Here is a 288,358-nt window from a genome sequence, read left to right on the forward strand (position 1 = left end):
ATGGGGGAAAGCCTGATGATCTGATTCCATAAAGATTACAGCCGAGAAAGTCTGATGGGGCAGCTCTACTCTGCCACGTGGTCTTAAAGTAAATGTACGTAACATCAATAAAATATGATTGCCAAAGACCCAGACCTCAGGGTTTCAATCTTCCCAGACTTTCCTGGCAGTGTAGAGCCCAGAGTGCCTTTCTTTCTCAGCACTCAACTTGGTCTGCCCATGAACTCTAGGAATAAACCTTCTCCTCCAGATTCCACCAGGGCAAATGCCTTAACACAGGGAGGGGCTCGCTGAATGCACTTCTGAAGGAAGGAGTAACTCAGCGCAGCTACTGCCAGCCAGGCTGAGAATTCATTCCCATTGAAATAGCCGTCTTAATGTAAGGAAATGACAAGTCTGACCTAAGCTTGTTTGGAAAGACAGTAGGCTAGTAAAAGTGAGATTGCAAAAGACCCGAAGTAAGACACCAGACCAAAAAGCACAGATTCATCTTCGCTTCCAAGTGCAAAAGAAAACAATTTCAATTCATACAAGTAATAAGCACAGATTCATCTTCGCTTCCAAGTGTAAACCAATTTCAGGTCACACAAGTGCATCTGCACTGCACTTCGATTTGCATGGGAATCGCAGCCAGGTAATTGCCATTGTTCAGTGCACTTGAGTTGGTGTCCACGCAGAGGGGCCTGTGGACAGTAGGAGGGACCACCAGTCAATCCTGTGCCTTCCTCTCAACTGTTCTTTTGTTTGAGCCTAAACTTACAGCCACTATGTCAATCCCTCTCGCTAATGGCCTTCCTCTTTTTTTTTCTTTCTCTTTTTGATACCCCAACTACTTTCCTAAGCAGGATTTCATTTTCCAGGGGCTGGCTTCTCCGGACAGCATGCTCATAATATGCGAGATGAAGTCTCGCCACCCTTGCTCCTAAGGTGCACTGTGGCTGCACCTTTCCCAGGACTTGTTTGTTTGAGCCTTTGCTAGCCCGTAGTGCTGGCGATGTCCTTCACCAGCACTATAATTCAAATGCATTAATTCTTTTGTGAGCTTTCTTATTCATTGTCCAATTTTTGCCCTGCGTATGAGGCAATTGAAAAATACCAAGGCTTGGGTCATGCACCCCTCAGTTCTCAAAGTAGTATCCTTCCTTTCTGACACATTACAGAGGTCTTGGGCAGCAGATTTTGCCCAGTGCAATGCATCATTTTATCTCTTGACTGCTGTTTCCATGATAGTTGACTGTGGAGCCAAGCAAGTGGAAATCCTTGTCAACTTCAACCTTTTCTCTGTTTATCATGATGCCATCTTTTGGTCCAGTTGTGAAGATGTTAGTTTTCTTTCTATTGAGTTGTAATCCTTACTGAACACAGCAATCTTTTATCATCAGCAGCAAGTGCTTCAAGCCCTCCTTACTTTCAGCAAGCAAAGTAGTATCAACTGCATATCACAGATTATTAATAAGCCTTCCTCCAATGGGCCTATCTATATGTAAATGACTTATTTTAAGAGCTATTTCTTTATTATTTGTGTGAATTGAAAGCTTAGGGGCTTGACTACCCATGAAAAGGCTGACACTCTGAGTCTACCTAAAGCACTCTTGCAAGACAGACCTGAAGACCTACTTCTGAAAGGTCCCATCTCAAGAGCCCTCAGGTGCAATGCTAGTGTACACCCATGCAGTCGATCTACCGTAAACTAACAGCAGTTCACTCCAGATATTTCATTTTATAATATATAAAGTTAACAATTCTAAATGATTCCACTTTTACAAAAAATCTGATTTAAAAATCTTTCCAGATATGCTTAAGAAAATGTTATAATGGAGAGGGTAGATCCAGAGCTAAGGCTTTCAGTTCCTGGGAGGAGGTATTGTAATAGTTTCCCAGGGGTTACATATGAGTGGGCCTCACCAGTTAGGGGTGAGGTAGTGGGACTGCCCAGGAAAGACCAGTTATTTCTGAAAGTCTAGTTTGGAGGGGAGGCCATGCTGGGAGAAGAAAGACCAGAAGGTTAGTAACATCCTTCCCAGAGTCCACCTGAGTCCCTCTGAATAGTCCCCACCTATACAACACAATGCTTTGCAAACACACACACACACACACACACACACACACACACACACACACACACACACAAAGTACTTGCTGAATTGAATTGGAAAATTAGAGACAGGACAGGGTGACAGAACAGAAAAGCAAACTCACATCAGCCCAGAAACCCGGAGACTGATCACCATCTGAATATGTCTGAAAACCTCATTACAAACCAGGGGGAATGCAGAAGAGCATTTCTTCCCTACCCATTACTCTGTGGGAAATATAAATGAAATAGATCATTTACATAACAGCATAATATGCCTAGATATAACAGATTATTTGCATAACTGCATAATGCCACTAATCAGGAAAAAAGCCTTAAATATTTCTGGGATATGAACATACAGAATTATATAAGGTATGCATATCAACCAATAATCAGAGCCTTCGCTCTCTCTCCACTTTTTTTTTTTTTTTTTTTTTGGTAACTTGTATCCCAATGGGGAGAAACAAAGCTACAGAAGTGAATGAAGTGCCCAGGACCATGAAAAGAAGCAGGGAGTGCTGATCACACTGAAAGCTGCACACCCGGGGGTGGTTTCCTTAAACTAACTTCCTTTGCTGCATCATGGGGGACAGACTGGAATACAAGGTCACGGTCTTCAGAGAAAACGTGTAGAGTGGGTGGTGAAGACGTGAAGAGTGGTCCCTCAGCGGTGCAAATGTCTGATTGAGCAGGCTGCTAACCCTAAGGTTGGCCATTTAAGTCCACGTGGAATCCCTTCAGAAGAAAGGCCTGCAAGCTAGTTCTAAAAACCCAATGGCATCACCTTGAGTCAAGGTTATCATGAGTCAACGTTGACTCCATGGCAACTGGTTTTCCTGATGATGGAAGAAGAAGACTGGACTCTTTGGTATCAAATGCCTTACCTTTCTTGTTAACAAAGATAACATTTTGAGGCTCTAGTAGGACATTGGGAGGAAAAAGGAAAGGCAGCACAGTTTAGCAAGCTTTAATAATCTTTTTTTCATTACCAGAATAGCTCACTGGTTATATATTTACCTTAGTGCAAAAGTCCTTTAGCATGCACAACTTCACTGAGTTCATTATATTTTTTAATGTAGCACAGACTCATTTCAGATCCTGATTTCCCAGTACAAACTAGAGTAACAAATATATAATTATTCTCATAAATAACTCAGCACCTTATATTTCAAACAAGTTTCCCCATAAGGCCCAAGTGCCCTATATTAAATTCCTTTAAGTGTAAGTTGATTAAGGTAAAAATTAGTTGTTATTACCTTATGGACATTTTAGTTATAGCAACGACTCAAAGCCAGGTCCTATCACAAGTAGATTTGTTGCCGCCCACAGGTATAATCATCAGGAAAATTAATAATCATGTTCTGTATGACTATAAATCATTGTGGTTTAGGCAATTAATTTCTGTAGAAAAATGAAAGATCTATAAGCATTATTACTGTGCAAACTTCATGTTATGAAAACCCTGATCCAACACAGTCAAATTGCAAATGCCGGGTTTCTAATTTCAGAGTGTGATAATATGGGGTCATCAGAGGCAGGAAAGCTGACGAGTCTGAATAAATAATGCGGAAATTTTTAGCGGTTTATGACCGAAGCTTTCAGTGCATGCAGTATTCAGGTTCTCTAAACCAGAGACAGTGGACACAGTTGCTAATTTCTAGTAAGCAGAGGAAGGTCCTAGATTGAAATGAACAGGGTTATATGAATGGATCCATCTCCTTGGCAGATTGCGAGGCACAATACTCGTAAAATTGCTTCCAGAGATTTCTCATATTGTTGTTTGGTGACTTAGTGTGTAAAGTGAGATTGGGGTAAACAAAGTCCTCTAGTTAAAGCAAAAAGAAAAAATAATATCTGCTCTTTTGTGAATACTCACTAGTGGCAATCTGCTAAGCATGTTGCCTAGAACTGCGAACCACCTGATCATTGCCGGGGTTCCATGTGAATACGTGAAGAGGTGTGTTGAGGATGGTGAAACGACTTGCTGAAGGTCAAAAAACCAAGCCCGCCAAATATCTCTCAAGTACACAGTCTCCTTTTTAAATCTCTTTTCCTACTTTTCCTCCCCTTTCCTGTCCTCTATCCTGTTCTTTCTTCTTCAAAGATGTCCTTTTCCAGTTTATCCTTAACGTTTGCTCCTCTCTTGTTTATGTTTGAGGCTTTCTATTGATGTTCATGAGAGTTTTTTATGTTCAAAAGACTACCGGCCCTTTGTCCAGTTATGGCATTTGCAGATGCAACCATTTGAAAAAGCTACTTCCCTGTTTTGTTAGAATTTTCTTTATTCTCACTGACTTCATCTATGTATTCTGTTTCCCACACATCATAACTTATTACTTTTTCTATTTTTAAGAGGGCAATAATATTTGCTGTCCATGCATTTCCTAAGAAAAGTTCTTCCGTACCTTATGATTTCCAGAAACCATGCAAGGAAGAATAAAGAAAGGAAAGGAAGAGAAAGGCCAAGAAACAATTGAAAATGAAGAATAATTATTCACGATAAAAAAAGGCTTGCCACTTTCCAAACGATTCATCATAAACCTAAAATCCAAACTCACTGCCACTGAGTCAATTTTGGCGCATAGTCATCCAGGCTAGAACTGCCCTTGAGGTTCGGAGACGGTAAATCTTCCCTGAAACAGAATACCTCTCTTTCTCCCACAGACTGGCTGGTGATCTTGCATTTTGCAGCCCAATTTGATTTGTACAGCTTTTCAGGAAATCACTTATTATGCAAAACCAGCTGCCTCGATGATTAGTGGTCCTAGCGGCAATAGCACATTATAGAACATGTCTAGCTAATACTGCATTGGGCATTCAGAAGAACTATATGGCGTGGACAGGAACAGGTCCTATTGCTGTTTTTCACATCAAGAAGGAATTCAGACCCAGAGGGTGACTTGCTTAAGACCTAAGAGGACTACAACGGGATCTCAAGGACAAGTCCTTGAGCTTGAAAGCCAAGCCTCTTTAAACAGCCACAGCCATTTCCTTGAGATTCTTACTCTCTTAGGTTTCAACAGGATCCAACTTCGGCTCCTATATGTCCTTTGTGACCTTGCCAATCCATGCAAGTGAGGCTTTCCCAAATATTCAACTCAATGACTTATGCTCTATCCTTATTTTAACCTGAACTGGTTCTTTATTTTCAGAGACTCTTTCTGTGTACATTACAGATCGTTCTTTCTCTCTTTTTTCTATTTTTGGCCCATGGTTCATTTGTTTTTGGCCCATTTCTCATTCAATCACCAATCTGGGTCTTTATTCTCAAGGGACCACTTACTGAGGTCAATGTCAAAACTGCATTGATGACTGTTAATCTATCAATTATGTGGGTATTAATAAGAACTTCTTTTTTGATAGAAGAATCCTGATGTAAAAGGAGAAGATATGAGACAGTTTCGAATTCTCATGACTCCACATTGTCCTGGCGCTATGGAGGCAGAAGGAAAGACCAAACTGTTGCCTTGAGGTTGTCTTTGAACTTTGAAGCAAAAGTACCCCCTGAAATGTTTTTAAAACCGAACAACAGTTTAATATAAGAATATAAAGAACATCCGCCTCGTGCACTGTGCTTTTTAAAAAATTATATGGGATCCAATTTTAAGAGGCAGCTTGAAAGACTAGATAGAAAACTTAGGAGTCAGTGAGCCCATGTGAACAGGAGAAAACCAAGTTCGAGAAGGAGAGTAAAAAGAGTCACAGTTGGAAGAGCAATCCGTGTCACAGAATTATTCATGTGAAAACTTTTGAATTAGTATATGTTCTGTTATGTATTCTCAACATTATAAAAATTAAAAAGTAAACAAATAAGTTAAATGAAAAGATATGACCACAACTGGATGTAACTTGGTAGCCGAGGAGCGTAGTGGTCATTCTAACGTGCTCATCTGATTATGTCAGGGTCCTGCTTAAAGTGGCTCCCTTATGTCTACAGAACAACAAGCGGGCTCTTTAACCTGACATCCCAAGCCCATTGTGTTTTGGCCACACTCCCCTTCCAGTTAGACCTCCCTCTTGGCTAGCTATCTTAATAAGCCAGTACCTCCAAACTCTAGCACAGGACCGCTCTAAAATTTTAAAGAACAAAGATGATACGTTAAAGACTAAGATGGGTTTGACCCAATGCCAGGTATTTTCAATCGCCTCCTGTGTATATGAAAATGGATAACGGATAGTGAAGGAGGAAGAAGAATTGATGTACTTGCGTGATGTGCTGCTGGTGAAGAAGACGGAGTATGCCAAGGACTGCCAGAACTAACAGATCTGGTCTCAGAGGAAGTACAACCAGAATGCTCTTTCGAAATGAGGTGGTGAGACTTCCACTCAGCTATTTGGGTCATGTTTTCAGCAAGACCAGTCCCTGGAAAAGACATTCATTCCTAGTAAATAAAGTAAAGGGTCAGCAAAGAAGAGGCAGCCCCTCCACAAGATGGATGGACCCAATGGCTGAACTATGAGCTCAGAACTATTGTTACGATCACACAGAATTGGGCAGTGTTTTGTTCCATTGTACATGATTTTACAGCATCAGAGCTGATTCAACGGCACCTAAAACCAACTTAAAATGTTTCTTCATGCCGCTACACCTTTGCTCATGTTCTTTCTTCACCCTATAATTTCCTCGCTTTAATCTCTTTTTTATTGGACAGTCTCCGTTGTGGCAGGTACATAATCTGTTGTCAACTTGAGGCTATTAAGAGTGAGGGGGTGGAGTTTAGCCTGTCAACCAGATCCCAGCTGGATGGCCTCCTTTGGAGACACGAAGGGGACAAAGAGCTCTCTGGAGGCTGGACCCACACTGACTCCCTGGGAGACATTGCAGTTGACAAGCCACATGGAGACAGGCTGAGGGCAGCCAGACCCTCAGAACTGGAGAAGCCACATGGAGAGCCCTGCCGGCACTGAGATGCTTACACCAAGCATCAGATCCACAAGACTTTCCACCCACTGGCCTGTGATCATCCTGTATTCGACATGATTGCATGTGTTCTGTGAGTCGGAAGAGGAATTTGTAGATTGGTATCAGACATAAGGGCTAATATCTGACTTATGGACTTGATGTGGACTGAGCTGGGATATTCAACAATATTCAATTGTTTCTCTAGCCTACCCAGATTAACACATCTTTCTAGTCAATTCGTGCCATTCCTCAAGAATAAGTGGACCATAACTACTCCGTTGCCTTCTGCGATACCTTACCCGGCACTGCATCCTTTTCTCAGTGTGTTTGCCATCTTACTTTATGCCACAGAGATTCAAGGCTGGAAGCTGGGACAGTAGCTCCTTCATTTGGATTCCCATATCACTTTGAAATACCTTCATGTGCCCCCTCACCTATATATTGCTTCTATTTATTTAAATGTATGTGATAATATTGTAGACACTTGGAGAGCAGGGACCCGAGATGTACTCGGTATGAAATATAAGCATCTACCAATGGCCAGTTTGAAGTAATTTTTTTAACAAATAAATGAGTAACAAGAGAATCCTCAAGTATTTAACCATCTGGTATGACTTCAACTCACTGGATTCTCAAGTTTAGGAATCCAAGAAATGAATGAGCAATTATTACTATGGTTGTAAAAGTATGATTCATATGTGCATGCATAGGACTAAATTAAGAAACTTTATGTTTATTTATTTTCTGAAGATATAAATAGTCCAAGACCAGAACACTTAAGGAAAACATTTTTAAATGGAGGGTGTGGATTTCAATGTAACAACATGGCATATCATCTCTCACAGATTAGAAAACACTTAATCCACTATAAATTGCTATTTAAATATTAATTATGTGAAAAATCATCACCTGATAAGAAATCTACTTAACTCAAGTCTAACAAAAGTTAAATATTTGCAAAGAGGGTGGGCTAATGTTCGATTAAAATGGTTCCATATTTCCTGGCCCTTGTGCTTCCACGTGTGTAAATAGATTATTTCACGGACTGGTTGCGCCTCGGAAGTGAAGTTCTGAGGTGAAATGGGAAGTGGGAGTGGGAGAAGCGCTATCTGGTGAGCCCGGGAATGTTCGGAGACAGAAGTGAGAGATTCTGCAAAGTGCGGGCAGCTCGGGTCTTCCCCAGCGTGCTTTCCCTTCTCTCTTTCTTGTCTTGTACATTTATTTTGAGATAAAATATAAATGCATTCAAATTCACAGACCTTTGACAAATGTATACACACAGGTAGCAAGCATCCTTATCAAGGAATAGAACACGTCCAATACTCCAGATATTTCCCCTGTGCTCTCTTCCGATCAATCCTCATCCCCCACTGGCAACCACTGCTCGGATTTCTAATAGACGGGATTAGTTTTGTCTGGTCTTGAACTTCATATAACCAGAATTATGCACTTTGTACTTATTTGTGTCTGGCTTGTCATTCAGCATAATGGATGTAAAAGTCATTCATATTATTGTGTGTATCAGTGGTTCGTTCCCTTCATTGCTGAATAATGTTACACTGCACGAAGAGAACACACTTTGTTTATTCATTCTCCTGTTTGATGACATTGCGTTGTTTACAGATTTCTGCTATAATGACTAAAGCAGCTATAAACATTCGTGTACAAGCCTTTTTTGTGAACATATGCTTTCATTTCTCTGGTAAATATCTAGGAATGGAATTTCTGGGTAGGTGTATGTTTAACTTCATAAACACTCCCAAACATTTTCCCAAAGTGATTGTATCATTCTACTTTCTCATCAGCAGTGTATGAGAACTCCAGTTATGCCACATTCTTCGCAACATTTAGTGTTTCTTTATTCCCCCTATCCACTGGAGAGGGTGTAAAGAGGTGTCTCATTGAAGTTTAATTTATATTTCATTCATGTTTAATGAGGCTGAATGTTTTTTCATGTGCTTCTTAAGTTTCTGTGAAGTGTGTTCAAATATATGTATATGTTTCAGGTTATCAATTGCTAGTTTGTCTTCTTACCAAGTTGTAAGTGTTACTTATACATGCCGCACACAAGTTCTCTGCCAGGCATGTGTGCAGGCACATGCGCACACACAGAGCAGCGAATAATAGTTTCCTCAGCAGTGCCCTTTGCTGAGTAGACCGTTTTTAAAAATATGAAGTTCAACTGATCATTTTCCTTTATGATGAGTTTTTCTGTTGCCCTCTCTATAGATTCCCGGTTTATACTTAGACTTATGCACCAGCTTCAATAATTATGTGTACATCATGTGAGGCAGTGGTCATTATTCATTTTACTTCTTCATCTACATATTTACATATTCCACCATTGATTACTGTAGTCTTTACCCGCTGAATAATCTTAGCACCACCATCAAAAACCATTTAGCCATGGACATTGAACCTCGGGTGTCTTGAATCCATTTGTACTGATTGTAAGGTTCTGTTGAGTTAGATGATTTTGGCCCATAGCAACCCCATGTGATGGTGTAGAGCAACCCCAAGGGGTTTGCTAGATTGTAGTCTTCATGTGAGCGGGTCTCCGGGCTTGTTTCCCAGGGACCCCCGCTGGGTGGTTGTGAACTACCAGCCTTTCAACCAGCCGGTGAGCACTTAGCCCCTGTGCCACCAGGCTCATTGCAAGCACTAGACAAGGCTTTACTTGCCCATTTATTTTACTCTTTCAATGAGGGTTGGTATGAGTCAGAAATACCTCAACGGCAGTGATTTTGGTGGGTATTTTTTTTTGAGCTTTAGAGTAAGTCTTGACATTATACCACCAATGGAGTCCACCAGCTTCATGCTTTTATAAAGATTCCTTTGTTTCTATCAACCTATAAATTTTAGAGCCCATCTGTCACTTTTTGCAAAAAGCAATAAAACAACAAAAAAATAAAAACTCTTTTTCTTGACAGTGAAAGCATACTCAACTAGATCTTCAAGGAATGTCTAAACCTGTTTGGGAAGAGTTGACACAGTAGTAATATTAATATTCAACACAATAACATTGAGATTTAAATTCAAGATTATATCTGTTCATTTTTAATGTCTGCTTCAGTTTATCCCCGATATTTTATAAAATTCAATGTAATGGCTTTCTCCCTCTTTTGTTAATTTTTTCCTAAATACTTTATGCTCTAAACTAATTTTGACTGTAATTTGAAAATCACATTTTTCAGTTTACTTGCAGTGCCATTAATTTTCCGATGTTCCTTATCTTAAGGAACATTGTTTTCGACCAGGTAGACTAGAGAAACAAATCCAGGAGACACTCATATAAGTACCAGAGATCGTTATATCAAGAAGTTATTACACAGCAAGCAAACATCCTAGCCCAGTCCAGATCAAGTCCAAAAGTCTGACCCTAGTCCATACGTCCCTCTGTAGACACGCAGCTGCACGCAATGATGCAGAATTCAGGCAGGTCACAGGTTGGTGGGTCCAAAGTCTTGTGCATGCAATGGCTTTGGCTGAATCTAAAGGGCTCTAGCTGCCACCAGCATGGCTCCTAGTGGCTGGTGAACAGGAAGATGAAGCATAAAGAGTGTGACCTGTCTCCAGGGAGGAAGAGAGAGCGGCCAGGCTCCGCCATTTATCTCCATTGCCTTCCAATCAAGCTGTGGTCTGATTGACAGGCGAACCCTCTGCCCACATGTTCCTATGGGAGCCATGGGGGCACACAAAAGGTAACCACCCCTTCACTTTTATATCTTCAAGTTGACACAAAATTATTTATCTACCACAGTCATCTATGAAGGTGAAATTGACCATGGAAATCTGACTTTGATGATCTTGATAACATTTAACAAAGGAGGAAAATGCGTTTTATTTTACAATGATCTCTTCACAATTTGACTGAAGTAGCCTCACAAATTTTAACATTATAAATCTCACACAAAAGAAAGGAATAACACTTGCTTTTACATGAAGGAGAAATTTTTCATTTTCCCCAGAACAGTCAAAATTACCTGTGGCATGTCCTTGTAGGAGTTGTATTGCGATTGAAATAGGTAAAAATACACATAGATAGTCATTGAGGCCAGTGCACCAAAGATACAATTGTGGTCTGTGCGTCCTTGTGACCAATTCCATCTTTCAGCAGGAGAACAAAAAATGCCAAAACAACCTATATAATAATTCAAAACTTTCTAATGTATTTTTAGGGATGTGAAGTTTTTTGTTAGCCAGTATATGACAACATATACTTTCTTTGAAGTCAATAAAACACAGATTTCACAATCACTGAACAGTAATGATGAGAAATTTAAAGGTTTCCCAACAACTCTTTGTGAAATATTTAACTCTGTGGCCATAATGCTTCTGGTATTCTAACCTTGGGCAATGTTGTGAACCCTTGTAGAAGAAAACACATTATTTATAGATTGTATATTCCCCAAAGACACTTGGACCAACAAAAGCCTTCTTTCATTTTGAACATAGACCTCTGTGTGAGAAAGTGAGATCATCTATTCTAAATAAACTTGATTTCTCCGAGCCCCCTACATTTCTCTCTGAAATGTAGTGAGTTACTTACCTTGCAAAGGAAGACTTCCAGGGATGGATTGAACAGAAGCACTGAAAGTTCAGACCATGAGATGCTCATCTATTTGACATAGGGCCAACTTTTCCATTTAGATGAACTCATCCTCAAAACATCTGACAAAACACTACAAAGCAAATCAAACCCACTGCCAGAGTCAATTCTGCCTCAAACCCTAAATGTGTATAGGACCAGACTGTCTCACTGTTCTCCAGCAGAGTAGCTGTAACATTTGAACCACTAACTTTTCAGTTAGCAGCCTAATGTTTATCCTATAGGACCAACAGGGCTTCTTTGTAATTACTATAAACCAGACCAAGCCAAGTCCACTGTCATCAGAAAAATTCTGACTCATGATGAACCTATGTAAATTTTCTGAGGCTGTAAATCTTCATGGAAGCAATCTGATCTTTTTCCTATGAAATCACTGTGAATTCAAACTGCTGAGCTTGTGGTTGGCGGCTCAATATATAACTCATTATATGCCACCAGGACGCCCTACTAAATACTATTGTTATTGTTGTAAGTGTTGTGAAGTCAGTTCCAATCCAAAGTACACACAGCAGAACTAAACATTGACACGTCCTGGGCCTTCTCATAATTGCGACGCAGTTTGCGTCCGCTGCTACAGTCACTGTGTCAGTCTATTTCCTGGGCGGTCCTCCTCTTTTCTATGATCTTTACTTGACCAAGTACAACGTCCTTTTCCTGGGGGTGGTCTCTTCTGACAGCATGTACAAAGTACATGGAACAAGATGTGCCTTCACTTCTAAGGAGCATTGCTATCGTACTCTTTCAAGAAATATCTGTTTCTTTGTCTAGCGGCCCATGGCACTTTCAATACTCTTTCCCTAGACCTTACTGCAGACATAACAATTCTTCTCGACTTTTCCTTATGTATTGCCTAACTTTCATAAGCATATGAAGCAACTGGAAATGCCATGGCTTGGTTCAGGCACTCCTTGGTCTTCCAAGGGATATCCTTCTTCATCAACACTTTAAAAGGCCTGGGCAGTAGATTTGCCCAAGGCAGTACCTCATTTAATTTCTTGAAAGTTGCTGTCACGAGCTTTAATTGTGGAACCAAGGAAAACTAAATCCATGACAATTTAAATATTCTCTAACATGATTTTTCTATTGGTCCAGTAATGAGGATTTTTTGCTTTCTTTACATTGAGTTTCGATTTATACTGAAGACTTTGATTTTCATCATCAAATGCTTTAAGTCCTCCTCATTTTCAGCAAATAAGATGGATGATTCTGGGCATTGTAGTTTGTTAGTAAGCCTTCCTCCGATCCTGATGCTCCGTTGTTCCTCACCTAGGCCGGTTTCTCAGAGTTTGTTCAGCATCCAGGAGGATAGGTATGGTGAAAGGGACCAACTTTGATGCACACGTGTCTTGATTTGAAGCAACTTCCTCTTGATCCATGTACAGGTTCTAAATAAGCAGAATGAAGTGTTCTGGCAGATGCATTGTTTTTAAAACTGTCCATCATTTGTTATAATCCACGCAGTCTAATGTCTTTGCATAATAGATGAAACCCCAGTAAGCCCCTTTCTGGTATTCTCTGCTTTCAGCCAAGATCCATTTGACATCTTGTGTGCCATCCTCTTCTGAATCTGGCTTGAATTTCTGGCAGCTTCTTGTTGATGTCATGCTGAACCCATTGTTGAAAGAGCTTCAGCAAAAATTTTACTTATGTGTGAGAATAATGATATTGCTTAATTATGTCTGCACTCTGTTTGGTCACCTTGCTTGGGATAGGGACAATATGGATCTCTTTCAGTCCAGATTCCTTGGCATAGGAGAGGGCATGCTTCCCATGCTTGATTAGTTGTGGAAACATTTAAATTGCTAATCTATCCCTTCTGTAACCTCATCCCTAATGCCTTTAGTTCACCATAGTGGCATGCTAGCCTCCACGGATGGATGGATGAGGGTGACATTTGAAGTCTATTCCTTCAGTATCATTGATTCATGATCATACGCTACCTACATCCTGAAATGATTGAATGTCAACTAGCTCTTTTTGGTAGAGTGACTGTTTATTCCTTCCAGTCTTTTGATGCTGCCTGAATCCTTCAGTATTTCACTCATAGAATCTTTCACTATTACAATGCAGGGTTCATTTTTCCCTTCAGTTCTTCCAGCTTGTGATACGCTGAGCTTTCACCTTTTTGCTTTTCTAACACCATGTCTTTTCCCAATTCATTTCCATGTTTGCACTTTTTCCTTCTCCAGCATCTTTGAAACTTTCTATTCAGTTTTTCTCCATCATTTTCCCCACTTCCTTTAGATATTTTGGTTCAAAAGCAAGCATCAGAGTCTGTTCTGAAATCCACTTTCATTTTTTCCTTCTCCCTTGACACTTCAATGACCTTTTGCTTTCTTCATGCCTGATGCTCTGGATGTCCTCCCACTGCCTGTCAGGTATTTTGTCATTAGTGCTCCTTATTCATAGTCTGTTCTTATTCCAGAAGCTCTGCTGAAACCTGTTCACCTTGGGGGACCCTGCTGATATTTAAAATACCCAGGACATAGCTTTCAGCATCTCAGTAGCACATGAGCCACCATAGGACAACCAACTTACAGAGAGCTGCTGGACGCAGGACTATGAAAAGGCGCACTTCCACACAGTGTTCTGCATGCTGTGATCCTTTCTGTCATGAGGGCAGGGCCTGGACACAGGGCAGAGTCGAGTGCCATCATCTGTGATACTCCCTTGTTGAGAGTCTCTGTAAGGTCAGAAGTTGTGTGTGCATGGGTACGAAGGGCTTTAACCTTATAGGATAAGAATACCACTTTACGGTGCAGGTTAAGAATTTTTCTCTCAGCTGTTAAGGCTGGAGAATGCACCTAAAACCCAGGGACACATGCCCAAAGAGAGAGAAATAGAGCCGCCGCTCCCAACCCAACAGCAGAGCTGCCACCGGGAAGGCAGAAGATGAAAGTACAAAAAAGAAAACAAAAAAAGCTTCCAACAGACAATTCACACATGTCACAAAAATCCACCCTCCTGTGTCTGAAGTCACACATATGTCTCTGTATTTCTATATTTAGGCTTATCTTTGCAATACTTTTTATTGTAGATACTATAGCTTTCTTTTTATCTAAATGGGCATTAACAAGCCATGCGCTTTTTCCATTTGTAACATTGCAACATTTCAAATCACCCAGCTCACAGGAGCCTTCACTTTGTCCACTAATTTATCTGATGTTGAAATTGTTAAAGTTTCATTCGGTGATCGAATTTCCTTATAAATGTAATTAGAAATACAAGCATGAGACAACCATACGGCAGCTCTAGCTGAGTTACACCGATCTAAACAGTCTAAAACTTTTACTTGTTCATTTGAATCATTCTTGTCTTGCATTTAACTATTCCTTCATTGCCATCAACAATGGAGTTTTTCTCTATTGAGCTGAGCTCTCTTAAAGGATCGTGTCACATCTCTATAGTTTTATGAAGGTTTTATGAGGAATGCCACATGTCCACTACAGATGGAAGAAAGCGACTCCAGGATTAGCAAGACTAGGCATTGACATGGCGCTTGCGTGGGTGTCATTGTGCAGAAATGATGAGTTGGTACCTGCTGCTATTGCTAGTTGTCTTGGATCGCCCTCTGACTCAGGTGACCCCATGCCCAACAGGATCAGACTGTGGTGATCCATAAGGCTTTCACGGTGAAGTGTTTGGAAGTAGTTTGTCAGGCATTACTCCCTCCAACCTTTCTAGAGTCTCTGCGGAAACCCGTGCAGCTTCCTGGTGGCATATACGCCTCAATGGACGGATGGATGAGGGTGACCGTAGAAGTTGATTGACCAGGAATTGAACTCGGGTCTCTCACATGGAAGGTGAGTATTATATCAAAGAACTACCAATGGTTCATATCCGGCATAAACCCTCTGTGTCACTGACTTATCAAAAAGAGGTGGTACAAATGATCACTGTGCTGGTTGGAGGTTTTAGTGAACTCAGAGTTACTTCAGAAAATGGCATGGCGGTCCACTTCTGACGAGTCTTAACTTTGCAAACCAGTCACTGAAATCCCCATGGAGCACAATGATATAATGATATCATACAGCATCTCCTTGATGGGAAAACTGGTTTTCATCTATTTATTTTTATTATAGAGGGAGTGTAGATCTTACCGATGTGAAGTCTAAAGTGAGTTTTCATGGTGACAGGGATGGGGCCTTTTGGAGAGTCAGGAAACCAGACTCCTTCTATCTTGAGATTTCTAAGGTGTATCAGGAGAAGGTCGAAGGAAGGTGACGGGGAGCCAGCAGATGTGTTGACGAGCCGAGCTGCGAGGTGGCATGCATCCCTTCCACTCCTGTGCCAGGAGCTGGAAGTCAATCACATGCGCACTAGCTTAGGCCAGGTTGGCTGGGGAAGGCCTTCTAGCTTTGTGCCCAGCAAAGAAGCTGCACTCTCCTCCTCCTCAAAGATAGCTCACTCTTTTTGTGATGTCAAATTAAATAACCAGAATCCTTCCAGAAAAAAAAAGGATAAAAATCAAACTCAGGTAAACACATTTTTACTTGTGGTCACAGCAGAATTTCAGAGTTCAGACTGATTAATTATGTTCCCTGACTCTCATAAAAGGAATGTGAGTATGATTTGATACGCAAAGCCATGGACCCAGACTCAAACTCTGAATTGTTTTGTAGGCTTTATTACTTATTGCTTGAATGAATCTTTCCAAGTCACTTTCGGGAGCCACATACAGTTCATCTGTAAAGTTAGAGCACTGAATTTGATGGTGGTTAAGGTGGCATCAAAGCACTAACATTATAAGATTGACTTTGTTTTGTTTTCCAATGTTACTATACAGTTACAATCGGGAATAATAAATATTTAATATATTGCATATCTTTTGTAATAGAACGGACTTTTTTCCCTTTCAACTTTTAGAAGTTTAGTGAGACTTTTAATTTTTAGAGGTTCTTGACACAAGTTTTTGCTTTTAAAGATTTACCTTTTAAAGATTTACCCTCTATCCGAAACTTTTCACTATTTTTTTTGTGGGACAAAGGTTAACAAGAATACCACTTCATAGATATCTACTCATTCAATCATTACACTCTTAGCTTAATGGGGTAAACTGGGTCATGAAGCTTACAGGCGGTCATCTGTGAGGACAGTGAGTGAGGGCTTGAACTTGGGCCTTTTCAATCTCCAGATGTCAAATTGCCTCTGGACACTAAATGGATGTTGTTAAACATTATAATGTTTCACACAGCTGCTTGCCTTCCATATACCCAAAAACATCATAGGAAAGAGATTTTCACCAAGACTTTTTTTCTCCTTTAATTAATTTAGTTTCTCTTCTTCCATGGTATTTATATGCATATATGAGTATGTTTTCATGCGTGTGTGTGTTTGCCTAAAATAACCGAAGGCACTCAAGTTGCCTTCTCCTTTGAATATAGTTTTGTAGCCCCAGTGTTCTTAGTAGACAAATGGAAAAGATAATTTTTATTTTTCAACATAATTCCTCCAGACCGTTCCTTATCCTGTTCAATTTTTTATAAGAGCCAATGCTCCCATTTAAAAATAAACGTACGTAGGAAAAGATCTGGAAATGCTCCCATTTAGTCAACAAATCAAATCACAATAAACCCACTGCTTTCAAGTCAAATTTGACTCACGTGGCTCCTAGAAGACACAGTGGAACGGCCCCCACGGGGACTCAGAGGCTGTAATCATTACAGAAGCACAGTGTTGTGTCCTTCACCTTCGGAGCAATGGGTCGCTTTGAAACACTAGCCATTGGGGTCACAGCCAAGCACTGTAGCCGCTGCACCACCAGGGTTCTCTGCATTTAGTGACAGAAGCAGGCATTTGCATGCTGGTCTCAATCTGAGATTATATAATCCTGGCTATCGATCCTACAATCTTTTCTTTTTTGATAGTGGAGAAAAACAACACAACCCAACCCAAACCAAATCTGTTTTCTTTTATAATAAGAGGTCAGGGCCTTCACCTTCACAATCACCCCCAAGAGCAGGCATTTCTTCAATTCCCACTGCGCTCAAGGAAATGTAGATTTGGCCAAATACCAGGTTCCACGTTACCTGTTTTCATCTAAGAATTTGAAAATGATTTGCCAACACAGATTCCTTCCCATCACACCTAGAAGTAGTCATATTAGCCTCCCTAATATGCTGATGGGAAAACTGGGACACTGAGAGTGTAAGTGGCAAATGCAGCGTGGTGGGTGAAGCTGAGAACTGTACCCAGGGCTGTGGAGAGCCAGGACCCGGCTCTCACAGCTAGATAAGACTTCCTCTTAAACTGAGAATGCACCGCACATTTTTAAAATAGATGGTTTATTTTAATTTTGAAGGCACAGAGAGACTACTGAAAAGAGAAAGGGATGAAAAAATTAATGTCTTACTTAGAAGGTTGAACAATTCATAGTGTTAGAATTGGGAAATTTCTCCCACCTGCAACCATCCAAGACCTTGATATTCTGGGAAGTAATTGATAAGCAATAAAAAAGGGATACAAAAATATTCATAGGAATCTTTCAAGAAATAGAAATGTTTTTGCGTAAGTACTAGATTTGAAAATGAAATGATTTCAGGTTCATTTATTTAATTTTTTAGCTTCTGATTCTTGCCAGTGTGATTATATTTGGATGCTTCAACTCGAAGGCTTCTCTGGTCATTGATCTCTCCAGCATAGACACCCCTGTGATCTTCCTGACATGGTACTTTCATTTGGACAAGGTTGGCTTACATATTAAGCAAAAGCTAAAGTATGCCAAATGTGATGAACTGTTTCAGTTTTGAAAACATTAGCTTAGGTAAGCTTTTCCGTGATAAGACATTAATAATGTTTTGCTCATGATATGAAGCAACTTTTAATGATTGATTAATAGCTCTCTGATGCAAACAATGATAGCAGCGAATGTGCATGTTTGTTGTTGTTTAAGCAGATAGCGAGTCCGTGATTCAAATAAAAAGTATCTGGTAAATAATAACCAACCACATGCTAAACCCAAATGTTTGTGCATCTAGTCCTTACAGCCAACAGACACGAAGCACTTGTCGGGTGTTTATAATTCGATGGGGAGCGTAGTCACTCACAACACGAGGGAAGAAAGACAAAGTGTGGATTTGGGTGGGAACGATATGCTTTTAGAAACTTGCCTAATCATGACATGCAAATAAGCATATTTCCATTGGCCCAGGGCTGAAGAGAAATTATTCTGGGCTTAAAGGGAAACAGACAGTCGACTCCAAAGTGATATTCCATTTTGCTTCCTTAATTTTGTTCTCATTAAAAAGCTGGTGCTTGACTAGAAAGTTCTGAGGTCGTCTTCTGAAAGGCTAATCTTGGTCCTTGGTTCTTGTGGGAACGGAGCGAGGAGGAAGCGATGGTTGAGGCTGCGTGACCAGGTGGAGGCACAGTGCGGTGAGGCTCGGGCGATAAATTAAAGCAGTGAGACTCTAAGAACCTTTATGAGATTGTTTTCAGATGTATTCAGAAGCAGGAGAATGCAGACTGACCACAGCTGTTGGAAAGTTGTCTAGAATTGTAAACCTGTTCGTGTGGTGTCCTTGTCGATTCATATTTTCTCTTGATTTACTCAGTAACGCCGTTCTGCATCGTCCGGAGACGTTGGCTGTGTGATGATAGCTGTGAGGAGCGAGGTGTGCTGCTGTGGCTTCGTTCGTAGTAGTCCTCACCGTGTACGCACAGGACCAGCAGTATGAGCATACTCTAGCAACTCATTAGAGATGCAAAGTCTTTGTCTCCACCCGAGAGCCACTGGATCAGCAACTGTGTGGGACTCAATGATCTACATTTTGGCAAGCTCACCTATGATTCTGACCATGCTACAGTCTTTGAGAATGGCTTACTAAAGAAGTGGGCAAGATGCTTGGGGCAGCCTGCCGTTAGCCAAGTAGAATTGTCTTAGGACTGAGATGAAGCGAGGGTTATATTCTTTTGGACACAGGCAGGACATGAATCTGGACCAGGAATTCAAGTCTAAAAGGTTGTTAAATCAGACACATTCACCATCTAGGTTTCCTCAGGCTGTGATCTGTTTGTCATGGGTAGGCCTTAGTCATTTACATTATAGTCTGTGGAAAGACTACTCTGTTTTACCTCTGCAAATCCCTCAATCCCTATTTTTCTCTCTTTCAGGCTACTCTGAAATCCACTGAAACCAGAATTACAGCCATGGATTGGATTAGGGCTCTAGAGGAGACGGTGATCCGATTCAGCAATGATTAACCTATAGTGATCCTCTAGGGTGGAGTAGAACTGACCCATAGGGTTTCCAAACCTGTAATCTTCATGGAAACAAACTGCTATATCGCTCTCCCACATGGCAGCTGATAGGTTTGAACTGAAGACCTTCTGGTTGGCATTGTGCTCTTAACAACTACATTATAATGGTTCCCTATGAAGATTACAGCCTAGGAAACCCTATGGGGGCAGCTCTGCTCCATCAAATTGCTTCTCTGTAAGTCAGAGTCAACTCTATAGCACATACTAACAACAGGCTTGTTTTGGTTGGTTTAGGTTTAGCAACTGAGAGTTACACATTGTTTGGAGATCAAACTTCAAATAGCAGAAGATTGAACCCAGTATCAATCAAATTCAAAACACACTGTTTTATTAAAATAGAAAATTTAATGTAAATTTCAAATACCCTAAAATGAATAAGCAAATATTATATGTCTCTCACCATCAACCTAGGCTCCGTGTTATCATCTCCGTCACCTCCGCAGCAAGGTAGAGAGAAGGGTGGCAATAGCAACGGCGCAGGGGCATGATTAAGCATGTTTGACAAGAGGGTGGCCTGGACACTAGAGAGTTGGAGCAGGATGGACCTTCAGCACATGGGACAGTGTGGTGAGGACGATAAGGCACATGGGGATCAAGGAAGTACTCATTTGCCAAAGGATGTGATCGTTTGGGTGCAAGCAGGCCGTGTGCCAAACCCAATTCAATAAAAAATATTATACATATATTTGTAGATACATGACAGAGCTCCACAAAATTCTTGGGAAATATGTTCTATGAGTAAACTATATATGGATTAAAAAATACATATCTATATGCAAATAAACTAGGAAACTAACAAGGGCGGTTCTACTCTGTCCTACAGGGAAGACTTGAGTCAGAACCCCTCAATGGAAGCGAGTTTTGAAGTGAGTAGAACTAGTTATAACAAGTTCTGAATAGGATATAGTTTGAGATACTAAGAAGAATACAACTTGTAGTTTCAAGAGTCTCAGTCAGAGCAACATGAATTCTGCTAAAATTCAAGCGAGAACAAACATCAAATTTATGGACACAATTTTCTAGTGGAAGAATAGTGAAATCTTTGAGGTTTTACAAAAAGATTATGGGGACAACGCTCCATTTAACTCAGGAACATGTAAATGTATAACTTATTGTATGACTGGAGTATTCAATGCTGATGAAGCCAGAAACAACCAACTATCCACATCAATTTGTGAGGAAAAATTAATCTGGTTTGGGTCCTAATTAAAAAGGGCCAACAAGGATATGTAGAAACAATAGGCAAAACCACAGACATCTCAACGGCTTCAACTTACACCATTCTGACTGAAAAATTAAAGTTAAACACCCTTTTTGTTTGTTGGATGCTAAAACCCTTGCACCAAAAAAATCTGTAGACAAGAGCAGAGCTTTCGATGAAAATTAGAAACAAATGGTTATGGGATTATGGGAGGGAAATGGAGAGCTAGTGACGATGAGTACAAAAACTAAGAAAATGTTCTAAAACTGATTATGGTGATGCCGAACAACTCTTCTTGATGTGATTAAACTATTGAATTGTATGGTATGCGAATTAAATGAATGCTAATAAAACTGTTTTGAAAATTATAAACAAATGGGACCAAGGCCCTGAAACATTTCTTGAAAGAATTGTGATAATGTGGCTTTAGCAGTATTGTCCTGCGGACAAAACCCAATAAAAGGAATGAGAAGCAAAAGCGTGGAATGATCCGTCCAGCTGAAAGTAGAACAGGCAACAGTCAAAGTCTTGGCTTTGAGGGCTATTCAAGGCATTTTGCCGGTTGACTTTCTGGAGAAGTTAAAGAATGATAAAATTCGTTCTTGTGAGAGTGTTTTGAGAAAATTCATCAAAACGCCAAGGACAATTTCATCAGAGTCCTTTATGCTCCTGTTTATTAATGCAGAAAATAAAGTCAATTTTGTAAAAGTTTTGATTGGAAATCAAGAGGCTTCATTCTAGTACTGCTTTGGATTCTTCTGACTTCTTGTTTCCTAATCTTGAAAACATATCTTTAAGCAACACCTTTTCTTCATTTAATATTGTCAACGAGACAGCATTGGCATGATTAAACTCCCAGGGCCCTCGGTTCACTGGGGATGAACTAAGTGGCTAGGATCATTGCTTACACAAATGTCTGGAGCTCGTTGAAACCTATGTTAAGAAATACAGTTTGTATGTAAATTTTTACCTCTTAGTAAGTTACCAGCACTCTACTGAATGTCTTAAATGTTTCCTGTTTGTTATTATAAACAATTAACTTTTAGAGAGAAATATTAGCAGTGACTTTGAGTAGGAGTGACTTTAATATCATAAGCAATTATTGAGTGCTTGGTGAGAGAGTGAGTCATGGCAAAGGTTACGTGTCAAGAGTCACTGAGAATAGCCTAATAATCTTAGGGTGGGATCCTCTTTTATCAGTGATCAGTGGCTCTATATGCCCCAGGCGACTAAGCCAGTTAAAATAAAACACTGAATTGGGGAGGTTCCGATTAATAAAATGAAGCACTTCTTCACCATGACTTTGATCAAGCAGAGAAAGTTTTATCTAACAGCGATGGTACCCACCCTCTCTGAATATTTTAAAGAAGACAAAGGCTTCATAGATCTTTGAGAGTATGTTTTCCCAGCCTAGAGGTAGGGCTTGGGTGCATTCTATCTAGAGGCAGGATAGTTTCTCAAGATCTCTCTGAGCTTCGGTGATTCATTCCATGTTTCCTCACCCTAGTCTCCTTCCTTGAAGCTTCACCATAACATCCCATTCTTTCCTTTCTTCCCTCCTCTAGCTTGTCTAGGTCCCTGACCTCTGTGTCTTTCTCATCATGACCCTTTCTAAGGATGTGTCCCAGACTTCTTTAGCAGCTGCCTCGGCAAATATGGCAGCAGGGCTGGTTTGCTCTGACACCAATCGCAGTCCCAGCCAACAGGAGGAGCTTGGGAAATGCACTTCAAAGAGCCTGCTCAGCCCAAGGCTGGACAACAACCTTGGGCTCTGCTTCGGCAGGTGCAGCCCAGAGGGAGTTGGCAGCAGAGGAGGCAGCTTGCTCTCACCAGATAAGGAGTGGTGGAGCCCCACCCACTCGGCAGCTCTGCCACAAATGGACACCTACAACTCAGACAATCAAGTCCACCCACTGAAAACAAAAGCAGCTGCTTTCCATATCCACGTCCATAAGGGCAAGTCCCACAGTTGAGAACCACGGGAGTCCCCGATGCAAAGTCCAGGAGTTGCTGGTTTTCAGTGTTCCTTAATGTTCCCTGGGGGTTTTCAACACTGTGATTCTTCATAGGAGTACAAAGTCTGGTCTTTCTCCCACAGCATGGCTGGTCATTTCAAACTGGTGACCTGGTAGTTACCAGCCCAGAGAATAACCACTACACTCCCAGGACCCCTAATGTAAGCCTACAGTCACCAGAGAAAGAAGAAATAATAAACAGTCGAGAAGAAATATAAACAAAACCAATAGAAAGAACCAAGAACACAAAAGAGTCCTTTAAAAGGATTAACAAAATTGACAAGTCCCTGGCAATTCTAACAACTTCATAGAGAAATGGCATGAATGTGATGTTGCTGTGGCTGCCGCTAGGGACCATCAGTGCCAAGCCATAGTTCCCACTGTGCAGAACAGAGGAACCACTGCCCTTTCCTGTGCCATCCTCGCCATTGCTCCTCTGCCGGAGCCCGCTGCTGCAGCCTCAGTGTTGATTCGGCTCCTTGAGGACCTTCCTCTTTGTTGCTGACCCTGTGCTTTACCATCGCCCTTCTCCAGGGGCTGGCTTCTCCTGACGGCAGCATGTCCCAAGTCTTGTCATCCTGGCCTCTAAGGAGCACTCTAGGCACCCTTCTTGGGTCAAGTGCACTTGACGCATGCCGTGGTATATTTCAATGGCCTCATAGGCGTGAATGTGATAGCTGGGCTTGACGTCAACATCGCTGACAGCTGATAACGGTTTGACGTCAACAGGGTTCTCGGTTGTTTGTGAACAATCTCCATACTGGGATCGGGGCTAACATAGATCACCAACTCCACAACGAGCTTTGACATAATACGATCCCCCCCCCCCCCCCGCAGCAGCCAGCGGCTGTCGTGGAGTGTGGTCCCCTGGGTCAGGTCAGTGTCCTCATGCAATTGGAAGGAAGTCTCCTCTGGGCATAAGACCTGATTCCTTTTTAGCCTACTTGGTGGGAAAGGTTGACATTTCGACTAGTGGGTCTAGAAACTGCATTTGGTTTGTCAAGGTCCTGTCAGATTGACCGCCAGTGCCAGGATGGCAGCCTTGGAGCCATTTGCCTGCACCTCGAAGCCCCTGGTCTTCTGCTTTCCACTCCCTGCTCTATCACCCCCACGACTACACACGTCAAGAGAAGCCTCCAGCTTAGCATCTGCACCATGGACATGAACTGAACTGGATTGAGGTGCTTCTACAACTGTGTGACTCATTTCTTGATGCGACTTTTTGGGCGCACACCTAAGGATCACTGCTTTTCATTATCTACAGAACCCAGCCTAACACAAGGAATAAGCAACTCAATGGGTGATATGAATTAGTGGAAAGAAACAGCACACCGAATATTGAAGAGAATACTGAATGGGCTAATAGCAGAAAATTGGGTTCCAACAAATTTGAAAACTTAGGAGAAATGATCAAAATTTCAGGAACTCGCCGCTTACCTAAACTAACATGGGCTGAAGTGAACAAACAAAACAAACCTGAACAGACCAATAAAGCAAAATAAAGTAATCAGGTCCTTAAAAACGAACAACAGCAACAACAAAATTCCTGGACCAGACGACTTCACTGGTGAATTTGAACAAATTGTCAGAGACCAGCTAACGTGGCTTAGAGGTAGACAAGTATTAAGCGGAGTGAAGGGAAAGGCAGGACACAAGAAGAGGGAGGCTCTCTGAGGGTAGAAGCAGTTGGTTTTCCGGACTTAAAAGAAGTCATGGTCAATACTGGTATAACCACAATCCTGTGACTGAGGTGATTGTAAGTGGGTACTTAGGTCGACTGAAGAAGGATGGGGGGAGAGTGGAAACATACCCATGATATAGATAGATTTGAGAGATGATATCTGTATATGTATATTTACCTTTGCTTCAAATATATCCACAAATGTGGTGAGGCATACAGGGAACAAATTTATGAAGACTTCTGAGACATAAGCAAATACTGTGAAAAAATGGGTTGCTGAGCCTGGGAGATCAGAACCCTCCACGAGACAACAACATTCCACATCCTATTTTAATGAACAGTGACTGGAGTCTGAAAAGCTCACGTGCTGCTATCTAAGGTGGGCAACTCTTGTCAGCTCCCTATCCAGAAGTGGGGAAATCAAAACACAGATGGAAATAATTGGTCCACTGGACTAGAGCGTGGAAAATATAGACCAGAACTAAGAAGCATAAAAGACTCCAGCCTTACTGCTTAGATATTGATTGATGCAACTCTTAAGCCTATGGTCTGTAGTCACTCTTAGAATAATCAGTCACTTAACATCAACAGGCCAACACTTACCCAAGGACTAAGTTCAGAGTGTAAGGGAAGTAAGAGGAATGGAACAGGAAACAGGGAGGGAGTAGAAAAAAATGATAATACATTGACGGGATTGCAATGGATGCGTTGAAATAAAATGTGTATGAATTGTTTGATGTAAAACTAAAGATCTGCTCTATAAACATTCACAATAAAGAGTAAAAAAAGCACAGAAATGTTATGTGTTTATAATTTTCCTATAGAAGAGTCCTGGTAGCTCCGTTGTTAAGGACTTGCTTGCTGAGCTAAAGGTTGGCTGTTAGAACCCATAAGGGACTCCCTGGAGGAAAGATGTGGCCACCAGACTCGGGAAAGACTCTAGCCTTGGGAGTCCCAAGAGACAGTTCTTCTCTGTCCGACAGGGTTGCTATGTGTCAGAATTAACTTAATGGCAACAAGTTATTAAAAGTAAAATCATTCTGAATTTATGATTTCCTACAGTTTACAGTATCACTCCTTTTAGATAGCCTGCATTATTGTGTTATAAGACAGGACATAGATAAAAAATCCAATTATATTTGATGAAGATTTGTTTGATCCTTATCGTGTATTAAATCATTTAATATTTGAGGCCTTAAAACTTTGTGAAAAGATGGAATTAAATGATACTGAATTTCTCTCTCTTTTTTGTAGTGGAACTTTTTGAAAATGACTAATGCACTTGGAAAACTTTAAAAAATGTGCTCACCTTCTTAGCAATGTTAGTGTTAGTCTGTGCTAGACTGTGCTAGTCTGGGGTGACTGGAGAAACAAATCCAGTGACAGTCATATATATGTAAGAGAGAGCTTTATATCAAGAAGTAATAAAACAACCCAGCCCGGTCCAGATCAAGTCTATCAGTTCGATGTTAGCCACAAAGTCTGATATTAGCTTATGAATTCCTCTTCAGACTCACAAAGCACATGCAATCACATCAAATGCAGGGAGATCACAGGCCCATGGGTGGGAAGTCCTGTGGGTCCAATGACAGTGGAAGCGTCCCTCGGACTCTGGCTGCCATAGCATGCTCCATGAGGCTTGTCATCAGGAATTTGGAGTAGAGGGAGAGTGGATCCTGCCTCCAGGGAGGAGAGCAGAAGCCCCAGAAACCTCATGAGAAGGCCACATCGACACGGAGTGATCCCCAGGCTGTGACCTGATTGACAGGCTAGACTCCACCCCTTCCTTCTTATTTTTCAAGTTGACATGGAATTGAGTAACAACTGCAATGGCATAGTAGAGAAAGCTATACTAGACCATATGGTTAGATGCTCATCTGGGATTTAAACATTAAGCACGCATGGTTCCTAGATTTAGTGAACCAGTAAAAACTAAAAAAGAAAATAAATTGTGAGACAAACATAAAGTTGACAATTTTTAAATGTCCTGTGTATATAATCAGTTGAAATATTATATTTTAATTTGTAGATAATACGACAGTCAATTATAATACCAATAAATCTATAAAAGAAAAACAAAATAGGATTAATCCAGGATTTAAGACAATATAAGATATTATCCTGTATTTCTCATTTCAGTTCGATCCATCATTACTTCATTATGGCCCAGGGACTGGAAACTTTCTCCAGGAGATGGAAAACCTGACTGTGAGTTGGGACGCCATTCTTTGATGCTATTTGTTTTTTCATTAAGTCTACGCATGACTTCACGCAAAGCCCTAGAGTATGGCCCCTCTTTTGTAAAAAATAAGGTCTGACTAGAGCCTGCATTGTCTAATACTATAGTGTCCAGTCACACGTGGCTATATTGCTTTAAATGAAATTAATTGAAAATTAACTTCTTCCATCACATTAGCCACATTTGAAATGCTCAATAACCACACACAGGACTAATGGCGGCAATTGTATATTGAAGACACAAATGGCCTACATCATTGCAGAATGTTTGACTGGGATAATGCTGGACTAGATGATTCCTAAAGTTTTGCTTCATAACATACGAGGGATAAGATTGTGAACATGGGGATTTCAGAACAATCTATTGCATTCACATGGGACCGGGACATAGACCAAGAGGCAGTCATTTGAACAGCACCAAGAGATAATGGAATGGTTCGGAATCAGGAAAGGTGTGTATTAGGGATGGATCCTTTTACTATATTTATTTATTAATCTGTATGATGAGCCAATAACGTGAGAAGCTAGATTATATGAAGTAGAATGTGACATTAGGGTTGGAGAATGAGTCATTAACAACCTGTGATAGGCCAATGACACAACACTGCTTGTTGAGAGTTGAGGAGGACTTGAAGCACTTACTGATAAAGTTCAGAGACTATAGTTATCAGTATGGATTTCACTTCAACATATCCCCTAAAAAATACAAAAAAAGAAGGAAGAAAGAAAGAAAGAAACTCTGTGGTGTCCAGTTGATTCTGAGCCATAGTGTCTATAGGACAGAATAGAACTGCCTCTGTAGGTTTCCTAGACTGTAAATTTCTATAGAAATAGAAAGTCTCATCTTTCTCTGTCAGAGTGACTGTTGGTTTTGAACTGCTGACCTTGCAGTTCGCAGACCAATGCATAGCCTAGTATGCCATCACGGCTCCTACTTCAACATAGAGAAAACAAAAATCCTCCCAACTGGGCCATCAAGCAACACCATTATAAATGGAGGAGAAATTGAAGTTGTGGAGAAGTCTATTTTACTTGGATCAATAATGAATGCTGACAAATTGTGTTGGGTAAATGTGTGGCAGCAAATCTCATTAGAATGTCAAAAAGCAAAGACTTCGCTTTCAGGAAGTGCATCTGACAGCAGCCCTGCTATTTTCTAGTACCTCATGCGTATGTCAAAGCTACACCAGGAGTAAAGAAGTCCACAGACTGGATGCATTTGAATTATGGCACTGGAGAAGAAGATTAAATGTGCCACGAACTTCCAGAGGAATGAACAAACCTGTGTTGAAGAAGTCGCAACCAGAATCCTCCTTAGAAAGGAAGATGCAGATGGCGAAACTTGGTCTCACACACTTAGGATTTGCCATCGGGGGGCTCGTCTCTGAAGAAGGATATCACATGTGGGCAGACAGGGGGACAGGGAAAAAGAGAAAGGCCCTCACTGAGTTGCGTTGACAGATATCGGAGCCGCACTGGCCGGCTCACATATTGGAATCGTTGTGCAGACGATGTAAGAGCAGGCGGTGTCTTCTTCTGTTGGACAGAGGGCTGTTCTGGGCCGGAATCCACTCGATTGCACCTATTGATAATAAAAAAGGGTGATTTCAATAACAGACCCAGGGTTTCTGTGGTGGCTTATAGGACGTGTTTACTGAGTCAACGGATGGTCCAGCCTGTAGTGAAGTTGGAAACAATTTATCAGTGGCTCTTAACTCTGAATGAAAGTGATCATTCTTACGTATTTCAGAGGGACACCTTGGCTACTAATTGCCATCTAAGAAGTGCTATGCTTTTCCTATAAATGCTGTGCTGTTTGGTTAAACCAAACCTCGTATTCTACCTTCTATATCTATCTGAAATGTTGTCTTTCATTTGAATATCCAATTTTCCTAATTCATAGCAGGTATTTTTCCCCTTTTGCTCTGAGATTAATCTCCCTTAACATTTTCACAATCTTATGGGAAAAACTAATCTAAATGATAAGTAGGTTCTTTTTTCTTCTTCAATCTACCATAAAATTGCCAATGTGTTTTTAAAACCACTATTTTTATCAAACTTGTGTAAACACTATTTTGGACTCCATCTGTTGAATCAGTCCCAGACATTAGCAATATTGTTATGAGATGCACCACCGTCAGCGATGGTGACAGGCACATATGGAGATGGCCGGACAGCAGGCAGTGTTACATAGCGTAAGCTACTGTCACTGCTGGTCAAGAAAGGCACCATGTCAAGGCCATCCAAAGTCAGAGGTAGAGAGAATTTACTTACCTAGAGCTCACTTTCCAAATCTGAAAGAGAAAAATCTTAACAATCTATTAATTTGGCATCCAAATTACTAAGAGTGTATAAAAGTCAGAAACTAAAACAAGAAAGAGAGAAAGAGAAAGAGGGAAAAACAATTCAGTTGCCCCTAAAAAACAAAAGGCTAGTTACAAGCAATGGCAACTTCTGAGCATAAAAGTCTATCCGCTCATCATCTTTTCTTCATTTGTGTCCTTTACAAGTTCCATACCCCAACAGCACCCTCTTTTGCATTAAAAACTTAGGTATAAAACACTCTGTGCCGTCAAGTGCTGTCAGACTCATACTGACCCTGGAGCGCAGGAGAACTGCTGCATAGAAGCTCGGAGGCAGCCCATCGTTACAAAGCCAGCCTCATCTCTGCCAAGGCTGGGTGCTGGCTTTGAACTACTAACTCTAGGGTTAGCAGACTGACCTTCAATCCACTGCATCACTAGTGCTCTTTGGAAAGCAAATATAATAAAACAGGTAAAATCTGAGCATACTGGTTTATAATAAAGATGCTGTCTGTACTGGCCAACAGAACTGGCAGCATTGTTCAGCGAAGTTCAGTGACATAATCCATTCCAGGCTCCCAAACTAGAGACTGACCTCCATGCGTGCTCAGAGACTCTGCTTCTTGTCAGTTACAGGTAGTTGCCCTTATTATCATATTGCTCACGTGCTACGCCTAGAGCAAAGAAACTCTGCCCCTGGAGGGGGCTTGTGTCAACATTTGTATTGCAAATTCCCATTTTCTGGTCATTAAAAGGCTTTTGGCACAGAAGTAACTTTGTGAAAGTTCAAACTTTGAAAGGATTCATTTAATGGCTTAAAAATAACACTCGGGCCACACCCATAATTTAAACTGTTCTAGCTGGCTTTGTGGCCTGGGTTTCTTCAAAATACAGAAACTTAAAATATGAAGGGACTCACGACTTGGAGCACTTCCACAGATTGGTTTTGAGTGTTTGGTTAACTGGAATGAAGTTCCTTCACGGTAAGCTTTCCTGGCAGAAATGAAAGCGTAGGAACCATTTAGTTGGAATGTGTCTAGTTTGAACTGGAATGGGGTCTCAATGACTCTCTCACAGGGTTATGAGGGGAGAAGGGCTGGGCTCCGTGCAAAGCAAAATTACGAGGTCCCTAGGTAAACGACGATGGTGACAACAGAGCATTAAACGTCCAACTGCAGAGTCCTCAGGTGGCAGAATCACGGTGGATTTTTAAATAGTTTTAATCTTCTCAAGACATCCTAAGAATTATGCACTCCTGAAGCTTCCCTGTGAGTCCCCAAGTGGCATACATGGTTGAGCACTGAGCTACTACCTGGAAAGCATTGCTGGTTTTTAAATCTACTCCCATGCACCTTGAGAGAAAGGCATGTCAATTTGCTTCATGAAGGTCACAGCCATGAACACCCCATGGATCAGATCAATTCTGTAATTTAACAGTAACTGATGGGTGATTACAGCCCTATTGATGAGCACTTTTGACACAAGAATAATTTACCGATGAGCTCTGCCATCTTTATAGGTTTTGTCTTAGGTTCTCTTACAAAAATACTGAAATTCTGAATTTCCTTTCCAGAAGCCAGCCATTTGATAACGACAATCAAAACACAAGAAAGAAGATGGTTTGCTCAAGATTTTAAAGTGTTCGCATTTTAAAATATGCTCTCCAAAGCAATCCCATAGGGTGTTTGCTTAACTCACCTAAAACTATGTTTCTAAGGAAGACATGGAGGCTTCGCTGATGCGCATTACATGTTCCAGGTCTTCCTTGGTCGGACCAGGCTTGACGCTTAATCCTGTTTTGAATGAAAGGGTGCCAGAGAGCACAAAACTTGAACACCCAAAGGGAGGAGACCTTGGACCAAGGAATAAAGGAAATATTGTGAAATGATCATTTTCATCATTCTGGGATTTGACCAACCTTATACTCCCTGCAGACCGCTGGAGCGCATGCTTTTATGTAACTGGTCCCGCTACAGGGGTTTGTCTGCAGTCGGCCCGAGTCAAAGCCCGAGGAAGCTGGGCTTTACAAGGGGGACTTCCAAAACTTCACGGAACTGGGCGTTTACCTTTTAAATCTATTTTTCCCAGGAACTTGTAAAAACCCTCCCACACTTTGATTGCGCAGAACTCATCAAACAAAAGCGGTGGAAAGGTCCAGCCACACACCACTACTGCATACCAAGAACAACTTAAGGAAGGACCGCACCATAGAAGCTTGCGAATTAAAGCTCTTGTTCTGAGGGATTGTGGGGCCGCATTTCTTTGTGCATTTCATAGGCTGATGCTACGTCACTTACGAAAAAGAAAGAGGAAGTGGAGAGGCGGCAGCCGCAGCAGCTCCGTTTGGTCAATTGAGCATTTGGGGAAACAATGACTTTGACAAAGTTAACTAGTTTTTTATTACAGGATATTTCAAAATTGTAGTGAACTACTGTCGTTTTTTACTTTCCACGAGGGAGTGCAGTTTGTACAAATGTCTTTAAACAATGAACACCTTACATTCCCCACCCCCCTACCCCCCACCAAAGAATCACTAAAGACTAGCGTTGGACAGAATCCACATTTTGTGAAAAAATGCCTTGGTCGGCAGTCAGAGTGGTAGTCCTATCACGAACTGAATCATGATCCCTGAAAGGAATATTCACCCAGAACCTCAGAACGTGTGACCTTATTTGGAAAGAGTGTCCTGACAGAGATAGTTAGGTAACAATCTTGAGTTCTGGGGGGAAGAGAAATTAAGAATAGACCAAAAGAGAGGGCGGCATGAAGAGAGATGGGGAAAATGGAGTAGTTATACTATTACATGTGAAAAATGCCTGAAGTTACCAGATCCTGGGACAGATTTGTCCCCTAGAGCCTTTGGGGGGGAGGGTGTGTGTGTGGGGGGGTGCAGCCTTGCTTACACCCTGATTTCAAATTTCTTCCCCAAGACCTGTGGAAAAATGCAACTCTGTTGTTTTCAGTCACCCACTGGAAACTCACAGGGTAGCTCTACCAGGTCCATAGGGTTCCCATGAGTTGGGGTCAACTCAGTGCCAGGGAGAGGGAGTTTGGGTTACTGCTAATTTGTTAGAACTTCCTTAGGAAAGAAAACAAGACCCTTGAGATGAACAGAACCAAGAAGTGTCTTCCATCAGATTCTTGGGTGAGTCGTCTGAAGGACGGGGACATGGAAACCCACGGTGAATCTAACAGCTGGAGCGGTACGCCGTCATCTCTGCTGCGAACGCTTAGGGGAGTGGACGTGTTCACGAGGGGGTTAACTTCGGGCCAGTTGAAGTGAATATATCCTATAGAAAAGGCCAGCGCTGTCAACAGTCCAGCAGCTGTGGAAAGGGAAGTGGCAGGATGGGGCAAAGAGTCATTGGTGGGGCTCCTAACAATGTCACTTCTGTCCCAAAGGGATTCTCCCACGGGTCTCCCAGTTGCCTGTGGGGTGAGAGCCCTAAAAGCTCTCCACTGCCTCACCCCAGCTGCCTGGCTCTCCAATAAGACTGGGAAAATTTCCAAGGTGGCTTTGTATGCTGACCCCTCTAAGCATGCCGGTGGTTTGTTCTCTTTGCTCTTAGTTGAAGAGGGCATTTTCGCCTTTGTCTCTCCGCAGCCTTTCCTTCACATTGTTCCCTTAGCCATTTGTGTCTGACCAGTAATTGGGCAGCACGATCAGGCCTTTCCTCGGCTCAGAGCAAGGAGGAGTTGTGTTAAATAAACCAAACTAGTCTCTAATTACTTGGGTGCTTATTGTGTATTAGCAGAAGTGGCTAAAATGTCAAAGACGCTTTCCCTCAATGGCTTTCATTCGGGAGGTTTAGAGGTTATGGCGGCCCAGGAGGGCACTTGAGGTACACTGGGTTTCACGGTCCCTATTAGCACGACAGGGAACAATCAGAAGGGCACAGCTCATGCACTCCTGGCCCGCCCATTCTGGAGACTCAAAGTTGTGACTCCAACTGGCCCCACCCCTCCTCAGGAGGGGGATTGGAAGCTATAGCCCTGACTTCAGATGGCCTCTCACCTAATTGCTTTCAGCAAGGTGTCTGCCTTCTAAATACTTGCTTGTCTAGAGCCCCCTTCCATCGGTGACATCCGTGAAGGGCATGGTGGCCAGGACTAGGTGAAGAAGGAAGCAAGGTGGGGGGACAGTCCTGAGCAATGCTTGCCCGAGATGTCCTCTGCACCTAAGGACAGGAAAGAAAACTGGAGAGAAAGATGGTGCCAGAAGAGCTTCTTGGAACCCATGTAAAGAGCAATCCGGTTGATGGTGAGGAAGGGGTTGAGAGGGGGTGAAAGAGGTGGTGAAAGGATGCGGAGAAATTTTTCCCTGTGACTGATCCATACATTTTGGAAGCCCTGGCGGTCGCCTCTGTTAAAAAGGCAAAAATACGGTCCATGGAGACGTTAAGTTCATCTTGAGACACCAGCCCAATACTGAAAAATAAACTTCTGACTCGAGAGTCCTGTTTCTACATCACTACTCCGGACGGATCCAGCCAAATTATCCCTACCCTGTCACCCCACTCGTAAACATAAGCACATGAATCCACTTCCCGAATTCCTCTGCCTGCTCCTCTTACTTTAACTAAATGTCCGTCCCCAGCTAGCATGCCGGAGCACAAATGTCCAGCAGTGAGAGCTTTTCGGGGCTTTATGATAGAAAGCAAGGAAGCCAGATGCAATAGGCAGAAAAAGTCCTGAGAAACATCTGGGAAAAGTACATAATTCTGATAAGAACTCCCTAAAAGATCTCAGTTTAAGATGTCTAGGGATTCTGTTTTCTTTGTCTATTATATACCCTAGAAAACAAAACAGACCACTGTGATCTCCCGAGTCTCACCCCCACACCACACATAAGTCCCAACTCTTTGCATCATTAAAAAAGATAGTTGCTTTATAAATCTTTCTAGTTACCTACTTATTTTTACTATTTATTTGCCTCTAACATACAGACATCAGAGACGTTGTTTTTAATGATACAAGAGTGAATAATTAGGTAATAGACATAGCTGGAAATAGATACTTTTAGAGGCACAGTTCCTTTATCCATTACAAAAAATTTCATTTTTACGAAGTGGTCAAGAGAACCTGCCCTGGGCTGTTTTTAAGCAAGACAGCTCTTCCCTTGGGAGTTCAGCACAGATCCTTTGGCCTTCTCAGTCTGTGCTGGTGAGAACCCTCCCACACTGAAACTGCCCATATTTAGATCAAATATCCAAGTAAAATCTGAAGGAATACAGGCTAATCCGAGAATGTAAAATCCATTAAACTATGCAAGTATGCATGAACTGGAAAAAGTGGATCCCATACATGGTGCTATGGCCCTTAGCTGTTAGCAGGTGTGAGTCAGTCAGTTGTACAATTCATTTGTCTACCTAATTGCACTGAGGATAGGCTTTTACTTTGCCTATAACATCTCTAATGAGTAGGTTTGCAGTTCGATCTAACTAATTAATTCTTGTTAACTTCCTTTGCATTGCTGTTCTTTTAATTTAACCAGAGACAGCCCAGAGTTGCTACTAGTGTTTAGTCTCAACTAGATTACCCCTATTCATTAAAGGCTGTAATTGTTGGTCATACCCTTCCAAGCGGTCATTACAACCTCTGGCTTGCATATTGAATAACAGCAATTTCCTGACTCCAACAGCCTCCTGTGTGAGGGAGGAGAAAATGCTAATAAAGAAAGAATAAATGATTCTCAACTCCATTCAAGGCTGTGTAAATTTCTTTTGCAGCAGAAATTGTACTGAGGTGGTAAAACGGGCTCCTTGCAGGCCCCCTACCTCCACCCTGAGCGAAAACAATAAGAACCAAGTGAAGCATCCCCTGCTACTGTGATTACGGAATCCGTAAAAGTGATTATAGAGCTGCTGTAATCAACTTCAATGAAAGCTGCCTGTTAGAGCTTCAATAATTACTCATTTCTGTTAACAGCTTGCTTTCAGTTTAGCACTTTGAGGCCAAGGGAAAAAATAATAATAAAAAAAAACCTAGGGACATTTTAATAAAGGATCCCACTCACGTGGTATTTGGGGGGGGGTGTAAGTACTTGTGTGTGGGCAAAAGAAAAAATGCACATGTAAGTTTTTGTCCCTTTCTCAATAGCAGCCCCCTTTCATTTAAGCTTAGGTTCTATTTAACCAGCAAAAGCACAAGTTCATACAGGGTTCAATCATGTACTGAATGTTTACTGAAGGAGGGACAATAGTTTAAATAAAGTAGTGGTTTTAAATATTTTACCCATTTCTTTAAACAAATTACCAATCCTTAAAGTCTGTGTTAAACACATTTCAAAAGCAAAATGCCACAAAGATCTTTCAATAAAACCTCTAGACTGTGAGTTTCATTTGTCCTCCGAAAGACACCACTCACCCTTGCTTTGGGTGAACTTATTTATTTAGTTATTTGTGGGATGAGGGCAAAGTTTGGGAGAAGAGAAAGGTTTAGTTTGCGTTCACTGGTGAATTTGGAAGAAATAAAGGAGAGAGAAGACGGCCCTTTAGTTAGGTGGCATCTGTCACTCCAGCAGTCAGGTCTGCGAGGTCCTGGGCAAGGTGTAAGTCCATGAACAGTGGAGTGAATCCAACATAGGAGGGCATCATTCTGGCATCGTCTCTCAAACGTCTTTAAGGTGAGCTTGTCTGAGAGACAAACAGCTTCCTTACACATGATATTAAAATCAAAACAAAGCAGATGACTTCTTTTCATCCAAGATTGAAAACAATGTTAAAAAGTTGTCCACTGAGCTCAGTTACCAGCTCATAAACCAACAACTCCTTAGCCGCCCGCCCCAACACCCCCAGACCAACAAATAACAAAATATTCCGAACAGAAAACACCAAAAACTTTACAAGGATAGTCAGAGCTTGTTCTAACGTACAGCCCTTGAATGTTCAGAAAATTTGTTACATCCTCAAACTTGGGATGAAGTTTCATACTAAACCTAAGCTCTTTCTGTGTGTTTGCTTGTTTTCACACAACAAATAGAAATCTAAGAGCTGTCAAGATGTATAATCTTCAAAAACTGCTTAGAAAATAAAAACTAGGCATTTATATTTTTATGTCATTTTATTATTTTATTTTTTGTCAATGACAACATTTTAAAAACTCCCTTTGACAATACCATTAAAATTCTTTTTTAAAAAAGGAAGCTGTGTTTCACTAATAATACTATCCTATTGACTTTGGTGTGACTGAATATTTTCTCTACTGTGTTCAAATTTCACCTGTCTCAGTATTTGATTGCATTGTCTTCTACTGTACCCTACACAGGCTCTGTAGGAAATGATCTTCAGCAGCACATATGACGGTATTCCATGCACATTTCTGGGGACTTACTGATTTAATAGAGTGAGGGAACATGTTTTCATTCGTCTTTCTTCACAGCTATGTAACTTGAATGTTTTAAATGGGCTTTCATCTGAACTATGCGTTGTTGCTGTTTTTCTCTTTCTCACTGATACATCTCCCTCTCCTCCCTCCTCACATCACCCTCAACTCTATGGTTTTGTTTCATGGTGAAGCATCCTACATTGAGCCACGGGTCTTTGGTTCAGTTGTCCTGTCCATCAAGACTGGGGTTGCCTGATGAATGAGAGTGTGTTCACAACTGGAGAATGGGGCCAGAAGTGAGAAAGACAGGGGAAATGGCTAGCCAGAGAGATTTTTTTCCTTCAGTAGTTTAAGGTGGTTGTTTGAATAGCTCTTTCCTGTCACCTGCAGGCGGTAACCTTTACCATTGAGTTGACTCTGACTCATGGTGACCCCAGGTATATACCTCAGGAGAGCTGCGCTCCACAGGGATTCCAAACTCCAGTGTATCTTGCCTCTGGTTTAGGGGAAATAGTACCATCCAAGTGTCTACAGTAAATGGCCAATATTTGATGAGATTCAAGACTTTCAGGGAATATCAAGGAAGGCAAGTAAATTGGTGATATTCTGACAGTACATTTTTAAGACGTAAAGATTGGCTTTAAACGTCTTAGCAGGAGGAGATGATTAAGTAAGACAGACTTAGTGGGTCCAAAGAGAAAGTGGTGAGTGAGTGCCGGAGCTTCTGCAGCATTAGACAAGCTTCTGACTCCCAGGTTCCCATTTCCCCCCATCCCCACATATTTAGATTCCACTGTTGTTAGTTGCTGAGAATGGGGGGAAAAATCCTACAAAGATTGTGAAAGTAAATCTAATAACAATTAATTGCTTCATCTGCAAACTGAAGGCACCAGAGTTAAGTACTTAACACAGTGCTTGCTTAGAGACAAAACAATATCTGCTATCAGCCCGACCCTCCCTGCTGCCCTCAGTTTCATACTCTCTGATTTTGAACACCCATCACAATGCTTTGTGCTTTTAAAATGCTTTCAATGTATATCAGCTTTGCTTCGAGGCATCACGGTTTTTTTTTACACTAAGAATATTCACTTTTGAAAAGGCTATCTTGTATGCAAATTTGTTTTCTCCATGAGCATTCAAGCTTTTTAAGACAAACAAGCAGAATTTAAAATAATCCCTCTGGTATTTGATAATCGGATCTAGTACTCATTAAGTTGTGGAAGGAATGACAGGGATCTCTTATAAACACCTTCTAACATCTTTGACATTTGAGGTCTCCCATAATGGGACAGAATCTACTCTATGCTGGGAACTACTCTGAGAAGTCAAAGGGTGGAGTCTCATTCTTGTTAGTTCCCATACAGTGGGTTCTGACTCATGAGCCCTTGTGTACAATAGAACGCTACACAGCATGGTCTGTGCTATCCTCAGAATTATGCTTATGTTTGAGCCTATTGCTGCATCCACCATGTCAAACCGTCTTGCCCAGGGCCTGCCTCTTTTTCCCTGCCCCTGTACTGTACCAAACATGATGTACATGATGCACAGGGACTGGTTTTTCCTGCCAACATGTCCAAAGCACACGAAACATAAACTTGCCGTCCTTGCCTCTAAGGAGGATTCTGGCTATAATTCTTCAAAGACAGATCTGTTTGCTCTTTGGTAGTTTCTGTATTCAATATTCTTCACCAGCTCCATAATTCAAATGCTTCATCTCTTCTGAGGTCGTCTCTATTCAATATCCAACTTTTGCATTCATATAAGGAAACTGAAAATAATATTACTTCGGTCACATGCACCTTAGTCCTCAAAGTAACATCCCTGCTTTACAGCACATTAAAGAGGTCTTGGACAGCAGAATTATTCAATGCAATGTGTCATTCCATCTTTTGACTGCTGCTTCCATGAGAATTGATTGTGGATCCAACATGAAATCCTTGATAACTTTGATCTTTTCCTCGTTAATCATGATTGATATTAACCATTGGTCCAGCGGTAAGGATTCTGGCCTTCTTTCCATTGCGTGGTAATCCATACTAAAGGTAGCAACCCCTCTCTTCATCTGCCAGTGCTTTCAATCTTCACTTTCAGCAAGCAAGGTGGTCATCTGCATATCAAAGGCTGCTAGTAAACCTTCCTGAAATACTGTGCCAAATTCTTCCTCATATGATCCAGCTTCTCTGATGATTTCTCAGCATACAGATTGAGTAAGTATGGTAAGAGGATACAACCTTGACCCACACCTCTTCTGGTTTTAAATAATGCTATGCTCCTTTGTTCTTATTTCACCATTGCCTCTTGATCCACGTACGGGTTCTGCATGGACACAATCAAGTGTTCTGGAATTCCCATTCTTCTCAAAGCTATCCATAGTTTGCTATGATCCACACAGTTGAAGGCCTTTTCATAGTCAATGAAACACAAGTAACTATCTTCTTGTTCCATATCCTGTTCTGAATCAGGTCTGAACCCCTGTCAATGCACTGCTGCAACCACTGTTGGATGATCTTCAGCAAAATTTTACTTGCTTGCATTCTGTTGGGTCACTTTTCTTTAGAATGGATCAAATATCGATCTCTTCCAGCAATTGGCCAAGTAGCTCCCTTCTAAACTTCTTGGTACAGATGAGTGAGGGCTTCCCATACTTCATCAGTTTGTTGAAATATTTCAGTTGATCAATTCCCAGAGCCTTCTTTTTGGCTAATGCTTTCAGTGAAGTTTGAAATTTTTCCTTCAGTACCCATTATTTCTTGCTCATATGCTATCTCTTGAAATTGTTGAATGTTGACTAGTTCTTATTACTAGTGTCTTTGTGTATTCTTTCCATCTTCTTTGGATGCTTTCTGCATCGTTCAATAATTTGCCCATAAAATTCCTCAATACTGAAAGTTGAGGCTTGACTTTTTCTTTATTTCTTTCATTTTAAGATATGCTGAACCTGTTATTCTTTTCTGATTTTCTAGCTCTAGGCAGTGGCATATTTCATTATAATATTTAAACTGTCTTCTCCAGCTGCCCTTTCACATTTTTTCTATAGCTCTTTGACTTCATCACTTCTTATGTTTATTTGCCTTAGCTACGCAATGGTTTAGAGCAAGTGAAGGGTCTCTTCTGACATCCACTTTGATATCATCTTTCTTTCCTGTCTTTTAAATGACCTTTGCTTTCTTCATGTATGAATTTCTTTATTCCCTTCCACAGCTCAGCAGTACTGTCATTAGTGGTGACCCATCAAATCTGTTTTTGAGATGTTCTCTAAATTCAGGAGTTATATACTTAATGTCACATTTTGGTTCTGCTGGACTTATTTTAATTTTCTGTAACTTCAAGTTCACCAAAATTCCTTGATATTGAGTCAATTCTGATTAGGAGTGACCCCATAGGAGAGAGCAGAACTTCCCTCTGTGGATTTCTGAGACTGTAACTCTCTGTAGGCCAAGTCTTTCTCCCATGGTAGGCACAAACTACAGACTTTGTGTTAGCAGCCTACATGTAACAACTATGCTACTAATTTCCATGCCAACATGAACTTACATATGAGCGACTGATAAGTTGGTCCATAATTGTCCTCTTTCCTGGTTTTAGCTGCTGGCATGAGAATATCCTTTGCCTCTTCCCACAGATCAATCAATTTAATTTCTGGGTATTCCATTTGAAGAAGCCCATGTGCAAATTAGCCTTTTGTGCTGTTACAAAAAGTTTGTGATGAAGCAGTCCATGGTCTTGCAAACCTCTGACATGTGGTCTCCAGATTGGTTTCTATCAGCAAGGCCATATTTTCAAATAACTGTTCCCTCTTTGTTGCCCACTTCTGTTTTCCTAAGCACCAATAATTATCCTGTATCAAGTGCATGTTTGATTGATTTTAGACTGAAGACTTTGGTAGAATTACTCAATGTCTTCATCACTAAGCTTAGTGACTGGTGCAGGGATTTGAATAACACTTGTATTGACTGGATTTCCTTGTATATAAGTCGACTTAATCTATCACACATAGCATTGTACTTCAAATCGTATCCTGAAATAGTTTTTTGAGGATGAATGTAAAAACATTCATCTTAAATCTGTCATACCTGGCATAGGTATTCATATGATTTTCTAATTAAAAATGGACAATAGCAGGTCTCTTCAACTCGCGACTCTTTACCATGTCATGATTATGGGTTCCTTTTCATTTCGGACAACTTCTTATTTTCCTAGCATCATACTTCATACACTGCAATTCCAATTGCTAATCAATGTTTCCAGCAGTTTCTTCTCATTGTGAGTAGGCCCATCAGCAAATGAAGGTCCAAACCATCGTGGTCTTGGCCGTTGACTCAACGTTGAGAAGGCAACTCTTCCTCGGTCTTATTTTGAGTGTCTTCTGAAGAATGGCTCATTTTCTGACACTAGCTCTGACAATGGTCTGCTTCTATTCTTGAGGCTTTCACTATCTCTCAGTTAGGTTTTCAATGCTATCAATTAGGTTTTCAGTCTCTAATTTCTCCAAAGTGGACAGCATATTCCTTCTTAGTCTAGAAGCTTTGCTGAAACCTTTTCCCATTGAGCGACAGGTGATATTTGAAATACCAGTGACACAGCTTCCAGCATCGCCACAAGCCCCAGGCTACCACATACCACAAAGTGACAGACAAATGATGGTGGAGGGCAAGCCCATAATCAGGTCTGGTGCATTTGCAAGAAAGGTTCTTTGGGGCGTGGACTTCTCCCTATATAAGTATATACTGTGGAGAGTTCGTCACTTCTTGTAGGTCTGGATCCTGTGTCTGGCTCACTGACTGTTGGTTCTTGAGACTTGAGTCAATGGCCTACCACATTGGCTGCCAACCCTGGAAGCAGCAGAATCTAATATCTCACCTGCTGACCTTGTAGTCACCAGCCTCTGCATCTACCATCCATGGTCTCCCTCTTTCATCTTCCTGCTTCCTGGTTCATCAGCCCAGGCTGCTTGTGAGTCAAGACCAGTCTCTAGCTTAATATCTGACCCATAGACTTGAATGAGACTGAACTAATTGGGTTCTACAACTCTGTGAGCCACTCTATATATATATATATATATATATATATATATATATATATATATATATATATATATATATATATAGAGAGAGAGAGAGAGAGAGAGAGAGAGAGAGAGAGAGAGAGTTTTTATTTCTCTCTATATAAGCATAACTGATTTTGCTTCTCCAGGGAACCCAACCCAACACACAGACATTTAGTCTTTATCCAAAATCATTAGGGACATATCACATCTCTCTTCTTTCCTTAAAACTTTGGTCAATACTAACTATTGGGTACTCTGTTGGGTGTAGAAATCCCTGGGCAGAGCAAAATTTTAATTGTTCCACTACTAACCCTAATGTTAGCAGTTGGAGTGTACCAAGATTCTTCGGAAGGAAGGCTTGGTGATCATCGCCAAAGGTCCTGGTCATGAAAACCTCTTTGGGGACCTCTCTGATGCATATAAGGGCACAGTGAGTTGAAATCAATTTTACAGGTGATGATGATGCTAGCGTTTTACATCCACCTCTCCATAACTCTTTTGATTCGTGATGTGAAGTCAGCATTTATGCTCATTTGTCAGAGTTGGAATATGGAGCAGTAAGAAGCTTTGCAGATTATGTGAGATCACACAACTTGGATTTAATCTTGCTACTATCTGACTCTAAAGACCATGGCCTTAATCATTGTGATATAGAGTCTTTTTGCTATTTCTACTCCGGGGAGACACCAGGTAGTTGGAATGATGAATAAATTCAAATTTATATAGATATGAAGAACTATAAAGATTTCAGGAGGGGAAACTATAAAGGATATTTTAAGCAGTGTTTGGCAGAAGAGTCTGGGTGAGATGTGGAAGGGGTGCGGGGAGTGCGCATTCATTCAGAATACTCTGCTCCAGGTCGATTGCTAGACAGTGATTTCCCTGAATTCTACATTACTACAGGGAGATATTGAAGTTTCCACACCACGATACCCCAACTGCTGGTGGAAATGTCTGATGTTGCCAAAGAAAGAATCAATGCCAGCCAAGCAGCCTAGGTGTGTGCACCATGGTCTTTCAAAAGCATCTTTGCCTCCCTTTGCTCATATGCGCCTTCTCCTGTTTCTGGTACCCTGTTCCTCCAGTTTACCAGGCTGTCCAGTGAGTCAGAGCTTCAATTTAAATGAGGTCTCTTTCACCTATAATGCCATAACTTTTAAATTTTAGCTCCCAGAGAACTGGAAAACTAACATTATTTTTCTTAATTTGTACCTTCAGAATTGAGATTCTGGTTGATCTAGCTTATCATTTTGAGCTGGAACAAATCTGTTGATCAGCTCACCAATTGGTTGTTTTGAATTAGGCATCCACCCCTGATCCAATGACCTGTAATTTACAATCTGGGTGAGTCCAATCACATAGCACACACACAAAATGGGGCAATGTGCAGGGTGTTTCTCTTGGATGGGTTTGAAGGCTGGTAAAACCGGCTCAATGATGAACAACAAAAACTGCTCCTCTTCTTATAGAGTATTTACTTTATATATGAAATCAACCAAATTTTACTCTTTTAAGTAATGTTTCTTCCTTAATCTGTGTCATAATTATTTGCATATTCCTAATAAAGACACATTTTGAAAGGGGGTTTGACTTTTGAAAATAGCCCAAAATTATTTTGAGCTATTTCTGATTAAGGGTAATGAAGGTAGATATTATAAATTTGTCAAAAATTAGGTGTAACTATTAACAAGGAGAGAGAGACGAATTATCTTTTGTGGTTCGTAAACCGACCCTGAAGGCAATTTCAAGAGGACTTTAAAGAGCGCGTTGAGTGATAACAGCACATTCAATAATGTATTATCCTCCGGAGGCGTCTGTGTCTTCTGAGGGACAAAATCCATGTTTTGTTTGGGCTTAGGAAATGGTGTGTGCGTGTGTACCTTATTACGTTGTGACTAGTCATTATTGCACAGAACTTAGCAGAGACACTGGTCTGAATCTAAGTTTAGAAAAAACGGATATGTAGTAGGTAGGTCCTGGGGTAATGGCTTTCAGGGTTTATAGCATTCTGATTGGCATGTGAGGAATCTTAGTGGATAATTATTTTGTACATCACCCCTGGGTTTGGTCTTCTATTTTAATAGAAGACTATTGTCATTGTCAGCCACAGCTTCCGTGTGGTAAAGACCATGTTGATGGAATATTCACAGCAACAACCCCAAGAACCACAGAGTAAAACGCTGCCCAAGTCTTTGCTCTCTTCATGGTCATTGGTGCGGTGGAGTTCACTGTTTTGACTACTGTGTATTTTGAGTACTTATCAACCGATGAAGGAGCCTTGATGAGAGTGTAAGCTTTCACTTCTAATCTGAAGGTCTATGATTCAAATCTGCTAGGTGTTCTGTGGGAGAGCGATGTGGGAGTCAGTTGCTGTGGTTATTTCAGCCTTGGAAGTTCCGTAGCACAGCTGTACTATGTCTTGTGGATTGCCAAGAGTTGGAATCAACTTGATAACCAATCAAGAGGACTCATCATCCAGCACTATATTAAGCAATATTAGGTTGTAACTAATAGGGTTTTCATGGAATAATTTCTGAAGCTTATCTCACCCTTATTCCCAGTTTTTCTTCATCTGGAAGCTTCTCTGAAACCTGCCTACCGTGTAGAACCCTCTGGCATTTGAAACAATAATGACATTTCTCCAGTATCATAGCAACAATCATAGCCAGCTACAATAATATGACAAGCTGACTGACAGGTGGTGGACTTTCTACACCCCTCACTGTCATTGAATTGATTCTGACTCCTAAGCACACTGCACAGGGGCATGGGGTTTCCAACACTGTAAATCTTTAAGGGGGCAGATAGCTTCATCTCTCTCCTGAGGCATGGCTGATGGATTTGAACTACTGATACTGCAATTAGCTACCTGATGACTAAACCACAGCACCACTAGACATTCTTGGATTATTCTACAGAACATATTTGTTTATGTGGACTGGTTTATAGAACCAGGAGTCCTGGGTGGTATCATGGGTTATACACTGGGTTGCTAACCACAAGGGTGGTTGTAAACCACTAGTCATTCCACTGAAGAAAGATGAAGCTTTCTATTCTCAGGAAGATTTGTAGTCTGAGAAACACACGGGCAGTTCTACCCTGTTCTCTAGGGTCACCTTGAGTCTAATTCGACTTGATTGCAGTGAGTTTGAGTGAGATTCTATAGAACATATAAATACTATAGGAAAGTTCAAAGGCAAGGGAAAAACACAACAGCCAGAAAAAGTATGCAAAAGGTGAATCCTTCTTACTCTTGTGTCTGATTTCTAGTGTCCAATGGTGTTATATTTCTATGCTTCGAGCAGTTTATCCTGTTTCATTATGAATCAAAGACAGTTCAGAACAATTTAAACAGCATGCCATTCGCTGATGGGCAGCCAATCAGTGTCCACTCTGCGGAGTTGTTCTTCGAGTAAAACAAGTGCTCTTATCATTCTTCAATAGTTTGCCACCGAGGTGTGGAGGCGACTCACTTCCCGGAAACTGTGTCAGGGAGATTAGCTTGGCCACTCTTTCTAGAGTGATGTGCTTTCCCCTCCTTTTTCTCATGCATTCCTTCTCATTTCGTATGTGTGAATATTGTTATTATTAGGCACTGCAAAGCCAGTGCCAACTCATAGCAACCCCTTGCATGGACATCAGAAACACTGCGATCCTGTGCCACCGTCTCAATAGTTCCTGTTTGAGTCTCTGTGTCAGTCTATCTCGTGGATGATCTTCCTCTTTTTCAGCCGCCCTCCACTTGATCAAGCATAATATCCTTTGTCAGGAACGAGCCTCTCCTGATAACATTTCCAAAATACATGACATGAAGTCTTCCCCTCCTCATTTCTAAGGAGTGTTCTGGCTGTGTTTCTTTAAGGATGGACGTGTCTGTTCTTCTGACACTCCTTTGGACTTGTAGTTTCCACCAACACCGCACTTCAGATATACCCATTCGTTTGAGGTCTTCCTTATTTGTGGTCCAACATGCGTATGAAGTGAATGAAAACACCATGCTTGAGTTGATAGCGCTTTAGTCCTCTAATTGACGTCCTTGGGTAATTCTCAACAGTTTCAAAGAATTTTTGGCAGCAGGGTTGCCCAATGCACTGTCCTTTGATTTCTTGGCTGCAGCTTCCATGAATATTAAATGTGGATCCAAGCAAAATCAATTTTAGATAACATCAATTTTTTTCATTGTTTATCACGGTGGTATCTATTATCCAATTGTATGGAGTTTTTCTTTTTACATTGAATTGCATTCCATACTGAAAGTTGTAGTCTTTTATTTTGACCAACAAGTGGTCCTTACTTTGAGCAAGCAGGATTGGGCCATCTACATATTGTATACACCTTCCTCCAATCCTGAGGCCTTATTCTTCTCCATTTAGTTCACCTTTTCCACTTATTTGAGTAAGTATGGTGAATGTATACAACCCTGATACACACCTTCCTCCATTTTAAATTGTGGCGAATTTTCTTGTTCTGTTTGAATGATGGAGGCCTGGTGGTGTATTGGTTGTGCGTTGGGCTGCTAACTGCAAAGTAAGCAGTTCAAACCCCTCTGTCAGCATCTCAGGAGAAAGACAAGACTTTCGACCCTGTTAATAGTCATGGTCTCAGAAACTCACAGGGGCACTTCTCTTCCGTCCTCCGTGATGACGGTGAGTCAGAGCTGACTCAATGGCAGCGAGTGAGTTTGAACAATTGCCTCTTTGACTATGGACAGGTTCCTCGTGGGCACAATAAAATGTTCTGGAATTGTCATTCTTCTCAAAGTTATCCATAATTTATTACAATTCACACTGTTCGATGCATTTCTATAGTCAATAAAACACACGGAATCATCTTTCTTGTGTTCTTGATTTAGAGTCAAAATCCATCTGCCCTTATGCCACATTCTCCTTTCAATCCAATTTGAATGTGTCAAGTCACTATCTGTCCATGGCAGCAACCGTTGTTGAAATATCTCCCGCAACACTTCACTTGTATGTGATATTAGTGACATTGGTTGAACAGTTCCACATCCTGTCTTTGGAATGAGCACATACTGGGTCTCTTTCTGTTCATGGGTCATGGACCTCTCTTCCAAATTTCAAGTGAGTGCTTCCAGTTTCATCAGCTTGCCCACTCACATTTCCATGGTTTCTCTGTCAATTCCTGGAACCTTGCTTATTGCTCATATTTCCAGTGCAGCTTGGATTTCTTCCTTCAGTGCCTCTAGTTCTTGATCATAAGTTATCTCTTGAAAGGGCTGAATGGCAATCATTTATTTTAGTCTAGTGACTCTATTTGACCAAATTCCTTCTTCCATTTTTTTGGTACTTCCTTCTTCCATTTTTTTGACACTTCCGGCTTAGCTCACTATTTTGTTCATGGAGTCCTTTAATATTGCAACTTGTGGCCTACATATTTTCTTCAAGTTTTTCAACTTGATATATGCTCAGCATGTTTTCCCTTTAGAATTTCTAGCTTTAAGTGTCTGTACATTTAATTATAACACAATCTTCTGAAGCTGCCCTTCAAAATGTTCTTTTCAGCAAATTTATTTCATCTTTTCTTCCATTTACCTGAGCTACTTTGAATTCAAGAGCGTATTTCAGAGTAGCCTGTGAAATCTACTTTGGTTTGTTCCCTTCTTGTCTTTTTTAATGGCCCTTTGCTTTCTTCGTGTTCTTGATAAAAGGTCTCCTGTCACTAGTATTCAATGTATCAAATCTGTTCTTGAGATGGTCTCTAAATTCAGGTAGTATATACTTGAATTGTATTTTGGCTTCCACGCATTTGTTTTAGTTTTGTTCAGCTTCAACCAGAACATGCATACAAGCAATTGATGGTCTGTTCTGCAGTCTGTCTCTGGCCTTGTTTTGGATGATAATATTGAGCTTCTCCATGATCTCTTCCCATAAATATAGTCTATTTGATTCTTGTGTATTCTGTTCACCAAAGTCCACTTGTGTACTTGTCATTTAAGTTGTTGAAAAAGGTATTTGCTTTGAAGACATGATTGAAACCCAAACACTCCAAACTCACTGCCAATGTGTGGATGCCGACTCACAGTGACCTTAGAGGACAGGTTACAACTGCTCCTGTGAGTGTCTGAGACTGCACGTCTTTATGGAAGTAGAAAACCCCATCTTTCTCTCGGAGTGTTTGGTGGTTTGTTTGTTTTTTCACCAGTACGTAATAAAAAATATGGAATTAAAGCATATGATGGTCAATTTTTATATAGATTTTTTTCTTGATTTCCTCTAATTTTACCTTCTTCCTGCATTTTTCTTTATTTCTAACTCTGAATTTTCCACTTCTCTATATCAGTGCAGGTGTCCTGTGGTTAGCAGCACCATGAGAACTGGTCTTACAAATTTCTATCATGGGATCTCCTGTTTCATTTCTATCACCAGGACCATATTTCTGCACTACTGTATCTTCCTCTTTGTTTCTAACTTTTGCATGCCAATTATCAATAATTATCAAGGCATCTTGATTCCATGTTTGAGCAATTTCAGATTGAAGACACTAGAATTCTTCCATTTCATTATCGTTAGCTTTCGAGGCTGTTGTACAAATTTAAATAATAGTTGCATTAACTGGGCTTTTGTTAACATATAGATATTGTTCCTTCAGGTAAAGCATTGTACTTTAAGAGATATCTTGAAAAGTTTTTTTTAGTTTATGATAAGTGATATGTTATTCCTTGTAAATGTATCAATCCCACCATAGAAACATGGGATTATCTGAATCAAAATGATCAATTTCAATCCATTTCATCTCACTGATGCCTAGGGTACTGATACTTACATGTTCCATTTCATTTTTTAATTACTTACATTTTTCCTAGGTTTATACTTTATACCTTTCCCTTGGACTATTAATAAATGTTTGAGGTTGTTTCCTCTCATGTTGTGTCATGGCCCATCAGCACATAAGAGTCCCAAGTGCTTTATTTCATTCATAAACGTCAGCTCTACTTTGAGGAGGCAGCTCTTCTCCAGTCACATTTTGAGTGCCTCCCAACCTGAGGGGATCATCTTGCAGGACTAAATCAACGAGTGTCCAGCTGCCTTTCACAAGACTTTCAGTAGCCAATGCCTCAAAAGTTCACAGTTTATTACTTCTTCCCAGTCTGTTCTTAGGCTGGAAGCTTTTCACCTCAAGTGACTTTGATGAAAATTGAAATATCATAGGTAGAACTTCTAGGATCACAGCGAAATGCAAGCAGCCACAGTATGAGAGACTGACAGGTGAGTGGTGGCATGCATTAATAGCAGGCAGAAAAGGGTGCTTAAACAGGAAGGTGTTGTATTTCCAGGATATAGTGAAATGGATTAGCATGATAAAATTATCAGAAACAAATACATTGAAACCTGAATTTGAATCCAGTTCCTTTTCCTGTTAACCATGCTGGCTTCAATAATCCCCTTGGAAAGTTCTTAATTTACTTCCAAGTTCCGTTTTCTCATTGCTATTGTTAGCTGCCACTGAGTACAGACTCGAACTGGTCCATTGGGCTTTTGGTGTTCTGAAGTGCTTTTTAGTCCGTTCCAAATCATGGAGGCCGATGTAACAGAACGAAGCATCCTGGACATCCTCACTACTATTCTTACGTTTGAGCCCACTGTGCAGCCACTATGTAAATCTATCTCGTAAGCGTCGTGTCTTTTAGACTGCCCCTGTACTTTACCAAGCATGATGTCCTTCTCCATGAACTGGTCTCTCCTGATAACATGTCCAAAATACCTGAGATGATGTCTCCTCATCCCTTGTCTCTAAGGAGCATTCTGGCTGTACTTCTTCCAAGACATCTGTTTGTTCTTTTAGTTGTCCATGGTACATTCCATATTCTTTGCCATAATTCAAATGCAGTATTTCTTCTTCAATTTTCCTTATTCATTGTCTAACTTTGACACGCATATGAGGCAACTGGAAATACCAACGCTTGGGTCAGAAACACCTTAGTCCTTAAAGTAACATCTTTACTTTTGGACACTTTGAAGAGGTTTGTTTTGCAACAGATTTACCCAAGGCAAGGTGTCATATACTCTCTTCCCCGATGCTTCCATGAGCATTGATTATGGTGAAACTAAGCAAGACAAAGGCCTTGAAAGCTGCAATCTTTCTTCATGTACAAGGGTGCTTCCTACTGGCCCTACTGGGAGGATTTGGGTTTTCTTTACACTGAGTTGTAATCCATGTTGAAGGGTGCAATTTTGGTCATCAACAAATGCGTCAAGTCCTCTTCATCTTTAGCAAGCAAGGTCATCATCTTATGTCTTTTGTTATCTATTCATCCAACAAATACTCCTATTTGTTGAGGTCCTTCTATGTATCAAAAACTCTGTTATCTTTATACAGGTAACTGTGCTTTCACAACTCACCCGTACTCTATCACCATCAATTTCTAGCCTTAAACATTATCCTCTGTTAATTTTTTACCCTGGTAGTATACTGGTTACTTGGACTGCTAAATGCAAAGTCAGCAGTTCAAAGATAAGACTATCTACTCCAGGAAAGAGGGACAGTTCCAGACACCCACAGGGACAGCTATACCCAGTCCTATGGAGCCACTGTGAGCCCGAATCACCTCGACGGCAGTGATGAGATGACCTACATAACAATACTGCCACACTTTTCCTCAGCAGTCAAAATCCACTCACGAGGCCAGAGGAGTCTGGGATGATGGAGACTGTGTATATTGGTAGGAGTTAGAGAGAGGCAGTGTCTATAGGGCACTGGGACATAATAAATGGGTATCGCAAGTTGATAATTTAAAATTGATCTAGCAGTCTCATTCTGTACTTATCCTGAAGTCATTATCTATTATATATTGCTTAATGAAAGAGGAAATTAATTAATTAAGAATATGCAAAAGGAAGCCCAGGGGTTCAATTTTAATGTAATAGAAGTAGCTTTTATCTACTCTAGTAGATTTTACTATGTCGTTCAGCTACAATTAATGCCATCTGAAAATAAAAGGTCCAAGCCAAAGGATTGTGTATCTGAAAGCTTTCCTTTTACTCCCTACATTGTTGTTTCTCTGGTTAGGTGGATAGTAGAGATAGGAGTCTGTGATCTTTAGTTTGGTCACCTTTGCGCTCAAAGAATCTTTCTGCTTTATGGCCATGGTTTAAATTCTGAACCCCGACTAGCCACGTTGCAAATCCAGCCACAGAAAGACACAGGAGAAGCAACAACAACAACAGCAACAACTGTTCATAAGGCAAGCTCAATCCATTAAGCACCCTGATTAGAATAACCATGCAGGGAAAATAAGCGTCTCCATTTATGGAGGATAAGCGCGTTGTCATAGGTTTCATTCCCCTGTTCATTCCCTTCCCGGTGAAACGTTTGGAAGCACCTCTTAGTGCTGTCTCCTGTTCACAGGGCCTCCAGCTCCCCCCACCCCCAAGAGTGACACCAGCTCACTAGTTTTGCTGTGAGACGAGATTTACAACTTCTGGAGGAGTTTTCCTGTGCAGGCTAACAGGGAAGGAAGCTGTAACTGCTTGAATTACCACAACATATTTGCTTTCCTTCCGGCTGCCATAAATTCTTTGGATGACACAGAATCAACATTTTAGATGATTATATCTGCCTGGTAAATTGTCCTCCAAATTGTCACCCTTCTCCCCATAACCCCACACCTGGAGGAATTAGCTATAAGAACAGCCCCTGACCTTTGGCCTCGGAGTCAAGTTTAATTGGCAGTGAGGTCACATGACTTGCCACACCTCTCCTTCATGCCTTAGGAATTCCACCAGGTTTACTCTTTAGAGGTTTTTGATCTTTGAATTGTTTCCTTAGCAGAAAGCTCTACAATCAAGCCCTCTGCTGTAAGACTGTCCAAGAGTCTTCAAAAAATATCAGAATTCCTTAGCTCCTGGGAGACTTTACTCCTTAACAAGTAATTTACTAGTGATTGTAAGACACAGGTAGATCACAGTTGGTCTTGTGAGTCAGGAAAACGCCAAGTACTGGATTTGGGAAAATAAAAGAAAGTTTATTCAGGAAAGAAATACACATTCATTAGCTAATCAGTTATGGAAAAGAACCAAGAAGTGAATGCACTTTCTTTCAAATAGAGAAGTAAACAGATTAAACCAAATTAACACCTCTGTGGATGTTCAAAAATAGAGGGCAGCGCCCTCTTAGCTGAATGCCCATTTATTCCTGCGTTGTAGCTGCCGTTGAGTCAGCCCTAGAAAAAAAGCTTTGAGCAAACTTTTCCTTTGTCCCTTTTGTTTTAACAGGCACTGGACTAGCTAAGCGAGCTCATAGGTCTCTTCTCTGGGGTATGGAGGCAGGAGTTTAGAAAGCTGAGTCCCCATTGGGGAAATCCAAGCAAGTCTCTTCATTTCCTCAACCTTAGCTGACTGTAGGAAGAATCCCTGCGATCCCAATTTAGCCTCTTATTGGCCTTGGAATATTCATGAAAATGTGTGAGGGAAGCCAGAGATGTAGAAAGAATTGAACCCTTTCCAGTGAAAGAACAAAAGAATGGGGGACGGATGGAAAGTCTGAAGGAAGTAAGGAAACAAGAGGAAAGGAGAAAGAAATCCCAAAAGGGGGTTGGGGGGGGCGGAGAAGAGGAAGGAAGAAACTTCCTAATTTATCCTCTCCAGAGATTCCTCAATACACTTATTTCCCCCACAATTGTCCTGCTGAGGAAGGAATGGAATCGCAGCTCCTCTCTCTCAGGGCGGCCTTCCTTTGAGCCCCCTCATTTCTGTAAGGGAGGGATCCTGGGCAGCCACCGTGTAACGCGTCTTCAAGTGAGTCATAATCTTAGGCAGAGCAGAGCACGTTAGGTTCTGCTTCTTAACTTCTTGAGTGCCATACACTTAAATAAACATAATTTCCCACAGGAAAACATTTGCTTACTGTAGCAGTTGCCTCTGCGGTCCTATGCTGATACTGTTTATCTGTCAAATGCTTAGAAATGTTTATCTCTTTTTGATATAACCCAATCACTGCCATTAAGTTGGTTCTGACTCATAGAGAACCTATAGAGGGAGTCCAAGGCTTTGTAAATCTTTATAGGAATTGACAAGCCTCATCTTCCTCCCACAGAGTAGCTTCGTGGGTTTGAACTTTTGACTTTGTCGTTAGCAGTCCAATGCTTTTTAATACAAAACAAAGCAAAACAAACAAACAAAATGCCATACACATTGTTATTGAGTCAATTCTGAATCACAGTAACTACAGGACAGTGTCCAACAGCCCTTGCCGGTTTCTGAGATTGTAAATCTTTAAGGGAATAGAATGCCTCATCTGCCATCATTCTTCCAAACTCCTGACCTTTGGGTTAGCAGTCCAACACCATCAGAACAGCTCCCCTTTTTGCCAGAGAAAATACTAAAAGGAAAATCTGAGTAACTGGGATCCCCCATAAGAGAACTTCTAATTTCATCTAGCAATGATGTTTTCAATCTGGGGGACAACAGATCAGAAAGACTTCAAATCACTTGCCCAAGTAACCAGGCTGCTTCCTGTGAGAAGCCAGAAGCTGTCTGTGGTGGCTCCTTTTTTTTTTTAAACATTTTATTAGGGGCTCATACAACTCTTATCACAGTCCATACATATACATACATCAATTGTATAAAGCACATCTGCATATTCTATGCCCTAATCATTTTCTTTTTTTTCTCCTCTTTTCTTTTTTTACATTTTATTAGGGACTCATACAACTCTTATCACAATCCATACATATACATACATCAATTGTATAAAGCACATCCATACATTCCCTGCCCCAATCATTCTCAAAGCCTTTGCTCTCCACTTAAGCCCTTTGCATCAGGTCCTCTTTTTTTCCCCCCATCCTTCCCCGTCCCCCCCTCCTCATGTGCCCTTGGTAATTTATACATTGTTATTTTGTCATATCTTGCCCTATCCAGAGTCTCCCTTCCCTTGGTCCTGAAGGTATCATCCACCCTGGATTCCCTGTGCCTCCAAGCCTCATATGTACCAGTGTACAACCTCTGCCCTTTCCAGCCCTGCAAGGTAGAATTCGGATCATGGTAGTTGAGGGGAGGAAGCATCCAGGATCTGGGGGAAAGCTGTGTTCTTCATTGGTACTACCTCGCACCCTGACTGACCCATCTCCTCTCCTAAACCCCTCTATGAGGGGATCTCCATTGACTGACATATACATATATATATATATACATACACATATACATACACACACACACACATATATATATACATTACACACATATATCTTTTTTTTTGCATGATGCCTTATACCTGGTCCCTTTGGCACCTCGTGATCGCACTGGCTGGTGTGTTTCTTCCATGTGGGCTTTATTGCTTCTGAGCTAGATGGCCGCTTGTTCACCTTCAAGCCTTTACGAACCCAGACACTATCTCTTTTGATAGCCGGGCAAGAAAAGCTTTCTTCGCCACATTTGCTTATGCACCCATTTGTCTTCAGCGATCCTATCATGGAGATGTGCAGCCAATGATATGATTTTTTGTTCTTTGATGCCTGATAACTGATCCCTTCGGGACCACTCGATCACACAGGCTGGTGTGTTCTTCCATGTGGACTTTGTTGCTTCTGAGCTAGATGGCTGCTTGTTTATCTTCAAGCCTTTAAGACCCCAGTCACTATCTCTTTTGCTAGCCGGGCACCATCAGCTTTCTTCACCACATTTACTTGTTCACCCGCTTTGGCTTCAGCAGTTGTGTCGGAAGGGTGAGCATCATAGAGTTCCAATTTAATAAAAGAAAGTATTCATGCATTGAGGGAGTGTTTGAGTAGAGGCCCAAGGTCCCTCTGCCACCTTAATACTTAACCTATAAATATAGACACATAGATCTATTTCCCCATCCTCCTATATATATTTGCATGTACATGTCTTTGTCTAGACCTCCATAAATGCCCTTTTTAAGGTGAGTGCAGCCCTCAGGATCAACCTTTCTTTGCGATTGCATGAAGGTGGGCTTACAATGCAGATCTTGTCAATGCGGATTGTTCATGGCTAGGATCTGTGTGTGGTCCAGCTGCTTGTGACACCCCTTCCCCCCTCTCCCCATTAGCCAAAATGTCCACAGTTAAAAACAGGTGTTTCTTGGGAAACCGACTCCTTTCTTGATTTAAATGTTAGAGCATGTGAGCTAGGAAAAATAATATCCTCCATTATCCTCTGTGACTCTGGAAGATCTACATGATCAAAGATGGTCCCACCACAGGACTAGCCAAACTTTCCCCAAAATCTGACACAACACACACTCTCATCCTGAGTTGGGAAGAAGCAACATGCAGCCCCAGTAATGTCATGACATTATTTTGACACCACATCAGTGCAAAGAAGTGTTCTGGAAATCCATTGTTCACCATGTTATCTTATGATTAACCAGTCAAATGCTTTTGCATAAGCAATAAAACACAAATAAGCAATGCATTGAATTTCTGGTGTCTCTGTTGATGTGCTGCTGCTGCCATTTTAATGACTCTCAGCAAACTTTAATTGTGTGTGCTATTAACAAAATTGCTCTGTAATTTGTGAATTCTGTTGGGTCACCTTGATTTGGAAAAGACACAGATAAAAGACAGAGAAAACTCTTCCAGTGAGTTTTCCAAGTAATTGTCTTCCAATGTCTCAGCATAGGCCTGCTAGAGCGTCCAAGGTTGTTCTGTTTGTTGAGACATCTCAGGAGCTATGCTACCGTTTCCATGAGGCTTATTTTGGGCTAATGCTGTCATCGCGGCTTGGAGTTCTTCCTTGGTTACCCGGAGTTCTTTTTTCATATACTAATTCCTGAAGTGGTTGAACGTGGACTAATTATTTGGGGTACAGTGACTGGGTATGCCTTCTATGTTTCGACACTTCCTCCATCATTCAATATTTTGCCCATGTTGTTAGGGCAAAGTCAGTTCGGATCCATGCTGACCCTACGTCCAACCAAATGAAGCATTGCCCATTCCTGTGGCATCTTCACAATTGATATTGTGTTTGAGCCCACAATGGAAACCAAAGTTTCAATCCATCTTGTTGAGAGTCTTCCTCATTTTTGCCCATTCAGTCACCTTTATTTGGAATGGGCACAAATACTTTACCAAGAGGTCCATCCTAATAATGTACAAAGTATATGAGATGAAGTCTCACCATCCTCACTTCTAAGGAAGCTGTAATTTTCCCCCAGTACCAGAATTCAAATGCACAGATACTACTTTAGTCTTCTTCATTCAATGTCCGACTTTCATGTGCCTATGATGCAGTGGAGAATACCATGGCTTAGGTCAGACGCACCTTCATCCTCAAAATGGTATCCTCCCTTAAAGAGGTCTTGAGCATCAGATGTACCCAATACAATGAATGACTTCTGTCTCCCTGAGCACTGATTGTGGATCCAAGCAAGATAAAGCCTTGACAATTTCAAACTTTTCTCCGTTTATCGTGATGTACCTAGGGGTCCAGCTGTGAGGATTTGGGTCTTTACATTGAGTTGTGATCCATATTGAAGGCGGCAATCCCTGATACTCATCAGCATTGGCTTTAAGTCCTCCTCACTTTGAGCAAGCAAGGTTGTGTTATCTGTAGATTACAGGTTGTTAATAAACCTGTCTCCAATTCTGATGCTGTGTTTTTCATATAATTCAGTTTCTCTGATGATTTGCTTAGCCTACAGATTAAACAAGTACATCCTGATGCATACCTTTCACATTTTTCGACTGTGCAGTATTCCCTTGTTCTGTACCAAGGACTACCGCTTGATCCATATACAGGTTGTTTATGAACCTTGTGAAATATTCTGGAATTTCCATTCTTCTCAAGGCTATCCAACTATGATCCATATGTTGAATATCATTCCACAGTCAATGAAGTACACCTAAGTTCCTTTCAAGTGTTCTCTGCTTTGAGCCAACATGTATCTCACGTCAGCACCGATATCCCTTTCTACATGTCCTCCTCTGAATCCGACCTGAAAGGTAGCTCCCTGTCAATGCTGCAATCATTGCTAAAAGATTTGCATCAAAATTTTACTTACATGTGATATTAATGATCTTGTTTGATAATTCAGATTTCCTGTTGGGTTATCTTTCTTTAGAACGGGCACAAATATGGATCTCTAATAATCAGTTTTTAAATAACTGTCTTCCACATTTCTTGGCATGGACTACTGAATGCTCCCAATGCTCTATCCGCTTGTTGAAATATTTCAGCTCCTATTCCATCAGTTCCCGGGGCTTGTTTCTTGTGCTAACACCTGCAGTGCAGCTTGGACTTCTTTCTTCAGGACTTTCAGTGTTTGATCAAATGCTGTCTCTTGAAATGGTTGAATATAGACTAGTTCTTTTTCATAGAGCGACTGTATTATTCTTTCTTTTTTTTATTTTGATGCTTTCTCTAGCATTCAATATTTTTGCCCATGAAGTCTTTTAATATTATAGCCCGGGGCTTAGTTTTTCCCTCAGTTCTTTCAGCTTGAGATAAGCTGAGTGTGTTCTTTTCTGGCTTTCTAAGTCGAGGTTGTTGTATATTTCATTGTAATATTTTGTCTTCCTAAGCTGGTCTTTGAAAGTTTCTGTTTCAATCTTTTACATCATCACTTCTTCCATTCACCTTGGATACTCTACGATTAAGAGCAAGTTTCAGAGTATCTTCTGGCATCCGCTTTAATCTTTCATTTCCTGTCCTTTGGATGACCTTTGGCTTTTTAGGATGATATTGTTGCTGTCATCCCTCAACTAGTCAGGTTTTCTGTCATTAGTGTTTAATGAATCAACTCTACTCTGATGTGCTTTCAAAATTTAGGTGGACTATATCCAAGATTGTATTTTGGCACCTGTGGTATTTTCTCATTTTCTTCACCAAGAACCTGGACATTCATTATGAACAATTGACGGTCTAGTCCCCAGTAAGCCCCTCACCAATATAATTGGGCCAATTATATTGAACTTCTTCATTATCTCTTATCACCAAACCAAAAACCTACCTCACAGTCATTGAGTCAATGCCAACAAGCTGCAACTCTGTAGGACAAGCTAGAACTTCCCCCTGTGAGTTTCAGAGACTGTCACTGTTTAAAGGAATAGAAAGCCCGTCCTCCTATGGAGCAGCAGGTGGTATAGAACGGTCAGTCTTTCAGATCACAGCTGCTACACCACCAGAGCACCTTCTCTTCCCACAGATGTAGTCGATTTGATAACCGTGTGTTCCACCAGGTAATGTTTTGATTCATATTGTTGAAAAAATGTATTTGTGATGAAGAAGGCATTGGTCTTTCAAAATTCTATCATTTTTTTCACCAGGTCCATATTTTCCAACTACTGTTCCTTCCTGCTTGTTTCAAACTTTTGCAGTCCAATCACTAATAAATATCGATGCATCTTGATGGCGAGTTTGCCAATTTCTGACTGAAGACTTTGGTAAAACCGTTTAATTTATTTATCACTATTTTATTGGTTGTTGCATAAATTTGAATAATAGTTGTATTGATGGGATATCCTTGTATTGGAATAGATTCTATCCTATCACAGACAGCACTGTATTTCAAGATTTTGATGTATCATTTTTAATGTTGAATGTGATGTCATTCCCGGAATGGCCAACACCAGTCCATTTGAGTTCACTAATTGTTGGGATATTGATCTTTGTGCTGTCTATTTCATTTTTCAGACTTCAGTTTTCTTGGATTTATACTTCACATAGTCAAAATTGAGATTATTAATAGATGTTTATAGCTGCTTCTTCTCATTTTGAGTCATGCCTCATCAGCAAATGAAGGTTCCCAAGGTCTATAGAATCTTTCAGTGTTGTGACTTGGGACTTGACCTTTTTCCTTAATTTGTTCAGTTCCAGGATGACCCAGCACACTCTTCCTTTTAGGTTTTCTCAATCTACATATTTTCATATTTCATCATAATATAATTTGTCTTCTTTAGCTGCTGTTTGGTTCTGCTCTTACATCATCATTATTTTTCTATTTGCTTCAGCTACTCTGTATTTAAGAACAATTTTCATAGTCCCTTCTGACATCTATTTTGGTCCCTTCTGCCTTTCCTTCCTTTCAGTGACCTTTTGTGATATTCTTATCTTCCCTTAACAGATTGATCTGTCATGTGTGTTCGATGCATCAAACCTTTTCTTGTGATGGTCTCCAAATTCAGGTGGGATATATTGAAGATCATAGCTTGACCCTTGTGGACTTGTTTTAAATTTATTCAGCTTTAACTTGCACTGCATATGAAGAATTGATGGTCCATGTTGCATTGGTTCCTGGCCTTATTCTGACTGATGATATTAAACTTCTCTATCATGTCTTTCCACAGAGGTAGTGGATTTGATTCCTGTGAATTCCTTTTAGGTTAAGGTCCACTTGTATAGTAACCATTTATGTTGTTGGAACAAAGATATTTGCAATGAATTAGTTGTTGGCCTGGCAAAATTCTATCGTGGACTCTCCAGCAGCTTCCTAACATCAAGGCCATGTCCCTAAGGCTACTAACCTTTCTTCTTTGTTTCCAACATCTGCAATCCAATCACTAGTGATTATCAATGTATATTGAGTATACATTTGATTAAGTTCAGACTGCAAAAGTCGTTGAAAACTTCCAATTTCCTCATCTCTGACATCAGGGGTTAGTGTGTAAGTTTGAATAACAGTTGCACGGCCTGGTCTTCCTTTCAGCTGTGTAGACATCATCTTATCAGAAAAAGTGTTTCCTCTAGGAAGGCTCTGTCCTTTTGGATGATGAATGGGAGGTCACCCTTCTTCACGATGTCCTCCTCGCCCGGTAGATCATATGTTTGTCCAACTTAAATGGAAACACCAGCCCGTTTCAGCCACTAATGCCTAAAATCTTGATCTTCATGTGCTTCCTTTCATTTATTATTACTTCCAATTTTCCTAGCTTCCCATTTCACACATTCTATGTTCAAAGTATTAATGGATATTGTATATGTTTTTTCCACAATTCAGCTCATGCCACATCAGCGAATGAAGGCCTCAAAGTCCACTCGGTCCATGTCAGTGAAGTCTACTCTGCTTTGAGGGGGCAGCTCTTCCTCGTTTGGATTCTGACGGGAGGCGCTCACATTCCAGCATTATCTTAGACAGCATTTCATTGCCATTTATAATGTTTTCACTGGCCACCTTTTCAAAGAGTAGATTGCCAAGTACTCTTTCCAAGTTTGTCTTCATCCGGAAGCTTCAGTGAAACCAGTCCACCTTATGTCCCCCTGGCAGTATCTCACATTCCGGTGGCAGCACTGATTCCAGCAGCAGAGCAATAGTAAGTTGCCACAGTATGAAAACGAACAGATGAGTAGAGTACTTTATGATAGGTGGATTTGAAGGAAGACTATGAATTTAACATGACCAAAACAATAACCCAGTGTACTCCCCACAACCCAAGGAAAAATAACTTAATTCCTTACAGTCAAAAATAAACTTGAGTCTGTGAAATCTTCACCTTCATAAAAAATGAATACACATATTTCTTTGTTTTTTGTATCGATACAATTAAAGCCACCACTTTTGTGTATGGGAAAGGAGAGAACTTCATTCATGTGTGATTTGAGTGTAGAAAAGTAAAGGTGACAAATGTCGTGGAGTAAGCATATGCCACTGACCTCGACACCATGTTCACTACATGAAATTTCTGAGACAGGAGAAAATCAGGAAAAGTGGAAATGTTGGTCAGGAGTTTAAGGTTCTAAGACTGGGAATCAGAAGAGAGTCATTAGTGGTTCTATGAGAGAAGGCTTACATTTTATGTAGGAGACCTCGGTTCAGTTCCTCCGTAAGATACCACCTGTCTGTCGGTAGGGACTTCTGTGATGCTATGATGTTGACTAGGTGCCAGTGGAAATAAAAGTCTAGTGATCTACATGGGAAAATACACCAGTAGAAACCTTGTGGTCCATGTGACATTGCTTATGGGATAATGCAGGTCCAACCGTATTTCTCCCTGTGGTGTATGGAGTTACCACAAGCAGGGAATAAAACCAACATCAGATGTCTGAGCCATGCTGTATACAGGGATAAAAACCAGACTGTAGGGAATAAAAGCTGCGAGATTGCTGTATGAAGATGAATGCCTATTTTGAAAACCTCTTTCATGATAAAAATTTCTGAAAGGACCAGGGGGTCAAGAGTTGTAGCAGGCATCTACAACAGATTTTCTCCCCTTCTCTCATGGAAGGGCTCAGCTACAGCAGTTTAACCGGAGTTGAAAGGCAGGGCCTGAGGCCTGAGAGGAGCTTGCAAAAGAAGGCAAGCAATCAGAGGTATGCAGAAACGCAGAGCGCTTTGACTTCGTCAGCCTTTCTGAAACCTGGTGGGACAGTGCTCCTAACCAGAACGCAAGCAGACCTATCAGGGTATTAGAATTCAAGAGAGCTAATTTGGGGGAATTAAAAAAATAAAATCTAGTGAGTATGGTATTGAAAGAGGGAATACTAAAACCCAGGAGAAGGGCAGGCTGCTGGAGAATCCACCATAATTAAAGCAGATTACAATTGCTCTGAGAGAAGAGGAATGCCCAGAAAGAATATCCGGCGCACCAGATCAAGACTGATGGGGACAGGCGCTCTGTAATGGCAGTGTAGAAATTGGGAGGGAACCCTAGAGAAATTTTCATAATACCTATTCTTTTCTTTCTTTAAAGGAAGAAATGATAATTATGAGGGGGAAAAACAGGACGAATAAGCTGAATAAAGTAGCTAAGTTGAAAAAGAGGTGCTTGCATCCCATATGGTAGGCAAAGCAAGCAAGGCCACTAATTTGAAGCATAACAAATGAGGAAATAATTCTGATTTAAAACTTTTTTATCTGAGGGGCATTAAAAAAGGAAGAAAAAAGGCTCGAGGGGGGAAAAACACTGACTTCTGCTAAAGTCACAAAATAAGAAAAAATAATTTTGAACAGGTACACTGACATATTTGGAAATCAACAGATCTAGATGACAGACACAGGGTAGCTGTTAAAGAAGACAGATGACAAATTTAGACCCAGTGATTTTTTTCTCTCCTCAAGGAGTGGGGAAGGGAGTCTGGAGAAGGCTTGAAATCATTTAGTACTTGAACTCATTTTTCAGTTCTGATGTTTTCCTTTTCTGTGCATAGGTCCATTGTGGCTGTCACAGTGTTGTTACATCTCACTGAGGATCCCCGCCCTTTCCCTGACCCTCTGCTATACTGATGTACTCTATTAAAATTCAGAACTTCTGTTAATCATAAGAAACTATTAAAAACATTAAAAATACAAGCCACAGACTGACACAATATTTGCCATATATCTGATACAGGGATATCTTCAGAATACATAAAGAATTTCTATTAAACAGTAAGAACAATATAGTCAGTTAATTAGAAAATATGCGAGACTCAGACACCCTTAAAAAATGTCTAAGCTACCCACATAGCTAAGAAACATATGAAAGAATGATCAATGTGATGCTTCACTGGGGAAATGAAAATTAAAATCATAAAATAACACTGTTATCTCCCTGAAAGCACAACTGAAATGGAAAGAACTGACAACACCAAGTATTTTGCAAGGAACAAGTGGTGTGCTCAAATATTCCTTGCTGTTAGGAACGTCAATTGTTTGAGCCAGTTCAGGAAACTGCTTGGTACTCTCTATCAACCAAAGTTATTCTACAACCTAGAAATTCTAGACCCAGCAGAAATGAGTGCTTATATTCACACACACAAAGGACCTCAGCTATGTTATGACATATGAATTCAAAATTCTCTTGAATTTTGTTGTTTGTTTTCTCTGTTGTTCAGTGTCTGAAACCCGGGATTGATGACCCTGCAGGGGCAGGGCAGAATAAGGGCTTCGGCGGGTACAGTGGTAGGAGGTGGTGGCGGGTACAGTGGTAGGAGGTGGTGGCGGGTACAGTGGTAGGAGGTGGTGGCGGGTACAGTGGTAGGAGGTGGTGGCGGGTACAGTGGTAGGAGGTGGTGGCGGGTACAGTGGTAGGAGGTGGTGGCGGGTACAGTGGTAAGAGGTGGTGGCGGGTACAGTGGTAGGAGGTGGTGGCGGGTACAGTGGTAGGAGGTGGTGGCGGGTACAGTGGTAGGAGGTGGTGGCGGGTACAGTGGTAGGAGGTGGTGGCGGGTACAGTGGTAGGAGGTGGTGGCAGAATGGAACTGAGGTCAAGGAGCTCAAGAAAGAAAAGAAAGTTTTGAAAGTGATTGCGGTAGCAATTTTATAACACTGCTTGACGTGATGGAAGTATGGAATGATATGATATCTGTGTTAACTCTCAACAATTTTTTTGATAAAAGAATATGCATAACAATTTTATTACCAAGAGTCAACACCTATTGAAGCCCAAATGTCCATCAACCAAAGAATAAATAGGTGAGGTTCAAATTGGTCTCTCAGTGTCGAAGGAGAGAACAAAAGTGATGAAAATGGAAGATGCCTGCAGACATGAGTCCGACGGACTACTGGACCACTGGAACATCGGGTCCCCTCACCCTGACATCAGGACTAGATGATGCCCAGGTGCTGCTGCTAATTGAGCCGAGAGAGATCATATTATAGTGCTAGGTACAATGGGAGAAAATGTGATGCAAAATTATAAAAGAAATCAGATTTTCTGGTCATACAGAGACCGGTGGAACCATAAGACCATGGCCATGGTCACTCCTCAGGTCTGGAACTGAACTCACCCTGTTTGGGCTCAGTGTTTAGTCAAACTGCAATCAAGTCAATGCTGACTGTAGCAACCCTATAGAACAGCCACCGTGAGTAGAAGGCCCCATCTTCTCCCGCTGAAAGCTTGTGTTTCCTAATGGCTGACCTTCAGGCCACCTCCCTCTGCCACCAGCACGCCTTATAGGCTTATACAGGGAACAGTACGACAAGAGAAGTATGCGCATGTTAGAATAACGGATTTGAGAGGAAGAGAGTACCATTTCCCAAATGACAACGCCCAGAAAGGGGGGGAAAGGAAACAGTACACACGGGAAGGAAGCAGAATAAGGGATGTTGCTTTGAGAGGACTGCAATGAATTAGCTCAAACAACTGTGTATGAAAGATTGAATCTAAAACTAATTATCTGCTCTGTAACCCTCCATTCAATTCACAATAATTTTTAAAAGAATAGAAACAAGGATAAGTAAATTATGTCAAATTGACAAAATTGCATATTATATGTATTGAAAAGGAAAATCAACTCTGTAGTATTATCTCATTATGCTGGTTCAAAGGATGATACTGGTTGAAGAAATATGGACACAAAAGAGTTCACACTGTATGGTTGCATTTACATAAAATTCAAAACAGGTAAACTAGTATGTAGTGATCATGGTTAGAATAAGGGTAAATTTGTGGGGTACAGTCTTGGAGAAGTGTAATAGTTACATTTTGTCGACCAGGCTTGGCCAGAATTCTCAGTGGTTTAGCAGTTAACACCAAATAATCTTCCATGACATAACCTAAAACAGTGTAATAAACTCCAAAATGGTGTTGGCTGTGAGTATCCACTCAGCAAACAAGGCAACCCAGTCAAGCTGAGCAGATTATGGTGGACTGCAAACACCTTCCACCACCTGTCTGCTTGTTGTTCTGTGGTGGCTGGTGTATTACTGTGCTGCTAGAAGCTGTGTCACTGGTATTTCACATCCAAGCAAGGTCACCCAAAGTGTACTAGTTTCAGCAGAGATCCCAGACCAAGAGCAAACTGGAGAAGGAATGGGCTGTCCACATCTGAGAAGTAAGTCACTAAAAATCTCATGGATAGCAGCAGAGCCTCATCAGGAAGAGTGCCAGAAGCTGACTCCTCCAGTTGGGTGGCTTTCACAGGATGACTGAGGAAGAGCTGCCTTCTCAAAGTAGTCACCCAGAAGGGCACAGATGCAATAAAACCTCCAGGAGCTTCATTTGTTAATAGAGCAAGACACAACATGAGAATAAACAGCTGCAAGCATCTATTAATTACTGGAATTTGAAATGTACAAAGTATTAATCTAAGAAAAATTTAAATCATCAAAAATAAAGTGAAACTCATTAAGATTGATATCCTAGGCATTAGTCAGCTGAAATGGATTGATCTTGGCCATTTTGAATCAGAAAACCATATGGAATTATTTTCTTATGACATTCTTATTCCAGGAATGACAAATTCAAGAGAAATGGCATTACAGTCATTGTCAAACGGACACTTCAAGATCTGTTCTGAAGTACAATGCTGTCTGTGATAAGATAATATGTATGCACATCAAGGAAATCCAGTCAGTACGATTATTCTACTTCTGTGTTCCAACCACTAAAACTAGAAATGAAGATATTAAAAAATTCTACCAACATTCTCTGTCTGAAATTGACCAAACATGCAATCAAGATGCATTGATAATTATTGGTGATTGGAATGCAAAAGTTTGAAACAAAGAGGAAACAGCAGTTGGAAAATATAATCTTGGTAAAAACAAACAAAACTGGAGATTGCGTAATAGAGTTTTGCAAAATCAACTACTTGTGCATAACAAATCATTTTTCTACCAAACAATCAACTATATACTTTGGTTTCTCCAAATGGAATACACAGAAATCAAATAGACTACATCCGTGGGAAGAGATGATGGAGAAGCTCCATATCAGCAGCCAAAATGATGCTGGGGCTGACTGTGGAGCGGAGCATCAATTGTTCATGTGTAAGTTCAAGTTGGAGCTGAAGGAAAATTAAAGTGAGTTACAAGATCCAAAATATGACCTTGAGCCTAACCTGCCTGAATTTTCAGAATATCTTAGAATAGCTTAATAACAGAAGACACGGTGAACTGTAAGAATACATCAAGAATATCATAAAGGTAGAAAGTCAAAGGTCATTCAAAGGATAGGAAAGAAAAGATCAAAGTGGGTGTCAGAAGAGACTTTGAAATTTTCTCTTAATTGCAGAGTTGCTAAGGCAAATGAAGAAATAAAAGAGATGAACAGGTAATTTCAAAGGGTAGTTCCAGGAGACAGAGTATGAAAATGAAATGTCCAAAGACTTAGAGTAGACAGCCCCAAATTAAGAACATGCTCAGCTTATCCGAAACCAGAAGAACTGAAGAAAACAATTCAAGTTTTGAGTTGCAATATTGAAAGACTCTGTGGAAAAAATATTAAACAATTATAAGAAGCATCAATTACAATGAAACAGACACCTTATTCAAGTCACAGTGCTGAAGATGTTTCAGCAGGCATGTGGCCAATACCGATGTAAGTAGACCTTAAGAGACCTTGTATGCTTCTTCCTGGGTTTGAATCATGCATCTGATTTCTAGATGGCAGATTCTTTAATCTTGAGACAAGGACCCACCATATTGCCTGCTGACCATGTGAGCCATCAACAGCCTGCCTGTATTCATTGGGCTCTGCTGCCACAAGGCTGGCATACTGCGCATGCATTCCCCTGTCTGTAGTTTTCACCAGCCTGTGGTCTTCCACCTTCTCTTCCTGCTTCTTGGTTGAACTTCCTGCTTTCTGGTTCTTCAGTGCCCGGAGCAACATGACTCAAAGGACACCTCCAGCTCAACATCTGGCCCACAGACTTGAACAGAAAATTTTTCTTGATACAAATTTCTCTTTTTATATATTTTCATATGTTGTTCTTGTTGTTGTTGGTAGGCGCCATCAAGTCAGCTCCAATTCCTAGCATAGAGATCCTGTAAACAACGGAGTGAAACAGACTGTCTGGTCCTGCTCCAAACCACAGTTGTTTTTTTCTGTGTGAACCCATTGTGGTGGCCACCATGTCAATTCACCTTGTCGAAGGTCTTCCTATTTTTGGCTGCCCCTTAACTTTGCCAAGGATGATATCCTCCTCCAGGGACTGGAATTTCCTGACATGTTCAAGAATGTGAGATGAAGTCTCATCATCCTTACCTCGAAGAAGCATTCTGGCTGTACTTCTTCCAAGACAGTGTCCTCTGGTTTTTTTGGCAGTCCATAGTACTTTCAATATTCTTTGCCAGCAGCATAATTCAAATACAACAATTCTTCTTTAGCCTTCCTTTTTCCATGTCCAACTTTCACATGCTGTCGCTTGATCAGCCTCACCTTAGGCCTGAGAGTGATCTCCTTGCCTCTCCGCACTTTAAAGAAGCCCCGTGCAGCCGATTCACTTAGTTCTCCGATCTCTTGACTGTGGCTTCCGTGAGCATTGATTGTGGATCCCGGCCATGAAATCCTTAACAATTTCGAGCTTTCTTCCATTTATCCCGATGCTACCCATTGATCCAGTTTTGAGGAATTGGGCTTTATTTATTAAGTTGTAATACTTACTGAAGTTTGCAGTCTTTGGTCTCCAGCAAGTGTTTAGAGTCCTCCTCACTTTCAGCAAGCAAGGTTGTGTCACCTGCGTATCACAGGTTATCAAGAAGCCCTCCTCCAATTGGGATGCAGATCCCTCTCTCTATCTCTGTCTGTTTGTGTCTATCTCCATATCTCTCAAAATCTGTTGCAGCTTTGCTTCTCTAGAGACCCATCTTAAGCCAAGGGTCAATAGAGGAGCCTTTTTGTGACCAATAATATTCTGCAACTTAACCTGGATAATGGTTTCAATGATGTAAAAAATTGTAAAACTGTATACTTCAGAGGACCTGTGGCAGCCCCATGGATAAGTTCTCCGTGGCAAATGAAAAAGCTTGGCAGATGCAAACCCACCAGACACGTCACTGGATAAAAATGAGGCAGACTATAAGGATTCACAGGCTTGGAAATCCTATGAGGCGGTTCCACTCTGTCCCAATATGTTACTATGAGCCAGACTAGGCTTGAAGACAATGAGTTTGATGGGTACAGAGTCAGGCGTAGATTCCCGACTAAGTAAGGTAAGCACGAACTAGCTTGTGTTTACTTTCTAATTTGTAGGGAACGGTCTCACATAGTCTTTACTACAGATTATAAAGTAAATACAAGCAGATCCAGGCTTACCTGACTTGATACTCCATCTCTGACAAGAATTGTAAATTTGAAGAGTCTTTGCTTCTGTAGGAACTTGCTGTGGATTTGGGAGAGAGACAGATACCAGTCTGGAAGTAGAATCTTTGATGTGGTAAAGAAATGTGAAATTGTTCACTCTAGATTAGTCTGTAAGCACAAATAAGCCTATGTTTACTTTGCTTATTGAGTAACCCAACTCTGAGTCCATTTAAGATTTCCACATGTTACTGTACATTATGCCTCAATTAAAAAGGGAGGATAGTAGGAAATAAAGTTGAAGAGGAAATTAAATGAGAAAAAACATATAAAGTGCCTCACATAATAGATGCTTAATAACGTGCTTTTCTCTTCTGCGTTCCTTAGCAGCCTTAGGGTTCAGTGGTGGCGTGTGGAATGACAGGGTGAGCAGTCTAGCGTTTGTTTTACGGGCAGCAAGAAGTCATTGCAGACTCTTCGGGACAAGTTTATGTTTCAGGAAGATTAACTCAGTAAAGGCATGCAGGAAAAAAAGTGGAGAAAAAAGAGGGAAAGAAGACAGTAAGGGAAGGGAGGAGTAAAGACATCCATAGCTATGAAAATCCAGCGAGTCTAAATTAGTGTGTAAATGATATTGTCTATTTTCCCAGCTTGGAGTACAATAGCAAATCAGTTTTATTTGTGCAATTCCTTCCTTGTAATGCCATTTATCTTTATGTTCAGGAACTCCAGGATTTTACTTTTGCCATGTATTCTTCTGAACTGTTCAAAAACTCTGACAAAGGGGGATTCCTATTCCACACTTTCAGAAACAAGATGCTGCTGTTGACTGCTGGTCTTGTGTGTGCAAGGATGTGTCATGGCCTAGATGCAAATTCCAATACTATGTTACAAAACCTGGATCCAGAGAGGCTTCTAGCCTCGAGCACACATTGGGTTGGTACCAGTACCCAAAACCAACTCTCATAGGTTTGTGTTGAACTAAAGTCACCTGCCAGGTCCCTCTTGTTCAAAGGCAAGATTTTTCAGCCAAGATTTAGAGGCTCTCAGTGAGTGGACCCCAGCTGAGATCTAGTCTTGGTGGTATTGAAACTTTGCCTCTTGGGGAACGAGATAGCCTTGATTTTTTCCCCTAAAAACTGGTCATTCCATTTCTAGAGCTCTCTATACTAAGGGGTATCAAAATAGCATTTTTATTAAGTCACTATAGGTTTTCCTGAGGTTACTACTGTATGGCAATGCATCTTAATCCCCTTCCTCAAATGTTATTACAACAGGGGCCCACACAAATGAAGATTTTTTTATAAGGAATATCTGCCCAAATATTATTCCATTTTTGTTGTCGTTGTACAGAAAAACAGCTGTAATAATTTTTAAGAATCTGCTTCATTCGTGTTATGGACTGAATTGTGTCCCCCCACCCCCTGCCCAAATACATCTAGATATCCTCAACTCTATACCCCTGAATATAATCCTGTTTGGAAACCGAGTTTTCTCTGTTATGGTAATGATGCATGCCAATGTGTCTTAAAACTGTTCACTTCTAAATTATAATATGAACATGTAGACATGCACAGGGCACAAACGGGAGTAGACAGATCCCGTGGTAGAATCACCTGTGAGCCAAGGAATTAATGAGCACCAGGGCTACTCCTAAGGATGAAATGGCCATGGCAGACATCCTAATTTGATTTTAGCCTCTAGATGTATGAAAAATTAACTATATGTTTTTAAGGCCACCCATCTTGTGGTGTTTGTGGTATAGATTTTTGTGTTTACTGTTATAGTTAAGATTTTATGTCACCCTATCAGGGCCAGGATTCTCAGTGGTTTGATAGTTAATACCTAGTAATTTCCCATGACGACCTAACCCAATATAATCACAATCAGTCACTCATAAGCCTCCAGGATTGGGTAAGATTCAGGTTGAATGTAATGCTTTTACTCAGGTCAAGGTTCTGATGTAATGAATTGCTTTGGGGTTTGGCCAGACTTCCAATATAAGGGGATGCTGTGGAAAAAAGGATGCTTACTTTTTGCTGTCTGGATCATGGATGTGGCTCATTTACATCTAGACCTTTAGACTTAAAGCAAAAGTCTAACATGCTGCTTTCCAATCCTGGGAGTCGTAGCAGCCTTCCCTTTGTAAACACTAGCCTGTGTTCTTCCCAATAATCTTGAGCGCATCATCCACTGCATCTGGATGAGTCAGGATAAGCCTCCAGCCCAGCATCTGACCCACGGACAAGGAACCTACCTAGACTTGAACTTGCCCACTTTTATGATTGCATGAGCCATTTTCTTGATATAAATATCTCTTTATATATACATATATCAGAACCACTGGATCTGGGTTTTGCTTCACTAGAGAATGAAACCGAAGACACTAACTAAAATACCAGATAGGAAATGTTTAACATCGATTCTCTTGTTAATTTCCCTCCCAAAAGGTCTGAACCAGAGACCCTACGGACAAGAGAACCACCTGTCCTACTTCATCCTCACAGTTGTCACTATATTTGAATCTGTTGTTGCAAATTTGGGTCAACCCTCTCACTAAGGGTCATTCGCTGTTTTATCCTCAGTCCTCTATTTTATCGGTATCGTGTCCTGCGCCAACGACTGTTTCTTTCTCGTGACATGTCCAAAGTATATGAGATGAACTTGTGTCCTTCTCAATTCTAAGGAGCATTCTGCTCCTGCTTTTCATATTAATAGACTTTGTTGCTTGTTCGTCTAAGTTTACAAAAAGTTTAAATTTAAAAAACAGGCATATTTCTTTCCATTAAGTATATTGACCTATGAGTGGAATTTCTGCAGCATATGGTATATGTATGATTAACCTTGGAAGAGATTATCAAACTGTATTTTAGAGTGTCTCTTTCATTTTGCATTTCTATCAACAGTATGTAAGAGTTTCATTTATTTCAAACCTTTCCCAATATTTGTCATTTTCAGTATTTGTAATGTTAGCCATTCTAGTGGGTTTGACTTTGTAGATTGGAAAAAATTTAAATAACATATGACAGTAATTCAAAAAGTATCAATAATAGGGTCCCAGCTCATATAGTCACAATTGTATTTCAATAAAATGTACTTAAATATGTCTCTGATCAGTGGATAGCTGCAGACAAATTCTCTCAGTAATACATCCATCTTACATGCAAAAGGGTGCCTTAAAGGGAAAAAAAGGTGAAATTAAAATTGCGGTTCCAAGGGAATGTGCTGGGCCACTTAAAGTTAAGGCAGAGAGATCCGCTCCGAAGGCCATGGAAACTGTTTCATGGAACTCTAAAGGGGTCATATTGACAGATTTTTCTCAAAGCGCAAAGATAACCACAAGAGCTTATTACAAAGAAATTTTAAGTAAATTGAAAACTACATTGATGAGAGGAAAGCCAGGACACTTGGAGCAGAGATGTTTGTTTTCATCACAGCTGTGCACATGCTCGTTCTTTAGAGTAGCAGCGGCCATCCTGCGGCGGTAACTTCATGGGGACACCTGACCCACCCAGCCTTCAGCCCTTCAGACTGCTCTCCGGTCTCAAAGCAGAAGAGTGTTGTAAAGGAACGCAAGGATTTAGTGCTATTTTTGCATTAAATAAATCGAAGAGGACAGAATTCTTCCATGAAGGGTTAGGTCTATACCTTCATCAGCATATAGACCCAACTAGAGGATATGTCAATAAACAATAGCTTCATGTTTTTATAATTTTGCTTAAGAAAGGTTTCTAAGATTTTATAACAGTATTTTCTAACTGATCATCATATATTTTTGGGTCTATTTCTTAACTCTATCTTGTCCCATTGATGTACATATCTCTTTATGCCACTATGTCAATTTTTATTGTTGCTGTTTTACATTAAGTCTGAAAATCTGGTCCTGAGAGTCTCTCAGATTTGTTCCTTTAAATGTATGTTTGGTCAGGTGAGGCCCTTTTTATTTCAAAACTGTTAATCAGTGTTTTTTAGAAAACAGCCTATAGGAGTTTTGATATGATTTGCTTTGAATGTTTAAATCAATTTTGGCAGTACTGATATCTTAAAAATGTCTTCTAAATCATGAGCATCATACATTGCTCCACTTATTTATATAATTTAACTTTTCCCTCAACAATATTTTGTAGTTTTCATTGTACTCACTCTCTCACTCCCTGTATTAGCCTGGGTTGACTAGAGAAACAAATCTAGAGACACTCATATGTGTTTAAGAGAGAGCTTTATATCAAAGAGAAATTGTATATTGAGAAAATATCTCAGTCCAGTCCAGATCAAATCCATAAGCCCAATATTAGTCCACATGTCCAATACTAGTCTATAAATTCCTTTTCAGACTCACACAGCACATGCAATGATACCAGATGCAGGAAGATTGTGGGTTGGTGGGAGAAAAGCCTTGTGGATCCAGCGGCAGTGGAAGCATCTCAGCACTGGTATGGGTCTCCATGTGGCTCCACACAGCTTGTCAACAGGAAGGTGAGGCAGAGAGAGAGAATCCTCATGAGAAGGTCATGCCCACTAGGAGGCATCCTCAGGGTGTGACCTGATTGACAGGCAAGACTCCACCCCTTCACTCTTAATATCCTCAAGATGACATGAGATTATGTAACTACCGCACTCCCTCACTGTCTTGAGTCAATTCTGGCTCATAGAGATCATGTAGGACAGTGCACAACTATTCCTGTAAGGCTGTAATGCTACAGTAACTCCTTACAGGATCGAATGCCTAGTCTTTCTCCCTTTATTGTATAGATAGATAGATAGATAGATAGATAGATAGATAGATAGATAGATAGATAGATAGGAATCCTAGTGGTATAGTGGTAATATGTTTAGCTGTGATCCACATGGCAGGCAGTTTGAACCAGTTGTTTGCTTCTCAGGAGAAAAACTAGACTTTCTACTCTCCTGCACAGTTACAGTGTTGGAAACCCACAGGGGTCACTATGAGTCAACATTGACTCAATGGCAGTGAAATATATATAAATATATGAATACTTATACATAAAATATCCCTAAATATTATATTTTTGCAAATTATCAGAAGTTACCTATAAAAGCATTTTCAACTATTTATTGCTAGCACATAGAAATACCAGGGGTACCCCCAATTAGCAGGAATTGTGGCTTGGTGGAGTGGAGCTTTTGTTGTACACTTTTTTTCTGCTAGAATAGCATTGAGCAACTCGTTCTGAGTTAGTGCACGTCACCTGGGAAGGTTCTCTCTGGGCACCGTGAATTTTTCATTAAAACAGTTTCATTTGAACCTTGTTTTATGTAATGGCCAATTTAAGAGAACAGCACGCAGCTGTTCGATGAAAATTTGTTTCCTGCTTGGGAAAAAAAATCGCACAGAAACTGTGATGTTGAACACAACTTACAAGGACAGCCCTAAGGGAAAAAGTCAAGTGTATGGAGTGGTTGTCTCATTTCAAAAAAGGTGAAATGTCGATGGATGACAAACCTCGTTCTGGATATCAGCCATCTTCCCAAACAGACAAAAATGTCAACTTGTACAGTTGGAGTTCATTCCACCTGGTCAGACTGTTGTTAATCAAGCTTTATATTGGGAGGTTGTGAAAAGATTATATAACAATGTGTGCAACCAAAAAGGCCTGCTTTGTGGCAGACTGGGGACTGGTTTTGCCACCACGACAATGTACCTGATTATGTAGCCATCTCAGTGTGCCAGTTTTGGGGAAAAAAAAACAGCATGCCTCTCTTGTGTCCCACACCCCTTACTCACTTGACCTCATTCTGCGCGACTTCTTTTTGTTTCCTCAAATGAAGAGGGACATGAAAGGGCGGGGACTTGATGACTTAGAAGAGGTGAAGAAAAAATCCAGGGAGATACTCTCAGCCATCCAAACAAATGAGTCTGGAAAATGTTTCCAAGAATGGAATCTCAGATTTGACAAATGCATTAAGTGTAATGGAGAGTACTTTGAAGGTGTTAAGGTTGTTTTTCAAAAATTTAAATACATAGCTTTGAAAAATGGGGGGGGGGTGTTACGCCCTCACACTATATTGTGTATTGTCTCTGAATTCAAAACTTTCTCTAAGATAACTTTATGTCTACTGATATATGAAAGTGGAGGGCTGGTATCAAACCTGTCAATCTAGTGGCAGTATGATGATTCCTTGATGGTTTAAGAATGTGAGACACTGAGAATTGCTCTGTCTTTCCCACTTCACCTTCCTTCTGGATGGCCATCCTGAAAGGTGCCCAACCCTACTATGTTTCCTCTGACCTGGGATTCACACTCCTCTGTACTCACTAGCCTGTCATCTTCATGCATTCTGTATCATTGCATGTGGCAGTGTCAGTCTGAAGAGGGACTTACAGGCTAGTATTGGACTATGGACTTGGGTTGGACTAGGCATCTGGAATGTTTCCTTAATATATATATATATATAAATTATAAATATATATAATATATATAAATATATATTATAATATATATATATATTAAGGAAACATTCCAGATAGATAAATTAAATATGTATAGATATCTATTTATATGATATATACAATTAAATATGTATTTCTTGATACAAAGCTCTTTCTTATACATATATGAGTGTCACTGGATCTGTTTCTCTAGGCAACCCAGCCTAACACAACTTTATACATTCATTTATGTCATAGCTTTTATGTAGATTTCTTCTTTCTGTGTTCACAATTATGCCATATGCAAATAAAGATAACTGTAATCTCCAGTCTGTATGACTTCTTTACTCTTTTCTTTTAATGCAGAAACTACAGTACAATATTGAATAGAAGTAGTGAGAGCAGATTCTGTTCCTAAACTTTGGCAAAAGTATTCAGTCTTTTATCACTAATTAAGCTAGTTTTTCTTATAGTAGAGACACATTTGTAAAGAAACAATAGCATAGATAATTATACTTAGACCATAATTATACTATTATTTCTTATAATATAGATAAATTGGTAAAGTTTCTATTTATACTTTTTGAAGTGTTTTTGTTTGTTTTTACATAAATTCTGTTGAATTTAATAAAATGCACATTTCTTTTTTTATCATCTTATTGGGGGAATCATACAGCTCTTACCATAATCCCTACATACATCCATTTTGTCAAGCACATTTGTACATTTGTTGCCATCATCATTATCAAAACATTTTCTTTCTACTTAAGCCCTTGGTATCAGCTCCTCATTTTATCCCTCCCTCCCTCATGAACCCTTGATAATTTATAATTTTTTCCATGTCTTACACTGACCGATGTCTCCCTTCACCTGCTTTTCTGTTGGATATCCCCCTGGGAAGGGTTTATATATAGATCATTTTGATTAGTTCACCTTTTCTCCCTCCACCTTCCCCTTATCTTCCTGGTATTGCTACTCACATTATGGTCCTGATGGGTTTATCTGGCCTGGTTTCCCTTTGTTTCCAATTCTTCTCTGTACCTGTGTACATGCTCTGGTCTAGCCAGATTTGTAAGGTAGAATTAGGGTCATGATAGTAGGGGAGGTGGTGAGCCTTGAAGAACTAGAGGAAAGTTTTATGTTTTGTCGGTGCTATAGTGCACCCTGACTTGTCCGTCTCTTCCTTGTGACCCTTCTGTGAGAGGATGTCCAATTGTCTACTGAAGGGCTTTGGGTCTCTATGTCCCACTCCCCTTCATTCACTTTGATAAGATTTTTTGTTCTGGGATTTTGATGCAAGATACTTGCCCCTATCAACACCTTGTGATCAGACAGGCTGGTGTGTTTCTTCCATGTTGACATTGTTGCTTCTCAGCTAGACGACTGCGTGTTTATCTTCCAGCCTTTAATACCCCAGATACTATATCTTTTTATAGCTGGGCACCATCAACTTTCTTCACAACATTTGATTATGCACCCACTTTGTCTTCAGGGATCCTGTCGGGAAGGTGAGCATCAGGGAATGCCAGGTTATTAGAACAAAGTGTTCTTGCATTGAGGGAGTACTTGAGTAGAGGCCCAACGTCCATGTGCTGCCTTAATACTTAACATATAAATATATGTACATAGATCTATTTCCATATCGTTATATATAAATATATTTTATATGTACATGTCTGTATTTATATGGATGTCGTTTACCTCTTATTTCTTTCCTCTATTTCCTTTTACTTTCCTGTTGTTCCACTATCATGTTCGGCCTTCATTCAGGTTTCAGTAATTCCTCTTGGGGACACTGCCCTGGATCAAGCCCTACCAGGTATGCCCTCTTCACCATGGATTTTAAATCACTTATTGTTCTCGAGTCTTTGGGTTTGTAAACACCCACTTCCTTTCCTCTGCCTGCCCCTCTCCGGATACCCCCCTCCCAGAACCGTTGGTCATGTTTTTTTCTCTTCCAGATTGTTTATCCCATTTATCTCATCTACATAGAAATTCAGAGACAATAATAAGCACAAAAACAAGACAGAGCAAAATAAAAGAGCCAAACAAAACAACAATAATAACAACAAAACATCAAGCATAAAAAGAAAAGCCTGTAAATAGTTCCAGGTCTGTTTGTTGACCTTTAGGGGTGTTTTCTGGTGGAGTCTGATGGGGTGCCACACCATGCCCCAAAGTCTATTTTTGGTATTCCCAGGAGACTTCATTGCTTTGCTCCCATTGCTGCTCTCTTGTATGCCCTTAGCTTTTCCCCCTGATGTGGTGGGGTCAGATTGGGCACAATTTCCACACCGTGCCTCCAGTGTTGTTCTTCATAGTGCTATGGGTGAGTAAGTGATGTCGTGTCTCATGGTGGGATTGATCCTATGGTCTTCTCTGTGCATTGGCTACTCTGAGCAGGAACAGTGTTCTCGGGGTTTGATGGTCCAGGATATGCTCCACTCTCTCTCTTTGCCTCATTTACTCCTTTGTGATCTGATCAGACGCTCCCCTCTCCCTGTGTTATAGCTTCAGTGCTGTCCTCTGAAGTAAATTCTTAGGGCAGGGACAGGGGTCAGTGTCCATGTAGTTGTGATTGGGGCCAGCCCCATAATCTCTATTGTTTACCTGCATGTTGCATTCACGTCTTGGCACACTGGGTTGAAGTCTGGTTGCTCTCTCCCTCTCATGTGGGTGGGTTAGTACCCTGTTCCCCAACTACCCTTGTCTTTTTGTTTGTTTCTTTTCTTTTCTTTCCCCCCCCTTTTTAGTTGGCTGCCATATGTTTCTCTGGATTGGATCTGGCCTCTGCTATAGTACCTGGGCCTTACCCCAGGAAAGTATGTAGACAGTATGTCCCCCTATGTCCCTTTTGCATTTTGAAGCTGACCTCAGTGGACTCATGTTGTACTTGTTCTTTTATGCTTGACTTATTTCACTTAGCATAATTTCCTCTAATTCTTCCCATGTGGCAATGTGCTTCATGTATTCATCACTGCTTTTTAGTGATGCGTAGTACTCCATTGTATGTATGTACCAGCTTTTTAATCCATTTCTCTGTTAATGGAAATTTGGGATGTTTCCAACTGCTTGCGATTGCCAACTGTGCCACGATGAACAGTGGAGCATAGATGTCTGGCCATGGTTTGTTTCTTGCCTCTTCTGCCAGTAGGGGATTGCTGGGTCATATGGTAGCCTGATTTCCATTGGTTTTAGATAACACAAAATTGATTTCCACGGTGGCTGTACATGCCTCCAAGTCCACCAGTAGTGGACAAGAGTTCCTATCTCACCACAGCCCCTCCTCCACTTGTTACTTTCTGATTTTTTGAATTGGGCTATCTTGGAGGGTGTTAAGTGGTATCTCATAGTTGTTTTAATTTGTATTTCTCTTATGGCTAATGATCAGGAACATTTTTTCTTTTTGTAAACTAGTAGAATACTAAAGATTTCAATAATAAGGACTTTGTCTAATGGGTCATTGCTAAAAATGATTTCCCAGTCCGTGGGCTCTCTTATTACTCTATTGGTGAATTCTTTCAATATTACTTATCTTCATTATATCCCATTTGTCAATTTGTGCCTCATCTATATTTGTGTCTTTCCCTATTTTTGAAAGCCTATGTATTCCCTGTTCCAAAGTTCTCAGGTTTGTCCCAATTCCCTCATTGATGGACCCAATAGATCAGGGTTTTACCTCAAGGTCTATGATCCACAGACCTTGAATTGATTCTTATGCATAGAGTGAGATAAGATTCTTACTTAATTTTTCTGCAGGTAGATATCCATTTTTCCAGCACCACTTGTTGAAGAGGGCATATGCTTTCCATTTAATATTTTGTGGGACCTTATGAAAGATTGGTTATCTGTAGGCTGATGATTTTATTTCTGGGTTTTCATATAGAGCTTGTATTATATTGAGGAATTTTCATTCTGTTCCTATCTTCTTAAGTGTCTTAAACAGAAATTAGTGTTGGATGTTGTCGAATGCTTTTTCTGCATCTACTTATAATATCATGTGGTTCTTAGAATTTTTCATATCAATGTGACAAATGGTCTTTTGTATGTTGAACCCATCCCTGCATCCCTGGTATGAATCCTACTTGGTCATGGTGAATTGTTTAATATATTTTTGTATTCTATTGGCAAGTATTTTATTAAGGATTTTTTACATCATTAAAGATATTTGTCTGTAGTTCTTGATTCATGTGGGATCTTTGACCAGTTTAGGTATCAGGGTTATACCAGCTTCCTAGAAAGAGTTTGGGAGTTTGTCATCTTTTTCTATGTTCTGGAAGAACTTGTGAAGGATTGGTGTCAGTTCTACCCTGAGTGCTGGGTAGAATTCTCCTGTGAAGCCATCTGGCCGAGGGGGTATTTTTAGGTGGTAATCATTTGATACTTGTCTATTTCTGCTATTGCTATGGGTCTGTTTAGATTCTTGACATCCATCTGGGATAGTCTAGGGAAGGATTGTTTTTCCAAGTATTTGTCCATGCCTTCCAAGTTATTGAATTCATGGGTGTACAGGCCTTTGTAATACTGTGTAATTATCCTTTATATTACATCAAGGTCCATTGTAATGTCCCCTGTTTCATCCCTCATTTTTGCTATTGAAAATTTTCCTTCCTTTCTTTGTTTAGGTTTGCCAACAATCTGTTGATTCTGTTAATCCTTTCAAAGAACCAACTTTTAGCTGCATTAATTTTTCCATCGTTTTCTTGTTTTCCCTCTCCTGAATCTCAGTACTGATTTTCATTATTTCTTTTCTTTTACTATTAGGATTTTACTGTTGACTCTGTTCTAATTGCTGTATGTTTTGTGTCAGTATGTGGATCATAAATCTCTCTTCCTTTTTCATGTGTGCATATATTGCTACCAAACTTCCTCTGATAACTGCTTTTAATGTGTCCCAAAAGTTTTGGTATGTTGTCTTCTCATTCTTGTTGCTTTTTAAGAACTTCCTAATTTCATCTATCTGGGCCAGTACCCATTCCTTTTTCAGTAGAGAGCTATTCATCCTCCAATTGTTTGCCCTAGTTTTCTTAATCATCATTAGGTTGATTTTCAGCCTTGTGGTAAAGTAGTCAGAGCAAGTCTGTATGATCTCTGTGTGCTTCAATTTACCCAGATTCAACTTTGTGTCCCTGCTTGAGGACTGTCTTTGAATATGTGACATGTAGGCTTGAAAAGGATGTCTTTTTTTTTTTTAATTTGGTGGAGAGCTCTGGAGATATCTATCAGGTCAAATTGCCTTATCATAATGTTTAGATATGTAGTTTCCTTGTTGAGCTCCTTTCCATGTGATCTATCTTTCACAGAGTGTGGTGTAGTAAAGTCGCCTACTATAATTGTTGAGCCTGTAATTTCTTTTTCATCTTTTGGAGTGTTTGATTGATGAATATCATGGGTCTCTCATTGGGCATGTATATGTTTATTATGCTCATTGCTTCTTGGTCTACTGTTACCTTAATAATTACATAGTGTCTCACCTTATCTCTTGCTACAGCTTCCACCTTCAGATCAATTTTGTCTGAAATTAGGATTGCAATCCCTGTTTATTTTAATTTCCATTTTCTTGAAATATTTTTCTCCAGCCTTTGATTCTGAGCCTATTTTTTTCTGTAATCTTGAGATGTGTCTCCTGTAGGCTGTAGATTGATGGGTTGTGTTTTTTAAGCCAGTCTTCTAGCCTCTGACTTTTGATGGCAACTGCTTGTTTTTTCATAGCTGCTTTCATGATTTTCTCCTTTTCCTCAGAGTTGGATAGTTTTACTATTATATGCCTTGGTGACTTCTTTTGATGCAATCTAGTTGGTATTCTTTTGGCCTTCTTAATGTTTGCCCGTTTTCCATTAATTAAAATGGTGACGTTTTTTCCTAAGAATTCCCTCGCTAGTTTTGCAGTTGAATTCTTTGTTGTAATTGTTGTGTCTTATTCAGGTTGTCAAATTTTTCTAATGTTGTTCCTCTTCATAACATCAGACATGGCTGTCAGGTTTTCTCCAGCTTCTCTGATTATCCTATTTGACTGCCATTCCCATTTGTTGAAATCTGCCTGGTTATCCTCTAGGTCACTGGTGCGATTTTCTACCTCCTCATGTGTGTTGGTCAAGTCTGAATTTACTACTGGTTTTTGTTATCTTGTCCCTTAGGTCATATATTTCCCTCTGGTGCATGGGCTTTATGCCCTCTATCATTTCATCCTGTTTCTGTATTGCTTCCCTCATATCCCGTATGACTCCAAGCATCATTCTGAAGATTTCTTTCCATGACAGATCAATGTCTGCTGGTTCTGTGCATACCATTAGGTTCAGGATTTCTTCTGACACTGCCTTTGGTTTCTCCTGTTTTTCATTGAGGTTGTTGGGGCTGATTTCTATTTGTGTTGTGTTGTTTAAGAAGAGCCTAGTGCCATTTTCCAGAGAGTCAAACAGCACTGGGATCTCTAGTTGGGAGACTCATAGGAATGCTTCTTCAAACTGCCTCCAGCTAATTGCACCGTGGTGTTGGGCTACAGATTTATCCTATGGTTTTGCTCTTTCTGTAGCCAACCAGTATTCTGTTATTCAGAGGGCAAGTTGGAAGTTCCTCTCAGGAGATGCTGGTTTGGTGATTGTGGACCCGTGAGGACGGCACTCCACTGAATTATCTCACAGGAAGCTGTGGTGGTGTGGCCCACGGTGGCTTGAGGCACCTCAGAGGGCGTGTGGGGGTTTCTGCTGCAACTCGAGTGTCATGGACTGCAGGTGGGTGTGCCTACTTTGGTGTGGAACTCTGTGGATGGTGGGCGGAATTGCTCTGGTGGGCTAGATCACTGCCTAGGTAGGGCAGAGGTTCTCGCAGCAGCAGGGTGTGCTGGAGAGGGTTTGCAGAGCTGTCTTAGGCTGTGTGAAGTACTAAGGCAGGTGGGAGGTAGTTCCCTCAGCCATGTTGGACTGCAGAGCATGGGGAGGGTCTCCCCCAACCACTTGGACCACTGGGGAAGGCAAACAAATGTTTCCCCATCCAAGTGGACCATCCCAAAGGGCAGGTGGGAGTTCCCCAAGCTTCTTAAAGGACCTTGGAGGGTAGGTGTGAGTTCCCCTGCATCAGAAGGTAGGTGGGATTTCTTCAGCTTCCTGTTATGCAGCAGAGCACAGGAGCCTCCCTGGCTGGGTGGAGGGCTGGTGTAATGGCTCTAGGCCAGTGGTTCTCAACCTTCCTAATGCCGTGACTCTTTAATATAGTTCCTCATGTTGTGATTACCCCAACCATAAAATTACTTTCATTGCTACTTCATAACTATAATCTTGCTACTGTTATGAATCAGGTGATCCCTGTGAAGGTATCATTGACCCCCGCTGCTCTAGGTGAAGGGGAGTGGCCTGGAGGCTGGCAGTGGCATGTGAGAAAAGAGAAGAAGAAGAAAAAAAGAGCCTGCTGAGATTGTGGGGATCAAAGAGAGAAGAGATAGAAACAAAAGTAAAGAAATAGCTGAGCCCTGATCACCTGACTGTGGGGTTAGAGGGGTTTAAACTCTGCCCAGAGGTGGCAGCCAGCTGTGACTGTGTTGAAGTAAACTCTTTGGCCAGTTCAAAGAGCCCAGGTCTGGCCAAGAATGTGGCGGGGCTTACCAGCCTCCAGTGGTAATCCCAAAGCCCACAGCTCCTCAGAACCTAGTGGATCTGTGTTTACTTATCTTTATGATGCTGCTCCTGTGACCTGGCAGAGTGGAATTTCCCTCTCAGTCGCTCCCATGCACTGATTTCTGCGGAGTCCCTCTGGTATGTGTTACTCAGTCACCATCTTGCTAGAAGTCCTAAAATGCACATTTCTGCAAACATATAGAATACTATATGATTTTGTCCTTTTACTTGTTTATATAATTTTCAAATGGTAAGATCACATTTTTTCCATATTTGAAATGAATTTGTACGTCAATAAAAACTCCAAGACTACTTTAGTTTTCCTTATCCTCTTCTTTTAGCCATTCAAACCAATATTTACATCTGAAGAGTAAGAAATCTAGAGGTTTGTTTTTGTTGTTACAACTGAACTTTCACTCTCAGTTTTTACTCTTGTTTTATTTTGGAAGACTCACTCAACTTAATGCCATCCAGTCAGAACTGGTTCATAGGGACCCACAGTGAGTTTCCAAGATTGTAACTGTTTAGGGGACTAGAAAGCCCAGTTTTCCTCCCCTGGAGCTGCTTGTGGTTTGAATTTCCAACCTTGTAGTTTGAAACCCAACTCATAGCCACTAAAGAAGCGTATTCTACATAGTTACATAGCCAGTCCAAACAAATGAAATCAGTAATAATATATCCATAAATGTGGTTCTTTTTCTCTGTTTTCTGTTCATCCCATCTTTCCTTCCTCCCTCCATAATTTCCTATCATTCCCTTCTCCCTGTTCCTTCCCCGTCCTTCCTGGTCTCCTCATAATCTTAAATGTCTTATTTTTTAATATAAAAACCACATTTTTTGTTGTTTTCTTTTCTTGTAATCATGGCATTATTAAATATTTATCTTTATAAGATTGACTATGATTATTGCTAAGGATAATGTTCTCTCATTTTGCCCATGTCTTAAATGACGTTTAAGAGAATTGTCAAGTGAATAATTCAGGTATTGCAGTATGTAGTTAGCCTACATTGGCCCAATATCCCATTCTCAACAGTGTTTTTGTTTTTTAGAAATATTTTTTGAATTTACTCCAATGAAAGACACTTAAATGATACAGGACTGAAAATATTAGAAATCCATATGCAATAAAAAGTGAACATAAATTAGCTAACTCCAACCTTTTCAGTTAAGCAGTAATACAAATACATATTCATTTTTTGTTTTTACTATAGGTATAACATACATATATGCCATGATGATTCTGACAAAAAGAAAATCAGAGATACTAAAACTATTCTCAAGTTTTAAAAATGATGTGAAGTAGGTTTCTACAAAATTCTACATGAATGTAAACCTGTAATTTAATTCCATGATTTTAACATGTCAGAAGAATGGTTGGTTTTCTTACTTTAAAAACAGATTTTGATGTTTTAGCACATTGGCTTATTAATAACTAAAGCACTGTGCATACACAGCAGTATCTCAGTGGGAACAAAAATATTTAATATTGATTATTTGTTATGATGTTTTAAACTTTCAGTCTTTTCAAAGTAAGACAATAGCTGCACACATTTAAGTGTATTTTTATATAACACAATCTTAAGAAAATTCATGATGATTGGTCTTTGTGGTTCCTAGTATTAAGTCCTTTGTTATTTTTCCACATAGCATAAGTTCTATTATGCAATATGCAGGAGTGCATTAAGATCCAGTAGTTTTTAAACATATACATTCCAAATGCAGCAATGGACAACAATCTTCATGGTGCACTTTCACCTCATTGAAGTTGAAGCTGCTCCTTTGGGATATTTCCCACTTTAATGTGAAGTAGATTGGTAGGATTTCATTAGTGGTTTCATTGTGTGACTTTTTAAAAGAATAAATGTTTTTTATTTCTTCCATAGTTCAAAGTTTTCAGAAGATACATTTTTTTCTGGAAATCATGTAGTCCTGGCATGTTCTGAGCAACCACACATTCTTCAGTAGGGGAAACTCCTCAATGCAATTGTAATAAATAAGCATGTACATCCTTAGCTATATTACCAGTGTATCCTGGAACCAAAGTCAGATGGTTTTCCTGTTCCCGTAACCCACTTAACTGTTGCTTTAAAATCTGAATATTTCCATCATTTTAAATTTCTGTTTTGGATGATAGTTGTGACCACCACCTTTTTATAACTGCTTGAAGCCAGTTTAAACCAACTATGACATACTCTTCAAATTTGCTCTTAAGTAGTGACTTTACTAGAGGTAACAAGTCTACACAGCAGCCAAGTGAGATGCATTGTTTTTCTTCTTGCAAACTATTGGTGAGCTCAGGAAGGCAATCCACCACTCCAAAATCTTCTATCCTCACCAAATGGGCTACAAGTTCATTTATACTTCTCTTCCCCCAGAAGGTTAAAGCTACATTCCACCTCACATTTCTGCTGAACAAACTTGCACCATCGCTTCACGGTCCTGAAAAACGTAGTGTACCTGGGTTCTTCACAGCTTGTCCAACTGTTCTGTTTATGTAAGCAGCCAACTGCTTTGGAGATTTCTTAACCTCCTTCATGCTCTTATTAGTGAAATTAGAGTTCCTTTTTTCTGGAATGATCCTCAGTATTATTACAAAAGTTCTGTTTTTTAACATTGTGGGTTTCAGATGCCATAATCTCTTAAATACCGGCACTGCAGGCAGCCCTACTGATTGAGAAACAGCTCGTGTCCACCTAGATGAGAGAGTCCCTGGGCTCCCGGCCGGGCCCCACTCACAGTCAATCAAACAGGGCCGCGCACGCCAACAGTGTTTTAAAAATTAGTCCAAGGGGCTAATCAATGACAATGTTAATAAAAGATCTTTATGCTCCAGGAGGATGGCTACTAAGACTCTGTACCATAAATTAACAAGGAGGTGTTTAAAAGGAACCCAAGGCAAATAAAAAGACAATAACTGTAGCTCCAAGAATGGGTTTGGGCTCTCAGTAAATCCTAGCTTCAATGTTAAGAACAATTGGTTCTTACATCATATCTTTGCTCCCTACTCGCAATCAGAAAGGGAAAACAGAAGATATGGATGCTATAGCAGAGGTTGGAGAAGAAATTAGATGGTGCGTGTCTATCAGATAAAACAACGTCTGGGGTCTTCAAGGCTTGTTTCAAAACGAGCAGGCACCTAAGGGAGATGTCAACTAAATCCACACGGAGGAAGCATGCCAATATCAATCAGCCAATGATTGGAATCCATATAACCCCTGAGGAAAGGAGGGATTAGTATCAGAGCTAAATTGTGAGATTCTGATTTGCTGAAGGATATGGAGGACAGTGGGAGCCCAAGATATATTTGTGAGATCTACACAGGAAATAAACCTCCAGTGGTTTCCTTCTGCCCATAATGGAGGGATGGGAATAAGCTGGTTACCAAAGTGCATTGAGAAATTACTATAGAAGATCAAAGTGATAAACCTAACTTGAACATTGAAAACCTTATCAGTGGATTCCTTCTCTGATACAGCTTGGGCCCGATCAAATATTCTCTCTCTCTCTCTCTCTCTCTCTCTCTCTCTCTCTCTCTCTCTCTCTCTCTCTCTCTCTCTGTGTGTGTGTGTATGTTTTCCATATTGGGATTTATCTCTGATGCATTTTGCCATTGGGTCAGCTCTCTATAAGTTTTTTTGTTATATGTTTATCAGTTTTTTGATATAGGAAAGCCAGGATCGATAAACCTGTAGAGACAGCACGTAGAATAAAAGTTCCTGGGGTACGGGGTGTGGAGGGACGAGGTAAAGGGGAGCTTATATCAAGGAGTTCAAGAAGGAGGAGAATGTTGTGAATCTGATGATTGTAGTATCAATTTTGCATTACTACTTGTTGTGAGAGAACTATGGAATGATATATCTGTATTAGTTCCCAATAAAATTGTTTTGAAAAAAAGAGATAGTTGTCATTATGTTTTGAGTTTTAACATGTTTCTCATGATTTTGCTATTTTGGATATTGCTGCAATAAGCTTAAGTGTGGATATGTCTGTTAATGTTGCCTTCTTTATTTCTTTAGAGTACACACCCAGCAGAGACATTGCTGAGTAATAAGGTACTTGTCGGTGCATTGTTTAAGGAAATGCCATAGTGATTTCCATATTGGCTACACAATTCTATAGTCCCGTCAGCTGTCTAGAGCATTCCAGTCTCTCCACACCCTCTCCAGCATTTATTATGTAATGTTTTTTGAATGGTGCTGAAAGTGCCAGTGTGAGGTACTATCTTGTGGTTTTGTTTGTATTTCCCTTTGTGCTAATTAATACAAACATTTCTTTACATAGTAATTGACCAACTGGATGCCCTCTTTGAGAAATTGCCCATTTATACCTTGTGCCCATTTCTGTTTGGGCAATTTGTGTTTTTCTTGTTATAATATTCTTCTATAGATTTTAGAGATTAGACCTTTATCTATCATTAATAAATGTTTTCCCAATCTATGGTTTGGTTCTCTTTTAACTCCTTTGCTGGAGTCTTTTTATGTGCACAGATGTATTTTTAGAAGGTCCCTGTCCTTTATTTTGTCTTCTATAGTGTAGACATTTTTCATTATGTTTGGTAGTGAGTTTACACATTGTATCAATGCCTTTAGGTTTGTTCCTATTTTTTTTGTTGTTGATGATCTTTATGGTTGGATGACTTATATTTCATTTTTTCATTCATCTTGAATTTATTTTTGTATATGATGTGAAGTATGGGTTCTGTTTCATTCTTTGTAGGAGAAAATCCAGTATATTCAGCACCATTTTAAAAAGGCTATCTCTTCCACACTTAATGTGTTTTAGCTCTTTATCAAAAATTAGTTGTCTATCATAGTTTTATTTCTGACTTCGATTCCACTTGCTCATAAGATAGAGTGTTTTTATACATTTCAAGATTCTATTTGTAAAAATTTTACAAGCAGTTTTTACATCTAGGTTCATGAGGAATAATTGTAATGTCCTTTTTATTAAATTATTGACATGAGTATATTTGTAGTACCCTGTTAACCATTTTATGGCTGTAGAACCTATAATGATGTTTCCTTTATCCTTTTTAATATTTATCCTTCTATCTTTTTTCCTCTTCATTCTGGCCAAAATTATTGTCAATTATTAAACATTTCAAGGAGTAAGTATTTGGCTTCATTATTTTTTCTCTTATCCAGTAATCATTTCTGTTACTGATTTCTGATTGTTTTGTTATTGTTCCTGTTATTCCTTTCTTATTGTAGGTGCAAAGCACTTTGTGTGTGTGCTTCTACTATAACTTGGTGAAAAATTACATATTATATCTGAAATCTTTCTCCTTACTTACATAAGATTCAAAACAGGTACATTTCCCTTCCATGTACGTTAGCTACATACCTCAAATTCTGATATGCTGCATTCTCATTTTTATTCAGATCAAATTTTCATGTTATTAAAAATTTAAAGTTTTCTTTTATTCACCTCTTGATTTTACAAAGGCATTTTAAAAATTTACTTTTGTGTTCTGATTTAGTTTCACTCCTCACAGTCCATTTTTCTTTTATAGCATTGTGGTAGAATCTCCTAAATTTTGGTGATCATGGGACAATGCTATTTGGCAGGAACTATTGGAACCTCTCCCACACCCTACTAAATGAAAAATGGACCATATCGGAGCTAGCCCCTCCTCTGCAGCTGTGGTTTTTGAGATACACAAACGAGGAAGTGATAAGTGGTTCATAAGTATTAGACATACATGCTATCATGTTGCTTGGGAGATCAGATTAAATGATTACATGACCTAAGGAAAGGTGCCAGACTGTCTTTGTGCTTATTCTTATGGGACTGGCCTCATACAGTATTTGTCCTTTTGTGATGAACTAACCTTTCTCTTGAGCAAATAATATGAAGAGCAAAGCAACATCAAGAGGGTTGTTGTTAGGTGCCATTAAGTTGATTCCAACTCATAGAGACCCGATGCACAGGAGAACAAAACACCACCTGGTCCTGTGCATAGTCTCAATTTGTCTTGTGCCTGATCCCATTGAGGCAGCCACTGTGTCAATCCACCTCATCGAGGAACCTCCTCTTGTTCACTGCCCTTCCACTTTATCAAGCGTGATGTCCTCCTCCAAGGACTGGTCTCTCCTGACAACATATCCAAAGTACATAAGACAAAGTCTTGTCACCCTTGCCTATAAAGAATACTCTGGCTTTACCTCCTGCAATACAAGCTGATTTGTCCTTTGTGCGGTCCAGGATACTTTCAATATTCTTTGTCAGCTCCACACTTCAAATGCGTCTGTTTTCCTTTGCTCGTCCTTACTTAATGTCCAACTTTCACAAGCATATGATGTAATGGAGAATACCATGGCTTGGGCCAGGTGCATTTTAGTTCTCAATGTGATATCCCTTCTCTTCAATAGACTAAAAAGGTCTTGTGCTGCAGATTTAGTAAATGTAATATGTCTTTTGATCTCCTGACCGCTGCATCTACGAGCATTGATTGTGGATCTAAGGAAGACAAAATCCTTGACACCTTCTAACTTTTCTTCATGTGTCACTTGGTGAAGTTGTGAGGATTTTGGTCTTTCTTACATGGAGTTGTAATCCATACTAAAGGTTACGATCCTTTATCTTCATCAGCAAGTGCTTCATCCTCCTCATTTTCAGGAAGCAAGACTATGCCATCTGAATATTGCAAGTTGTTGATAAGCTTTCCTCCAATCTTGATGCTGAACACTTTGTCATACAATCTGGATTCTCTGGGTTTGCTCGCTATAAAGATTGAATAAGTATGCTGAGGGGATACCACCCTGATGTACGCCTTCTTGATCTGAAACCATGCAGCATTCCTTTGTTCTGTTCAGATAACTGCCTCTTGATCCATTTACAAATTCTGAGTGAGTACAACAAAGTGTCCTGGAATTCCCATTCTTTTCAAGGCTACCCACAGTTAAGCATGGCCCACACAGTCGAATGACTTTCCATACTCAATAAAACACAAGTCAACTTTTGTCTTGCATTCTCTGCTTTGAGCCAAGATCCATGTGACGTCAGCAATAGTATTTCTTGTTTCCGGTCCTCTTGTGAATCCTGCTTGAATTTACAGCAGTTCCCTGTCTATGTTTTGCTGAAACCTTTGTTGAATGACCTTAAGCAATATTTTACTTGTGTGCAGTATCAGTGATCTCGTGCTACTGTTTGATCACTCTGTTGGGTCACCTTTCTTTGGCATGGGCACAAATATGGATGTCTTAAAGTCAGTTGGCAAAAGATCTTGAAATTTTCCTGACATAAATGAGTGAGTGTTTCCAGTGCTCCTTCAGTTTTCTGAAACACTACAATAGGTATTCCATCAATTCCTGGAAACTTATCTTTGGCTACTGTATTCAATACCGTTTGAACTTTTCCTTCAGTATGGTTCTTGCTCAGATGCTACCTCCTGAAATGGTGGAATGTTGACTAGTTCTCTTTGGTACAGTGATGCACAACATACAAGCCACCACTTGTCCATCATTTTGTTTTAATGTGCTGTGATGCTTGGAGCTATGTCAGTGCTATGTAAAACTCCAGCAGGGTACCCAAAGTATCAGGTTTCAGGGAATCTATCAACCTAAGAGCAATAAAGAAGGACTGGGCTCCCCACTTTGAGTAAAAAGACAATGAAAACCATATGCATAGCTTCGAAGCACTAACAAATACTGAAAGCCAAAACAAAGGAATCAGAAAATTGTTAGAAACACTGCTGGAAGATGGGCCCCTGAGGTCCAAGGGCACCAGAAATTTGCCTGAAGAGGAGTTGATTTCTTGGAGGGGAGTTGAACTTGGTGAGTCGGGTAAAGTCTGTGGGAGTAGAGCCATTGGGATGGTTGTTTGCTAATGTGGCACAACTCAAAGTAAAGAAAAACAAGTATAAAATCTTCTAATGTAAAGTATTCTGTTCTGTGTGTATACCAAAGTTTCTTTAGCTATTGTTTTCCTGATGGGATTTTGGGCTGTTTGATGAACATGGGAAAGCATCCATCCATTCATGTTATGTCTCTTACGCCTTTAGGCTATATACCTAGGAGAGTGACTGGATCATACGGAGCTTCTATTCCCAGTTGTTTGAGATGTCAACATATTGCTTTCCACTGTGATTGTACATCTTCCTAGACCTACCAGGAGTGTATAAGAGTTCTAATCTTTCCACAGTTGCTTCAGCATTTGTTGTTGTCTGTTTTATTTTCAATAAGTTGTCATTTTTTATGTAAGATGGTATCTCATTTGTAATTTGCTTTGTATTTGCAAGTAAATCATGATCATGAACATTCTTTTTTTTGATCATGAGCATTCTTTCATGACATTTTTAGCCATTTGAATGTCATTTTTGGTATAATGTCTTTTTTGCCCATTTAAAAATGGATTATTTTGTTTTGTTTTTCTTGTTGAGTTTTGATAGCTTTCTATAGATTTTAGATATTAGCCTCTTGTCTGTTGTCTCATTGCTAAAGCTTTTTTTCTCAGTCCGTCGGCTCTCTTTACTATTTTGATGAAGATGTTCAATGCACACAAATGTCTTATATTTAGTAGGTCTCAGATATCCAGTTTATCTTCTACTGTCTCTATTTCCTTCATTACGTTAGATAGTATGTCCTGTAATAGGATCCATAATTTGTCCCTATTTTCTCATCGGTTACCTTTATAAGTTTGGGAATTTATATTTAGATCTTTGATATAGCTTGAGTTCATTTTTGTACATAGGTTGAGGTGTGGTATGGGTTCTGGTTCATTCTCCTGCTGATGGGGATTTAGTTTGTTGAAGAGACTGTCTCTTTCCCAATGAATGATCTTGGGTCCTTTGTTGAAGATCAGTTGTCTGTAGTTGGATGTATCTATTTCTACATTTTCTATTCTGTTCCATTTGGTCTATGTGACTACCATTGTACCAGTACGAGGTTTTCGACTACGGTGGTGGTGGATTAGTGTGCAGTAGGTTTTGAAGTTAGGTAGTATAACACTTCCTATTGGATTCTTCTTAAGGAGTTTCTTGCTTTCCCTGGGTCTCTTACCCCCTTCATATGAAGTTAGTAATTAATTTTTACATTTTTTAAAATAATGAAGTTAGAATTTGGATGGAAATTTCACTTTATTTATAGGTTGCTTTGAATTGTATTGATATCTTTGTTGTTAAGTCTTCCTATCTATGAACATGGGATGCTCTTCCATTTGTGTAGATCTCTTTTGGCTTCTTGTAATTGTGTTCTGTAGTTTTCCTGGTAAGGGCCTTTTGCTTTTCTGGTTACATTTATTTCTAATTATTTCATCTTTCGTGTGGCTATAGTAAATGGCATTGTTTTCTTATATCTTTTTCAGAGCTCTCTTTGTTAATGTTTAAAGTGACAATTGATTTCTGTTTGTTAATTTTGTATAGCACCACATTGCAGAATCTCCTATTTATTTCTAACAATTTAAAAATAAAATACTTTGGATTTTCCACATATAAAATCATATAATTTGCTTATAGTGAAAGTTTTATTTTGTTGCTCAACTTGATTCTTTAATTTCTTTCTGTTGTCTAGTGTTCTGGTTAAGACTATCAAGGCAATGTTGAATAAGAGTGGTTATAGGGGCATTCTTGTCTGGCTCTTGTTTGGAGGGAAACTGGTTTTACTTTTCCCTCTTTGATATTGGCTTTTGGCTTTTCACATATGCTTAGACTGTGTTGATGAATCCCCCTTCTATTCTATTTTTTGTGGAATTAAAAAAAAATCAAGACTGGGTGATGGATATTGTTAAATGCCTTTCTGCATCAATTGATAGATCATGTGGTTCTCATTATTTGTTTTGTGTATGCTGTCTATGATAGTAATAGTCTTTGTAGTGTGGAACCATCCTTTTGTATCTGATATGAGTCCTATTTGTTCATGGTATACTACTTTTAATATGTATTCTTGGAATTTACTCTTTAGGATTCTGTTGAGAATTTTTATGTCTATGTTCACAAGGGATATTTGTCTGCAGCTTTCTATCCTTGGGATGTTTGTTTGCTTCTGCTATTAGGGCTATGCTTGCTTCATAAAATGAGATTGGGGTTTTGCTGATATTTTTCTATATTCTGGAATAGTCTGGAGAATTGGTAATAGTTCTTTAAATACTTGGTAGATTTCCCTTTGAAGCCATCTGGTCATGGACTTTTCTTGATTGGGAGTTTTTTTAAAATAACCAACTCTATTTCCTCTTTAGTTACGGGTTTTGTTAATATGTCTATACCCATTTTTGTTAATTTGAATAGATGGTTTGTTTATAGGAATTTGTCCATATCTTCTAAATTTTCAAACTTGATAGACTACATAGTTTTTAATAGTAGTTTTATTATACGTTTTATTTCCTTAGGTTCTTTAGTGATGTCACATTTTTCATCTATAATTATAGGTATTTGCATATTCTCATGGTTTTCCTTCATTAAGCTTGCAGGTGATCTGTCAATTGTGTTAACACTCACAAAGAAACAGCCTACTTGTTAAATTTTTCCATTGTTTTTCTGTTTTTCACTTAATTTATTTCTGATCCAATTTTTATAATTCTTTTTTCCTGCTGGAGGGTTTGTTTTGCTTCTCTTCTTCAAGTTGGTGAAGATTCTATGTTGCAGTGTTTTTCTTCTTTTTTCTTCTGTGCACTGATTTGACACATTGCTCTTAGAACTCCTTTTACCGTGTTCCAATGTTTTGATGTTGTGTTTTCATTCTCACTCATTTCCAGGAACTTTAAAATGTCATTCCTTATTTGATCTAATACCCAGTTGTTCAAGTAGTATGCTGTTCAGTTTACAGATCTGATTATATTACTTCGTTCTTTCTAGTTTTATAGCTTTGTGGTAGAAGGAAATATGTTGTATAACTTCAGTGCTTTATACCTCATTAGGATTTCCTTTCTGTTCACATCTATGGTCTATTAGGAGAATATAACATGTGTGCTGGGGAAAATATTTACTGTAATGCTATTGGGTGGAGTGTTCTGTATATGTGTAGGTGGTCAAGTGGGCTGGTTGTGCTTAGTATTTTGTGTCTTTATTAAGTCTTTCCTGATGATCTGTCTTTATTCTAGAGTGGTGTATTGAAGGCTCCTACTACTTTTCTATGTTGTTTATTTATCTTTTCAGTTCTCTGATCATTTGATTAATGTATTTTGAAGTTCTTTCTTTGAAAGCATATATGAGGAGTAACCAAAAAAGGGGAAAAAAACCCAGAATTTTTTCCAAAGCTATGTATTTACATTTTTGGATAAAACAACCTTATCACCTTCAAAGTACTCTCCATTACACTTAATACATTTGTCAAATCTACTATTTCATTCTTAGAATCATTTTTCCAACTCATATGTTTGGATGGCTGATAGCACCTCACTCATCATTTTCTTCACCTCGTCTAAATCATCAAATCACTGTCCTTTCATGTCTCTCTTCATTTGTGGAAACAAAGAGGAGTCGCATGGAGTGAGGTCTGATGAATCAGGTGTGTGGGGCAAGAGAGGCATGCTGCTTTTTACCAAAATCTGTTCCACTGAGATGGCTGCATCAGCAGGTGCATTGTTTTGGTGGCCAAACCAGTCCCCCACCTGCCACAAATCAGGCCCACACTTACACAATCTTTTCAGAACCTTTAAATAGAAAACTTGATTAACAGTCTGACCTGGTGGAACAAACTCTAAATCCAACGAGTCAACATTTTTGTAGGCTCGGGAAGTTGACTGTTGTGTAGAATGAAGTTTGTCATTTATCAATGTTTCACCTTTTTGGAAATGCGAAAACCACTCATACACTTCCCTCCGCCTCACTCCCCAATACTGATGTCATAAGCTGTGTTCAACATCATGACAATTTTGGCAGCATTTTTCCAAAGCAGGAAACAAAATTCACAGCCCCATACTGTTCTCTTAAATTGATCACCCCGCAAACTAAGTGCTAGTGAAACAGTTTCTACAAAAAATAATTCACTGTGACCAGAGAGAACCCTCCCAGGTAATGCCACTGGGTGAAGTAACTCAGAGTGAGTTGCTCAGTGTTCACCTAGCAGGAAAAAGGCATACTATGGAAACCTTCTCCAAGTGGAGTTTTTTTCTGTTCTCTTTTTGGGAGTTACCCCTCATACGCTTATGTATTCTTGTTCTATTTTCTTTAAAGCATTATGTGGTATCCTTATTTGTTATAGTATTTGTCTTCAAGTCGATTTTATCAAGTCTGATAAATGGCAGGAACTTGCCATTCCTCCTTTTTTTGAGGGGGGCGTCTATCCTGGCTATCATTAGCTTGGTAAAAATTTCCCCCATCATTCTATTTTTACACTACTTTTGACTTTGTCTTTAAGGTTTGTCTCTTGTATGTAGCATATTGGTGGGTCGCGCTTTCTAATCTAGTCTGCTGCTATTCTTTGGTTCTTGAATGGTGCTTTTAGTCCATTTACATTCTGTGCCATTATGAATATATGTGGGATTGTTGATGTCATCTTGCTGTGCTTGTTTTTGTGACTTTGTTGTATTGTTTTCTCTATGTTGCTGAGCCATATGTTTCTCTCGGGTTTGTCTGCTGCTGATGTTGATTCTCTGTCCAAAATGTTCCTAATCATGTGGATGTTTTTGTAATGCTTGTCTTGTTTTAAAATTCCTTTGATTTTTTTTCTTGGTGGAAAATAACCTTATTTTGTTATATTTGAAGGATAGTTCTGCTATCTATAAGATTCTTGATTGGTAGTATTTTTCTTTCAGGATTTTATATATTTCACTCCATTGTTTTCTTGCCTAAATACTTTCTGTTGCAAAATCTCAGCTTATTTTATTTGGTTTTCCTTTGTAGGTGATTCTGCTTTCCCCCTAGTTTTTCTTGAAGTTCCCCCTATTTTCCTGATACTGAAGAATCTGACTATGATATATCCTGATGTTTTTCTTTTTATGTCTGTCTTCTTTGTGGTTCTCTCAGCTTCTGGAATAGTTATTTTCTCCTTCTTTTTATGGTATTGGGGAAGATTTCTATCATGTCTTGTACTGCTTTCTCTGTAGATTTTTGTTTATTAGTTTCTTCTTGCTCCAGAATCCTTATGAGGCATAAGCTGTTCCTCTTGATTGTGTCCCATGTCATTCTTAGGAATTTCCAAATCCCTTTGTTTTTTATGTTGATTGTTTTTCTTGTCGCTGGTATTTGAAACAATTGTCTTTGAGTTCACTAATTCAATTTCTTTTGCTTCACTTCTGTTATACAGCTCTTATTTTTTCTCTTCTGGAGTTGCTATGGTGTGGGGTTTCTAGTTTCTCCTTTCAATCCTCCATTCTCCATTTCCTGTAGGTATCTATACACAATTGTCCCGAATTTTATTGCTGGTAATTCCAGGATCTTTTTATCCTTATAATCTTCGGCGATCAGGTGCTGTTCAGTTGTCTGCGACAGTTTTTCTTTAAAATTTCTGGTGTGTACTGCGGTTGTTGTTGTCATGGCACCGTGATGCAACTCTCAGTGTCAGTTGGACTGTTAGGTTTTGTGGGAGTAATTTGCTCTTTCAAGTGGTGCAGTCGAGGACTAATAGGAATGAGATGATAGTAGATGGGAGAAATGTGAGATAAGGAGAGGGAAACATGGGAAGAGGAAACTAGAGTCCCTATAAAAGATGAAATAATTTATATGAATAATGAAGAATGTATTTTATAAGAAACATAACAAACATACTAAGTGTACTAAAAATATGTTTCCAGAGGAAAAGAAGAAATTAAAAAGATGTATAGCATGAGGAAAGAGAGGAAGACAAAATAAGCATGATGGGGCAGGAACTGCTGTGGCCAGGTATGTATCCCATGGGCTAGTATTGTGCAGGCATTGTGGGCCTTGCACAGACAGATTGGGTGCCTCAAGGTCCAGTACCATGAGGCAAGGGGTGTGTGAACTGGGCAGGTGGCATTTTAGAGTAGAGCCGGGGAAGATGACAAGTCTATGTGTTGTTATGTGCAGGCCCAGAGGATGTCTTCTGGTCAGATGCTTCCATTGTAGCTGCCCTTAGGGGGGGTCTGTGGTGGAAGGGTTCCCTGGTGGCCAATGGTTGGAGTACCTGTGTCCTGGGTGGCTGGATCTGTGAGGTAGGAAGGGAGGCATCAGTAGCAGAGGAGGAGTTTCAGTGAGGTTTGTGATGGTATGTGCAGGGGTAGGGTGGGAGGGGCGTAGGAGTTACCAGTTCTGTAGCTGTTGTTTGTTTTTGTGGGTAAAAAGTTGTTTTCTCCTTAGGAAAATGAGAAAGTACCACCACCTTCCATGTTTCATGGCCTGTGGGAGAATGCTGATGGCTCAGTCTTGCCAACTGAGATAACTGGACACTTGTTTCCTGTTTCCTGACTAAAGCTGCAAAAGTCAGCAGTCTGCATCTTTGTCAGTTACTTCATATTCCCAGCATCCTCCTCCACACCCATCTGGGAACAACTTGGTTGAAGAGTCAATGTTTCTGTCTGTACTCTCAAAGAATTGTGAGCTGTCCCTTTGTGCACAGTCCTGTCATATGTTGCAGGCTGCGTGCAGGGAATGTATTTAAGCCTGTACCTAATAAAGCTTGGGAGCCTGGAGTGTCTATACTGCAGGGACTTCTGCACCCTACCTTCGGCTATCCCTTTTTAATAGAAGTTTTCTTCTGTAAATTGTACCTTTTTGAACTTGTATGTAATGTAAGACAACAGTTGGTCTCCACATTATCTTACATTTTATTTATTTATTTTTTAACTAGAGACACCAAATCTCCTAGACAATTTAAGGAGAACATTTATTAAATCTTAAACAGGATCAAGACAAGATGAAGACAAAACATCACCTGGATGAGGGAAACCATTAGCACTAGGTCATAATGGGGTCAAAATGTTTAAAGAGAAAGGAAGACTTAAATAGGACACAGAAGACACTCCGTTATCTTACATTTTAAAAAGTGTTCATGGTCTCTGTTGACACGATCCCTCTGTGCTTGTTAGATAATGGCCATTTTCCCAGAAGTCCTCTTTTTCTATTTTTATGAGAAATTAGTCTAGTAGAACGTAGAGTCTCCACTGTCAATTTATCATCTTCCAGTCAAGGTTTCGTACTCACCATTCGACTGAACCTATCCTCATCATCGTTACCAATGACTTTGTTGGTTGCTAAACTCAATAGTTTCGATATTCATTACACGTGATATTTCCGCGGTCGATGGCACTATTGATCAAGTGGTCCTTTAGCATGCGCTGTCATCCCTAGTTTACAAGAACCCCGATTTTCTTGGAGTCCCTTGTATTTTGCTCATTTTTCCTTCTCAACCTCCGTATGTAATTCCTGCTCCTTGAACTTTACATATCCAAGTGTCCTTAGGGCCAGAATTTGATCATGTTCTTATTTCTGCCTCTATTCGTATTCTTTGCCATTTCATCAGAAATGTCCTCTATAGGAGTATGGTGCTACCTAACAAAACATGAACGTGGTGATGGCACCCAACCCCAAATCTCCTGGCCAGACTTTAGCGCAGAGTTCTAGACACCTACCTTATGCCTACTCAGCACCTTCACTTGAATGGAAAGGGAAGTAGACATCTCGACCTGAACATGAACAGAACTGATCTCTTATCTCCCAAACCTACACTTTCACTGTTTTGTTTTATTCCTCAGCTGCTGATAAAAAATCTGTCCTCTCATTAGTCCAGGTGGAAAATCTTGAATATATCTTGACTCTTTTTTCTCCTCTCCCGTACCATGCTTAAACATTCAGGAAATTCTTATAACTAATGAAAAATAAATTTATGTCTGATAGTTTTCACCAGTTTTACTCATTCCAGCTATTGGACTCAAACTTTGACTCACGGGGGTGGTGTACCTAGGCTTCTAGCTGTACTTCTGCTTCCACTTTGATGCTCCAACAATCTATATTCATTTTGAAATATGAGTTTTCCTTTTAAATCCTAAGGAGATAAGTTAGTTTCTAGCTCAGATTTTCAAGTGGTCCCATGTTTTCTTATAAAAATTCAATGACTGTGGTAAGAATGCGGAACTTTCTCTTCCCATTCAATCAGGACCCTCAAAAGGAAGTAAATACTTTATATTTGGTAGTTTTTGGCAAAAGTAAAAGATTTCTCAGAAAAGAGTTTTGTGATTCCTGCAGATGAAGTGTAGTTATGACCTTAAAATTTAGAAAAGAAATCTCCCAACACATACACACACACACACGCACACACACATGCACACACACACACACACACACACACACACACACACACCATGAATGAAAAGAGGGCCAAAAAAAGTAACTTTCTAAGAATCAGTAGAAATGATGTGATAATTTTAGATTAAAATTTTAAACAGACCATTGAAGGATTAAAAGATATATCATTGCAATTACAAATGCATACCCATAAAGAAATAAATAGTAACCTAAAATCATAGATGTGAACAAAAAGTCTCACTCAGAGAATCAGGAAGATAGTAAATATGCAAAATAGGTTGCGATACCTGGAAGAAAAGGTGAGGAATTCTGATAGGCAATTTAAGATCATGGAAAGAAAACAGAGGAAATAATGAAGAGATATTGTTTAAAACTATGTGTATAATAATTTCCAAATTGGATGGAGATGAACCCACAGATTAAAAATCTAATTTTACCAAGAGGTATAAATAAGAAAACATCCACATGTATACATATTCTCCATCTGTAAACGGTGAGAGACAAAGAGAAAAAGGTTACCAGTAGGCAGAGAGAAAAGATTGCCTACAAAGGAATGGCCATCTTATTGGCAGCAGACTTTTCCTCTGCCATAATGATTCCCCTACACCCCCCATCCATAGCCAAAATAAAACCCCTCAGGAGTAAAATGAAAGACAATCCTAGTGTTGACACAAAATACCTACCTATTCAATAGTGTACCCAAGAAATAGCGTGCCAAAGTGAGGAATAAAGACCTTTTTAGATTTCAACAAAGTTAAGAATGTTTATGATCAATAAACTTCATTAAAGGGACTTCTAAAGAAGATGCTCATAGAAAAATAAAAATACCCCAGCAGAATGGTTTCAATACAAGATAAAGAGATAAACAAAGAGCTTGTTAAACATTTTATTTAAAAAGGCATATTGTCTTTGTTTATACTTTAACAATATGAGTTAATTGATGGGGTTTAAAGGGCATAGAATAAAAACTCTGGGCCGTAATAGCATGTAAGATAGGAGCAGGTTGGTAGATAATAATTGAAATAGTCTACAATGTTGATATTATTCAGTGGAAGATGTTATTAAAAATTAAACTTATCGGGAATCAATTACGACTTCATACTTAGAGTTCACCTAATAAAATAGCCTCAAAATAGAAAACAGAATAATGAATATAGTCATAAGAAGAAATTAACAAAATATCCCTATTTAATCGGTGGAAACTTTACTACCTATCTCTTAATTATTGATGTCATGTAAAAAATAAATTAGTAAAAACTTAGGAGAACTAAGCTTTTTATTAGATAGTGTGATTAAATGGAGATTTATAAAGCTCACCTCCAAATAGGTAATATGAAGGAGTTTCAAAGGTTCATGGAAAAATTGCATTATATTTTGATTCCATTATTCATAAACTTTTGGAAGTTTCCTTATACACAGCATTTTTAAATACATATGAAATCTTTAGAAATTTTACCACATACAAATTGAGCGGCAAGAAGTGTAAAAGAAATTTTATAGCGTACTTTGCATTCCTTTCTAGTTGCAATTAGAGGTCAGTAACAAAGATAAATGAAAATTCTTACACTTTTGGAAATTGAAAACAAGCAATTATTCAAATTGTCCATGAACCTAAGAGAAAAATCACTACAGAAATGTTAAAAAAAAACACTTGTAACTTTGATACAACAAATGATAGTAACTATGAGATATTAAAACTTCTGGTATGCAGTTTAAAACAGAGTCTGAAGGTCATTTATAACCTGAATGAAATGAAGGCCTTCCAAAAGTCCGTGGAAAAATCCAAGTATTCTTCCATGCCATTTCCCACAAATTGTTTGAAGCCCTCTGGTATAGTACAAAAGCAGAAAAACTAAAAATGAATGGACCAAGTATTCAACTTCATAAACTAGACCAATTTTTCTTAGGAAATTAAGTCTTAGAATTATGTCATACTATTAAGGACCCAACGAGTATTATTTGTGTGAATCATATCTAAAGTGTTTGTGGCATTATAAATTAAACATTTAAACATTGCATAATTCATTAAAAGTAAGCTCATTATATGTTAATCTAGAGTTCATGTATTAATTAAAAATCAACTGTTTTCTAAAAGAAAGGGATTTAGTGAGAAGCCTGGAATTGCATTAAATTATTACTTCTTTTTCATGTTTTGCTATAAGAAAACCAGATTCTCATTTCTGCTTCTACATTAAATCTGTTGTGATATGTTAATTTGGTTGAAATTTACAAATATATGTTTCATTATGCAGACATGCTTGATGGGACTTCAGAAAGTTTGTGGGGAAATTGGAATTAAAAGACAATTCCATATTCCCATTAATTCTTTGAAGCCTCCTTGTATATGGGTGATAAAACTAAAAACAAAAACAAAACAGAACAAACATCTCACTGGTGGCCATGAATTTGGGCTTTTCCACCATCGAGTTGTGTTTCTGAAGTAGATCGTTACAGGAGCAGACAGCCTCCTGCAGCCTCATTTCTTCCGTGGGGCGGCTGGCGGATATAACCTGCTGACCATTTGATTAGCAGCCTCCTACGTATCTCACTATGTTTGGGGAGATAGTATTTCAAACATCTTTATCATATCATTGTGAAGATGCTAGATTAGATAGATAGATAGATAGATAGATAGATAGATGCTGTGTCAAATCTCTTCTAGTAGTAATCTCTTGATGATAGTAGCAAAGTGGAAGCTGAAGTCGCATCAGTGAGTTTTTTCCGAGTCTGCTATATTAAGTTCTACTGGTATGACTTGTACTTTGAATCTTTTATCCATGTATGATTTTGTAATAGTATGCACTGACCACCTGGAAAATATTAGTTAGCTGAATTAGAGAGGTCTTATAAACATCGACATATTTTCATTATGTTACCTGAAAAAAAAGCACTTTTAAATATTACCATGAATCTCAGCAGAAGAGGCTCAAGGCACTGGAGGTTGCTTACATTCCCAGTGACAGCTAACATTCTGAATTCTCAATTTTACTTGGAAGCTCCAACTTTGACGCTGGCAACAAATGTTTTCTGTTGCTTTCCTAGAAGTGACAAGCTCACTTCATGCAATCTTGACAACATGCCTTCGAAATATCTAAAGCCAAGTATTCACAGTATGTCTGTGAGTTATTTTTTCAAATGAAAATGGTGTCCCATAATTAAAATGGCTAGTTCATTTAGCAGTGACAACAATCACGCAAGTGTGTATGTGTGGGTCTGTGCTTATTTTCTGGTAGAAATGTTTTATATATTTCACATTTAATCAGACAGAATGGCCAAAATTTAGTAAAATTAACAAATTTTGCTGTTTTATTAAGAAAGAGCATTATGAAGTAAAATAGCCTAGTCACAAGGAATATAGTGACTGACAGAGCTTGGAGAGGGTGCTCTGGTTTGTTGCTAATATGCCAACAATTCAAATTACTCTTGTTTTTGCCCTACTTTACACCACAATACAATGTAAGATATTGAAAAAGTCACATAACATCTTTCTATTATTATGAAAATAATTTTAATCTCCTTTCCTTAGGCATTCATTTTCAGGACTCCCAAGGAATCTATAGAGTAACCATTATGCCAGAATATGAAGATAATTGAAAATTTTGAACAATTTTAAGGTAATAAATTTTCATCTGAACAATAGAGAAAATGTACAAAATATAATTTTGATTATAAAATCTGATAAAAGAAAAAACAGAGAGTCCAAGTAATACTATAATCATTAAAATAATGGAATTAGTAGTAAAAATATCACCTAGAAAAAATTAGGACCATGTAATTTAACAAGATCTGCAAAAATATTAAACCACAGATTAGTCTAACTTCACAAATTCTTCTAGAAGCATGAAAGAGGAGGATATATTTTTTAGTTAATTTTAAATAACGCTCATGTCTTAGGTTGGGTTCTCCAGAGAAGCAAAACCAATACATCTTATATAGAGAAAGTAGTCTGTGGAGAGAATAAGAAGGTCCACAGAGTTGTAGAAATGGGCTGTTTCTACTCTGTTGGATGCTAAACCGAGGATTCTCCTTATCATTATCTGTGGGAACTGATTTGCCCACAATCAGCAGAAAGACTACAGGCTGGTGGCAACAGAGGTGAATTAATCCAAGGTTTGTGGGTTGATGGCAGGCTGCTGATACATGATCCAGACCAAGCTCTTCCACAGCACCTACTTATCTAGGAAGCAGAGCACACCTTAGAGATCGTATTATGGGAGATTAGTAGGTCTCAACTAGCAAACCACTAGCCAAGTAAACCCCTAGCCAAGTATACCCCCAAACCAACTATCATAGCCAATATTAACACATTTTGCATAATGAACCAGGACAGAGGGCAAATCTCCATACAATTCTACTAAAATTATGAGGTTGAAATCCTAAATAAATTGTTAGGAACCTGAATTGTAGTGGATAAGGAAGAATAATTCACCACAACCGAGTTTAATTTATCCCAGGAATGCAAAGAAGGTTTATACTGAAGAAATTGACAAATATAATTCATTCAGTAATATATGAAAAGACAACTAATGAGTTCTCAGTAGATGCACAATTATCTGATAAAACCCAGTACTCATTCATGATTTAAATCCAAAGTTATTAACCAACTAGGAGCAAAGTGAGTTTCTTTCATGCAATAAATGGTTTTTAGATAAACTTGTGAAGTAGTAAATGGTATTCAATTATAAAAATCAAGGCACATACATTTTAAGATCAAAAGGAAGCAAATTTTTATAGTGCTATGTGAATCCCAGAGGACCTAGTCATTGCATAGAAAGAGGAGAAGGGAGAGAAGGAGGTGGAGGGTGATAGATAACTTCTCTTCTTTAGCAGTAAGATTGGAAGGACAGCCATCTATTTCCTGTTTTATAGTGGAGAACACATACTGTGTATGGCTGGAGTTCATGAAGGCATTAGCTCAGTTTCTAAAGTCCTTAAGAAAAATTGTATTTATTCCTAACTCTTCTTAAAGTACTGTGTCTGGTTTGAAGTGTACTTACTAGCTCACAGTCATTTCTGCGGGGAAGCGACACTACTTGGCGTAGCTCGCCTATGCATTCTTTGTAACTCTCAACACATGACTAGGTGGGAACATGAAATATGGTGTAGAGACTCAAACTTGGGGGTGGGTTGGATTTGCTATTGTTCTGGGGATAAGAATGAGGCATCTCAGAAATAGGAAGAGGAATCCTACAATCATCAAGAAATAACAGGCACTGCTGATGAGCCAGTGAGATCTCTGCCTCAGAGACAGAGCAGTGGAGACAAGCCTGTACCAGGAGATGGAGTGGGCAGAAATGAAGGGACCACATGGATGAAGAAGAAAGGGGCATAAGGAGACAAGCTGTTAGCTTCCCTAATAACCCCCCCATAATTATGAGTCTTGCAATGGTTTCCGTGTAGCCATTGCAATGAATTCTTGATCCAAGCAGAGAAATCCAGTGCTGTGGGAGGGATGGGTGGTGTCAGAATAGAGTCAATAGGGATGAAGAGTGGAGACATGTTTGCCTTGAAGCAATCAATTTTGGGTTGGAATGGAATTAGTTTCTCCTCCCTATTGAAATCGGAAGAGGTCAGCACTGGCCACCACACCATTTCCTTGGTTTTAAAATAGCTTCCTCCATGGTGTTGAAAGAGAAGGAAATTTTGTTTTGTTTTAGCTGTTTGTTTGTTTTCATAAGAGCATGTTAAATGAATTAGTTGGTTTGCATTTGGGAGGTAATTGCTTGAAATATGCTTTTCATTTCGTGCTTGTTGGATATGTCTAGTTGGACACACATGAGTTAGATACATATGCAATGTGATTCTACCATACTTTGTTGCCCTAAGAATAGGCAAGATAGAAATCAAGTCTACCATGCTAATCACACCTAACCTCATCTTTTGTTACTAATTGGATACCCCAATCATTTTCAGAAATAGGAAATGTTAGAGCCAGAAGGGATTATGAATGTATGGTAGGTATAGTAAATGACTGCTGAGGGGACTAACTAGCTCGGTGGCTTTTGAGCATTTCTGATGGCAACCTATAGAAATAAATACATTTTACAAGATGACCCCTGCCACACACAGAGTACATAATTGAAATGAAAGTTACAAAAAGCAGGATCTCTCTTTACTGCATGTAATTAGCTCTGATATTTTCTATTTTATTTCATGTTCTTAACATTGCTGGCTAGTAAGTAAATTTCATGACCTTTCAAACAGTTATGACATATAATTTTAAAATGTTCATCTAGTCCACACTTGCAGTCCCTTGTAAGGCCCAAATGCTAAGAATTCAACTATTACAGGAAAGGGTGACAACCCAGAGGTACTTCTAAAAAGCTTTGATTTTGAAAACCTCACAGCAACTACAGAGAAGCATCAGTGAGTCAGCATTATGTTGGTGGTGGCAGTAGGTTTGGGTTTTGTTTAGTCACCCTCCTGTTTTACAGACGAACCAACTGAACCTCAGAAGAGACTAGACAAAGTAATTATTTTGAAAAGTGCTCTGGTGACTGGAAAGAACTTATTTGAAGCGAGTTAAAAATGTCCCTTAGTCATTGACATAGCCTTCTATATTTTATCTTTGCTACTTCTCTTACACCAAAGCTTGTCATTTGTCAGGTATGTCACTCTGTCTAATGAGATCAGGTGAATCTTAACAAAATCTATTCTGAATAAGCCATGCTGAGCACTAGCCAGTATCTATTTCTTGCTTGCAAGTCAATCACTGGGCTTCCTGATTTTTTTTCTGAGCGTTACATCTACTTAGCTTGCTTTTCTTCCGTTGGGTCATTTATTTATTAGTTCTATATTATTTTTTAAATATTGTGATAGAACAGTCAGCGATAAAAAGCAGTCTCTGAATCTGTGACTTGACACATTTATTTCTTTACCTCAAGCTTTGGTGTCTGTCCAAAATACAAGTTTGTGTTGGCATTTGCTGATGAATCCCCAAACACAATGGCAAAACATGAGTTAAAAGAGAACCACAACACAAAGGACTTCAGCTCAGTTTTTAGGTGAGAATATTTCGTTTCTTTACATGTATCTACCCAGGTTTGTGTCTCGATGGTTAGATTGACAGTGCATTACTGTTTTTAAAGACTCTCCCAATTATATTACTCTATGTTTAGCTTCTCAGGTAAAATAACTCAGAGGTGGGGTTCTTTTTGGATATTATCTCATTATCATGATTACTATCAGCAACTACACTGTTATTTCAATTCAAATATTGATTTATTCTTTTCTTTCTCTCTGCTTAGAGGAGTCCAAAGAAAATCTGTGGTCTGATACAGAAAAGGTAGGGAAATGTTCATCATTTCAGGGTGGGTGCAGACACCGGTGGGAGCCCTGGTGGCATACTAAGCTATACAATGAACTGCTAACTGTGGGGCAGCAGTTCAAACCCATCAACCACTCTGAGGGAGAAAGACGAGGCTGTCTATTCTCATCAAGATTGAAAGTCTTAGAAATAGAAAGGGGCAGTTCTGCCCTGACCTACAGGGTTGTTCCACGTCAGACAAGACTCGACAGCAATAAGCTTGATCTGGGTTCTCAAATAGAGATTGGTGTGTGACCTACCTGGCAGTTTGATATCCTACCAAATATTTCAAATACCAGCAGGGTCACCAAAGCTGGGCAGGTATCAGGAGAGTCCAGAATAAGACAGACAAGCAACCCAAGCCTGAAGATCTCCTTCCAAATATTAACAAATGAAAGTTGGATCATAATAATACATTATCTGACAGGTTTGCCGTAGAGGGTTCAGTTGCTAGAGAAACATCCTGTTAGGTGATGTAGAGGACCCTCAAGGGCGTGGCAGAGCCTCTGTTGGATGGCTTGACAAAATGCGACAAGGACAAACCCAGACATGCTGTGGGTCTCGAGTGTCACACACGCCTGGTCAGCGTTTCGTGAGCTCACCATGAGTCAGCGGGGAGTAAATGATAGCTAACAACGAAAACAATAAAAACTGGCGTCCCATTCTCGAAGGGGTGGGCACTTACCAAGGACGCCATCTGTGACTCAGCACCCTTTCAAAGGTTATACACGGCTTCTGGGTGGACGTCTGAGGAGAAGCATTGCTTCAGCATCTGTGTGTCACAGGACATACCGAACGTGAGGTTTTCCATAGTGTTTAATTAGTGGGCACAGGGTGATTGCGATTGGCCTTGAACGTGGGAGGATTCTTGGTGCCAAAGTAGTTAAGTACTCTTACTAACCATGGTGTCTGTGGTCTGAGGCTACCCACCTCCCCACGGGAAAAGATATGCCACCCCGCTTCTGTGAAGAAGCTAGCCAATCCTGTGGCGCTTCCACTCTGTCCCGGGGGTGGCTGTGAGTTGCATTCAACTTACAACTGATGACTTTATTTTTCTTATTCGTTTGGGACTTTTTTTCCCTTCAAGTTAATCCCAGAACACTGGCTAAGAGGAACTTGGTACCGACACTTCCCCTAACCCTTCATTCTGCAGCGGAGTAAAGTAAGTGGGGCTAGGGGTGAGGTAGGACTTCAAGATCCTGGGGCTGGGGCGTTGTGGCAGAATGGAGAGGCCCTTCTCTGCGACATGTTACCTCTTTCATTTGAGTTCGTTCCAGATGTCCCAAAGACACAGAATAGGTACATGAAGTCTTCCCTTCATTCTGTCCTTAGTTTTAACAATAAACCTTCCAGTCTCTTGATCTGTATGTGGCAAAGTCCACATGCAGCAAAGCATGTTCTCAGGTGCCAGAGAGTTGACGCTGACTTATAGAGACTGTGAGCAAGGAATGGAACAGTGTCCAGGTCAGCCCTATCCTCACGCCTGTTATGTGTCAGCCCATGTTTTTGCAGCTGCGGTGTCAGTCTATCTAAATACGGTTCTTCTTTTCCACGACCGAGCATGATGTCTTTCTCCAGCGGTTGTCCTGCATGATGACATGGCTGAACCAAAGCCTCGCCGCCCTAGCTTACACAGACCATTCGGACTGGACTTCCTCCGCGACACAGTCGTTCATCCTTCAGGACATAGCCAATAGTTGTCACCAAGACAGCTACCATTCAGATACCGAATTCTCCTTTGAGCTTCCGCTTTCATGGTCAACTTTCACGTGAGTCTGAGATGAGTAAGACGTTTATATCGTGGGTCAGCCATACCACGGTCATCAAAGTGACTATTTTGCTTTTTAACACTTTAAAGAGGTTTTTTTGAAAGGATTTTCCCAATGCAACATGTCACTTAATTTTTTTTTTACTGCTGCTTCTATAGGCATTGAAATTCCTGACAAATTTAATTTCTTCCCCAATTTATCATGATGCGATTTATTGGTCCTTCTTTATTGTAAGCTTTACTATTTTCCTTTCTTCATCAAATTATTTCTAAAGAAAAGAACACAAAAGCAATTGACTCATATTTGTGATGTTCACTTTAAAAGTTAAGATATACATGTTATGTGTCCCAGTCTATAATACCTTTTCTACCTCTATCTGTCCTGTTCTTATCATTATTTATAACAGTGACCAGTTACACAGTAAAATTCATTATTTGCCAAAAAACTACTATAGTCACTACGTCTGTTCTTCCCAATTTGGGAAATATTGCATCAAAACATTTAAAAGTATAGATAGCTTTAAAACAAAAATTTCAACTTAATCAGAAATTCAATTAAAAAACAATTCTATAATTGTAGCAAATTCTTCTTTTCCACATGTTCAAATATGCTTCTTTCCCCATGCTTGAATATTTTTCTTCTTTACACTCTGATTTCAGAATGAATTCATGTTAAAAAGGAAACACATATTAACCATATATTTACTCTTGTCTAGGAGGTGCTTTCAAGACGGATGCTATACATCAAGACTTACCACTGTATTTGAGAAAGTAAAATAAAATTTCTAAAACAGAGACGCAAATAATGGGAAATCAGAAAAGAGAAAGATCATTTCAAACAAGACTAGGGAGAGATTTCAGGATGGGCAGACCAGCTCAGGTAAGAACTTTAGGTGGTACAGATATCAAGTTATACAGAAACTTCTACTGGCTCTTCGGTGGTCAAGAGGGAAGTGGCTTACTAATGATGGTGATATTGGAGATAATAAATAAGAACGGTTTTGCTTTACCCACCTTACAAGCATCCTCACAACTGGGGGACACGCAGCATTCCTAGGAGGTAGGCTTTGTTGTTATTGCTATGATACAGGTGAGGGTTTACAAAGAATAAATATTTGCACAAATCATGGAGCAAGCAAGAGAGAAATTTTCTGACAGATTAAGCTCTGAATACAATGGAAAAATGTCAATGGCTTGCATCTATTCTAACAAATAATTCTTTTGAATCTTGTCCTCGTCTGGTTTTTCTCTTGCCACCTTAGTAGTAGTAACAGTAGGTTTTTGGATTTTTTTTCCCTCCTGAAAATGCTAAGCGTTTCATTGTTAACTTGGAAATCCCTGGGTGGCACAAATATTTTGTGTTTGACCACTAACCCACAGCTTCATCACCTAGTGGCAGGGTGGAAGAAAGGCCTGGCGATCTAGTTTGGTAAGATTACAAAAAGCCCGTGGAAAGCTCGTGGAGCACAGGTCTACTGTAATAATTCTACAAGGAGTTGGCGGTGCCTTGATGGCCATGGGTCTGGTTTCAATTCATTGTGTTTTGGAGAGGTTCCCCATCACTTTTAACTCCCCCATATACTCCCTCCCCCTCCTCCCTTTCCCTACATTTTCTCACTTGTTTTCTTTTGCCGAGAGATTTCTTCAGGATTTCTTGATGCAAGACACATCATTTACTGTTTGCCTCCTACAAGCAAGGGTTCTCCATGGCCATACCAGCATGACCCGGGAATCGGCCACGGAAGACAGTAGCTAAAGGCATCCATCAAGCAAGATCCATCCTGGAGGACGTGAGAAAAACAAGTTTCTCTGCAAATCAAAAAATAACAAAATGAAGCCCCAAGGATGAAATAATCCTGCAATCAAAAATTCCTTTGGCTAAAATATATCCTGGCACTTGGATTTGAACAAAAGAGAAATATGATATTGAAAAATGAATAAAAGTCCCCTTTCAATTAATAAATCTTGGCTACTGTTGCTAACACTCAGTTTTGTTTTCCAAATGTGGTTTGAAATTCTATTTTGTAAAAATGCAGAAGGAGAGATACTTCAAATTTCTCCAACTGCCGCAAACACTTTCCCTAAGGTCAGTTCTACTGGTCCTAAGCTTGCCACACATACATTCCACGTAGGACCCTGGGCTTGTGGCAGGTCCACAGTCATCAATACAGCAACCTGCTGTTCACCTTACAGCCTTCAGGGGAGGTGCAGGGGCAGGGTGGGGGTGGGCGATGCCCTTTTGTTAGAGCAGTTTCCCTCTGGATAGCCATAGACTGGTTTGCCACCTCAGTAACAGTAATAATAGGTGGTTTTTCTTTTCTTTCTGAGAATGTTGAGTTCAATTGTTAAGTTAGAAATTCCTGGGTGGCACAAAGGTTTTGTGTTTGACCACTAACCCAAAGCTTCCATCACCCAGTGGCATTGTGGAAGAAAGGCCTGGCGATCTAGTTTGGTAAGATTATAGTCGCTGGAAACCCTGTGGAGCAATAAATAAATAAGTATATAACCAATCAAACCCCAAATAGCCTGCAATGGCTAAAAGTTAGAGGCAGCGAAACTTACTGGGGAGAAAGATACAGTGCTTTCCATTCTTGCCCATTTGCAGTTTTAAAAAAATTTCTTCTCCAAAGAAGTAGGTCCAAGAAAATCTTCCTGTTCGCCATGGTTAAAGTCGGTGCACATCAACGCTTCCGGGGCAGGTTTTGAGAGCACTGGGGCTTCTGAGATGATTGCCTGTTGGAGTAGATGCTATGGATGAACTGGTTCCGGGGACATAGTCCCCTGATCTTGTAAGTCTGAGGTCAAACATTTCACAGACTCTGCCACACTAAGTGATTAAGAAAACTAAGTTGTAGCCGGTAGACAGCTGGGTGCTTATTGCCTTGTAAGCCCCAGTGGTTTAGACTTGTCTTTGATTATAGGAACTGACCTTGGTCTCCACAAGAGTTGGGAAATCGGTTGGACTGGACAAACTGCAAATAGATTGCTCTGAGTTTCCTGTTTTCATTCAGATGTGTACAAATTACCTCAACATGCCCCCGCCCCCCTTTTCCCCTCAGAAAATGCTAAGGTCTGAAAGAAACTCTTGTTACATTGTTGCCACTTAGGTTTCACTGAGCCTGCATTATCTCTTCACAGCTTTAATGACTTCCTGCTGAGAGAGGTTCTGTAGCAGTCTTGGCAGCAGGGCTAAGAATAGCATTAAATGCAAGGTTATCTAGGCATTACACTCACTGTAACATGCAATTAACTCTCCTCTTCCATTTTCATTACACAATTATTCATTAATGTCAATTTAATTTTATGCATTGTTCTACATGACCGAAGGCTGATTACGGGCCTTTTCACTCCAATATCCCAAGTTAACTGGTGCCAGCCTCACTCAGGGCTGCCTAATTGCAATTTAGCCCAGACAATTCCTCCCATTTTTGCCCTCCAGTAATGGAACCACAGATCACGGCCAGGTAAAGATTTTAAGGTGGAAATAAAGCCTAAGCTACAAAACACTAAAGTTCAGAAAAGCCCTTTCCCTTCTTTTATTTAATAGAATAAAGACTCACTGGAAAAATTAAATGAAACAAGTTTTTTTTCCCTTTCTCCTTTTACTTTAAATAGGACGCTTTTATGAGCTGCAGTTTAGTAGTTTTAACATAACTGCTGAAGTCATATCACTCTGGTCTAAGCCGCCCCCGGGGTCCTTCAGGGCAGCCGCAGCACTGTAGCCCAGGGCTGTGCGGTCCAAGCGCGGGAAGGAGGACTGAGAACATGGACTCGGCAGAGATGCTGGGCGGTGTTTTGCGCAGGTTTCGTGGGTTTTTCGACGCTCGTGACTAACGACTTGCGGTTGTTTCTGTTGTTGAAATTGAACGGGTGGCAGTGGTGTGATGGTCAGTCCTTTCCCAGCCGTCCCTGAGTTACTCTTCTTATGAACAATGACCTGCAGGACCGAGAAAGGGGAAGAACTTGGCTTCCCTCGAAAGCTTCCAATTGTGGCCTTTCTCCTGCAGATCAAAAGTTCGTTAGCTAGCCACCTTAAAACACCAGCCGGCTGGTAGTCTGAAAGGGACTCAGGCACTCATAGATCCTTGTGTCCAAGTAATTCACATTATCCTTTAATCTGCACAAACAGCTCATCATTAGCTTTTCTAGTTTTACCAGCAGATAATTGTTGAAAATTAAAATTTAAAGAACTCTTAAAGAAGCAGCTCAGTCTGCACCCACCTCCAGCACCCCTCTTTCGTGGTGGTGGTGGTGGTGGGGGGTGTAGTTAAAGCCATGGGAAGGTGTGGCGCTACCAGAAAGACACCTATCAGAAGTGAGAAAACAGGGCTGTCCCCTCCCCCAAGGGGCTATTCGGTTCATTTCCAAGAAGGGTCTGGTGCTCAGTTTCTTTGCAAACCCTTGGTGGTCACGATCTATGGCTAGCCATGTGCTTTCCAGCAGTGTCTAAGGCTCAGGGTGGGAGGCCTCAGACTGCGTGGTTACACGTTGAACCGAGATCTGCATGGTTGGCACTTCGAGACCCCCACCAGCTCCGTAGTTATTGTCTGGGAACTCCAGGGGCTTGCTAAGCCAGCGCTGACTTCATGGCAGCGAGCTTGGAGCTGGTTTTTAATGCTCAGGGTACCCTTTGGCCTTTGATCCACACGGTCTGCAGCTCAGAACCACCAGTTGCTATGCTGCAGTTAGAAGACCTCGTTTTCTACTCCCAGTCATTGAAACCACAGGGGCATTGAAACCACGGCATCGACTCGATGGCAGTGACTTTGAGGTTGTTTTGAACGCCCAGGGCTGGGGCGATGAAGCACCTCTTCTACACGGACAACGAAGCAAACAAGGTACACGCAGACGGTAGAGCACCGGGCGTATTTCCACTGGAGAGCCCCGTTTTCAGGGGCTTTGTGACTCGGCCATAAATGTGAGTTCCAACAGAAAACTTGGCATGCAAACTTGCAGCCGGCGCGTGAACTGCTCCCCCCCCCACACCCCCTCAGCCCCCAAATTGTCAAAAGGAGGGGAAAAAAACAAAACAAAAGCGCAGAACCTAGGCCTTTGGCTATTTTTACCTTTTTTCCCCCTTTAAGCACACAAATAGAAAACAAATGTGCATTTTTGTTGGCCCGCTTACAGAAACACGTGCAGGCCATGATGAGGCACGATGTGCTCCGAGTGCGCCAGGTTCTCCAGACGATCTCCGAAGGCTCACAGCGCAGTGCCTGCGAGGCGACTTTCCAAAAGGACTCTAATATCTCTTTCTTTTCAGTCACACGGAACAGATCTGCCTTAGAAGGCGGCGCGACGGTTCTGATGTACACAATAGTGAGTCGTTGTGGCTTATTAGCTCAAAAATCCATGTTCTGAAGTATCCGTCAGTATAAATTTAGCCAGTAGACCGCAGAGACTGGGGAAAAGCTGCCCCAGCGAGCGGAGCAGCGGTGGTGCGCTCTAACAATCGCTGGATATGTAGGGAAATGATCGAGCCGGGCTTGTGAATTTTCAAACTCCTTTGAAAGCAGTGGGCCAAGTTCCCACCCTATGTAACTCTGGGGGAGAGTGAAATAACTTTAAATAGCCGTGTTCCAAACATCATTAACATGACTCAGGCCGAGTTGTGCAAGTGTGGCGATGCAAAGCGCCCGTGGTAATAGAACCACACTCGTGGCTTACAGTGACTCACCCTATTGTTAAAAACTACCCATCAGGTCTGAGAGCAGCTGGGGATGTTCCCACACCATATGGCCTATGACAACTAGGCGCAAGCTGACAAGTTATGGACGTGGCAGGGAATCCCTTCTGGAGCCGGTCATTGGGCCCCACATAAATGAAGGAGCTTTCCTTTGCTATGATTAGTGATCGTGGTGGTAGCAGTAGTCGGACATGGGTTGCTTGTGTTAGGCTACATGGAGCCTGTTGCTACTTAGCTTACTCCGCACCACCCCCCCTTTGATTTTACACTCAGTTTTTATGTGACTCATAGCTAACTGCTGTCTAAAGCCTTTTTGATTCATGCGCTGTTTGCTCTGCTTCTGTGAGGTTTATGGTCAAGGGACCTCATTTGCTGGCTTCATTATAAACCGAATTTCGGACAAAAATATGAACTAATGGGGTTGAATTCAGACCCTTGACTTTGCCTCAAAAGTCAATCCAGGGCCTTATAACAAAGAGGCATTTAGTGTTGTCGTTGGAGCATTTCACTACTCTAAGTTGGCCTATGATTACCAAGAAAAACAACACCCCAAACCCGAACCCACTGCTATGCGGTGGTTGCCGACACGAAGTGACGATAGGGCAAAGCAGACCGCCACCTCTCTCCCACGGAGAGACTGGTGGGTTTCATTCTCTGGCCGTTCCATTACCAACTGAGCACTTTATCCACTGCACCACCACTTCTCCTCTCACATATGATTAGAAGTTAATGCTATTAAATATATAGCTAGCTGTGTGCCCAAATGAACTGGCCGGTGGTTCCTGTATTATAAAGCCACTAAAGATGTCTTTTGAGGCATGTGTATGTGATTGCTAACTTACTATGTGCGGTAGGGTAATACCTTCGGCTGGGGAGCACGTTCTTAGACTTACCTTTAAGACTGTGCTGGCTGTGTTGTAGTTTAGTTACTTGTTCCTGCTCTCCCCTCTCCATACTTTAAAAAAAAATAAACTTTCAAGTTGCAAATTAGGAGGGGACTTTCAGATCATCAAGTTTGTAGTCAGCAGTTTAAACTGATTTGTGTATTGGCAGATCTCCGAGTCTTCCATGGATGGAGCCCTTCCTGGATGACCATGGGGACTACTGATTGAGCGTTCCCTACATGCCTGAGCCTTATCCAGTCATGTCACCCGTCAGAAATCCATAGAGGCCTCCTGATAACCTGGTGAGGCAGGACCTGTCTTAAGTAAGCAAAGCAGAGGCAAAGAGTGAACTCATTTACTTTGGACACGTCATCAGGAAGGACCAATGGCTAGGAAATGACATCATGTTCTGCGCAGCAGCAGGTTAGCAAAAATGAAGGAAACTCTCCAGGAGACGGAGTGACAAGAGCAGGCACAGGAAGTAACGAGCTCAAACATGCCCACAATCAGGAGAATGGCACAGGATTGGGTGGCATTTCATTCTGTTATATACAAAGTCACCATAAATTGGAGTTGACTAGATGACAACTAACAACCAAGACAGCTATCCTTATGCCCCTATTTTAGAGATCGGAAAATGGAAGCACACAGAGATATGAGAGCACTGGTCAAGGTTAATACCAAGAGGGACATGGCTTAGACTCCCATCAAGGCATCGGTCAACAAATTCTGCCCACCCCAACCCCACCCTTCTGCATCCATACAGGTGTATTGAGTGACCTATTATAGAGTTCATCTTGTTAAGAAAACTATCACTTGATTACACTCATGCAATCTGCAATGTACACCTGACATATCCAGTAATAAAGAGCTACCTATGATTAAGAAGAAGAACCCTGGTGGTGTTGTGGTTAAGCATCGGGTTGCTAACTGAAAGCCAACCTCAAGGTCAGCAGTTCAAAACCACCAGCCATTCTGCAGAAGAAATACAGGGCTTTCTATTCCCATAAACAGTGACCTCTCCGAAACTGAGGGGCAGTTCTACCCTATCCTACAGGGTCACTATGAGTTGGCATGGACTTGATGGCAGTGAGTTTTGTTTTTTGTTGTGAATTAAGAACCGAAGACAGGGCATTAGGTGAATGTATTGGAAGGCTTTGGGAGGAGAAGTCGTTTCTGTGGTGGAGAAGGATAGGAAGGTCCGTACAGAGTTCCTCCCGGCAGGTGTGCTTAATCACGGCAGGGAAATGGTAGGAAAGCTTGTCCAGTGACTGGGGGTCTTGAAAGACAGGCTTCGACTAGCAACAACTAAGCAAGATATGATCATTCAGTCAAACATACAAATGAGAAGATCATATCCTTCAAGTTTGTCCAACAATCTAGAGAGCGGAATGTGTAAGGAAGGGCCGTATTGTTTCAATGTGCGAGAAAGGTAGAATGCAACATCCCTCACAATTCAGAGCTGGCTTCGCGTCCTTTCTTGGTAATCCTGTGGTATAGAAGCTGCTGCTATCTGCGGTCAGTCAGGACAACAGGAGTAAGTCAGGTGGATAAGAGTGGGTATTCTTTATTCAGCAGAGATTGGTTACTGAGTGTTCCTGGCTGGCAGTTCTGGATACTGGCTACTATATAAACACACTTATTTCTTAAATTAAGAACTCAAATTTAGTGAATCTAGCTACGCTCAGTGATTCTAACTGAATTCACCCTCTCCCAAATATTTGGCTACTCTTTCAACGTGCCTCATAAAATCTAGTTCTAAAGGTGTATGTATTTTTTTCAATACCACATTTATACCTAGCTGAAAATAAGGAGGGTTTTCCTCTTGTTCTTTGCCAATGAAGTCAGCACCGAACTCATGGTGACCAATAAATAATAGAACACACGTTCACTGGTGCTGCACTTTCCCGTGATGCCCTGCAATTCCACTGCTGGTGTCCATTGCAAATTGCACATTTGTTCATTGGTTGATTTTTGGAAGCAGAGTGACAAATCTTTCTTTCTAGCCTGTGTTAGTCTGGAAGTTCTGTTGACGCCTGTTCAGCATCCTGGCCACACTCGAGCCTCACTGATAGATGGGTGATAGGTGCGCTTGAATTGAATTGATTGGAAATCAAATAGAGGTCTAATAGATGGAGGGAGAAGTCTGCCTCCAAGATATCACTGCCCTCGTCTCACACTCTCATCAGGGTTCATCTGGATGAGCACCACATTCATGGAAAATGGACATCTACTCTGGAATTCCGTTTGGGCCACTGCACCGTAGACTCTGCAAAGGTGTGCTTCGCCCCGGAGCCATGTGTCATCCAGGAGTAGGACTTGAACCAGCACATCCTACTACTTTGGACAGATTGAAGATGATTGACAATTTAGTTGGGAAGTGTCTATCAAAACTCGTGTCGATTTTTAGAGGGTTATTTTTTTTTTCAATCATAACACCAAACTTGTTCACACAAATGAGAAAGATTTGATTTGTGTGTGTGTGTGTGTGTGTGTGTGTGTGTGCCTGGCAATGATAGATGGCCCCTCAAAGACCATCCCCCCTCATTTGACAAATGAAGAAACCTCAAACCCAGAGAGGGTAAGTAATTTGCCGATACTGAAAGCAGGCATTAAACCTAGATCTCCTGACTTGCACTAGCAGGCTTCCCCTAGCTCAATGTGCTCCTGCCTAATTTATCTTTGAGGCCGTTTGGATTATTAAGGCTAATTAGAGGGAGTTCTCGGTGGTATGGATAATTAGCAGAGAGGTACCCGCTTTGAGTCAGAAATCCCAGGCTTCAGTCCAGACTCTAACGACCTGGAAGACTTAGAGTAAATCATTTAGCTGTCTGATCCTCAATTTCCTCATCTGTAAAATGTGTCTAAGAATAGCACCTTGGGCCTTGGGCTATTAGAGCATCGCAAAAGATCTTCCCTGGGAAGGTTGGTAGTCGACCAGCAAGCCCTCTGCAAATTCAGTTGTGGAAAAGGATGAAAAATGATTTTAAAATAAGATAATGTTTGTATTGAAATAGTTTATATCTGTGTATACCTTCTCTCCTCCCACAGCCCCTAAAATTTCAAACAAACAAGAAATTGGTTTTAGAACAGCCTGTGTTCCTGCCAATTTTTTATTCTAAATTGAGTGCTATTGGAAGGTTACAAGGCACAAGAAATTGCACATTTTAAATCATTCCTGCTGAAATGGATCAACATGCGGATGACGGTGCTTTCAGAGTAATAGGGATGTGGGAAATCCTTTAAAAATTTTCTTATACATTCTCAATGATTAATAATGAACGTGTATTAGTCTTATAATTAAGCAAAAGAGTTTAAAAATAGATCTTCTGGTGCACTTATAAAACACTCAATTTCATAGCAATAAGAATTGGTACAATTTATCCATTGTTTATTATGGGACACACTTTGCATATGTTGTTTTATTAAATTAAAACTCCATGATAAATATCATCTATATTACTCCATTTATAGAGTAATTGAATGAGTCTCCAGGTGGTGAACACAGTGAAAGATGTGGTTGCTGACCACAAATTTGGAGTTTCAAATCTGCCCAGATGTACCTGGGAAGAAAGGCCTGGTATGCAACTTCCTATAATCCAGTCGTTGAAAACCCCACGGGGCACAGTTCTGCGCTGGCACAATTAAGGTTGCCCTGGATCAGAGTGGATTCAATAGAAACCGACTATTTTGGTTTAAACTATGGCTCAATGAGATTTAACAATTTGCTGAAATTATACAGGAAAATGCAAGAAGTCTCTGATCCCAGAATTGATATGCCTTTTTTTCATTAAATGCCAACCCATGCCTCGATGGAGAGCGGACTCGTCCATCAATGGTCAGTCTTTCTGCTTCCGCTGAGCACCGCAGCAATAGCAGGTGGCTTACTGGAGCTTTGTGTTAGCCCGTGGGCTGCTTTCCTCAACAGTAGTGCTGTCTCCTATCTCCTGTTCTACAGAGAAAGCTGGGATGATGTCCCACAGATTTCTCCACTCTCTGGAGCCTGTAGTTTTTCATCTGTACAATGAAGGGCTTGGATTAAATAAGTAGTGTTCAAACTGTTTTTGCTTTATATATAAGCCACTTAAAAAATGAAATATTAGTTCTATGTCCCAGATATTTGGGTCCTCTAATCTATGCCTGTAATGCATTTCAACCTTGGGGTTGAGCTTCTGCTGGGTATAAACCATGCTTTTCCTGTTCCAAGAATGCCTAGTGGCATCATGGTTATGCACTGGGACTGTAATCCTAAAGGGCAGCAGTTCGAAAACACCAGTTTGCCCTCCTGGTATTGCTACTCTCATTATTGGTCTTGAGGGATTTATTTGTCCTGGATTCCCTGTGGTTCCAGCTTTTGTCTGTACCAGTGTACATCCTCTGATGTAGTCAGATTAGTAAGGTAGAATTAGGATAATGACAGTGGAGGGGGAGGAAGCATTTAGGAACTAGAGGAAAGTTATATGTTTCATTGGTGGGTGTTATTCTGCACACTGAATGGCTCATTTCCTCCCTGCAACCCTTCAGTAAGGGGATGTCCCATTGTCCTCAGATGGGCTTTGGGTCTCCACTCCGCACTCCCCTCATTCACATTGCTATGAATTTTTGTTTTGGGTCATTGATGCACCCAGATGTTGTATCAATGAATCTAGAGTTTTTGATACATCCTCTTAGTGAGTCCAATCAGCATAATGTCATAAATATAATGGACTTGTGTGACATTTTGCAGCAGAGACAGGCGATCACGGTCCCTTTGGACTAAATTATGGCAGAGGGCGGAAGAGTTGATGTACCCCTGGGGGAAAGTTGTGAAAGTGCATTATTACCCCTGCCTGCTGAAGGCAAACTGCTTCTGGTGGTTCTTTGAGACTGGTATTGAGAAGAAGGCATTAGCCAGATCAATAACTGTATATCAAGTACCAGGAGAAGTATTAATTTGCTCAAACAATGAAATCACAGCTGGAACTACAGCTGAAATTGGAGTCACCACCTGGTTAAGTGTATGATGATCCACTGTCATTCTCCAGAATCCGTCTTTTTTGTTTTTGTTTTTGCAGGCCAAATAGGTGAGTTTAACAGGGATGTGGTAGGAATCACCACCCCTGCATCTTTCAAGTCTTTGATGGTGGCACTGATCTCTGCAATCCCTCCAGGAATGTGGTACTGCTTTTGGTTTACTATTTTCCTAGGTAATGGCAGTTCTAATGGTGTCGACTTGGCTTTTCGTACCATGATAGCCCTTATTCCACATTTCAGGGATCCAATATGGGGGTTCTGCCAGTTACTAAGTATGTCTATTCCAATGATTCTTTCTGTAACTGGAGAAATAATGACAGGAAGGGTTCTGGGGCCCACTGAACCCATGATGAGGCATACCGGAGCTAAAACTACATTGATAACTTGACCTCCATATGACTAGTGGGCCTAGGAAACACTTTGGGTCTCCTGGAATTAGTGTCAATTCAGAGCCAATGTGCAGTATCCCTAAAAATTTGATTATTTTCTTTCCCCCAATAAATAGTCACTCTTGTGAAAGGCTGAAGGTCCCTTTGGGGAAGGCTAGAAGAAAGACTAAAAGTATAAACCTCGATGATGTAGCAGGGTCCTTCTTCAAAGGGACCTGGCCTTCCGTTCACAATTTCATAAACATGCATATGTGTATAAGAAGGAGCTTTATATATAAGAGCAATTGAATATTGAGAAAACATCCCAGCTCAGTTCAGATCAAGTCCAATCTTAGCCCATATGTCCAATACCAATCCATAATGACCTCTTCAGACTCACAAAACACATGCAATGATGCTGAATGCAGGAAGATCACAGGCCAGTGTATGAGAAGTCTTGTGGATCCAGTAGTGGTGTAAGCATCTCAGCACTGGAAAGGGTCACCAGGTGGCTTCACCAGCTCAGGACATGTCAGTAGAGACTCTCCCAGGTCGTGGCAGAGAGGAAGAAAGGTCTGTTGCCTCTAAGGAGGAAAAACAGGAGTTCCCAGAATTCTCAGGACAAGGCCATGCCCACACAGAGGCCTCATTGGTTATATCTTGATTGACAGGCCACACTCCACCCCTTCACTCATGATCCTCTCAAATTGACACCAGATTATGTAACTGCCCCAGGCACCCAACAACAATAGGACTTAGGCTAACACAGCCTGAAAGTCACTGGGCTAGATCATGTTTAAGGCCGACTCCTCTAAAATGATTCCCTTCTTTTCCAAAGACCTTGGGCCACTTTTTATTTTGAAACCCAAACTGAAAAACCAAGCTCACTGTCAATGAGTACAAAGCCCCTCTTTTTCCCTTTGAGGGGCTGGTGGTTTCAAACTGCTGACCTGTGTATCTCAGCTCAGCACATAACCACTACGCCACAGGGACTCCATCCTTTGAAGACCTCTATGTTCTAAATTGACATGCAAACACTTACTAAACCTGTTTGTACATCTCTGCACCAATATCTATCTCTTCCATCCATTTAACGGTTAAATGACAGGAAGGGAATATTATGATTTAACCCTGTTCCCTAGCTACTTGCTCTGCAGGTGTATACTGGTTATTTGTGGGTGATACTAGATAACTCAGAAGTCCTGGTGGCGGGTTGGCTAAGCATGCAGCTTGGTCACTGTTCCACTCTTCAAAACCACAGGAGCTTGGCAGAAAAAAGATGCGGCAGTCCGTTTCACTAAAGATCATAGCTGAGAACCCCATGGGGCAGTCCGTAAAGAGCTGCTAGGCATCAGCATCCACGCAACGGCAATGCTTTCTTTGTTTGACTTTGCTGTGTTTTTGTTATATGAATTTGTGACTATCCATAATGGGTTATCTAATACAAAGAGAGCTAAAAATGATTCCACAGACAAGAACAAAATCGCATTGATTATATTACCCCAAACCTCGCTGCCATCGGTTGGATTCCAACTCATGGGACCCTGTAGAGGTCCCCGAGGCAGTGATTCTTCACAGGGGCAGACAGCCTCATCGTCTGTAGCAGAGCAGCTAGTGGATTTGAACCACCAGCTTTTCAATGACCAGTCCATCGCTTACATGACAGCTCCTCAAGCCCAGTCTATTCCAGGCAAAGAAACCTAGAAAAATACCCGTCTCTGCCTTGGTTCTATTTATAGCCCGTAGTTTGAGTTTTTCAGGGGGCTGAGATGGCGTTCTGCTTGAAAGCTTCATTTGTAAACTTTTTGTTATCAGCCCAGTTGGCCGTTTTATTTAGATCATTTTGTGAAAGACCATGTTTGGATTAGTGTTGGGCATAAGTAAATGGCAGTTCTTCATCCATTCTGAACCGCTCAAATGGCTCACGGAGGTATCCCTGCAGCTGTTGCAGAACGGGTAATGGCATTAGGAACTGAGCTGCCGAGGAAGATGGTGCCAGCCATTTCTGGCAGCGTTGGTCGTGCTAGTGATCCTCCCAGGGAGCTTGCTCTCATTAGCAGCAGTGCCAGGGGCCAGGCCTGTCAGTGGGTGACTTGCCGGAGAAGATCCTGGATTTCAGCACAAGAAAGGAAGCAAAGGGAAAAGGGTCTTTATTCGTGAGGTAAAGTCAATAGCGATGTTTTCCCTTGAAATTCCTTATTAAGAACTGGAAGTGAAACGTGCAGAGCTCCACGTGATCTGACATGTTACCTGTGTGCTCTATGCAGTCCCGGCCTCTTTCTTCTCTCCATCTTTCCCCAACTGGTCAGCTGATGGCAGCCACTGAGCACTTTATCCCGTTCTGCCTCGCTGACTTTTGGGCGCAGTCATATCCGAACATTCTCATCTTGTGTGGGAATTTCTGGGGACCAGGGGCTAAATTTATGTTGATTAATGTTCTAATTACTTTTTTAATAAAGCCAATAGGTAAGGCCAAACACAGATTCACAGATTGCACCTCAGGGTAAGTTGCTAGGCGCTCTTCTCCAATCAATAGGATACCCTCGCTTATTCTAAAACACGCGGACATGCTTTTTCTTTCTTTTCCACAACTACTGCAGAGAAAGATAGACACTAGTAAAATAAGTGGCTTAAGCTGGTTTCGCTAGAAAACAAACACACGAGGTTTATCTATATATTTCTGCTTCTATCTCTCCCTATATGTAGTCGGCCTTATTTATCTCCCTGTATAGTGCATACTATTTATCATCTATCGATCTCTATAGAGTGTGTTAGGTCAAGTGAGTGGCTTACTTACACAGTTGTGGAAACTGGCAAGTCCCAAAGCTATGGGACACTTGTCCGGCTGAGGTCTTCTGTACATGCTGGCTTAAAGCCTATACAGCCACTTAGAGAGCAGTTTCCAAACCTGCAAGATGTTGCCAACTAGCTGGCACAGTAATCGCGTTGCTAGAACGTCATTTCATCCTTCAATAAAACTCGTTTAATAGATATTGCTATGATTTTGTAACAGCACGTTTGATCTTGCCCCGTATGTTGGGTTCAGAGTGACCCCTTAAGGAAACACCCTTTTCGACTGATTGGCTGCTCACATGCGATCACAAAATGAGTGTGATTATATAGTATTGGCCAAGTACTGAGACTCACTGCCTAGCCTAGTTAACAACATAACTTTAACCATCACCAAGTGATTTTTGTTGGAGACTCCAGTGGTAGTCATAGTAATCTTAAGCACAACGGAATGAACCAATGGAAATCCATGCACCATCCTCACAATTATTTAATGTTTGGACCCACTGGTTCATTCAGTCTTATAGAGACTTGTCCTCTTTCTTACTGACCCTCTACTTAATTTCTCCAGGTGCTGACCCCTCCTGATGACATTTCCGAAACATGTGAGACTATGCCTCAGCGTCCTCACTCTTCCAAGAGAGACTTGTTTGTTCCTCTGGCAGCTGATAGCACATACAATGTTCTTTCCCAACACTAGAATTTAAATTATTTGCTACAATATTTCTTATTCATTTTCTAGCTTGCACATGCATACGAAGTGATTGGAAAAACAATGGCATAGTCCTTAAAGTGACAGTTTAATATTTTAAAGAGCTCTTTGCAGCAGATTTGTCTGATGCTCTTAAGCACTTTGAAAGATACAACCCTGAGGCACACCTTTTCTGATTTTAAACCGCACACTGTCCCCTGTTCTGCTGGAAGCATTGCCACTTACGGATCTGTGTAAAGTTTCCACATCAACACAATTAAGTGTTCTAGAATTCCAATTCTTCCCAAAGTTATCCATAGTTTTGTTATGATCCATGCAGATAAATGCTTTTGTCTAGTCAATAAAAAGCATGTTAACACATTTCTGATATTCTTGGCTCTCAGCCAGGATCCATCAGATATCAGCATTGATACTCTTTGTTCCACAAAATTCCTGCAACTGTTTTTGAAATAGGATCAGCAAAACTTTACTTATTGATATTAATGATATTGCTTGGTAGTTCCCCCAATATTATTAGATCACCTTTCTTGACGATGACTTCAAATAGAGATTTTCCAGCATTTTGGAGAGGTAATTGTATTCCAAATTTGTGAACATCGACGGGTAATGGCTTCCAGTGTTGCATCAGTTTGCTGAAACATTTTAATTGGTTGTCCTCCATTTGCCAGTGCCGTTATGCACCTTGAACTTCTTTCAGTAACATTGGTTCTTGACCATCTGATACTTCCTGAAATAACTGAATGTCAGTTTTAGGCAGTGCCTCTGTGTATTTTTCAATCTTCTTTTGATGTTTCCTGCATGTTTCCATGTTTCCCGAGGATCCTTCAGTGTTGAGACTTGTATCTCAATTTCCCCAAGTATATTAGCTTGAGCTATGTTGAGGGTGCTCTTCCCTTTTGGTTTTTTACCTCCTTCTTCGCCCATTTTCCATCACATTCACTTTGTCTTCTTGAGTTTTCCTCTGGAATCTTCTGGTGAGGCCAGTTACCTTATCATTTCTTTAATTCCCTTTAGCTACTCTGTGCTCAGGATTAAATTTCAGAGTCACTTCTGAGATACACAATAGCCTTATTTTATTTTTTCCTGCCTTTAAAAAAGACCTCTTGCGTTCTTTCTGTATGATGTTCTTGATGTCACCTCAAACTCATTAGCTCTTTTGTCAGTTGTATTCAACACCTTGCACCTGCTCTTGACTTTGTCTCTAAATTCACTTGAGATACACTCAAGGCTATATTAGGCTCTCATTGGCTTGTTTTCATTTTCCTCAGCTTCATCCTGAATTTGCATGTGCATTGATGGTCTGTCCCGCTGTTAGTGACTGTGCATGTTTTGTTAGGCTATTAATAATTTTTATATGAACTGTATGTTCAAATATAAACCTTTTGGGTATAATGAGCTAAATAAGTTATTCAATTTACTTGTGTCTTTTTACTTAAACCACCTTCAAAATGGTTTTATTAGAAAATAATTCACATATATAATTTAATCGTTCAATTATGTTAGGAAGAGTATTGAAGGAAGTCTAATAAATATAACTATGATCTAAATCTATGTAACAACCACTGGAACTGGTTAAAAAAGAAATTGAAGAAATCTCCCACCACAGTCAGAGATGGATGAAACATGCAATCAAGCTACATTGCTACTTATTGACAATTGGAAGGCAAACATTGGAAACAAAGCAGGAGGAGCAGTAGTTGGAAAATATGGACATGTTGAGTGAAATGAGAGAAGGTGATGATTGCATAATAGAGTTTTCAAGGCCCGCCACTTGTTCATAGAAAATAAATCTTTTCAACAAACAAATAGTGACTATGCATTTGGACTTCCCAGAGAGATACACAGAAATTAAATTGATGACATCTGCGGGAAGCGATGACAGAGCAGCTCACAGCAGCAGCTAAAACCAGGATGGGGCGGGGGTGTGACTGTGGAACAGACCAGCAATTGCTCATTTATAAGTTCAGGTGGAAGCTGAAGAAAATTAAAACTTGCCCATGGGAAACAAAATATCATCTTGAGTCTATCCCACCTGAAATTCGAGACCATCTCAAGAAAAGATTTGCTTCATTGGACAGTGACGACAGAAGATCGGATGAGCTGTGGGAGGACATCAAGAACGTCATTGATGAAGACAGCAAAAGGTCATTAAGAAGACAGGAAAGAAAGCATGGAGCAAAGAGGACTTTATAAGGGATTCTGAAACTTGCTTTTAGTTACAGGGTAGCTAAGGCAATTGGAAGAAATGATTATGTCAACGGGCTGAACAGAAAATTTCAAAGGGAGCTCCAGATGACAAAGCAAAATATTATAATGAAGTGTGAAAAGAACTAGGATTAAAAAAACAAAATGGAAGAACATGTTTGGCTTCTTATCTTAAATAGAAAGAACTAAAGAAGACTTCAAATCTGCAGTTGAAATATGAAAAAAATCTATAGGCAAAATATAGAACAATTCTGAAGATGGCACAGCATTAGGCAGTGTTTCGTTCTGTTGTCCATGGGGTCACTATGAGTTGGAACCAACTGGATGTTATCTAACAACAACAACAACAACAAACAACAATCTTTCCATTTTGTTTCTAACTTTTCATTCCAATAACCATTAATTGTCAATAAAACTTGATAGTATCTTTGATCAATTTCAGACAGGAATTTGGTAGAATTTCCTAATTTCTTCATCATTGACTTTAGTGATTCATTAGTAAATTTGAACAACAATTGTATTATCAGGTCTTGCTTGAAGACATATAGATATTTTCCTATCACAAGTGGCGTTGTACCTCAAGATAAATCTTGAATGTTCTTTATGATGATGACTGCGACACCATTCTTCTTGAATTTCGCCAATATCTGTCCATTCCGTTCACTAGTACCCGAGATATCAGTCTCTTTGTATTCCATTTTTGACAACTTCCAATTTTCTTATATTCATATTTTATACATTACATGTTATTCACGAATTGGTGTAGCTGCTTCTCCTCATTTTGAGTTGTACCTCGAAGCTTGCTCCCCTTAAAGCCGCCCTCCTTTTTGTCATTAAGACCAACTCTACCTTGAGGAAGGAATTCTAGCCCTGTCATATTTCGAATGCCTTCTAGTATCAGAGGCGTATCTTCTGGTACTATATCAGAAAAATTTCTACTGGTATTCACCAGCTTCTTGGGTGCTCCCTCGGAAGTAGGTCACCTCTTTCTTCCTTTATCTTAGTCTGTTCCTAATCTGGAAGCCCGACTGAACCCTGTTCACAATGACGATCCTGCTTGGATTTGAACAGCAAAACAGAAGCCACCACAACATGACAAATGAATGAGTTTGGGGGATAGAGAAATATAAAAACTTGAGTGCACATGGGAGTAAATAAAATTATTTCTGTAATATGGGGCATTCCTCTCCTGAAAGAATCCATACTGCTTAGACCCAGATTTGCACTATTAGCCTTTAGAAATGTGAGGTCATTTCTGTTATTTAAATACACCCATTTTGTGGTTTTTATAAATGGAATTTCTAGGATACCAAAAATATAGAATGGTCTATATTCCTCTGCCACTAAGATCAGAACCTTCTGCAATTATTGCAGCCTTGGTGATTTGTTAAAGAGCTAGAAGCTATGTATACACTTAGGAGACTCGAATGTGCAAGTTCTTAACCGTTATTTATACTTCATGGAACACTGGTGAAAAGATCCTCTCTGTCAAGGATTTGCCATCGCAGATTGCATTGGTCAAACATTGCATTGTAGATTCATTCATTTTTTTCACCCACAAACATTTTTAAGCATCATCTACTGGTGTTTTAGAGGTCTAATAAATAACACAACTCTTCCTTGTCTCATGTTTCAAGCCATTTAAAACATAGCCACAGGTCAGGAATATGTAGACCAAAATGTTCATTTTATTCTCCATAAAGCTGTGAGTGGGAGGGTAGCAATAAAGACCTGTGAGTATGACCATAAGTCACATTTATCATAAAACCTTATAAGTAAGTTTTCAGCACAGTGAAGAAAGACTGCAGATTCCTAAAGAGAGTTTGAATCCCTATCACAAATGCCCTCTTCCATCTGCCAAACTTGGCCAGAAATACACTCCTCTTCTAGCCAGCATGGTGGATGTAAAGCCATGATTGAAGCCCCAGAGATGCTTGGCAGGTTATACTCATGGAAATTGTTCCACGTTGGAACATCAGGAGAAGGAAACAAGGGCTACTCCAAAATTAGTGGATACTAAACTATGACAACACAAACATGAAAATAAGAGCCCTTCATCACAAAGTCTTTCTGAGCAGGATATAATATGCCTTACGATACTCGTTTTAAGTCAATGTAGTAAATGCTACCAGTTATAAAGGTGCACACACCTAGGGGGAGAGGCAGAGCCCGGAGTAACTAATTTCCTGGGAATGAAAAGCTTACTTTCTTGCAAGGCTATTTTTTGATCTTGGAAGAAGCACCACAGTTCATCCTCCACTATACTATGCTACCACTTGATTTCACACATGTCCACGGACATGGATCCGCCACCAACAGTGTAAATCCTCCTTTAAGGGCACCAGGGGCAGCGACTCCAACTGGATTAGAAGAATTATCCAACTGGTGTCTCCTCAAAGAGCAGAGATCATGGTATCTTAGCATATAAGAGAGTAATGAAACCTTCTCTACTGGATTGCCATTGCCATTGTAACAACCTAGTTGTTACCTATTGGCTCTGGCTATATCAGATACTGCTTTTGTTTTGTTTTTGTTTGTAAATAGTTACAGTTTTGGAAACTCACAACAACAGTTCAATCTTGCTCTGTAGAGTCATCATGGGCAGGGTTTTGCTTTGTTTTATGGCTCAAAGAAGACAAAGGGGATTTAAAACTGATGAAATGCAGTCAGTTGTTCCTAGTAAATCAGAGACATTGTGATCTCTGGCTTCAAGTAACGGTCCCATTATTTTATTAAGTATATGATTTTAGGCAAGTCTTTAGATCATTCTGAATTTCTATTAATGAAGGGTGTTAATAACAATGTAGTTCATAAATCTATACTACTGATGAAGTTATATCATGAATGTACATGGTGGTGATATGAAAAAATTTAAGGTAGTACCCAAACATATGTCATTGTTTGATGAGACGTTGGTGGAGTTGTTGGGTAAATGAGAGGTTGAAATGTTGTCCAAGTCTTCTGCTCGTCCCTGTTCCCCAACCTGCTCCCCAAATGCTGTGCACTGGTCTTTCATGACAAACTCACACCTACACCTTACCCCAAACCAAACCGATTGCCATCTAGCTTGTTATGTCTCATATCAACCCTATAGGACAGAGTAGAGCTGCCTTCACAGGAACCAAGTGCCACATCTTTCTCCCACTGGATGGCTGGAGGGTGAGAACTGCTAACCTTTTGATTACCGGCCAAGCACTTAACCACTTTCCACAACCACTGCTCCTCCACTTAGCTCTTCTAAACTACACCTATACTCACTGCTATCTAGTTTACTCTAGCTCATAGCAACCCTACCCTTTAGAGGTACACATGTCCAATAACAACCAGGATATTACCATGTTGTTTTTAAATGTTACCTCTTATTTGATCACACTTTACAAGCTGAATCACACTATGACACTGGCGAGTCATGTAGAGTCAGTTTACACATTTTTGCATTCAGTGTGGTCCTGTGTCTCAGACAGGGTAGTACTATTTACTGAATTAGGCCTCTAAATCCCTGGTGGTGCTATAGTGGAAGCACTTGGTATGCTAACAAATTGCAGATTCTGGTCCACCAGATGCTGTTCTGAAGAAAGATACTTCCATCAATACATCAATACTTTCAGTCTTCAAACCCAAAGGAGCAGTTCTACCCTGTCCTCCAGGGTCAAAGTTGGAATGGACCTAACTTGGGTTGGAATCATGTACTCACACAAGGTCATTTCTGGGTTTCTCTTTCTACTATGAGTTAAGAAATAAGCTGAAAGATATAGAAGAGGGGTTAAAAGACAAGAACAAGAAATACCATGCTTAGGTGAAAATAAGACTCACAGAAAATCCAGGCCTCTAAGTTCCATGTACTATGATGGAACCCCCAGTAGAAATCATCGCACTTTGACCCTATCTTCATTTTCTCTCTCCTCCCCCAAATAAAGTCCGCATCAAATACTTTAATTGTAAAGCATGAGAAAATCATTTTAAGTTTAAGAAACTGATGAAGAGAATGCTAAAAGTACAGTAGGAGACTATTTTAAACAGAGACATGTTCCCTCCTGTACACCTATCTAAAAAGTAGAAAGTTCTCAATTGTAGTGGGTTATAGGGGTCCTATGGTTAATTAAGCTCAATTTACTGTAGTGAATATGTCTTGAGCATTACCTGTGTGTCAGCTTTGAGGGGAAAAAGGTGTAAGACATAAATCTACCTCAAGGGATTTACATATGAGTAAAAGAAACACAGACATACACAGACAAAAAAAATCCTAGAGAATAAGCAATATTTTAGTACTTGGAGTATGAATAAAGAATAAATCGGGAAAAAAGAATAAAGAGTTTTAGGATAATTAAGAGGTGAGAGCTAAAATATGGCAGGGGCTTAAGAATTCAAGCAAAGCTAGAATGAGAGAGGCTATTGACGGGTCAGTAAGAGTCTGCACCACACCCCAGGAGAAGAGAGGGAAGGTGCTCAAATGGAAAACAGCTTAGGGAAAGAGGTGACAACCATAAGGAGGATTTAGAAAATGAATAGTGTTTAGTTACATGAGTGGGACTATTAATGTTGTGGTCTAGAAGAACTTTTAAACTCTAGAGGCTCAAAAGATAAAATCAGAAAGCGCTTAAGAATGTAAACTCTGGGCTACACGACCCGGGTTCCAATTCTGGCAGTGCCACCTGCTAGCTTTGTGACCATGGGGGGCTTATATGGTCTCTGTCAGTTTCTTCATGTGGAAAAGATCATGTCTCATCTAATTGTTGGCAGTTTAAGAGAGATAATGTATAGAAAGTACTTCTAGTCTTGGCTGTACATAGTAGGCACTTAAAAATAAGTGTCCATCTTGTAGACTAAGGATTTCACATTCAAATAACCGTGCTGTGATGCCAGTGATATAAATGTATGAACAACTTGTGTATGGCATACGCTCCATGATAAATGACAACTGAGGCTGGGCGTTATTGGATATATGTCTTGGCGAGAGGAAGCCCGGTGCACTGGCTAGTGAGTACCCAAAGGGAGAAGTCACTATTGGGATTGGGTCAATTGAGTATTGACGTGGGAGTCCAAAGCCTTCACGTGATTAGCATTTCCAGTAGTGGTGGATTTTTAAAATTACTATTAAGACAAGATATATCTTTGGGTCATGGGAGGGGAAGAATTTCTAAATTTTAAAATGTTGCCAAATACTGAGAGGACATAACAATAAATCTAGCCCACAGACCCTGGACTGCTCTGTGAAAAATACTTGGGGATTAGCGCTTAAACTGTTCTGGGTGAGGAAGGCTAGCGGCAGGGAGACGTGGTGAGATGAAGAAGCAATGCCAGGCAGAGCGATGGGGGAGATGGTAGTTCTGGCCAGCACTAAGGCCGAAGTCTGCCATTTTTGCTGGATAGCCTGCAGCTCAAGTTGTAACTTTTCTGTGGCTCTGTCTTCCCAAGTGGGAAAAAAATAAAACATGGTAAAGAAGAGAATATCAATGGTGTACCACTTTTACAGGAATTCATGGAAAATTTTGGAACCTTTCCAGTGGGCATTTGAAGATGTCAAGTTTCTTCTCTTCTCTTAATAGACAAGATCCTAAGTAAGGGACATGGTGGAGGCTGGAGCGGCGCTCGGAAGAAATCACAAGGCTGATGTGACAAGGGTTGGATGGCTGAGGAAGACTCCCAAGTTGATGATAACCTTGGGAGGGAAGGGCTAATAGAGCTGTTAACTGAGGCGGGAATCTCAGGAGAAGAGCAATTCATTGATTTTTAGATAAATTTACCTTGTGGAGCCTTCGACACTCCCAAGTGGGAATGCCCTACTACTGTCCAGTTACGCGTCAAAGGGCAGAGAGGCCTATGGGTATGGTTTTGGGGTTCCACCAGAAACATGGTAACCATTAGGATTGTGTAGGGATCAAGTAGTCTGGGGAAAGAACAAAGCTTGGGCTGGCCCAGGGTGGGCTCAGTGAAGAACGCGGATGAGAATTCCCTGCAGGTTCTGCGAAAGAGCGCCCAGAAGAGTGTGCATACAGAGTAATGAGTGGCGGTGCCGCGAGCAGAAGGAAGCAGCTTTTCAAGAAAGAAGTTGAGATTCTAGAAATATTGAGAACAATGAGAATAGAGAAGAAAATCCTTGCTGTGTGCTGTACTTCAAAATTTACCAGTGACCTTCAGGGGAGCAGTTTAGATGAAAAAATAAATGCCAAATAGACTAACAAAAATAAACTTTGAATTTATTCCGTGCTTCACAGTGACTCTAATCCATGAAGGAAATGTTGATTTATAGTCCTAAAATGATAGTACATTTTCATTTCTAACTGCCATCTAGTCGATTTCAACTCACAGGAACCCCAAAGGGCTGGTCAGACTGCCCTGTGAGTGTTTGGACCGGTACTCTCTCCGGAAGGAGAAAGCTTAGCTTTCCCCACTGAGCTGCTGGGTGTTCCAAGCCAGCCAACTCCACCACTAGGGCTCAGTTTTGTTTTTGTTTTGTATTTTCATTTAGGATGAGATTAGTAGAAAATATGCCATAGGCTAACCCTGATATTCATATAACAAGAATGATGTAGGAGTGAAATATGTTCTTGACACAAGACCTTGTGTCCAAGGTTTTGGGGAAGGAAGGTGGTGAATTTCTAAACGTCTAAATGTTATCACAAATACTATTGGGGGTCTAAAGATGAAATCTTCCCACAGACATTGTACTGCATCATTGAATATACTTATATAAGCATGAGCACAAACCCCATACTGCATTAATTATAAATGTATAATATGAAGCCTCCTCAAATATACATAATTAAACAAGGCAATACAAAAAACAGTCACATAAATTATATTTTATATGAGGAAATTGCATAAATATTGAACAAAGTTATTTTTTTTTCCTGACATGTTTTCCTCCTTGGCAATTGATGGCTTTTCAGCTCCATGGACTCAGGAGGAATGTTTTGGAAAGTTTTCCCATGCAGTTTTGGGTTTTTTAAAAGTATAATTTACTTACATACGTAGACTCTTTCACTCCTTTGTAATACCAGTGAAGAATTTGGAGTCAGAGCTGAAACGTCATCCATACTACGAAGAGATGTCATTTATATTAATGATGGGCCGAAGTGGAGGGAGAAGAATATTTATAACAACCTTGGGTGAATCACTGAGATATAGTATAATTTCCTACTGGATATCTCCATAGGCCATGTATTATCTTTTCCAACAAGGAATGATGCTACTAGACTTTCTCCATCTTCCCAAAGTGATTCTCAAATGATTTGTGAGTAATCTTTTTCTAGTTGACATGATGCATTTGTCCTCTGCAGTCATTCATGTTTTCCTTAATAAAGGACATGCATTTTCAAGATGTCTGACATACCCAAAAAGCGTATGTCAAGATATTTGCTAGAAATTAAAAATGTGATTTATAAAAGTAACCTTAAAAATCGGTAATTAGAATCTTTCAAAGAAAATAAAGTGTTTCTTTTTCTGTGACTCCATTTAAGGAGGGCATCCATGGGGTGTGTGTGTGTGCTGAGAGAAAAGACTAGGGCACAAGGAGAGCTAATTTTGATCGCTATTAGACAGGGAAAATGGAGGAGCTGGCATCATTAGCGATGGTAATAGAGAACAGCCATAAGAGATAGAAACACATCTGAGAATCTCCTGATGCTATTGTTCATGATCTGTTAGCTTGGAAGATATTCTGCCAGTGGGCTAGGGGGAAACCTGCTTGGATGGGCTCTCCACCAGCAGATTATGGTTCACCTTATTGCACATCATATACATATATATATCAAACAAGTATATCTGTGATATTTTTCCAGCAGTACATGTGTACTTCATGCCTCTGTGTCACGACAATTTGATAATTCTAACAATATTCCAAATCCTTTCATAATGCTATTCCGCACTTAATAACCTATGCAGTATTGTGTAAGCATAGTTTTTATATGTACTGAGAAACCAAAAATTTCATGTGACTAATTTTATGGTGATATTCATTTTATTGTGGTATTCTGGAACTTTTCCCACAGTATCTCTGATACACACCTGTACAGAGCATAGGGCAGGGGCTGTACCAGTATTCCAGGACATAAGCCAGGAGGTTAACCGCCACCTCACACTTCCACTCGCCGCATCAGCACCATCTTTGATAAGCACAACTTACACAAGGTGTTGCTTATGTATCAGGAACGGGGGCTCCAGCCCTGGTACTGTGGGGAGACAGAGAGAGCTACACCATTTGAGTACAATACTACCCATAGGAAAGGAGATGAATACTTGGTATTTTCCCATGTTTATTCTAAGGGTCATTCCTTGATCATCCAGAAAGAATTCTCAGACTTATGAGTTTTATCTACAATTTTTGAGGCTCCAACAATAACCAGAACCCTACAGGAAGGTTCACTCTGTCTTACAGGCTCCGTCGTTACCCAGAGCCTTAATTACTCTTTACTGGGCCAATCTTCTGTTAAACTCAAAAGCTGCTAACCAGGAATCTTTAAGTCAAACTTACTTAGCGCTCAGAGTTTTTCTACCTTTTCTGAATAATAATGATATGTAAATTCTATGGCCTTCCGTATAGTGCACTCAGTTATCAAAGACATTAGCATGTCTGCACACCCAAAAACCAAATCAAAACAACAACAACAAAAACAAAACATAACACAATTTAACATATCTTAAAATTAGACCTCAAATAGAAACTTTGCTAAAACTTAAATAAAACTAAGCCCGTTGCCATTGGGGAAAAAAAACCCCAAATGATCAACAGCTTGATGCTGGTTTTAGTGACCAGGGCAGAGTAGAATTTCCCTGTGAATTTACAAGGCTGTAACTGTTTAATGGGATATAAAACCCTATCTTTCTACCAAGAAATGACTGTTGGTGGTTTTGAACTATCAACCTAACAGATCACAGCCCAACTTGTAACCACCATGCCTGTAGAGCTCCTTCCTACACACTAAATGGAGTCAATAAAGATCTTACAGTGCTGCATGGCAACTCAAGTTGGGTTTTGCTGCCAAATGAATTTGTAACAAAATTTTGAAAATACACTTCCATGTTCAGAGCATTTAAGATTTTAGAACTGAGTGCAAGGGCTTGTGAACCTACAGTGCTGTTGTTAAGCATCCTCTCAGCTGGAAGGCTCAAAAAGAAGAGATATCTTCCTGCTTCTTTTACTCAAACTCTCTGCAATCAAGTGGCTACTAACTCATAGTGACCATAGAGAACAAGGTAACAAGGTAAAATTTCCCCTTGGAATTACAAACCTGCAAGTCTTGGCAGGTGTGAGAGTTCCATCTTTCTCCAGCAGAGGGGTGGTGACTTTGAACTGCGGTCCTTGCAGCGAGCAGCCCACACCTTCACCCACCACAGCACCAGGGCTTCTCCCCTTCAAGATTAGCCATTCTTTGAGGATGACCTTTTCAAGTACTGAATCTTTGGTGTTATTTAAGCTCAGTTTCTTCATTTAGAAGATGAAGTTGACAGTGCTGTTACAAGAATCACCTTTCTAAAAATATCAATACATGAAGGGACTTCAAAAAGCTGGTGGAAAATGGAATGAAAATGTACTGGACTGAGGGAGAGAGAGGGGAGCACATCCCGACCCACCAAGCACTGAGGACGATATTGCTTCTTAGAGCAGCCAATGCACGGAGGACCACAGGGCTGGCCCCACTAGGAGACACAGCATCTCTCACTGACCCATAACACTACAGGCGACAACACTCCAGGAATTGTGCCCCATCTGAGCCCACCACACTGAGGCGAAACACTAAGGGTGTGCAACAGAACAGCAAGGGGAACAGAGCAATGAAGTCCCCAAGAAATACCAAAAATAGATTTGGGGGCCAGGGCATGGCACCTCATCAGACTCGACTGGAAAATACTCCTAAAGATCAACAAAAACATCTTGAACTATTTATAGGCTTTTCTTTTATTTTTTGTCATTGGTTTTGTTATTGTTTTTTGTTTTCTTTTGTTGCTTTATTTTGCTCTGTCTTGTTTTAATGCGCATTATTATCTCTGCATATCTATCTAGGTAAGCTAAGCGGGACACATACTCTGGAGGAGAAAACAAAGGGGCCAATGGTTCTGGTGGGACATGGGGGAGGAGGAGGTGGGGAAAGGAAGTGGGTGTTAAACCCAGGGACAAGGGAACAAAAGTGATCTAAAATCAATGACGAGGACAGTATAGGAGGCCTGGTAGGGCTTGATCAAGGGCAATGTAACTGAGAGGAATTACTGAAACCCAAATTAAGGCTGAACATGATAGTGGGACAAGAGGAAAGTAAAATGAAATAGAGGAAAGAGCTAAGAGGTAAAGGGCATTTATAGAGGCCTAAATACAGGCATGTACATACGTATATATATTTATGTAAGACAAGAGGGAAATAAATCTATGTATATATTTTTATAGGTTTAGTATTAAGGTAGCAGATGGACATTGGGCCTCTACTCAGGTACTCCCTCAGTGTAAGAACACTTTGTTCTAATAAATTGGCATTCCATGATGCTTACCTTACCACAGGATTGCTGAAGACAAAGTAGGTACATAAGCAAATATGTTAATGAAAGCTGATGATGCCCGGTTATCGATAGAGTGTCTGGGATCTTAAAGACTTGAAGATAAACAAGTGGCCATCTAGTTTAGAAACAGCAAAGCACACATGGAAGAAGCACACCAGCCTGTGTGATCAAGAGATGTTGAAAGGATCAGGTATCAGCCATCAAAACCCAGCACAAATTATCATATTACTGTGAATAAGGGGGAGTATGGAGTGGAGACCCAAAGCCTATCTGTAGGCAACTGGACAGCCCTTGCAGAGGGTCAAGGGGAGGAGATGAGCCAGTCAGGATACAGTATAGCAATGGTGAAACATACAACTTTCCTCTAGTTCTTTAGTGCTTCCTCCCCCCACTATCATGACCCCAATTCTACCTTGCAAATCTGGATAGACCAGAGCATGTACATGGGCACAGATAAAAGCTAGAAACACAGGGAATCCCCTCAGATAAACCCCTCAGGACCAATATTGAGGGTAGCCATACCAGGAGAGTAAGGGGAAAGTGGGGGGAGGTAGGGGAAACTGATCACAATGCTCTACCTATAACCCCCTCCCAGGTGGATGGACAACAGAAAAGTGGGTGAAGGGAAACATTGGTCCATGTAAAACATAAAAAAACATAAAACATAAAAAAGTAATAATTTATAAACGCTCAAGGGTTTCTGAGTGGGGGAGGGAGGGAAAAAAACGAGGAGTTGAAACCAAGGGCTCAAGTAGAAAGAAAACATTTTAAAAATGATGATAGCAACAAATATATAAATATGCTTCACACAAAGGATGGATGTGTGGATTGTGACAAGAGTTGTATGAGCCCCTAATAAAATTTATTAAAAGGATAAGGGACTTTTCCACCGACTTTTTGAGCCTCCTGGGATGTCAGCGTGTCACCAGACACATTGCTACTGCTCAGTAAATGGTAGTTCACCCTTGATAGTCCCTGTATCACTTTCCAGCAGATAACATTTACATTTACTTTTGATACCATCTGTACTGCAGAAAGAGCTGATCAATCAAATCTCATTTTTTTCCAGCCATTTATATTCACCAATGTGACAATGACGATGCATTTGATGACTAAGGGTTTTAGAAGTCTAAAGATACACCATCAGTCCTGAGAAGTGTCGTTTCTATTTCTATTTCGAACATTTTCACTTTCTAAGACCCTGGACTTTTTTCACAAGGTGTCTTCGACCAAACCATTGCTAATTTCTTGGCAAAGGCTTGGACATATTCTTATTTTCAAATGGGTAAACCTACTGTTATTTAGTAAGAAACCTTTTTCCAAAGGTGGGCAATATAATATAAGGTTTTAAAAAAATCTGAGTGACTGATACACTTTGAAAGGATGAAATTAGTAATTATAAAATTATCCCCACCCATACAGGTCAGATTAAACGGGTCAGCAAATCCCTCAGAAAACATGCACCAGAGTGAAGAACGTTGGAGAGCAGGGCCTGGTCGATAGCAAAGAAACAAAATCCGAATCTTGTGTACGTGTTTATCCTGGACTAGGAGTCTGGGCGGTCCCAGCTCAACAGAGAGGTTGGAGGTTTAAATCCACCTAGAGGCACCACAGAGGAAAGACTGAGCATCTATTCTGCAAAAACAAACCAGAAAACATGTTTGAACATAGTTCTACTTTGACACATACGTTGTTGCTGTTAGGTGGCATTAAGTTGACTCTGACCCATAGTGACCATATGCAAAACAGAACAAAACCCTGCATGGTCCTATGCCATCCTCCTATTGTTCCTATTCCTGAGCCCATTGATGAAGTCACTGTGTCAATCCATTCTGTCCACTGTTTGTCTCTTTTTCGCCACCCTTCCACTTTATCAGTCATGGCGTCCTTCTCAAGCGACTGGTCTCTCCTGCCAATATAACAAAGGAGGTTAGGTGAAGTCTGGCCTTCCTTGCCTACAAGGAGCACTCTGGCTTTACTTCTTCCAGTACACATCAATCTGTCTTTTTAGCAGTCTGTAATATTTTCAATATTCTTCTCCACAATTCAAACACATTGATTATGTGCTGTCTTCCTTATTCAATGTCCAACTTTCACATGCATAGGATGCAATGGAGAATACCAGGGCTTGGGCCAGGTGCACCTTTGTCCTCAAAGTAAGATCCTTGCTCTTTAATAATCTAAAGAGGTCTTGAGCAGCAGATTTACCTTGAATACGGCTAATCTTATCACAGAGAGCATCGTACTTCAAGGTAGATTTAGCAATATTGCTTTTGATAATGAGTGTAATGCCATCCCTCTTGATTGTGCCATTCCCAGCAAACTAAACCATTGGTCTCCACATGACACACTAACAGTCCATTCCCGTTCACTAAAGCCTAGGACACCGATGTTTATGCATTCCATTTCATTGTTGCTGACTTCCAATTGTGAATACAATATATTTTTGAATATGATATTTTGCTTTGTCTTCTGGAGCTCTCTTTGAAAGTTTCTGTTCAGCTCTTTGGCGTCCTCCTTTCTTCCATTTGCCTTAGCTACTCTATGCTTAGGAGCAGCTTTCAGAATCCCTTTTGATATCCTCTTTGCTCTATTCTTTCTCTCCTGTTTTCTTAATGACCCCTCGCTCTGAAGATCCAGGATTAAGTGTCTCAGTGTTCCACGTCACCTGACCTGGGTTCCCAGAATCCCCCAGATGCCCTAGTTCAATGTTGCCCAAACACTTCCCCCAAAGCATCCTCAGTTACTCCTCCCTCCATCTGGAAATCAGCTCCCACCACCTTCCCCCCAACAGACATGCACCTGATTTCCTCCAAGGTTACCATTCCTCTCCCCTCTCCTGCACTGCCCCTCGCATCCGTAAGCCTGTCCCTCTGACAGGGCTGCCTCTGTCTCCGGACACCTCATTCTAGATCCACATGACTGCCACTCAGCACACAGTATTCCTCCAATCTGCTCACCTTTTGATCTCAGCTGTCAAGAGGTGCCCTGGGGCCACGTGACCTACTTACCTGGAGCGGATGATGTGTGGTTCATTGGCACTGATCCAGCTCTTTACCAGGCTGTCGTCTCCCACCAGAAGACTGGGTGCCCTCCAAGCCTCAGTGTGAGCTTCGTCGGCTGCTTGTTCTCACTGCAGTGGACTCAGACACTATTTGTCCTTTTGTGCTTCACTAACTTCACTCAGCATACTTCGTTCCTGATCCCTCTATGCGTTGAGGTGTTCCATGGTTTCATAGCTTAGCTGTTTTTTAGGGATATGTAACATTCCATTGTGTGTATGTACCAGAAGGATTTTATCCATGCTTCTGTTGATGGAGATTTAGGCTGTTTCTAGCTTCTTGCTACTGTGAACCGTGCTGCAATGAACATGGGGGAGCAAATATCTGTTCGTGATCTGTTTCTTATTTATTTTGGCTACGGGTCCAGTAATGGTATTACTTATCGTATGGTATTTCCATTGCCATCTGTTTTAGGTATCCCATTTCACCTTCCACAGTGGCTGTACATATTTACAAGTCCATCAGTAGCAGATAAGGGTTCCTATCTCACCACACCCTCTCCAATATTTGTTGTTCTCAGTTTTTTTCAAGCCGGCCTGTAGTGATGGACTTTAGGTAGTAAAGTCCATGGTTGTTTTGACGTGCATTTCCAGGATGGCGAGAGAATGGGAGCATTTCTTCATGTGTTTGTTAGCCATTTGAGTGTCATCCTTGGTGAATCGTCTGTTCAGGTCCTTTGCCCTCCGTCTCAGAGGCGTGTTAGTTTTTTCTTGTAGATGTATAGTATACTCTAGATTTTACTCATTAGTCCTCTGTCTGTTATGTCCTTACCAAATATCTTTCCCCAGTTTGTGGGTTCTCTTTTTACTCTTTTAAAGAAGTCTTTCAATATACACAAGTGTTTTATTTTTAATAAGCCTCTATTTTAATTTGTCTATTTTTTCTTCCATGGAGTGTGTTCCCTTTGTTATTTCTGATCACCCGGATATTCCCTGCTCTTCTCCTGATTTTAAACCAGGCACAGTCGCTTTGTTCTGTTCTTACTACTGCTGCTTGATCCATGAACAAGTTCCGAGAGAATACCGTCAAATGTTTTGGAATTCCCGGTTTTCTCAGTGCTTTCCAAAGTGTATTATGGTCCACACACTTAAATGTTTTTGTATAGTCAATAAAACACAAGTAAACATTTTTGGATGTTCTCTGCTTTCACTCAAAATCCCTGTGACATCAGCAGTGACATCTCTTGGGAGCCCTCTTCTGCATCTGGTCTGAACTTCTGGCAATTCCCTGTCAATATATTGCTGAAACCATTGTTGTATGAGCGTAAGGAAATTTTACTCAGTGATATATTCGAGAGTTTGAGCATTCTGTTGGGTCACCTTTCTTTGGAATGGGCACAAATATAGACCTCTTCCAGTGTGTTGGCCAAGTATCTGTCTTCCAAATTTCCTGACATAGATGAGTGAATGCTCCCAGTGCTTTTCAGCTTTCTGAGACATTTTAATAGATACTTCATCAGTTCCTGGAGCCCTGTTTTTGGTTAATGCTTTCAGTTCAGCTTGAACTTTTTCCTCAGCACCATTGGTTCTTGCTCATAGCTACCTCATGAAATGGTAGGATGTCGATGAGTTCTCTTTGGTACAGTGACACTGTATATTCTTCCCATCTTCTCTTGATGATTCCTGGATCATTTAATATTTTGCCTATAGAATCTTTCAAAATTGCAATTCAAGGTTTGAATTTTTTTTAGGTCTTTCCGTTTCAGACATGCTGAATGTGTTCTTCCCTTTTTATTTTCTAAGTCTAGGTCTACATAGGGACATTGATTTTTTTAATGCAAAATATTAAGTGTTAGGTTACAGGTTACAGTATTATTTAAAGTTAACTCCAGTTAGAGCAAATATTTCTGGTTGTTTGGAGTTCTGTAATAGCGGTCTTAATTTGAATAGAACTGGTATTGCTCTTTACAAAAATATAGCCATATATCTTAACCAGTATATATCTTTTTAAATTGTAGCAAGCATTAAACCCCCATAAATCTCTAAGACTATGCAATTTTGTGCTCACCGACAAGTGTGATAAAGGCTCTGGGTAACTGGGTCGTGTCCACAGACTCACTGAAAAACTGATCTGATACAAGAACTATAAAACTTGAGAGCTGCCAGGGATCAGCAAGTATCTAGTACCACGCGTTCCTTTTACAATGGAGGAAGTGGACACACAGTATTCTCTGTATCCACTTGCAGTGTCCCAGCTTGTCACCAACACGTGGCCAGGCCTGAGGGTTTGCTGTTTGAGCTAGTGTTCCGTCCGCTCACAGTGACTGCTTGCTGATTGGTGGCTAGCGCCTTTCTCCACCATCAATGTCAGCCTGGTCAGAGCTGTAAGACCGAGGGAAAGAAGAGTCCAAATTGGCCCGGGAGTACTGAGAACCAAATTTGAGACTCAGCTCAACTACTTACCCCCCAACCTGTTTAAGGTTTTCACATCCATTAAACAGTTCTCACAGGCCACCCCGTGCTTTTTTTAAAAAAGTAATCGCATTACCCAGTTTCTAATTTCTGCTGTGCAGTATAATGAAATGCGAAATGACTATTTCTAAAGAATTAGAAAACCAGAAAGGAAGAATGAAAGAAAACAAACCAGGCCTCAAGTTGCTATATCAAAAGATTCTATGGGCAAAATATTGAATAATGCAGAGAACATTGTAAGAATACACACAGCGAACCAAAAAGAAGTACTCAGCATTCAACTATTTTGAAAGATAACACATGTACAAGAACCCATGATTTTGAACGAAGTTCAAGCTGCACTGAAAGCATCAGACAAAAAGGAGGCTCCAAGGATTGGTGGGTGACAGTAGAAATGTCTCAGCAGACTTACTAAAGACTGGAAGCACACACTCATCTGTTCTTGGAAATCTGGAAGACAGTTATTTGTCCAACTAACCATAAGAGATCCATGTTTGTGTCCATTTCAAAGAAAGATGGCTTATCTGCATGCACAGATCATGAACAATGATATTGATGTTATATGTCTATCAAATTTCATGAGAGGGCATCCCATAACAGTTCCAGTAGTACACTGACAGGCTGCTGCCAGACATTCAGGCAAGATTCAGAAGAGGACATGGAACAAGGGATATTACTACTAATGTCCGATGGGTCTCAGCTGAAAGCAGGGATTGTCAGGCAAGTTTACGCATGTTTTCTTCACTGTGAAAAGGCATTCCACCGTGTGGACCACAATAGAGTCTGGATAGGCTCGAGAAGAGTGAGGGATGCAGAACACTCCGTTGTGGTCCTGCAGAACTTGTACATGGAGCAAGAGGCAGTTTTTGAGATGGAAACAGGGAATGAAATCAAGGATGGTGCCTGTCAAAGTTGTCATCTGTAACCATACTTATTTCATTGGTATGCTGAACAAATAATCAGAGAAACAGGATCCTATAAAGAATGTGGTATACGAATTGGAAGAAAACTGATGAACAATGTGCAATGTGCAGTAGACACAGCCTTGTTTGCTGAAAGCAAGGAGGACTTGAAGCACTTGATAGAGGACTAGGCCTGCAAACGTTGGCATGGATTACAAGTGTACGAAAGACCAAATCTTCACAGCCAGACCAATAGGTAATATCATGATAAATGTGATTGAAATTGTCAAGCATTTGGTCTTTCATGGATGCACCATCAATGCTAATGCAAGAAGCAGCCAAGAGATTAAAGAATGCACTGCCTTGGTAAATTTGTGCATAAAATGCCTTTAAAGTGTTGAGAAGCAATGATGTTATCTTGATGACCAAGACGCACCTGATTGAAGTCATGGTATTTTCAGTGGTTTCACATGCATGTGAAAGTTGAACATTGAATAAGGAAGCCTGAGGAAGAATCACATTTGAATTATGGTGCAATTGAAATTTATTTAAGGTACCATGGACTGCCAGAAGGGTGAACAAATCTGTCTTGTTCAGCCTTGGAGGCAGCAATAGTGAGGCTCAATGGCACCTAACAAGAGCAAATTCTGCTGTAGTGGGAACTAGATTTCCTAGTTTCAAATTCTGGCTTCACCATTTCCAGTGTGGTAATGTTACTGTATCTCTCTATACTTCAATTTGCTTAATTGTTAAAAAGCCCACTACCATAGAGCCAATTCCAACTCGTTGGGACCCTGTAGCATGGAGAAGCACTCCCACAGGGTTTCCAGGACCGTGATCTTTTTGGAGGTGGATTATCACACCTTTCTCGTGCTGATTCAAACCACTAACATCTCTGTGAGCCGGTGAGTTCTTAATCACGGTACCGCCAGGTCTCCTTATTTGTACAATAAGGACATTACGAAGACCTGCCTGACCATTGGGCTACATGAGTTAAAGCATTACCGACTTAGAAGAGTGGGAACGAAGGGAAACCTTTGCTGTCAAGGTGATTCGGACGTCAGGCAACCTCATGTGTGTCAGAGTTTATGTCCTGTAATGTTTCAAGGGCGGGTTTTGCAGAAGTTGATCAGTAGGCCTTTCTTTCTGGGGAATTCTGAACTTCCAATCTTTTGTTTAGCTATTGAGTGTATTAACCGTTTCATCGCCCAGGATATCTGCTTATATTAAGCACGTTAGGCACATCTAGAATTCTGGTACTATGTGCTGTGCCACAAATCACAGGGTCCAAACACACCACAGACCCTGAGGGAGACTGGCAAGGCTATCTGCTCTTACAGGATTGTTCTGAATCAGAAGCTGCTGGATGATACACTGCATTGTATGTGCATTTGTTATTATGAGTTTTCTTCTATGCCTCCTTCACTCTCCCAAGTGCTAGAACAGTGCCCTTGTTGGTGGACTCTCTGCCTTCTATCCCAATTTTACATCTTGCTGCGCTCTCTCTCTTAGCCTTGTTGGCCTACTGGTTATAAGCAGGTCTGATAACCACAAGATCAGTAGTTCAAAACCATCAGCTATTCCTTGGGAGAAAGGTGGGGCTTTCTACTCCAATAGAGGACAGTTTCCGAAACTCATGGGGCCATTCTATCCTGTCCTGTAGAGGTGCTATGAGTCAATATTGACTCAATAGCACAGTTTGAATTTTTATTTACTTTCTCTCTAGCACAGAACAACTTACATTTATCACTAAGTTTGCTCCAGATTGAATGTGGTCATGGAGAGTAGAGTAGTTAACTATCCGGAGTACCATTTACTTCACTCTTTCTAATCATGTCTGTGATTATAAAATGCCAAAACCTGAAATTCGGACTGAGAAAAAGAAAGATTCTCTTGAATCTTAAAAGCAACGCCTGAATGTAAAAGGTCGTGAGGTACGTAGAGTTACCTAGAACCGTGGTTCTCAACCTTCCTACTGCCAGGACCCTTTAATACAGTTCCTCATGTTGTGGTGACCCCCAAGCATACAATTTTTTTGGTTGCTACTTCATAACTGTAATTTTGCTACTGTTATGAATCATAATATAAATTTTGATATGCAGGATGTATTTTCATTGTTACAAATTGAGCATAATTAAAGCATAGTGATGAATCGCAAAAACAATATGTAATTATATATTGTGAAATATTTATTTCCAATTACAAATGAAATTTTGTCTTGAAGCCTGGTGTAGCATAGGTAACAGTCTTCATGCCGGGTACTAGTCTGTGGGCATATCTGCATGTGGGCGGACCCGCTTGGAGACGGATAGAGGAGTGGTGTCTCGGTTCTTAAGACCATCAGAAATATGTGTTTTCAAAAGGTCTTAGGTGCCCCCTGGGAAAGGGTCATTCGACCCCCCAAAGGGGTTGGGATCTACAGGTTGAGAACCGCTGGGCTAGAGAAACAAATCCAGTGGCACTCATCTGTGTATGAGAGAGAACTTCATATCAAGAAGTGATTACATATCAATAGCATGCCAGCCCAACTCAAGTCTCTCGGTCTGATGCTAATTCCCGCTTCAGACTCTCGTAGCTGCAGGACGGTGATGCAGAAAGGCGAACCAGGAAACAGGAAGATCACAGGCCAGTGGGTGGGAGCACAGGGCTGAGTGGATCCAAAGTTTGTGAAAACATGGTAGGCAGGATGCTGACAGCTCTTAGGGTTACGTAGCCCACTTGGGGCAGCCCTGGAAGCAGCCAGAGTTCTAGCCAGGTAGGAAGGCAGAGGGGCCATGCCGCCAAGAAGGCACCATTAAGCTACCACTTGTTTGATGGGCTGAGCTCCACCCCTGTGGGAGCGAATCAGCTGCCTAGAGTCTCCCATTCTTTAACTTCATGACCCTCTGACGGTGGGTACTTACTCGGTTCACACCAGCTTACCAGTGGCTTTCCACCATGACCAGCACAATGGGAGTGCCACCACACCCACCCACTTATCCTTCCAGAGCACCCAGACATGGTCCACTGGGCCCTGGGGCACCTTTTTAGTGTCCTACCAGAGATGGCTGCTTCATGGAAGCAAAGCGATCAGCGAAGAGTGGGTGCGTTTGAATTATGATCCTGAAAAAGAATGTTGAAAGTGCTATGGCCTGCCAAAAGAGCAAACGGATCTTTTCTGGAAGAAGTGCGAGCAAAGATGGCTACCAGGAGACACGAGGCCCTGAGAGGGACAGGGTTGGGTAAAGGAGAGAGGAAGGGGACAAAGGACTGTCACAGGACTGCATCAGCTCCAATGTAACAATTGTGAGGATGGCGCAGGCCCGACCGGGCAGTGCCCCCTTCGACCGTCCAGACGGTGGCTGTGAGGTAGAAGTGACTCAGTGGCCCAAGCTGAGCAGAGAGGAAGCCTCTCCCCATTTTGCCCTCCTTGCCTTGCATCATAGCTTTTGCTCCTTGCATATTGTGTAGATAGTTCACCCCTGGAACTGCTTGATATTTTCCTTTCCCTTTTTGTCCCTGACAAGTTTATGAACTCTAAGTGGCAGGGAAATAATGTAATAGCCACTGTCAATGGGCCATTTTTAGAATTTGTAGACGCAGATATTTAACATAGTGCCTGCCAGAGAGTCTTTTGCTGTTACTTGTTGTCAAGTCACCTCCAACTCATAGCGACCCACATGTAAGAGAGTGAGCTATTGCTCAGCCCTGTGCCGCTTTCATGATCTCACTGGGTAACTTTCTTCCTTCCTCTCGCTTAGTCTGGAATCTATGACAAAACCTACCCACCATGGCAGAGACGGTGAGTACGTTTCCAATAGTGGGGGTGTGGTTTCCAGCAGAATACTACACGATGAAAAATCAACAGGTGGTGGGGTACGGGAGTGATCTTACAACAATTTGTATCCCTTCCTTTTCTGGACACAAGATTCGATTGGGTCTCTTCTAAATTATCTGGCCATTTCACTCATTGTTATTGCCTGCCTCCTTCTCCTTGGCCTAGTCCTTTGAAAGTCTAGGTTTAGTCTTCTCTTTTAACCTCGCCCTCCCTCCTTTTTTTTTTTTTTTTGGTATGGGAAACTGTATCTTGAATTTTTCTTTCATCACAGTGATCTCATATACTACTTGTCATTTCATGATTGACTGACGTCACTCAGCATGATGTTCTCCAAATACATCCATGTCGTGAGATGTTTCACAGTTTCCCTGTTATTCTTTAGGAATGACGCATATTCTCATTTTTCATGCTCTCCTGTGTTATCATCCGATTGATGCACTCAATCATACCCGCAAAGGGGAGGGTCCCCGTCTTGTTTCCAGTCCTGCCACTCGGTCGGCAGCCAGACATCTTCACTGTGACGGCACATGTACACCACAAACAAGTCTGCGCCTAAAGACAAAACCACCCCTCCCTCTTTGGCACCTGAAAGTACTCTCCTTTTCTCTCATTTTATGTAAATATTTCCATGAGAAAACTTGCATCTTTACGTCTTTTTTCCCTGCCACGTCCAGTATCTAAATGCTGAAAATGCAGGATTTGTGCTTCATATCTTTGATCCCTCTTCAAGGTCCCCGTTGTTAATGTTTTAGTTCAGCTTTTCGTGATCATGTTTGCCTGTAGCAAGCACTTTCTAACTCACTCATACCCTGGCAGCTCAGAAGTGTACAGGCCAGATGTTTTGCAGATTGCCCCTCACTTCAGGTTTCTATATGTTTGGATTGAAATTATACACTTTTGACACATTTGGCAGAAATGGCACATAAATAATCCTTTCTCCTCGGTGCATCACACTGGAAGCACATGCTGTCTTTTTGTAATTAATAAGTAATTTGTGGGAAGATATTTTGAGACTATGTAAATATCTTGTTTCCTCATCAAATTTTTACCAAGTAGTTTTATTACCCATTGATTCTTGCCTGGCTCAATTATTAGTATGATGACTGAAAAATGATAATTTTCTAGCTCCATCATTCCTTTTGCAGTTTTAGTTTGACATTCCACTTTAATTTATTTAATAATGTATTTATCATGACTGTGTGCTCATAGATTCTTATTTTATTCAATGGAGTATAATCTCTTTCTGTCATTATTCATTTTGATCTTTCATATTTAGACTATGGAACCCCCTCCCAGCTGGCTCCTATGTCCTTTTGACAATCCCATAAATTCTTCAGTATTTCCATAAATTCTTTATTTCTGGCGCAATATATTCTTTCACTTTCCTTTTTAATGGATGTCTGATTGGCTATAAGATGATAGGTTGGTAGTTGTTTTCTTTCCCCATATTCATGATGTCATTACATTGCTTTCTGCCATCTGTCTTTTGTTGACAAACCAGTTCCAAACTTACTATCACTCCTCTGAAGGTACTGTGTCTTTTAATTCCCTTCTGCTTGTTTTAATGATGTTCTCTGCATATTTGATTTTTTAGCATGCTTTGCTATGTTCATGCTGTCATTTGCTGTCTAGTTGGTTCCAATCTGTGTGACTTTGACTCCACCCTCAGTGCGATAGAAAGAAACACTGCCCCATGCTCACTGCCCTCCTGTTTGAGCCCACTGTTACAGCTACTGTGTTGGTCCACCTCATTGAGGCGTCTTAGGTTTCACTGACCGTCTGCTTTGCAGGTATAATATCCTTATCCAGGAAACACTCTCTCCTGATAACATGCCCAAAGTCTCCTGATCCTCACTTCTGGGGAGCCTTCTGTCTGCTTTTCTTCTACGACAGATTTGTTCCTTCTGAGTGTCCATGCTCCGCCATGTGGCGTTCTTCGCCAGCCCCGTCTTCAAAGCCTCAACCCTCCTCCGGTTTGCCTTCTTGATTAGCCATCCGCTGGGCTCATCTGAGGCCATTGGGAGGCCCGTGACTTTTGGTCTGGTGTAGCTTCATCTCCAACGTAGCTTGACACTTTAAAGAGGTCTTTTGTAGCAGATGTTCCCATGAAATATACCTTTTGATTATGTGATGGCAACTTCCATCGACGATCATTACAGATTCAAGTAAAATGAAATCCTTGATAAGGGTGATCTTTTCTTCATTCATCATGATTTTGTCTACTGGTCCAGCTGTAAGGATTTACATTAAACTACAGTCCATATAGAAAGCTGCATTTTTTGAGCTTTATCGATACGTGCTGAAAATCTTGGTTTTCAACTAGCAAAGTTGTCAGCTCTGTGTTGCAGGTTGTTAAAGAGTCTTCCTCCGCCCCCGATGCTGTGCTCTTTCTGCATCAACTCCAGCTTCTTGAATTATTTGTTTAGCATACGATCGGAATAGTCGAGTTAAGGGAACAACTCTGACATACATGTGTCTCTTTCAATGACTGTGGGCTTCCAAAACTGTACCTGTTCACAGGAGTAGAAAGGCCAGTCTTCCCATGGCAGAGCTACTTGTGGTCTCGAACTACTGACCATGTGTATTGCAGTCCAACACTTAACCACTACACTGTCAAGGTTGTATTACTCTCTTGGGCTGCCCTCTATTTTGTGTATAGGTGCAACCTCAAAGCTATTATACTGGATTCTTTAAAGCTGAATGAATTTGTGGCTTGTATTTCATTTTGGAGATTCTCTGGCACTAACTGCTCACAGGTTATTACTGCCTCGTGGTCATCTCCTTTCTGTGTGGACGCCAAACGCAGACACAGGGAACTCTCACCATGTCCATATATATTTTTTACTCTTCCATTTCCTGTGTGTTTTTTTCTGTAACCTCAATGTGGATATTTTCAGCTGACTGTTTTCAGGCTTACAATTGTTCATTCTGTTCTATCTTAGCTGATATTAAATTATATGCTGTCAGCATTTGTGACTGAGGGGCACGCCTTCTTCAAGACCCCATTTCTCTTCCTGCAGTCAGGATGGAGTGGTCTTGTGCCCACGAATGCCGAGGACTACAGGGTATCAGTGCTGGTAGGTAAGCGGGTTTTGGGATATGGATCCCTGAAAGAAAAGGGGTTTTGAGTGATGGTTGTCAGGACAATAGTTAAACTTGCAACTATTTGTATGGTTTCTTTCTTTTTTCTTTTAGTGTTAATATATGCAAGACAGGCAGGACAAGCAATCTCAAGGAGACAGAAACAGGGCTGATGGTTTCAGGGGGTGGTGGGGTACTCGTGGTGGTGGTAGTGGTGGTGATGGTGGTGGTGTGTGTGTGCATGGAGAGGAGGAGGTGTGTGGAGGGGAGTGGTGAGCCAATGACAACAGGGACAGGGGAACAGCAGGGGATCTAAAATTGACAGTGAGAAGGGTGCAGCATGCCTAGTCAAATTGAAATATATCGGAGAGGAATTACTGAGAGGTGAATGATAGGTAAACATTAAAGTGAGACAGGAGGAGAGGAAAGAAACAAAGCCCAAGAATGTGAAAATTATATATATATATAAATGAAAATATACATATGTATATATGTAAAGATATACATCTATAAAGATAAATATATTTTGCTATGTGTGTGTGCATGCACACACACACCCACATATATACAAACAAATAAGGAAGCAGATGGACTTTGGGACTCTACTTAAATCTTACTTCAAGTACAAGAATGGCTTGTTCTAATAATGTGACATGGTGTGATACTCATCTTCCCTACATGATTGCTAAAGACAAAATGGGTTGCCAAAGCAAATATTGTGAAGAGGCTGATGGTGCCCAGATATTAAATGATATAGTGTCTGGGGTCTTAAAGACCTGAAGTTAAACAAGCGGCCATCTAGCAGGAAAGCAATGAAGCCCACATGGAAGAAGCATATCAACTTGTGTGATCATGAGGTGTTGATGGGACTTGATAACAGAAGTTCAAACACAAGCAATCAAATTGACGTGACGGAGCATAGACAAAGTGGAGATCCAACACGCACCTGTAAGATAATCGAACAGTCCCTCACAGAAGGGCCACATGTAAGAGATGCTATGTCTAGGGTGCTGTATAGCACTGGTGAAACACATAACTATCCTCTAATTCTTTAATAGTTCCTCTCCCCACTTTTATGGCCTTCATTTTACCTCACTAATGTTACTAGACCTGCATGTATTCATTTGTATCATTAAGATCATTGAAAGCATGAAATCTAAGATAGATCAAACCCTTCAGAAACAGTAACAGAAGTAATGATTCCTTGAAGGTATGGGAAGAGAAGAAGGAAGGAAGAACTGATAGCAATGACTGTACAACCCTCTCAAGGGGAACAAATAACAGAATTGTAGGTGAACAGATACACTATCTTGCGTATGATATAGCAATAATAATAATATATTATAATAATAAGGGGTTAGAGTGGGGGAGGGAGGGGATAAAGGGGGGTTGATATAAAAGAGTTCAAGAAGAGAGGAAATGTCTTGAAATTGATGGTGGCAGCAATTGTACAATTATGCTTGATCAGATTGAATAATGAATTGTTATAATAACCGTAAGATCTCCCAATAAAATGATTAAAAAAGTAAACTATATGTTGAATTCGCAATTTAAGTTGTAGTAGTTTTCATCTCTGGAAATTCCATTGGGGTTTTTAATATAGATTCCACGTTTTTGCTGAAATGCTCCATATGGTCTTATACTTCTTGAACCTAGTTATTTTAATGGCCTTCCAAATTCTAATATACAATTCATCTGCAGGTCTGTTTCTGCTTGGCTTTTGGACAAATGTTTTTGTGTTATTTTTACTTGCCTCATATTTTTAAATTAAATACTGGACATTCTGTATCCAAATTATAGAGGATCTGGATGGAGTTATCTTCTTCCTAAGACAGTTAATATATCTTTTGGCAGCATAAATTATGCATACAGATCACCTTAAGCTTATAAACGACTAATTTTAGGATGTTTCTATTTAATTTTGTCTTCACTCTTAGGCTAGAAAACTTATTTCTCAACTGAGAACCTGGGATACTTACCAAGGCTATTCCATTCCGTGTGCCTTGATTTCTCCTTAGCTCTCGATGACTCTTACTACCTCTGCTTGCTATGTTAGCTGCCCAACTGCTGCTTCCTGGTAGGATACCTGCTGTCTTACTTTGTGTGAAACTTAAAAATTGTTCAAAGCCTAACAATAACAACATCTCAAACCCTCACATTTTCTATTGTTTTCCATCTAGGGAAGAGAAGAGGCCATACCGCTTCAGATTTTCCAAAGCAACCTGTCTTTATAATTTTGGAATGTTATCATGAATATTTTTGCCTTTGACTACTTTTGATTTTTTAAAACAGTCCATTAAAATATTTGTCTTAATGACAGGTTTGTTGATGCCTTCTTAAATTTTACACCTGAGGTGTGCTATCGTATTCAGGCCCTCCCTGAGAGTTTGAATGGAGAACTTTAGGCTGACTTCCTTACAATCTTCTTCTTTCAGAATTTTGTCCCTAAAGCAGATGGATGATCTCTGTGTCCTTGGACCCCTGGAACTGCCACCATTTTCTTAAGCTAAAAGTTGGCAGATGGCCTCAGGGGAAATGCCAAGTGAACGTAGACATCACTTAGCATGCTTTCCTTCTCCCACGGGATCACAGATTCTTGAGTTCTGGGTTGTTGTGCTTCTCTATTGTAAACACTTGCTGCTGTGTCCTGTGCAAGTTATATAGTAATTTTAATGAGGAAAAGACTAATCCGAATCAAATTATTCTATTGCAGCAAAAGGCAACATCTTTCTATGTAGCAATTATGTTACATATTTCAGAAATATTTTTCAAGCCTTACTTTTACTATTGATTTTTAATGATATGGCTTTATCGCCAAAGAATGGTCTGTGTGATGTATTAGTTTGGACTAAATGAAATTTCCATTTTGGTAGGTCAAATATAGCTGAGTATTGTCAATTTATTATCTTCAATTTCTAGATCCTTTGTAATTTCTAAATGCTTTAGAATCCAGACAATAGAGATTTATGTAATACATCATGTATGCTCAGATGCATGATGTATTACATTAGTTTGATGTATTTTTAGCATCTTTCTTTTTTAACACATCTTTATTGAGATATACTCTAACTATAATAAAATTCGAAGTGTGTGTATATTCTTACACCTCTATAACCACCTCTTAGCAAAGCTGCAGAATATATTCATCATTCCAAATGTTTCCTTGAAACACTTTGATTGACATACACTTCACATATCATACGATGTCACTGTTCAATCATATTAAGAATTTTGGTGCGATTATCACGACAATTAATTTCAGAACATTTTCCCCCTCGGATTCATTCTTGCTAACTCCCCCCGCCCCCATTCTCCGCTGCCATCTCCTAGGCAATGAGCAGCCCAGATGGTTTCTCTGTAGATCTATCTCTACTGGATTTCCTAGGTAGAAAATTATACAAAATACAAACAGAAAGCAAACAATCAAAACCCCCCAAACACAAACCAGACAAAACAACTTCAGGTAAAAAGAAAGCAGGAAATAATAAAAAACTGAAACAACTTTAAAATGAGTCAAAATAGAGATCAAAAAGGTTTAAACTGCTCACTAAGCTTCCAATACTCTTCATGAATTGGCTTAGAGGTAGGACCATCTGCTATAAGTTATGAAGTACTAAGTTTATGACTTTTTCATGGGATACGTTAATGATAGAAGTCATTATCTTCCTTAGGGCCTACTCTGCTAAAGCAGAGCTTACCTCTATTTGTTATCGGTTACTGTTGGGGGCATGAACGATGACAAGCTCCACTGCAAGCTGAAAGACCGAGGGATCTGCTTCTGAATGGTCACAGCTTTGAAAACTCTAAGGGACCATTCTATCTTGAATACAGAGGGCTGACATTGGTTAGCATGGCGCCTAGCAATAGCAACATCCCAATCCCCAGTTTCCCTATTTCTTTCCAGTGAGAGGAGACGAGAGACAATACAGCTTCAGATTTTCCAAAGCAACCTTGGGGTTGGAGGGACAAGGAAACATCAATCATATTGATCCTGTCTTTATAATGCTGGTATATTAATCATGAAAATTTCTGCCTTTGATTATTTTTTATTTTTAAAAATAGTCCATTAAAATATCTTAATGGCTTAGGTTTGTTGATGTCTCCTTAAATTTTACACCCGAGGTGTGCTATCTCAATTCAGGCCCACCCTGAGAATCTCAGCTTCATAGAAAGGATGGTTCTTGCTAAGACTGTTTAATTTGTTTCTCTCCCCACAAACCACTGTGGCTGGTTTAGCATTGGGTTTGAGTTGGAATTGGCTCAATGAGAGTGAGTGGATGTTTTGAGACATATAAACTCAGAATCAGTCTGTCAGGAAGAGATCTGGGAAGCTCCATACCTCAATGAGTGACTCATTCATATGGTTTCTTACTCTAGACAACAGGAGAGCTGTCTGAGAAGAGGAAAAAGCAGGGAATCACGGCCAGAACCAGACTGCAGCCCTTTCCTCTCCTGTATGCATCAGCATGGCCAGAAGCAGACAAAGAGCGTTTTATAGTTTCTCTGAACTGAAGACACATGTGCTAGGTCTGCATTTAGGAGAAGAAAAGAGATTTCTATTGAAATGAGCTTGGAGTCTTAAACTAGACTGGGCTTCAATAACCAAGAATGAGCCAAAGTTAAGGTGTCCGTCCCCACTGTCATAAATAATGCAAAAGTGAGATCTGAAAAGGGAGTTCTTGGAAATGGTAAAACCACTTCATGCTTATTTTAGTTGAGTTGGTAGCCCCAAACAACTGGTTTCATATATAATGATAATAAATAAAATTTCTTAAGAATAATTTTCAAATCATTCATATAATTGGTTTGATTTTATCTATTTGATCATTTCAATTTTAAGAGAGGTAGATTATCTTTCAACTATTATCTTTGACTTAGTGATTACACTTTTGATACTTAAGATGGTCGCTTTATATCTTTTCAGGTTATATAGTTCGGTATATATATGATTACAGTAATTATATCTTCTTGATATTACTTTCTTGTATAAAGAATTTTCTTTTTTCCCCTAGGATTTAAATGTTCTTTTTCCTGGTATTAAAATTGCTAGCCTGGTTTTCTTATTTATTTATTTAGCCTAGTTTTCTTTTCATTCGTATTGTCCTACAATATTTTTACAATAAGTTATTTTTAGTCTTTCAATCTTTCTTATGCTAGAATTTATTTCTGAAGCTTAATTTAATATTCTCTATTTACTATCCATTCTTTTTGTTTCCTTTTGTCTTTTATTCCTTCTACTTCCCACAGGATAAATAAGATTATATTTTGTTCCTCTGCAGACAACTCTCTATTTCTGTTCTTTCAGTGAATATCTCACTTATTCATGCCCATATTTTCCCTCTGATTCCTTCCATCAATATCAAAGCTTATCAAGAACAATATCTCTCCTCTGAGCGTGACATGAATCTCATCACCTTCTTTCTTTCATTTGCAGTTTTGCCTATTTTCTGTAGACTGTTTGGAATTGGGATGTCTTTGATACTCTGAATTCTGGGAAATTCTCTGTAATTACTTTTTCACTGTTCCCTCATTTATATTTTCTTTCCTTTTCCGTATTTTGTTCCTATTTTAACTCTTGTTAATGAGACGTTGAGAAAGTTTGTTTATGTCTTCTGTTCTGTTGAGGCAACCATTCTGTTCTTTATTCGATCTATTTTGTTTTTAAATCTACTTCTTCATGTTTCAGTCCTAGAAATTCTTTGATTTTTCTTCATAATGTTTGCATCTATGTTATACTTTATCCACACATACACACACTCTCTGAAGAGATTTAACATGCTTATTTAAAATTTCTGTTCTGTGTGTTTTATTTAGTCAACTCTTTTTGATATAAAACCCCAAAGCGAAGCCCACTGCTGTCGAGTGGATATAAACTCATAGCAGCCCTATAGGGGTAGAATCGAATTGACCAGGTTTCCCAAGGCTGTAAATCTTTACAGAAGCAAACTGCTACACCTTTCTCCTACAGATTGATGAATTTTAACCACAGACCTTTTGGTTAGCAGTCAAACACTTTAACCATTGCACCACCTGGAAGCCTTCTTTGATATAGACCATTTCGATTGCCTATGATAATGCGGGTATAACTGAGATGTCCACTCCCTTGCTAGAGCCCTGCTCTGCCTTTGCTTCATGTTTTTGTTAGTTGCCATCAAGCAGGTATAGGAGGAAGGATACAACTTTAGGTCTCTGATTGTGTCCTTCTGGGTACGTCTTATACCTTGACTTACGTATTGCGATGACATGATGGAAGACAAGACCCTAAGGATATGCCCTTTTGAGGCTTAAAATTATTCTGTGTTCTCCTTTCCATGAAGCTAAACTGTTTTCTCTGTCCTTCAACGCTAGCCTCAAAGCAACTTGGCCCCATCACGGTCCACGGGGTGGAGGGAGAGGGGAGCAGAAGAGCTCCATCACATCTGCACGGTGGTCAGTGGCTCCCAACCTCTGCTGCCTCCACCCTCTGCTGTCTCCACATCATGGTACTGCTCCAGCGCTCCAGATGAAGCTAGGTTGCCAGACTGTCTCACTGCAGGGCAGGCACAGATCCATCCAAAGGCGAAAACTGGAACAACCGAAGAATGCTGCTCTTTCATCTGCTCTTTCATCCAGTCTATCATCTGTCTACTGCTCTCTAATTCAACAGAATATTCACCCCCACACCTCCCCCTACTCCCCGTCATCACACAGCGGCCACCTTTTACACTCAATAGAGTTTCTGAAATTTTGAGCATCTTGAGTGGGGAGGGTGAAGGATGGTATTCATAAGCCTCTCTATAGCCTCTTACTGAGTCCAGTTGCCATTGTGAGGACACTGACGTATAGCAACTCCACGTGTGTTAGTGGTTTTCAGTGGATGGTCTTTCAGAAGGAGATTGTCAGGCTTTGCTCATAAGATACATCCAGTTAGTGGACTCAAACCATGAACCTCTTTAATGCAAGCCAAGTGCATGAACAATTTCTACCACCCGGGGCTCCTATGACTTTGGAACCATCTGACATGCTGGGGCTGGCGCATGGAGACATTGGCCAGTTCACGTTCACTCCCACAACCAGGACGTGAACACATGGTCTGTTCTGAAGTGATCAACATGAACCTGCTCTCCCGCTGCAACAGATTCTTGTAGCAAAATGCTTGTAAATGGACTCAACACCTAAAGGGTTAATAATGAAAACAAAATATAACTCTTTTACAGAGCGTTCAGGATTTCCTCCCCTAGGTTTCTACTCAGTATTAATTTTTACCTCAGGGAGGAAAGGACTTTATGTAAAGATCCCTTCTTCTCCCTCCCCCTATTTATATTAAACAACACAAAACTATTTTAATAATGTGATATAGAATCTAGAGACAAAACACTTTGGTCTACAAAAAGGAACCAATTTATTTCATAAATCACATTCTGCTGCTGCTTCCAGCGATTTCCCTTTTCCCTGGGAAGGGGGTGTTATTGTGTTCTATCTGTGCTTCTTGTGTAATTTTAATTTATCACTGAGTAACACTTTGCTTTTTAACAGAAAGAATTCCGCGTGTTGACGGAGCGGTGCTCCATGGACGGTTGGTTCCCCGCAACAACTGTCTGGAGCAGAGGAGTTTATTAATTTATCAGAACCTTATGTTCAATTTCAGATTTCTCAGCACAGGAACCAACAAGCAGCTGCACCTGTTGCCAATTAAAGTATTAATGGCACATCAATCAAAGAAAAATCACCGGGAACGGAGATTACCCAAGCTCTGTACTGCTGTCACTTTTGGGGAAGTCATCTTTTATTTCAGACCTGAGACAGTGCTCTCCAACCTGCGTTCTCAACTTCTCTGCGCCTTCCACTGTGCGGCCAGGGCATTTTCCTTCCTGCTGCGTGTTCTCTTTTCACAGTTAAAGATGTTACTTTACCCGTGGAGAGTGGCAGCAGCGCTTCGCATTGTACCAACGGTACCCACCAGCTTGACGGAAAGCAGCAAAGGCCCGGCGCTGCCCGAGATGCATGGAATCGTTGCAGCAGCGCACAGGTTTCCGTGGTGCCTAGAAGAAGAAATTCTTGGCATTCGCCGGGAAGAGGCCAGCGGAGAAGGCTTGGTTTTTAATGGCTTCTTTTGAGCAGGCCAATATGTTCTAAGGTACGGGAGGGGGCGGGGAGATGGGAATGGGAGTTCGGAGCAAGGGCAAGACCGTCAGTGTCATAGGCTGCGGAGGCACATGCTTGTGTTTCAATTGTGGCCGGGCTTCTGCATGCAACTTTCCTCCAATTAGGTAGCCATTTACAGTCACGATTTTCACCCCAACAAAGCAGAGATCACAATGAGTGCCGCCCAGGGTGTTAGGGCAGATACATGAGAGCATGAGCTCAGGGGTCTGACTCAGGGGCTGGCACGGAATAATCTGTTGCCATTGCTTTCTACCAGCAGTGGATACTCTGACGGGGACAACGTGCAAGGTTCACCAGGCTCATGGAAAGTAGGCAGGACTCACTTGGCAGCAATCGGCCTAACCTGGAAGCAAGGCTGATCTGTTCTGTGGGTGTCCATCAGAGAGCCTCGGCCTCGGCACTTCTACCATTTTGGCTGGAATGACTCTTTGGGTATTGCAGAATGTCTAACAGTATTCTTGACCTCAACCCACTAAGTGTCAATCACACCACTCCCCTAAACCAAACCAAACCAAACCAAACCAAACCAAACCAAACCAAACCAAACCAAACCAAACCAAACCAAACCAAAATTGTCCGTTGGAGGACTCGGTGTGTTGCACGGTGCACCTGTTCCTCGGTGTTTTCTTCAGTACCCACTGCACTGGAGCAGTTTGCCAGCCTTACTCGGGATGAGAACCAGATGTTCCACTTGGAGTTAGCAACCAATTGCAGGCTTGCACTCCGCCCAGAAATCTCCACACCATCCCCCTAGTCATGGTTTAAAAATTGCCACCTGAGCACAAATGCCTCTGTTCAGAGCTGCTGGTCTATAGAGAATGAAAGCCCAGTGAAGGCAGGGCTCCCACCTGTATGTGTAGAAGTAGAAACCGGTATGGTTTCCTGGTTTCTAGAGCAATGACTGCTTCAGAGTTGATGCTGAAAACATGCTTATTCAAAGTTAAGGAAGGCAAGCGTGGCATCTTCAAAGTCTGTGGCCCAGGGTAAATCAATCTCTCTCTCTCTCTCTCTCTCTCTCTCTCTCTCTCTCTCTCTCCCTCTCTCTCCAAAGTGAGCAGCTTCCCCAAATCACAACCACCACCCATCATTCATCCTTCCTATTGCTGTAACTACATGTTTAGAGTTATCCTTGACTTCTTTCTTTCCCAAAAAGACTTTATTGACCAGGAAATTCTCTCTAGTCTTAATATAGTTTAAATTCCTGTGTGGATGTGGGTATATAGCTTGGATGGGTTTTGTTTACTTGTATGGTATGTCATCACTCAGAATTACTGCCACAGGGTCAATTCTGACTCAGTCACTGTGATGACTCAGTGTCTGTAGGGTCTTTAAATGATTACAGCTTTGTCATATGTTTGACCATTTGATAATCTTCGGTTTCCTCCCAGCGCTGTGCTGTTGTTCTTGCTGGTGCTGAATGGGGTTGTGGGGAAGCCTGAGGACTGGGCTTGACTTCATGTAGTAATTTTTCCATCAGGAGTAAAATGATGGGCGTATAGACAAATGATGTCTAGATTTCATCTTCCTCCTTTCATTCTAACAATTTGAAAAATACAAGTTGGAGAATTCAGTTTTATAACACGTTTTCTCATACTGAAGGACCCCTTATAGATGAAAATGGATATACACACTCTAGTCAAAAATAAAGTTGAATCCATGAAGAAATTGACAGTGGTATGATGATCCATTCACATGATGTGTCCCAGATACAAGCCGCCTATATTTTGACCTCATCCACCTCCACATATCCTAGACTACACGCACTTGAAATTGACAGGACATAAGCCTTGCTTCATCAAAGAGGAAAATATCAGAGGTGTTTCCCAACTGCCCAGTCTCCCCCTTTTTATTTTCTCTACTTGTGTTGCATCTGAGCTCTCAATGGATGATCATCAACTGAGATGCTTGTGTGACCTTTAAGGAAAAAAAACCCATTGTCTAACAGTTGTGACCCTATAGGGTGAGAATATAGGGTTTCTGAGGCCATAATCTTTAAGGAGGACAGCCGCCACATCTTTATTGTCGGGGGGTTGGAAATGCTGACATTCTGGTGAAGTGGTCGACCACCTAACTACGGTGCCCCAGTGGTTAGGATTCTTTCATAAGTTCTCATGTTCCTTAAAAGTGTAACTTTCTCTTCAGTTTTATCACCAGTCACAATTAGTTTATGTTTCAGCACAGTGTCGCACACCAAGAAGTCCCACTTCTTCCTTTTTTATCCCTCTGCTCACTGAAAGGAGTGAAGAGGAAGAAAGTCAGGGAAGCAGGCCCTGGATGGGCAGCCAGGTACTCCACCGGCTGAGTGGCTGGGTCTCTGCTGCAGCCACACGACGAGGCCATCACAGTTTACATCTCACCAATATTTAATTTACTACGTGTTGAGAGGCAGAATGCTGTGGTCATAGGCACTCACTTTGGCATCAGACAAGTCTGGGTTTGCAAATTTAATAACTTGGGTCCTTGAGGGAGAGACATAGCCCCTCTGAGCCTCAATAGATACCATGTGTTAAATGTTTATACTATGTACACAAAAAGGGTGTCATTGTGATTCATTTCACTCAGGGTCGCTCACAAACAATGAAAGCCATGCATGTTAAATTTATGGAAGTTAAGATACACATAATGCAATTACAGGGTTCAAATGGCAATTAAAGAACCTCAGATATTCCAGGTTTCAAATATCATTATACATCTGGATTGGTTTGTGGACCAAATTTGCTGGGAGGTTACAGTTGGGAGTAAATACCAAGATTTCTTGGTTCAGATTTTACCTCTGAGATGTCTAGAATAGCTCAAATTTCTATGACATCATGTGGTAGTTTCTGATTATCTTCTAGTTGTACTTGAGACTACTCCAGGTTAACACAGAACATCTCTATACTTCCCCACTTTGCCTTTGAAGATTACATAATCGCTCTATTTAAATGTAGTCAGCCACTATCTGATTGAAAGCAGCACAGCCATCACCAGTCGAATTCAAGGGTAACCACAGATTGTGATGGTTAGTTTTTGTCTCCATTTGGCTGAGTCAGGATTCTCAATGTTTAGGCAGTTGAGACCACCCGCGTGCTGTGATTTAGCATACTTTCAACACCATGATGAAATCTGCTGTGAGCAGTTGTAAGAGGGTGAGGGAGGAGTGCAACCTCCTTTCTCAGGCCATGCCTTCCTGGGTGTGGTCTACCTCTATTTAAGCAGACTTCGTGGGAAGGCTTGGTCCTTTCTTGTTGGTCTGGGCACACATCTCACTCGCTGACCTCACATATGGTCTGCTTACCATCAGAACTATCATGGGCCTTCCATATTGCTTACTGACCTTGGATTCTTTCAACTCTGTAGTCACAAGCCTGACTCACTGCTCTTGGATAAAAATACCTTTGTTTCCACCAGCAATGGGAGTGGTTTGTGTTCCTCCTTCTGGTTTGTTAGTCCAAGCAACTATGTGAGTCAGGAATAGCTTCAGGTGTAACATCTGACCCACAGAGGTGAACCATACTGGATTTAACGGCTTCTACACCTGTGTGAGCCACTTTCTTGATCTAAAATTCAGTGGTCTTGTTTCTCTGGAGAACCTAGCCTAAAACACAGATGCCAAATATCTATTTTCCATTAATATGTGTGCCATATTAAGAAGCAAACAGTCATCGGGGGGTTCACAACCTTCTGAAAGGAGAACTCAGTAACAGAAAAGTGGGTGAAGGGAGACACCGGACAGTGTAAGACATGACAAAATAATAATCATTTATGAATTATCAAGGGGTTTGGGAGGGAGGGGGCCTAGAAGGGAGGGGAAACATGAGATGATACCAAGGGCTCAAGTAGAAAAAAAAATGTTTTGAGAATGATGATGACAACAAATGTACAAATGTGTTTGACACAATGGATGTATGTGTGGATTGTGATAAGAGTTGTACAAGCCCCAATAAAATGATTTAAAAATAAACAAATAAAAGGAGAAATTTGAAGGTTTCTTACTAAAATGAATCTCTGCGTCAAGATCTGCTTGAAAACGAAAGTTAAAGCCCATCTTTAAAAAAGAAACGCTCCTTGAATCACAGCCAGCATCACAGTCATTTGTCTTCAGGCTGTTTTAACTAACTTCCCAAGGTACCAAAAAGGCATTAATTCATGAGAAATATTTCTTGGATGCTCCACTGAGTGCTGTGTTAACTAAAATTAGTTTGACCGCTGTCCTCAAGAGACTTTTCCCCCACAGCATAGGAATAGATGCAGATAAAGACCCGATCGAAATTTGAGGAAAACATGAATATAAGGTCTTAGTAATAGAAAAGGCTTCCAATTGTTTAGTTTTCATTGGATTAGATTAAATCCATAGCAACCTTCTGCGTAACGGAGAGAAATACTGCTCAGTTCTGTGCCATCTTCAGGACCGTTCCTGAAACCATGGCTGCAGTCAGTGTCAACCCGTCTTGTTGAGGATCTTTCGCTTTGCGCACTTTACCCAGCATGATGTCCTTCTCCAGGAAATGCTCCCTCTTGACAATGTGTCCAAAGTACATGAAGTGAAGGCTCACTACCTTCTTTTCTAGAAGTATTATGTCAGTACTTGCTTCAGCACAGATGTGTTCGTTCTTCTGGTAATCCATGATCTATGTTCCAGTTTGCTCATCATCACTGTACTTAGCATACACCAATTCTTCTCCAGTGTTCTTGATCCATTGTGGAGCTTTCAAATGTCCACAAGACAGTAAAAATATCAGAACTTTGGTTAGGCACACTTTAAAGACATGTTTTGCAGCAGATCTGCCTGATACATTATTTTATTTCTTGACTACTGCGCCATTGAGTGTTGATTATGGATGGATGTACAATTAAATCTATGATCCTTTTAGTATTTTCTCTGTTTATCATGATGCTGCTTATTGGTCCAGTTGGTGAGGATTTATTGAGAACTTTTGTTTCCTTTGCATTTAGCCATAAATCATACGAAAAGCTATATTTTTTGATCTTCATTAGTAAGTACTTCAATCCTTGTCACTTCCAGTCTGAAAGAGCATATCACAGACTATAAATAAACCCTTCTCCAATCCTTATTCTGTGTTATTGTTTAGATAATCCAGTTTTTCAGGTTATTTGCTTAGAATACAGATTGACTGTGTAGGGTGAAAAGAGACAATCTTGAAAAACACCTTACCTGAATTTGAACCACTCAGTATCCCCTGCCTATGTTAGAAAGACTGCCTCTTGGTCTATGTACAGTTGTACATGGGAACATTTAAGGTTCTGGAATCTCCATCATCCTTTGCAGTAGAATCCAGAGTTTATCACTCACACAGTGAATGACTTTGCATCCTCAACAAAAGACACACCAAATAACGTTCTTGTATCTCCTGCTTTCATCCAAGATCCATTTGATGTCAAGAATGATAGCTGCTATTCAAAGTCCTTTGTTGAGTCCAACTTGAATTTCTGGCAGCTCCTGTGTGATGTACCGCTGCAACAACCTTGGAATTACATTCAGCCAATATTTATTTGCGTATAATATTAATAATATTGTGTGATGATTTCTAAACCCTGTTAGCTCACCTTTCTTTGGGATGGGGAAAAATATGGATCCCTTCCAGTTCATTGGCCAGGTATTGATCTTCCAAATTTCCTGGCAGGGACTAGCAAGCAACTCGAATTCTGCTCCAGTTGGTTAAAATGTTTTTCATCAATAGTTCATCTATTTTGTCCATAGAGTACTTCCATATTACATCTCATACAAATCACCAATAATTATCAATGCACGTTGGTTGCATGTTTGATCTATTTCAGGTTGCAAAAGTTGGGGAAAAAGTTAAATTTTCTTATCTTTGGTATCAGTGGTTAGTGCACCTAAAAATGACCAGTAATTGTATTATACGATCTTTCTTGATGGTTTATGAATATGAGCCTAACACTTACAGAGCTGTACTTCAGGATAGATGTTGGAATATTTTTAATGAAAATTAACTCACTGCCATTCCTTTTTGTCATTCCCTGCATATGTTTTCTCAATTAAAAATGGCCAATACTGGTCCATTTCAATTCACTAATTCTTTGAAACAGAACAAGGGAATACTGCATGCTTTACAATCAGGAAAAGTGTATATCAAGGTTGTATCCTCTCAGTTTATTCAATCTGCAGCTGAGCAAATAATTGGAGATGAATGTGAAACCAAGATTGGAGAAAGACTTATTGACAATCTGTGATATGCAGATGACACAACCTCACTGAGGAAAACACTGGTTGGTGAAGATCAAGAATCACAATATTCAGTAAGGATTATAACTCGATGTAAAGAAGACCAACATCCTCACAACTTGATCAATCAGTAACATCATGCTAAATGGAAAAAAAAGTCTGATGTTGTCAAGGATTTCATCATAATTGGATCCACAATTAATGGTCATGGAAGCAGAAGTCAGGAAACCAAATGACACCTTGCCTTAGGTCAATGTGCTGCACCAGAGTGTTGAAAAGCGATGATGTCATTTTGAAGACGAAGGTGCGCCTGGTTCAGGCTGCGGTATTTTCAATCACCTCATTTGCGTGTGAATGTTGGACACTGAATAAAGAAAATGGAAAGAAGAGTCAATGCATTTGAGCTGTGGTGCTGGGAAAGAAGACAGAAAGGACCCTGGACTGCCAAAAGAACAAATGAATCTTGTCTCAGAAGAAGTACAGGCAGAATGATCCTTGGAGCCAAGGGTGATGAGACTTAGTCCCCTACTCTGGACATGTTATGAGGAGAGACCAGTTGCTTGGAACAGTAGCGGAGCATCAAAAAGAAGAAGAGCCTTGATGAGCTGGCCTGACACAGCAGCTGCCACGATGGCCTTAAACGTAGGACAATTCCGAGGCTGGAGCAGGACTGAGGGTGTTTCATCCTGTTGCATATAAATAGGGCTGCCGTGAATGGAAACCAACTTGAAGGCAGCTAGCAACAGTGCTTAGAAGATCAATCTTTTGAAGTTTCATTTCAGCTGATAATGATTTCCAGTTTTGCTAACTTCACATTGTATACATTGGAACACTATACATGTTTCAATAATGAAGGGCTGCCTGCACGGTTCTTCTCATTTTCATTCATGCCCCATCAGCAAAGGAAGGTCCTGACAGCTTTGCTCCACATCCATGCCATTAAAATTCACTCTACTGGAAGGAGGCAGCACGTCCCCAATCATGCTGTGAGGGTCTTCCCACCTGGGGAGCACCTCATCTCCTGCTATCTCAGATAACGTTCTCTTGGTTTCATGGCTAAGGTTTCAGTGTTTGTACCACCTCTTTATTCTTCCTAATCTGTTTTAATCTGGGCACTCCACTGAAAACCATCCACCACGGGTGACTCTGACGGTAGTTGACATATCGGTAGTATAACTTCCAGCATCGCACCACACGAAAGCCACCACAGTGTGGTAAGCCGACAGCAAGTAGTGGGCTGCATACATCGATGCTACTTTACACGAATTGCTGTGATCTACTTTTACCTGCTCTAACTCTGACCTTGGCCCTTCTAGCAAATCATGATCACCAGTGGAGTCCATGAATCTTCAAATGTAGGCTTGTGATTTTATTTCCACGCTACAAACATTTCAGTTACCCCCTGGTAATCTTGGATTAAGCCCAACCTGACGAGGTTTCCCAGGCCCTGCCTGAGAGAGCCTTTGCTCACCTCGCCAGCGCTTTCACCTCTTGTAAACTATGTCACAGTCTCTCACGCAACCCATCAGATAAGCAGTGTCTAGTTACCTTCCACGCTGTTTTCTCTGGGAAACATTCTGCTGGCCTTCTAAGCCCAGCTAGTTGGTTTTTTCATGTGCTCCCACGTTGTTGTTAGGTGCCATGGAGCAGGCCCTGGCCCATAGTGACCCTGTGCACAACAGAATGAGACACTGCACGGTCCTGCCCCGTCCTACAATTGTTCTTAAGGCTGAGCGCATTGTTGCAGCCACTGTGTCAATCAACCTCATCGCGGGCCTTCCTCTTTTTAACCACCCTTCCACTTTAGTAACCATCCCCTTCTTCTCCAGGGACTAGGCTCTCCTGACAAACCATGTCCAAACTATCTCAGGTGAAGTTTTGCCATGCTTGCCTCTGTGGGGCACTCTGGCCTTACTTCTTCCAGTGTAGAGCTGTTTGTCCCTTTAGAAGTCCACCGTTCTTCTCTGGTGCCTCAATGCAAACACATTGGCTTTATTACTGGCTCCCTTCTTCAGTGGTCACCTTTCACACGCATATGATGGAATGGAGAATACCTTGGGTCAGGAGCACCTTAGTCCTCCAAGCACCATCCTTGCTTTTCAATAATTTAAAGAGGTCTCGTGTAGCAGATTTACCTTTGATCTCCTGACAGCTGCTTCCACGAGCATTGCTTGTGGATTCAAGTAAGGCAAAATCTTTCACAACGTCAACCTTTCCTCCATTTATCATGGTATTGCCTATTGGTGCAGTTGTGAGGATTTGGTCTTCCTACGTGGAGTCGTCATCCATAGCGAAGGCTGCCATGCTTGATCTTCATCAGCCAGTGCTTCCTGTCCTCCTCACTCTCAGCTAACAAGGTTGTGTCCTCTGCGTTGAGAAGATGGCACGGGACTGGGCGGTGCTTCCTTATGTTGTGAATAGGATCCTTCGCAGTTGGAACCAACCTGAAGGCAACAAACAACAATAACAACAGAGTTTACTTTTCTGCATCTCTGCCAGTTTCAAAGTTCTATGTGGCCTGGGTCATATACTTCTCATTTGTCATATTACACACAGTATTTGGCACATTGCCTGGTAAAACACAGATACATTTAAATATTTTGTTGGGTGGTAGAAGTCCTCTATTTTAAGTTGTTAGGGGCATTTTGGAGATCTTGAGTAGTACAAATGATTAATACTGCTAACTGATAAGTTAGTGGTTCAAGTCCACCAAGAGGTGCCATGGAAGAAAGACCTGGCATTCTGCTCCTGAAAAGTCAGCTATGGAAAACCCTATGGAGCACAGTTCTAGTACAGCAACATGAGCTCATCATAAGTCAGAATAAACTGCCGGGTAGGTAGGTTTGTAGGGTTTGTTGTTGTTGTTATTTTTCCTTTTGCATTGGTGTTTATACTGACTTCCAGAAGAATTGTGTCCAATAGGCCTTGGTGTAAAAACAGAAATACAAAGGGGCTACAAAAAGTTTGTTGAGAAATGGATTTAAATGTAATACATTAAAAAATAATTTTTCCTATGAATTGTCTCTTCATAGACTGTATCTGGGCTATCCAGTAGAGTAGCCACTAGGCTGCATGTGACCAAAGAACATGTCAAATGGGAATAAGAAACTAAAATGTGAATTGTACTTAGTTTAAAATAAAATTTTATCTAGTTTTAAATGAAATATATATGTTTTTGTTACATGTGGAAAACCTTATTGGACAGTCCAGCTCTATAAAACCTTTTCAGATTCACAAGAACTCAGCCTTTTTCCAGGAATAGGACCAGAGCTGTTTTCTTAGAGTTTTACTGTTAAATTTTCAATTCACATTAAATAAAATTTACATATTGAGTTCCTCAACCGTGCTAATTTCTTTCCAAGTGCTCAAAAACCAGTTATGGCCAGTGGTCACCATATTGAACAGTACAGAGAAAGTTCCTGTCACCACAGAACATTCTAGTAGGCAGCAGTAGTTTGGAACACAGCTCCCCTGATCAGCAAAGGTGTACATTCTCCTCTGTGGGGTGGCTTGTTAGCACCTGCCTCCTAGTTTTCCCTGAGTACTTGGAAGATCTGGTTAGAGGCCTTGGGTCATGATGCCATCACAGGCTGTTAACACCACCTCTTGCTCACTTTCTCTAAGTAGGATACTGACCTTAAATCCCAGGATAACCATAAATTAGGGACACTGATGAGAACAAAGTAGCTGACAATTGCCATGAAAGACCAGGTTGACTCCCGAGAGAGTGCCACAGCCAAGGTCAACACTCTAACTCAGGCCTGTTATTTATCCCACGGCATGTTAGTCAGCAACGCGGCGGGGACCTCTTGACCCTTGGCTGCTACCTGATTCCCCGAAGATAACTTCTGTCCCGAGCCTTTTCTCTTTCTTTGCATCCAGTTCTCAGATTGGCCCTCTTTCCACCCTGCGCTGCGATGGATGCAGCGATTGGCAGCTACGCCTGCCTTTGTTGCCTCCAGAATGGATAACCACAAACTTCCCTGGAAGACCCCCCAGGAGCTTCAGCTGGAGCGGTATGGTGCTGTCCATCTGCCTGAAGGCATCAGGCTGGGGCTTGCCAGGAACACCTGCGCTCCACAGTTGGCCCTGTCTCCTCACTGGGCGGTGACAGTCAAGGTGCCTGAATGCCCACGCTTGAAAATGGCCACTTTGGAGGGTTGGCTCCTCCCACTCAGCACCATCACAGCATCACAGCGGAGTGCCATGCTGATCAGCTAAGAATGGTCCCAAGCAGGGGGTGAAAGTCAGGGCAATTTCTGAGGAATTTGCTTCCCCTCCTGGTCTGACAAAGCGACTTTTCTGTCTTTCAAGGGCACAGTGAAAAAGCCATCTGTTTCGTTCGACTTCTGCCATGAAGGGTGTTCCCAGGGAGTGAATGTTCAGATATAATTTTTCCGCCCTTCTCTTGTTCTTTTGAAATTTTAAAAATACATCGGACAAATGATGAACTGCATGCCTCCAAGGAGGACTCCTTTGATGTTGAATGGACTTCCTCGCCGCTTTGCGGATCTTCTCCTGAATGGTGGCTGCGTCCCTCACTCAGCGCATCTCCAGTTGCTGACGTGGATTTCTCAATCTTTGGCCACAAGAAAGACTTCGTTCATTGTTTTACTTCCCCTTGTGCCCACACCGCCCCAGCTTTAAAACCACAACCATTAAAGAGTTTTTATAAAAAACACTTGCACAAGAGCCCCCACTCCCTAAAAATGTCTTGTCAGATTCCTTCCTCTTGTTTGCTTCAGAAAGTGGCGCTTTGATTGTCCATTAGAGAGTTGTTTACATTTCTCCAAAAGCCCCATTTAGTTTCCTTGACAAGGTGGAATAAGTGACTGGCTGTGATGGATAGAGGCACCTGTCCTAATGGCTGCTCACACTGTGCCCACCAGTGCACGTTACATTGATAAATTGACAACAGTTGGGACATGCTCTGCTAGCAGCAAGAATGAGGCGACGAGGACAACCACAGGCGGGTAGACCGTCTGCTTTAATATTCCTGGGAAAGGTAGACAGCCTCCTCATCTAACACCCCAACAGCTGCCGTCAGGAATTAGTGCACAGGCAGGAGTTCTTTGTTACCTTGACGCAGCCACTGCTAGTTCGTCTAGAAGGAGATTTACTGTCAAAGATGGCTCGGCCTTCCCATTCAGAAGCCTGCCATCGTGGAGTCGGGCGCCCCAATTAAGATGCTAACTTTGGCATTATCTCTCTCTCTGCGCTTCTTTCCCTAGCTTCAATCCCGCCACGGAAGTTTTCTTCTTCCTCTAAGAAAAACAAGGACAACAAAATGCCCCTATTGGTTACGGGCTGATTATCCGGAAAACGTGGGCTCTATCGCTTTAGCCAATGCTAAGGTGTTAATCGTCTGGACTAAGGAGCCCAGGAGGGTCCACATTTTAAATAATCACGAGGTGGTTGCCTATCACTCCACCCCACCCAGCCCGGGGCCTTACCCCGTGTGCACACCCTCTCTCTGCAGTTCACCCTCTCACTTTCTCGGCCCCACTTTGTGGGTGTCACGTTACCTGTAGTAAGACTGGTGCGCCAAGCAGCTAGTGTCTGCTTTGGAACCCCGCCCCCCATGTGGACAAAGGGCCGAGGCAGGCACGTGGCAGGCGCCCTTCATGATGCCCTTGCTCAGATACGTTGGGAGCATGCAGGCCACAGTGGTGGCTGGGTGGATTGACGTGGCCCGGCCCAGAGGGGCAGCAGCAGCAGCGGCGGGGCGATCGCGATCTAGTCCCCCCGCTCCATCCATTACCTGCTTATCTTAACCGAAGACTAATCTAAAGGAACAAATGACCACGGGGAAAATGCTACAACGTAATACAAAGTCATCAGGAAACCACCACCAGCACCAAAGGAACAGAAAGGAAAGAATCCGGGAGCAAACGCAGCCCGGACAGAATAATACTGCCTTTCTGAGCTGCACTTTAAATGGCCCAGTTCGCGATTTTATGATAAGACACCGTTTGCTTTTATGATTTGCATGGGTAATGAAGCAATTAGCAACCATCGAGATAACACGTACTAGTTCTTCAACAGATACCGAACAAAACGGCATGACGCAAGATGGATAGTGCGGCAAGATGGCTCAGGCGACTTGCCTGGCCTGTTTTATTTACTTTGTGAGGAGTTCCGCTGGAAGCATGGTCGCTGCATGCATCATATTAGAAGGCTAGACTGTGGTTAGTTTGATGTGAAATTCTGACTGGCTAGCAGTCGCCTCCCTCCCCACCCCCTAACTGCTACTAAATTTCATTTCAAGTTATAATTATTGACATTGGAAACAGCTACTCCTATCACAACAACAAAGCAACAATTATACAGGATCTGGTGTTTCTCATGCAAATTACAGCAATAAAATACAGGAAAATCCGGCCCACTTACAGACCGGTCTTTGTCTTTTGAGAGCAGAGTCTGAAGTATTTGGTTAACTAAATTAAAATGTAAATCTTGGCTGGCTTTTCTTCTTAGATAGCGATATGAAACAGTTTCGAAAAGACAGAAAAAGCTTAAAGGGACTACATTTCAAACAATTTGTCATGAATACCTTTTTTAATGAATCAGGGCTGGGAAGCTGAGTTGTCTGTAACAATCAAGGATTCTAAATGGCTGTTCAAATAGAAGAAGCATAAGGGATGCAGAGCATCTTATATATTTAACACACACACACACACACACATATATATGTATATATATTTTTGTTTCTAAAGGAACTTTGAAAGATACAGCGTAGGTACTAGAGTATCACGTGGTTTGGGGAAGAAAGCCCTGTGTTTCCTATTCCCGGTTGGCGGAACACGTATAATGAAACATGTAACCTACAGATGGAGATTAGTGGCATTAAACGTGACTTCATTTACTTTATTAGAGTTACTTTCTTTTCGGTCTTTGTCCATTCTTCCCTACAAAGCCGAGGAGTCCTGTGAAAGTGTTACAGTGAGAGAGAACTAAATTAAAGTCAACCGTGGTGGCGTTACCATTATGGAGCTATGAATGCAGCCACTGCCAGCCACATGGAGTTCTGCAAAGCACCGGAAACAATGATTTCTATAGGGAGACGGTATGGTTTCCCATTCATTATCATTACAGCTTAAAAAAAACCTAAACTAAACAAAGCACCCTCAACAAGCATCAAAAAGGCTTGGATCCACAGGCTGCAATCAGTATGAGAGAAGCCATCACAGAGAAGAAGAAAGGCAACTGCTTGTGCCCCTGGCCTGGATTCAGCTAACAACACATCTGCTTTGAAAGGCATACCCCTCCCGAGTTTGACCACATGTAAACTGACCTGTAGGAAGCCCAGACATTGGAGGATACTGACAGTTAATTTATGTGTTTAATTTTTTTTAATGCAGGGAAAAGCAATTGTGTGATTGCATCTCATTTATAACAAATCTGATCCTTAAAAGGCAATAATTTCACAAATGCACTTTTGCATTAAGGACCCTGTTATCATAAGTATGGAGCAAACGCTGTGTGGGCAGTCACTCTGACTTATAGCAGCCGGTACAGCCACTGCAAGATAACCAAGAGTAATGGGTTTTGATAATCAGGCCACACTATTAATATAACATGAACCACAAGGGCTTTGGTGCTGCAGCTCTGGTTAAACTAGCAAATCTCATTGGAATATAAAGGAGGGGTGGGAAGTCAGGCTCTGTTTTCTGCTACTTCTGAGCTGAAAAATAAGTCTCGAGGTGCTGTCTGAGGTGTTTCGTGTCTTAGAGATCATGTAGCAGCGCTGAAGAATGTTTCCCTCTAGAACCTGTGGTTCTTGCTGCTCAGATTGCGCTCAGTGACTACCTGCTCGGCCAGAATTTAAGTCTATCAAATGTAGCAGATGGATTTCCAATGGCAGTTCTGTTGGCTGGGGCGATGTTACAGGTCCGTAGCAAGCGGGGTGGATGCTGGTCTCTCCCTGGGCTGCGACTGTGGGAACACTGTTGGGTGGAAAGGGACTCATTTGGGTCAATGAGAGCAAAGAGGAAGGTTGCCCCTTTATTGTGATGGCTAATGTGAAGGGAAACAGGAGGGAAGCATTCTGGTGGTAAAAGTCAGGCAACATAATCATAACAAGTGAAACCAGGCTTAAGCATGTCACTACAATGTTTATTCGCATGGTGACATTTGCTGTACGTCTCCTCTAAAAGGCAATGGGTTCTCCCTATTTTAACCACACAGAAACCATTTGGAAATTTTCTTGAGATAGACGATGTGTATCTTTGCCATTTGCCTAGCTCTCCATTCCCTAGGGCATGCGCACTGAGGGGTGAGTGATGCCATGACAATCATTGTCGGGGTGATTTCTGTACACTTGGGAAGGGGTGTGTTTAGCACATTTCTTGACTGGTGCACGGAGGAGAGGCTGTTAGAAAAGGAGAGTTAACGACACGGAGACTCAGGGACACTGGGCACCCGATTCTCCTTTTTCTTTAAATGGTATTTCATCTTGTTTTCAGTGAAAGTTTAAGCAGCAACTCCAGCTTCCGTTGAACAGTTTTTGTATAAATCATTCAGTGACATTAACTATGTTTTCCAGGATGCATCAGCTTTCTCTTTAATTGTCTTCTGGTTGTTTCATTTCCCTTGCTCTCCTTTCCCTCCCTGCTTTATGTTTTCTGTAGTCTAATTGTTGACTTCTTGCCGTCATAGATAGGGATTTCTACGAGAGCCTCATCTTCACAGTTAGCATTCTTTGGGGTGTGTGTGCACGTATGTTATTGTGCTAAACGGTAAATTCAAGGAAGGGCGTCTGTTCAAAATAAACTGTATCTCAGAGATTAATCTCAGGGAGTTATTTAGCTTTCACTGGTCCGGTAAGTCTGCACTTTCAAAGAATTCATTCCATTGTTTCCTCTCTCCTTCTATCAGGGTCGATTTATATGGCAGTGATTCGAATAGGTGGGAGTGGCAGCCTGCACCATCTAGTCATTCCTCGTTCAGTCATTAAAGTCCGTCTCTGTCTTTTAAAACAAGATTTTCCCTATTATACCCTGCCCTGTACGTCATCATGAGCCAGAACTGATTCAACGACAGTGAGTTCCCTAATGTGGTAGTTACATAATTTCATGTCAACTTGAAATATAAAAGTACAGGGATGGAGTCTAACGTGTCGATCAGGTCACAGCCTAATGGCAACTCCTCGTGGGCGTGGTCTTTTCATAAGGAGGAGCCTGGGAAGAGGGTCTTCTCTCTCTCTCTGCCTTCACCTTCCTGCTGGTGAGCCACGGTGGGACCTGCCAGAGCCCTGGAGATGTTTCCACCACCATTGGATCCATGGGCCTGTGATATTCCTTCCCGCCTTCTGCATCATTGCATGTGGGTGCATGAGTCTGAAGAGGCACTTATAGACTAGTATCAGACGTTTAGACTTCAGATGGACTGGGGTGTGGTGTTTCCTTGATATACAATTACTTCTTGGTCTCAAGCTCTTTCTGATACATGTAGGAGTGTCTCTGGATTTGTTTCTCTGGTTAACGTGTCCGAACACAACTAATAATTCAAATTAGGAGTGAATCTTGAGACTTCTCCAGATGTCTTTGAATGACTTCAGGGCTTTGATTATGATGTTCCTCGATGATTGTCATAAACCATTTTGTACGGTTATTCTCTCATGCAAAAATATTTATTAAGCATTTACTAGGTCCCAAATGAGGAGGTGAATCTGGTACAAAGCCATCCCAATCTAGTAGGAAAGAACAGCTATGGATACTATCAATTATAAACCTTGGTAGAACATGGTAAAGAGGAGTGCATTCACATTGCTGTGGGAAAGATTACATCAAGCCAAAAAGCAGTGAATGAAGACTTGAAGCATTTAATCAGAGCCTTGAAGAATTTGTAAGTGTTTTATCTTCCATATCATGCTATAATTTTACAGAGATTAGTTACCAGGTCTAACTTATATTTACATGCATTACTGTGCCAACCTGAATGGTGGATAGGTGCTTCACAGTCATTGATAACTCATGTGGGTCAGAATGAACTCAATGGAAGTAGGGTTTTATAAAGCACGTCAGAGTCCTGGTGGCATGGTGGATTACACTTTGAGCTGCTAGCACGAACAAAAAAGTTAGTGGTTCAAAAGCACCAGATACTCTCTGGGAGAAGAAGGTGGCAGCTGAATTCAGTGCAAATTTAAGAATGCAGCCCAGAAGCCCTCTGGAGCAATTTTAGTCTACCCCATGCCAGTCAGATTTGTTACTAGTGACTTGCTTTTTGAATATAGCACTTACTACATGGTTAGCAGCCCAATTTTATCTTATTTGGTCTCTGTAGCAGCTCATAAAGCAGGATCCAAAGTATGCTCATTATATAGAAACAACTGAGACACTGGAAGATTACGTAAATCGTTCAAAGCCAGAAAGCCATTTGTGGAGAAGGTGGATTTGAACTGGTTTGGCCACAGAAATTGCATTTTCATCCCACAAACGCTGTCTTTGGTCAAGAAAAGTTGTTTGAACTTGAATGAGCTAGCAGGAATTTCTCAGCTATGATAATATGATTTCATTTACTACTGCAGATTGGCATAAGAACACTTAGCTCTGAAAAGAAACAAACAAAAAATACCAGTATGTATAGAAATTGGTTTATGCTTAATTTTTATATCTCTGCACACAGTTGTCCACAATGTAGTTATTCTCTAGAAAGTAGAGGTTGTTGGTCATTTAGTAGGTCAGACTTTTCTGTTTGATATATGCTTAGCATCTGGCTCTTGGCCTCAGATCCAGTGTTTACCATTTCGTGAACACCACAAATGTGATGCTACGCATGCATCTCGTACCTGGATCTCTAGTGCAGTAGATGGCCCATAGGAAATGCAAACCAGCTTTTCCCCATCGGAGTGGGAGTCATTGGCATGTAGGTCAGAGTCTACTGCGCTCTACATGCTCAATGACCCAGGTTCTTTAGGGCCAGTTTCTAGAGGATTGCCAACAGCACGATGATCAAAATGCAGACAAATGAGCCACGTGTAGACATCTGGTCAACTGGAGAAATGAAAAAATTGGATGTGCTAAGGTGAGCCAGATTCTGTCTTCACATCAGGAGTCCTGCTGGCCCAAAGGTTAAGCATTCAGCTGCTAACATGAAGGTCCATGGTTGGAAACTCCCAGATCTGCTCCCATAAAGATTACTGACTGGAAAACTCTATAGAGGAGTTTCACTCTGTCATGTAGAACTGACCAGGTAGCCCTCAACAACAACAATCACACTTAAAATGTTTCTCTGATCTGCGCTGAACATGCTTGTTTGTAGAGGACTGTGGAACACAATGCATATAAACTAACAGATTCACTTCCTCCTACAAAACTTGGCAAAGAGCAAAGAACATCACAATACCCAGTTTTGTTGCAGTTCCTGGGAAATTCCCACCTGTTACATCACTAAATGGACTGAAAAATCTTTCCGTCTTCTCAGGAAATAATGAGGAAATTTCATCTGGAGCTATAAAATGCTACGGCAAGGTTTACATAATTCCATCCACTAGATGTAATTAGCTACGAACGTAAAGACTATAAATATTTGTACATAACAATGTCCACCTAAAGTTTATTAAAAATAATATTCTTAAAATGGAATGAACCTAAATTTTTATCTATAGGAAATGTCTAAATGCGTTCTAGTAGATCAATAAAATAAAATATATAAAAAAGCACAGTTTGGCATAGCTACTGCATATAAATGGCAGAGTATATACACAATTGACTTTCTTCTTTTGAACTTTATATATTTTCCATGAGCACATATTTTGATAACAGGGGGGAAAGCAAGTGTGCAGCATAAGTCAGATGGGTGTGATTCGCAGGATACCCATTTTGAAGATCACAGACTGTTCTCTGGCAGGCCTGGCAGGCCACATGGTGGGCTGCCAGCATCAGGGTAAGCAGTTTGAAACCACTAGCCCTCCTTCCAGAGAAGGATGAGGTTCTCTACCCTCCTAAAGATTTATAGCATCAGACCCGTCAGGGATCAGTTCTACTCTGCCCTCCAGCATCACGGTGATTATGAAATGGCTGGATGGCAATTGGTTTAGTTTGGTTTTTGCTCCAAATACTGAGGAGCTCCACCCACAATGATGCTTTTCCTAAATAAATTCTAGGAAAGTTAAGTCATGTTAAGCAGAAGTGAGATGGAAATCGGCAAAGTGATGAGTTTTGCGAGTGTATTGGCCACAGAAAGGAGCCCTGCTAGTTTAAGGGTGAAGTGCAGCTGCTAACTGAAAGGTGAGCTGGTTTGAATTCATCAGCTCATCTGCTGGAGGAAGATGTAGAAGCTGAGTCTACAGATATGATGGCCTTGGAACCCCAAGAGAGCAATTCTGCTGTCCTCTGCCGCGTCCCTATGCATGGAACAAAGTTTTGGGATTTGCAATGAAATAAAGATGTGTATTTAATCCCTAGGGAAAAATTAAAATAATAATAAATTATTAACAGAATACCACTAAAAAGAAATAAACTGATAAAAGATAGTTGATGATTTCAAATAAAATAGAGGTAAACATACATAATGCAACAAAGAAACAAAAAGTTACAGAAACAAGTAGTGACAAATAGTAGGGTAACTCTAAAAGTAAACATACCAATAATTTATTCAATGTAAATGAACCAAATATCCAATTTAAGAGTTGTAAGAATGGAGGAAAACTAAAATCAACTATATTTGATTTAATCTTTGAATCAAACCCTGAGGGCATGGTGTGCTGCTGACCATAAGGTTCCAAGCCCGTGCGGGGAAGAGAGACTGAGGAGGCGCTGGGCTCATCGGGTAGGGAGGGTCTTCGGTGGCATGCAGCAGGAGGGAAGACTCTAGGGCGTCTGGGGGTATCCCAGAAACTCAGGCCAGGTTCTGCAGAACAGTGGGACACTGAATGCTGGATCATCAGGGTGCACAGGGAGACCCCAAATGGGAACTATACTTGGTGAACTGGACTCTACCCCAGACACACTTGTAACCTGAGGACTTAGGACAAAGACACGGTATCTGAAGTAGAAGAAAGCAGCTCTATCATGATTGGTGTACTGTTGGCGGGCGAACAAATGAGGTCTCAGTACATTGACACCCTGTATGCTGTATTAAGATACATATTATTCCGGCAATCCATTGATGGCCATGCTGCTGTATTCTGCTGAGGCTTGTTTATATGAGAGTGCATCTCGGAGGTGCAGTGCCATTGGGGCTCACCCTCTTGAAGCTCTTATTTGTTTCTTTCTTTTCCTATAAATAAAATCTAGGGATGTTGAGCCTCTAGGGAAAGCAAATATAACAAGGGTTTGGGGGAAAGGGATATAGAGGCTTTGGGGAGATAAGAGGGAGATGATGCCAAGAAATTCATGAAGGAAAAACATGTCTTGGGAAACATATATGATTATTGAATAAAAGGTAACACTTATGTTTGACATAATTGAACTATGATGTATGTATTGGCTCCCAAGTTCCAGCAAATCAAAAATAAATGTGGAGGCATAAAATAAAATAGAGGCACAGATCCAGGAATGGGTTTAGGGCTCGCACTAAGCCCTAGTTCCAACTTAAGAACCATCAGTTGTTACATCATGGCCCTTCTTGATACTCACCTGCAGGAAATGATCACTGAAGGTAAGGACGCTGCAGCAGAGTGTGGTGAAGAAAACAGATGGTGGCCGGCTATCAATCGAAATAGTCTATAGGCTTGTATTGAAACAGCAGCCTTCTAAGTAAGGAGTCAACTAAGTCCACACTGAAGAAGCACACCAGCTTGTGTGATCCAAAATGGCATTTACAAAATTTGGATATAGTAAGGAGAAAAGCACCGGAGCAAAATTTATGAACATCCAATTTGTAGAAGGATATGGGAGATGGTGGAAAACCAAAACCCTTCTGCAGAGTATCTAGTCAGGCTGAACCACTGGAAGATCGACCCTAACCGTGGAAGAGTCTCAAACAGCCTTAATATCCAGCGGACACCACTGTAATCTTGATTATGCTGGATGGAACTTGATACTTGGCCAGACGACCACTCTATAGATGTGACCTGAATTTGGTCTGGGTGCAAGTATCTCTTACTTATTCCATGATAGAAATTTCTTCCCTGGCTTTTTGAATGTTGTTGGGGGTCTTTTCCTTCTTAAGCATTATTTGTATTTCTGTCTGTATACGCGTTTGTTTTTATCCTTAGCACCTTAGAAAGAATTTATTTTTTCTTGTTTTCTGTTGGGTCTCCCAACAGGAGGAGTGGATGCGTAATGATAATAACTGATACAGGGGACACAGGGGACACAGGGGTGGGTGGATGATAAGGAGAGAAAGGGGTTTTGAAAGTAAATAATGCAGATGGGAGTGGGGAGGGAGCACTAGTTCAGAGAGTGATCGCAAAACTCATCTAAAGGCGATTTAACCAGGGGGTGGGGGATGCTCTAAAATTGATGTGATATGACGGTATAATTGTCATTGATATGAGTGAATTATATGATATCTAATTTACTTGTCAATATAACTTGGGGAAAAAAAGTTCCAAACCACTAAGTGCTCCACAGGAGATAAGTGAGGTCTTCTACTTAAACTTCATAAACGTTTAAAATCTTGGAAGCCCACAGGGGAAGTTCTACTCTGTTCTGTAGTGTTGCTTAGAGTTGGAATTGACTTGATAGCAGTGAGCTCAGAGCTTTTTTGGAATCAAATGAAGGCTGCTGAATTTAAAATTTTTAAATATCTTAATATTGGTTTAATATTTCTAATAAAATAGAAATATTTTAGAGATAAAGGTGTTAGTCCAGTTTTTTGGAGAAACATATCTAGTAACTGCCATCTATGTATAAAAATGTTCTTTATATTAAGAAGTAATTATAAATCAAGTAGACATCCCAGCCCTGTAAAACTCAAGTCCATAAGTCTGATGCTAGTCTGTAAGTCCTACTTCAGACTCACACAGGTGCATGCCTGAGTTACTTTATTGTGCTAACCTGGCTAATAAACACATGTGAGGTTAATTGAAGGGCAGAGGGATAAATGGCTCAATGAGCCTCAACTTTCAAGTTCTCTGGTCTCTTGCTTTGTGATGGTTGGACCAGGGTGCAGCTGCCTTAGCCAGTTCCTGCTTCAACTGGCAAGGCTCACGTTCTGTAAGACATCCCTGTGGAGAAGCCACATGGACCTACCCCAGTGCAGCCCTGGGTGCTGGAGCAGCCACATGGAGAGCCCTGCCAGTGCTGAGATACTTACATGTTCACTGATTCGGCTTTCCTCCTATAATCGCCATCATAATGTATGTTTTGTGAGATGGAGGAGGACTTTGTGGATTGGTGTTGGACATAAGGGTTAGTGGGTTAATGTTGAACTTGTGGGGTTGGCCAGCACTGGGTAGGGATGTTTTCTTGATGTGCACTTAACCTATATATAAAACTCTCTCTTATTCATGAGTTTCTGTGGATTTGTTTCTCTAAAGTATCCAGACTAATACAATGCCAGTGACACAAAATGATGAACCAGGAAGTAGAGAGATCATAGGTCAGTGGGTATAGACTCAATGGGCACAGTGGGCACAGATCCAAGGTCAATGGAAACATGGCAAGATACTGGAAGCTCTTAGGGATGAGCAGCCCAATAGGGTCATTCCTTGAGGCTGGAAGAGTTACACCAGGCAGGAGGCAGAGAGGCAAAGAGAATGCAGTTCCCAGAGTCCCTTACTCTTATCCAAAAGGCTTATAATATCAAGAAGGTGCCACTAGGCTGTGACTGAATTGACAGATTTGTCTACACTCCTACCCATGGGTGTCTAATGTACTTAATTCCTAATTGCCACAGATGGCATTTTAAAATGATAAAGTGATCCATTCATCAGGTATGTATTAGTTTGTGGTTGTTAGATACAATTGAGTTGACTGTGACCCATAGTGAGTCTGTGTACAACAGAACGGGCCACTGGCAGGTCCTGCTCCATCCTCACCATTGTTCCTGTGCCCAAGACCATTGATGCAGCCCCCATGTCAGCCTATCTTGTTGACGGACTTCCCTCCTTTGTTGACAGGTACATATATACTTCTAATTTTGTAAGCAAGTAATAACAAAGCTTATATATATATACATATATATATATATATAGTAAAACAAGACTTTGACATATTCCCCAATAGTAAATACATAAAGCAGACAAAGTCAATAAAAATGTAAAATATCTGAATCCAACAATAACTTATTGGATATTATTTTCAAGTTTGTTAGGCATATTGGTCAAGATTAACCACATCCTAAATCATAAAGAAAGCCTCAGAGTTAGAGGATTGTAAGAAACCAAAGTATATTTACTGACATCAATGAAATTAATCTAGAAAAGCACTAAAAATGAATTATAAATATACCCAAACATTGGAGAGCAAATAGCACAGTTATAGAAACAATGATGTACAAGGAAAGTACAAGGGAAATAAAATATTTTGAATTACATGAAAAATAAAAATAGAATATCACAACAATGGGAAGTCACTATTCTTTGGTCTGAGGGAAATACATAGCCTTAGATGCATGCGCTAAAAAATAAAAATATGAATTGATTTCAAGAAGTTTTTAGGAAAACCAGAGAGAGAGTGACAGAGAGAGAGAGAGAGAGAGAGAGAGAGAGAGAGAGAGAGAGAGAGAGAAATAAAGAACTAGTATAAGATAAAAGGCAGAAAATACAAGTGAAGCAGAAGAGAAATTTACAATAACTAAAATAATCAAAGTTAAAGTTTGTTCCTTGAATAGACTTAAACTGACAGATGGCTCAAGAAGAAAAGATAAATACAAATTACTAACTAAAAATGAGATATTAATATTTCCTTAGAATGACTGAACAACTTCATACTAATAAACTTGAGAACATAGATGAAATAGGCAAATTCCTAGAAAAATTTTCAAAAGTGACACAATAATAAATAAAATCTGCATCATTCTTATGTCTATTAAATATATTGAACCTCAAAAATCATCCCCAACTAAAGTAGGTAATCCCACATGGGATCAGCAGTGTAGTCTTCCACATATTTCAGAAAATGTCACTAACCTTATATAAATTTTCCCAGAGAAATAGAAATGAAAATCCTTTACAACTTCTTTTAAAAGATTAGCATAGCTAGATGGGAGCCCTGGTGACATCATGGTGACATTTGGGGCTGCTAACTGAAAGGTCAGCAGTTTGAAACTGCCACTGCTCCTCAGGCGAAAGATGAGGCTTTCGACTTCCATGAAGAGTTACCGTCTCGGGAACTCACAGGGACAGTTCTACTCTGTCATGTAGGGTCACTATGAGTTGCATCAACTTGATGGCAGTTTATCGATTTCATGTTTTTAGTAGAACTGAAAACTTAAACATTATTATAAAATTTTTCCAAATACAAGCAAACATAATCTCATCATATAGTAAAATAATAAACACATCATACCAATTTAAGTATATTCTGGGAATGCAAGGTCGGTTTAACAATAGGCAATTAGTATGTCATCCATATGAATAAAATTAGTGTGAAAAATAATATCATTTAAGTGGATCAGAAAAAATTAATAAATTATAACATCTATTTATTATACTTATTGGAAAATTAAAAATAGAAAAGTAATTTAACCAGACAAAGATTGATTTTTATAAAATCATTGATCATCTGACTACAATGATGGCTAGGCCTGTTTCTGGGGTGATTTGGGGTTCTGATTCAGAAAATTGTATTGGATCGACCATATTAGCTTGAATTTCTTAGATACGGTTGTATTAATAAAATTTTAGTTCACCCTTTACAGATCTTTTCTGCAGCATTGGGGTGTCCTAACAAACTCTTATTTGAATGGGAATTGTATGTATGTAACTTACCCACATTTTTTGCATCTTTAATGACCTTTGTTTCACAAGTATTCATCTTCTTTCTTTCCTTTTATAAACCCTCTTCCACATTTGGGTCGTGCACCTGTTCCACCTGTCCGTGAACTACTGCAGCTCTCAGAGAATGAGGCTTTCATGCCAGATAGGCCACAAGGTAAAGAAAGTGAGGGCAGTGACAGTGATTTCTGAGCAATTTATGTAGTGAATGCTTTGCCCAGAATGAACTGAGTGATTTAAATCTTTCCAAGGAGTCTTCTGAAATGTTTGCCTCAAGAAGCAAGGGAAATAATGTACATCAGCCTGAAACAAAAAAATTACATTTTATTAAAAGAGATTAAAGGATTTGCTGCCATTTCTTAACCGGAGACAACAACTTAGTATTCTATAATGACATCGGAAACCTTCTGGAGAAAATTGGTCTTTCAGAATATCACCTGAGTGAGTAGTGTGTATGTTTCTTTCTTTTAAAAAACATAGCACTTTATTGGAGGCTCTTACATATATTATCACAATGCATACATCCATAAGGTGTCTTTTCATCAACAGTTCAAAACAGAGTTTGAAATGTATTCTTTTGAACAGCAACCACAAATATGGATCTATTCTAATCAGTCACTCCACCAGGGTAAAAGAAGAGTAGCGAGCAATCTCTGGTCTTGGAAAAGATACCTTAGCTGGAACATCATTGAGTGGTTTGTGTAGACATGGAGATGGTTAATTTTCTTCTTGGTCAACAATAGGCTACACAAAGGATCCTTGCATTCTATGCCTTTTGGATAGTAGAGCCCAACATGAACTCTGGGCCAGAAAAGATTGGTCTCTGAGGAAGTATGTGGTGGTTGGAGGACAAACTGTAACCAATGAGCCCTTACCAGCATGAGATGGAGTCATACCACCATGACGACATCGAAGGCTCTCCTTGATGGGACAAGTTCTAAAGGTTTTGAAAAAAGGCAGTTTGTGCATTGACTACAAATCACAAGTTACCTGGACTTACCAATGAAAAATTGAAAGTAGGAATTTCTGGTCCACAGATCAGACAACTTATAAATTTCAAGGCATCAAATAAATGAAATGGAATCCCACATTTGAATGCATCAATAAATGAAATTGAATCATGTGCCTCTTCTTGTGAAAAATTTTCTTGGCAACAAGAAGCAAAATGCTTACACACAACTAGTAGAAGATACGTTCTTTCATTTCAACAGGTTTGGCTGTAACGTGAGTGTTAAGGTCCATTATCTGCATAGTCACTTAGATAGCTTTCCAGCGAGCCATGGCCACTTAAGCAAGAAGCAGGGTGAGAGATTGCACCAAGACATAAGTACAGTGAACGCCAGATACCACGGCAGATGGAATACACACAAAATGGCAGCCTGCTGGAATCTTCTGCAGGTCTGTCCTGGAAGATCCCACCCTTGGAAGTCTCACAACAGGAGCTTTTTGTGTGGAGACTGATGGAGAGTTTGTACCCGAAATCCATGCTTTTGGTATCACAGGTTTTCATGTACTATATTTTTCTTTTAATTTTTAATATGTCCCCTTCATTCTTAAAAGATAATTTAAATACTACATTAAGATATTCTGATTTTTTAAATGTGTGAGCAGAGTGAAGCGTGGTATATGGCTTATATCTTGTATCTCAAACACTACAGCTGATAGAAGAAAATTGGTATCATTTTTGGAATCAGCAGGTCAAATATACCCAAAAACTTATCTAACATGTGAGGGACCAAAATGTTTGTTAGTCAGTGTTTGATACTGCCACTTCAGGGGAATTATGGACCAATAGTGATGAACACCTAAAAGTTATTAAACAGACTACTCACTGTTAATATCTGCAATTAATTTCCCACCATAAGTCTATAATTTTATTATTACCAGATTAAGATTTATCTTTCTCTTTATTTTACTTTGGAATATTTTTCATTTACTTTAAGGAATTTGCCTCTCTTCTGGTTTTAGAGAAATAGCTAAGAGAACATATTCAATTTGCTTTGGATATTTATGCAGTCTCATAAATGCTCTTATTAAATTATAGTATGATATTAAGGTAAACCTTTGAGTCATTGATTTAAATAACAACAACAGCAACAAAAATTAAAAACACTAACTCTAAAGTAGAAAAATGTAATACAAAGAATGAGGGGAAAAGGACATATAGTGACCTCATGAATTGGTGAGTTCAGACTAGATGGATTACTTTAAAGTTTAGTTTCTATTTTGAGATACAATACACTTGAAAGAAACTCTAATATAAATGAATATCAAGAGCAAGACAGGAGAGATCACAAAAGAAGTATTCTTTTAAACTAGTGTATGAAGTTCTACCATCATTCTTTATGTCATAATCAGATAATGAAGAATTTTAATAAAGATACCTACTCAGTCAGATCTCCCTGAGCTTTACACCAGGGCGTAAGACTTTTATTTTCTTGAAGGCCCATGGAATTAAATGCTAAATTAGATATGATCTGAAACTTGGCCACTTTAGTGTTAAAGGACCACTCTCCTGAAGCACAGGCATATTTTCTCACATACTTAAGCTACTAAATTTAACAGACACGATGGAATGAACCCTTCTGAATAAGGAAGGACTCAATACAAAAATCCACCACCTGGGGTTAGTTGAAAGATACAGACTGGGGTAGGAGTCGGATTTGTGAACAATAGATGTTGATTTCTTTATAGATGCACATAGGCTGGAATTGTCCAGATACAGACAGAGTAGAGAGAAATAGCATGTAAGGAATGTTAACTTAGAACAATTTGGAAGCAACTGTCAAACCTAGTTGGCTATACTTGCAGAGAGATTTCTTTTGGTAATTACCCCATTAAATGAGCTAATACTAGGAGAGAGGATGGGACCAGATGTGTTAAAAAATTAATAAATATCTGAGTCCCAAAACTCTACTTAGGACAAGGATAAGCATGGTAATAGTTAATAATTGGCTCTCATAAGCACTCGGTTTGCCCTACATGTGACCTTCTTTGAGATTTACCCTAAAAGCTATCCTCGCATTGCAGCATAGCCGACTTTATAAGGTTGGCAATGTTTCGTTCTCATGTACGTCATATCATCAGTGCACTTACTTTGCCTAAACAACCCCGGAGATCAATAAAGAATCTGGTTTTCTTCACAGTTGTTTTATTTCTCTTGATATTTGTATCAACCAAACATAAAAATTACTAAAATACATTTTCTTTCTAATGACCTTCCCCCCTTTTTCTATAGTGAATGTTAATACCCTCATTTTAAATTTCACCATTTCCACACAAACCACTCTATGTCAAGCATCTACGTGCTACATTCTGAAAGCACAGCAAAAGAGGACAGCAGGTCAGGTTGTTAACTTTCCTTCGTGCCTTCTGAATTCCTGTTCGACTAAGGAAGATTAAGGGGTGCTTCACTCTCTGAATTTCTGTGGCATGGTTGACCTTGTGGTCTCAGAAGCAACCAGTGTTTCTGGGAACTCCTCCATCTCCTTTAGCCTTTAGGGTAAAATATAGACATTGTTCTTAACAAGTGTCAAAAATGGTGATTTCCCTAGTGGCTCCGACTTTGTCTGAAGGAGCAAAGAAAAGAGCGTATTATAAAAACACATTCCCCTTACATACTTATGGCAGTAAGAAAACAGGAAAAATAGTGTCAATTTAGTATCCATATGGAAATTCATATTTACTTACACCATAACGACCATAAGGGAGCTATTATATTCTGGGGGATAAAATTCACTTTCAACCGAGTGCTTCAACAAGGATAATATAGTAACTTACGCCTGTCTTGAAAGTTCTCTTATTTACTTCTTAGAGGTCAAAGAGACTGAGGTTTTAATGATTATTAACAAACAAAGCCTGTGTGAAAAATGTAAGAGATGTAAATAATCATGCTAAGGATTTACGGTTAATCAGTGAAACATAATATTAACATAAAAATGATGTGTCCTTCGCTATGTTTTAAGAAAATTTAGACATTATTTGTGTGCTCTAGGAATTTAGAATTTGATGGAGAGATGTTGAGGGAGAAGAGCATAGCAATTTATTGAAAAATATAATTTATCTCTTGACAGGTTGTAGTCCATCAACTTGTCATAAGTCAAAGGAGGTTATTTCTCTCATTGTCTTTTTTCATGCTGTTTTTTCCTTATTGTAAAATTTAAGGAATTTAGGACACCATGAAAACGACGTCCTTTGGATTTTATAACTTTAATTTGTCTGCTTTCTTACTTTGCATAGACAAGTCTAGTCCGAGTCCAGTTGCGGCAGCACCCTGCCGATGGGCTTGGCAGCATTCACAGTCGTCAGGTCACACCTTTATGACCTTGCCTCCCGTCACGGCGCATCCGCAGTGAGCGTTCTGAGATTCCTGATGTCCCCAGAAACCTTTCCATATTCTCGTCTCTGTCTGGGGCCCTCTCTTCCCATTTTCTTTGCTTGACTAATGCCTGATTAGGTTTCAGCTTGGTACAGCTTCCTCCATTTGGAATAAACCAATCAGAATTATCGGGTTACTTCTTAAGAGCTCCTTTTTTTAAAAAGTGCCTTATATTTCAATATCAGGCATCACTTTACTCTTTGAATTGATGTGAACATCCCCCCTAACTAGACCTCAAACTCCTTCAGGGCAAGGTTGAGCATCTGTTCACCTTATAAGGCCATCATTGTATTCTAGTCCACTGTACTCTATGTACAGGTAGCCTATTATCTCGACATGTGGCATCCCTGGGTGTCACCATTGGATAAGTTCTTAGTACTAATTGAAAGAGGGTCAGTCCAAATCCACCCATGCATGTCTCAGAAGGAAGGTCTGGTAATGTACTTTGGAAAGACCACACCAAACCGCTCTAGAGGAAAGAGATAAGATTGTCTGCGCTACTAAATATTTACACCCTTAGAAAACCAAGATGCGGCAATCAGTTGGAATAGACTTGATGGCAGTGGATTTGGAATTTATATGTTACTCTCCCCACTCTTACTAATGATTCCAATTATATTTCTCTTCCCAGCCTCTTGAACTGGCCAGTGGGGAAGTGGCCCCTTTTGCCCAGAACTGTTTAAAATCTACAGAAGCATGAGCTCTGGGTGATTAAGTGACCAAGGAAGAAACTTGGCAATAAGAGAATTCTAATCTCTAAAGGCTAGTTCACTCCCCTGGAATATACCAAGTACCCTTGTCCATGATCAATTCTCTGCAAATTATGCTGGTGAGACCATGTAAACACTTTGGCCTCCATGCCGCCTCCTAAAGGAAAAACGAACTCTGAAGTGCGGCTCAGACAGAAACGGAGTCTGTATGAATACCAAGTGTTATAGACTTTACTACAGCAGAGGAAAACAACTAGAAGGTATGAATATTTATAAACTGAACCAGCCTGGGTTGAACACCCCGCTTTTTGGCTTTCCTCCCAGGCCCCTAATATTTCCTTTCTTTTACTTTCTTCCTATAAGCTTGGTGCGGTAGGAATAGTCCACACACTGCCCTGTGGCACATGCCCATCCTTAGGTGACAGGCGAGCTAGCAGGCTAGGTCTCAGGAGGAGTGGACTTCTTTAGCGGGTCCCCAGTGAGTGGGAGTCTAGTAGAGAGCAGTGGCTTTGACTTAGGTGTTAGAATCTTTACAGAAGCATATTAATAGGGTTTTTTGGTTTTTTTTTCATAACCCTGCTGGGTGAGTTGAAACCACTAACTTCTTGGTTGGTAGGTGAGCACACACTGTACCATTCAGGCACTGACTGTAACCTGCATGCGAATTCTCTCCTTGCCACAGTTCACTCTCATATGTAATCCAAGGGAGTTAAGCCTAGATGACTAGCTATAGGAAGCAGTCCTAGCATTTATTTATATGAAATATAATTTGAGATTATAATGTTCATAAATCTGGTTGAAGGGTAAACAGGCTTTAAACATTAAGAGGTTCTGCTCTAGGCAACATACTTTTAGAATGAACACCATCACCGAAATTCCATCAGAAAGGAACACTTAAAAAAGAATAATAAAAAATGAAAATTCTTCTGGAGCCAATAATTTACTTAGGACTTATAATGAACAGTGTGTACTTGAGAACATTTTTTATTTTCTCTGTAATAATAAAAATAAATTAATAAAATGAAATGTCCCCATGGCTAGTAGAAGGGGACACTGTTAAAATTAAATTAATAGAAAAAAGACTTAATTAAAACAAATTGAAAACTAATTTTTAGCTCTAGTTAAAGATGATTACCAAAATAGGAAATAATCAAAACTTAAAAATAAAATATCTTCTAAATTCTATATGTAGAAAAATTTAAAATATACCTATAAATAATATGCAAAAGAGTAATTATTACAGATTTTCAATATACTACCCTAAAGTTGATTCTGACTCACAGCAATGATACAGGACAGGGTAGAATTGTCTCTGTGGATTTCTTTATATGGGAGTAAAGCGCCTTGTCCTTCTCCTGTTGAGAATGGTGGTTTTGAACTGTTCACCTTGTGGTTAGCAGCCAAATACATAGTCATTAGATCACCAGGGCTCCTCAGAACAGATTTTTAGAATTACTTAAAATTTAATAATAGTGAAAATAAGCATCCCAACATTTTTAGAGGGTAACTGATTGGGACTTAGAAGAAAATTACCTTAATACATATATAAGAGAAGAAATGTTCCATATTATTGAGTTGTTATTATTTACTCAAGAAGTTAGAGAAAAACAACACAATAAAACCAAAGATATTAGAAGGAAAGCAATGAAAAATGTGATCACAAATCAATAAAATAAAATTTACATTATGGAATAAATTAAAAAGATAATTTTATAATTCTTTGGAAGACCATGATAAAATATCTAGCAGAATTTCTTTTTAAAAAGGGTGGCATGATTCACAAATGAAATATTAAGAATATAACTAAGAGATCTTTACAGAGACTACAGAAAATGCTAGAAAACACAATATGTGAATATATTTGAAAAAATTTAATGGAATAATTTATTGGAAAATATTATGTAAAACACCGGACCAAGATGCACTTGAAAACATTGCTTAAATAGTATAACCCATTGCTGTCGAATTGAAATGAACATTTCAAAACTGAGTTATCCAAGTCAATTTGCTTTTATGTTAATATTACAAATTCCAAAATCTCTTTTCATCCAATTGATTCTGATTCAGAACGATCCTACATAGGTCGGAGTACACCTGCTCCATGGGATTTCCAAAGTTGTAAAGCCGTAGAGACATGGACTACTGTATCTTTTCTCACCTAGTGGCTGGTGGATTTGAACCACAGTACTTTCAGTTAGTAGTCAAGTACTTTAACCAATGGATCATCACATAGTTGAAATTTCACCACAATAGAAATACCACACCTAGATTGCAAACTCAAGAAACAGATGACCCCCAATAATAAACAAAAAAATTCTAAAAAATAAAAAAATTAAAAAGGAATATACAGTTCTTACTTAATTTTATTAGATTATTATAACTTTGAAGCCCAACCAGACAAGGATCACTTGAGAAGGAAAATGTAAGAGACCGTCTCATTAATGGCTATAGATTAAAATAATAACTAAAATACATTCCAAATATTAAAAGAAATATATCATGACCATGTTAACTACATCTCAGGCAAGCAAAATTGGCTTATCATTGAGAAATCTTTGTCTGAAATTCACCACAGAAACAACTAAAGGGGACAGTGGGGGGGGGGAGGATCTTGGGGGGGAAGGAGACTTATGACACCATGCATAAGCTGCAGAAAATGACGTAATAAAATTCAACACTTTCTAGTGATATTGTTTTTTAGGTACCATGACCCATAGTGAACCTAAGCATAAGAGAATAAAACACTGGCTGGTCCTGCTATAGCCTCACAATTGTTCCCATGCTTGAGTCTATTGTTGGAACTGCTGTGTCCATTCATTTTGTTGAGGACCTTCCTCTTTTTCACTGCCACTCTGCGTTACCAAGCATGATGTCCTTCTCCCAGAGCTGGTCTCTCCCAACAACCTATCCAAAGTATGTGAGACAGGAGCGCAGCATTCTTGCTGCACTTCTTCCAAGATAGATTTGTTTGTTCTTTTGACAGTCGATGGTGCTTTCAATATTCTTCACCAGCACTATAATTCACTCGCACTAATTTAACAATTTTGAAACAGAAAGAACATTCCTTCAGTGGAAAGATAATTGTCAAATCTACAGTAAACATGATATGTAAAGATGGAATATTAAAAACATCAGAGAATACACGCCTTTCAGACAAGAAGGCTGGGGACTACAGGGTATAAGTGCTGTTTGGTAACCGAGTCCCGGGATATGAAGCCCTGAAAGAAAAGGGGGTTGGGCTGAGGGATTCTAACAGATCTTGCCCGCTATTTAACAGGGAGCCAGTCATCTACTGTGGGTCAGGATACCAGTTAGACTTGAAACTATTTTTTATGGTCTTTCTCTTTAGTTTTTCTTATTTATTTGTTTAGCCTTGGTGTCATGTGGTATAAGGCAATCAGGGTAAGCAACTCATGGAGACAGTGATAAAACTGACAGTTGATGGTGGGTGGTGGGGACATGGAAAGGGAGGAGGCAGGGGAAGTGAGTGGTGAGCCAATAATAACAGGGAGCAGGGAATAGCAAAAGTTATAAAATTGATGGTGAGGAGGGTATAGCATTCCTGGCTGGGTTGGGTTTGATCAATTGAAAAGTGTCTGAGAGGAATTATTGAGAGGTCAATGGTGGGTAAGCATGAGAGTGGGACAGGAGGAATGAAAAAAGAAAAAGAGAAAAGAAGACGATAGCAACATATATAAGTATAAATACATAATTATATAAATGTAGGTGCATTTGTCTATACATATACATATATGTAAATACAATAAGGAAGCAGATGGACTTTGGGCCTCTACTTAAATCTCACCTAAGTAGAAGAATGGCTTGTTCTAGCATCATGGCACTGTATGATACCTTTCTGACACTATGGCTGAAGACAAAATGGGTGCAGAAACAAATGTGGTGAATAAAGCTGCTGGTGCCCAGCTATTAAAAAGTATGTTTTTTTAAAAAAATTAAAATAAAAAGTATGTTTTTTGTAGTCAAACTAGTAGGCATTGACCACAGAAGCAACAAAAACCATAAGGAAGAAGCACACCAGCCTGTGGGATCATGAGGTGTTGAAGGGAAGAGGTATCAGAAGTTCAAAAACCAGGAATCAAATTGATGTGAAGGGGCATGGGCAACCTGCAAGACAATTTCATAGGGTCTCAAAGAGTGCCTGCATGGTGGGAAAAAAAATTCAGGCTGCGGTATAGCACTGATGAAACACATAATTATCCTCTGGTTCTTTAATATACCATCCCCTTAATATTAAGGCTTATATTTCACCTCATTAATACTGTTAGACCTATGTACGTTCATCTGTATAATTAAGATTGCTCAATGCAGGAATGCCAGGATGGATGACCTTTCAGAAACAGTAATGGGAGTAATGATTCCCTGAGGATATGGGAAGACAGGGTGGCGAAAGAGGCACTGATAACAAGGTCAACTGTATAACCTCACTAGAGGGGAGCAAATAACAGAATTGTAGGTAAATGTATATATTGGATGGGTAAGAAACAGCTAATAAAGATATAATAATAATATATAATACGACAAGCGTTTTGAGGGAAGGGTGGGGAGGGGATAAAGGGTAGCTGATATCAAAGAGTTCAAGAAGAAAGGAAATGTTTGAAATTGATTGTAGTAGCAATTGTACAATTATGCTTGATATATTTGAATTATGGAATATTATAACATCTGTAAGAGTTCCCGATAAAATGATGAATATAGATATATATTTTTTAAATCCGAGAAAAGGTAGATTATACCTTAATAACAATTTCATCTATTCTTATTCTGGAGGTCCTAGCTATATCAATGATAGCAGGTAGACAATGTTATAATAGTGAGATTAGGAAAGAAGATGCAAAATATTTAAAATTCACCTTTGATATAATTTCCTAAAAACAAAATCATGTAAAATATTTAGAATTTAATAGAGTATTTAGCAAGCTATTTGTACAAATGATCAACACATAAAAATGCAGTGCATTCTGTAAATCAACAACAAATTGACACATATTTATGAAAGAGATTCAATTTAGAAAAAAAGATTCCAACAGATAATTTGAAAAGTGCATTGGCATTAAAGGAAAATAATTTAAAACCTTAATAAGATCTAAATAAATAAAGAGACCTATCATGTTCATAGAAAGGAAAACTTATTATCATAATGATAGCCCTTTCCCCAAATTAATCTAAAAAATCTAATCAAATTAAGGGACATTTTATGGACTATAATAAGTGGTTATGAAATTAATATGGAAACACAAAGGACTAAGACAATTCCTAGGGCCTCCTACAGTGTGTAGCAAGAAGCATTATTATTACAAGTGTGCACATTCTGATTATCAGTGGATGTTGATTCAAGGATGGACACAGTGCATCTTAGGAGGAGAAGAGAAAAAGATGAGGGCCATGAACACACAGAACTATAACATGCTACTAAAATGACAGTAGAACTCTGTGGTGCTGGCACCATACCATATGGGGGTGGAGATGGGGTGGTATTGAATACCTCATATTTTGTGTCTATCACAAAGAATCATTCCTGTTGAGTAAAAGACCTAAGTATGAAAACAAAATCCAAAACACCTAGTTTAAAATATAGAGTTTTTGCTAACAGAACAGGAAAAGATGATTCAGTAGCAAAAGTCATTTTTAAAAATGGCAATTTTTTTGGCTACATTAAAACTTCCATCCAATAAATCATACTATAAAGAGAAAAAAGGAAGAAAATCCTAAATCGGGGAAAGTTACTCATGCCTCCTAACTGACAGAGTATTAGCATCGCCAGCATATGTTCCAATCCTAGGAAATCAGTGGAGAAAGACAAGCATCACAATGACACAGTAAGCTCGTGGAAAACAAGAGAAGCAGGAAACAGCCATAGAGAGGACATATGAGTGGTCAACAAACAGGCAAAGATGCTCAAATGTCTACAAGTCACAGAAATGCAAGTTTAACTCAAAACACTGTAACACTTATCTATCACATTTAGAAAAATGTAAAAGTCTATAAAGACTAAGGGTTGATTAGTTGCAAGGGAATTTTCATACCTGTAACTCATTATCAGCATGTTGGGGACCCATGTGGCAGTCTGAGCAAAACTGAAGATGAAAACATCATGTGACCCAGCAATGACATTCCATTCTCAAGGACATACTAGGCTGAGTGTACAACATTCATGTTCAAAAAGCCTCATGTGTATCTTCCATACAATGACAACTTTAGGAGGATGAGGGCTTGGTTCTATTTATTACAGAATCCAGAACTGTGTCTTGTACTTATTAAATTAATGACACATATCACATTAACAAATACCAATGGATGAATGCCCTGGAAGCAACTGAAATTAAAGGTGAAATGGGAATAAAACAAATTCCACAAGCTTGATAATTTGAGCATCCTGTTTTCCCATGCCACTCCTGCATGTCTTTGGGGAGGTCGATCTAGAGTGCACTCAGCGTGAGTGTCCATCGCTCTAGCACTATGGTCTTTCCTGATCCCAAAGACCGCAGATCCTATTTTTCCAGATTGCCTTGTGGGTGGCCGACTGCTTCAACAGCTCTGTCTAATGACTCATGGGTCAGTCATTTATTTATTTAATATCAATTCTCCATTAGCTTCCATGTGGAGAAAAAATAGACCTTGAAAATTTCACATATTTGGAATACCGTCCTTTCTGAACATGACGGTGCCACATAGAAGTAGAGTCCTTCACTGTGTTCAGTCACCTAACTCTGATGCCCTCAAAGACAGGCGGGCTCCAGCTCCACCCTCCAGCAAAGAGCTCTTGGGCAGTTCTACCAAGACACTGGCAACAGCGGTTCACTCCAGGTATTAGAATAGCAGGTATTATGTAGATTAAATTGTATTATTTTCTTTAACATGAGATAAAAACGGGCCCATGTACAAAAATGTTTTCACTAATCATTTTGGAGATCAAAGATTTCATTTCCTAAGAGCCTGAACTTCACATCTTTCATCAAGGACTTACTTTGAACCTTGTTTAATGATGCTACAGAAGACTCCTTTTCCCCCTCTTGAACTACAGCTAAAAGACTTGTATAAAAAAACGCTGTTTCAACACTGAAGCACTTACCATGACTGACTCCAACCACAATGTATAAAAAGTATAATTCAGACTTGGCAGAACAAACTAAATAAATAGTGACGATAAGCGACCTATCTAACAATGTAGCCTCCCTGTCTTGTCATTAACACAATTATGTCAGCACAATCCATCAGCACATTGCCTTGACTTTAAAGCCAGACACTGAATACATGCTTTTAAAGTTTGAGGGAGCAGAGAGAGAGAGAAAGAGAGAGAGAGAGAGAAGAGCTATCACACTTAAGTCAGCAATGTGACTTCACAAGTATTCAGAGCTTTTTAAGAACAACAAGGTTATACATTTACAAAATGCTTTGTTGTTGCAGTAATGCTAAAATTATTCTTATGAGTCCCATCCCGTCTGCAGCAACCCTAAGGCAATCCCAGACAAAACGAGGGGCTTGAGTGGCAACATTCCTTTCACACATGAGAAGCTGATTTGCTACCTGAAGTGATAATTAATGGGATTCCGTTCAGTTTCAAGTGGAGACGAATCGCAGGAGAGGTGAGCATGGAATCTCAGAATGGCAATATTCTTAGGAGAACTCTCCCGAGCAGTCTGGATTACAAAAGCAGCACAACAAAAACCTTTGCAATCATAAGCGACAGGTGACAACAGCAGTTAGCTGAATATCATTCATGACAACAGGAAGAGGAGCAGGCCACAGCTAAGAGAGGGGCACTAAGGATGAGGTGTATTGTTTGTCTTCTGTTTGGCTCTATGAAATTCATCAGGCTATGAAATTCTATTTGCACCATTTGCTAGATGGATTTCAGTCTCATTCGCCAATAAAAGGACTTGGAATAACTCGAACTTAAAACAGTCTCTGCAGACTTGTGAGGGGGGTGTGTGTTTTGGAAATCTGGTGAAAACATAGGACAAATGAAAGTACGACTTTGACACTTAAAAGGGAAAGGGGCAGCTCTTTGTGCTTAATTAGTAGACCTCCATCATAGCAGTTTTAGAATGTGAGCTATGGGTTCTGTATGGAAAGACCGCATCACTGCATTGTAAAAGATTATATAATGAAACAAAGCAAACAAAACAATCTGGTGAAGGGTCAGAGGAGAACGCTGCTGCGTGAGATCTCCGTGGCTGTGCTCTTCCTGGACTTGATTGCCAGCCTTTATTACAATGGTGGATTCGAGTCTCCAACATTTCGGCTAGTGGTTTACCACTTGGGCCACCCAGTGACCCCTTACATTAAAAAAAAGCAGCTGGCATTGATTGAGCTTTATCTCAGGCCATGCTTTATTGGTTGGTGAACACGTTTGGCTGTATTAATCTACACCACAGGGGCCAATCGCTGAGAAACACACTGTCCCATTTTATAGAGCAGGGGTTGAAGAACAAAGGAATGAAATGACTTAGCTCTACTGATCCTTATCAGGGATAGGATCAAATCAAGGCACCTGATATACCCACGTATCTGTGTTCACTCGATTAAGATTTCTGTTTCATTACCTGCTTTACGTTCAGTCTTTCATCCCTCATAATCAGAGATGTTCTCAAGGTTTCTTTTCCACCTTTTTAAGCAATTGACAAAACATTCCTAAAAAGCAGGCAATGGGAATCCTCCGATTAAAAACAACTCAGATTAAAAACAACCTCAACTCCCACCTCACCAAACAGTCATGCTGTCTTCTCAAAAGATGTATAGGAACAATTCGTCCAAAGAACTACTGGATCAGGAAAACCCCCGTGTGAGAGCAGAGGAAAAGGTGGTGCTCAGCTACGATGACCAATGGCTCTAAGGAAGAACCCGGGGAGTGTGGGAGAAAACAGTGGCAGAAAGCTCGCAAAGGAGACCAAGCTTTCTGGCTGAACTGGGAGGTAGGACACTGAAGACGAGGGCTCTGTGTTAGTCTGGGTAAACTCGAGAAACAAATCCACAGAAACTCATATGGATATAAAGAGAAAGTGTACATTAAGAAAGCATCCCAACCCAGTGCTGCCCAAGCCCTTAAATCCAACAATTAGCCCATCTGTCCAACACCAATCTACAAAGGCCTCCTCCATCTCCCAAAACACACACTATGAGGCCGACTGCAGGAGGAAAGCTGAATCAGTGAGCGTGTAAGCATCTCAGTGCTGGCAGGGGTCTCCATACCGCTGCTCCAGCACCCAGGGCTGCATCAGGGTAAGTCCATACGGCTTCTCCTTGGGGATGTCTTGCAGGAAGTGAGCCTTGCCAGCTGAAGCAGGGAACTGGCTAAAGCAGCTGCACCCTGGTCTGACCATCAGCGATCAAGAGAGTCAAGAACTAGAAAGCCAAGCTCACCGAGCCATTTATCTCTCTGCTCTTCAATTAACCCCCCATGTGTTTGTTGGCCAGGTGGGCACAATACACCTTCACTCTCTCAAGCTCCTAGTCACTTTTCAGGCCTGGAACAGAACGCACCCATGTTTGAGAATAATCAAGCATTGAAGATCAAGAGCGCCTCATCTGCTCAAGGATAAAGTCTATGGGGTTAGGAGAGGAGGAGAAATGAGGACAGGAAACACGGGAAGAATGACGGCTAAATGATGGTACATTGAGGGGACTGCAAGGCATGAGTTAAAACCCATTACTTATGAATCATTAAATGTAAAGCTGATGCTCTGCCCTGTGTACCTGAATGTGTTTCACAATAATAGCAAAACAAAATCAAGCTGTCAGAGCATTAGTTCCACCTGATGGTGACCCCATGTGAATCAGAGTACAGTTGTGTTCTTCGGGGTTTTCAAAGTCAGCCATCGCATCTTTTTGCCCAGGCATTTGTGAGGAGACTTGAATAGCCAACATTCTAGTTAGCAGCTGAGTGTGTAGGCCAATTGTGCTAGACTGGCTATCCCTTCTTCTTGTAAGCTGTGGAGAATCGGAATTTTAATCTCTGTCGTTTGCTGCTTTCTCCTCAGGGCCTACTTCATTACTTTAATGTGTAATTGTTGCTAATGAGAGGATGAGTGACTGATTTTGGTTTATAGGTGAAATGATGGACATGCAGGCATTCTTGTCTAGGTCACACAGAACATGAAGTGAAGGTGCTGTCCCTGGAGCTCAGGTTTGAGAGTGTAGGGGGAGGTCATATGCTTACAGACCTCCTCCCTGAGGGCAATTAGTCACCAGACTACAGGGTAGGCCCTGCTCCCTGCTGCTGGGGACAATGAACTATTTCTGCCTGAGGCTCTTGACCAAGCAGTCTCTATCCAGGGAACAAGTCAGACCTGCTCTGTCACATCCAAAGTTAAGTTGCCATCCTAAATCTAGGATCCGCCCATCTTGCCACATGTATACCCCAATCCGTCCTCTTCCTATGGTGGATACCCCTAGATCACCCCCCCCCATTACTGTATTCCCAATAGCACAGCCCCTTCCTGTGACGTGGGTCCTCACCAATAATCAGGGGGCTTCCATGTCCCTAGAGAATATAAAAGCCTGGGTTAGCATTAAATCTCTCTCTCTCTTTCTCCACGTGGACCACCAAGCAGGGCTGAGGTGAGCATTCTACCATGAAATGTGTCTGACTCCATTTATTTCAATATTTCTCTTCTATCTCTCATGCTCTCTATAACTTTACTATAATCTTTACTTATTTTTGCTGTATAATTGCGCCTACCAGACCCATAATGATGTGTTAGGGGTTGGCTTCCTCTGGCATAAGAGCTCTGCAGACTTTATTGCACAACACCTTCCAAAAGATGCCCACTTCCCTTAAAAGCCACAAATAACTCTCTTTATCAATTTTGAGATATGTTGAAGTCAGGAAAGGAACATTTGGTAATATTAACTGGTTTATGGAAATTAGTTTAAACGCCCAAAAGACATCGCTTTGGGACAGGATGTGAGATCACTTGACTAACTTTGAATTCTCAGAAAAAATGAAATGACTACCACGATTGTGGTAGTTATATAATTGTCAGTTTGAGAGGATTGTAGGTAAAGGGGTGGAGTCTAGTCTGTCACTCAGATCATAGCCAACGAAGCTTCTGTGTGGGCATGGCCTTCTCCTGAGAATTCTGGCAAATCTGGTATTTCCTCCTTGGAGGTGGGAGACCGTCTGCTCATCCCCTGGGACACATAGCAGCTGACAAGACACATGGACCTACTCGGATATAGAGGACCTGCCAATGCTGAGATGCTTACAACGCCACTGGATCCAAGGTCTTTCTACCCACTGGCCTGTGATCCTCTACATTTGGTGTCATTGCACGTGTTTTGTGAGTCTGAAGAGGACTTTATAGATTAGTATCGGACATATGGGCTAATATAGGAATTATGAACTTGATCTGGCCTGCGCTGGGATGTTTTCTCAAATGTTCAATTGCTCTTGTATATACATCTCTTTCTTATACACATATGTGTGTCCATGAATTAGTTTCTCTAGAAACTAACACAAGGATGCAATTGAAAGCAGACTTAAAACACTACAAGCATATATAGCAGTCTGCTCTACCAGAATAGAGGGTAATTTCTGGGGTTTCGAAATAATAAAAACATTGACGGGTCTTCCATTTACCAACTCATACAACATACCAGGACGTTTGCTCCCTCTCTCCTTTCACAGATATAAATTGAGTCTTGTAATAGCTAAATAGCTTGCTTAAGATCACACAATTCATAAACAGCAGAGTCAGGATTCATGCCCAGAAATGCAAGTTTCAAATTTAAAACTGCTAAGAAACAATATGGTTGTCAAGCAAGTTTTGATATCTACTTCCTGTTCTGGAAACCAGAGTAAGCATGAGATTTGCTATTAAGAGATTTTTCAGTTAACTAGCTGTAAATAACCTTAAAACAATGAACCTCAATTTGATCCATATGCATCATGGGGCTAATAAAACCTACTTTATAGGCTTGTGTGAGTATTAGAAAACAAAACACGATGGTGGATGGGTACAAACCATGCATGCTCTCAATGCCCACTGTACTTCTGGGACTTCACCATTCTCCTTTATGTATATTCATCTGTGACACCCTTTCAACATTTTTGGTATGAGTAGGGGGTGAAAGGAATAGTAACTTCCAAATATATTTAATCATGTATCTCCAGCATGACATATATCAACAAGAATTTTAATGGAAAGGTGACAGGAATTTCCTCAGATTTTCACAACAGGCCATTTTCTAAAGAGTGAGTGAAAATGGCAGATAAATCTCTTGCTGCCATGGGAAGGGAGCATGAATTTGGGGGATAAAACTACTGAAGTCCTATAGAGTACTCTGTCATCTGTCAGTCTCAGTGAGTGTCAGCTTTGATCACTTTGGGGGAAAAAAGGTGCTCTCAGCTTATATGGACTGTGAAGAGCTCTCTAAGAGCTAAAACAACGTTCAGAGAGAAGGACAAAGTAATAATACATTTCCTGATTTTTAAATATGCTATACAGTTATATAAATCAAAGCAGCCTGATTTTGGTATAACAATAGGTACACAGACCAATGGAATAAAACTGATATTATGGAAATAAACCCCTTGATCTATTGTCAACTAATTTTCGACAAGGGTGTTATGTCCATTCTAAAATTAAAACCAAACCCACTGACATTGAGCCAATTCTGACTGATAGCAAAACTATAAGGCAGCATAGAACATTCCCTGTATGTTTCTGAATATTATAACTCTTTCGGAAATTAAAAGCGGTGCCCATTAGTAGAGGGAAAGAGTCTCTTCAACTAATGGAAAAATTCAGTTTGCACATGCAAAAAAAAGGAAACAGGATTCATGTCTCACACCATAAACAAAAACAAATTAAACAGATTAAAGGTCTAAATGTGAACACTGAAACCATAAAATTTTTAGAAGAAGCAGGGGTAACACTGTCAGGCTTACTTTGCTACAAGGGAATATTTCAACAGGACAACAGCAACCACATCAGTCCACGGGACCTCCTAAGAGTTAATAGCTTTTGTTTTTCAAAAGTCTATACCAAAAAGTGAAAAGACAAGCTACAGACTGAATGAATATCATTGGAAACCACATATCTGACAAGATTATAATAATCAGAATATATTAAAACAGCGACTCCTTAAGAAGAATGATAAAAAAAGACAATTAAGCCAATCATAAACTGGGCAAAGGATTTAAATAGTCATTTCATCAAAGAGAATATTCAAATGACTACCAAACCCATTAAAAAGATGCTCAAGAGCATTATTCAATAGAGAAATACAAATTAAAACCACAATAAGATACCATTTCATCACCCCAACACACACACACACACACACACACACCCACACACACACATTCGAATCATTGCCATCCAGTTGATTCTGCCTCATAGCGACCCTCTAGGAGACAGCTGAACTGCCCCTATGGCTTATAAGACTGGAAATCATACGAGGGTAGAAAACCTGATCGTTTTCCAACAGAGCAGCAGATGGTTTACAAGTCTGACCTTGTGGTTAACAACCCAACAGGTAACTCACTCTGCCACCAGTGCTTCTGGAGTATCTGAAAGGAGCCCTGCTGGGGTGGTAGGTTATGTGTTTGGCTGCTAATCACAAGGCCAGCATTTGGAAACCCCCAGCTGCTCTGTTGGGAACAGAGGAAGCTCTCTAGCCCTGTAATTATTTCCAGTCTAGGACACCCACAGGGACAGTTCTATTCAGTCCTGTAAGGTCATGATGGGTCGCAGCAAGTGAGTATGACTAAAACAAAAACCAAAAAACCATAGAAAACTAACACCAAACAATAGCAATTATTGGAGGGGATGTGGGAAAATCAAAACCATATCCATTACTGGAGAGATTGCAAAATGGCACCGTTATTGTGGGTAAACAATGAGAGTTATTCAAAATGCCAAAAACAGAGCTACCGTATGACCAGAAAATAAATTCCATTCCTAAGTGTATGCCCCAAAGAGTTGAACATAGAAATTCAAAAAGAGACATGTACATCAATGTTCACTGCCATATAAAGCAGACAACAAAAAGTTCATGGAAAAACGTAATTAAATGGTTGTGGATTTTTTTCCCCAGAGACTTACTGAAGTCCTCTCATATTATTCACAAGAGTCAAGAGGTGGAAACAGCCTAAATGTCCATCAACAGATAAATGAAGAACAAAATGTGGTACAAACATACAATTGAATACTACTCAAGTTAGTAAAAGAAATGAAATCTTGATAAAGGCTACATTATGGATGGATCTTGTGCTGAGGAAAATAGGCCAAGGGCAAGCATGGATGCTCTCACCTTTATAAAAAGACAAGCAAAGGTAATTGTACAGAAACCAAAGTGTTTTAGTGATTACCAGCGGTGGCAGGGAAAGAAGAGGAAATAAGGTTGCGTTGGGTAGGGTTCTCTAGAGAAACAAAACCAGGACACTTAAGATTATATTTATAAAAGGATAGGTTTATATAGCAAGAAAAATGCAACAGCTAATTAGTCCACACAGTAATATAGAGGGCTTGGTCCAACTCACTTCTTGGGGCAGTTAATACACTGAAGGTCCTTCCAACTCTCAATGGTCTCTGGTCCAGGGTCAAGGTAGCTGGCAGGCAAGAGGAGCAGAGTCTACCATCAGGCAAGGTCCAGGGGTTGGCTTGGTCCACGGGTCGGGCAGAGCAGCTACTCGGACAGCAGTGTGTTGGCCCCATCACATGGGAGAAAGAGGAAGAGGCCGGCCTCAGAGCGCCATTTATCTTGGTTGACCTCCAATCAAACTGCGACCTGATGGGCAGGCTAAACTCCACCCACACGTGCCTGCAGGAGCCATGTGGTCATAAAATCCCTAACTAGCACAAGGTGAAGGGAAGTCTGCATTGCTTTAAAGTAGGCTTCACCGTGGATTATTGTAATTGCTGTCAATAAATTGTGCACCTGTACGAAAGCAGAATAAATAAAAATTGTGTGATAGGTCTATTTATAATGACACCCTGCCCCAAATAAAAAGATCAGTAATTGCTGAGACTGCTTATCTACAAGTTAACACCACATGGGATTTGTTTCCCTCATTTGGAGGTTTAGAATGATAGTTTCATGAGACATCTCAGTTAATTAAACTAATAACATATTTACTGCTTGTGTTCTTCCTAATTTGTTAGGTAGTGCCCAGGGTCTTAAAAGCTTGCAAGCAGCCATCCAAAATACAATAGATCATTATTAACCGGGAGAAAGAGGTGAGAAGAAAATTGAGGCCTGTGAGGCGGGCATGGAATGTGCACCCACTTGCCTCCGTGGAAAACAGCTTCCTTTGACACGAGAACAGAAGAAATGGTGTTAGCTACTTTCCTTGAGCATTTTGATCACAGAGAACATTGGGGAATCCCGATCCAAATGTGGGCAGTGAGGGGTGGTGGTTGTAATCCACATCGAAATGGCAAGTGTTCATGCACTGCAGACTTTCTGGAAACAGGGAGGACAGGGGACCTCTTGAAACCACTGCCCTTGGATATTCTTTCAAACTTGAGCCAAAAGCATCCTCTGAAGTCATCCGTACACCAAAAAATAATTTAGATTAACTGGGGGGGGGGGGCTCCTGTGACCACTCTGTTCTTTCAGAACTGTCTGTGAATATATGGTGAAGTAGAGCTTACTCCGTGGGCTGTGATTCCTAAGGTCTCAAGTTCAAAGACACCAGCTGCTCCTTGGAGAAAGTCTGGACGAGTCACTCAGGGTGCTGTGTAGCATCAATGAAACACACAACTTTCCTCTAGTTCTTAAATGCCCCCCCCAACCCCTCACTATCATGATCCCAATTCTACCTTACAAATCTGGCTAGATCAGAGGATGTACACTGGTACAGATAGGAACTGGAAACACAGGGAATCCAGGACAGATGATCCCTTCAGGCTCAGTGGTGAGAGTGGCAATACACAGAGGGTGGAGGGAGGGTGGGGTGGAAAGGGGTAACCGATTACAAGGCTCTACATGTGACCTCCGCCCTGAGGGATAGACAACAGAAAAGTGGGTGAAGGGAAACATCGGGCAGTATAAGATATGATAAAATAATAATAATTTATAAATTATCAAGGGTTCGTGAGGGAGGGGGAGGAAGAGGGAGGGGGGGAAAGTGAAAAATGAGGAGCTGATTCCAAGAGCCCAAGTAGGAAGCAAATGTTTTGAGAATGATGAGGGCAACAAATGTACAAATGTGCTTTACACATTGGATGTATGTATGGATTGTGCTAAGAGTTTTATGAGCCCCATTAAAATGATTTTTTTTAAAAAAGAGCTACCATCTTGGAAATTCACAGGGGCCGTTCTACCCTGCCCTATAGAGTTTCCATGAGTTGGCATTGACTCAACAGCAGTGAATTTTGAGTATGAATATACGAAAGCACATAGACAAAAAAATATATTTGATAGGAACCTTAGAGAGCAGTGAGTTTTGTTAATGAGAAGGGAACAACCCAGAAAGGAGGTGACAATGGTGACACAACTTAAAGAGTGTCGCTGAACTATACTTGTGAAACGATTGGGTTACTATCTATTTTTGCTGCGTATGTTCTCAACAACAGCAATAACAACAAAATTAAAAAAAATTTTAGAAGGAAAACATTGATAGAAAGGAATCCAAAGATGGGTCTGGAAATAATGTATTTCAAAAACAAGAATAAATTCATTGCCGTCGAGAGATTCCGATTCATAATGACCCTGTAGGACAACATAGAACTGCCTATGTGGGTTTCTGAGACTGTATGTCTGTACAGAAGCAGAAAACCTCATCTTTCTCCACTGGGGCAGTTGGTGGTGTCGAAATGCTGACCTTGTGGTTAGCAGACACGCTCATAACTCACTGTGCCACCAGGACTCCTGAAAATAATATAAACCAAATTACTCTCTCAGACTGAACTTTTAATAAATGCATAACATTAAGTGTCTAAAGACTGATTTTTGAAATAATAAAGCATTCTCTAGGCAAATATCAAAATATAACACAATAGACTCTTTAGAGAACATATTAAAGTAATGATGTGGCCTAGAGTCTTCTATTTGATCATTAATAAAAATTTTTCCATTAATTTAAAAGAGAATAATTCACTAGAAATTTTGATAGTTAAAACATTTTCCTGGTATCCCCCATGCCTATAACAATGCCCAAAGTTGAATGATGGGAAGAAAGAAAATGTTATATTTCTTTCCTGACTGGTTATTCTAATTAAGCATCTTCTAAGATCCAAAAATGAATGAAATAATAAATCCCATAAGATTCACTCTGTCCAGGGAGAAAACCTCCAGAAAAATTGATACTGTTTTCATTCCAAGAGAGAAAGAGAAGTTGAGGATTATGTTGAACAAAAGCCCTTATAGGGTCTCTGGTCTCAATTTCAGTTCTGCAGGATTATGGAGGATGACACTGGCTCAGGGGAGTATCAGTCAGCAATCATAACCATTCACCCCGAAGATGACTGGGGCAGATGGACAAGGGAACTCCCTAGGGCCATCTGAACAAGAGAAAGGGAGAGGCAAGAAATCTGGAAGCATCCTTGCGAGGTCTCATTGAGAATGCAGATGTTTGTGATCTAGCCAGATAGTCATGAAAATAACCTAGCTGGAACCCCAATTCGTACAGTGGGTTATGTACTGGGAGGCCTACAAGTCAATATTTTGAACCTCCCAACCACTGTGCTTGAGAAACACCAGGCTTTCTACTCCTATAAAGATTTACAGCCCTGGGAACCCGCAGCAGCCACCCGACTTTGTTTCACAGGGTTACTGTGTGTGTTTGTTATTTTCACAGGGGAAAAAAGTAAACACAGTAAATTCCTATCGGACGTTGGTTAGGAATCCCCATGGCATTTCTGAATCACTATAATAAAACCATCGATTAGTTCTGTAGCGTATCCTAAGTAAAAGAAAGTTGAAACGCACAATGTCGATGCTAAATGCACATTATTTTAAAGGCCTCGTGAGCACGCGCGCGCGCACACACACACGCACACACACACACACACACACACACACACACACACACACACACAGCAAGGGGCCTCATGGTGAACTTAGACCTGAGAGTCTGTCCACATAACTGCTGCCCAGTTAGCTCACTCTCAGTCACTCTCGGTGACCCCAGGAACAGCAGAACACAATGTTCCCCAGTCGCAGAGCATTTTCATGAGTGTTGTAACGGGTGTCCAATGTTCAGTCACTTGTGTGTTATGTGTACCTTCCAACCGAGAGGAGGCATCTTCGGGCACTCTTTCAGACAATGTTCTGTCGTGATCCCTGGGGTTCTTGTGGTTGATTTTCAGAAGTGGATTGCCAGGCTTTTCTCTCCTGTGTGTTGACTGAAAGCTCAGCCGAGTGCTGTCTGCCTCACATGCTCCTGGTAACACTGCCAGCTCCCAGCATCACGGCCGCATGCAAACCACCACCGGGTGACAGCTTGACAGACAGGCATGCTACTTACTATATTTTTTGAATAAGGAGCCGTGGTGGCTCTGTGAGTTAGGCACTGTGCTGCTAACTCACCAGTTCAAACCCACCAGTCACTTTGGGGGAGAGAGATGAGGCTGTCTGCTCCTAAAGCTTTAGGGAAATTTTCGAAATCTAAATAGGGTGACCCTGAGCCAGAATTGACTCAATGACAGTAGGTTTGGTATGGGGTCCTATTGGCATGCCATTCCACCATGTAGTCCCGTATATTTTATCCTTTCTACAGTTCCCCTGCCCTGGTTATTTATCGTCTCCATCTTAATTGATAAGAAACTGTGGCCGACTGTAGTTAAAAAACTTACTTAACGTTGCCCATCAACAAATAACCGGACTCCAAATTAGAACTCTTTGTGTGATTGAAGGTCCTGTGTGACATAATCACTAAGCTATGAAATCAAATTAAACTTTGAAGTGGAGGCTATTTGATGACTTCGAATCATCCTAGGTGAAGACATCAATATCGCTTAGAGACGGAGAAGGACGCTTCACGCAGAAGAGCTGGGGAGGCCCGGCCTGGCAGACACAATGCGGAGGTGCTGCAGCAGCGGTGCAGCAGTGTGCACCCCCTGGTCGATGGCGATGTGCACGGCACCGAGGGGCCGTCTCGTTGGGATGGGGGTATTGGGTGAGGGCCCACCTGAGTTAGGGGAATGCTTATGTAACAAATGGCCTGGGCAGCAAAGGAAGGTTAGGGATGTGAACTGGGGAAAGAGCTGGCTAAGCAGCAATTGCTAGGGATGTGTTGACAATTCGCAAATGCTAGGAGACTGTACATATCAAGGAGAGAGACTTTCTAGAAAATAATCTCAGTAGGTGTAACAAAAGAAAGCATAATGATCTAATAATTGCTCTTAAGTTGCTTTGAATAAAGTTAAGGAGAAACGCTTGGGCCGAATGTCCAAACAAGGCCCTACCCTTTGAAAGGAGCACTCAGCCAGTGACCCCGGAGCCTGTGAGGCGCTGGGGGACCCGGGCTCTGCAGCCCCCACACAGGGGACAATGACCACGGGTTACCTTCTTGGTGTGACCCAGGGAGGCAACCCTGGTGTAAGCCCAAGCGGGGGCATTAGGGCCTGCTTTCGGGGCTCTCTGGTCCAGAATCTAGGGCTCAGCTTCAAGCACTGTCCCCTGGACAAACTCTCCAACATACGCCTTTGGTTTTTCTAAAATGTGTGTTGCTCTAGCTAAATGTAGACTTGGTTTTTTTGTTTTTGTTTTTAGCTCTCACCAGTTACTGGTTGTTTGTCTCGTTCCCTGGGCCTGTGGCCCCATTTTTGTCAGGCACGAAGCATGGGGACTGAACTTCTGCTCTGACAGAATTCCTCCACACAGACCAACCACCTGCCTGACCAGGCTGGTGCCGCTGGCTGCTCTGAGCCTGTGGAAAAGGAACAGAAACCTTGTGGAAATGAAAGGGAACATTGTGGAAAAAGCAAATCTTGTTCGGTTTTGCACCATCCCTGGGATGCTGTCAGTTTTGTTTTTTCAATTTTACTATTTCAAAAATTGTAAATTAGGTGGGTTTTTACATGGAAGATCATCAACTTTGTATTCAACAGTTCAAACTCCCAGTTCAGCCAACTCCCCGCCCCCAGTAGTTTACCCTGACCTGCTCCTTGATCCCTCAATTCTCTCTTGTGGGCTATCATCTCCCATTCCATTCAGGTTAATATTCTTCTACATTCTGGCCCATGGTGTTTTCTTCTCTTTTTTTGTCCCAGCAACTCCCACCCCCCCCCCCAATTTTGGCAAGCTTCATCCCTTTGGTATGCAAGTCTTTTTTTTAAAGACAAAATTACATTTATTTGTAATTAGAAATAAATATTTCACAGTATATAATTACACATTGTTTTTGTGATTAATCACTATGCTTTAATTACGTTCAATTTGTAACAATGAAAATACATCCTGCATCTCAGATATTTGCATGACGATTCATGACAGTAGCAAAATGACAGTGATGACGTAGCAACGAAAGTAATTTTATGGTGGGGGGGGTGTCCCCACAACATGCGGAACTGTCTTAAAGGGCCGTGGCATTAGGAAGGTTGAGAACCACTGTTCTATGTTGCTGTGAATGCGTTAGTCATGCCGCTATTGCTACAGGCTTCTTACTGAAATGTGGATGACTGCACATTTGTCCCTGCTGACAAATGGGTAGTTCTTTTAGGACAGAATATAGTAGGGACTCAATGATGGTGAACTGAATAACATGCCTTTGGAAGCCTATTTAAATTGTGCATGCGTAGTTGCATTTATGGGCTAAAATAGTTTTGGTTTAGAGCAAGTGCTTTGAAACCTCAAAAGGCTTTCTCGTGGGAGTCACTCTGAGAAGGAATGAACTTGACACACCCAACAACCCAACAAGAATTGTGTGGGGATATCGGGTGCAGTGGGTTACATTTTGGGCTGCTAACCATAAGGTCAGCAGTGGGAACCCCCCAGCAACTCCGCAGAATGAGGCTCCCCACGCCCTTAAAGGTCATTCTCAGACAGCCAGAGAGGCAGAGGGTCACTGTGAGTCAGAGTGACCTCCATGGGAAGGAGTTTACCTTTGAAGTATATTTATTTATTCTTTTAAAATCATTTTATTGGGGGCTCAACCAACTCTTAGCACAATCCATCCATCCATCCATTGTGCCCAGTATACTTATACATGTGTGGCCATCATCATTCTCAAAACATTTGCTTTCTACTGGAGCCCTTGGTCTCAGCTCCTCTTGTTTCCCCTCCCTCCCTGCCCCGCCCCTCCTGAACCCTTGAGAATTGTTATGAGTAGCAGTATTATTAGTATTATTTTGTCATGTCTTACACTGTCTGATGTTTCCCTCTACTCACTTTTCTGTTGTCCGTCCCCCAGGGAGGGGGTTATATGTAGATCTTTGCAATCGGTTCTCCCTTTATATCCCACTCTCCCTTCACCCTCCTGGTATCACCACTCTCACCACTGGTCCTGATGATTTCATCTGTCCTGGATTCCCTGTGTTTCCAGTTGCCATCTGTACCAGTGCACATCCTCTGGTCTAACTAGGTTTGTAAGGTAGGATTGGGATCAAGGTAGTGAGGGGGGCACAGTCTTTAGGAACTAGAGGAAAGTTGTATGTTTCATCATTGCTACACCGCATCCTGACTGACTTGTCTCCTCACCGAGACCCTTCTGGAAAGGGATGTCCAGTTGCCTACAGACGGGCTTGGTATGAAAGTCTTTATATTGTTTTTTTTCTCCCTTATAACAATGGTCTCATATAATATTTATCCTTTTGTGATTGGCTAATTTCACTCAGCAGAATGTTCCCCAGGCTTATGTAGGTGGTGCTTTGTGGCTTGTGTCCTCGTTTTTCAGTCTGAGTTGATTGTTCATAGGCGATTGCCAGGACTATTTCCTAGTCTGCTTTAGTCTGGAATGATCACAGCATTGTGTAAGCCTCTGCTGACAGACCACTGTTGGCTCTGTGTGAGGAATCCCTTCTCTTCCAGAGAAGCTGAAAAATCCACCACGGGACAGCCACTGGTCTTCCTACTCCACTTAGCCACTCACTCATGTTTGGAGCTCTGTTGTGAAACTCCATTGTTTGTAACCTGGTGAGCTTCCCAGAAGACTCTGTGCTTAAGTACTGGGTCTCCATTGTGTCAGACTTTCCTTTAGCAGCCTCACTTGGGAGTGGCTCTCATCCTCAAATCGTTCCTCTTCAGTGAGATACGCATTCTGCATATCGCAGATGCACATCTCCTCTTCAGTGGTGTGGATCTATTTGCAAGAATAATGGCTCCTCTCCCCTGTTCTATGTCCTACAACTTGATTATGTGTAGTTATGAACCCTCATGGTGCAGTGGTTATAGCATTCAGGAATGCTAACTGAAAGGCCAGAGATTCTAACCCATCAGTCGATCAGCTTTTCCATGTGAGAAAGATGTGGGTGTCTGTTCTAGTAAAGATTTAGAATCAAGGATATCCTATAAGGGAGTCAAACCCCTTTCCTATAGGTTTCAATGGGTTGGAATACATTAGGTCTCAGTAGGTCTTTGTTTAGCTATGTCTTTGGAGACAGAATAGAAGTGTCCCTGAGAAGGCCTTCAAGATTGAGTGACACTCGAGTTGAGCTGAGAAGAGTAAACAAGAGTTTAATAGGCCAATATTAGCAGGGAAAGGGGCTGGGAGAAAGACATTTCAGAAGAAGAACAGGAAATGTTTAGAAACATGACCTAGGACTAAGTGGCAAGGAGTCCGTGGCTGCAGTAGGGCAGTATGAGAGGAGCAGTAAGAGAAAAAGATGTAATGGGAGCAGGCAAGGAAGAGTTTTATGTACTGTGTTGAAGAGGTTGAATCTTACCTTGAGGACAATGGAAACATTGAAAGATATTCCCTGGATTTATTAATTTAATTTAATATATTTGGATGTGCAGTTTAGAACTTTAGATGGAAATACATCAAGTAGGAGGTAGGACTTGAGAGTGTAGAAAAGGCAAGGTGGAAGACCATAGCAATGTCTCAGACAAGTGCGATGAGGGGACAGATTAATAGGAATTCTAGTGGGGAAGAGGATTAGGTTAAATATTGACAGGATTGGGTGGTTTATTAGATAAAGGCAGGATGAGGGGAAAACAAAATTCACTGCCATCCAGTTGATTCCAACTCAGTGACCCTATAAGACAGACTAGCTTTGTACCTCTCGGTTTATGAACTTGCAAATTTTTAAAAGAATAGAAAACCTCATCTTTTTTCCACAGCTGAGGGAGGAATCTAGAACAAATCTGTTTTTTCTAAATTTGATAATGGGATAGGTACATTGCTCTTTTAGAAAAGTATAACGCCAAATATTAGCTCTCTCTAGCGACGGCTCAGAGATGGCTCGGCGGAATTAAAGTCTAGGATGGAAGTGACACTGAGGGCCAGGCAGACACTGTAACCAAAGTGACAATCGGCAATAGTTATGCAAAGCGAGATGGGTACAAGAATACCATTCCAGCAACAACAGGTTCCGTAAGGAGTGACAAGAAGGCGGAGAGTCTAGGAGTCACTGGCACCCAATTCATCGTGGTAGGGAAGGAAGGGTGACGAATTCCAGCTGAGCTAGGCAGAAGGTGAGATGGCTCTGGAGTCATTGGAGATGTTCGGAACGTTTGTAGCATGTAGGTTGGAGCTAGCCGATATAGGCTTAGGCAAGTTTGCCCAAGTGTAGCATTGTATGGATAGTTGGCCCCTTACTTTAGTGTTTTTCTAGTTGTCCCCAACATTCTAATTTTCTCTCATCGTTGCTCTACCTTTATTAGCTCCTGTAACTTCTCTTTGTGCCACGGATCCACGACGAGTAACTGTGGAACCCTCCAATCCTCCTTGAGCCTCTCTGCTCTTCAGATCCCGTCTATGCCTCCCCCGAGTCCACAACTGAGTCTCAGTTTTGCCCAGTCCCTCAAATCCCTTTACTCTCAGCTGTGAAAATGCATTCTATTCTTAGTAGGCATGCTTTTTCATGCCAACAGAATTTACAAATAACAACAACAACAGAAACAAGCATGATCCATATGCCATACAAATTGATACGATTTTAGGGGGAAAAATAAAAGTGATAGTTTTTATCAGGGGTATACTCTTTTTTCCTTTTTCAAAGAACCCATCCAGAAGCCCACTGTTCTAGAGTCAACCTCAACCCATAGCGGCCCTAAGGACAGAGCAGAAGTTCTCCTTGGGGTTTCTGAGCTTGGAAGTCTTTCTGGGAGCACACAGTCTCATCTTTGTCCGAGGAAGAGGAGGTGGGATGAACCACTCTCACTTTGCAAAGAGCAGGCGATGCTTAATTAACCGCACCACCGAGAATCCTATCGTTTAAGTGCCAAGTCCAGGAAAGGTCTACTCTTTTGCCCCTCAACCACGTCTACACGTTTATTTCAACCCAGGTTGTTTTCCATTTAAAAGGGATCTCAACTCAAACACTCAATATAATATCAGAACTGTACTGCCATGCACACAACCCGTGTTGAACTCTATGATTAGTATCTGAGATTAAAGAAAAATCAATTTCTGCATGTCTTCTGAGCAGCAGAATTTCACTCAATATTATTACAAATGGTTGCAAAAGGTCACACCAAACCAAGTTTAGAGTCATGAGGTTGACTAGCCCTTTAATGAACTTTTATTAAAGACACTCATAAAATCATAGGTCATATTTGAAGACTTGGATATCTATCAATTGAGAATTAAACTTTCTTTGTGTACTGTGAAAGAAAATGTCTGCAACATGTGTTTATAAAAGACAGGATAGTAGATGAGAAAGATTCTGAGTTTGGGAGATAGAAGTACCTGTCTTCCAATTCTATATCTGCTGACTTCTTTGGAAGCATGGCATGTGTTCAGGTTTGTGTGCCTTTTGAGGGAAACAATAACCATCATAAGATCATTTATGGTGATCAAGTCATGTTCCGAGTTGCATTTACATTAAAAGCTTTGCTATCCTCACTTTATACACTTTATACATGAGACTATTGAGGCTTAAGGAGGCTTAAGCTCTCAACTGGCTGCACGATAAAAAGTATGTCAGGGATTCAAACTCACTTGTCTTATATTCCATCAGAGCATGGTGTTTTCATTATACACCATTGCCTTTCTCGTTAATGTGACCTATTACTAAGGAGCTGAATGCCCCTAACTTTTTATACCCCTCCATAACCTAAGATTTATAATTGAGATAATTATTTTTGCAATCAGATTTATATAGAGAGAATTTTAAAAGGAATGCAATGAGGAAATGCATAAGTAAGGGACATACAGCAATTACTCAATAAAGTATATTTTTACTGAGAATGCTGGCAATGAAATCACTTTGTTGTTGTTGTTAGTAAAACAGAGTGTAAGCAGGTACATCTCAGAAGTGCCCTAAATAATTAAATGTGCAGAAGGGTTTATTTGTGTGCTTTTGTTTTTTTTTCCTTCACAGGCAGATATTCTTTATCTCTCAAAGGTTTTCTCATTGGTTGTAGAAAGATGGGATCAAGCAAACCTTTGCTATCTGGCAAACAACATTAGTAAAGCCCTTTTTACGTGCTCTCGTTTTAACTAGTGCTTCAAGAATATGTTCAGTTAACTTGTGCCACTGGTCATCACTACGCTGCATCAGCAAAAGCGTCAGCGAGGAACACTAATCGTCCAGTGTGCCGGTTTTGCCACCAGTGAGTGCTTCATTAGTTTCTGTTTCAGAAAATGCATCTAGAGCACAGCGTGATTAGCAGTGTTTTACCACAGCACAATCGAAAGCAAGATCACTTATGGAATGCACCTCTTTTATTGTTGTTAAACTACAAAACAACAAATGATAATGTCTCTTTACCAGCATAACTTATAAAAATTACAACCTCTGCCTCCAAACAAACAAACAATAAAACTTGTTTGAAAGGAAAACTATTATCTCCATATGGAAAAAAAGAAACAAAATAACAACTTTGTAGATTAAAAATTAAAAAGCTGTATCTTGAAGATGAACCTGTGATTTCTGTTTCTGTACTTAAGCTCCTATTTGAATGGAGAGGCTTGTCGACACTGTCATCATCCTCTTATTGTGCTGGCTGGAATGTGGGCAAAACTGGTTTCTGTTGACAGGCTTTCTATTACATTAACCTTACAGGCACTGATTTCTTTTAGTAATGGCTAGAAGAAAATCTGATATGTTTCAACTGCGAAGAAAAAAATACATAAAAGAGAAAAAATAAATTAAAACTATGTTTAAAATGTATGATACGGCCTAACCTTTTCTCCATTAGGGAAACGATAGCTACGAAAAACAAGATTAAATACAAATTTACTTTGCTTTTAAACCTACTTAAGAAGCACCCATCCTATGTGTCCACATAAATTCCAAAGGAAAAACACGATGACATGCAATTACTAATCTCAATGTACACAGCGATGCCTCGGGGACTCGGTGGTTCATATTTGACTGTTCTGTAATCAAATACAAAACTAATGAGTAAAAATATGCTTCCCCCAATAAATTTCCAGCACCTGGACAAGTGTCTGACAGGGAAATGGAGGATGCACACACAAAATTCATTCTGCAAAGCTATTAAAGTGTTATACTTGCCAACAAGTGTTCATTAAACAAGAATGAAGGATCTTTATGCCAGTTTCTTACCAAAGGCTTTTTAATATTTTAATGGAGAGTAAAGACTATTTATCTGAACTCTGATCAGTTAACGTTCAGATCTGTTATGAAGAAACAAGGAGTCTTTTATAATGCCTTTCATAAAAATCCACTTTGCAATGCTTCAAATAATGACTAAGGCCTGTAAAGGATCACGCTGCATATAAGCAAAATCAGCATCGTTTTGAAATCATATGGTTACCCCTGGAACTCCTTAGTACACCAGAATCATGCTGTATTTTTATTTAAAAGGTGGTTAGCAACATCCAGTATACAAATGGAAAACGAGATTAGAGGTGGCAGCCCAGCCATGTGACTTTATCCTGATTCCAGAAGGCAAGGAGCACAGCTAATGGGACAGACAAGCGGGGTGGAAGGCTCAACTAGGACTAGGAGAAGAGGATAGAAGTCCCATTATCAATGTGTGGTGGTGGGAACCACTTTCCCAAAAGAATTCAATATAGAAGTCTCTGCCTAGGAGTTAAGGTATCTGAACACACACACACACACACACACACACAAGTTTGGAAATAAAAATAATCTTTTAGGTGTGATAATACAGTTCCTCTGAGACAACATTTTAAGACCAATTTGCCTTCTTTTCACTACTTAATTCTACCACAGGAATTGTATACATACCTACTTTTATACATGTGTACATCCATACAGGAAGTCATACATGTATATATAATTATAAATTTATACTTTTATAATTACAGATATATTTTTTATGTGGATGCTGGAGGAGGTGAGCATCACAGAGGCAGGGACCTAGGCCTTTGATAATACATAGTGACAGTTTTCAATACTTTATATCATCCATATCTCCATTTGCACACACTAATCTAAACCTTGGATGGGAAGGCTCATCTAAACCATGGACAAGAAATAAGGAAGAACGCAGGCCTTTAAATTATGGTGTTGTCAAAGAATTTTAACTTTCAGAAGAATGAAAAATATGTCTCAGAGGCAGTAGTGTCATAATTATTCCTCGAAGCAAGAATGCCAAGGTTTGTCCCACTTACTTTGGGAATATTTCTACCCATAAGAGAGACTATCACGTGGTTTGAAATCAGGAAAGGTGTGGGTTCGGGTTGGACACGGTCACAGTAGCGATCCGATCTATATGTCGAGCAAGTACTCTGAGACACTGGACTATGTGAAGAATATGACATTAGGGACTTAAAAAGGCCCATTTACAACCTGTGAAATGCAGCTAGCACAGCCTTGCTTGCTGAAAGCCCAAAGGAAAGGAAACACTGTTGATGGCCAAAGACTACAGCCTTCAGTATGGATTGCACCTAACGATAAAGAAAGCAAAATTCCTCACAGCTAGGCCAGTAAGAAACATCATGATATGCAGAGAAAAGGTTGAAGTTGTCAAAGATTTCATTGTACTTGGATCCACAAACCATGCTTTATTGAAGTAGCAGTCAAGAAGTCAAAGGTTGGAAAAATCTGCTGCTTATTCCCTGTTTAATGTGTTGAGAAAAAAGACATCACTTTGAGGACTATAGCACACCTGAGCCAGACCATCATATTTTCAATGCTTTACGTACATGTGAAAGCTGGGAAATAAATAAGGAAAACCAGAGAAGAACTGATGCACTTGAATTATGCTGTTGGTGAAGAATATTGAATGTGACACGGACTGTCAGAAGAACAAGCACATCTGCCTGGGAGGAAGCTCAGCCAGAATGTTCCGTAGAGCACTAGAGCTTCAGTTCTGAGCACTAGCTTTGTAGAAGACTATAAATAACAGTGAAAACCCCAAATCCACTTGCAGCAACCCCAGGTGGAGAAAGCCCCCACCAAATTCCTTCTGACCATTAAGGAGGGATGGAAAGAGTCTTGTCTTCAAGCAGAGTGCATTAGAAAGTGGATTACCAACCTCCCCAACCACCCTACGCCAACCCTAGCCAGTCCAGAGGCAGGCAGTCTCGCTCAGAGGTTTGTCTGGGTGTGTCTTTGAGGGAGGTCCTTGTACGGGGCTGGCATACTCATGAGACATACAGGGTCTTGGACCAACCTAGTGAGCTCTTCTGTGTAACATAAGTATCCAATCATAGTCTTATTCCAAACCCTATAGTCTCACCTACAGTAAAGATTTAATGATCTACCACCAATCATGGTTTTTGATAGTTTCATTTACCCTCAAATCTCTTTTTATGTCTCAGAATCTCTGCCAACTGTTGAACACCATTATGATTTCATGTTAATAGTCAACCTTATCTGCAAACTCTGTATGCTTCTTTGTCCTGTTTGAGACTTAATAAATGTTCTCTTTAAATTTTATTTGAGATTTGGCATCTCTTTTTTACCCTAAAACGTTAGAAGCAAAGATGGTAGGATGTCCATATCATATAATTTATTATGTTATCAAGAGAGACCAAGTCCTGAAAAAGGATGCGTGTTTGGTAGAGTGTCAAGGAAAAGAGGGAAATGTTCCACACAATGCATTGACTCAGAGGCTGCATCCATGGTCTCAAGTGTAACAGCAAAAGACTGTGTGGGAGGGACAGGGTTTGAATGGCATGCCAATGGGTAGTATTGACTTCTGTTATACATAGGGCTGCTAGGAGTTGGAGTAGACTCTAAGTACCTAAAAATAACTAGAATATTATTTGGGAAATAACTTCATACTTGGTAAATAGAGGGTCAGTAAAGAACCAATGAGATGACTTGACACAAGACTCTACTACAGCAAGGAGTGTCAGAGTTGATAAGACAGGATAATATTTAATTCATTAGTAAGTAGGGCCTCTATGAGTCAAAATGGGACAATAATCAGAAAATCTGGTTTCTATGGGAAGAATGCAACATCTGGAATGGAGGAAGACTTATTAACATCCTGCAATATGTAGAGAATACAACCTTGATTCCTGAAATTGAGGAGAACTTGAAACACTTACTAGTGAAGGTCCAAGATTTCAGCCTTCTGTATGGATTAAAATTCAATATAAAGAATATCAAAATCCTCACAACTGAACCAATAGGTAAGATCATGATAAATGGTGAAAATATTGAATATGTCTAGGGTTTTATATTGTTTGGATCCACAATCAATGCTCATGGAAGAAGCAGTCAAGAGATCAATCAACTCATTGACTTTGGTAAATCTGCTGCACCTCTTTGGTGTGTTGAAAAGCAAGGATTATACTTTGAGGACTAAGAGGCACCTGATACAAGCCACGGTATTTTCAACTGCCTCATACGCATGTTAAAGTTGGACATTGAAGAAGGAAGATCAAAGAATCAATAAGTTTGACTTGTGATGCTAGCAAAGAATATTGACTGCCAAAAGGACAAACACATCTGCTTTGGAATAAGTACAGCAAGAGTATTCTTTAGAAACTAGGATGGTGAGATTTCATCTTACATATTTTGGATATGTGTCAGAAGAAACAAGTCCCTGGAGAAGGACATCATTCTGGGAAGAGTAGAGGGGCCAACAAAAAGAGAGAGAGGGGGAGAGAAAGAGGGAGAGAGAGAGAGAGAGTGAGAGAGAGAGAGAGAGAGAGAGAGAGAGAGAGAGAGAGAGAGAGAGAGAGAGAGAGAGAGAAGTCCCTCAATGAGATAGATTGACACAGTGTCTGCAACAGTGGTCTCCAGTACAGGCATCCTTGCGAGGCTGGTGCAGTGCCTGAGAGTGCTTCACTCTGTTGAGCAGAATGTCAGTATTGGTTGGGACTGACTACATGGCATCTAACAAAACATGAACCAAACCCAACTGGAAGGATCTAACGCCAATAATGATCCCACTCTGGGTCATACCTAGAATGCACTCCAGCTGGTAAACTAGGCATGAGTTCAATCAAATTTGAATTTTTCTTCATTTCAATGAAAGAGAATAACAATGGTTCTTCGACTATCACTTAGAAATACTTACTCCATACCTGTCATAAATACATAAATGTAAATAAATGCATTCATTTTCTTATGTAAGCCTCTTAACATTCCATTGAAGAAAACACGATTATGAGCCCAGTTTCCCGATATGGAAATCCAGGCACAGGGTGATTATGTTCATGGAATATCATTCTCTGAAAAGGTGGATGTGAATCCAGCCAGTCTATCTCTAGGATCTGCATTTTATAAACAGACACTTGACCCAAAGCATCAAGAACACACATTGGACCAGGTTATATCTAATTTGTATCCTTGTCCCTGCATTACTCAAGTGGCTGTCAGTCCACAGGGAGGCATGTTTGGGAGAAACGTATCTCAAGAAGGCAAAGGCCAGGGTCACTGCTGACTTTGGGTAAATTAAGAAGCAATGCACACCTAGAAGGGATCTGGGAGAAATAATGAATACTTTGGGGTATTTTGGGTCCCTCAGCTTGACTGAAAATGCTAGAGAAATATATTGCAACATTTCTGGTAAACTTTTACCTTGACCTGACATCAAGGAGCTACAAGATGTTCCACTGACACCAAAAACACATCTCAGGATTTACCTATAGGAACACCTGAACTCTGTTTCCTATGTGTGTCTGCTAGTGATAGATTGATGATGAGACCATAAAAACTTACTGCCCTCAAGTTGATGCCAGCTCATGGTGATCCTATAGGCTAAGTAGAATTGCCCTAGTGAATTTCTGAAATTGTAACTCTTTATGTGAAAAAAAATTGTAACTCTTGACTATGAAAAGTCGAGAAAGAGAGCCCTTGCTGTCTCCTTAGGAGCGGGCTGGTAGTTTTGAACTGCTGACCTTGAGGATTACAGCCCAATAAGTAACCACTATATCACCAGGGCGCATATTTTCACAAAATGTGAGAACAATATCACAATTGCTGGCTTGTTCTTTTTATTTATCTTTTAAAAATTTACCACAGATCATCAAATACCCCTTTCCTCTTTTAATTAGTATTGTGATTTATGGAACCAGTAGATATTCTGATCAATAATTCTTACATATTTTGTTGGTGGCATTGACTGTAATCCCTAAAATGTAGCAGTCTTCTTCCCACTTCACCTCGGTGCTATGTTCTTCCTCCCTGTCCCATTCTGCCTCTGAGCTTTTTCTCTTGGCGGACCCTGCCCTTTTGATCTCACACAGTTGACTATTGTGGGCAATGCACAGCTCTTTGGGGCTATTATCCATCCTACAGCCCTGCTTAACATTTGCCTGAAGGTTCAGTTCCAGGCTGTCTCAGGCTGAGTGTCTTGGAGATTCCAGCAATCTCTATCAGACCAGATTATGATGATATTATTATTCAGATTTCGTTCTATATTTTTCTCTCACTCTGTCCAGGAACTCTAATTATGATTCCCTCCAGAGCAGTAGTAGCCCAGCACCATCCAGTTCTTCTCATTCAGTGTCATGGAAGGTAGGTGCCTAGGTCCACAGGTACATAGGATCCCTTGTATTTTTTTATTTTCTTCACTCTCTCTGCTCAGGAGTGGGAATGACCAAGAGTTGCACCTTAGATGTCTGCATACAAGCTCTCATTTATTTACATATTTGTTTTTATCTTTGCAGACTGTGTGCCAATGGACCTTAGAGTCTCCTGAAACTATCATCCTGAGCCTGAAGGCCGAGTGGCTCATTCCATCTGGGTGGTTGTTTATGGCTAAGATGTTTTCGTGATGTTGCGCCCTCAATGTTCTACTACATTCATGAATGAAACACAATGAATCTGAGAGATACCAAATAACACAGATGAATCTAGAGGGCATTTTGCTGAGTGAAATTAGTCCTTCACAAAAGGGCAAATAATGCATGAAACCACCACTATAAATAATCAAGAACAGTCTTACACATAGGAAGCAACATTCTCTGAAGGTTACCAGGTATGGGAAGGGATTAGAGAATAAGTCACTAGCTAACGGGCAGACATGTATGAATTTGGATGAAGGGATAATGGAGGTCAGCGTCAAATGATTTAGACCAGTGTTCTCCAAAATGCGTGATACTATATACTGGACAGTGTCACAAGGTTCCCGAGGGGGCGGGGCGGGGAGGCAAAGGCAGATAGCTACACTTTATATCCTGTATTGGGGGTTTTGATACAAGTGTTTTGAATTGCCAGGGGCTCACTGAGTAATTTTTTTTAAAAAATAAAAGGGACTAATTTAGACTAATTTAGGAACTTCTGAAAATTCTAGATAAAGGCATTCAATGGGAGAAGCACAAAAATAAATACTATTATACGAAGACTATTAAGATACTATTAAAGCAAACTCACTGCCATTGAGTTGACTGTGACTATATCCAACATTATAGGGCTGTCCCCGTGGTTGTCCAAAATGAAAGGGGCTTAGAAAGAATAGCAGTAAATCCTTCCGTCTTTCTCTTACAGCGGGACTGTGGGTTTCAAACTGCTGACCTTGTGATTGGCAGCCCAATGCGTAACCCACTATGCCATCGGGGCTCCTCTCCTTGCCATGACAGTCATAACACTAATCTAGGAGTGAATACATAGATAAATCCTCAAACTAAACAGAGATGGGAAAGCAAATGGAGCTACACAGGCACCAATATATGTAGAGGGTTGGTAGAGGACATTTCGACCAATGTAGTTACATGTGCGGCAAATACATCCATGAATATAAGATACCCTTCGAGATCTTTCATTTGGAGTTTGGAGTTTCAGGGTAAAGACTTGTAGCAAGAGTTCAAAGTCAGATTAGAATACAGTTATCTTTATCTTTGATCCCAGTAGGGAAGGGTGAGTTCAGGGAGTCTTTCTTTAATGAGAAGAGAGAGAAGGGTCAGGTTTGGATTAATGATTTTGACATTCAAGCCAATGACCTGTTTAGGTCAGGGGAAAAACAAATGTATCGTCCTATGCTCTAGTTTTTGCAGAAGGCATGTTCCTCTGTAACTAAACCAACAGGACCTGTGCTGGCAAAATCATTCCACTGCTAACAGTGAGGTGAGGGGAGGTCCCAAAGGTCACATCTTCACCCAAACCATCTGAAGCCAGCCACCTCCCACAACTGGAAGGCAGATTGCTTTCAGTCTGAAAACCCAGCAGGAGTGCTAGCTTTGATGCCCACATCTGAACAGGAGCTTCAGGTCTGTCTTCTTCCTTAAAACAAGAAGCATCTGCATTTTAAAAACCATGGGGAGATGTGGCGACTAACAATTTGGAAAACCCCACTGGCAAGTAAAGACTAGTCAGGAGGGGATGCGTGCCAGAGGTGACTTTCTAAACACATAGATCTACAGTGAGGGACGGAGAAGACAGATTTCTATTTCATTTGTTCAAAAAAGCCGGAGAGTGCTTGCTATGTGCTAGGCTGTATTTGTTCCAATTCTTTAACAAATCTTAACTCGCCAAACTTTCTTTTTTGATGCAGGGCAAACCCTAAGAAATTGTTTGAATTTGAAACTTGGAGCAGAGATAAGGTTGTCTCTGTACATTAAAATGTCTTGCCTTATAAGGAAGCGTTTGGCTGCACTAGATTAAACTCATAAAAGCTAATGAAGAGTCCTCCTTAATACACATTTCTTTTTTCCTGTTTGGACTTGAAGTGACAACATTACAGAAACACCCTGCAGGTTTTTATCTAAATAGCATCCTATAAAACAATGTCCTCTTGTCAGTCACCACTAACTCAACACAGTGAAGCTATAAATCTGTCCAAAGGCCAGCAAAGTGCTTAACTTGGCACATCACTAATAAAATTAGGAATGTGGGTTTATTACATGAACCTTAAGTAGGTTTGGCCAAGATATTAAGATTTTTGCTTATGGCAACCATGGCTAATGTGGATTGGTATTTTCATTATAACACACCCCACAGCACTGCACAGCAACATCTCAGGTTTCCAAATTAGACAGTAATCTTCCACATTCTCACACTCATTGCTTGGTGCTGCAGCTGGAGCTCCCAATCTCCAAAGCCTCCTGCACTTTAGGGTACTTGAGGATGGTAAAGACTTTTCAATAATGCTAATTCTGCTGAATAAAATTAGAGCAAATTAATTAATACTTCTATTAACATAACCTGATTTCACTTTGTTCAAGAACAGAAGCACTTATAGGCTTTTAACATGCGCTCAGAAATATCAGTTCGGCTCAGGGCAATTTTGAGAAGTGATTTATAAGCAGTTGCAAATGCTTCTAAAATGGTAAGATTTGAGAAAGCCAAATGTATGTTAACCAAATTGTCCTGGAGCCCTAGGTGTTTGGTTTTATTATTTTTTGAAATTATTGAAGAATAATAAATACATCCTCTCTCCTGAGCCAACATTTGTCCTGCTGCCTTATATTTGCATAGCGCTGTCGTTTATGAAGTGGCTCACCTGGACCTTAGGCGTGGGTGCTGCAGCTACGACTGTCCTCCTTGGACAGGTGTGGATGCACAGCAGGGACCAGCGCTGGCGCAGTACGCGGTTCCCTAGCACCGCTCACCAATAGCCACCCAAGTAACACCGTCCATTTGTAAAACGTGGGGTCTCAAAAGTGTTTGGATATCCATTTGGTATCCTTCCTAGAAGTATCATACATGCAATCCATGCAACCCATGCAGAAGGGGGCATTCGCCTGGATGGGTAGCTTTCTTTTTCTGACCTTGTATTTCTGCTTCCCCTCATCCACAAACGATCTGAGACTCACGCGTAGCTCACACGGAGCTCTGCGCGCCTTCTTTCCCTCAGCACTCCTGTCCTAGTTGCTCCTCTGACAAGCCTGCATCAAAGCAGCTGCAGCAGGAGATGTGAACTGCAACTGCCGGAGGGGGGCACGGAGGTGGGGGGGGGACAGGGGGGCGGGCTGGAAGCTCTCTTTAACATACAACCTCAAAAGCAGGAGATGGGCAAAGTCACGAAAGTTCTCTTCATGAAAAATACAACACACCACGAAGAGCAAGTATGATTGATGCCCACAGAGCAAACTGTTTATCAGACAAACACATTTTGCAAACTTTGACATAAATTGTTAAGTTGCCTTATCACCCAGACAATGTAAGACTAGGATCTTTGCAGGAACTTCCCCCAAACTCTTTAATGACCTCTAAAAAGCTTTATCTTATCATGATCTGACTCGCGACTACAATAAATCATTTACAAACAGGTTAAAAGAAAGACTGATATTAGAAATATGGATTCATTTTCTAAATACAAGAAGGCTTCAGCACTTGGCTGGCTGCGGTGGCATCGTGGAGGCGTGACAGAGCACTCAATATGCTCCATACTAAAAGATTCAACAGGAGAAGGAGCACTGAAGCCTATTTGGATCTAATTGCAGGCTAATTACACATTTGGTAAAGCACACAGGCCCTTTAATTTTCTTCTTTCCTGCTTCCTGACTTTTATCACTTATGTGAGGGGTGGGAAATAAAAAAAGAAAGAAAGAAAGAAAGTCAAATCGTTCATTATTTTAGTGTTTCTGATATTCACACGTTAAAATGATCTCTGGACGCGGCGGTGTGCCACTGCCAGTTAGGACACGGGTGTTTAAATTGTGGCTTGATCTTCTACAACCCGATTTGATGTAATAAAATCAATTAAATATACATTTATTTAGCACCTACTATATTATTATATATTACCTACTCTAAAAGGGACAAGACATTCCTATCCTCACAGAATATTCTTCTGATAAATTACAGCTTAGTGACATATTGTCGTTATGTCTAAATAATAGAGATGCCTCAAGCGATTTTTATGTCTTTCTAATATGGACAATGCTAATGCAGATCATAATAATGATTTTGATATATTCCTTTGATTTGCTTTCTCTGGTTCACTTTCTAGCCCTTGCCACGCTGCTCTCTCCTCAGGGAGAAGCCCTTATGGAGCGCAGAGCCAGAGGTGGGTCAGAGGATTTGTTTGCCAGGCTCACCAACCGGTAAGGATGACTTGGGCAATGAGCCACTTTGTGGAGTGTCCCTGGTTTTCTCCGTCTCAAAGTGCCTTTCTCTCCATGGTTCTGGGAGTGACCCCCTCTCCCATCCTTTTTGGGCTGGGCATGATGAGACTAATCCTGGAACATGAAACTTTCCATTTGGGCTTCCTTACAACTTGCTCAATTCCTTAATAAAAATCTTTTTAAAATGTAGGATCTTCAAATTTTACTTATTTGAGGGTGCTGCCTATTTCCCACCAGGACTCTGATTGAAATATTGTGCGAATTCTCTCAATGTGACAGAGACTCAAATTGAGCTCAGGCTGTTGGGGGGGGGGGGAAATGGTACTGATAGAATGGTTTTTTGTAGGATTGTTAGAAATGGTTAATAAAAAATGTAACATCTGCAAAGTGCAATAGAGTGAGGGGGCAATAAAATAAGGTGTGTCTGTATAGGCCAAACCTTACAATATATGTACCCTTGACAAATCCCTGCAAAAAAATGTCCCTGTGAGACACACACACACACACACACACATTCCTATTTTATTCTTATATCTGTAGCTATAGCTATAGTTATTATGGAGTAGTTCCACTGTGCTGATAGATCCCTAAATAGGATACTGACTGGATTTTCTAGAAATTTGAGTTTGGCCTTTAAGTTGGATCTAGTCTTCATAATGGCAGCCAAACCATATCAGTCAAGACAAAACTTGGAATATCAAGGCAAAAGGAAAGTAATTTTCTTTCCCAAAATAGTTCATTTGGCAAGGGGCATATAAAAATGGGTAGAACTTTTTAAAAGAGAATTTATGTACAAATCTTTGGGAGAGGCTAACTAACATATCTATTGTGTTCATATCCGTGAACTCAAACTAATACCGCAGAGAATGATAGAGGTTGATGTATCTAATAAAAACAAAGCACTTGGGGAGAATGTGAGGAAGGTAGATAAACAGAGTGGGAAGAAGTATGTGTGATAGAAAAACATTAATTTGGGGGTGACTTTCTTAAATGTGTATGTTACCTGCTCTCAAACCCTCCCAGCTAAAGGACCAGGAGTTTACAAACACAGAGAAGGTTCTTGGGTAAGAACAAAATCCAAGGACGAGGTGGTGAGGAAGTCCTTAGAGGATTACTATTCATAGCGGAGGGTGATTTTTGTGATAAACCAAGAGGGATCAAGGCCAAGGATTAACCTCAGGAGATTTTGCCTCTGAGCTGTGATATGCTGCCCTGCTATTTTCTGTACTCACATGTGGGGGTACTTGACAATGAATAAATTTCTGGTCCAGGTAATTTTGCATTCCTAATCTAGTAGATCCTAATATTGTCCTATTCAAAATGGCCAATGCCAGTCATTTGAGTTTAACAAGAATGCCTAGCATAGATACCTTCACGCATTCTACTTCATCTTTGATCCGGTATTCCTAGATTTCAGACTGTGTACATGCCATCTGTTGATTATTAATGAATGTTTGCAGTCATTTCTCCTCATTTTGAGTTTTCCTCATCAGGAAATGATGGTCATGAAACTTCACTCTGCTGACATCAGTAAGCATGCTTCCACTTTGAGGAGGCAACGACTCCCAGTTACCCTGCCAACATGAGGATTCCTCTTTTCACAGTCGACCAGACAATCTGCAGTGGGGGAAACATTGCTTGCTCCATGGGCAAATGGGACAGGCCCACCACCTTCCATAGTTCAGGGCCCCAGAAGAATGCTGATGGCTCAGTCGGGGCCGCTGAGGACGCCAGTGCTGGCCTGGCTCTTTGCCTCCTGTTCCCTGATGAAAGCTGTGGAAAGGTCGGCAAACTTCTCAGTTACTTCAGGTTCCAGCCTCATCCTCCCCACTGCCATGTGTGACTAACTTGGCTGATGTGCTGCTAATGCTTCTTTGTAAACCTTCAAAGAATTGTGAACTGGTTGTGTGTGTGTGTGTGTGTGTGTGTGTGTGTGTGTGCAATCCTGCCACGTGTTGCAGGTTCCGTGAAGGGGATGTATGTAAGCCTGCCTCTAATATAGTTTGAGGCGTGGAGTGTCTTACATGAGGGTACCCTGTGCCTCAACATTGGCTATCCCCATTGTTTATAAGTTTTCTCCTAGCAGATCATACCCTCTTGAACCCATTTGATTTGTAAGGTAAGAATCAGTCTCTACGTTATCTTACAATCAGTGCCATTCTTGAACCTTTCAATGACCAGTCTTTTAGAAGCATACACGAGGTACTGCTTCTCTGGTCGTCGTTTGGAGTTTTCCCAGACACATATCCCCCACAGGCGGTCATGCTAATATTTGAGTTATCAGTGGTGTAGCTTCCAGTGTCACAGCAGCACACGAGGCACCCCAGAATGACAAACTGATAGGCAAGTGATGAATTTATGAAGTATAAAATGTTTTATCTTGGTTTCCGTAAATGGGAGAAAATATTTGACACATTATATAAATATAGGTGTCTGATAAATGTATATCACTTATATACATTTATCACATACATATATTGAATATCAAAGCTAAGTTCAAAAAGATCAAGAATTTTAGATAAAATTCACCTTTGTGAAAAGGTGCAAAATCAGAAGAACTGCTCCTTGAATGGAAGCTCATATAGACATATGACTATGAATATATGTTTATGAATGCATGTGAATTCATATGAATATATAAATTTCCACTCAATATATGTGTGATTGTATATATGGATATATATATATATATCACATTCATATTATCCATTCATAAATGTAAGAAATATGAAACTTCATATATATGAATGGATTCAGTGGTTCTCAACCTGTGGGTTGCGACCCCTTTGGAAGTCGCACAATGCTTCACAGGGATTGCCCTATTCATAACAGTAGCAAAATTATAGTACAAAGGAGCAACAAAAATAATTTTATGGTTGGAAGGGTCACCACAACATGAGGAACTGTGTTAAAGGGTCGCGGCACTAGGGAAGTTGAGAACCACTGGATTATATGAATGTAATACATATTCATATATGGATATAAATGCATTTATCACACATTTTATTCAATATTTATGAGTTATAAATATATTTATAGCAAAAATATATATGAATATATATCTATATACCTATATAGAGATGTACATATATAGATATATATATGAATTTCCATGCAAGGGGAAAATCTTCTGTTTTTGCAGCTTCTCAAACAAAATCAATTTTATCAAAAATTCTCAATATTTTGAATTTCTCCTTTTTTATGAATTGGCAGATAATCGCTAGAATAGCCAATTCAATCGCATTATTTTGGATTAATTACTATTGATAAATCTTACTCAACATTTGAAAGGATAAAAGCAACTAAAACAAGCTTTGAGTTTCCAAATCTTGCTGGGCATTTGGATTTGTGAAAACCCACGAGACTATGGAGCATCACCATCCCGTCTTCTAAGTGAAAAAGCCCGCAGTGAGAAATACAAAGTAAATTTACTTCAACCTACTATAGATAATCAGATGCAAGTCTAAAGAATTTATATTTTATAGCTATCCTTAATTCCACATCTTCCTTCTGCAGAAAACATAATCATAAAGCATTCCATCACATTGCTTAGGATTTTTTTTAATGTGAAAATAGGAAAGGCGGTGAAAAAAGATCTTCCCTAATAGTTTGTATTCTCCAAATTCCCAGTTATGTCATCCACAGTCATATTTTCTATGTCAAAATAACAAAACAACACTGATGTGACTGCGAGTAAACTGAGAGCCGGGTAATACAGGGAGCAATACTAGAAGCTGGAGCAGCATTTTTCAAAACCTCGTTTCTTAGAGATAAGTGTTACTGATAAAATGAACATTTCCCTACTAAGTATTTGTCATGCTGCATTTAAATCACATTAATTCCCTGCTCTTCACTCGAAAAGAAAAATGGTATTCCTCTACTTAATAGTTAGCAGATGTCCTAGCTCCCTTTACCCGTCACCATGTTTACTGTACACATGACTGGGTGGGGCTTGGGTGTGCAGCTATGCCTGCACACACGTATACACAGAGCATCTACTATCAGGCATATCACTAAGATTAATGGGCTCTTAGTTATCAAAGATTAATGGGCTCTGAAATTGATATGATTCCAGTATTACAGCTCATAAAAACTAATTCTTAGGGTAATTGGGAGGACAGAAAAGGAAAATCACACAGAAAACACTGATATCTGGTCCGTTCCAACTCATAGCAGCCATAAAAGACTCAGTAAAAGCCTCCCGTAGGGCTTCCAAGGCCATACATATATTTATTATAATATATTAATACAATTCTTTATGGAAGCAGATTGCCACAGCTTTCTTCCGAGCAGTGGTTGGTGGGCTCAATCCATTGCTCCTTTTTTGTTAGGAATCGAATGTTTCACCACCAGGGTATTCCACCTTATTCACGATCTTCAATGGTAATTTTTGATTTATTGGTTAAAGCAAATAAGATGGATGAAAGGCACATTTCCTAAGTTTCCCAGGATTTGGCAATGGCAATGAACCAAAATTGACCAAGCAGGCTATTTAGATAAGACTGTAGGCCAATGCTAGAAATTAAAAAAATACTATTACTAAATAAAGGAGTATGGGAAGAATCTGTCTTTGGGAATCTAGTAGAGAAGACCCCAAACAGAGAGCCACTTGCTGTTGAGTTGCTTCTGCATCCTGGGGATCCCCGTATGCTGGGTTGAAACTTTTCCATCGGGTTTTTGTGGCTGGGGCCTTTCAGAAATGGATCTCTAGGCTTTTCTTAAAAATCACCTACAGATGGGTTCAAGTTTCCTAACTTTTGATTAGTTAGTGGAGCCTTGTTCTACCCAGAAGCCAATATGGCAGGAGGCAGGACAAGCACATGCAAGCACAAAGACTCCCCAGAGACCTCAGATTTCTTAAGGAGAGGAATAATATTTTTATTCCTGTAATTTCCAGCCCAGGGATATTTTATGTCGTGTCTTTCATATATATTTGTTAACAAATGAGTAGCTTCATTCTTTTTATATGTGATCAACCAAAAAAGAAAATTTCCAGAGCAAACGTGTTATGCTTTTTCCAGGAGATGAGCTTCAACACCCACCAGCATACACTACACTCTTGTAAGTCTTCTGAAAACAGTTGCCTTTGAAGAGGCGTGAATTTCCCTTACTTTCCTTCAAAGGTGTTAACTTCAAAAGGGACCTGGTGAGTGTTAAGAAATTAACACATTTAAGTCAGTAGCCAAAACACCACCCTTAGATCTGTGAACCTGAAATTGAACTGGGAGACTGAGCTGACTCTGGTTAGGATGTCAAAAAAATCACCACTCAGCAAGAGCCTGGACCAATGGAAATTTGCTCTTTCCCAGGAAGGGGAGAGGGCAGCAGTTGCAGGGCAGGAACGCTAACAGGGCACAAAAATCAAGAGGTAGCTGATTGTAACCTGCTTTTCTATCCTCTCTTAGCTCCTTAAATAAGCTTTAAAAGCTAAATTACTGCAAATAACATGCTCTTTAGTTGGCTATCCTCAAAAGAAACCTCTTTTTAGGAGAAGTGGAACTGTTCATGTGTGGAGAAACATGGCTGAAATGTGTTGGAAGCCCCTTCCCTTCCTGTTCCTCTTGGTTTTTCATCCTTCCGGTAGAGACACAGAGCCAGGCCTCAGTCACTTCTGATGGTGGTCACCAGTGTGTTCCAGGACCCTTACCTCTCTGCAGTCCTTTAGAAAGGAGTTTACCTATTAGATTATGGCCAACAGACAAGTAGTAAGTGCAGAAAGACTGATGTCAGGTCCCCATCAGGGACTTTCAAGACTAAAAGGAACTGGAAAGGCCCTTCTGCCTCTGGGCATGGCTGCACTTAGCTAATGCCATGGCAGAGGCTTTTAGGTCACAGGGAAATAAGACATCACAGTCTGCCTGTGAGAGACTAGAAAACACCAGGAGTGGAGGCGGACAACTGATGTCTAACAGTTAGAAGCACTAAACTCTCAAAAATGAAAAAAGGTTTCTGAAAGAGTTGGAGACCAAAAGGCCATGACCCAGGCTGTGGTTTTGCTAAAGCTGTAAAGTGGTAGATTGCTTGTGTGTGCTTCTAAAAGGGAGGGAAAAAAGAACTTATTGGTGAGTGTTCAGTCCCTAACCAATGAAATCACAACCACTGATAACTCGCACTGCCTTGCTTTGTCTAAGTCAAGAGACGCAGCTCTGAAGGCCGTCCATCCCATTCACAGAGCCACTTGTGCCTTCTTTTAACAGACAATTAGTAAGCACAGACAGCATGGCAAACATTTTGTTAGGTGCCAAGGATGAGGGGATGACCTTGGCTTCCTGTTGGTTCTGACTCACAGTGGCCTTACACCAGAATAAAACAATCACAGGTTCCCCGAAACCCTGCTGCCATTGTTGTTATTTTTGGACGCCATCCAGTCAGTTCCGACCCATAACAACTCCATGCCCAGCAGAATGAAGCACTGTGTGGTCCTGTGCCATCCTCATAATTGTTTCTATGCCTGAGCCTATTGATGCAGCCACTGCGTCAATCCATCTCGTCCAGGTCCTTGCACCTTTTCCAGGCCCCTCCAATTCACTAAGCATGATGTTATTCTCCAGGGACTGGTCTCTCCTGATGTGGTAGTTACATAATCTAGTGTCAACTTGGGGCTTGAGAGGAATAAGAGTGAAGGGGTGGAGTCTAGTCTGTCAATGGGTTCATAGTCTAGGAGGCCTCCAGGTTGGCATGACCTACTCCTGAGGATCCTGGGAACTCTGGTATTTCCTCCTTGGAGATGAGAGACATGTTCTCTCAGGCTCACTCCCAGAGAGACTCTCTACTGACCAGACACATAGGGCTATGCTGATGGTAGCGAGAACCCTGGACCTGCAGGAGCCACGTGGAGACCCCTGCCAGTACGGAGATGCTTACACTGTCACTGAATCCACAAGACTTCCCACCTGCTGGCCTGTGATCTTCCTGTATTTGGCATCATTGCATGTGTTTCGTGAGTTTGAAGAGGACTTTATAGATTGGTTTCGGACATATGGGCTAATATTGGATTTGATCTAGACTGGGCTGGGAAGTTTTCTTGCTATTAAATTACTCTTTATATAACCCTCTTTCTTATTCACATATGAGTGTCTATGGATTTGTTTCTCTAGTTTACCCAGACCAACACACCTGACAATATGTCAAATGATGTAAGATGAAGTCTTGCCATCCTTGCCTCTAAAGGAGCACTCTGGTCGTTCTTCTGCCAATACACATCTGCTTGTCCTTTTAGCAGTCCATAGTACCGTCAGTATTCTTCCCCAGCACCACAAGTCAACTGCATCAATTCTCCTTTAGTGTTCCATATTCAATGTTCAGTTTTCACAGGCATGCGATGCTACAGAGTCCTCATTGGTGCACCGTAGTTCCCAAAGTGACATCTTTGGTTTTCAATACTCCAAAGAGGTCTTGTGCAGCAGATTAACCTCATGCAATATGTCTTTTGTTCTCTTGACTACAGCTTCCACGAGAAATAATTGTGGATCCAAGCAAGACAAAATCCTTGACAACTTCAACTCTTTCTCCATTTATCATGATGTTACCTGTTAGGCCAATTGTGAGGATTTTTCTCTTCTTTACATTGAGCTGTCAGTCATACTGAAGGCTGCAATCCTTGGTCTTCATCAACAAGATCCCCAATTCCTCCTCACTTTCAGCAAGGAAGTTTGTGTCATCTGCATCCTGCCAGTTGTTAAGAAGCCTTCCTCCAATCCTGCTGCTGCACTCTGCTTCACATCACCCAGCTTCTCTGGTGCGTTGATAAACACACAGGTTGAACAAGTAGCATGAGAGGATACAGCACTGATGCACACCTTTCATGCTTGTAAACCACGCAGGCTGCCCTTCTTCTGTTTCCACAACTGCCTCAATCCACATACAAGTGCCTGCTGAGCACAGTGGTGCTCTGGAATTCCGACTCTTCTCCCGAGGTTAGCCACAGTTTACTGTGGTCCGCACACTCGACTGGCTCTGCCTCGTCAATGAAGCACAGGCAGACATCTTTCTGGTGCTCTGCTTTGAGCCACCATCCAGCTGCCGTCAACTTTGATAGCTCTTGTTCCAAATCCTCTTCTGAATCTGGCCTGAACTTCTGGTAGTTCCCTGCCAATGTTTTGCTGCGACCTTTTTTTAATTCTTATTTTTATAAAATTGTTTTATTGGGGCTCATGCAACTCTTATCACAATCCATATATACATCCATTGTGTCAAGCATATTTGCACATTTGTTGCCATCATCATTCTCAAAACATTTTTTTTCTACTTGAGCCCTTGCTATCAGCTCCTCATTTTTTCCTCTCCCTCCCCCCCACCCCTGACTCACGAACCCTTGATAATGTATAAATTATTATTATTTTGTTATGTCTTACACTGTCCGACATTTCTCTTCACCCACTTTTCTGTTGTCTGTCCCCCCAGGGAGGGGGTTATATGTAGATCCTTGTGATCAGTTCCCCCTTTCTAGCCCACCTTCCCCTTACCCCTCTGGTATCGCTACTCTCATTATTGGTCCTGAGGGGTTTATCTGTCCTGGATTGCTTCTGTTTCCAGTTCTTATCTGTACCAGTGTACATCCTCTGGTCTAGCCGAATTTGTAAGGTAGAAATGGGATCATGATAGTGGGGGTGGGGTGGTCAGAAGCATTAAAGGACTGGAGGAAGTTGCATGTTTCATCGTTGCTACACTGCATCCTGACAGGCTCATCTCCTCCCCATGACCCTTTTGTAAGGGAATGTTCAGTTGCCAACAGATAGTCTTTGGGTCTCCACTCCACACTCCACACTCCCCGTCATTCACAATGATATGATTTTTATATTGGATGGTCTTAAGCAACAGTTTACTTGTGAGTTTCAAAGCTGTATATGAGATTTGCCGTGGCTTCTTCCTCCAAAATAGCAAAAGGAGCTCTTCCTTGTCTGCTCTTCATCTGGAAGCTCCGCTGAAGCCACTTTGGGTGACTGTGCTGCCATTTGAAGTGCCAGGGACAAAGGTTCCAGCATGAAAGCAGCCCACAAGCCAGTACACTACAACAGACTGACAAGCAAGTAGTGGCCTGGGCCATTTCGGCCTGGGCGGAGGTTGGCGGGTGTGGGATGGAGGAGGGCATATCAATAGGATGGGGCGGTAAAGGATGGCATTGAAAAAGCACGCCAAAGACAGAGAAAGTATAAGCAAGGTTATCAAATAGGCAGGAGGTGGGCAGAGAAAAACTAATAAAAATCACATAATGGTTAACAAAATGGTTTAGAGATAACATCCCAGAGATAGGCATGGTAGAAAAAAAAGACTAGAAGTTTAATTTGGGCTCCGTTCTGAGAAACTAAGTGCAGTATATAATAAAACCTTACGGCTATAGGAAATAGAAAATGACGAGAATTAACGTAGTGACTTGACCATTTTGCTTCCTAACTAGGAATATATGGAGCCTGCTTGGAAAATGTATTTGAGCTTGGAATCCTTTTGCAAGTAAAGAATCACTGAAACTTTGGGACAACAAAACTAATTATGATTAAGGACAGAAAACAGCAACAACAACAAAAAGGAACTATGTAGCGTTATTTTACATCTGAGGGGGAGAATAAGAGAAATATAGAGTCCCTGTAAGAAAAAGAATTAGTTGATGTCCGGCAATATCAGAAGGCAGCATATTATTAAGAACCAATGGCATTGAAGGAAGAAGGCCAAGTTACACCTAAGTCATCGACAAAAACAAACGATGATCCAGTAATCCATAGGACATCGATTGAAATGTCTTAAAAACGGATTCAAAACTAAACCCACTCATCATCTCTGCCAAGAAATTTGGAAATGAATTGGAAGTGATCTATATTTGTCTCCACTTCAAAGAAAAATGACCCAACAGGAGGTGGAAACTACTGAATAATATCATTAGTATCACATGCCAGTTAATTTTTTTCTGCCAGAAACACAACTCAGATTTAGAAGACATGGAACAAAGGATATAATTTTTGTCATCAGACAGATTTTAGCTGAAGATAGAGAATATCAGCAAAATGCTTATTTGGATTTAGCTGTAAATTCATTCAACTGTGTGGATCATAACACTCAATGGATAACATTGAAAGGAATGGCACATCCTGGACTCTTAATTGTGCTAAAAGATCATGAAGTCGTCTTTCAAACAGAATAAAGGGATATTGAAATGAGTTAAAATCAGGAAAAGTGAGTAGCAGGGATGTATCCTTTCCCTGTACTTATTCAAACTGCACACTGAGCAAACAAGCTGATAAATTGCACGGTATGAAGAGCAGGTTAGCATCAGCATTGGAGGAAGGTCCATTAACAACCTGCAATATGCAGATGACACAACATTACTGATGAAGACCAGATTACAGACTTCAGTTCAAATTACAACTCAATGTAAAGAAAACAAGTGTTTCACAACCAGATCAATAAACAACATCATAATAAATAGAGAAAACTTTGAAGCTGTCGAGGAATTCATTTTACTTGGATTCACAAACAGTACCCATGGAAGCAGCAGTAAGAACTTCAATGATACATTGTTTTGGAAAAATCTGCTGGGGAAAAAAATCTCTTTAACATTTTGAAGATGAGAGGTGCCACTGAGAGGAGTAAAGTGCACCTGACTCAAGTCATGATGTGTTTAATCATTTCACATGCACAGTGCGGTCAGGTAAGTGTTGGCCCACCAACTGCGTGGAAAGATGAGCCTATCTGCTCCCTTGAAGATCTGCAGCCTCCTAAACTCTGTACAGGTTCACTACGAGTCAGTGGGTCATCTGCATATATTTCAAAGTTGGACAGTAAAAATGGAAGATCTGATAAAAACTGATGCATTTGAATTATGGTGTGGACAAAGGGTATCAAAGATGCCATAGATTGCCAGAATAAGTAAATCTATCTTGGAATAAGTACAGCCAAAATGCTCCTTAAAATAAGGAGAGGGAGATTTTTTCTCTCTCACGTATTTTGGACGCGTTATCAGATATGCCCAGTCCCTCAAAAAGAGCAACAGGGAAAAAGAAGATATGAATAGCATAACCATTAGTGGAAACTGCCTCAAGGGGACCTGAAAGGACAACAAAAGGGATGCATTTGTTGTTAAAAATTAGAGTGTATTCCGTCTCTGAAGAGACGAGGTGATGTTGGATCCATACAGTTACTGCTTGCTTTTGTAATTTTTTATGAAAAATGCAGTATTTCAGCCATATTCTATGAATAAGAACAGATTATGGCCTCTAGGAGTCTGTGGCTTCAGGGCAGAATCAGATAAATTGAGAAGCTTCAGCAATGTGATAAGACTTACACAATGAAGGGAGCCCCTAGAAGTGACGTCATCTTTGCTGAAGGACAGAGAAGAGAGGCGTGATAGATCATGGGAGTATTTCGCAGGTCAGAGGAACAACAAATACCAGGATCAGAGGAGAAGAGCATGTTGTCCTGTAGCATGGCTGGATCGATAAGGGTGATGCAGTTTTCTTCATTAAAAACAAACAAATAACATATACTTTTATCTTTTTGTCATTAATAAAGGATCCTGTGGTTAAGTTCTTGGCTGCTAACACAAAGATCAGCAGTAAAGCTTGTCCATTACTCTGTTGGATAAAGATACAGTGGGATGTCTTATTGACGATCCTCTTAGGAACCTATGAGACAACTCTCTTGTGAACTGTAAGATCACTGTGAGTCTGGATGGCCTCAACAGCGGGGGCCGATGGATGGAGGCCATCATGGTGGAATGTTTCCTTCCTGGAATTTACCATCAGTATGCTGGCTCAGCTATCGGAGCTCATCCTCTCCTTCCCGCCTCACAATATGTTTTTCTACCCTCTCCTTTACTCTCAGTCATTTGCTCATATGCCACCTCATGGCTGTTTCTCTATTAGCATTCTCATTAGGTCACGGGCCTTTGTCATTCTCTACTTCCTCTGTTACTCTGGCTTTGGAGCCTAACCTAGAGATAACCTAGAGATATACACTTTATTTACTTTGTTAGTCTCTATTAATATTTACTGAATGCTGGCAAGGCATAGCACTCGTATGCGGTATACACAAATGCTCCTATTTTATTTGTCTTGTCTTCACAAGTAGGGATGTACACTTTTTAATCATCATTTCACAGGCAAGGAATCTGATGCACCAACAGGCTATGCGACTCACCAATACTGCAAATGCCACGGTTTGAAGTGAAATGATTGGCTGTTGGTGTTTATGCACTCACCGGTCTTTGTTGGGAAAGCGGGCTTCATCTGCCTCTCCCAGGCTGCCCCATCAGGGCCTTGGGCCTGAACATCTTCTCAGATTGGGACACACATTTTGTACTGGGTGCGCTGCCTTATTTGAAGCTATTACCCTCTCACACTTTAACAGTGGGCTCGGGCAAAGAAAGAATTGTGAGGCTGCCACAGGCGGGGCAGTGTTTCCTTCTGTTGCATAGAGGGTCACTATGAGTCTGAACTAACTTGATGGCACCAGAAAGAACAACAATATCTTCTTATAGGCCTGGTGTGGATTTTTTGGTCCCACTTGGTCTTACCTATGCTTGAGGGGTATTATACTTGGGACAGGTAGGTTTATTGTGCCAACCTGGATGTCCGCAGTTTGATTAGAGGCCAGAGAGATAAATGGATGAGGAAGACGCACCCCTCTCTCTTGCGCTCTGGTGATTGGACCAGAGTGCACCTGCTTTAGCTAGTTCACTGCCTCAACTTGTGAGCAACATGACCTGTGGGTCAAGCCAACCTGTGAATGGATTGTATCCCTAGAGGTTGAGGTTCCACCAAGACCTGCTTTGCCAAGCTGCTGGTATATACACAGCTTGGGGCTGGTGGATCCTGTCCTCTTGTATTGCTTGAATTCTATAGCCCATCCAGGCCTGCTTCGCTAAGCTCCTGAGCTACTGACTGTTGGTGACCCACCCGGCTGTTTGCTGCCTGTGGGCAGACTCTACCTGCATTGACCAAAGGAAGACTCAGCTGTCTGCTTCTTTGACCTTGAGAGTTGAAGGACTTCCAGTGTATTTAACTGTTCCACAGAAGTGAGTGGAACGGAGCCCTCTGTACTGCTGGGAGGACTAATTAGCTGTTATATTCCTTCGTGTGTATAAACCTATCTATATCTATAATCACAAGTGTCCTGGTTTTGTTTTTCTAGAGAACCCTGCCTAGCACAATACGGGTTTAGTTGCAAGGATTTCATTTCCTTTACATTGAGTTGTGATCCATGCTGTAGTCTGCAGACCTTGATTTTCAGCAGCAAGTGCTTTAACTCTTCCTTGTCTTCAGCAAAAAAGTTTGTTCACATGCCAAAAGTTGTTAATAAGCCTTCCTCCAAACTTGTTGGTAAATATTCATTATAACCCAAATTCTTGAATTATTTGTATTATTATTATTTGAATAACCAGGATAAAAGGACATACTCCTGTCTTTTTCTGTTGGAAAACAGACCAGTGTTCAGATTCATCATGAGTACAATGAAGTGTTCTAGAATACCATTCTATTCAATATTATTCCTAATTTGTTATGGTACCCACAGTTGAATGCCTTTGCATATAGCTTCGGTGAGGTACACCCAGGAAATATCTTACCCAAGTAAGTCTTCAAAGTAATATCCTTTAAAGCAGCGGTCCTCAACATGTGGGTTGCGATCCCTTTGGGTGTCGATTGACCCTTTCACAGGGGTCCCTGATTCATAACAGTAGCAAAATTACAGTATAAAGTAGCAATGAAAATAATATTATGCTTGGGGGGTCACCACAACATGAGGAACTGTGTTAAAGGGTTGCGGCATGAGGAAGGTTGAGAACCAGTGACTTGACGTAATATCACACTTTAACGAGATCTTGTGCAGTAGATTTTCCTAGTGTAATAGGAGGCTTGATTTTTTAAATTGCTGCTTCCCTGATTATTGAATATAGACCCAAACAAAATGAAGTCTTAACAGCTTCAATCTTTTCCCATTTACCGTGATGTTACCTGCTGTGCACGTTGGGAGGGGTTGGCTTCTTGACATTGACTTGTAGCTCACGCTGAAGGCTGCATTCCTTGATCGTCATCAGCAAGTGCTTCAAGTCCTCCTCATTTTTAGCAAACAAGGTTTGAAAGCTTTTATTGGCATATCATAGGTTGTCAATACCCCATTCAAAATGTATGTCTCACTCTGAGAAGATGTCTAGGCCAAAGGCCCTGATTGAGCAGTCTGGAGGAGACATACAGACTGAGTAACCATGGTAAAAGGGTACAAATCTGACAGACACCTCTCCTATGTTTGACTGAAAGCATGGAATACCGGAATGAAGTTGACGTGTGTTGAATGGCTCAGATCTGCCAATATTTCAGGCCTAGTGCTCAAAGGATGTGGACTAAAGTAAACGTGCATCCTGAGAAGGGTACGGAAGGTATGGTGGGAGTAGACAGAAGACTGGACATATATACCTTAGCTTTTATATTTGCACACTGTTTGAATGCGGGATGCCACTTAACCTCTCTGATTGGTTTTCTCATGGTAAAATTGTGGTAATAATTTTCACTCCTCTAAAATAGTGATAATACCACAAAAAGTTGTTATTCAGGTTAGAAGAATTTTTATGGCAGTCTTGACACTGTGGGAGCAATATGTTCATTATAACAACATTTTCCCAGAAATGAATTTAGTTAAAACACTAATAAAAATTCTCATTTTTTACATTAAGCATATGCATAAATGTGTGCATTTTTCTTCATTCCAATTTCTGCTGGAAAAGCTGACATGATAGAAAAACATTTGCTCATTTGTCCCCTAAGTTATTAATGCATGAATACATTGGTGAAATAAAAATTTTAGTGCTTTAATATTGATGTTAGGTGCAATTAAGTTTGTTTCAACCTCTAGTGACCCCATCTACTACGGAAAGTAACACTTCCCAGTTCCACTCCAACCTCACTCTTGTTCCTGTGTTGAGACACGTGTTCCAACCGCTGTGTCGATCTGTCTCATTGAAGGCCTGCCTCTTTCTCCCTGGCTCTCCACCACAAAGAGAGACTAGGCCGTCTTGAAACCAAGCCCGCAGTATGTACACTGAAGGGCAGCCATCCTGCTGTCAAGTAGCCTTCTGGTTGTGTTTGTTCTGATAGTCCATAGCACACAGCACACTCATTCTTCTGTGCCACATATTATCAATTAATCTCTAATGTTCTTTCTTATTCATTGTTCAGCATTTGCTTGCATAGGGGAAATTGAGAATATCATGGCTGGTGGTAGGCACTCATTAACCCTCAAGTTGGAATCCTTGCACTGCAGTAGTTTAAAGACGTCTTTTGCAGCAAATCTGCTCACCACAGTGCATTGTTTGATTTCTTGACTGCTGCTTCCATGAGCCTTGATTGTACATCCATGTAAAATGAATTTCTGAAAACTTCCCTCTTTCCTCCACTTACATGATTATGCATTTTTGGCCTCGTGAGGATTTTGTTTCTTTACATTGAGATGTAGTCTATATCAAAGGGTGTCGCTTTTTTTATCTTCAACAGGAGGGCTTTGAATCCTCTTTACTTGCAGGAATAAAGGCGTGCCATCTGAAGGATGTAGGTCAGTAATGCATTCTTCTTCACCTTGTCCAAATTCTTGAATTATTTTCTCAGATATAAGTTGAGTATGGTGAAAAGATAAAAACCTAAAACACATTGTATTAAATATTATGCCATGAGCAATCTTCTTGTTCTGTTCCAGTGACTCATGCTTGGTCTATGTATAAGTTCCACATGAGCAAAATTAAGTGTTCTAGAATTCCATGCTTTGTAGTGTTATGCAAAATTTATTATGATCCATTTAGTGTAGTGCCCTAGCATAGTTGATAAAATATGGATAACATTTTGCTGTGCTTTCAGCCGGACCCATCTGACATCAGTATGTCCCCTCTAGAATCCAGCTTAAATTTCTATTACTTTGTTGTGAATGTACTGCTGCAGCTGATTTTGAACTGTCATAAGTAATATTTACTTGTGTGTTACGTTAATGATATTTTGATAATTTACACATTCCATTTGAATGGTGACTCTCCCTCCTCCCCTGGGAACCATTCACAAAATCTGGAGGCATTTTTCTTTATTAAAAAAAATTATTGTGAATGCCATGGTGGTTTGTATATCATATCATTTTTGCATTCAATAACTTGAACATAAACTTATCAAACCTCCCAATAGCTTTCCCTGTCCCCAACATTTTTTTTACAGGATATAATCTTCATGTTGACATAAGTTAACATCCTCTAGTCTATCCCTTCCCTGTCCTTTTCTCCGTCTCCAACTCTGGTAACTATCAAAGTCTTTTTATTTCGGTTTGAAAATAATATTGTTATTCTTTTTCATAACAATGGTCCCCAATATATGTTCTTTTGTGATTGATAAACTTCACTCAGCTTAATGTCCTCTAAATCCAGGAAGTATTTCACGTTGGCATCATTGTTCTTAAACAAGGCTTATTAGTCCATTGAATGTGCATACCAAAGTTTATTAATTCTTCCATTGATGGGAATTTAGGTTGTTTTCATCTTCTTGTGATTATCAATAGAGCTGCCATGGACATGGGTCTGCATATACCTGCTGGTACTATGCTCTTTATTTCTTTAGGGTATGTTCCAACTGGAGAGATTGCTGAGTTTATGGTATATCCATCTGCATTTGTTGGAGGAAGTGACAAAAAGCTTTCTATATTGATTCTACTGATTTAATGTTTCATCAGCAATGCATGAGTGATCCAATCTCGCCCCTTCTTCTCTAGCATTTGTTGTGTTCTGTCTTTTTGAACTTTGTTATCAATGCTTGGATGAGGTGGGGTCTTATGGTTGTTTTATTTTGCATCTCTCAAATGGTTAATGATCTTGAGCATTTTTTTCATGTGTTGTTGGCTCCCTGACTGTCTTCTTTGGTGAATTGTCTATTCATGTCATCTTCCCATTTTTTGTTGGGCTAATTCATCTTCGGCTTATTGAGATGTTGCATTTTCTGTAGACAAACTTTAAGAGATTTGTCCCTTGTCCTAAATATTATTGCCAAAATTGTTTTTTCCTGACTGAGGGTTCTTTTCATTCTTTGGTTGAAATCTTTTGATGCACATAAATGCCTTACCGTATATACTCGTGTATAAGCCGAGTTTTTCAGCACGAATGATGTTTGGCTTATACATAGCTCAGTGGTACCCCAGCGAGGTGTAACATCTCGCTGGGGCCCCCCAGAGGTAACAGGAAGAGTGTTCATTATCTCATGGGTGATTGCTGTTTCTCTGGGGCCCCCAGAGTTAATGGGAAGAGTGCTCATTATCTCATGGGTGATTGCTGTTTCTCTGCTGTTCATTCAAAGCCCCACTGACACTACAGGGCTTTGAATATTTGTTTATGCACATCTAATGAATCAGAGCCATCCTATGACGTGGATGGCTCCAATTCGCAGAAGCACCTGTAGTGATTCACTTATGCCGGCACTCCCCCCCCACTCCCGGCTAACACATTGCGGTGGGGCGTTAGGGGCGAGGAGCGCATTACCAGGAAAGTTCTTTTTCAAAGTCTTGTTTTTTTATCCTATTACAAATGGATACTCTTGAACTAAAACAAAAACGCCAATCATATGAGGCTGGTTTCAAAATGAAGGTTAAGCCAGGAGCAGAAGAGAGCAATAACAATATTGCAAGTAGGGAATTCTGTGTTGACAAAAAGCAAGTGAGAGAGTGGCGGAAAATGAAGGCTGACTTGGAACAGATTCCAAAAGTTAAAAAAGCTCTTCATGGTTTAACGTCTTTTTGGGGGCTCTAGAGAGTGAATTGCATAAATGGGTTATGGAGTATCATCAAAATGGTTACTGCATAACACACATGGGAATCCACATATGTGCTCTACAAATGGCTAAGGATGACAAATATAAAGCACCCAGCATTGAAAATTTTGCTGCGTCAGCAGGATGGTGTACTCGCTTCATGAATAGGTTTGGCTTATGTTTGAGACAAAGAACAAAGATTTCCCAGAAATTGCCACAAAACCTTGAATAAAAAATTACGGTATGTCATTATAGTAATTTATTATAAAACAAAGAAGGATTTATAATTATGACCTGGCAGATATTGGGAATATGGATGAAAGTTCCATGACTTTTGATCTTCAAAGCAACAGAAGTGTGGAATGTTTAGGAGAAAAAAACATTTTACAGTTGTTCTATCATGTTTGGCTAATGGAACTAAGCTGCATCCTGTCATTATTTTTAAAAGAAAGACCTTGGCTATATAAAAGGATGACTGGATGAAGACGGAACAAAAAATTGGCTGGAAGAAATTTGGAACCGATGACCAGGAGCAGCCTTAAAGAAAAAGCCTTCATTATTTGTTTGGGATATGTTCAGAGCCCACCTATAGGATGACATAAAAAAATTGGCAAAATCTAGTAAAGTTATTTTAGCCCTTATTCCAGGTGGGCTTACATCTGTACTGCAGGGTCTGGATGTATCTGTGAATAAGCCTTTTAAAGACCATGTGTGAAGGATGTGGCATGAATGGATGTCATCTGGTCAAGCCTGACTAACAAAAGGAGGAAATCTCACGAAGCCTGACATAGAGTTAATAGCAAGGTGGGTTCGAGATGCATGGGAAGACATTCCAGAAGACATGGTGCGATGTGCCTTCCAGAAATGTAGTATTAGTAATGCGATGGATGGGAATGAAGACTGCGCTTTGTATGAAAATGACAGCAGTGATGGTGATGACGGCGATCTCAGTGAGGACAGCGTCTATGATGACCTCACACCAGCTGAAGCTCTGCATTGGGATACGGATGATGATGAGGAATCCAGTTTTGAAGGATTTTAACTCTTTACATTTTAGCTTGGTTGCTCATTGAGCTCAAGGAATAGTACTCTTAAGGTATCATTGTTGATACCCCACTGATGTCTCAATTTTTAGTAATTTTATTTTCATTTGTTTTGATTATTGAAACTCACCAATAGCTTCTTTATTTTCCACCCTAGGCTTATACTCGAGTCAATCAGTTTTTCTGGTTTCCCAGGTAATAATTAGGTACCTCGGCTTATACTCGGTTCGGCTTATATTCGAGTATATATGGTATTTTTAGTTGGTCCCAATAATCTTTTATGTTCTTTTGTATGTATTTTCATTATATTTGGTCAGGGTTTATGCCACATATCGATCATTTACAAGTACTAGAATGTTTTGACTACCTCAGGGAAAATTTTGAGGTCAGGAAATTAGAAACCTACTACTTTGTTTTTTTGTTTGTTTTTAATATGGTGCTGTACTTATTCTGGATCTCTTTCCTTTTCATATAATTGGTTATTATTTTTTTTCTTTAAAGAATGATGTTGGGACCTGGATTGAAATGCATGATGTTTACAGGTCACTTTGGGTAATATTGATGTTTTTACAATGTAAAATCTTATCCATGAACATGGTATATTTATATGTTTCTTTTGTTTACTTGGAATATTGTTTTGTTAGTTCCTTTGCACAACTATTTTTGTTTCTCTTGTTAAGTGGATTCTTAAATATTTCATTTGGGGGGGTCCTGAATTTAAATGGTATTGCTTTCTTGATTTCCTTTTCATAGATCTCTCATTTATTATATAGGACTGATATTGATAATTGTATGCTGATCTTATACCCTGACACATTGCTGTATCTTTCAGTTGTTTACCACAATTGTTGATGTGTGTGTTTGTTGCTAAAAATACCCCTTTTGTTATTGCTTTTTCTGTGTCCCACAGGTTTGGCTATGTTTTATTTTCATATATGTTTGTATCAAAAACTCCAAAAGCTCATTCCTTATTTAATCAATTACTTAGTAGTTTACAAACAAGGTGTCTTTCACGCTTGGTCTCCTATGATTTGATTTTCCCCCCTGATTTTATAATGCTGTGATCTGAAAAAATGGCTTCTAATATCTTAATGATTTGAAATTGATTAAGGCTCTATTTGTGGCCAATATATGTTCTGTTCTGGAGAATGGAAAATAATGTGTATTGTGCTGATGTTGGGTGAACTATTCTGCATCTGTCTAACAAATCAACGTTGACTAATTGTGCTTAATTCTTCTGAATCTCTATTGAATTTCTTTCTAGGTTTCCTTTCTCTCACTCACCCTCCCCCACCCCTGACCCCCACCACACACAACCACCCACGAGCTGCTTACGGGATTCTTTTCTTTCAATATATTGAAGAGTTGGTTCTGATATGGCCTGATGGTTTTCAGGGACAGCCTGTTCTCTTTGGGGTTCTTTACCTTTCTGAATGGTTATTTCTCCTCTTTCATGATGTTAGGCGGATTTTCTTCAAGCAGCTCTTGAGTTATTATCTTTGTGTTTGTTTCTTCCTCTTCCGGAAATTCTATCAGGCATGTGTTATTCTTTTTGATAGTGTTCCACATCATTCTTCACTTTCTTCTAACTTTGTTGTTGTTATTTTTATGTTTGTTTGGTGTTATTGAGGACTGCTATTGAGATATTTGTTTTCAAGCTCACTGGTTTGGTTTTCCATTTCTCTTTCAAAGTGTTATGCATTTCTCATCTCTTAGTATTAATCTTCTGGATTTATAATGGCTGTTGTGTATTGTTTCCAAAATTTTGTTGGATTTGAGTTCTTTTTAACATTTTGAATCCTTCCAAGTTCTTTTGTGATACACCCCACCCCCTAATCTCCCAGTGTTTTTATTGATCTATTAAAATTGCCTAAGCCTCATGCTTCTGAATTCTTTCCCCAGTATTTCTAATACAATGTATTGGAAAGGTCTTTTGACTCTATATATTAAAAAATTGTTTTTACCATTCTACCTTACTTCTTTGCATGAACTGAGATTTCCCAGTCCATAAAACATTGTGCTTTTCTTTTTGGAAACATGTTTCTTTGTTCAACCAATCGTAATGTCTGGGTTATGCATTTTGATCACCATCTTTAGCTGTTGAAAGTGCAAGTGTGGCTACATCATATGACAATAGTTACTCTGTGAATTGGAACAAGAATAGAATATTAAACACTGAATAAAACAAGTGACAAACAACAACAATATTAAAAGATGAGTAACAGAGATTACACATAGTAAGAGTGTAGGTCTTGGTGTGTGAGGGAAAGAGGTGGTAATATTTCTGGTCACCAGGGGATTGGAATGAATTAGGCATTGTTTCCCACTCTTGAATGCTGTGTCTCCTTGCTGATAACAATACAAAACAAAAACAAATGCAAAGCAGGACTGGTTACTGTTTTTCACAAGAAATCTATCCTTTAACCGACTTGTGGGTTATCAGGGGGTGTGGGCATTAGGAGTGGCTTGACTTCTAATGCAGCAGTTTATCAAGATGAAAGAAAGAAGAATAGTGGGGAAGAAAGAAAGAAGAAAAGAAAGAAAGGCAGGACAGAAGAAAAAAAGACAAAGAAACCCAGCCAGTACTTGCAGGTGGTTTAACTCTAAGGCACTCCAAGAAAGAATGCCTCTTCAGGAGTTGCGTGCTAAAGCCAGGTGGGTGACCTCAGCCCCCACTACCTCTAAGCACATGGGTTTGTAGTCCAGAGCCCACTATAGGCACCAAGGAGCTTTAGGAAACCTGGAATGATTCGGTCTCCTCTCTGGTAGCCTCCTGTGCTATGTGGCATTCTCATCTGCTCCTCCCATCTTTCAGACTTTATTCCCAGGTCCTGGGGATGTGGAGAGAATAGTACAACCAGCTACTAGGTTGCTCCTCTATTCACCTTAAGGGTACAGGGAGACAAGGGGGTCCATGATTCTTTTGGGAACCTGACATTGCTCTGCATTGTGGGAAGAGCTTGTGGTAGTTACATAATCTGGTGTCAATTTGAGAGCATTATGAGTGAAAAGGTGGAGTTTGGCCTGTCAATCAAGATATAACTAACAAGGTCTCTTTGTGGGCATGGCCTTCTCCTGAAAATTCTGGGAATTCTTGTTTTTTTATCTCCTTGACGTGGGAACAGACTCTCTCTCTCTCTCTCCGTGTGCTCACTTCCTGTAGACATCCCTGAAGAGAAGCAACATGGTCTACCCTGATGCAGCACTGGGAACCGAAGGAGCCACATGGAGACCCCTGCCAGCACTGAGATGCTTCTACCACCACTGACTTTGCACCTACTGGCCTGTGATCATCCTGCACTCAGCATCATTGCCTGTGTTTCATGAGTCTGAAGAGGACTTTACAGATTGGTATCAGACATATGGGCTAATATCAGACTTGTGGACTTGATCTGCACTGGGCTGGGATGTTTTCTCAATATTCAACTGCTCTTGTATATAGACCTCTTTCTTATACACAAATATGGATCTCCTTGGATTTGTTTCTCTAGTCAACCCACACTAATACAGAACTGTTCAGTTTATGGTTCCAATGTCTCGGTTGTAGCAACTATGTGCAGAGAGATGTCTAGGTCATCTTGTTACCTGAAGTCTGGGGTCTCTTTTTGTAGTCACAACTGGAAGTGCATCTCCTGGCATCTAGAGGGTGGAGGATAGGGGTGTTGAGAAGCATCCTCCAGGTACAGTGAAGCCCCCGATAATAAATAAAGAATTACTTAACCAAATAGATCAACAGATTGTGAAACCTTGATTTGATACAATGACATTGAAGCTGGACTAAATAATTAAAGGACATACAAAAGAGGAAATTGTACCATATTTCCTGAAGTAACCAGGAAATACCTCTTAGTCTTAAGGGGTACATTTGAAGATTGTATGACACGTGACAAAGATAAATGACATTTAACCAAAAGTTTTTATGTGAGACCAAAATTGTTTGAGCAGTCATGCAAGTAGTTCAAAATTTACATCACACCTCATGTGGAGGAGAAAGTATGAAGATGCCTCTCAGTCTGGATTTAGAATATAGTGCTGCATCAGCCACTGACTGCATGCATCTTCTGTTCCTCAGGGTCTAAGTCACGAAAGTCAAGACCACTCTGGGTGTTTTGAATAGAGAGAATATAGTACAAGGAATGAGTAATAGAGGTGGTGGATGAGTTGAGAAGCAAAAGGAAAACAGTGAAGGGGCCCGGAGAAAATCGGCCCAAGAGAAGTTGAGGTCAAGGATGGAGAGTCTGGTAGGTTAGAGGTGGAACCATAGCAGAAACTGCCACATCCAGAGACCACCTCAGGAAGTATCCTGAATTCTTGGGCTTCCTTCCTCTTCTCACCCACCAGTAGTCTACCGGCTACTCCCATTGGTTAAAACTACCCTAATTATCTGGGGGAACCTGAGAAATGTAATTTCTTGTGATGTGGGTTAGAGTAAAAGAAAGGTAGAGAATGGACAGTAGATTAATATCTGACACATATTTCATTGTTAAGAGCCAAAATGAGACCTAAAAGAAAGGCTATTATTAGCTTTCATTATATTTACAGCAAATAATGGTCTGCTTATATATTTAAAGAATCCTGGTGGTACATACAGCTTGAAGGAAAGATGGGTGGATTGAACCCACTGCACCCACCCCCCTGCTAAAAACTCATCAGGAAAAAACCTTGGTGACCTGATTCCATAAAATTACAGCCAAGAAAACCCGCTGAAGTAGTGCTCCTGTGTCAAACGGGGTCACTATGGGTTTGAATGCACTCAATGTTACCTAACAACACTCAAATACCTAATTAAAATGACTTAGATATTTGCACTGGTGAATGATGACAAGGAATGTCTCTCAAAGTTTCTCTGCTGAATAAGATATCTAAAATTTCTTTCCTCCAAAAAGGTGAATGCGTAAGATATTTAGCCATTAGATGGAATCATTGTTTGACTGATTAAAGAGAACTCAGAGTTGTGAAAATGTGTAGGCGTATGGTTAAGTATTCAAGAAAATGCAAATTAATGAGTGTGTGTGTGCCTGAAAATATAATTAAGCATGGTTACCATCATTCCCGTATTATACTGGATATCATTCATATCAAAGTGTTCATGTTTCAGTATTTGTAGCTACGGGGTTGCGCAGGGAAGCAGAAGATGAAAATGTTCTTGGATGTACTGAATGTGTACATGATTAAACCTCACAGAAATATCAAATATCCTTGCTAAGTGTGGCACCAGCCTCTCCCTTCCAGGTAAACCGAAGTTTCTCTTGGTCAGCCAATATTGTACTGACTGTTAAATATTGTCCAATGGACCATACACGCAACAAGTGCATGTGCAGTGAAATAGAAAGTAATTTAGGAATAAAGTTGACAACAGTGAGGTTGGATAACTCTCTGAGTAATCTGCCAAGCTAATCACAAGGAAGGACCTGGTGGAATCAAACCGGATATCCTTTGAAGGAAAAGCAAATGGACGAGAATAATAAATGGAATTTCAAGCGAGAATGATTTTAGTAAAACAATTAATAGAAGATCCTAGGAAAAATGAAGAGTCCTGAATGTTGCCCCCCAAATGTTATTTTATTTAATGACACAGCTGAATCGATTTGAACTGAAGGTTGTCCAGTCAGGCTATCGTAACATGTGCTGAAAAATGTCATCCAAAGTTGTTGTGATATGATTCAGTCCTCATCCATTTTAAGAATTAAATATGATTGAGAATATCATCTAAACTGTTATTATAAGATAAAATGATATCGTAATGTTTTAAGAGTTTTTTCAATAAGAAATTTAAAAAAATGTTGCTATTATTGCTTAAAAAATTTGGTCCTCATTCCTAGTGGATTCTTTTTAGAGAACCAGCTCTCTGCGTGAATCGCTTTCCTCCCAGTTAGCCTCTTTGGAGTTTGTGTGTCTCTGGCCTGCCCTCGACATTGAAGCCTCATAAATTGTCATGGACAATATCTCCTTCATCACACTTCAAAGGGCCATCTACTGCTTTTGTCATATGTAATTGGTACAAAAGCCAATTGCTACAATTTTAGAAGGTGATAAAAATATGTACAGAAAATAGAGGGAGCCAATTCATAAAATGCAACAGTTGAAAGCGAACTTATAACCTTCTGTGCCTCCCCCCCTTGGGTGACAGCTGAGGAAGCTGCAGCCTCCAGAGGTGAGAACTTTCCCCGTGTCACCTCACTATCCATGGTGCAGTTGTTACTTGAAACTGGGTCTCTGGACTTGTTCAGAACCTCCTTCTCAATGGCCCTTTAGCATTGACAGCAGTTGGTGAAACTGCGTGGCTGAAGAAGAAACGGCATCCTTTAATGACCTAAGGGACACTAGTGGCTGGCTGATCAGTGGAGCTCTTTGCAGTTTGCAGGCATCGCATTGCACGGCAGTAATGACTGCAGGGTTTTCACGAGACTCTGCCACTTCCTAGCTGAGTGACCTTGGACAAGACACCGACTCTCTCTGTGCTTTAATTCCTTCCATATTTTCAGAGTGCCTACTGTGTGCCAGAGGATAATAACAACACTTATTTTAGGAACAATATTTATGTAAATTGTGCCATGGCTCATAGAGAGTTCTAAGTACTATTTATTCGGAGGTGAATCAGTAAAGAGCTCAGCTAGGACCGGAGGCTGAGAAACACAATGCAGACAGGAGTGGTGAAGAAAAAGCGTGTGCACAACAGCTCAGCTAGAGCCTTGCAATTGCCTGGAAGGTCTAACTGGTTCTCTGGACTGCAGGTCAGATAACTGTCTGACTCACTCACTGACACGGAGTCGGCAGAGTATAACTGCCTCTTTGGATTTCGGAGACTGCAAATAATTATGGGTGTAGAGTGTCTCATATTTCTTCCAAGAATTGGCTAGTGGGTTTGAACTGATGACCTATGGTTAGCAGCTCAGTACAAAGCCCACTACACCACTGTGGTGGGCCCTGTATGGTACTGCAGGATTTGGCCTATGAACTTATCTATTTGAGTTGAAGAGTAAGTAAATCTATAATTATTTTATGCTGTTTCTCAGCTCTAATTCTTTGGTACCTCTTTAAATCCTTGAGCTAAAAATTAATTCAGATATTATAATGCTACCAGAACTAGGTAAACCCAATCTCATTCACATCTGGTTTTTGGATTGGCAGCAATGTATATTTGATAGACTTGATAACAAGGTCTTAAAGAATTGAATATCTAATAGGGAGAGTCCTATTTGTCTGAGCACTATAAACCACTCTTAAAATACAGGCTAAACATGCATACATATAGGAGCAAAAACACATAGTAGCTTAGACCATCGACTCTCCTGCTTTGTGTTACAGGCAGATTTAAATGCATCCATGTCAAATAACTTCACAATTCTTCTCAATAAGGCATCAGTTATAAATCAGGCATTATGATTAATTTTTATTTTAATAAAGACAGATCTCATAAAATAAATCTAGCCTGATTTCTTTGAAGTCCAGTTTCTGTACTAATTTGTATAGCTTATTAGTCTTGCTCAGAATTCCCTTTAAATTTCTTGAAACAAGAAATGCCTGGTAACAAGCTAAGTTATCAAAATTAAAGAATAATTACAAAGAGAAATTTTATAAATTATGTCTTTGGTCCCTTATCCTAATCTGTTAGATTAAATAACCTTAAAATATCTTCATTATCTTTTCAAAGGTGCTGAGCAAATATTCATATTGTTATAGGCCCTCTTTTCCATGTGTTGCACTGTGGACCACAAGGGTAGCAGTTTGAAACCACCAGCCACTCCAAGAGAAAGGGACAAGACTTTCTACTCCTTGAAGGAGGCCCATCTCAGAAGCCCACTCGGGACGTTCTATCTGGTCCTATAGGATTGCTGTGAGTTGGTATTGACTGGATGGCAGGGAGGATTGAGTTTCTTCAATACATGGAACTCATTCCAGAAGTTTTTGAGGTTCCCGTTCCCCCCCCCCCCCAGGATTCCCAAGGTCTGTGATGATCTGCTCCTTCTAGAACTTAGAAAACAGAGGGGATCAAGAAACTACAATTGGGCATCCAATATAAATAGAATTAAACTGTGAAAAGCCTTGGGGAATGAGGAAAATCCAGTTAAGCTTTTGTCTTTCTGTAAATATATCCATCATTCTTTCAATATTTATTGAAAGACCATAAAGGGTGGAGTTAATAGTTTGGGCTTTAGAGTCAGATATGCATGGAAGGAAATTTCAATTCAGCCACTTAGTAACCGTGAGTTCACATGCTTCTCTGAGCCTCCATGGCATCCACTGTAAATGAGGATGCTGTGCCATGTACCTCCTAGACCTGTAAGGATTTAATCAGAGAATGCATGCAGGGTACTGAACATTGTTTTGGAATTCTGTAACCCAGTGGCTCTCAACCTTCCTAAGGCTATGACCCTTTCATACAGTTCCTCATGTTGTGGTGACCCCCCAACCATAAAATTATCTTCGTTGCTACTTCATAACTGCAATTTTGCTACTATTATGAATCAGGTGACCCCTGTGAAAAGGTCATTTGATCCCCAAAGGGGTTGCGACCCACAAGTTGAGAACCGCTGCTGTAAGCCTACAGCAATGAAAGGAGTGAAACACGACGTGCCAGTCTCAGATGAGATCACACACACACACACACACACACACACACACACACACACACACAAAAGACCAACACACAAAATATGAATCACATACATGTGGTCAGGAAGAAAAATCAGAATTAAATGTAACGAGATAGAGACCGGTGGGATTGTTGCTTTGTATCAGGAGCTCAGAGGGAATGAGGGAATGAAACGTGCAGATAGCTAGGGTTCATGTTGCCTAGTCCTGCACCATGGTTGCTCTCTGTGAGTTCATTGTTCAAACCACTGTGCCAATCTATCTCCTTGAAGGTCTCCTTTACCCAGCTCCATGCTCTCCTGTAGGAACAGACCCCTCCTGATGACATGTCTAAGATAAAGCCCCACCGTTCCCACCTCTGGGAGTGGTTCGGCTGTACTATGCTTCCACCAAGACTGATTCTGGCTGTCCACTATTTAGTCACTATTCTTGGCCAACACCAAAATGGAAACGCATGAATTCTTCTTAGGTCTTCCCTAACCACTTTATATGAATCATTAAAATTGCCAAGACAAGGTAAATACATCTGGATGACAGGGGTTAAGTCTGTGGACACCTGAGATAGTAGTGCCACAGCCTCCAGCACCATAATTAATTTACCACAAACTGCTGACTAGTGGTGGTAATCCCACAATTGTGGGAAACAGAACTGGGAACAGAAGGCTTGTGGACAACTTCCCTATGCTCATATTGAAGGAGCCTGGGAGGCCGAGACTCTGGTCTGGAGGAGGGAGGCCTTCATATTCTTGAGTTGAAGATGAATCCCAATCACCTTCTCCTAGCTAAAGTTATTCTGCACAAAGTCCCCGGTAATAATGCTTCTTGTAAGTATTGGTTGCTTATTATAAATTTGAAGGTTATCTACCTGAAGGTTGTCTGCCATCTAGAGAAATCAGATCCTATTGTCTGCCCCACCCTAAATACAGCCCACTCCCTTCTGATAAGAATAGATTGTTCCCCTGGAGAAGAGCTCAGGGACACCTAAGGTCAAGGCAGCTGAGAGAAGGCCAAGGTTAAGCTGCCATCTTAACTCTAGAACCCACCCACCTTGTTACGTACATGCCTTCCTATTATGTGCATGTCTCTAGCTCACTCCATACCTGTTACATTTGGGTATGATGTGGCGTGCATGCTCAGGTACTATATAATCCTGTGAAATTCTACATTATTAGCTCTCTCTCTGGCTCTGGTATTCATGGAAGATCTGAGCCCTTGTGTGCCTTGTCTGATGTTTCTTTAAATTTCCTTTCAATTACACAGCTGCCCTTTAGGACCCATTTGGTTGTGGAGGCTGGTTCGCCACATGATGATGATGTATAGCATGGTATAGCTGGAATGTAAAAACATGGATCTTAATGTGAACATGGGAAAATAACCTTGGTCTTGGGACTAACAACCTTTCAATGAAATATCCTGCCATTTACAATAAAGTATATTAATTGAATCAAATGTTGTCTATCTACTATGCCAAACTCTGACAATACTTATTTTGATCAGAAAAAAATAATAGACTACCTTATATTTTCATTAAAACAAAGAACTCATCAACTAACCAAGTAAAACGCAGGTTAAGTTGATGGAGCTTCTAGCTGGAAGGGAGGGAGTGGCTATCTTTTTGTCCTTGTAATCCTCACATTTTACCAGTCTTCATACCTGGTTATGAACCACGTGAAGGACACAAGGGAGACAGAGCGGTCCAGTAGGAAGAAGGTAAAACTGAGAGAAGAACTAGTTCCACTGTACCACCTGTGTCTTATCTTGAATTGGGCAGGGAACCTCATTTTCCTCATCTTTACAATAGATTCTTTCCATTTCTAGTCTGATCAATGTTAGACCAATTAAGATGCTTTCCTTTTTTGTAGTGATTAGTGCAGCATCTATCACACTAACTATATGTATCATGCACAAGAACTATGTTTTTAGTAAGACATGTGTATGGTAAACATATTAGGAGATTTTGATAGTGGGTAAATTAAGTGCCCAATCACAGTTGGCAAGTTGCGGAGCCGAAGGCGGGGTCTCCTTACTGATTTCAATGTTCTGTAGGTTAGCCTTCGGCTGCTAGCCACAAGGTCGACAGTTCAAAATCACCGGATGCTTCTCTGCAAACAGATGAAGATCTCTGCTCCTTTAAAGATCCACAGTCTCAGAAACCCTATGCAGGGTCATGATGAGTTGGGATTGCCATGAGAGCTCTGTGTGTACGTGTGTGCTTATTCATAAAATCACCTTCCCCTTTGCTCACTCACAATGATATGGATGTAGGGGAGCAGAATAGTCAGCTGCCCTGACCTAATTGGACGAGACACCAGAGGTCTGGAAGAAAATGGATAGGGACACCTCACGTATAGCCAAACAGTTGATTTAAAGACGGCAGCACTGTTTCAAATAGCTCAGAATGTTTCCTTCATTAAAAGGCAAGAACAAAGTCATTCTAAGTGTAGAGAAAATCTTTTTTTAAGTTTTTTTTGCAGGGTTTATTTGTTTGATTCTGCAAAGCGAAAGTGCCCCAAATTCCCACACAAGCAGAAACATAGTTAAGCTGTGCGGTTCTGTCTTGAGTATGCAAATATCACAGCCCAGTCTTATGTCAGCTTGAAAAGATAATGTCATGCAGAAAATTAAGACCATCTGATGAAATCATGTTATGAAACGTGGCTTGAGAGAGCAGCTTTTTGTGTGTTGTGATGTGATATATTTTCTCACCGAAACTCAAATGAACAGGCAAGAAACCTCAATTAATGCAAAATTTGAAAATTTCAGACAAATTTACAAGGTGTTTATTGAATAGAAAAGGGAGGTGGGGCATCTCAAATGCTGTCTCCTTGTTACAGGCTTGGTTTCATGCTATGTGTCTAAGGAACCGGGTGCCTCGGCTTTTCATTTAGACTTTGGAATTTAATCTGATGGCAGTTTGGATAGAATAATGACGCGTTTATTGTTAATTTCCTTAAAGCCTTACTATCTAACAATGTAGACCATATCGCCTCAAATACCTTCCGTGCTTGTAGGGGTTTCCATACTCCAGAGCACAGGCGCTGGCGCCAAAGCAATGCTTCAGAAGAATGTACGAGAAGCAAGAATGTATTTCCTTAGTAACTGGCTGGCCGTTTTCTTTTTCCTCTCTGCAGACCTGCTTTCCAGAAGATGAGACGGAGACTTGACAGGACTTTATTGGCTCATAAATTAACCCGGTAGATTTACAGTCATTACTTGGAATGCCAGGAACACGTTTTAGGAACGTATTTTCCAGAGAGGAAAACAATGTTTAACTCTGACTGCGAAGCTGGCATCACCGGGTGCCCAGCTGAAGCTGGGTTAGTGCTGTGCTGTGGACCCGATCCCGTCTGCCATCGACACAGTTATTTTTGGCTGAAAGGAATATTTAAGCAGAGATTCATGTTTACATTTTCTTTCCAGTGTAAATTAACAAGCAATAAACCATCATTAGCCATATGACTATTAAGAGATGTAGTCTGTCAAATTAGCTGGCTTTGTTAAGAGGTCAATAGTGAGGCGGAAAAGGTCATCAGCATTACGCACCTCGAAAATGCCCATGACTTCTTGGTTAGCAAGTTTTCTCCAACAGCGGGGCAGGCAATATTAGTATCTGTCTCTCTCCAGTTCTTCCCCAAAGGAGATCATCCAGTTTGGGAGATAACAGGCCCCATCTTGAGCAGACTTCTGAGCTCAGGGGTCCTGGAGGAGGTATTTTCTACAATTAGCAAAGGAAGGAGATTCTTCTACATTAACAAGCCTTGAAGAGAAATTCTTACCAAATCAAGGCAAATTGAGCCTTGCTTTCTTTGTGCCGACGAGAGAGCTACCAGGAACCATCCTTCTCAGATGAACACACACACACACACACACACACACACACACACACACACACACATATTTAAATTCAGAACTCTGTACGACCCAAAGTCAAACTCACTCTCGTCAAGACAGTACCAACTCAGTGACTCCAGAGTACTAGGTTGAACTCCCACCTATGTGTTTCCCAAACTCAGTCTTTTAAAATATATATTTATTTTAATAAATCATTTTATTTGAATATAATAAATCAAATTTATTATTTAGAGCTCTTATAGCAATCCGAACATCAATTGTGTCAAGAACATTTGTACACACGTTGCCAGCATCATTTCCAAAACATTTTCTTTCTCCTTGAGCCCTTGGTATCAGCTCCTTCCCCCCCGCCCCCCCGACTCTCCTACCCTCGTGAACTCTTTGATAATTTAGAAATAATTTTTATTTTCAGATTTTACACGTCTGCTGTTTCTCTTCACCCACGTTTCTATTGTTCGTGCCCCTTGGGGTGGGGTGGTGTATGTCAATCCTTGAGATCAGTATCCCCTTCCACCACCCCCACCTTTCTGCTAACCTCATGGTATCACTACTCTCATTATTGGTTCTGATGCATCTTTCTGTCCTGGATTCTGTGTGTTGAGAGCTCTTACCTGAACCAGTGTACATGTTCCGTTCTAATCAGATTTGTAAGACAGAACTGGGGTCATGATAGTGGGGGGGGGGCAGGAAACATGAAAGAACTAGCTAGAGGAATGCTGTGTGCTTCATCACGTCTATACTGCACCCTAGGTGGCTTGTCCCTTCCTTGTGACCCTGCTGTCATCATTCAGCTGAGGGTCTCTATTCTGACTCTTCTTGTTCGCATTGAAATGGTTGTTTGTTTTGGGTCTTCTTATGCAGGATCCCACCTCCTGATCACACAAGCTGATGTGCTCCTTCCATGTGGGCTTTGTTGCTTCCCTGCTAGATGGCTGCTTGTTTAACTCCAAGCCTTTAAAACCCCAGACACTGTATCTTTTAATAGCTGGGCACCATCAGTTTTCTTCACCACATTAGCTTACACACCCATTTTGTCTTCAACGATCTTGTCAGAAAGGTGAGCATGAGACTATAACTCTTTAAGGGAATACAAATCCCCCTCTTTCTCGTTCAGAGCACCTACTTGTTTTGAACTACCATGCCTGCTGTTATGGGCCCAATACGTAACCACTACTCTGTGCCTCAGAAACTAGTCAACGGATGACTCACTTCAGCAAGGCAAACTTGAGCCCTATTTTGCTGTGATCCAAGTGAGTAAATAAATTTTTTTTCCAAATGGGATGGAGCTAATTATAGGAGGCATAGAATAGATAAAATAACCCCTTATTCCCAAGCACCTACATATTTTCCTGAGATGAAGAGCAAATATTTTGTTTAAAAAGCAAGCAATTTTCTGTAAAAGTGCTACTGCTTGGGAATGCTCTTTATGATTTATTGCTGCCTTTTAACCTGAAAAAATATTAATAACTGAGGAGCCCTTGTTGGTATCTTTATTATGCTTAAACCCAAATAGCCATAATATTATAACTGGTGTGGCCACATTCAATATTTTCTTTCATGACTGTAGCATGAGCTTATTAGCAGAGACCAGAAAATAAAAATAGAGATGACCTTGCAGGCTGTAGCTTTCCGTGGTGATGCCACCGCATCCATAAGGCAGCTAACCTTCCAAGGAGCTGGGATGAAGCCACACAGAGGAGCTCTCTCTGCTTCCCTCCCTCTCTTACCACGGAGAGTGCTCTCTCGGAGTCTGGATTCGTGTCATCATTCAGCTGTTTCTTCTGGCAGAGCCAGAATCCAGAACAGAATCTCAGTGAAAAAGAAACCAATAAATTAGATCTCTTTGTGAGAAATTTGCCGTTAGTTCTATTCTCCCTGCCTATTAAGATTCTTTATTTACTTCACCAAGAGATTTCTGCTGACAAGCCCATCCATTTACCACTAGCCTAGATAAAATGATAATAAACAAAATGTCAAAAATTGTATTCATGGGACTTTCCCCATCCCCACTCCCTCCCCTTCTCCTTTGTCATCAAGCTGATCTATTAAAGAGCCACTGGAGCTAAAAAGTTTGAAACTGACACATTTGTGGAGGCTTTTACTTCAGTTGATTAATTAGATTTTATGTCTATGTCTTCATAATTTCTTATGCAAACATTAATGTATATATATATATGTACATATATATATTTAAAGTTGCCAAAATGAGGAAAAAGAGAAACCGATTTCAGCTCCTCTGGTCTGTGTTCTTGATCTGATTTGGTTACTAAATATGAGGAGTTTGGGTGGAAGCACATTGGGGGGGAAAGAAATTCACTGTTTTATGCTTATGGCTAATTCCCAGAGGAACCTTTTGTTTCACAGGATCTCCCGAGTCCTTTGGGTGAAAGGCAAGCCCTGAGCAGCTCTATCTCACACAGAACTCCAATCGAGACCCCTATAATACAAAGCAGAGATCGCCCGAGGGCACCGTTATACATTTATTATAAAGCAAAGATTAAAACAATTTTATGGAAATTAAAGATAATATGGAACATTTGTCTCTCTCTCAGTCAAAGAGTAAAACATGAAGCAGTTCAGCAAACAGCTCGAGGCAGTTCCACGCGGGATGATGGAATGGCTGGCACTGAGGGGACAGGCAGGGCGGCTGCAGACTGCGAGGTGTGGTATTTTTTACCAGGGCATCTTGCCGGTGCTTGGCAACTGTGCTTGGGTGAAAAATGACATGCCTGTAAAATCAGAACAATGGGCAAGTTGAGGGGTACTTAGGTGGTCTGCCCTCCTGAAATCTGTCTCAGCAGGCCAGCATACAAATAGCTCAGGGAGCTCTAGGAGGGGTGGACCGGAGAGTTTTTATGTTTCGCCTTTTTCCCCATGTGAAAGGGTATGAGTGTGTATGTGCATATATGTGCTTCCTTCTGTTGCTTCTGGATTCACATGCTAATTGAAAAAACTATGTGCAAATGCCCTGAAAATTTGCAAAATCTCCAAGCTGGTGGCATTTCCACTTTATACATAATAGATTCCTATTACTATTGCCCAGTGTTCGTCAGAGGAGAGTAACACATCTGTGTTAAGCAATAGATATAGCTACTTCCTTCTGTGCAGGGGGTTGGATTTGACCTCTAGTACATGGAATTTATGGTGAAAGGAGAGCTTTCCAGTTGAGTTTGTTTTATTTTCCTCCTCTGTCTGGATATTTCTTTCATACCGCCCAGGCAGTTGCTCTCATGGGTAAGCTTGTATTTTTGTTAATAAAAAATGCAATTGGTGCTAATCTAGACTTCCATCGCGGTCATTCAAGCTTTCCAATGCTAATAACCATTCCCAAGAAAGGCTCATCAAGAGTTCTGACTGTGTGGCTTTGCGGTCAACGCACTGAGCCAGCTTCAGCAATGTCTGCCTCCCATTCCCTGGTACGCTGCTAAAGAACCAGGTGACATTTTGTCCATTGATTGTTTCCTTTCAGTCTTGATTTCTTTAGCTGCCAAAGGCTACTCTTTATTTGCTTCTTTAACATGGGCCTGGGGAGGGCAATGGTTTATGAACTGATCTAATTAAGATATTGTGATAGTGGGGTTTTGATCTGACGAACCTCTCTTTACTACATGTGATTTAGGTTAAGATATCAAGCGTGTATGTGTGTGTACACATACACATTGCCATTTAGTTAATTTCAGTTCATAACAACTGTGTAGGCTGGAGTACAACTTTCACAGAGGGTTCCTAGCCTGTCCTCTTAGGTGAGCAGATTTCCAGCTCTTTTCTCCCACAAAATGGCTAGTGGATTCAAGCCGTCAATCTTAGTTAGCAATGGAGCACTTAACACTTGTGCCACCATTGTGTGCATGTGCGTGTGTACACACAGAAGTTTGTTCTCCATCACCTGTCAGCTTGTTGTACTACAGTGGCTTGCATGTTGTGAAGATGCGAGGAAAAAAAGGAGACCTGGCATCGTGTTTGCAATTTGGGCTGCGATCCCAAAGTTGAGCAGTTCGAAAGCACCAGTCTCTTGGAGGGAGAAAGACGACGAGGCTCTCTACTCCTGCAGAGGGTTCGCGCCATGACCGCACAGGGCCAGTTTCAGAAATTCTGCAGGATCGCCATGCATTGTAATCGAACTGATGGCAGGGTGTTTGATTTGGTTTCTGATGCCAGAGGCCAAGGGGCCGTTATTTCATGTCAACAAGGCCACCTGTTGTGGACATGTTCCAGCAGATTTTCAGACTAAGATAGAGGTGTGGGGATGTACTGCTGCAAATGAGTTAATGAAAACCCTAGAGATCACAAGAGAGGATGTCAGAGAGAGTGCTGAAAAACACGTTCTCCATGTCTGAAGGCATTACATAATAGCTGCAACAATCTCCTCAAACATACCAACAGTCGTGGCGATACTGCCCAACTGGGCAAAGTTTGGCTCCTCGCTGCCTAAGTGCACCATATGTCAAAATTGACTCACCAGCAACTAAAGACCACAATGTCTATTCCAGTTATGGTGAACCAGAACTGAAGCAATGCACAGAAAGTGTGTCAGAACAGGGACTGGCACATGGTCCTCAAGAAACCTACAGCTCTTATAAATAATAATAATAGCTAAAGGTACTTAGGCCTCCACACGAATAATTAAAGAGGGAACATTATCATACAATTATTATTCATAAATAATAACGGCAACATTTATATACAGGTTTTTATGAGCTCTCCAGAGCACTGAATTTTAATACTCCATAAGAAACACCGAACTTTCCCCTTCCATTTTAAGCTCCATGACTTTTTCATAGAGTGGCATAATGTGGTGCAGACGCCTGAAACACCTCCAGTTTTCATTCTCGCCGTCCCCCACAGCCTCCTGCTTGGCGCTTTCTAATGAAAAGGCAAGGTTAAGGGCAATCTGTTTGGGGCTCAAGCCTACTAAACAGAGCAGGCCAGGTGATGGCGCGGGGCGCGGAGGGCGATGTGAACAGGAAGGGAGGTATGAAGAAACTTATGAAACACAGAAGGTGTCTGCACTTTCGTATTAAAAATACGCCAGAGAGAAGAAGAAGAAGAAAAAAAAACCCCAGAAAACAACAAAAACAACTCAGCACCAAAAATAGCAGAAAAAATATTTTCAATTGCTTTTCGTTTGCTTCCTTTCCCCCTTCCAGTTGGAGCTACTTTTCTCCAAGTGGTCGGGTGTGTTTAGCACAATAAATACAAAAGCCCTCTTGTTAGAATTCATTTAAAAAATGTCAAATAGACCTCCTTTACAATCTCGAAACGACACGGAAGCCAGGGCTTCCTGGGTAATGACACACATCCAGGCGCAGTAAGGGGACACGGCCGTCATTGTTGCCTCATGACGCTCACCCCGCAGTGTCAGGGCTTAATTATGGTTCTCCGAATATTTGGGCAATAAAGGAATCAGAATTCATTTTCAAACATACATTGATGTATAGCCAAACAAATTCATTGTTTCTTATCTAATACCGAGGTTAAGACCTGTGTTCTTAAAAGGAATCACCAATAAATTCCTGGGTGCATTTTACCTTTTAAGTATTTTGAATATATGAATTCATCAGGATTTCAGAATCGGTAACTGCTGCCTACACACAAAATCTGCAAAAATTTTCATTACTTTTTTATTAGTTGGCAGCAAATGCTCTAACTGTGAACTTTTATGGAGCTATAAACATAAAGGACCTTCTGATAGTGGTATGATGATAATTCTAAATTTCCTCTTTGCAGCTGTGGTTGATCCCCTCTATTCGCTACAATCGTGTGTGTGTGTGTGTGTGTGTGTGTGTCTTTGTGTTTTACCAGAAGAAAGTTGGCTCACTACTGTATTGCCTTCAAGCACTTTCTTGGGAAGTTTTTGAATTAAATCCACATGGAAACCCAATCCCCCTCCCCACCTTTCCCTTAAGGTGATTATAAAATGTCAGTAGAAAGCAAAGCTGTTTATTTTACTTAGGGTTGGAATCTGTTAGTAAATGAGTTTCTGGTGGGGCTTATGTGCAAACCACATCTTTCAATCAGATTCTTTACATTACTAAATGTGTATTAAATTGCGCCATAAATTAATTTACTATTCAGAAGTTCACGTTTCACCGAAATCCATGTGAATAAGCAGAGAGACAAACCATTTAGCAAGTTCTGGATTCATATTCTCTCTTTACTAGCTAAATATTGCTTAATTTTTTATGTGTAGTAGGCAAGAAAGACAAATGGGCTATTTTCCCAATAGGCAGCTTTCCCACTCGGCAATGGTGTGGGACCTGCCCGTGGCATGCTCGCTGGGAGATCTCTGCAGAGAGTGTGGAAGTCCTGATGGGACAGCTCTGCTGGAATCCAGGAGATGTTCTGTGCTAGGGAGGACCTGACTGCTGAGCCATATCTGCATTGAGGCATTGGGACACTTCAAATAAGAGGGAACGAAACAGTGGTCTAAGAAGTGCCAGGATAAGGGGCAATTGGGAGGTAGGTCAATCTGAGATAATGTGGTTTCTTTGGACTGGATGTTTTCTTTCACTTTTTAGACATTTGCCATCAAATGATCCCATGTGTCTCTGAGCAGAACTGTGTTTTCAAAGGCTTTTTATGAAGTAGATTACCAAGCCTTTCTTCCAAGATGCCTCTGGGTCAGCTCCAATCTGTTGATTAGCAGCTAGCTCAGCAATGATTTGCACCATTCGGGGTGGCTATTAAATTTTATCTATTATGAAACAGACATATTTTCAAGACCTACTAGAATTAAAAATGCACTTTCATAAACCTCTAGCTCCTCTAATCAGCTGTCTTCAGCTTTACACTTTGAGGAATACTATAGTGTAATACGGGATGACCAGATGCTATAATTGTGTGTGTAGAGTAAGTGTGTAAAATACAAAAGCAAAGGTTTCTCTGAGTCGTTACTCTTTAAGTGACTTGACTCTGATGGTCTGACTGGGTTGACACTGATGGTGTCTTATCTTTCCTTTTAGGCAACAGGACAGTTATGCATTAGGGGAGAGCAGGGACATCAGCAAAAGTGGCAGAGCGATGGGCAGCCGTCATCTATTCTTCTTTTAATTTTCCTACAGAATCAGAACTTCTACAATAAAGCTCTACAAAAAACCACCATTTCTTCAGGGCCTGAAGAACGATGCTTGAAATGTTCACATTAAACAGAGAGCTGCCACCCTTCGGGGAGCTGTATTTCTGTCCCACTGAACTTTACAAAGAGATCTGTGAGGTCAGAGCATCGGACCCAATACGCTTCCCGTTTTTCTATTTGGAGAACTTATTTTGTCGGGAAGCCTCTTGGCTGCTATGTGATAATGAGTTTTAAATGCTGCATTACTAACCGCATCAACATTTCTAGACATTTGAGAATGCATCGAAGGAATGATTAAATCTCTTTCTATGAAACGTAGTACTGATTGAAATAATCTTTGGTTTTAGTTTCACTTATCCCTGGAATTAACTTTACTGTTTTGGGGGAGCCTATATCTGATACACGATCAATCTCCCTGCATGAAAGTAAGTCCTGAAAGGCAATTTCTATGCTCTTTAAATACAATAACATTTACTGAACGTATCTTTTCATATGAGCCTGGATCTACCTGCTAGCATCATTTTATTCCCATGGTGCTTAGAAGGTTGTGTTGTGTTTAAAACTGGTAAAATAAATTCTAAGGAACAATATGTGTGTTATGGGTAAGCATGCCTTCAAACCACATGGATGCTCCACCATCTTTGTATCATTAGCATGCATGTTTGAGCTCTATTCCATATTAGTGCTTGGTCTGCAATCCAAAGAAAGAAAGAAGGGGTCAAAAATGGGTCAGTATTCTGAAAAGTAAGGTGAAAAATAAGTTATGGGCGATGGTCGACCTTTCCTTACTTTTCCTTCTGTGAAACACGTTGGACTGGTGCATTTGATTCAGACATGCAGAGCCTGCATAATGCACTGCAAAGTAGGTTGGGCCGCGCAGTCCATTGTAGGCATATATCAACACTCCAATTCTTATCAGCTCCATGCGCCCAGACGAGTGGCTGAAACTTGCCCAAGCCTTGGTTTTATCATTCCAGTTTATATCTTTAAGTCAGTTATTATTAAATAATGAAATTATCTAATGATTTAGTAGAATTGATGAGACAGAGTAGCATCAAAGTTTTAGTTAAAGTTGTAAGTAATTTAGGATAGGCTAGAAGAAATGGGTCCGCTGGAATAGTATTTGGCAGTTAAATTAATTTGGGGTGTTTCTCATCAAAGTCAGTTGGCTCCATTGTCATTATTCGGGGTTCTGGCAGAGGCCAGATCTGAGTGCTCACAAGAGCTCCCCGGGGCGTGGGAATAGTGGGAACACTCAGGACTGTCACTGGTCTGGCAAATGTGACTGGGACAGCAAGGACAGGGCGAAGTGGAGGATCATGGGGATAGTGGAAGAAAAATGGAAGGAAAAGAGAAAAATATATGAGCAAAAATGGAACTAGAGATTGTGACCCAGAGAAAGAGAATATTAGTAAACAAGAAAATGGCATTTTGGACCCTGGGGAAATTGTTCAAATAATTGTAGAAGAGCATAAAGCTGCAAGGGTCCAGATGCCGGAGGATCAGAAAGTGAACTAATATCGTGAAGTTTCTCCTATCTGAACAGCCATCAAGGATTGGGCCAGTGATGAGATCTCTCAGATTTAGGACTTGGGATTTTACCGTATTCTGGCATTCCCACTTAATTCAAATGATGCTATTACTACTACGATGATTATTATGATGATGACTAATATTAATTGGATTCTTGCTGTATAACAGATAAACATGCATGTAGTGACTTATTTAATCTTTATAGTACATCTGTAATGGAGTACTGGTGGCATAGTGGCTACTTGTCAGATGCTAAACACAAGGTCAGCAATTGAATCCAACCTCTCTACAAGAGATAGATGAAGCTTTCTATTCCCATAAATGAATTCTTGGAAACCCATAGAGACAGTTCTACCGTGTCCTATGGGGGCATAGGACATAAGCTGGAATTGACTCGATGGAAGCAAGCTGAGCTGAGACTATAAGGAGCCCTGTTGGTGCAGTGGGTATAAATTAGGCTGTGAACTGCAAGGCCAGAAGTTCAAAACCACTAGCCACTCCACAGGAGAACAACAACAAAAACAGACTTTCTATTCCAATAAAAAGGTTATAGTTTTGGAAACTCACAGGAGCAGTTTTGCTGTGCCCTAAAGATCATTGTGATTTGGGATCAATTTGATGGCGGTGAGTTTTTGTTGAGTTTTGAGTACATCTATGAAGCATATCGATACTTAATACTTCATTATTGTCATTTTACAGATGAGAAGACTGTGGTTTGTTCAAGTTAAGACAGAAAAAGCAGCAGAGTCTAAAAAACTCAGAATTTCTCACTCCTGAATATTAGTCCTTAACAGAAATGTTATGTACCATTTTCCAGGCTGTGCACTGCATAATTCCTGGTATTGGGAATCACACGAGTTATAATGTGAATTTAATCGTCAGGAAGTTTTGTAATACAGAGGTCCCAGCTCTTCATTTTCACTCTGTGACTCAATTTTGATGCTCTGAACTTCTCCAATTGAAAGAGCAAACACAGTTAGGTCTGTTAACATAATGTCCTCAACCTCAATTTAATGTCCTTCACCAACTTTGGACTCTTAACTTTTTCTGGCATGCATTTCACAAAACAGCAATTCCTATTTGTAAACAAGTTTCACATGTAGGCAATATCTAACCAAGTCAAGATCTCCACCAAGGATCCTACTCAGGATATCTTCATGTTATTCAAACACTGTGAAATAAGAATTAGGCTCTGCTAGTCAAATCCAGAATCGCTTCTATAATTAAGACTCATGTAATAATCTGGGGAGAGGAAAATAGTTCTTATTTAATCCTTAAAATGGAGAACCACCATCACCAGATTTGCAAACCATATGGTCTTTGTCCAAACATATCGTAATACTCAGTGTTGGTTGTCCATCTGAGTAAAGAAACTGTGCTCTGGAATAAAACAATGCCTGCATTCTTCCAAATCCAGAGAGTAGGATGGTTTGCGCCACGTGGCAGCTGAGCTTCAGGTCCCTCCCAAGAATCTGGGTAAAGCCTAGAAGTGTTGTTTCCCACCCCCTTACCCTCTACCCCCCCCAAAAATAATCCCCACAATTTCTTTAAAAAAAATTGAAGTTCAAAAGTCAAAGCTAATGGCTCTTGTTGTTTAATCAATGCCCAGAAAGGTGGTCAGGTCATTTACTCATGAGACAGGAAGACTCAGGCTGGCCACATCCCTTCCACAGCATCACCCTTGCTTCATTAGGATTTATAGTGGGTGTTGGATCGGACAACAAGCACTTGCTAATGAAAAAAGGCTTTTCCAAAAGATTCAGCTTGGATGCACTGAGGTTTCCTGAGGATGCTGTTCTGTGTTTTCTTTGGTAATGGCTGACTCTTTCACCTGCTTGTCCCTCCTGCACCTTGTCCTGCTTCCTCGCATGGTCCACACAGTCTTTTTATTTTTTATACACATGTGTCAACTGCTTCTCAGATGCCACAGTATTACTTTGAGAGAGAAAGAGAGAGAGAGAGAGAGAGAGAGAGAGAGAGAGAGAGAGAGAGAGAGAGGCAGAGAGAGAGAAAGTATTATTTTCTCATCAGGAAAGCACACTAGGACACTGAGAACAGTTTAGTATTCCAAGATTCCATAAACAGTCTAAGTGATTGCTCAGTTCTAAACGGCTTCTACCATACGTAATTTTAGCAAATGGAGATGCATTAAATGGTTCCAACAGGTGTATGATTATAAAAAGAATGTCAAATTTTTGTGGAAATGAATACTTGAATATAGGTTCTACTATTACTGCTTAGCAGCAAATGATTCAAGTAGTATAATAATATAGCAGGCACAGGGAGCCAATTAATCCATTAGAAGAAAATTCCATTTATTGAGCAAAAATAAAGTGAGTTTTAGTTTTAAAGAGAAACTGTAGACAACAATTTTAAGTGGTGTTCATTTTTAGCAAGTTACATACTGCTTCGTAGATAATCTACAATCGAGTTATGAAAGGCAAAGAAAGGTATAAAGGAACATAATTGCTATTTTTAATAAAATGTGCCTTTTGGGGGTACAGTAAAACTTTTGACATCATAGACATTAATTATGTAGGCATCTTATTGGCAGTCACATTGGACAAAAAGGAGGCATGTCTGAGTGCAAAACAAGGTTTGGACTTCATTCCCTCAGCCCTCTGTACTTCAGGCTTCTATTTAAGGCTAAGTTGAAGTGGATGTCAAATCTGGGCCCCTCAAAACGAAATCTTAATAATTAACTGGCAAAACTGAACATGATCGCTTCTGACACACCTACACTGGTAATTATTGCTTTGAGGCCATTTACTAATGAAATTAATGTATTCATTGCCCTAACAAATTAGCATAACTCATACATAATGCCCCACATTTCAAGACCTTGCTAGAAAAACAACACTTAATACTGCCAAATGAAATGGCAAGGGCATTACGGGGAGGCAGTATGCAGCAAATGACTATGTGTTAAAAACCACAATAGCTAAGTGTTCGTTACAATGCAAAATGTAAACACAATGTGGGTATTAAAGCCATTAATAGTGTAGTCAAGAGTGTGCAATTGATGATTATCTTTGCACTTCAAATAAGCAGATATTACAATAGCTGTAACCATGGAATCTAATTAACTGGCCACTTTTAGAGCTACAAAGTATGAAAAGAATGCTCCTCAGACAGCCTCTTCTTCCACACCACAATGATAAAGAATATTGTTCAGCTGCTGCTACTTCTCTGCATTTCTCTGCACTAAAGGAACTCAACAGCACTTTAATTAAACACTGCATACCCTGCCCCCCACCCCAACCTCAGCAACAAGAAGGTTGAAAATTGGAGCACAAACATTTTCAGTGTCTCTACATGGGAGCAAAAACACGAACATGAAAACAGTCCTTGTGTAGGCTAACTGCTTAATCTAAGGAGTGGACCTTGCCATTTTTCCCTATGTGCTCTTTCACTTCTAATGACAAAGAGATGAGTATAGGGCCAGTGGGGAGACAAAGTTAAAAAAGAAAAATAGACTAAACTGTGTTATGTTTTATTTGATATACTAACCTAAAGACATCTTACCAAGCATACCAGGTATAGCAAAGAATGAGAACTCCCCTCATTTGGGTGATGCAGTTGGTTGGCACCTAACACAAAAGACTGGCCTTGTGCTTCCAGAAAGATAGAAGAAGGGTAGTGCTATAGGCTAGTGCTTCTCTCTATAGGGGAGTGCTTTCCTCAAACACACGGGATTGCCCCGAGGCAGAATCCAGTCGATGGCAGTAGTTTTTACCCCTCTGTCCAGTTTAAGAATCACATAGGTGTGATCACATAGGAAGTAGATATGAGAACAAACTAGTCAGGCAAAGGAAAAGCCCTAAAAGAATCACATAGGTGTGTTGTTAGTAGCCACTGAGCTACCGGTACTTTCAATTCACAGTGAGCCTATGTACAAAGGAACAAGGCACTGCCTGGCTCAGCGCTATCGACAAGATCATTAGTAGGTTTAGTTCACTGTTGTGGCCATGCTCTAATATGAATGCCTTCCAGCCTAGGACACTATCGTGGACAATATTCTTTTGTGATCCTGAGTGTTTTCATCGACTATTTATCCGAAGTAGATAGCCAGGCCTTTCTCTCTAGCATATCTGTGTTTGGGAGCTTTGCAGATACCATCTACTATGGAGATCTTGCGGACATTTGGATTATTGACGGCCTAACTCAAAACATCATTACAGCACCTACACCGACACAGTACCACAAAGCGGTAGAGAAGAGGTGAATAGTGGGAGCAATCAGTAATTATTGGCGAGTTGAGGTTTGGGTTTGACAGACGCTTGGAGAAAAAAATAACTATGGGGTTCCCTCCCAAAGGAAGTGCATTTACAGCAATGTTCAAGTCACAGCGTTGGCTTCTATTCAGTAACTAGAAACGTGTATTTTACCAAAACTCCGATTGAGATCATTGAGAGAGCACCCCTGGAATTGATTACAACCAGAAGCTTATATCTTCATTAATGGAAGTGAGCTTGGGGATAATATAAACTCTCCAGTTATAAGCAAGGAAATAAATGTTTTGAGCATTTGGCCGACGTATCCAATGACTCTTTGTCAGAAGAATTACTCAGCTTAACTCTGGATTTTCTGGCTGGGGTTTGAAACCCTCCCTCATGTTAAGAAAGTGAATGCTCAAGGACTCAGGAAAGAGTTCGATGGTGCACCCTGATTTTAGCCAATAGGAAAAAGAGCTGATATGTGTATTTTACTAGAAGCAGGGCCTTTTGCGGATTCATTGAAGCAACCTATAAATACACATGCTTTCCAAAAACGTCAAATCTGAAGAACTATAGTTATTTTAAAATGTGTGCAAGAACTTTGGCCTAAAGGAGTCTTTAAAAAACGCACCCCCAATCCTGTTCTCTGAAGGAGCACAGACACCGTCTTTCATCAACTACACTCAAGGAAGTAGATATGAGAACAAACTAGTCAGGCAAAGGAAAAGTCCTGTCTGGTCAGCTGCAGATTAGGTCCGAAGCAAGAGGAATTCAGTTTCATTTTTAAAGTTAAAGAGTCTTTATAGGAAAACATATGCACATATATTTATTCATACATTTACATTTATACTTGCTTTTGTTTTTGCATTGCAAAGTCCAAGGTATTGTGTTGCTCACAAAAAGGTTATTGTACAAATAAAACCAATCAATAAGAATGAAGATTTAAGGGGTGAAGGAAAGTGCTGTGTTTATGTTGATACAACCACTGTCTGGTTGTCATTTGGCCCATTGCCCACACACAAGAAGCCACGTGCCTTTTACTGTCCATCGACTTCTCTGAGCATGCCTATGAACTACTTGTGTAAGGTGTCCACTCTTACTCTTTCCATCCTTCCGTCCCTCTGTTCTTCCCCTTTTCTCTTTCGCTCCATCCTGCTTTTTAATTTTTCTCCCTCCTTCTTTCCCTTCTTCTTTCTTTCTTTCTTTGTTCAAGTTATTTCCAGAATCTTGTAAACCTCACTGAACATTCTACAAAATGGCCAGATGGGTGACTGATCATATTCAAAACTTCAGCTCATTCCCTGAACAAATGCTTCCTTTACTCCCTCACATGAAGTGTGACTTAGTGAAAGGGAAGCTGTGAGGTTTGGAGCTGGCCATATTTAACTCTATTTCCTTTTAATACCAGTAGAAATAATCACTAATATGGTCACCCAACAAATACCAAACCACATCAAATTCACTGCTATCAAATACATTCTGATTCCTAGTGGCTGTCCATGGGTTTCGAAGACGTAAAACTTTATGGTATCTCTTTCTACTGTAGAGGAGCTGGTGAGTTTGAAAAGCTAACCTTGTGGTTTAGCAATCCAAAGCCTAACTCAAAGGGACACAAAAACCAATTGGTACCCTTAATTACCACCTATGTCCACGAGAGGTAAAGGAAGATCTGATGAGGCGTTTCATGGCTTACCAGAAACAAACAGGAAATGTCTTGTAATAGAATTGAAAACTGAAGTGTAATACATGTGCTTTTCATTGCAGGATATTTGGACATGAACCCAATGAAATGTTGGCTAACATTCTCTTATAAACATATGTTGATATTTCAAAAATCTTTTAGGTTCAATAAAAGTAAAGAACACATGAGAGTAGCAATACCAGGAGAGTAAGGGAAAGGTGGGGGGAGAGAGGGGAAACTGATCACAATGATCTACCTATAACCCCCTCCCTGGGGGACAGACAACAGAAAAGTGGGTGAAGGGAGACAGTCATCAGTGTAAGAAATGAAATAATAATAATAATTTACAAATTATCAAGGGTTCGTTGAGGGAAGAAGGGGAGGAGAGGGGGGGATGAGAAGCTGATACCACTGCTCAAGTAGAAAGAAAATGTTTTGAAATTGTCAGTGGAAACATATGTGCAAATGTGTTTGACACAGTAGATGGATGGATGGATGGATTGTAATAAGAGTTATAGGAGCCCCCAATAAAATGATTTAAAAAAATAAAGAACATATACATTTGTTACTAGTTTAATTATACCTCTTACTACTTTAAATATAAGAAGCTCCGATGTAACAATGGTTAAGGGAAGTTGGAGCCCTGTGGTAGTAGTTGCATAGGGAAAAAAGAAGACCTGGCAATCTGCTCCCGTAAGGATCACAGCTAGGGAAGCCTATGGGGCAGTTCTGTTCTGTCCTCGAAGGTCATCATGCATCAGAATCAGCTCAGTGGTCCAAAAAGCCATCAATGTAAAACAAGAGCAGTAAATGCTTCCACAGTATGGAGCAATATATGTAAGCATGTAGTATCGCGATTAATCCTAAATAGAATCCTATGAGTTAGGTTTTATTTGATTAATAATTTCTCATTTATTAATAGTTTCCTCATTTTAACCCTCTGAAGGTCAATAAGTGTTCATAATAATACTAGAAATGATGATAATGATAATGATGAGTTAACATTTGTACATGCTTTATATAATAGACATTTATTTTGCTTATTATATGTTACAACATAAGAGTTAGCATTTAATATAGGATAAATCTTACTCCATGTGCTTGTGTACATGGAAGAAATGACGCTATCTTCCACACAATAATCTAGTTATCTCTAAGATAAAAAATCAAAGTCACTGCCATTGAGTCAATTCCGACTCAGCATGACCTAGTAGGGTAGGGTAGAACTGGCCCTGAGGGTTTCTAAGAATGCAGCTTTTTAATGGGAGTAGAGACCCTCATCCTTGTACCTTGGAGGGGTTGCTGGTTTCCAACTACTGACCTTCAGCAGCCCAGTGTAACCACTATGTGACCAAGGTTTCTAATCCAACAAACTAGATATCATTGTTTCTATTTTACAGATGAGGAAATTAAGAAAGGGTCATGCGAAGGAATTTGCTAAAGGACATATATCTGGTAAGTTGTAAGACCAATGGAACCCTGTCAGTCTTACTCTATTTCAGTGGTTCTCTATCTTCCTAATGTGGCAACCCTTCAATACAGTTCTACATGTTGTGGTGACTCCCAACCATAAAATTATTTTCGTTGCTACCTCATAACTGTAATTTTGCTACTCTTATGAATCGTAATGTAGATATCTGATATGCAGGGTGTATTTTCATTGTTAAAAATTGAACATAAGGAAAGCATAGTGATTAAGCACAAAACAATATGTCATTATATATTGTGAAATATTTATTTCTAATTACAAATAAATGAAATTTTGTCTTGAAGCATGGTATAGCATGGGTAACAGTCTTAATACAACAACAGTAAACTACATTGCTACATTTTGCAACAGTATGCGTAAAAATCAAAATCAGTGTGAAGGTTGAAATAGCTTCTTTCTCACCAGATCAGAAATCCTTGGGGCAGTCTTTGCAAGAGCACAACGAAGATCATCTTCCACAACAAGTCTACTTCTGTATTTTGACTTGATAACCAACATGGAAGAAGGCTCAACACAGTCTCAGACAGAACAGTATGTGACTGCAAAGACTTGATCCCAAATTTTGTAACTGGCATTGTAGAGAATTCAGTTCTCGCTCCATCATTGTTAATAAGTTCAATGACCTCCTCTTGTGCTGTCTCAGGAACATCTTCAACTTTGATTGTGAATGGGCTTCTGGCAAGTGCAAATGGGGTGTCAGGTAGATTTCAAAAGTACGATGAAATTTCACCTGCAAGCATGTGCAAGTGTTCTTTCTCAGAAATTATCATCATAATCCTTTTTCTGGTTAAACGTGATGTTCCTCAAAGAAAGCAGAGAAGGTAGGCAACATGTACATTATATTTTCATTCTTTTTTGTTTCCAAAGCTGAAGTTTCATTTGGAATGATGGGGATCTTTAGAGACAAATCGAGGCATGTTGCATTTGCTGCTTGAAGTGATAAATTTAACTCATTCAAGATGACAAAGATGTCAACCAAGTAAGCTATTTTCTGCAGTTCACTTTTATCACTGAAAAGTGTTTCGAGCTGTGGTCTGATTAAAAACCGTTTTGGGTTCATTAAGAAGCTCAGAAACATGTTTTAAAACTTTTCCTCTGAACAACCATCTCCCTTCACTGTGAAATAGCGGAGCATTATTTGGCGCATCCAACTCCATTGCACACTTGCGAAAACAGTCTCAACGTGCCTTTACAAAATTGATAGACCTTATGACGCCTTTCACTATTTCTTGTAATTCTTGTGGCAGCGTCTTCATTGCTAATATTTGCCAATGAATCATTCAGTGAGTTCTGATGACTTTTGGTGACTCATTCAGTACCAAACATTGGAATCCAGATTGACATCCTAGCACAGCTGGAGCACCATCTATGCAAACAGCACATACTGTTTCCCAAGAGATCTTATGCTCTTTCAGAAATGAACCAATTGTGTTAAATACATCACATGCAGTATTTGTTGTTTCAAGAGGTTTGCAAAAAAGAAACTAATCTTTCAAGTCTCCATCATTAATATACCTCACGTAAATCAGTAACTGTGAACAGTTTGCAACATCTGTAGATTCATCAAGCTGGATGCTAAATATTGGAAGTGGAACAGATTTAATTTCCTGGATTAGCTGATCAAGAATATTAGCAGACATGTCATCTATTCTTCTGTGGACAGTGTCATTAAATGAGGAAATTGCACTCAATTTCGTAATAAATTCGTCTCTGATCATAACTCGACCAATGTCTTTGGCTGCTGGAAACAGTAAGTAAATCCTCAGAAATGGTGTGATGTTTCATAGCTCTGGCGATTCTGAGCACCACCAAATATGAAGGTTCAACAGCTGCTACATTTTGTTTGTGACTTGCCACCCATTTCAAGTCTGGCTTTCTTGAGTTCATCAACTTTGCTTCTAAAATAGTTGGTATCCTTGCCGGCCAAGCTCTGATGCTTGCTATCAAAATTGTGTTTTAGTTTGTTCAGCTTCATAGATTTGGCAGATCAAACTTCACAACAAATAACACATCGTGGTTTCTCAATTCCTGGTACAATTATTGAGATAAAACCATTCTGTAAAAAATCCTCACTATATTTTTTTTTCTTAAAATTCTTCTCTACACAATTCATTGTCATGGATGGTTTGCCAATGAAAATAATATATAGCCACAGTTTTAATAATACAAAAGATTATACATAGCATACTTCAGTCAATACAGTTCATTAAAGTTTCCTATGATTTACCGTTTTCTGTGTTGTTTTTTTTTTACATACCTGTTGATATTACAAGGGGAGCAGTATTCACAACCACAGCTGAATATAAAAAGACCAATCAGCATCCAGATTAAGTTCCATGGTACAGATTTTTTTTGCAGTAGTTGATGATTTTACAGTACATTATAATTCATGAAGTGTCGTTTTACCTCCAATACTGCTGCTTTCAACAGAGAAGCTGCTTTCTACACAGTAGCTGCTCTCTATACATGTGTGACTGGTCCGTATAAGTACATTATGAAGCCAACTCTGTCACTTAACCTATATTTGTGCAGGGTGTATGTGATGGGGCTGGCACAATGATGTCATCACACCTGGTGCTTGTATGTGGGCATATCTGCATGTGGGCAGACCCACCTGGAAACGGATAGAGGAGCATTGTCTCCGTTCCTAAGGCCACCGGAATTATGTGTTTTCTGATTGTCTTAGGCAACCCCTGTGAAAGGATCATTCAACCCCCCCCAAAAGGGTCGAGAACTGCTGCTCTATATGTTGTACTTCCAACCAATATGCTCAGTACCCAAATGCAACAACTTTGCTCAGATAAAATTCAGAAAAGATTTGGAAGCTACTCTGAAAGATGACCTTAACCGCTTCCTTTCTGACTGCTTCTACAACCAGCTCTGCCCTGCGTTCCAAGCAGAAAGGAGGCGGTTATGGTAGGGGGTTGCTCATCTGACTTTTCACAGGTTCCCAGAGATGATGCGACCCTGTCTCAGAGAAGCCTTCTTAGAATTCAAACTAAGTTCCCCAGACATCCCCTATCATAAAAATTTGACCCCTAAATGATTTAGACTGATGTCAACACACTCTTCAATTCTAAATTCAATGAAGGCAAAACTCATGCCCATTTTCTTCACCAATGTACCATGGTGTCTCTCTTAGTGCTTTGCATAAGTAGGTATTCAAAACTGCTTCTTGAATAAATTTAACCCCTGCTTCTAACTGATTTCCTCTATTTGTGCTATTTTGGATCAGTGGAAAGGTTTCAAAAAAGAGCTTTATTTTTCTGTTGAGCTGGTTTTTGTTTAGTGTCATGGTTTGGGTCAAGTTCTTCTTGTCAAAATGTGCACGAGAAAAAGATGCCAAGGACATAATTTCACACTCTGCTGTTACAGGCATTGTTGGTAGTTGTTTTTTCTCTAAAATTGTTTTTTTATAATATTTAAACTTTTAAAAAGTAGCATATTAAAGTGGACTTTTTCTTTTGCTGTAAACAGGTAGAGCTGACATCAGGCAAAGGCCCCTCACCTAGAAGTTCACTAAAGAAGAACTTGGAAAGTGTATCAAAGAAGCAATCTGTGGGTAAAAACACGACACTTTCAGGAGGGTTTTGTTTGTTTGTTTGTTAAGAGTTCATCTGCCTACACTGAATTGAGGACATATAACTTGTTTGTGGGTCTGAGTAAGTCTTAAGATAAAATGGAGACACTGTACAGTCCCACTGCAGCATCTGGATCAGCATTGGATCAGACAAGTGTGTCCATTAGGGGTTTTTTATTCTTCCGCTGCCCCACCCACCTAGATTTTGATATGTGTTCAACTTATTGGCAACCATTACATTACTTGACTGTGGGTCCCTACTGGTGGTAATTATGGTAATTACATGACTTGTAAGTGAACTTGAGGATGTAGGGAAGTATAGGGATGGAATCTAACCTGTCGTCCATCAGGGCACAGACTGATGGTGTGGACTTCTTATAAGGAGGACTCTGGGAGCTTCCTTCTCTCTCTGCCACTCCACCTTCTGCCGGGACCCTGGTGGCCCCGCTGAGAGTTGCTGGTGCCCTTCCACATATTCACTGACTGTGTGTCCACATAACTCTGCGTGCACCAGCCTGTGATCTCCCCGCACTCTGCTTCATCGCTTATGGCTATGGCTATGTGAGTCTGAAGAGGGGCTTATGGACTCTTATTGGACTGGGCTGGGCTGGGCAGTTTTCTTGATATAAAGCTCTTTCATACATATATAATTTCACTGGATTTGTTTCTCTAGTCAACCGGGCATAACACACTACCTTTGTTGTTTGGTGTCATGGAGTCAGTTCTGTCTCAAAGCAACCCTTTGTACAACAGAACAAAACCCTGCCGGGTCCTCTGAAATGCTTACAATTGGTCTTTGATCCATCAATACAGCCACTGTGTCAATCTGTCTTGTCAAAGGTTCTCTCTCTCTCTCTTTTTTTTTTTTGCTGCCCCTCTACTTTACCAAGAATAATGTCCTTCTCTGGGGACTGGTCCCTTCTGACAACATGTCCAAAGTATGTGAGACAAAGTTTCACCATCTTTGGCTCTAACACGCATTCTGACTTTATTTCTTCCATTCTTGTACTTCTTCCAAGACAGATCTGTTTGTTCTTTTGGCAGTCCATGGGACTTTCAATATTCTTTCCCAGCACCATAATTCAAACGCATAAATTCTTCTTCAGTCTTCCTTATTTAATGTCCAACTTTTACACGACTATTTGGTGATTAAAAATACCCTGGCTTGGGTCAGGTGCACCTTACCAATACTAGTCCATACTTCAGTCTATGAAGTAGCATCTCTGATTTTCAACACTTTAAAGAGGTTTTGTACAGCACCTTTACCCAATGATACACATATTTTTGTCTCTTGACTACTGCTTCCAAGAGCTTCCTACCCTTAATAAATGTTATTTTTTTCCTTAGAGTTTTCACTAGTCGATTTTCAATAGATCTTCAGGCTTTTGTTTCTAGTCTGTCTTAGTCTGGAAGCTTCACTGAAATTGATTTAACACTATAGTAATGCACAAGTCTATTGATAGATTCATGTTGGTTGTACTTGAGATTCATTGGCCAGGAATCAAACTCCATTCTTCTGCTTGGAAGGCAAGAATTCTACCTTTGATCCAGCACTGTCTTCATTCAAATAGTGATCCTGAAATATAATATCAAACTGCAACCTCCTAATATGACATATTTATTCCATGAAGTATGTGCTGGTCCTGTCCACTTACACTATTTTGTATGGAGCTGGGAGTCTTTTATCCATCAGGGTATACATACATATATATGTACACATCTATGTTATAGTTTAATATCTTAGGGCCATGAACTAACAATCCCAACAAAAGTCTGGGGACAAAACTCTTGTCGAAGTTACTTCCTTGAGTTTTAACTTCAAGGAAGGCACTGAAATGAGAGATCCACTGAGAAGACTTCCCTGGTGGCCTCTGCTTTCTATCGCCTTCAAAATCTCACTTGGTGTTTTGTGGCAGGTTAAGATTTCGGAGAGTAACTGCTGAGAAGAAATGGTCGCTTCTCCCCATTCTGCTGACAGGCTGGGTGGGATGGGCTCCGGGGAAATTTGCAAGCCACCTGTGAGGGGTTGTCTGGGATTGGCTCACTGGGCTTGCTCAGAGTCAGTAGGTAGTCATGGGTGCTTCAGTCCTAGATTTGTAGTGCCCCAGCAACTGAAAACCTGGTTCTCTGGGCTCTATGGTCTTATCAGAACAGAGCCCCAAGGAATGGCTCATTGTTGGGGTCAAGCACTAAGTGCCCAGGGACTGGAGAAATACCCGGAATGGTGAACCATACAAGCAACACTATTAAAATGCAATCAATCTTCCTCCGGTGCCATTCTGGCAGGGGCACCTTGCTGCTGAATATGATTGCTGCGCAGCTCGCTCTGGGCAGCAGCCTGCCTCCTCTTGCGACTGAGGCGGGTGAGCTGCTTCTGGGTTTGGAACCCTGAGTGACGTCAAAGCAGCTATGCATGTGGCTTGATCTAGGACACCGTGCGAACGTCCTGTTATGTTTATGAACTTTACACGGCTCTGTTTACAGTTCGACGAGCCCTATTGGATGCTGTAGCTAATGGAATTCTAGAAGTTAGGGAATTAAGGATTCTCCCGATACTGGTCTTTACCTACAGGGCTAAGCTCAGTGTTGATTTTCTGTTGTGACGTAGGGTGGGATCTGGTTGGCAGAAGTCACAGGTCAAGTCAATCTTCTATTTCAGGAAATCAATAGCAATGAAACTGTTGTACCACCACAGGAAAGTCATTTCAAAGAAGGGATGGTAATTAGTGATTGAAATGTGTGGCCAAATTAAAAAGCAAAGCCATATCATATCCTAAAAATAGCTCTAATAATATTTTTTGTCTCCATAGTTTATATTTTTGTGTTTTGAAATGTTTTTCATGCATTGATATGTATACCAAATGCCATTTTGAAAAAGCCCATAATACTGCCACTCCTTCCCACAGCTGCTACCTGCTTGCCTATTTAGGTAGAGCTCACCAGTCATTCTCAGTGCCTGACTTTTCACTTCATAATAATAGCAATGGTGTAAAATAAAGTGCTTTTCATCTTTATATCAATTTCCCTCTACACCATGATGAATGTGCACAGTGTCTAGGCGCTGCTTTGCACATAGTAGGTACTTGGTATGTGTTGATTAAGTAAATAGAACAAATCTGTACAACCATATGTGGATAAATGCAAACTCTTTCCCTGGATTCTAACCTGAAGATCCAAGTCAATATATAATTAAAGACAAATACTGGGATTGCACCTAATGAATTGTTGTATCTACAAATACCATAATATTTTCCCTTCAGAGATCACACAGGGAATGTGATGGCCAAAGAAATACTTGGATCAGTAAACTATTTGGAAAAGACTGTAAAAATTTTAATGTCAGTAGATGAATAAAACATGATAAAAAGTAATAAATGACTGTAGCCCCATACTTATACAAAAAGTATTTCATTTCATAAACACATTGTGAGGGAAACAATATGATTGTGATATTCACATAAATTCATGCCAACAATATGTTCACTTCTTTACTTTTCTCAGAGGACAAAGTATTCATCCAAATCACTTGTTGGGGTATTTTAAATATTGAAGTGTGATAATATTTAAAATATTTACATTGTTTATTAATATTTTTCAGAAGTTTTGTTTTAAGAATTTAGATCTTTTGATCCTATTTTCTGCCTAGATGCTTTAGCTCCAGGCAAATTTCTCAGAAAAACTAAGTGAAATAAACCTTTTTATGAGACATACAAGACTGGTTACAAGATGAATAAAACTCATAAAAAGAAAATAAAACAACCAAATATCAAATTGAATAAGATAAGAATTATGATGTTATTTCACCTTTTATCATCTTAGATATGAACATTTAAAAATCCTCCAATTTTTCTTTGAAAGAAAAATAAGCATATAAAATGTCAACAAAACTTCTCTTAAATTTTTAACAGACTCATAAAAAAGTAAACTGCAAAAAAACCTTGAGGAACATTTTGCATATGATTATCATAAAGTTGTTTCACTTCCGGGAAACTCAGAATAGGACTGCACATGTTCTGTACAGCACAGCATAGGAAGCATGCCAATGGAAAGATTGCAGATTTCAGAATTCTTCTCTCCAAAGCAGCGTGGTCTGTTTCTTTAGCATTTCCTGACTTTCGAGCCATAAGTTTTGTGGAGCCCATCACTATACCCTAAAAATATTTGTGTCATTTCTGAGAACATTTCATGTCCCATTGCTCCTGGGAGTAGATCTATGGTTAGCTTCTCTGGGATAGCAGGATAGTTGAAGCTACGCCGCCTTCTTGTATTAGGCATGAACAATGCTAATACCAGGATAAACAACATGGGCGTGTCCTGGTTCAAATGCTGAATCGATTAAGCAAGATGGAATAGAATCAAGGTCCATAATAAGAAGTAAGGGAAACAGAGGTGTGCCATGTTTTCTGATAAACCTACAGTTGCCTGTTGTTTTATTAACTCACTCCTCAAAAGCTCCTTGACAAAAATCTCTGTCCACTTCTCTCAGCAGAGCAGCGAATGATGTAAATCACAAGTCTAACAGAACGACTGGAGAACAAAAAAAGAGATCGCCTTGTTCAGTCTCACTCTCACTGTCATCCAGTCAATATTGTCTCACAGTGACCCCCTGAGGGCTTCCAAGACGGCAACTGTTTGCAGGAGTAGAAAGCCCAGTCTTTCTCCCTCAGAGCTGCTGGTGGTATTGAACTGCTGACCATGTGGATCACAGCCCAATGCCTATTACACCAACGGGGCTCCTTTTATTTTTCAGTCTGGGAAATGCTAAATTAACCACCTTTTCTTGCTCTAATCATACAAAACATCCAGACCTCAATGTTCAGATTTAAATATGTTTCTCTTATTAATGTCTTGACTCTACTTTTGTAATTTATGTAGCATAACTAACATGGGGATCATGTATTCTATAAGGAACTGGTACCTCCTGACATGCCCAAAGTCTGTGAGATGAAGTTTTACCATTTTTGCTTCCAAGGAGCACTCCGGCTGGACATCTAAGCTAGAGCTGTTTGTCGTGTGGGCTGTCCATGGTAAGTTCCATCAGTCCTCTTCACCAGCACCTTAGAAATTCAAATGCATCCATTCCTCTTCTGCCTTCCTAATTCAATGTCAAGCTTTCACATGCCTTGGGTCAGGAAATCCTTGTTCTTCAATGTGACCTCCTTGCTTTTCAATACTTTAAACAGTCTTGTGCAGCACGTTAACCCAATGCAATGTGTCCTTTCATCTCGACCGCTGCTTCCACTAGCATTGATTGTGGATCCAAGCAAGACGAAATCCTTGACAACTTCAAACAAATGAGCCTATTTGGAAAGTCTCATGTTTAGAAACAATGACAATAATTCCACCCATAAGCAGTTATGTTCCTTATGAAAGTCCAACTGAGGGCTATTTATTGGTGAAGACAGCCTGGATCTTGCTTTGAAACGATGCTTGTTTGTTTGTTTGTTTTAACCCTTGCCAACCATCCATTCAGGTTATGTTTCAACTTGTCCTTCATTGCCAGTGACTTTTTTTTTCTCTCCTCTTTTCTTTTTTTACATTTTATTAGGGACTCATACAACTCTTATCACAATCCACACATATACATACATCAATTGTATAAAGCACATCCATACATTCCCTGCCCCAATCATTCTCAAGGCATTTGCTCTCCACTTAAGCCCTTTGCATCAGGTCCTCTTTTTTTTCCCCCCTCCCTCATGTGCCCTTGGTAATTTATACATCGTTATTCTGTCATATCTTGCCCTATCCGGAGTCTCCCTTCCCCCCTTCTCTGCTGTCCCTCTCCCAGGGAAGAGGTCACATGTGGATCCTTGTAATCAGTTCCCCCTTTCCAACCCACTCACCCTGCACTCTCCCAGCATCGTCCCTCACACCCTTGGTCCTGAAGGTATCATCCACCCTAGATTCTCTGTACCTCCAGCCCTCATATGTACCAGTGTACAGCCTCTGTCCTATCCAGCCCTGCAAGGTAGAATTCAGATCATGGTAGTTGGGGGAGGAAGCATCCAGGATCTGGGGGAAAGCTGTGTTCTTCATTGGTACTACCTCGCACCCTAATTAACCCATCTCCTCTCCTAAACCCCTCTATGAGGGGATCTCCATTGGCCGACACTTGGGCCTTGGGTCTCCACTCTGCACTTACCCCTTCATTTAATATGGTATATATATATACATATACATATATACATATATACACATACATACACACACTTATATCTTTTTTTTTTTTTGCATGATGCCTTATACCTGGTCCCTTGGCACCTCGTGATCGCACTGGCCGGTGTGCTTCTTCCATGTGGGCTTTTTTGCTTCTGAGGTAGATGGCTGCTTGTTCACTTCAAGCCTTTAAGACCCCAGACACTATCTCTTTTGATAGCCGGGCACCATCAGCTTTCTTCACCACATTTACTTGTTCACCCACTTTGGCTCCAGCCGTTGTGTCCGGAGAGTGAGCATCATAGAGTTCCAATTTAATAAAAGAAGGTATTCATGCATTGAGGGAGTGTTTGAGTAGAGGCCCAAGGTCCTTCCGCCACCTTAATACTTGACCTATAAATATAGACTTAGAATCTATAAATATAGAATAGATCTATTTCCCCATCCTCCTATATATATTTGCATGTACATGTCTTTGTCTAGACCTCCATGAATGCCCTTTGACTCCTAGCTCTTTCCTCCAACTCCCTTGACTTTCCTCCTGCCCTACTACCATGCTTCGTCACCACCTGGGCTAGAGTATACCTCTTCTCTAAGCAACCTTGCCCTTGATCATTTCCCACCAGGCCTGCCACTCTCCCTTCTCTACCATTTGGGGTCCCATGTTTTTCCCTTGTCCCTGGGTTTGTTAACACCACTTCCTTACTCTCCCTACCCCCCCACCTCAAGTCCCCCCCGGAACTGTCGGTCCCGTTGTTTTTCCTCCAGATAGTTCATCCAGCCTGTCCTATTCAGACAGACCTGTGGAGACACTAACATGCACGAAAACAAGGCAGAGGAAAACAAAGCAACAGTATACAACCAGACAACAAAACAACAAAAACAAACCACTGACAAAGAACAGAACAAAACAGTTCACAAGAGAAAAGCTTGTAGTTAGTTCAAGGATCGTTTGCTGGCCCTTAGGAGTGTTTTCCAGTCCAGTCTGTTGGGGCACCACGCCATGGCCCCAAAGTCTACTTTCAGCATTCCCTGGGGACCTTGCCACTACTTTCCCTTGCTGTTCCGCTGCACTCCCCCAGTGATTTGCCTCGGTGTGGTGGGATCAGGTCAGGTGCAATTCCCACACTGTGTCTCAGGTGCAGTCCCCTGTATCGCCCTTAGTCACTGATTGGCATCATTTCTCATGACCCCAGCCATCACACGTCCTCAGATGCTACAGGTTCAAGAGGATATTCTGCTCAGAGTTCTGAGGGTAGCTGGTGAGAGAACTTAAATTGTTTATTCTCAGTTGTGGGCTACATCCAATTGGGGAAGTAAGAAAAATGGCAAGCCAAAGAAATAATATATTTGGTGAAAATTATGGTATAGAAAATGAGTGGAGGTTAAAGGTGGAGAAATCTCAACATAAACTCTTTGGTTAGACAAGCCTCGACTGTTCTGATCGGCCTAGCTTTATGGCGAATGAGGAGCATGTATGCTCTATGAGCGCTGTTCACAGATATGGCACACCATCTATATTGTACATGCAGTCAATTTTAATGCCTATCACATGTGAATTTGTAGGTTATAAATAATTTATTTCCCATTAATTGAGCTCTTTAAACAAATCATGGAAGGAGGAACAGCTGTTTCTTACCTCAGAGATATGTACTCTGCATCTTGGTCATTCTTCCTCGATCAGACACTATTAGAAAGTTCATTTTTAGTAGGAAAACTACTTTTAGCATTTTATCGATCAGAAGGCAAACATGAAACGAATTAGCAACTCCTCTATTTCCCCCCAATAGCCAGAGCAAGTGAAACTAGAAGAACCAGAAAAGTAATTATGTTAAAATCTGGTTCGGATTTGGTAATTGAGATCTTCTTGCCATTTATATGTATCATTTTAAGGGAAACTGTCTTCAGGAGTTATTTGGCCAACAACATGTAAAAAGATAATCCTCAAAAATGCGGTTGGCAATGAGTTAATAGTGGGATTCAGTCTGGGATCTTTGAACCTTCAGAAATATTCAAGATTCATGATGTTGCACCATTGTTCAGAGGAGAATTATATGTCTGTTTTGCAAAATCAAGATATTAAAAGGCAAGTTATTTGACTTTGGGATCCTGCCCTCTAAAAGTAAAATCAACGAATTGGAACTCCCTTTCGCACCACAGCTTAATGATTTAGAGCTTAAGGGAACTAACAGAAGGAAATTAAAACCTACGATGAGATGCATAAAGGACGGCTCAAATTGGATAAATACAATAGCTCCCAACACGCGTGGGAAGCATCAGACACTGTTAGGCTACATATTCCCCCACTGCCATTGAATTGATTTTGATGTATAGTTAACCTATTTAGGCTCTGGAGATGTAAAATGCTTTATGGGAGTAGATTTTGGTAGGGACTACCCACTGGGCTCTGTAGGCACAAGACAACTGTAGGCACAAGACAACTGTAGGCACAAGACAACTGTAGGCACAAGACAACTGTAGGCACAAGAGAAGGCGACACTGCCCAGCCCCACACCGTTCTCATAGTTGTTCCTGCCTGAGACCATCGTGGCATCCGTCATGGCATTTTTCATGGCATCCATCTCCTGAGGGACTCCTTGTTCGCTGCCCCTCCCCTTTACCAAGCATGATGTCCTTCTCCAAACACTGGTTTCTCCTGAGAGCATGACCGAAATTTGTCAGACCAAGACTTGCCATCCTTGCCTAGCTGTACTTCTTCCAAGACAAATCTATTTGACTTTTTGAAGTTCATGGTATTTTCAATATTTTTCTCCAGCATCACATTTCAAAGGTATCAATTCTTTTTCTGACTTTTTCATTCCATGCCCAGCTTTCACATGTGTATGCAGGTGAAAATACCATGGCTTAGATTAGGGGCACCTTAGTCCTCAAAGTAACATCCTTGCCTTTTCAATATCTAAAGAGTTCTTGTGCAGCAGATTTATCTAATGCAACATATCATTTGAGCTCTGGATGGCTGCTTCCATGAATATTGCTTGAGGATTTAAGCAAGACAAGATTTTTGCAGCTTCATGTTTTCCCCTCCATGTCTCATGATGTTGCCTATTGGTCCAGTTGTGAGGATGTGGGTCTTCTTTGCATTGAGTTGGAGTCCACACTGCAGGCTGCCATAATTGACCTCCATCATCAAGGGCTTCAAGTGTTCTGCTTTCAGGAAGCGGGACTGCGTCACCTGCATAGTTCAGGTTGGTCATAGGCCTTCTTCCAGTCCTGACGCCACAGTCTTCATATAGCTTCTCTGCTCAGCACACAGATTGAATAAGTATGGTGAAATGACACAACCCCACCACACACGTTTAGCACTTTTAAATGAGACAGCGAAAATCTTTGAACAACAACATAATAATAAAATAATAGCAGCAGTTAATTTTGTTGCATTGTATATAGTTATCTATAGAAAGAGGTTTCCAAAAGTCCATGGAAAAATGCCATTAGTTTTAAATTTCATTTTTTCACACACTTTTTTGAGGCCCCCTCTTATGCATGCACACACATTTACATATACATACATACATACATACATATTAAAACAAAAAAATAAGTTGCAGTGTAATGTTATAATTGCCTTTGGGCTTTGTATAGCAGCCTCATGAAAAAGATCATGCCCTCCCATGAAATTCTAGAATATTAATTGTCTGGTGTTCCCTTGACTTTGTGCCCACAATTAGTAATTGCTTCCATTAATGTTATTTGTGTGTATAACTTGTTGCCACAGTAAACAATAAGCTCTCAGAAGGCCTCTTTCTGAAAGCCTTCAACGATTCCAGACCTAAACCACAGAGGAGCAGTTAATAGCATATGATACATGAATAAATGAAAGCAGGTGATTTCTCCTTCTAAGGCCTGACAGATTAGCCCTGTAATTTCTGTAGAAGGCATTTAGTTTTAGGATAATTCACTAAGATTTTTAAGTTAATAGTAGCCAGTACAAGTATAGCCACACTGGAGAGAAGTCTAGTATAACTAAAATTTTTAAGCCAAATGTAAAGCACTCCCAGGTTATAGGTAGACTCATGCTCATTTGCTTTTTAGTCTATTTCTATCCCAAATTTGAAACTTGTATGTCCCCAAATAAAGGAAATGCTAAATGAAATAAAGGTGTTCTTATATAATTAAATACCTTACACCAATTAACAATACTCTCTGGAGACAATTTTATTGAGGTGGGGAAAGGGTTAGGTTATGCTCTCTGGAGAATGTCCAGCAAAATATGAAACTGAACATATAGGTCTTTTTCCCAATTTTGATACAAAGGCGACATCAGAGACGAAAAGGAAGGCAAAGGGAGGACACAGTACACTGAAGTCACTGTGTGGGAGCATTTAAAAAACTCCAAACTCTGTGCCATCAAGTCGATGCCAACACACGGTGACCCAATCGGCCAGTGTAGAATTGCTCCTGTGAGATTTCAAGACTGTAGCTCTTTAGGGGAGTAGAAAATTCCAACTTTCTCCCACAGGCGGCCGGTGGGTTTGAACTGACGACCTTGAAGTTTTCAGCTCAACACAAACCATTATGCCACCAGGACTCCTAGCAGCTTTTGGTGTGAGGCTTCTTCTTTTGTATATTTTTATGATTTCTAAATTTCCTAAAGAAGTTTATAAAAGTCTTAGAATGGAAAAATTATAAAATTGTGGCGAAGGAAAATTTAATGAAAAAAAAGAGGGATGTGTGTGTGTGTGTGTGCTACATTAGGGAAACTCCAAAGTAGCTAAGATATGTCAAGATCATGGCAGTAAAGTTATTTTAAATGAACTTAAAATACTGAATTTTTTTAGCTTTCCCCCTCAAACATTAGCTAGGCATATATCCACACGCATATTTTATCATTTTGAAATGGGAGTCTAATTTTTATTTTTAACACAAGAGCTGCTAGTAAACCTTACAAATGGCCTCCTACAAGAGACTACATTTTACAAATCTGAAATGCCACATATTGTATTCTTTCTTCCATTTCCCTTCTTTAGCAGCTACTTTCTCCCTCCTTCCTGCCAATCCTTCCTTCTTTCTAATCTTATTGAATGAGCACTGTACACAGGTGGGTGCTGGGGGCAAGGAGTACAGTATAAATGTGGCATGGTCCTTTCCCCATGAGGTCTAGTGAAAAGCAGACACATTCAGAGAAATAGATACATATAGAAACACACATGAGTCTCAGGGACATGCGGAGAACCCTGTAGCAGGGCGGGGGAATGTAAGCAGCTCTGACTACCCAGGAAGCAGGTAAAGGAAGCTGAATCCAGAGAAGCCATCCAGAAGTGACACTTGACCCAAGCCTTTGAAAGATGAACAGGAAATATCCCAGGGAGAGGCAATCAGGTAGGAAGTGTTCCAGAAGATGTGAACATATATTCTAAGACCTGGTTGGGGAAAGAAGTAATGGACAGGAAGGCAGACAGATAGACAAAGAGAAAAGCCAGAGGCAGAAGAAAGGCAGAGTGAAGACGAAGAATGGAGAAAGTGAGAGTGTTTGAGAAACAGAAACAAGATGGAGCCAATGGCAGGGAGCGAACGAGCCCGAGAACCAGAAACAAGAGACCAGTGGCAGTTATGTCTGACTGGATGTGGACTCTGAAGTTGAAAACGCCATGGCCTGGACCTAGCAAAGGAAGGGAGGATCGGAATATTCTGATAGTGTCAGGTCGGTGTCACGTTAGGATTGAATTCTGAACCATCAAGGGACCAATTAAGAGTTTTACGTCTGATGTGCTTTGCTTTCAGAAATGTTACACTCAATCCAGTGTGGAGAAAGAATGTTTTTTTTTTTTAAGCTTAATGATAATTTTCCTTTTTGTTCCAACTTGAGGAGACTTATTCAAGGTTCTAAGCTACCCTGATCTTCCAACTTCCATTTGAAACCAGTCATTTCTTCCTCCCTGTTTCTCTGCAATGTGTGCATCAGATGTGAGCCAGCCCTGGTGAAGGCATGAGTAAGCATTAGGCCGTCACCGGGAAGACTGGCAGTTGGCACCACCAGCAGTTTCAGGGGAGAAGATGAGGCTTCCTCTCCCAACAGGTGTTGCAGTCTCAATCCCCCACAGGGGCAGTTCTACCCTGGCCAATCAGGTTGCTAAGAGTCGGAATAACTGGACGGCCTTGAGTTTGAGGCAGAGGTTCTTTGTGTAGCACAATGGCCCATAGGAGAGAGTGCTCACGCAGCACAGACTACATTCCCGCTCCACTAGGGGCCCTTGGGTCCATTTAGAAAACTCACAGTCACTCAGTTTTTCCATCAGAAACAAACAAACAAAGAGACAAACAAACTCACAACCACTTAGTATTTTCGTCAGAAACAAACAAACAAATGATCGCATAAGGTTTAGTGAGAGGTATGTGAAAAATCCCTTTAAAATGCTTGTCGTGTGGTCCCTGCACAATTGTCCAGTGTATTCCATCCTTTCTCCAACGTCTTCGTCTCCACTGTGTTGCTAGGGCATCGGCTAAGCTGTACAGAATAAGCACTAAAGGCATTATTGTTAAATGAATGAAGAAAATGCTCAATGGATTAAAGTTTCCCAAGCCAAATATTGATTCACTAATTTTGAGAAAATGTAGACCTGATATTGTCAACATTCTCTACACCAGTGGGCATTCTGATGGCTCCCCTGCAGCTGGAAGTAGCAAGAGAGGTAGCCCTGAGCTTTAGACCTCCTTAGAAATTGTCTTGGGTTCAGAGACTGACCTTACTCAAGGTCATGTCCATTTTCCAGGACAGCTACATTCAATGACCATCACCCCACTCCTCTGACGATACCCCCCCCATTCCAGAGCTACCCATGGGCTAGATTGTGACCCTTTGTGAGGATGTATTGTAGGCCAAGTTCTTTCTCTACTCAATCCAACTTCCTCCGCTTCCCTTCCAAAGTGTTCATCCCATAAACTTCTTGTTCCCTAATTTCATCTCAGAGTTTACTCTTTGGACAGACAAATTTGTGACATCTCTGAAGTCAGATTGTCAACATGTTCCCTTTTAACTTTTATGAAAATGCCTTTCAAAAGCCTTAGAATGCTGTGCATAGTTTTAAATGATTGGCTATGTTTATTAAACCTCCTGTAATGAAGGAACATGACTAGGAATGTTTCATGGTGTGCTCTCGTGAAATGGCAATTTTTCTGTGAATCCCCCAACTTCCTAGTGCCCAGGGACAAATAAAACTTTCCTAGTCAGAGTTGGAGGTAGACAGACTCCAAGGGAACCGTTTTCTTCTATATTTTAAAATAGTACAATTTATAACTTGAAATTAAAAACAACATAAATTAGTAATTCAATCCCAGCTTTCCAATTTAATGAACTAGCGGTTTTATTGCATAATTGTTTTGTTCCACTGCACCAATCTGCTGGTAGATGACTAAGAAGTTCTTCTTTATTAATAAATAAGTATATAAAAAAATTAAAGGTGTCCTCTGTGCAATTATGCTGATGTCTCAGAGGAGTGCAAATTCAATAATTTAAAATATTATTTTCTTAGTCTAGATAAGAATGTGAAATTTGTGTCTTTTTTAGCTTAAACTTCTTTTAAGTGCAGGGCAGCAAAGCAATTTCTCCCTAGTGGCGTGTGAGAACCACTTACCAGGAAAATTGTTATTGGATTACAGTTCTAGATGCATAAAACGTAAGTAAAGGATATTTTTTGACATCTAGAGAGTGACCAATGATCAGGACTATGTAACGCCTATATGTGATTCAAATTCAGTGCATGGCTGCTGGCCTACTTAAAATTGAAATGAAACAAGGCTCTTAGGTCCAGTTGATTCACTACTATTTCAAATACTTTCTCCATGGTAATAGAGGATACACACAGATAAAAACAAAATTCCTATTATAGCTTTTTAAAAACCTTGCAGACTTGGTAAAGGCATTTCCCTGAAGCTTATCTAGCCATCATGATCTCTTTAAGAGATTTGATTTGCAACCAAAGAAAGTAGGTTCTTACATGGAATGTCGCTGCGATATGCAGATTAGAATTGCCCGTGTTTTCTTCTCCAGTCATCTGTGCGGATAGCCACGCCTCTTGTCCTCTGTGGCCTTCTTCTTTGCTCTCACCAACTCTTGGTTGTCTTCTCTCTCTTCTCCATCCAGACACCTTCAGCTTGAATTGACTTTCCACACACTTTCAGACAGGCAGTAAGCTCCACAGGGAAAGATTCTGTCTTGCTCACAGCTGTGCTTCAGCACTGGAGTTGGTGCAGAATAGAAATTTGTACACTGAATGCCTATCTATTGGAAGAATATGTGGCTTCTTACCTACGTTTAAGAGAACACAATCACATAAAGCCAATTTAAAAAAAGGTCTTCGTCTTCGGGGAATGGGTGAATTAGAAATTTGTCTCTTGGGAGATAATAGAGAGGCTTTGCTCTAGGCAGAGGGAAAGAATAACTGTTAGTTCATAAATGAGCCCTCACTCATACTATCTTCTTTGTTGACAAAAATTCAAACTCAAAAATTATTTTAAAAAAGAATATTGACTTAGAAGTTCCATGTGACCACTGTAACTACTTCTTATTGAGAAAAAGCAACTTGATTTCGTAGACATAGATAAAAAATGTACAAAATATATAGACACAGTATTTTAAATATATTGTCAATAGTGGTGAATTTAAAGGAAATAAACACTTCAGTGAAAAGACAATGAATTAAATAAATTCTCTTTAAATCCACTCATATGCTACTTCCAAGAAATATAGCTAAGCTTTAAGACACAGAGATGTAAGAATAAAATGTTAAAACAGAGCAAATGGTAACCAAAAGATGCTATCTCAATACTAAAATAATTCAAAATTATCTTCAGTATAAAGTATTACTAGAGACTAGATAATCTAAATAGAATATACATTATATGACATTATATAATTTTAATATTTGGTAAAAACAGAAAACTACAATAAGAAATTGACAGGTTTGACTTCAATTGAGATATTTTCATGTACTGATCTTGGTAATTGCTTGTTACTCAGACAAAAATGAATGAGAATGTAGATTTAAAACCATAGTAAGTAACTTCACCAAAAGCAACAGGAAATGTTGTGGTTGCTAGACGCCATCAAGCATATTCCACAGAGTAGATTGAAGCATTACACAGTCCTGCACCATCTCCTAATTCCTTACAGTGTTTGAGCCCAATGTTACAGCCACTGTGTCCACCCCTCACATTGAGGATCTTTGCTTTTGCTGACTCTTTACCAACCATGCTGTCCTTCTCCTGGAATTATCCCTAATGATAACATGTCCACAATATGTGAGATGAAATTTCACCATTCTCTTCCTGGTGGTAATTCTCCCAAGACACATTTTTTGTTGGTTTTCTTGAAGTCTGTGGTATATGTAATATTCCTCATGAGCATCATGGTCCAGAGCCGTCAGCTCTTCTTCTGTCTTCCTTGTCTATAGTTCTGTTTTTGTGTGCACATGAGACCATGCCTCGTCTGGTGACTTGGGTCATGCATACCTTATTCCTCAAAGTAGCATCTTCTCATCATTTTAAAGAGATACGTTGCATAAAATTTGGCCCATGAGATGTGGTGTTTGATTTCTTGACAGCTGATTCCTTGGG

Source organism: Tenrec ecaudatus, chromosome 1, assembly GCF_050624435.1.
Source record: "Tenrec ecaudatus isolate mTenEca1 chromosome 1, mTenEca1.hap1, whole genome shotgun sequence".
NCBI lineage: Eukaryota > Metazoa > Chordata > Mammalia > Afrosoricida > Tenrecidae > Tenrec > Tenrec ecaudatus.